The sequence below is a fragment of the Cricetulus griseus genome, chromosome 6, assembly GCF_003668045.3.
Source record: "Cricetulus griseus strain 17A/GY chromosome 6, alternate assembly CriGri-PICRH-1.0, whole genome shotgun sequence".
Classification (NCBI taxonomy): Eukaryota; Metazoa; Chordata; class Mammalia; order Rodentia; family Cricetidae; genus Cricetulus; species Cricetulus griseus.
Window position 1 is genome coordinate 140,275,414 of NC_048599.1, and position 231,778 is coordinate 140,507,191.

The window sequence follows — 231,778 nt, forward strand, 5'->3', positions numbered from 1 at the left end:
TGTGCTGGATCCAGCTCTTAGCTGTCCTGATGTCCAGCCAAATCTCAGGCCTTGTCCCTGATGTACAGACTTGGAGAAGGACAGTTGTTCTGTCCTCTGAGGTGACCCCAAGCAACAGAAAGGGGATACTGGCTGCTTAGCAGAGCCAAATTCCAAAGGACAGCACTGTCAGGGGAGCAGCCTAACACTCCTCCTATCGAGTGTTTTTGCTGAATACCGAATAGTGTCAGCAGCGTCCCTTTGGGGAAATCAGGAGGGGAGGGGGTATTGATCTTTTGTCAACTAGTGAAAGAAAGAATTTGGAAAATATTTCTTCTGAGTGTCACTAGGAATTGGGTGTAATTCAATGTATGCACAAGGTCAGTCTACAGCTCACAAGGTGGGTGCATTCTTGAATACTCCTTGCAGGGGCCTGAGTTTCCTTGGATTGGATAAGAAATGTAATGTTTACTTTCGGCCATTAGATGGCGACAGAGCACCCACATAGCCAACCCATCCACCTGCTGGAAGTAGGTGCTTATGACATCCTGGAAGATTGGGAAGTTGCTGCACTGGGAAACCTCTGCCTAAGCCCAGGATCTCCTGGGTTTGGCAGCCTCATGAAGTCTTAGGCTAGTCCCAGGGCCAGTAAACTGCTCCCTCTCAGATCCAGCTATGCACACTTATGCACATACTCAGGGTCTCATCATTGGATGACAAATGACTGACAGGACCTGAGCTTGGGGTCTGCACAGATGTTTCATAGTTTTCTTTTCCAAAAGAACCAAAACACCCCACTGGGCATTCTCCTTCCTGGTCAGCTTGTCATTCCAAAGCAAAATGAAACCAAATACAAGACTGTGTTTCAAAATTTGTTCATAGGTAGAGTTCATTTTGCCAAGTTTAATATTTTCAGCCAAGACATATTCAGGGTAAAGCAAATGAAATTTAAGCATTGCAGCCCCTCAATTGCATGTACACGTTATGAAGGCCTTGGGGGGTCCTCACATGGGAGCATGTTTTTATAAAAATGGGGGGAGAGACTTTTAACTACATTTGGTTAAGGCAGATGTCCCTTTCCAGCCACCCTGTTCTCTGTCACCCTTTGCTGGGAGCCATGGAGACAGTGTCAGGAGTATGGGGGGATTTGACTAAGGGGAAGTGAGGCTGGAATGCAGTCAGATTGAACAGAATTATGGGTGTGGCTTGCAGTCACTTCCCTGTGCAGTTCAATGATTGCCAGTCATTTTCTGTAGGAGTGGCTTCCATGAGTACACACCCCATGCAGCTCTGACAATTTACTGACATTGTGACATGAAAGTGAAGTACCAAAGGGGATGAAGTGCTCAGAGCCATAATCCATGATGAGGGAAATTCCACCAGGTAGCAGACGTGAGGAAATGGCTCAGTGGGCAAAGTGTGCAGGCTCTACAAACATGAGGACCTGAGTTTGGATCCCCAGCACCCATGTAAAAATTGGCCATGGTAAAGTTTGTCTGTTACTTTAGCACTGGGTGTGATCAGACAGGCAGATTCCAGGGTGTTGCTAGTGTACACTAAACACTGGACTCTAGCTTCAGTGAAAGATCCAGTCTCAGAAAATTAGGTAGGGAAGCTGAGATGGCTCAGTGGGTAAAGACACTTGATGCAGGCCTTGCCAACCTAAGTTCCATTCTGAGACCCACATGGTGGAAGGAGAGAACCAACTGTTACAGACTGTCTTCTGACCTCTACTCATACACCCCTTATTCACCAAATAAACTAATAAATAAAGGGGCTGGAGAGGAGGTTCAATAATTAAGAGTACTTGCTGCTCTAGAAGACCCAGGTTCAATTCCCCCATCATCCATCTGGTGGCTCACAATCATCTATAACCCCAGTTTTAGAGAATCCACTGTCTCACAAGGACAACAGGCACATATATGGGGACAGACTTACACACAGGCAAAACACTCATACCCATAAAACAATAAATCTAATAAATAAAATGTAATTTTAAAATAAACCAGGGGGTAGGTGGTGGTGGTGCACACCTTTAATCCCAGCACTGGGGAGGCAGAGGCAGGCAGATCTCTTGAGTTCCAGAACAGCCAGGCTTCGCAGGGAAACCTGCCTTGGAAAACAAAACAAAGCATAGCAAAAAGTCAAAACCAGAAAAAAAGCCAGTGTGGTGGTGCACATCTTTAATCCCAGTACTGGAAAGGTAGAGGCAAGAGGATCAGAAGATCAAGGTCATTTTTGGTTTTACAATTTGAGGCCAGCCTGGGATACTTCAGAGTCCATCTCCCACCTACCTCAGAGAAAGAGAGAGAGAGAGAGAGAGAGAGAGAGAGAGAGAATGAAAAAAGGGTTGAGATTTTCACAAACTAGCACCTATCAGTGTCTGTGTCAGTACCACCAGCAGCAGGGACAGCCAGGCACAGAACACATGTTCTCTGCTCCTCATTTGCTATGATCTGAAATCTGGGAAAAAACCCCAAGGCCATGTGTTTTTGTTTGTTTTGGTTTTGAGACAGGGTTTCTCTATGTAGCCCTGACTGTCCTAGAACACACTATAGATCTGGTCTCTGACTCACAGAGATCCACCTGCCTCTGCCTCTGCCTCCCGAGTGTTGGGATTAAAGGCATGCCCAGCTATATCTGTGTCCAACTCCAAGACCATGTGTTAAATGCTAATTTCCACTTGCTGCTACTGGGAAGTGGTGGAATCTATTGGGAGGTGTTCTGTTCATAGGAGATATGCTCTTGAAGGTGGTAGTGGGGTCCCAGCCCCTCCTCCTCCCCTTGTTGGCGTCCTTGCCATACAGGGACCAGATGTGCCCCACAGACACTTCCACCATAGTGCACTCCTCCACCACGTACACTCTCCCACCCCTAATACAACAACCCAGAGTTTTTCTCTCTCAACAGCAAGCCTGGCATGGGGGTGCTCAGGCTAGGCTAGCACTTTACCGGTTGAGCCACACCCCCAGCCTGCTTAACATTGTCTTTTGGCAAGTAGGTTTTAGCTTCTATATGGCTAAAATATGTAGCATTTAATAGTGTAGTGCTTGACTAAAATGCAACTTTTTTTTCCCTTTTGTGGATGTAGTTCATTTCACGGTGTTTTAAGAAATCTTTTATCTCTAAATTTATGAAGATCTTGTATAGATTCTTCTAGAGGCTTCGTTGTTTTAGTCCATCCCAAGTGTGATCAAAGGAACAGCGGCCTTTCAGTTCCACTTTCTCTTCCTCCCCCCTTTCTCTCTTCTTCTCTCTCTCCCCTCCCTCCTTCATCCCTCATTTGCAAATGTATTCTAACATCCTCTGTGATTTTTTTCTTTAATATATAAGTTCCTTTAGAAGACTCTCAATAGCCCAAAACTGGGTATTTTAAAACAATATTTATAAACTTTTAACCTAATTCCATTGAGTTCAGACAACTTACCCCTTCAACAGTGTTCTTTGGAGTTTGTCTGGACTTGTTTTGTGTCCAGCATAGGGTCTATCTGCAGAAGTGTTCTGGGAAGTGATGGAAAGGAATACATATTCTCAGACCAGGGAGACAGCTCACCAGTTTGAAGACCTGAGGTCAATCTCCAGGACCCACATGGTGGAAGGTGAGAAGCAACTCCTGAAAGTTGTCCTCTGACTTCCACATGTGTGCCACAGTACAAGTGTGTGAGTGCACACACACATACCAAGTAAATAAATTATGTAATGTATACATCTTCTTCGATCTTTCCATTTTCAATCTCTCTTTGTCCTTAAACTTGAAGTCTGTCTCTCTCTTTAAAAAAATGTAACATAGGCTGGCCTAAAACTCATGATCCTCCTGCCTCTGCCTCCATCAGCAAATCCTACTGGTGTGCGCCACCACAGCCGGCAAAGTCCGCTTCTTATAAGCAGGATGTAGTAGTGCTTTTCCCTCCTCTGATATCCTTTGTCTTTTAGCTGAAATATTTAATAGGTTTACATCTAATGTAATCTTGATACATTTAAGTTCAAGTCTTTCATATTATTTTTTTCCTATCTGTTCTGTCCTTTCCTCCCATCTTTATACTAATTATATATATATAAATTTATTTTTATAATTTTTAATTATATATGTGTGTGTTTGTGTGGGTATGTGTATGAATGTGAGTGAAGGTGCCCAGAAGGTCCAAGGTGTCTGATCACCCTGGAACAAGAGTTACAGGAGGTTATGAGCTGCCTGTGGCTTCTGGGAGTCACACCCAGGTCATCAAGTGTTCTTAACAGTGGAGGCATCTCTCCAGTGTAGCTGGATGTTTCTCTCCTGCCTGAGCCATCTCTCTAGCCCTGATATAGAGTATCTGAATCAGCTTAAAGAATTCCCCGATTTGTGTTGGGGAAATGGCTTAGTCTGTGAAGTGCTTGTCAGTGCAAACATAAGGACCTATGTTCAATCTCCAGAACCCATGTATACAAAAGCCAGGCATAGTAGTGGCACTTGTAATTTCAGAACTGGGGAGGTGGAGACAGGGAGATCCCTGAGTGTCAACAGGTCCATGGAGAGTTTCAAGTCAATGAGAGATAAATGATGTTCAAACTGATGACAGAAGTCAAGTGATCCTCAAGCTAAGGCCAATTCCTGTGTTCCCAGGCCTCTCCCAGCCTCCTCTTATAGGCTTCTCTCCCAGGAATGGCAGCCCCAGAGCACTGGTCATCATTGCAGGCTCCTCATTCCTCTCCCTACAACCTCTCCCACTGCCCCGTCAGCCCACTCCAGCTCCCAAATACCTCTGGGTCCTTCCTTTCCCATGTCTCCTCTTATCCTCTTGAGCTTCATATTGCTTCTCAGCACTGCTTAGTGCGGAGAGAGCCTCCTATCATGTTCCCCACGTCCATTCACACTAGGCATCTTCTTGCTCCCCATTCAAAACCCAACTGATGCAGGAAAGTGCTCAGGGCAAAGTCTTCCTGAAGACCCCTCCTCCAAACACTAAGGTGGTGTGTGTGTGTGTGTGTGTGTGTGTGTGTGTGTGTGTGTGTGTGTGTGTGTATCACATGTGGAGGTCAAAGGACAACTTGTGGGAGTTGGTTTTGTCCTTCTACGACATGGGTACTGAGGATCAAATTCAAGTCATCAATCTTAGTGTCAAGAGCATTTCCCCACTGACACATCTTGCCAACCCTCCACCTAATGTATTTATTTTCCTTTATTTTATGTGTATGGATGTTTTGCCTGCATAAATGGCTGTGCACCACGGAGGCCAGAAGAGGGTGTTGGATTCTCTGGGACTGGAGTTAGAGATGGTTGTGAGCTATGATTTGGATGCTAGAAATTCATCCTGGGTCCTTAGGAAGAGCACCCAGCACTTTGCAACCATCTCTCGAGGCCCTTACTTATTTTTGAGACAGGAGCCTTTCCCACTGGATCTGGAGCTCACGGATTAGGTGGCACTGTAGGCCAGCAAGCCCTAGGCTTCTTCCTGTCTCTGCCTCCCCAGTGCTAAGATTCAGGCATACATGTAGTGCTTGGTTTTTGCATGAGTGCTAAGATTTGAACTCAGGTCCTTGTGCTTGCACAATTTTCCTCTGTAGGTGACCAATGTGATCAGTTTCTTGTTCATATCTTTGGAGAAAACTTATACCCTTAAAATCAAAATAAGTATATGTATTCCATAGTCCACAAAAAGAGAACAGTTAACCCACAAGCTGACTTTATTACTCTATTCTTTCTGTAATGAATGGCTGCTTTGACTGACTTCCCTAGGGGTTCTAGTATGACTCCCTGGCCTATAAGTTCATCTATCCCCCAGTTGACCACAAATGGTCTCTTCCTGGACACTCCCTCTATCCCTTCCTTTTTTCACTTGGCAACGTATCATGGAATCAATCACTCCTGAATCAATTCACAGAATACTTCCTCATTTCTTAAAACAGACACACACTGTTTCCCATATTCTGGGCCATGATTTATTTAGCCAGCCCTCTAGGATGGACACTTAGGTTTTTTCCAGCCTTTCCCAACACAAACATTGCTGCAGTGAATCACTGTGGTGTGGTTTCACAGTTGGGCTAGGAATCTGGGAGACAATGGGTGGAAGGGTGTGTGCATCTGTGATTTGTCAATCTTCCTTAATTTCCTCATTGGGTACCTAGCAATCTGTGTCTCTCTGTTCCTGAGACCAGACCTGTGTGAGGACACAGGGGTCTCAGAGCTGGTTCACTTTGAGAAGTTTTGCAGGACTAACGGCAAACTCCACTCTCTTCAGATATATATATATATATATATATATATATATATATATATATATATATATATATATATTGTGTGTGTGTGTGTGTGTGTGTGTGTGTGTGTTTGCCTTTATGTATTTATGTTTACCACATGTGTACCTGGTGCCTTGCAGAGGGTGTCAGACACGATGGTTGTGAGCTGCCGTGTGGGTGCTGGGAACCCAACTCAGGTTCTCTTCAATAGCAGCCTTAAGCTCTAAACCCATCTGACAATCTCCACTCCCCTCAGTTTGGGAGCTCCATTCTCTTTCCCAGGGACTCATAATTACTACAGCCTCGCATTCCAAGCACCTGATCTTTCTCTCCCAAAAGTGTCTGATTCGTCTCTAACCTGCCTAAGACCTACTGTGGCTCCAGGTTAACAAACTCTGAGGATTCTAGCCCTCTTATCTCCTCCCCACCGCAACCATTTCGTCCCCTGCTGCAAAGTTCTTAACTGTGGCCCCAGGTCCTCCTTAGGACCCCCTTTTCTATCTAGCTCAGGGTAACCCTTGGGAAGGTTTGGCGCCCTTGCCTCTGAGGCCCCGCCTGTAGAGAGCTCATGGCATTCCACCAGGTCTCTCAGACTTTCATTTTCCTAGAACTTGGAGCAAACCAGACTTAGAATCCGTGTCCCTGGTGGAGTAGCTACCGCATCCATCTAAGAGACCAAGAGACCTATGGGCTGTCCACGCCCTGCAGCCTCCTCCGCAGTATGGCCACCAGGAGGCGCCAAGCTCCCTCCGTGGCAGTGGGCGGTACAGTGGGGGCCCAGTTCTCCTGCCACCGGCTGTCGTGAAAGCCCCGCAAAATCTATGGCATCAAACAACTGAAGTATTTCCCTAGGTCATTGGCCACCTGCTATCAGGAGGTAGAGAAAAGGAAAGAAGTGGGGAGATGGGATCTGCTGTCTTTCCCTAGGTCTGGGAGAATGGGCTACCCAGCCAACACCAACCTTAGGTTCCCTCGGGTCTTGGGTCTTCCTTTAAAAAGCCTTTGGCAGATGTCCTTTAAAGTCAGGGGATGCGCCTTCAGTCCAGCACTCTGAAGCCTAGGGAGGTAGATCACACAGGCACTCCTACCCAACCACCTGCCTCAAGTCTGCTTGGGGTAAGGAGACACATGGGGCAGCTTTGCATCCTCCATTGAAAATAATTTATTTCCTGGACACTGGGAAAGCAGGAGGGGCCGCCCAAGAACGTGTTTCCATGGCAGCACACATAGCTGTTTAATTTTTAAACTTTATTTTTAATTCTGTGTGTATATGGGTATGTGCACATGAGTGCATGTGCCCCAAAGAGGCCAACGGTATCAGATCCCCTGGAGCTGGAGCTGCACATAGAGGTGAGAGCCACTTACCCATGGTGCTGGGAATCGAACTCAGGTCCTCTGCAAAAGCAGTATGAACTCTTACCCATGAGCCATCTCTCCAGCTGCCCTCTACCACTCCTTTCTTGAGAAAGTATCTCATGTATCCTAGGCTGACTTCAAGCTTGCTACAAATCCAAGATGACTTTGAACTTCTGATTCTCTTTTATCGCCACTGTCATGCCTGTTTGTGTGATGCTAGGAGTGAATATAGGTCTTTGTACCTGCTGGACAAGCACTCTACCAACTGAGCTACATTCCAACCCCAACCCCCCTTCTTAAAAAACAAAAATCAATCAATCAAACAAAAATCCACTGGGTCTCACAGGACCAGGCTGGCCATGATCTCAGCCTCCCATGTGCTGAGATTACAATGACAGTTAGGACCAGTCTCAGAGGGACAGTATCTGTAGCCTGTCTACAACTGACAAGTTTCTCTTTGGGATGGGTCTGGAATGCAGAAGGTGCAGAACTGAGAAAACTGCTGCCAGGCACAGGGGCCATCATTTCCAGCTCAGGGGAAGCACAGGCAGTCTGAGAGAAAGACACTGGGGTGCTGGTGTTTAAAGTCACTCCTAGAACAGGAGCCTCTTCACCCACAGCCTGCAGGCGCCTTACAGCTTCCACACAGAACAGGTGTGGGCCCTCAATTCAGTCAGTAGGATCTGCCGTGTTTTCTACAGTTGTGAGTTACAGGGGCTGGGCTAGTTCCTAAGATCTTCCTTCCTTCCTTCCTTCCTTCCTTCCTTCCTTCCTTCCTTCCTTCCTTCTTCCTTCTTCCTTCTTCTTCTCCTTCTCCTTCTTCTTCTTCTTTTCTTCTTCTTCTTCTTCTTATTATTATTATTTATTATTTTGGTTTTTTGAGACAGGGTTTCTCTGTGTAACAGCCCTGGTTGTCCTGGAACTCACTCTATAGACTAGGCTGGCCTCAAACTCACAGAGATCCACCTGTGTCTGCCTCCCAAGTGTGCCACCACCACCAGACCCTTAAATTTTTTTTTTAAGCAAAGACCAAGGTCACACTTGTGCCCAGCAGCCAGGATGATGATTTGTTGGGGGGAGGTTGTTGCTACTACATACTTAAAGCTTCCATCTTCACCGTCTCTAACTGTGGTTCACACACAAAGCTCATTCACACTGCTGTGCAGCCAACCCCTCAGACCATCTCCAGAACTTTTATTTTGTAAAACTGGAACTCTGTTTCCATCAAACACTAAGTCCTCATACCCCATCTGAAATGTCTGGTGACGTCATCGGCATGGGTCAGAGCTCGGAGGGTACTCACAGACGTTTTCAGGTTCTCGTCTTTGTCTTAAAACAAAGAATTGTACCAGGAACAAGTGGTAACAGAAACAGAGACTGTTTGTTAAGGGAAAGAAAAGGATGGGCAGGCAACGTGGCTCAGCCACACCAAGCCTGATGCCCAAAACAAACCAAATCTCTATTAGCTTCCAGCGGTGGCATACACCTTTGATCTCAGTATTTTGAAGGTAGAAGTAGATAGATCTCTGTGCTTTCCTGCCCAGCCTGCTCTACATAGTGAGCTCCAGTCTAGCCGGGGCTGCATAGGAATACGCTTTCTCAAATAAATAATAAATAAATAAATAGTGCTTGCTTCAGCAGCACATACACTAAAATTGGAACAATACAGAGGTTGGCATGACCCCTGAGCAAGAATGCACACAAAGCCATGAAGCATTCCATATGAAGGTAAATAAAATTTCAAAAAATCAAAAACAAAAAAAAAAAAAAAGAAAAGCATTCCTGATAATGGTTATGAGTTACTGAGCTGGGCAAATGCTTGTGTTCATAAGGACTGGGCTACCAGGCTCACTACCTGCACAGTACCTTTTCTCTCATGTTTGTGCATGGCAGGCATTTTCTGAGCATGCTCTGTCTGTTTTCAGTAGCCCAGGTAGAGAAAGGTCTTCCAGTCCTGTTTTGTCAATTGACTTCTTGCACATGCTAATGCTACTGGCCCACCCAGTCCCTATTCTCCTGCTGCAGTGCCACCCATTCTACTGTTTCCAGAACCACCTGTGAGCACCCTTGGTGGCACCCGCTGCCTGAGCCTTTTGTGACTGGCTTCCTTCGTATCCTGTGGTTTCTATAAGGTTATCTCTGTTGTAACATGTGTCAGAAGATTCAGAATGGATAATATTCCATCATAATCCACATTTGTGTGTTTGTTGTCAGTGGACATGTGGGTTACTGCCACCCTCTGGATACTGTGTGTATGCCAGGGTTCTCTAGAGCAGTGGTTCTCAACCTTCCTAATGCCGTGACTCTTTAATACTGTTCCTCATGCTGTGGTGACCCCCAACCATCATTGCTACTTCATAACTGTAATTTTGCCACTGTTATGAATCATAATGTAAATATTTATGTTTTCCTATGGTCTTAGGCAACCCCTCTGAAAGGGTTGTTCTACCCCCAAAGGGGTCACAACTTGCAGGTTGAGAACCACTGCTCTAGAGGAACAGAACCAATAAATGAACATATATTGTTGCAGGGCTTGTTTGAACAATGGTGTGCATCACCCAACAGTGTCAGTGTTTACACTGGAGAAGCTGAGAATGAGTAGCTTCTCAGTTCTCCAGACTGGATGTTCAGCTGTTCCAGTCTAGCACTGAAGTCCTGGTGGACTCTTGCAGAGCCATTGGTTCAAGTCAACCTTAGGAGACCAAAAAAGCTGAGCTGAATGTCAGCGAAGGATGGTAGCAACAGTGTAGACGACCCTCCATGAGGGTAAATGACTTTCCATGAGGGTAGAGTCACTTGCTAGTATAAGACAGAAAAGCAAGCAGGCAAAACCAAAAAGCATTTCCTTCCAACCTCCTTATATATGGGCTCTCTGGCAGAAGGTGCCACCTATCTCTATTCAGGGTGGGTCTTCCAAATGCTTGGATTAAAGGCGTGTGGATTAAAGGCGTGTGCTACCACAGTCCGGTAAAATTTCACATGTATAGTTGTGTGACCTGTATGTCTGCACCACATTCATGCAGTGCTTGCAGAGGCCAGAGGAGGGTTTAAGATCTTCTGGGACGGGTGGTACAGACGGCTAAGAATTTCATAGGGGTGCTGGGAACCAGTCACTGGGTCCTTCGAAAGAGCCGGAAGCTCTTATCTCTTACCCATATCTCCAGCCCAGCATTCTGTGTTTTACAAAGTTACACACTGAAGATCTGGAGACCTTGTCTTGAGCATTTCTGTCTCTTCTGCAGCTCCAGAAAATGCAAACCCAGAAGAAACCATGGCAGAGATTTGGGGGAGCTCAAGTCTGCAGAGGGACTGACATATGCCTGGAAACTAAACCAAGCATGGTGGGTGCTCTGCCATCTTCTGTGTACTTGAATACAACCTGGGCAAGCTTCCCCAGATAGAGCAGGAGAGTCCTGAGGCTTAGGACACTGGACAAGTGGGTCTTGTGCCTTGTACACAAGCCTTGTGGTGGGCTTCATCCCCAAGCACCTTTCATTCCAGCAGTCACTGATCCCAAAAGCCTAGGAAACTTAGGCCAGAGCCTGGGGTCACAGCTTCTTGGTGTGGGCACCTTAGCTCTCAGGAGCTCTCATTTTGAAATGAGCATTAGGGTGACAGAAGCCAGTATCAAGTTCAACTTCCAGTCTATCATTTCCAGCTCTCCCACTGGTAGAGGAAGGCTGGAAGTCTGCCTTTGCCCAGCCTCCTGCTCATAATCAGTCTCCTGAGTTTTGCTGTCTCTAACTTGGAAATTCAACATTCACCAGAGGTCTCCAGGGCTTCCACAGCTGAACTTGGAGCCACCTTCAGCCTCACTCCATTCTCCAAAGACCCCCACAACATCTCCAGGCTGAGAATGGCTTTCCCAGCTTGCAGGCTACTAGCCTGGTCCCTGAGGCTAGGCCCTCACATTTTCAACACAGCACTTACTAAGCTGCCCAGGGAGGGTGCATTAATGTCCTGCAGAAAGCAGTTTTGCATGCTGAGCTGGTAGTGGACACCCACACCCTATCTGTGGAAGGCGTTTGTGGGGTACCCTCCCTTCGAACTTTCTAAAAAGGCCCCCGCCCTTCTCTTTCTTGCCCTGTGGACGGGGGTGGATGGCAACACCAGAGCTGGCTGCTGGGCTTCCTCTTTGGCCAGCTCACTGGGCAGTGACAGAGTCTTGGACTTTCAGCTGCTGGAAGGGTCACCAGGGGCCACCCAACTGCTCTGCCTCCACTCCCGGATGTCTCAGCCTATACCTGCAGCCACCCTGGGATGCTGGGAGAGGGCTATCTGCAGAGGGGTTCTGGGGGCTGGAGCAAACCCTTATCTCTCAGCCAGGGGCCTGCACTGCAGTTGGGGCTTTGTAATCTGACATTGTGATTTTTCATCCTTGTTTTCTCTCCATGGAGGGAAGATTTGCTGAGTCACGCTGGGGAGGTGGTTGCAGAGGGTTGGGGGGTCTAGGCAGCTGGAGGGCTCTGATAAGTCTGAGGCTGAGCTAAGGGGCACTGGGGAGCCAGCAGGAGGAAGCCCAGAGCTGACGGTTTCCAGCTAAGATTGACGTCTTCTGTAGAGCTACCCTGAGGAGGCTGAGCCTAGAATCCTAAACTTTTCCTTCTGAGGCATTTAGGGCAGGGCCCAGGCCTCAGGGGGCCACAGATGCCAGCTAAGCCTCTGTGAATTCTGTGATTGTGTGGACAGTGACAGTGGCCAAGGTGGGATACACTATGTCACTTTCGGTATTACACACTGACTTGCAGGAAGCCCTGGCAGGGTAGTGCTGGGCCAGGCCTCTCATCAGGTGGGAACAGCTGGGGCAGATGGAAGGAGTCTGATCTTTGCAGTCAGCCTCTGCACCTGTCTTCTCCAGTGAAGGCCATCCTCATTTTAACAGATCAAATTCCTTCCTGTTTCCTCCAGAAATACTTCCCTGACTCTTGGGGCTGGGCTTAGCAACTCCCTTGGTCTCTCAGAGCCCCCTGAATCTTCCACCCCCATATCTTGCCTCACAGAGAGCAATCCAGAGCAGAAACCGGGTCTTAGGGTTTGTCCTCCAACTCTTAGGGAAATTGTTCCCTAAAAGTCTGGGGCCTGCCTGATGCCAACAAATCCTCAAAGGTGACAGCAGGCTCCAGGCCCTCATGTCTGCAGGAGAGTAGAGCCGGTGGCTAAGAAAGGCTCACCTTGCCTGTCTTCCACCCACTTCTTTGCTTCCCTGTACACTTTCTGCAGAGTGCCTGATGCTCCAGCCTCTCCAGGAACTGGCAGTTGAGTGGGCCACACACAGATTTGGGGATTGTGTTGGGCCTAGGGAAAGGGCAGACAGAATGGTCCAGTGGGGTAGCACCGGGGGCTTCCCCAGGACACTCTCAACCTAGTTTATTTCTGATTCTGTGAAGGCCAGGGTGCAACCACTGCCCTGAGGAAGGGGGGCAACTGATGCCCCTGAGTCTGTGGCCACATCCCCTGCTGCTCCCAAAAGGGACTTTGGGGACAGGAAGAGCTGCCCACAGTGGTCGCTTTGGTCCCTTCCTGCTGCCCAACTGAGCTCAGAGATAAGTCCTTGTGTGGCCCAGAGAGGCTAGGGGCCCAGGCCTTCCCCAGAAATCATGTCAGAACCCCCCACGCAGAGGAAGGGGTCTGAGGACCATGATAACCCCTCTATTTTTAAGAGATCCGGGAGGAAGTTCTAAGTCACCCTTGGCAGAAATAGCTCCGAACTTCTGCCTGGCGTCTGTGGCTACAGCTGGTGGCAGAGTTGGGTGAAGAGTGTGTCACAGTTGGAATCAACGCACAATGGCAGAATGCCACCTATGCCCCAGCCTGGCCTGGAAGGCTGAGCCTGTGTCCCCAAACCAGAGTTGTTCCTAAGGATAATACTGACAGCCACATGTATTGTGTCCCACTGCCTCATGGGAGGTGCAGAAATCTTGACACAAATGGCAGAAGAGGGGGTGCTGCTGCAGAAGCATGGAGTCTGAGCTGTTGCAGGGTGGTTAGGAGAGAGCAAGATGATGGGGTAGAGGGAACAGGAAGAGCAGAGGACCAGCTTCAGGGGCACTGGCAAGAGCTGGCTATGGCATATTGTCTACGACCCCCCAAGTGGTTCAACCCCTCTGGTCCCAGTTTGGAAAATTAGAGTAATAGCAGCATCCTTCAAAACTATTAAATACATTTCTTGTTCCATTTATGGTGCTGTGTGTGTGTTCCCAGGAAATATTTGATATTAGTTTGTTATCAGTGATTCCAGGCAGGTATTGAGCTGCAGAAACATATCAAATGTCACTTTTCTATTGCCCCAATCTTTAAACTGTATCTCCATGGCATGGTTTCTTCCCCACAACTGCAACCTCCACCCTTCATTCTCTTGTTCAAGAAATGACAGAAGGGTTGGGGAACAGTGGTGCTCACCCACCATTTCAGCACTAGGCAGGCTGAAGCAGGAAAATCACAGGTTTGAAGCCAGCCTGGATGATATAGCAAGACCATGCTTAAAAAAAAGAAAGAAAGAAAGAAAGAAAGAAAGAAAGAAAGAAAGAAAGAAAAGAAGCCAGGCGTTGGTGGCGCACGCCTTTAATCCCAGCACTCGGGAGGCAGAGGCAGGCGGATCTATGTGAGTTCAAGACCAGCCTGGTCTACAAGAGCTAGTTCCAGGACAGCCTCCAAAGCCACAGAGAAACCCTGTCTCAAAAAAAAAAAAAAAAAAAGAAAGGAAGGAAGGAAGGAAGGAAGGAAGAAAGAAAGAAAGAAAGAAAGAAAGAAAGAAAGAAAGAAAGACAAAAGTCAATCTATGGGTTGTTGGGAAGGCAGGTGGAAGGTTCACAATTCTAGAGATGGCAAAGTGGTGAGGAAATTTCTGACCAAGTCCCTAACCATTCTAGCAGTCAGCAAGCCGTACATCCTACATCCATGCCCAGGGCTATCCTTCCAAACCCAGGGCTTTTGGTGAGGCCTCCTCAGACCACTCCTTAACTTCGTGATTCCCTGGCCATCACCACCCTCTCCTCACACTACACCTCTGTTTGTTCTGAGCCCACTGAGGAGAAGCTGAGCTTGTTGGCTGCCACCTTTCTTCCTAGAAGGCTGTCTGGTGGTTGTCAGATCTGTGGTGGATCTGAATGAATGGCATTCAACTCAGTAGGAGCATCATTATGCTTTTGCAAGGGTCCTGGATGCAGCTCTCATATGAGTCTACTGGACACATTGCCTGCTCTGCAGTTACCCTGGGCACCTGCTTGGGCCTCATTTAGGCAGAAAGGGGAACCTGCAGATACAGACTCGAAGGCCCAACTCACCACCCCTATTCCCAAAAGGCATGGACACAAAGTACGTGCCTTCTCTCCCTCCCCCCTTTTCTTTCCTTCCTTTCTTCCTTCCTTCCTTCCTTCCTTCCTTCCTTCCTTCCTTCCTTCCTTCCTTCTTTCCTTTCTTTCTTTCTCTCTCTCTTTCTTTCTTACTCTCTTCCTTTCTTTCTTTCTTTCTTTTATTGCCTTTCTTCCCTCCCTTCTTTCTTTACTGTTTATTATTTATTTAAGATAGGGTCTCATGCAGCCCAGTTGTTCACACTCAACTATGTAGTAAAGGATGACATGGAATTTCTGATTCTCCTGCCTTTACCTCCCAAGCACTGGGAGCACCTCCTTGCTGGAATCAACCTAGGGCTTTTTGCATGCTGAGCAAACACAGTACCAACTGAGCTATACCTCTCAGTCCCCCCTCTTTTTTGGGGGGTTCGAGACAGGGTTTCTCTGTGTAGCTTTGGAGCCTGTCCTGGAACTCACTCAGTAGACCAGGCTGGCCTTGAACTCACAGAGATCTACCTGCCTCTGTCTCCCCAGGGCTGGGATTAAAGGCATGCGCTACTACCGCCCAGGTCCCTTCTCTCTCTTTTAAAACAAAAGAACGCATTATCTCTCTTCCCTGGATACCTCTCAACACTTGTGGTTATAGAAACCATGGAAACCCCAGAAGAAAAGGATATAAAAAAATTCACACTCAAAGCGAACCCTGTGGCAATCGATATGTGTGGCTCCTTCTGTAGATGGCTCATATGGCAAGGAATTGGGCTGAGTGTGGTTGTGCTGAGCTCTAAGAGTGACATCACCCCCAAATGTCTTCTTCCTGTGGGTCCCAAAGCTCTAGAGACGCTGGGGTGGGGCATCTCCCAGGACCCTGCTCCCTCTTCCTCTGTCTCCTAATTTCCTGGGCCCTTGTCTTCCTTCTCCCTCATCTACTCTCACTCTGAAGCTCAGTCTTGATTCATGGGCAGGGATGAGCACATCAGCAAGGTTGTGCCTTCCTGGATAGTGACAAACACTGTACTGGACAGCCTAGTGGCCTTGCTAAGTGTAAAGTGAGTCTATCTGTTACCTCAGACCTTAGGGCAGAGAGAGAGGGTGGCTTGCAAAAGAATGGTGAAGTGGCCTCAGTGTTGTGTGCTTCCCAGGACTTTTTCTCATGTGTGCTGGGGCACTGGAACCTTCTAGAGAATAGGACTTTTGCTCTAGAACCTGCACAAGAACACAGCAGCCCTGTTCCCCTTCTGGATGCCTGAGACAGGGTCCTCAGCCTGTGTTTGCCTGGAACTGATTCTCAGCTGTGTCTGCTGGTGTTGCAGTAGTCAGGGCCCCAGGAACCTCAGAGGCCTCTTTTTCCCTCCCAGCTCTTGTCTTTGGGTAAAGTGGTTGGAAGTCTGTCTTTCTCTCTTGTTTCCCCCCTTTTCCCGCGCTCTGGGCCACCATGCCACTGATAACACTTGGAAGGCGCTATCGACCCAGGAGTGTCCTCCCACCCAGCCCACTGCCAGGCTCCATGCTGACAGTTGGCAGCCGGCACAAGCTGATAAACTTATCAGGCCAAACCTGAGCATGGCTGGGTCAGAACATGTCCTGCCTCAGATTTCCCTCCAGTTACCTTTCTGCAGTCACAGTCCCCAAGAACCCCAGGCCTTGCTTGGCTCCTGGCAGGGCCCAACCCCAGCTAGACCTAAGAAAACCGTTGGGGTGTTACCCTTCCAAGCTAGAACTAATGCTGTGTGTCCTGGGAAGAGCCAAGTGTCCACTGTCCAGCCCTCAGTTCCTAATCCAGGGCCCTACTTTACCTTTTAAGTCCCATCCCAATTGCCAAAGATCTAAAGGCTCCCATGGACGTAAATTTTCTAGGGACAACTAGCTGTTGGCACCAAATGATGGGGCCTCGCAGCTGCTATAATGTTGCTCCAGGGGCTGGGGCTGGGGCTGAAGCTGAGGCTCGGGCAAGCCAGTCAACATTGCTAAGGCAAAATGAAACCTGTCATCGAGGAGCTGTCTACCCATGTAATAGGAGCCCGGAGTAGCTGGCAGTTTGGAAATGAAGGAGCGGAAAGGCAAACCTCAAATTAATATAAACCTCAAATATAAAGCTCAAGTTATATTTGATCTGTGGGAGTCTTTTTTTAATGTTAACGATAATGTTATCATTCATGCCCTTTGCAGAAAAACAGTGTGCTTGGGCGCACACACACATCACACACACAGAAGAAAGACAAAAGCACGTACACCTTCTCCTCTTAGCAGTGGCCCCTCTGGACACCTCTGCATACTTCCTCCTTCTATGTGTGCATATAACGAACAGAATAGTATCATAAGGCATATGCTTATTTTTTCAAAAAATTCATTTATCTACTTTTATGGGTGTGGTTGCTTTGTCTATACGTTTGTCTGTGCACTATGTGTGTGCCTAATGCTCTCGGAGGCTCTGGAACTCAAGTTACAGATGGTTGTGAACCACCATGTAGGCACTGAGAATTGGACCTGGATCTTCTGGAATAGCAAACTGGCGGTGTTCTTTTTTCTTTTTCTTTTTCTTTTCTTTTCTTCCTTCCTTTCTTTTTTTTTTTTTTTTTTTTGAGACAGGGTTTCTCTGTGGCTTTGGAGGCTGTCCTGGAACTAGCTCTTGTAGACCAGGCTGGCCTCAGACTCACAGAGATCCACCTGCCTCTGCCTCTCGAGTGCTGGGACTAAAGGCGTGCGCCACCAACACCTGGCCCACAAACATGCAGTGTTCTTAACCATTGAACCATCTTCCCAGCCCTGAATATTGATTTTTTTTAAAAAAATTATGCATCTGTGTGTTTCGGTCAGTGTCAGAGAGTATGTGCAGGTGCCTTGCAGAGATCAGAGGCATCAGATTTCCTGGAGCTGCTTACCATGGGTTCTGGGAACCAAACCTAGGTCTGCTTCAAAAGCAGTACTTGCTTTTAACTGCTAGCCAACTTTCCAGTCCATGTGTACTGAGTTTTAAACTGCCTTTTCACTTGAAATAACTTCCTTTGTGAAGGTTTAATTCTGCAAATTTATTTTTCTCTTCCATTTTTCAGGCACACACATACCCTAAATCCAAGGTTTTCTAACAAACAGCAGAAGAATAGGTCACTCCTCTTTGCTAGCCCCCAGAATCTTAGATTAACAATTCCTTGGTGGATCCTCTTCAGGTTTGCCTTTGTAAAATATTCAGTGGGCCCTGGGTGTCAGTGAAGAATTGGTTTTAAAGTCCCCATGGATACTCACCTCATACAAAATGACCTGTTATTTATTTGTGACTTTATTTTGTTGTTTGTTTTTTGAGATTAAGATCTTTCATACTGGAGGCTGACTTTGAACCCTCTATGTAGTTTAAACTTCTGATCCTTTGACCTCTGTCTCATGAGAGCTAGGATTATAGGCAAGTGCTGGTATTTGTAAATAGCTCACACACATCCTCACATATACCCTAGGTTTTTTTTCTTCCAGTTTTTCTCTACTATTTTAAACCATTGCTTCATGACTTTATAACCCTTCACACAATGCAAGTGCTATGTAAGTAAGTGACTGTTACATTGTATGATTCAGGAGTAATGAAAAATAATGGGGAAAGGAGACTGGAGAGATGGACCAGCAGTTAAAAGCACTTGCTCTCCCTACAGAGGACCCAGGCTCAGCATCCACATGGTGGGCTCACAACCATCTGCAGTTCTAGTTCCATGGTATCAATGTTCTCTCTGGCCTCTGCAGGCACCTGCACACATGTGGTGCACATACAGCCCCGCAGGCACAGATACATAAAATAGCAGTAAACAAATCTCTTTTAAACAAATAATGAGAAAAGACTTGGGCATACTTAGTTCATGCTCTTTATCCAGCATAAATTTTCTAACCTTGGTCGACAGGCTCAGAGGCTGTGAGCATGGAGGACTGTCAGACAAACAGCTGTGCTGCTTTGACAGACTGGCACACCATTCTGGTCTAATGTTCTCTCTGTATCCGAACAGCCTTATGGATATCCCATCAGACCAACCATTACAAAGCATGCTCACCCTTTTCAGACCATGCACAGATGTGCCACCAGCCATGTGGCCAACTGGTTCTCATAGGCACTGGGGATGCTCCTTTTTTTCTTTCTTTCTGAGACAGGGTTTCTCTGTGTAGCCCTGGCTGTCCCGGAACTAGCTCTGTAGACCAGGCTGGCCTCAAACTCACAGAGATCCTCCTGCCTCTGCCTCCCAACTGCTGGGATTAAAGGCGTGCGCCACCACTGAGTGTTGCTCTTGCCATTTTTACAGATGTGATACATACATGCTCTGTGCCCACTCATCTCTTGATTGCCTCCCTAAGAGTGGAATAAAGGTCAACGGGTGATCAGAGTTTGAGAACTTTTTTTCTGGGGTCCCTGATCTTGGACATAAAACCGAGTGGACTTATGGGAGAGAAAGATGAGGGTTCCCATGGAGGGAGCACCATGGATGTGATGGAGAAGACCTGATGTTCTTCTGGGGTACTCAGGGATAGAAGTCCCAGCAGAGCCTGGTTCTCCCTCACCCTGTCGCTGCCCCTGGGACACCCTTCACTCCCCAATGGGCACAGTGGTACCTGCCCTTAGCCACCCTCCAAAGCTCAGATCTCTGTAGTGTTCATCTTTCCTATTTTCAGGCCCGCAGAGAATGGTCCTTTGTGTCTGAACCCAGAGGGCTAAGATTCTTCCTCATTCTCAGATTATCCCCTTTGGAATTCCACCCATTCACCTGAGAGGACATATAGAGTGGGTAGGTCACTGACAGAATGGAGTGAAGGCTCTAAATTTAAGGACTGGGGTCACCCATGAAAGCAGGGTCACCAAAAGCAGCAAGGTCTAGGTCCCAATTGGATGATGGGGTGGACCATACCTGGGCTTTAAGAACCCTTGGGGGCTGTTCCAATATTTTGTTTTGTTTTTTTTTTTCAAGACAGGGTTTCTCTGTGGCTTTGGAAGCTGTCCTGAAACTAGCTCTTGTAGACCAGGCTGGTCTTGAACTCACAGAGATCCGCCAGCCTCTGCCTCCCTAGTGCTGGGATTAAAGGCGTGCACCACCACTGCCCAGCTCGGCTGTTCCACTCTTAAAGGTAGCACAGACTCCTACTTTTCTCCACTCTCAAATGCTCAACACCCAGCCCTGGCCTCCTGGCCTCCATCTGTCCACTTTGCCTTCCCAACCAGCACATTCTACCAGGTGTTGAGAGGGGCAGTATGGGGACAACTCAGCCACTCACAGTCCTCAGCTGGCCTAAGGGAACATTTTCATCCTTATCAGTGATTTACATCGCAGCCATGGGCCAAGCTTCACCCACATTCGGCAGGGACACAGAACCCAGCACTGGGGATGCAACGCCAAGCAGCCACCACCTAGGAGACATTTTGTATGACACTCTACTTCTAACGTGGTCAATTTGTTTCAATATTAAAATATTGATTTTAAAAATATTTCTTTTATTTCTGATTGTATGTGTGTGCATATGTGTGTGTACACACGGCTGCTCGTACCTCTGGAGGCCACAGGCTGGATTGATTCCCCTGAAGATGGAATTATAGGCAGTTATGAACTACCTGATGTAGGTGCTGGGAGTCAAACTGGGGTCCTCTGTAAGAGGAGTAACAGCTCTTAACCACTGAGCCATCTCTATAGCCCCAAAGCATTTGTTTGGATATTTGCTACTGAGCAGCTGATTGATACTCTGTAAGGACTCACCAGCCACCCTGCTACAGTTTCCCCCTCCATACCTACCCTGCCCTCCATGGAGGAGTTAGGGCTGACAGTCCCACCCCAACCCCCATATTCTCCCACCACACTCTATAATCCCTGAGTCCACACACTATACCATGTTCTGTGTAAATAGGGCCCTCAAGGCTGGGAGGGCCAGCTGTAGGATTGAGGCTTGGAAAACTGGATTCTGATATGGCTGCTGTCTGTGTGACCTTGAGTGAAAGCCACCGTCTCTGGGTCTGTAACAAATGGAAGTGGCAGGTGATTTTTGCAGGGCTGGGTAGTGTCTCTCAGTTCATACAGTGACACAAGTGACGGGAATTTTTGGCCAGATAAGAAGCTAAGAGTCACCAACAGAAGTAGAAACAAGGGTCTTGAACTTCCCTCAAATTCCAGCAGATGGGCGGTGCCCGTGCCCCATCACACCCACTGAGCCAGCCTCCTCCAGCATGAGGTGTCATGATGGAGACAGAGACTCTGTAGCTAACTGTGCTCCCACAGGACAGAGCTATCGCATGCCAGTCTGTAAGGTATCTCCAGGCTTCCTCAGCTCCTGGGCTGCTGCCTATGTGAAACCTGTCCTGCATAGCCCCACTCATCTCTGGGCACAGAGCCATGCCAGCCCAGCCTGGGCCATAAAGCCTTCCAAGTCTGGGCCCTGGTACCTGCACCCACACCCACCTTGGCCTGGGATATGAAATGGAGCATCAGCCCACTCCCTACTCTGAGGCTGTTGTGGTCTCTTCCCCTTCTGCTATGGGGGCACTCAGTGGATGAACAATCTGATTGTCCCTGACCTCACCCACCCTCAACCTCAGCCAACCTGGAGGGGGTGTTTACCTGCTTTGCAGTCTCTGTTCTCCTCCCCACATCCACCCCCACCCCCACCCCCCAAAACACACACTGCAGAAGTGGCTGAAACCCTGGTATTGTCTTGGTTTTGTTTAGCAAACAAGACACATGCAAAGCAGGTCTGTGTGTGTTGGGGCGGGGGTGTATATACACAGAAGCAGGAGTACATGTAGGCACAGACTATACCCATTCCCTACCTTCATACTTTGTCTTCTTACCTGAGAGGTGCAGGATCCCTCCCACCTCCACCCCCGCGCCCCCCCCACACACACACACTAAGGGTGGCTTTGGGCCAGTTCCTTGCTTTATCTGGGCAGAAAGAGTCTCACATTTGTAGCAAGGGGGGCAAACACCCTAAACAAGTCAGCTTAAGAGAGCAAGGCTGGCCTGGGTTGAGAGCTTGCCTTACAAGCATGAGGACTTGAATTCTATTTTTGGTACTCACAAAAGGTGTAGATCTACACACTTGTAATCCTAGTGCTGGGGAGGCAGAGACAGGAGGATTGCTGCGCTGGCTTGGGCTCTCCCACCTAGCTGAATCAATGAGCCCTGGGTCCCTGTGAGAGGGACAGCCCTTGTGGTGGTTTGAATGAAATGTCTCCCACAGCCTCAGGCATTTGAACACTTGGTCCCCACTTGGTTAGTGGCACTCTTTGGGAGATTTAGAAGGTGTGGCCTTGTTGAAGGAAGTATGTCACTGAAGGCAGGATTTGAGTTTAAGGATTTGTGCCATTTTTAGTTCATTTTCTCTGCTTCATGCTTGCTGTTCAAGCTGTGAGCCCTCAGCTCCCTGCTCCAGCTGCCATTCTTCCCACTGTGATGGCTCTTAACCCTCTGGAACCATAAACTCCAGTAAACTTTGCCTTCCACAAGTAGCCTTGTCCATGCTGTGTGTGTAGCCATGGCTGTTTTGAAACTCACTCTGTTGACCAGGCTGGCCTCAAACTGACAGAGATCCAATTGTCTCTGCCTCCTGGGTGCTGGGATTAAAGGTGTGTGCCACTACCACAGAACCATAGGGTTTGATCATAGCAATAGAGTAACAAATACAGCCATCTAATACTTGAGACAGATCTGGCCTACACACACACACACACACACACACACACACACACACACAGAGTTAAACTGTGTCTTGCAGAGGAGCAATTTAAAGACAATGAAATTCCTTGAAGGCTTTTTGTTTTGTTTTTTGGTTGTGGGTTTGTTTTTTGTTTGTTTGTTTGTTTGTTTTTAAATCAAGAATTGGACCCAAATCTTCACACATTCTAGACAAGCACTGTGCCACCACTATTGCAAAGCCCCCATGGAATTTCTTTTCTGAACACCCTCTTATCTCCAATATGCTGTGCTCTCTGAGCCTCAGTTGTCTCATCTGTAAAGTGGGACAAATTCACATGCCTTGTAGAGGGTAGTGCTGAGTGGAGAAAATGTATGGAAACTCTTGTGTCTGTACCTTCTATCAAGGCCAAAACTGTCTACAGAAGACTGTGAGCAGCTCCTAGGCTATAGGCAAGAACTACAAGTAGTTTAGTGTCAGGGAGAGAGCCTCTGGGATGACCAAGGGAGGCTTCATGGAGAAGGTAGCATTGGTATTGCCTTATTACAGGGGCAGGTCTTTAGACAGGAATGCTGAGGACTTGGTAGTGCTTGCAAGAACTGGGTCCTGCACACTGTTTTCCATGGGTAGTCTCACGAATCCTGCTGATATTCCCAGAACTCTTGTGATTACAATGTAGCTCAATAAAGCTGAGCCCCAGAGAGGCTCAGGGCCACACCTGAAGTCACAGCTAGTCAGGCAGCAGCCCCAGGCTAAACTTAATCACTCCTGCCAAATTCCATTTGCCATACTCACAAGGCAACACTAAAGAGGTCTGTGGCTATTCCTTATAGCTGCTGCAGGAGAATGATACTGCCCTGCAGCAGCACAAGCCCTGCCTTTGGGGCACTGGTCATGATGCTTCTCAGTTGGTCTGTTAGCTCTTTGTCAAGGCTCTAAAATCATCAGACAGGCCAGGTACCTAGTAGGCATTTTACAAACGGTGGTCACATGTAAATGATTCCATGTTTATTTTTATTTACATCAGTCGAGAGGAACAGGCCTCTGACACACCAACTCCTCATTTCCCAGCCTTGAGGCTTGACTGGGGAACCTGACTCCCAGATGAATGTGACAGGGGCAGGGAGAGGGGGACAACAGCCAGCACATCTGGCTAAAGAAGAGGGGTGCCAGACCTCAAGCTGAGGCGGGTGGCAACTCTGACTGTGACAGTCAGAAAAAGAATCCGTAAAAATTTAAAGTCCCCAGGCTCAGAGAAGCAGGCAGGAGGGTTTCTCTGTGGATCCCTGATCTTGTTTGGCCTTGGCATCCTGGTTTTGTCCACTAGGGTCTTGTAGTTGTCTATACTCTGGCAGGTACAAGACATCTGTGACTACTCCAGTTCAGAAAGGCCCGAGCTGACTCCTACACCGTGTGGCAGTCCAAGAAGGAGTGTGGCTTGCTTGAGGCCACCTGGCAACTCCACGAGTCTCAAAAGAAGCCCGAAGTCTCTTGGCCAGTGCTGCTTCCAGGAGGATAAGGGTCAGAATGTGAGGATGAGACACTGGAGCAGGCTGGCAGCTAGTCTCACTTGAGGTTGTGTTGGCTCTCACGGTGGCGGCGAAGGTCCACCTTGCGCTGGAAGCCCTTGGTGCACAGCTCACAACTGAAGGGCTTGAAGCCTGTGTGCTTGCGACTATGTGTGATGAGGTTGGAGCTCTGGCTGAAGGCCTTTCCACACACCTGGCACTTGTGAGGCTTCTCACCTGCGGGAGGGAAAAACAGCAGGGTGGGGTTAGATGGCAGTGCCCGGCCTACAGCCTCCATCCTGCAGACATTCATTCTTTATTATGTCTCTTTTGTGGCCAACCTTAGAGAATGATGGAAAATAGCCAGGAAGTGGTGGCATACACCTTGATCCTAGCCCTTGTGAGGCAGTGGCAGGTGGATCTCTGAGTTTGAGGCCAGCCTGGTCTACAGAGTGAGTTTCAGGGCAACCAGGGTTACACAGTGAAACCCTATTTCCAAAAAGAAAAAGAAAAAGAAAAAGAAAAAGAAAGGAAGGAAGGAAGAAAGGAAGGAAGGAAGGAAGAAAGAAAGAGAGAAAGAAAGAAGGAAAGATTGATACACCCTTTACCAGGTATGGTGGTGCACAACTAACCCCAGCATCCTGGATGTAGAGGCAGGGGAATTTTGAGGTTGAGGGTGACATCAGCCTCAACTTCATATTAACTTCAAGGCTTGCCTGGGCTACATGAGAATTTGTCTCAATAAGCAAGCAAGCAAACAAACAAAAGTGTCTCTCTGGTGGTCAGAATTGTCAACTTGATGAGACTTAGGATCACCCAGGAGACACACTTCTGGGAATATCTGTGAGGAACTTTATGTGGTTGGCACTGTTCCATGGGCTGGGGTCCTGACCCACGGCATTAAAGGTAGAAAGCAAGCTAAGCCCCAGCCTTTCTCCCTCTCTTTCCTGATTGGGGAGGTAATGTGACCAGCTGCCTCATGCTCCTGCCACCATGCCTTCCTGCCATGATGGACTCTACCTTTCTCGTAAGTAGCTTCCAACAGGCATCCTTGTCATATAACATAAAGTAACTGATACTGCCTCTCTCTGGAGTCTAAGCTGGTCCAAGCTAGCACAGACTTTCCTTGTTTCTTAGTAGATCCCCATGGCTTGTGCAAGTGCTGGTGCAAACCAGCACTGAGTTACAGTGGGGAGAGTGTGACAGAGTGAACGGCTGTGTGAGAGGGTGGATGAATAATTCACACGCTGTCTGAATTTTGGCCGAAGGTCCATGCTGACTTGGCTATCTATCTTTCCATTGAATGACTGTCCAGCCCTCCACGCCAACCCCCTCAAGTGGGCTCTTGGCCAATAATAGGGTGCTCAGAGACCAGGCAAGGAGATGCTACAGCATGGGTGCACTCACCTGTGTGGATGTAGGTGTGTTTCTTCATGTCTGACTTCTGGTGGAAGCGCTTCCCACAGAACTGGCAGGGGTAGGGCCGAGTGTCGGAGTGGATGAGCAGGTGGGTAGACAGGGTGGATGAACGCTTGAAGGCTTTGCCACACATCCGGCACTCAAAGCTACGCTCCTGCCGGAGGAAACGAGGCCCTGGGGGGTCAGGTGCAGGTGGGGCTTCGAGGCCTGGGACAGCCAAGCTGGGCACAGGACTGGACCCGGTTGGGACACCCTGAGAAAGAGGACACTCCGTTGGGGTGGCCTCGAGGATACGGGTCTAGAGGATCAGGAAGAACTCCACTCCTATTCCTGCTTCCTCTGCTTAGACTGATGTTGGGGCCTGCCTGGCTTCCTATGAGGTAGTTTCTTGTGGCTTTCACAGTATCCTTCTCAAAATAAGCCTCAAGGTGTGTTTGCTGACTGACCAATGAAGCCACTAGTCTAAGCTTTTCAGGAATTCACCAGTAACCCAGAGTGAGTTCCTTGTGCCTGGGACAGTGACATGCTGAATCAGTTTAGTGAAGACAGGTCTCATGTAGCCCAGCTTGACCTTGAACTTCTGACCCTCCTGCCTCCACTTTCTGAGTGCTGTTATGTGCACAACCATTCCCAGTTCATTTGGTGTTGGGGCTCAAACCAAGGGCCTCAAGTATGCTTGCTAGGCAAGCACTCTACTAACTGAGCCACCTTCCCAACCCAGTAGTCATATGATTTGGAGCAAGCCATTTGGCCTGGTACTGGTAGGTTACTTCATTTCTCTGCATTGGGGCAGTTATAGCAGTGGCCTGGGTGGGCTGTGGGAGGCTGGGAAGTTGAAGACAGAGTAAGCTCCTAGTCTGTTGCTGAGGAATGGAAGCTCCTGGGGTCACACCCCAAATTTCTCATCTACGAGCTGTTAGTAATCCACTTCCATCTGCCCTATATGGCCTCTCTGGAATCAGGTAGAGTGCTGGATAGACACGTGTTCCGCTCTGGAAAGGAATGGGTCCCAAGTTTGGGTTCCATCTGACAGAGATAAGTGGGGTGAGCTGTGCATTTAACCTAACTCCAAGACTCTAAGACTCGAGGATGCCTGCAGGGCCACCCAGGATGGTTTCCAAGCCTCACAGTCATACTCCAGCCTCCCATCCCCAAATCCCCAGAGTTTCTTCCAACCAGATGTGAAGCCAGTTCAGCTAATCAGAGACCCAGTTAGGAGACTCAGACGGGGGAGGCAAGTAGCGAGTCCCCTCACACAGCAGTGTGTGTCACCTTCAGCCTTTTCCAGCTGCTCACCTGGGAATGGACATGTGTGTGCTGCTCTAAGCTCACAGCGTGGCCGAAGGTTTTGCCACAGACGTCACAGGCAAAGGGCCGGGTTCCACTGTGAGAGCGGCGGACGTGCACTTCTAGCCCATGAGGGGTGGAGAACACCTGGGACAGAGCAGAGCGTCAGGCCCCTAGAAGAAGGCAGGCCTGTGGTCATCCAGTCACAGGCCCAGTTCCAGAGCAGGATGGAGCAGGGACAGGAGCTGTGTCCTGTCCCTGAACCAGGTGGTAGTGGTGAATGCCTACAATCCCTATATGATTGGTGGTCCTGCTGTCCTTCTGTGTATCTCAGGGAGTCCCTTTACCTCTCTGTGGCAGTTTCCTGTCTATAAAATGGAGGCAGAGGAGGAACCCAGAAGGCCCCTCCACACCTGCATGCCATCCATGTCCATCACTCACCTTGTTGCACTTGACACAATGGTAAGTGTCCATGCCTGGAGAGTAGCGGAGGCTGAAGTCCAAGGGGGACTCAGTGCTGGGCACGAGGGGACTGCCGTACAGCCTGACGGAGCGCTCCAGAAAAGCCGACTGCATGGTGGAGGGGGTCTGTTGGTAGCTGTGGTTGTAGGAGGAGGCCAGGGTATCCCAAGAGAAGCTGGGCTTGTAGAAAGGGGGTGACTCGGAGACCGGTGACTCTCCATCCTGGGGTTGGGATGTCACAAGAGGCCCCTCTGTGTAAAGACATATGCAGGTGATTTATTTTAAGGATTTACTTTTAACTTTCTATTTCTGTAAGTGTGTACCTGTGTGTGTGCCCTTAGAGGCTACAAGAGTGCGCTGGATCCCATAGCTGAAGCTACAGGCAGCCATAAGCTACCTTGTGGTGCTCAGATCCTGGAAGAGCAGCGAGCATTCCTAACTCGCCATGCCATCTCTCTGGCCACCAGGTGATTAATTTTACTTGTTTGTTTATAGACAGAGGCTCTCTATGTAGCCTTAGCTGTCCTATGGCTAAGAACTCTCTATGTAGACCAGGCTGGCCTTCAACTCACAGAGATCCTCCTGTCTCTGCCTCCTGATTGCTGGGATTGTTGGCATTCACCACTACCACCTGGTTCAGGCAATTAATTTTGAAATAAGGAGGCCAGTGCTCCATCTCCCCTGGTAATTTCCTGTTGAGGGTTCCAGTGTGCAGCCCCAATATGTACTATTTCTGTAAAGTCTTCACTACAGTTTCAGCCCCCACACCCTGAGGCACCACCTGGCCACCACCCTATGGACCTCTTGGCTGCTTCACACCCACAACACAAACATCCTCATCTGGAGCAAGTGCCTGGCTAGAAATGTCTAGCAGAAGCAGAGAGTCCAGGAGGCATCCAGTGACTTCACTGGTCCTCCCCAACTTCATGACCCCAAGAAGTCCTACCACAGAGGCCAACCAGTTTCCTCTCTGGCACTTGCAGGGGACGGTGGGGACCCCAGCTGGGTACCTGGGGCTGAGGCCATCTTGGGCAGGTTCTGGTCCAGCAGCATCTCCTGCTCCTGTTTGACTATGTTCCAGTCCAGGGTCTGGCTTGGGAGTAGTGTGCCAAGGACAGGGCTGCTACTCAGGATATGTTCTTTCACCACTGTGGGGAAACAAGACCCAAGAGTCACCACCTACAGATCTTGATTGCCTGCAGGGAGCAAGAGGCAACGTGTTTCCAGGGAGAGGGAAACCAGAGACACCCACCTGCTGCTGCTCACACCAGATCCTCTGCCTGGGATGGATAGAGGTAAGGGAACCCGGAGCACCCTGACCTCAGATCTCAATTGGGCTCACATTTCCCTACCTGTCTCCAAGCCTGATGCTCCCAGAACCCCAAATGTTAGAGGAGATGAGTATTTCATTCATTCATTCATTCATTCATTCATTTATTCATTTACTCATTCACTTAATCAGTGACGGCTAGGCCACTCCTTCTAGCTGCAGAAGAGATGCCATAGCATCATGAGGACAGAGTGCCAAGTGGGCATGGAGTGGTGCCTAGCCTGAGCTCAGACTCACCAGGAATTACAGCAGGAGGCCAGACCAGGTCATCGTCCTGGGCACGGGGCTGGTGGTAGGTGTGTGCCTTCTTACTCTTCACTAGGAAGGATCGTGGCATTTTCCAGAGTATGTGCCACACCTGCAAGGGGGAAAAGGGTATGAGTGGCTTAGAGTGACAAGCATCATTCCTTTGGATTTTGGGAGCCTCCTCCAGAGATCAGAGACACCCAACCTTGTGCTGGGTTGTATGATGTTCCCCAAAAGTTCACATCCACCTGGCACCTGTGAATGCCACATCAAGTTAATGAAGATAGACCTTGCATCCAAACTGACCAGTATCACTACATGAAAAGGGCAAGCTAGGTGCAGGGAGAACTGCTTGTGTGTCAGAAGCAGGACTTAGAGTCATGCCTCTGTAAGATGAGGGATGCTAAGGACTGCTGGTTGTTACCAAGAGCTGGGAGAGACCCATGAAGTGGCTTTCTCGGAACTTAGAGAAGGAACCAGACTTACTGACACTTTGACTGTCTGGACCTCTGGAACTGCGAATTAGTCACAGGTAAAGTACACTCATGCTTAGAAACTGGAGTCAGCCTAAATTGTACCGGGAAAGGGAAGGGAGGACAGAGCTGGGGTCTCTGAATCAGACACACTGAACCCCGGTTCTAGGAAGTTATACTTGAAGGGCTGGGGATGCAGCTCAGCTGGTAGAATGCATGCATGATGGTTTCAGTCCCTGCATAAAACCAGCTATGATGGTGCATGCTCATAATCCCAGGTTTTAGAAGTGGAGGCAGGAGGGTCGGAGGTTCAAAGTCATCCTCAGCTATATAGTGAGTCCAGGGCCAGCCTAGGTTATAAGAAGCCTGTATAAAACAGTTAAGAAGAGATGTTCTTGAGTTCCACTTGGACACACTTTGAGAAACCACACAATCTGAGTTTAGATTTTTACATTAAAAAGCTCATGGTGAAGCCAGATGTGGTAGTGCAGGCCTTTAGTCTCAGCACTCGGGAGCGGAGGCAGGTGGATATCCCTAAGTACAAGGCCAGCCTGTTTTACAGAGTGAGACCGGGTCTTCAAAACAACAGCCCCACCCTCCCTTCCAAATAAGCTCATAGGGAAAGACCCTCAGTTTGCCTGTTGTTCAATGTGGGCAGACAATTGACTTCTCTAGGCTAACTTCCTTTACTTTAAGGTGTGCTGTCCATCCCAGAATGCTGGTGAGCACCCCAGTTATCACTGCCTACCTTTGGCAGGGGTTGAAGTGGGGGAAATTACAGAGGAACTTGGGGCAACTGAGATAGGAGAGCCTTAATTGTAAACCCGTTTTGCCCTGCAGGCTAGGAGCTGCTGCGGTCTGACCTTCAGCCTGCAGGCTGCTCTTCAGGAAGGGAGGGGATTTGTCTGTGAACCATGGAAAGAGGCCTGAGGAGACCCATCCACTACATCTGCAGCTCTGCTGTTTCCTTGTGGGTGGAGTTAAAGAGGTGAATGTCCATCAATTCCAGTAGTGGACATCATCACTTAACTTCCTAGAAGGGTTTAGGGCAGAATTTGAGGACCAAATGAGTCAAAGAACTTGCCCAAGTTTGAAGTTGGGAACCGTGCTGACCTCCTGAGATGTTTCCTGTTGAGTCCTCTAGGGCAGCATGTGATTGCCCTCCCACAAATGGCTTGTATCCCTGCCCTAGCCTGTGTGGTGCTACCACAGCCCAGGGAGACAGAGAGCCCCTTCAGAGTCCTCTATCTTCCCTGTACTCTAAACTGTTCAGGCCAAAGACCAAAAGCCTGGGAGGAGTCCCACCCCCACCCAGGACCAGCCACCCGCTGAAGGCTTCATCTGTGATATGCCCAGCAATGGCGGGAAAAGGATTTGGCTACGTCTAAACAACAGTGCAGACTAGGCGATAAGACCTTAGCTCAGACCGGGGTGGGAGGCAAGATTAGGAAAGACAGCTTGGAGCTTAGCTTTGGGGCAATGGCACTCAAGTCACTCCTGTCTCAGGGGGGTGAACCTCAAGTCTGCTTCTCCCTTAGCCCAGAGCCCTGCTGGGATGTATCAATGTTTGGAGCTGCTTTCAGGGTAGCCAGGTCCAGCCCTTCTTGCTGTAGAGCCTGTATTCAGATCAGTTAAGAGAGGGACCTGATTCAATGTCAGGCATTACTGGGAGCAAGAAAGGGCCTTGGGTATGCAAGGTGCATGGCAGGCACCTAGGCTGAGCCATCACAGGTCATCTCCACTCACTGAGGAGGAGCTGAAGGTGCCAGGAGGGGAGCTTGGCTTAGTCCAGCAGGTGCACTCTAAGGATGAACCAGAGAGCTGGCACAAGTTCAAGGCCCTCCATTCTCTGAACTCTAAAATGAAGGATGGGACTTAGTCTCTTGGGTCCATTCTACCAAGAGATTCTCAGTTCTCTAAACAAAGGATTTGGAGGGGCTGCTGCTCTTCCTGGTACACACAGCAGCCACGACCTTATCTTCCAAGGACAGCCTTCCTCCCCTGCCCCCCTCTCCTCCTGGGCTTCTCCTTTCCTTCCCTTCTCTGAATCTTCCCAACTCTTCACTTGAGGGACTCTAAACCCTGAGCAGGGTGCGGATGGGGGGGGTAGGGGGGAGGGGGCTGGTTTCCCTCCATCTTTGTTCTGGGAAGGCCTCGAGAGCCACAATCAGTCAAAAGCTGATTGATTTTCTTTTACACACATTATTTTCTCAGGAAACCAACTAAACCCAAGATACATTCTAAAGTAGTTAAGATAGGACAATGGGAAAAAGAGTTAATGGTACCCAGGGTCTGCCTTAGCCTGCCTAAGCACCTTCACTGAAGCCCTATTCCATCCATTGCTCACAGAAGAGAAGCCGGGCTTTGAGGCCACACAGGATGTGTCCATTTGGCTCCAGGCCCTCCATACTCTTAGCAAGGGGAGGGGGGCGGCAGTTATTTAGTGTGGTCTATTTGCCACAGGCTGCACCAGGCCTTTCATGGCAGGTCCTCACTGAGACATGGCTACTGCACCAAGGAAGAAAAGAAGCCATGGTCACAGCTCTGCTCTGTATGTTGTGTCACCAGGGACAGGGAAGTAGGAAGTGTCCTGAGGTGGCAGGTGGGGATCTTAAGGTTTAAAGAGGATGCTGACTCCTCCAAGGTTCGGGCAGAGCCAGGCCCAGGGCTACTGTCCTGTTTGGATTTGACTCCTGGCTGTTGTCCTCCTCTCCCCAATACCATCCATGCTCTTCACGGTGGCCATTGGTATAGACTATAGTACCAAAAGAAAGTGGGGGCTAGAACAAAAACTCATATTTTTCTGATTCCCCAAAGAGCCCACCCAGGGTCTTGGAGCAGCTAGCTTCAGGTAGAAGGCAGATAAGTACATATTTCTTAAAGGTAGTTTTGCCGGTGGCCCCAAGTTAAAGGTGATCCTAGGTAAACAACCAAAACCCAGGACAACACAGGATCACAACCTCCACCATCCATAAGCACTTACTGGGTGCTTTATGCTCACTTGGGAAGCAAGAGGTCTTAGTTTTTTTTTGTGTGTGTGTGTGGGGGAGTTTCTCCCATTGGATTGCCAAAGTCCTTATCCTTTCCCTTCCAGAGCATTCTCTTCCCCCAACCTGGCAGAAAGACAGCCGGCATTTGTTCAGACCCCCAAGCCTACAGTGGGAGCCAAGTGTACCCAGAAAATTTCCTTGTTAGCTGAGTTTAAAAAAAGAAAGATAGAAAGCAGGAACCAATTACCTGTAGTGTAGTTAATTAACAACCACTCAGTTTTGATTCACATGCAGCATCTGAGAAAGCTCAGGGCAGAGATTGTGAAAGACACTCGGATTTCTTCATAAAAAGAGGCAGTGATGGTATCTGGCCTCCGGAAAGAGGCCCCTGTCAGCATGCTTCATAAACCTTCTATTCCCACAGGCTCTATGGCATACAGGGTCCACCACCCTGAGTCAGAACCTCAGCTGGGATAGCCTCGAGGGACACAGCATCCTACAGTCCCAGGCTTTGAGTCTAATGGGCTCATCAGGATTTGTTGTCCTGGACTCGAGATACCTTGTACAGTCGGTGGAGACCAGTCAGATTCTGCGACCGCGGGAGCCGCTAACCTGGGTTTGGTTTTCCTATCTCTCAGAAGAGACGGTTGGGCTAAGAGATTTCTAAACTTCCCCTTTACTCTAAAATCCCATGTACAATCTGTTGACCTTCAGCTAGGGACTGACCCACCTTGCCCGAGACACTGGTCACTTGGGTTCCCTTTTCAGGAGGGTTGGGCAAGACAGTTTATTCTCGGGGTCAGCTACAGAGGACCCTTTGGACTTCCTTATGTATAAGGGCAGAAGAGAAGGAGGGAACTAACACACTGCAAAGCCATCTCACAGCGTCCTGGGCCAGGAGCCTGGATGACCTTAGGAAGCCTAAAGCCAGTGAACCGAATGTGTCATCCTCAGCATCACCAAAGAAATACATGAAGCCAGCAAGTGACTTTCAGGCATACACTGAAGCACAGAGTTCAGAGACATCCACAGCAATTCCACCTTCAAGAGCTGACAGGTACAGGTTCCAGCCAGGCAGGATGGATAAGCAAGGTACAGCCAGGCCAAAGCATGCACTGTGATGCAGTCTGCCAACCGAAGGAAACTTTAGCATGCATGGCATGATGAACCCTGGGAACAGGGGAGGCGAGACAAGTCAGCCACGGAAGGACAAGTGTTGTGTAGTTGCTCAGAATAGGCAAATTCACAGAGACTGGAGTAGATTTGAGGTTAGCAGGAGGGAATAGTTGTTGGTTAATAGGTGTGGAGTTTCAGTTTCACAAAAGGAAACAGTCCTGCGGTGGATGCTGGGGGTGGCTGTACAATGTGAATCCACTTGATAGCTAATGAAAAGTTCATCAGATGAGCTAGGCGCAGGGGCAAGGACCTTCATCCCTGGATACTTGGGAGGGAGTCAGGGGGATTGTGTGAGCTCAGGAGCTCCAGGCCAGCCTGTACAGACATGGGAGACACTGTCTCAAAAGTCTCGGTGGCTAAAGAATTTGCCATGGAAGCCTGATGATCTATATCCAATCCCTAGAACCCATGTGGTAGAAAGAGAGAATGGATTCCGTTAACTTGTCCTCTGACCTCCACACATGTACCATGGCATGTGTACCCCCTCATCTTTCACATGCAAAACAAACCCTAATAACAGAGGTAATACTTCTTTTGCTGTCCTTTTGAGATAGGGTCTCTCTATGTGGCCCTGACTGTCCTAGAACTCTCTTTGTAGACCAGGCTGACCTTAAACTCATAGAGATCCACCTCCCTATGCCTCCCAAGTGCTAGGATCAAAAGTGTGCACTGCCATGCCTAGATAATGATAATAATTTTAAAAAAGAAAGGAAAGATTAAAAAATAAAGGAAAAGGAGAAAGGGACTGGAGATATAGCTCAGAATAGAGTGCTCGGAGATGGAGGCAGGATCAGAAATTGATGGTCTTTTTAAATTACATAGCAAACAAAAAAGAAGAAGGGGGTCTGGGAGTGTACTTCTGTGGTAGCCCCTGAATTCCATGCACCATGCACAGGAGCACCACACAAATCAAAAACAAAAGATGGTCAACTTTATGTAGATATTTTACCACAATGGAAACAAAACTGAGCAAATGAAACCTTATCTGCGCATGTCCGCACTAAGAGCAGAGCAGTGTCTGTGACTGGGATTGCCACAAGAAAGGAGTAAAAACAAACACCTCCAGACTTAGGAGCCATCTGGTGTGTCCCAGCAAAGGGAGACCTAGAGCTATCTGGTCCCAGACCTCTAGTGGGACCCTCATCCCCCCACAACTTTCCTGAAGTTCAGGGAATGGTGAACACCACTGGAGTGACTCTTATCAGTCAAACCTAAATGATGCAGAACAGCCTGACTCCCCCAAAGAACTTTCTGTATGGTGACTCCTAAATTGAAATGTTACACTTCTCCTGATGGAGGACAGTCACCACTTTGCACGGCTTAGAAGAACACAGGTGGATGGATAGGCACTGTTCTGCAAGCACCCAGTGCTGCCATACGCATAGCCAGAGGTGGCTTCAATTTCCCCCTAGTGGTCTCATAAAGATGCTGGCTTTCTCAAGACCCAGCCACAGACCAATAGCATCTACAGGGCATCTCGGCAGTGAACCCTATTTCCCAAGAAACCCAAGAACACAAACTTGCCTTTTCCTCTAAAAGTAGATAGGAAGAGCTATGGATGCTCAAAGAGAGCCAAAAACCCCCGATAGTGCCTTCCACCCACAATCCTGCTGCTCCCAGAGCCTAAGGCAGGCTCAGCTTGTCACCTTCCAATGGGTTCCCAAGGAGAAGGTGTCTGACTCTTCAATGGGTCCTAGGAACTTTTGAGAAGGTCATCATGAGTTGTGGGAGGGTAGGCTACAAATTCCTTCTGAATCCCTGGCACAGGGCAGCTCTACCCATTGGGAGACACCAACTTGGGCACCTCCGTCTGTGTTGTATATTGCCCACAGCCCTAGAAGAGTGCTGTGCTGTGTGTGTGTGTGTGTGTGTGTGTGTGTGTGTGTGTGTGTGTGTGTGTTTAAGAGAGAGACAGAGAGAGGGAGAGAGAGACAGAGAGAGAGAAAGAGACAGAGAGACAGAGAGACAAAGAGACAGAGAGAGTGTGTGTGTCAGGGTGAAGCCCAGCAGCCTACAATGTAGTCTCTCAAAATTCCCAGAAGGAAGGCATGATTCCTCCACCAGCATAGGGCATCACAGACTGACCCATGCTCCTTCCTCCTTCTTTCCCCTGGTGATGAGCCATGCATCCAGAAGAGAGACTACCGCAATATTCGTCTAAATGGGAAGCAGCCATTCTGACTTGGGGTCTCAGGACAGGAACTTTTCAGAAGAGCCCAGCCACCACAGGTCTGGCAGCACTCACCTTCGAGGAGCTGTCCCTTTTCTGAGTTCTGCCTGAGGATCCTGAGAGCCCGGAACTCCACACAGTCCCTGGGGACTGCTCTCAGCTCCGTCAACTTTATGAGTCTCTGCACAAACAGATACTTCTCCTTTTTGTCTCTGTTTTTTTTTTCCTCTTCTGTTCCCCTCCCTGATTTTCAATCTGATTATTTGTGTCAGAATCTGGGGGCTGCAGCGTCAGCCAATGACTGGGGCTCGAGGGCAGCCACATTTGCTTATCAAAACTTCACAGGAGCTTCTGGCCCACTGGAAATTTCTCCAGAAACTTAGAGTAGCGTTTGGGTGAAAAAGAGTGGCTAACTTATTAAAATTTAAAACGTAAAGCATTCACTTACAGTCCCTAACTTTGGGGGAGATCACTTTCTTTAGGTTTTCTTTTCCTTTCTCCCTTCTCTTCCCCTTTTTTTCTTTGCATGTCCTTCCCCCTTTCTTTACCCCTTTTCTTCCTCTCCTAATTCCCTCTCTCATTTTTCTTCCTTCTCCCCCTCCATTTTCCCTCCTCCTTTCCTGTCTTCCTTAAGTTCAGCATTACACATTTGTGCTGGGACATCAGGGTGGCCCCCTTGCCTCAAAGCCATGGGATACTGCCAGGCCAGTACACCACACTTAACCAGCAAGGTCCCGTCTCCCACTAGGTTTATCTGGAAAAAAAATGGAGTTTCCCTAGACTCAACTACAGATATGCAGAGTGAAAGAACAGAAAAGGTATGGCCATGAGTTTGGGGGCCTTGGACCCTGTGCCTGGCCAAGTCCAAGAACAGATTGAATACCAAGTACCAGGGCCAGAGTGTGCTGCCATCTTGTGGCAGCAAAAGAGACATACAGGCCAACGGGGGCCTCTGGGTATCCAGGCCAGCCTGGGACCTTTCACCCCATTTGAGCATAGCTCCATTCCCTAGTCCCCACTTTCTCTTTCCTGCTCTGTCCCTTGGCCTCCTCCCATTTGGGGATGACTGATTTATTCCGGGAGGTTTTGCATATACAGAGAACTCCACAAAAACAGCACTGTTAGCTGATTTGCATGCTCTTGCAGTCTGGACTGGAGAGATTACATTTCCCTCATAAAGAAAACAAGTGTGGTGACAGGAAGCCCCGATTGAAACTGCAAGTCCAAGGTTCAAAGTGTAGAGAAAAGGGATGTTCCAGTTGAGGCCTTTCTACTGAGAGGCCCAACCATGCAGCCACACCAGAGGCCACCACAGACTCCCCAGGGAAGCACATGACACTGGGGCACAGGTCCCAGCTGCTGGCCACAGACAGGAGACAGCCACATCCAGCCCCTTGATCTCTCTTCATAAGAAGAGATTTAGGACAACATCTTGAATATTCTTTAGATAGTACATGGTGCCAGCCAGTCAATGAGTTTTCTGTCACTATGCAGAAAACTCAAAAGATGATAATTAGCTTCCCTGACATGGACCAGACACACACACACACACACACACACACACACACACACACACACACACACACACACTCACACACATACACCATACACACCATACACACACATATCACACACACACATACCACACACATACACACACACACACATGCCACACACACATACCCCATACACATGCACCACACACACACCACACACACCACACCACACACACCATGCATACACACACACACATACCCCATACACATGCACCACACACACCACACACACCATACCACACCACACACCATACACACCACACACACATACCCCATACACATGCACCACACACACACCACACACACCACACCACACACACCATGCATACACACACACACATACCCCATACACATGCACCACACACACCACACACACCACACCACACCACACACCATACACACCACACACACATACCATACACACACACACCTCATATACACACACACCACACACACCACACTCACACACATATACCATACACACCATACACACACATATCACACACACACATACCACACCACAGACACACCACACACACACCACACTCACACCATACACATACACCACACCATACACACAGACACAGACACAGACATAAACACAGACACACACACACACACACACACACACACACACACACACACACACACACACACACACCACACATCCTTTCTCCTGATAACCTAACCAGAGCTTTTTCTTTCTGGATACACTGTTGTTTGGCTGATCTCTAGCCTCAAGCTGCTGTGTGCCACAACCAGCTCTATGGTGGCTCTGAAGCCACACTCTAGGGAAGGTTCTTCCTGCTACCTAAGGACCCCAGATCCAGGTCTCTTTTAGCCTCCTCTAGAACCAAAACCCCCTCTCTCTGGGAGAGCAGTGGCCAGGCCACCAGCCCCTTGTATACCAGGCTTGTATACCCCACCTGGCATGATAGGCCCACAGAGGCACAAGCCACCCTGGATGGCCTCCGGAGCCAACACCACTTCTCTAAGTGCTCAGTCTTGGAGGCCACACCTTCCTTTTGTCCCTCATGAGCTGAAGGCCTCCAACATCCCTATGGTCATTCATTCATTCATTCATTCCACAGTTACTCCAGAAGTCCTTTCTTGAATGAAGTATTTCCCTACTTCCTCCTCCCTTCTCTATGTTTGGCCAAGGTCTGTTAGTCAGTGCCTCCCGTGTCCTCTCACATGGTGGCAGGGGTAAAAATGCCCTAAGACTGTGGGCATACAGGGCAGAATGTTTTTGCTCCAGAAGTTCCTTTTAAATATTTTATTTTTATTTATATATATGAATGTGGCTGTGTTTGAGTATCCACAGGTGAACACAGCACCCATGGAGGCCAGAAGAGGGCGTTGGAAGCCCAGAGCTGGAGTTATAGGCAGTGGTGAGCTGCCTGAAGTGGGTGCTGGGAACCAAACTCATGTCCTCTGTAAAAGCAGCAAGTGCTCTTACCCATCTCTCCAATCCCTCACAGTCCCATCCTATCACAAGGGCACTGATTCACTGATGAAGAAGGCCGAGCCCTCCTGGCCCAGTCACCTCCTAAAAGATCACCTCTCACTACCATCACAGTAGGTCTCATGTTCCAACATGAATCTTGGAAGGACATATTCAGACCACAGGAGGTGTTAGACAGGAGCCACACAAAGTCTTTCCTGGCCTACAAGGTGGGGCAGAGCAATCTGAAAGAAAGCTTGTCACCCCAAGTGACAAGCATTGTGGCGTGAAGGTGAGAAGAATAGAACGTGAGCATAGCTTTGGAATGTGTGCCCAGATTGGGGGGGGGGGGGTTCGTGAAGGAAGTGACCTCTATTACCTTCTGTGTGTGGGTTTTTGTCTACATGTACTGTTTTGTCTGTGCACTGTGTGAATGTAGTACAGGCAGGGGCCAGAAGAGGGCATCAGTTACAGACCGGGAGTTACGGAAAGTTGTGACCATCCATGTGGTTGCCATGAATCAAACCTGAGTCCACTGGAAGAGCAGTCAGTGCTCTTAACCCCTGAGTCATTTCTCTAGCCCCCATGAAGTGTCCTCTAAAGGGGTGCTGGGCTGAGAAGAGTGACTGAAATGAGGAACAGGCCAGACAAAGACCTCAGGGAACCTACCAGCAGCCAAGTTAAGGTAATAATGTGATAGACTGAAGAAAAGGGAGCCTGCAGAGGAGAGAGAAACACAGCCTGGGAGGGCATTCCTGTAGGTAATAGCCCCTTACCTACAGGCCCCAAACGTTTGCTCAGAACTTAGCAGTCAGTGTCTTCCACAATATCACAACTCTTTCAGATAACAATTCACTTTCAGGCAACAATTGCAGAAACTCAACACAAACTATTAATTTTCTTTATGTTTATTTAACGTGTGTATGTGTGTTTTACCTGCAGGTATGTATGCTCATCCTGTAGTGGGAATTCATTTCCGACAACAGTTTCAGAGTCTTAGGGTGTGGTTTCTGTATGCAGATGCAATCCCTTATAAGGATGAGGAGGGGTCATGTGTGTGCTTTTGGGGTGAGGGCTGAGACTTGACCTGAGGGTCATCCTGCATCACAGCATCCTGCCCCTGCTTTGCCTTTCAGTGTATGAGTGTTCCCTAAAAAAAAAAAAAAGAATATTTGCTATCTTTTACTCCGGCATTTGAGGACTTCCTTAATCCACCCTTCATCACTCTGTGTGAAAATCAGAAGAAAGCATTAGGTCCCTTAAAACTAGAATTATAAGTGGTTTTGAGTTACCACCTAGGTTCTGGGAATTGAACTTTGATCCTCTGCAAGAGCTACAAGTGTTCTCTTTTATGTTGTAAATATTTATTTATTTACTCGTTTGTTTTTCAAGATAGGGCTTCTCTGTGTAACTTTGGAGCCTATTCTGGCACTTGCTCTGTAGACCAAACTGGTCTGAAACTCACAGTAATCTGCCTGCCTCTACCTCCCAAGTGCTGGGATTAAAGGTGTGTGCCACCACCACCCATCTTAAATAAATATTTATATAACTATTTTATTGATTTTTGGCAATCATGCATCCAAATCCCAATCATTTCCCAGTCCCTCCATATCTGCTCTCACCTCCATAGTCCCCCCAAAAGAAAAATTTTAAAATAATTAGTTAAAAAACAAAACACACAAACAAAAAAACCCACTTTTTGCCTCCATCTTTCCCACCTCTCCAACACTTCTTCATTCATCTCAGTGGCATTGGGACCCTTTTGTCCACACCACTTTACTTGTAAATGTTCATTGCAATGAGTTGTTGGTCTGGTTCAAGGCCTCTGGCTTCTGGTGCTCCATCAACACTGGACCCTCATCAAAATTCCTCCTGGATATCCTGCCGTTGCCCAGAGTCTTGGAGATTCTTCTGCCTTGGTTCTGCAGGACCAGTCCCTTCATGTGCTCTGACGGGTCATGGAAGGGGTAGATGATGGAGTGGGCAAACTCAAAGCCCTGGATGTGAGTCTGGGTAGTAGCTGATTTGGTTAATCTGGGTTCTGGGATTGCTCTGCCTCAGGCAAGGGGTGGAGCCAGCTCTTCCGAGCCCATGCCATCAGGGCCGCCCTCCCACACCTGGCAGCAAGTCTTCTTAACTACTGGGCCACGTCTCCAGCCCTACATGTTGGCTAATTTGACAACAACAAACCAGCCGTTTCATGCCACTGTTCCGTTGCAGATCTGACTGGATGCAGGTGCTGAAGTGATATCTCCACGACCCCATTACTCTTGCATTTTACACATCTGCAAAATTAGAAGCATGTGAATGACTGCCACATCCTACTACCAGCTTGAGAGATGGTCTGCTCCCCTGCTACCAAAGCTATCTGGCCTTGGTGCACCTTGGTAAGTGAACCACAGAAAACACTTCCTTGGGTAGTTGTTTTTCAGCATGGAATCCTTTTGGTGACAGACTCTGTCTATGTGCTCCCCTTTCAAATGAGTTTGTATTTTCACAAGTTGGAGTTTTTGTTAGATGGGGATCTTATCTATTATCCCAGAGAAGAGACAAGGAAGACATCTCTTTTAAAAATTATTTTATCTATTACTTTATTTGTGATGGTGGTGGTGGTGGTGTGTGTGTGTGTGTGTGTGTGTGTGTGTGTGTGTGTGTGTGTGTGCAGACATACACATGTGGGGCTGGTGAAATGGCTCAGTGGAGAAAGGCACTTAGCACACAGTTCTAGTGACCTAAGTTCAATACCCAGAACCTACAAAAAGTTAGAGAAAAGGCTCTGTGTGTGTGTGTGTGTGTGTGTGTGTGTGTGTGTGTGTGTGTGTGTGTCTCAATTTGTTTGTTTGTTTGTTTATTGTGTGGGTATGCACCTTCCATGGCACATGTGTAGAGGTCAGAGGATGACTTGTGGGAGTTGGTTCTCTCCTTCCACCATGTAGCCCCTGGAGACTGAACTCAAGTTGCCAAGCTTGGTGACAGACACTTACACCACTGAGCTATCTCACTGGATCCAAGTCTTCTTTTTAGTGGTGTTAATCTCCTTAACAGCTGCTTTCTTTGTCTCTGTCTTGCGGGCATCTTTAAGCTCACTCACTCTCCTTTCCCAACAAAACTGGAAGGTTTTTTGTTCTCTTTCACTGTAGTGATGACTGACAGCCGTGAGTAGTCATGATGCCATACCCTGAACCCTGACCCTTTCACTGTAGTGATGACTGACAGCCGTGAGTAGTCATGATGCCATACCCTGAACCCTGACCCTTTCACTGTAGTGATGACTGACAGCCGGGAGTAGTCATGATGCCATACCCTGAACCCTGACCCTTTCACTGTAGTGATGACTGACAGCCGGGAGTAGTCATGATGCCATACCCTGAACCCTGACCCTTTCACTGTAGTGATGACTGACAGCCGTGAGTAGTCATGATGCCATACCCTGAACCCTGACCCTTTCACTGTAGTGATGACTGACAGCCGTGAGTAGTCATGATGCCATACCCTGAACCCTGACCCTTTCACTGTAGTGATGACTGACAGCCGGGAGTAGTCATGATGCCATACCCTGAACCCTGACCCTTTCACTGTAGTGATGACTGACAGCCGGGAGTAGTCATGATGCCATACCCTGAACCCTGACCCTTTCACTGTAGTGATGACTGACAGCCGTGAGTAGTCATGATGCCATACCCTGAACCCTGACCCTTTCACTGTAGTGATGACTGACAGCCGGGAGTAGTCATGATGCCATACCCTGAACCCTGACCCTTTCACTGTAGTGATGACTGACAGCCGGGAGTAGTCATGATGCCATACCCTGAACCCTGACCCTTTCACTGTAGTGATGACTGACAGCCGGGAGTAGTCATGATGCCATACCCTGAACCCTGACCCTTTCACTGTAGTGATGACTGACAGCCGTGAGTAGTCATGATGCCATACCCTGAACCCTGACCCTTTCACTGTAGTGATGACTGACAGCCGGGAGTAGTCATGATGCCATACCCTGAACCCTGACCCTTTCACTGTAGTGATGACTGACAGCCGGGAGTAGTCATGATGCCATACCCTGAACCCTGACCCTTTCACTGTAGTGATGACTGACAGCCGTGAGTAGTCATGATGCCATACCCTGAACCCTGACCCTTTCACTGTAGTGATGACTGACAGCCGGAGTAGTCATGATGCCATACCCTGAACCCTGACCCTTTCACTGTAGTGATGACTGACAGCCGGGAGTAGTCATGATGCCATACCCTGAACCCTGACCCTTTCACTGTAGTGATGACTGACAGCCGGGAGTAGTCATGATGCCATACCCTGAACCCTGACCCTTTCACTGTAGTGATGACTGACAGCCGGGAGTAGTCATGATGCCATACCCTGAACCCTGACCCTTTCACTGTAGTGATGACTGACAGCCGTGAGTAGTCATGATGCCATACCCTGAACCCTGACCCTTTCACTGTAGTGATGACTGACAGCCGGGAGTAGTCATGATGCCATACCCTGAACCCTGACCCTTTCACTGTAGTGATGACTGACAGCCGGGAGTAGTCATGATGCCATACCCTGAACCCTGACCCTTTCACTGTAGTGATGACTGACAGCCGGGAGTAGTCATGATGCCATACCCTGAACCCTGACCCTTTCACTGTAGTGATGACTGACAGCCGTGAGTAGTCATGATGCCATACCCTGAACCCTGACCCTTTCACTGTAGTGATGACTGACAGCCGTGAGTAGTCATGATGCCATACCCTGAACCCTGACCCTTTCACTGTAGTGATGACTGACAGCCGGGAGTAGTCATGATGCCATACCCTGAACCCTGACCCTTTCACTGTAGTGATGACTGACAGCCGTGAGTAGTCATGATGCCATACCCTGAACCCTGACCCTTTCACTGTAGTGATGACTGACAGCCGGGAGTAGTCATGATGCCATACCCTGAACCCTGACCCTTTCACTGTAGTGATGACTGACAGCCGTGAGTAGTCATGATGCCATACCCTGAACCCTGACCCTTTCACTGTAGTGATGACTGACAGCCGTGAGTAGTCATGATGCCATACCCTGAACCCTGACCCTTTCACTGTAGTGATGACTGACAGCCGGGAGTAGTCATGATGCCATACCCTGAACCCTGACCCTTTCACTGTAGTGATGACTGACAGCCGTGAGTAGTCATGATGCCATACCCTGAACCCTGACCCTTTCACTGTAGTGATGACTGACAGCCGTGAGTAGTCATGATGCCATACCCTGAACCCTGACCCTTTCACTGTAGTGATGACTGACAGCCGGGAGTAGTCATGATGCCATACCCTGAACCCTGACCCTTTCACTGTAGTGATGACTGACAGCCGTGAGTAGTAGTCATGATGCCATACCCTGAACCCTGACCCTTTCACTGTAGTGATGACTGACAGCCGGGAGTAGTCATGATGCCATACCCTGAACCCTGACCCTTTCACTGTAGTGATGACTGACAGCCGGGAGTAGTCATGATGCCATACCCTGAACCCTGACCCTTTCACTGTAGTGATGACTGACAGCCGTGAGTAGTCATGATGCCATACCCTGAACCCTGACCCTTTCACTGTAGTGATGACTGACAGCCGGGAGTAGTCATGATGCCATACCCTGAACCCTGACCCTTTCACTGTAGTGATGACTGACAGCCGTGAGTAGTCATGATGCCATACCCTGAACCCTGACCCTTTCACTGTAGTGATGACTGACAGCCGTGAGTAGTCATGATGCCATACCCTGAACCCTGACCCTTTCACTGTAGTGATGACTGACAGCCGGGAGTAGTCATGATGCCATACCCTGAACCCTGACCCTTTCACTGTAGTGATGACTGACAGCCGTGAGTAGTCATGATGCCATACCCTGAACCCTGACCCTTTCACTGTAGTGATGACTGACAGCCGTGAGTAGTCATGATGCCATACCCTGAACCCTGACCCTTTCACTGTAGTGATGACTGACAGCCGGGAGTAGTCATGATGCCATACCCTGAACCCTGACCCTTTCACTGTAGTGATGACTGACAGCCGTGAGTAGTCATGATGCCATACCCTGAACCCTGACCCTTTCACTGTAGTGATGACTGACAGCCGGGAGTAGTCATGATGCCATACCCTGAACCCTGACCCTTTCACTGTAGTGATGACTGACAGCCGGGAGTAGTCATGATGCCATACCCTGAACCCTGACCCTTTCACTGTAGTGATGACTGACAGCCGGGAGTAGTCATGATGCCATACCCTGAACCCTGACCCTTTCACTGTAGTGATGACTGACAGCCGGGAGTAGTCATGATGCCATACCCTGAACCCTGACCCTTTCACTGTAGTGATGACTGACAGCCGGGAGTAGTCATGATGCCATACCCTGAACCCTGACCCTTTCACTGTAGTGATGACTGACAGCCGGGAGTAGTCATGATGCCATACCCTGAACCCTGACCCTTTCACTGTAGTGATGACTGACAGCCGGGAGTAGTCATGATGCCATACCCTGAACCCTGACCTTTTCACTGTAGTGATGACTGACAGCCGTGAGTAGTCATGATGCCATACCCTGAACCCTGACCCTTTCACTGTAGTGATGACTGACAGCCGTGAGTAGTCATGATGCCATACCCTGAACCCTGACCCTTTCACTGTAGTGATGACTGACAGCCGTGAGTAGTCATGATGCCATACCCTGAACCCTGACCCTTTCACTGTAGTGATGACTGACAGCCGTGAGTAGTCATGATGCCATACCCTGAACCCTGACCCTTTCACTGTAGTGATGACTGACAGCCGGGAGTAGTCATGATGCCATACCCTGAACCCTGACCCTTTCACTGTAGTGATGACTGACAGCCGGGAGTAGTCATGATGCCATACCCTGAACCCTGACCTTTTCCTTTACCCAAACAATTTAGTCCATTGGTTTTGAATTCAACCTCAACCAAACTTTCAAGACACAAGCAGAATGTACCCAGGTTCTTTGCCAGAATGAAATGTAAATGGCTTCTAGTGCAGCTCCCAGCACAATCCTTGTTCACCTCTGAAACCTCATTGGCCAGGCCTCCGCTCTCTGCATTTCTCTCGGCATGCTGGTCTTCCAAACTCTCTCCAGTAAGCTCTGCTCAAGTGTTCCCAGAGGTCTGTCACTTAAAGCTCCAAATTATTCCATATCCTTCCACAGACCAGTTCAGAAGGCTTTAAAAAGGATCAGATAGTCACAGCAAAGGTCCCACTTCTGGTACCAATCACTTTGCTCACAGTTTAAGAAGGGGTACTATATGGAGAGATTGGGGAGATGGCTCATGGGTAAAATACTTGCTGCACAAGCAACCCCTGAGTTCAGATTCCCAGCACCCACATAAAAAGCCAAGCATGGTGGCATGCACTTGTGACCCCAGGATTAGACAAGCCGGGGCAATAAGATCCCAGGGCTGTGTTAGCCAGCCAGATTAGCCACTTGGTGGGCTCCAGGTCCAACAAGAGATCTTGTCTCAAACATAGAGAACCACAGAGGGAGACAGGCAACATGATCCCCTGACTTCCATACACACACACACACACACAGAAGAGGAGGAACCCAAGCATGAACCTGCTGGCCCTTGCCCTCTGTGAGGCTTCTGGAGAGCTGGCTGATCTGGGGCTCATCTTCTCTATGTATTTTGATGTCAGGAAAACACCCATTTACATGTGTGGCTTGAAGTGGCAGCAGGCAGAGAAGAAGAAGACTTGAACTCAGCCACGGGGCAGAGTGTGGCTTCCTTCAAGCCTAGGCTTCTTGCCAGGATTGGCAGACCCCAAGGTGCTGGAGCCTCTCGAACACTACAGGCACTCAAACTCCTAGAGAAGTAATTCACTATGTGGCCACACGGTGGCACTCTCTCCTCCTTTTCATCGAACAAAAATAGCCTTCAAACAAAAATAATTTTGAGGCTCTGCTGAATCACAAGCAGAATATACAATCAAACGGAAATACAGATTTAAAATTCGCCTCTTTACTAATATTTTCAATCTAATTTTCTGTCTTCTCCTTTTGTCTTACTCTGTCTCTATCTGCCTTGTCTCCTTGTTTGGCCTCTCTTCCCCCATCTGCCTCACGGCTCTGCCTCTCTCCAACTCTTTTACCCGCCACATGTGAGTGTAATGGTTTCAATTCAACCTCATCATTACTGACATTTGCTTGGGTAGCCATGTGGCTAGAAGAATCTTCCCAAGGTGGAGAAACAGCTTTTCAAAGTTCTCTCACAACCCCACAAGAGGCACCATTCTTCCAGAGGCCCTAAGATGAACTCCTAGTCTACTGTACATGGTGGGCAGGAAGAGCAGCTGAGCCTAGAGAAAGGCCTGCTGGATTTCCTCATATGAAGGTTAATTTTGTCAACACGACAGAACCTAGAATTAGCTAGGAGATAACCCCTGGACATATTTGTAAGGGGGTGTCTAGCCTGGTTAAGTGAGAGGGGAAGACCTACTCTGAATATGAGGGGGGTGTCATTCCACAGGCTGGGGGCCTGGACTGGATAAAAATGAGAAAATGAGCTGAGCACCAGTGTTCACTCTTCTTCCTGACTGCAGATACAATGTGACCAGCTGCCTCAAGCACCTGCCACCATGCCTTCCCTGCCACCATGAACTATATCCTCAGACGTGGAGCTGAAATCAACCCTTCACCCCTCAAATAGACTTTGTCGGGTGTTTTGTCACAGCACTGAGAAAAGCGGCTCGTAAGAAGCAGCCAGGACAGAGAGACACGCCCACGCCCACACCCCAACCTGCCTTCTCAAGTCCTTTCTGAAGGGCTTTGTTTTATTGCCTCCAATCTGTGTGTCTCAATTTACAAACCATAAATTCCCACTGGTAGCTGGCTGGGCTGGTAACCTCCAGTCAGGTGTGTGAGCTACACACCACAGCTGGAGTTGCCCCCACACCAGCAGCATGTGGTGGACAGGCCTCACACTTTACATCTGTAAAATGAGGCTGCTTGCATGGTGTCATCAGGAGAAGGTTAAACCGTAATCAGCTTTTAGACAATGTAACCTGCAGCTGACTACACACTGGCTCTGCTCTTCAATGAGCGCCCTTGGTAGCTGGGGGTGGAGAGGAGGACAGGGCAGGCAGTGTCAGCTTTGTCCCATCAGGCAGCCTGTGTGAATTTACTAGGCCAGTTGATCATTAATGAAACACCTGGCATTTGGTTACTGCTCTATAAACTTCCAGTGACTTCCTCCTTTGCATTGGCCTGAAAGACTCCTAGAAATTCCACCCTGAGGCTGTGGGAAGTAGAGGAGAAAGTGAATGTCCTAGACAGTGGCCGAGTAGTGTAGAGGGTTTGGTGGAACTCTTTTGTTTGGTCTTAACGGAGCATTTTGGGATTGCTGGGAATATGGCCAATAGAATTCTATAATGGGGATCCAAGTCCTGAGCATGCTGGCACCATGGCCAAGGCCACACTGGCCTAATAAGTAGTAGTCTGCCTCATTCACTAGTGCATAGACCCACTCACTGTTAAAATGTCATCACGACGGACAATAAGTGTTTAACACATGGATATCCGTGCTTTTCCCAGGAAGCCGTGTGTGTGTGTGTGTGTGTGTGTGTGTGTGTGTGTGTGTGTGTGTGTGTGTGTGTTATTTAGCCAGCCCTAAGAAGGTAAGTCTCCTAGTGCATCCATCAAGCCCTGTTAAATACCTGCAGGTGATGTTCTCAGTGCCTGGGTAGTTTAGGACAGGGATTTTCGGTGGCTGTGAGTGGGTTCCCCCACATCTAACTAGTTGGAAGATGGAGGGAACTTTCACTGCAGGTGGAGGAAGCGAAGTCTTAAAGAAGGGACCAAGATCTCAGAACAGTGAACACCCCTTTACAGGTTACTAGAAATACAAACTCATTTGAAAAGTCCTCTCTGTCCCCATCTGCCCCCTGGCTCCACTACCATGCAGATTAAAACTAGGAAAGGGCTGGAAGGCAGAGGCAGGGGTGGAGTCAACATGGAAGTCAGGATTTGCACCCAATTTGCATCTCTTTTTGTAAGGATCAAGCTTCCTCTCAAACTGAAGTTGGTCAGAGTTCCTCAGAAGTGTGTGTGGTTCTGACCAGGTTATATTTTGCTCTTTAAAAACCTTCTCAAGTTTTTATTATATAAAAAATTCAAACAGAAAAGCAAATAAGCCGTATCTCATGAACGCCCCATATCCACCATCTACATTAACGCTAGAGTATTTGCCAAATATGCCTTTTCTCTGAAGATGCACATAGAAGCTTATGTAACATGTTTAGTTCCGTTAGAATAGTTTGAAAATGCAAACACTATGACACTTCACCCACATTTGAGTATATTTGCCCTAAAAATAGGAATATTTCTTTATTACACAAGTACACAAAAGACAGACATTTCCTAAAGCTGTCCTAGCCAGTCTTCATGTTCACTGTCAAGGTTTGACAAAGGTTTTCTTTTCTTTCTTTTTTATTTTTTGAGACAGGGTTTCTCTGTGTAGCAGCCCTGGCTGTCCTGGAACTCACTTTGTAGACCAGACCAGGCTGGCCTTGAACTCACAGAAACCCACCTGCCTCTGCCTTCTGAGTGCTGAATTAAAGGCATGCACCCACCATTGCCTGGCTTGCTCTTTCTGTTTTTTTACCCCCAAAGGTTTTCTTCTACAGTGGCTCTGTTAGAATTCAGCACACACACGTTAATGGGGGGTGGGGTGCACTAGCCCCCCCATGCCCCTGTGCACACCAGAGGTTGACTTCAAATATCTTCCTCTATCAATCTCCACATTAGTTTCATTTGTTGTTTTCAGCAGGGTTTCTCACTGAACCCGTAGCTCACTCATCAGGTCTGAAATGGTCCTGACTCCTCCACCCACTCTCTACACCCCAGCAGACATCAAGGTCAAAGTCCTTCCCATGCTGGGCTCCTCAGGACCAGGCCTGCTCACATCTATACTGGTCCGACTGAGACAAGTCTCTGTGACTCAGTTTCTCATAAAGTTATACTTACTTGTTAGAGATCCTCTGTAGGCTACATGTACAGATAAAAAATCTCAGAACAGCATGGTCCTTGGTCCATTTCACCAGTGTCACCTCCTGTCCCAGCTAGGCCAGTAGTTTCCCAGCTGCTCTGACATCTTGTTCCTGTCTTTTCCCATACACGTTCTTCCTGGACTGTTCCTAACAGGTTTCTGTTTTCTTGGCTAACTGCTATTCTCTGTGTTTGAAGTGTTGTCATGAGCAAGAGAGGTGTTGGGTGTGTGTGCTATTACAGAGCCCTTTGGTTAAGTCTCCTGCAGCACCTGCTGGGTGGTATTATAATTGCTCTTGAACTTTCCTGTCTCTAACTCTGGTCTATAAGGTTCATGAGGCTCTTCTCTGTCTTATACTACTGAGAGATTAAGTGTGATCCAGCATTATTCTGGATGTTTCTGTGAGAGCACTTTGAATAATATTGGCATTTACAACAGCGGACTCTGAGCAAAGAATATTTCCCACCACCAAGTGGGTGGTCCATGGCAAACTGGGGCAAGGCTGAAAAGAACAGACACCTCCATCGAGGCGGGGTAATTTTTGCTATCATTGGCCTTTGGACTTGACCTGCAACATTTTTGTTTGTTTGTTTGTTTGTTTGCCAACCTGCAAACACACCCTGCAGAGTTTGGACTTGCCAGGCTCCATAATGGTGTGGACCAATGATCTCCCCACACCTAGGATGCTTTAGAATCAGTCAGTCAACAGACAATTATGTTAAGAATTCTAATCAGGGGTTGGGGATTCAGCTCCGTGGTGGAGAGAAGGGAAATGGTGCAGATGGAAATTTAGATCTTCACTAAATAATGAAGGATGCTAGGAATGAGGAATGAATATCTGAACAAGTATAAACCTTTCCTCAACATATTTCTTCCTTTAAAAAGTAGATTTGAGAAGCCACGCATGGTATCACACACCTTTAATCTTAGTATTATGAAGGCAGAGGCAGGTGGATCTCTGTGAATTTGAGGCCAGCCTGGTCTACAGAGTGAGTTCCAGGACAGCCAGGGTTATGGAGGAAGAATCTCTCTCTCTCTATCTCTCTCTCTCTCTCTCTCTCTCTCTCTCTCTCTCTCTCTCTCTGTGTGTGTGTGTGTGTGTGTGTGTGTCTTTCTCTCTCGCTCTCATACACACACACACACTGAAAAGAAAAGAAGAAGAAGAAAAAACAGATTTGAGGCTGGAGAGATGGCTCAGTGGTTAAGATCACTGGCTGCTCTTGCAGAGGATCTGAGTTCAATTTCCAGCACTTACATGGTAGCCCACAACTGTCTGTAACTCCAGTTCAAGGAGATCCTATACCCTCTTTTGGCCTCCATGGGCTCCAAGAATGTATATTGTGCACAGATATACATGCAGGCAAAGCATTTACCCACATTAAAAAAAAAAGTAATTGATTCTAAGTTGAATGTGGTGACACCCACCTTTCATCTCAGCTCTTGTGAGGAAGAAGCAGGCATAACTCTGTGCAGGCCAGTTTGGTCTACATATTGAGTCCCAGGTGTTCCAGGGATACATGGCAAGACGCTGCCTCAAAACAAAACAAAACAAAACAAAAACAAAATGTGGTTTATTCTTTAAAATAAATTATTTCATCAGGGCATGGTAGCGAATGCCTTTAGTCCCAGCCCTCTGGAGGCAGAGGTAGGAGAATAGCTGAGTTCAAGGACAGCCTGGTCTAGGTCTATAGAGAGAGTTCCAGAACAGTCAGAGCTACATAGAGAAACCCTGTCTCTAAGATAAAAAATAAATAAATGATAAAAATAAAGATTTATTTTATGTGTGTGTGTGTGTGTGTGTGTGTGTGTGTGTGTGTGTGTGTGTGTATCTGTGTTGGGGAATGTGCATGTGTGTTCAGATACCCTTGGTTCAAAAGAGAGTTTCAGATCCCCTGGAGCTGGAGTTACAGGTAGGTGTGAGCTGTCATGTGGTGCTGGGAACCAAACTTGGGTCCTCTGCAAGAAGAGCAAGTCCTCTTAACCATGGAGTCATCGCTCCAGCCCCCTAAGTAATTGTTTTATTTCTTGATTTATTTATTTAATCTTTTTTGGAGACAGGATTTCCTCTATGTAGTCCTGGATATACTGGGACTTTCTCTGTAGACCAGGCTGGTGTTGAACTTAGAGATCCACCTGTCTCTGTCTCCTGAGTCCTGGGATTAAGCATGTGCACCACTACATTCGGCAAGTAATTGATTTCCATAAGGTGAAAATAATAAGTGTGCTTATAATTGGATTTATAATCTATTTAGAAATAACATGTATGATGAAAGCATAAATTTCCTCTGGCAGAGTATATATTTTTAAAGATTTATTTCATTTATGTATGTGTGTGTGTGTGTGTGTGTGTGTGTGTGTGTGTGTATGAGTATATGTATCATGTAGATGCATGCCTGCTGAGGCCAGCAGAGGGTGACAGGTTCTCTGGTGCTGGAATAATAGGTTACTGTGAACTGCTTAGCATGGATGCCGAGTACCAAACTCAGATCCCCTGGAAGAGCTGCAAGCTTACCCATAATCTCATCAGAAAAGTTAAAAGAACCTCCAAGGTGCTTGGCTGAGGAATATAATCTCTCACCAAGGGATTTTCACTGCAGAGTCTTAACAGCAAAGAAAGGTGAGAGCCAGCTCTGGGCAGGGCCTTGGGACCGTATGATCACTATGACATGTGACAAAAGCAACTCCTGGCCCCATGACTTTCTCTGTATTTCTATCTTAGCCTTTGTCTGAAAGGATTCTTTTCATCACACAGTTGGTCCTTGGCTTTTAAATTTTATCTTCCCTTTTCTTTTAATTAGAAAGCAATAATTGTGTATAGTTATGGGGTTCTGTTGGTTAGTTTTAAAAACCACTTTGACACAAGCTAGAATCAGCAGAGAAAAGGGAACTTCGTGGGATAATGTCTCCATGAGATTGGGCTGTGGCCAAGCCTGTGTGGGTATTTTCTTGATTAATGATTGATGTGGGAGAGCCCAGCCCACTGTGAGTGGTGCCAATCCCTATGCAGGTGGCTCTGAGATATAGAAGAAAGAAGGATGAATTAGTCATGGACAGAAAGCCAGTAAGCAGTATTCCTCCATATTCCTGCCCAGAATTCCCTCATTCAGTGGCTTAGCTGGGGTTTCTATTGTTGTGAAGAGGCAACATGACCACAGTAAGTCTTTTTCATTGTTTTGAGACAGGGCTTCTCTGTGTAGCCCTGGCTGTCCTGGAACTTGCTCTGTAGACCAGGCTGGTCTCAAACTCACAGAGATCTGACTGCCTCTGCCTCCCTAGTGCTTGGATTAAAGGCATGTGCCACCACCACCTGGCTTGAGACCATGTCTAATCTTATAAAGGAAAACATTTAATTGGGGTGGCTTACAGTGCCAGAGCCTTAGTCCATTGTCATTATGGTGGGACCTGGTGGCAGACAAGGTGCTGGAGAGGGAGCTGAGAGTTCTGCATCTTGATCTGCAGGCAACAGGAAGTGAACTGTCACACTGGGTATAGCTTGGGCATAGGAGACTTCAAAGCTCACTCCCAAAGGGATGCACTTCCTCCAACAAGGCCATACCTCCTAATAGTGCTGTTTCCTTTGGGGGCCATTTTCTTTCAAGCCACCACAGATAAGAGTGTGACCTAAGAGATATAAGATAAAATAAACTCTCTCCTCCCCAAGTTGTTTTTTTGGCATGGTTTTCTCCCACAACAATAGAAAAGTAACTAAGAGGAAAAAAAATAATAAAAAAAGAAAAGTAAGAAAGGTGTAAAGTACACTATTTCAAAACAGGCTTCTCAAAAAAGATGGATTTTTATGTGTGTGTGTGCACATGCATATGTGAGTATAAGTACCCAAGAACGGCAGAAGAGAGTGTTGGATCCCCTGGAGTCACAAGGAATTGTGAGTTGCCCAACATAGGTGCTGGTAACCTGTTCTGTGCAGGGGAAGCCAACACTCTTAGCCAGCCCTGCCTCAGGTTTTTGACCTTGAACTGAGATGTTTAAAGGGGGTTGCCCCATTGACTTCAAACAATGGGACAGATACATTTGATGGGAGATGCACCCATGCCACATTCTCCATGGGTACAGAGCTGGACTGACGAACAGATTACAGTCCACGTTAAGGGATGCAAGGCAGGAACTGAAGCAGGGGTGATGGAGTTAATGCTTCCCTCTGGCTTGCTCTGCTGCCCTTCTTACACAGGCTGGGCCCTCCTACATCAGTCAGCAATCAAGAAAGTGCCACACAGACGTGTCCATAGGCTAGTCTGATGGAGGCAGTTCTTCAGTGGGGGATTTTCTCCTAGGTATTTCTAGGTTTGTGTTGGCAAAAATTGTGACAACCTATAGCACTGTGAAAGGTGTTCTCAGTATCTTTTGGTGCCACTGTGTGTCCCATTTGAAGGCCTGTGTTATGGGCATGGTTAGGAACTTCAGAGCTGTGACAAAAGCTTCCCTGACAAAAACCTTGGGTTCCCTAATGTAGCTTAGTGTGTGGATGATGGGTTCTTTCCCCAGTCCCTCATCCCTCATACTGTGGACATGGGCATAGGGGGCAAGTGCAGAGCAGCCCTTATTTTGTACTGTCGTGGAGGTCCAGAGAAGACCTCTTTCTACCCATCAATTTGGAGTCTGAGTCTCAGGTAAAGACAAGGTCCTTGGTCAGAGGAGGCCTGAGCTACTTGTCAGAAGCCAGTGTCAGTAAAAGTAACTGGTTGAAAAGCCACATCTGTATTCTCCACACTGAAGCAGGAGGCACAGTAAGGCCTCACAGGAATAGCCCATGTCTTAACAGCTGTCCTTCCTCTGTAGGGCTTCAGGTCTCTGGTCACTCACTAAATCTGTACTCTTCTGGTTCAGGGCTGCTGTCTTCTCCAGCAAGACTCTTGGTGGTTTCCTCTTCTGCTGTCTAGGATGCTGTGGAGCTGTGGCTGGCTCCAACCCTACAGGGACCAGTGCTGTGGGGGCTTTCTACCCAACCCTTTCCTGCCTCTCATAGGATGAGATCACAAGGGTGTGCCACCATACCTGGCTTTTTCATGTGGGTTCTTGGGGTTGCATGCAAAACCTCATGCTTACATGGCAAAAATGATCTCCTAGGCCCCTTGGTGATTCTTTTCTAGGCCAGAATTCTTGGATAGCTTGCTATATAGTACAGAGAAATCAAGAGGCCACAGCCTCCCCATCCTGGTTTACTCAACACAAAAGAAAGAGAAAAATATCCTTTAGCATTTCTGTATTTAAACACTCAGGCAAGCAGTTTTATTGGTTAGACTCCTTGATAAGAATTTTCTCCTTGGGGTGGGAGAGAGAGACTAAGAAATGCTTCCTAAACCCTCCTTTCAAAGACTCAACAACAAACCAAAGTTAGGCTCTAACAAAAGTTCACCATAGTAAACCAACGAGTTTACTAGTCCTACAAGAGCATAAGTGAGAGGTTACAAGCAGAAGCGTTGGTAACCCTAAATTAGCAGCGATGGAAGATGTGCACCTAGCATGGGAAATAGGCTCCTCCATGCCTGTGTAGATGGAGCCCTTTTCCCATTGTCTTCCCAGCTTATATTTTCTAACCCTTCTCTGAGATCCCAAGCCATGTGCAGTTAGAGTAAATAGCATACAAATGGCTGGAAGGAATAGCTAGATACTCAGGTAAGGCTCCAGTGGCCCTTTCTGCTCACTCCTTCCAAAGGAATTCCAAGTCTACAAGCCAATATGGGATCGTCTTTTACAAGCAGGCACAGCTGGTCATACGAAAAAAGCAATTGTTCTGGCAGGATAGTTCCATACAATATCTCCAGTCACATGTCACACGGGCCAATCAGTTTAGCTAGATGATAGGAATCTTTTATTGGTGAAGTCTGATCAGTGTTTGGTGGTCTGGAGCACTGTAATGGCCAGGGCCACTGGCACAAGAGTGGAGGAAGGGCAATTCACCTCCTCAGAAGAGAGGAGAGATGCTGCCTAGCCCAAAGTGACAGATACCTGCTGTAGGCAACAAATCAGCACCATCTGCCCACACAGGACACAGTTAGGAAGTCCCTGCCACAGGGAAGCTCTAGGGTGCTGTATAGAAAGAGATGGTTTGATCAATGGCTTTCCTTTTTCCTTTTTCTTTTTTTTCCCTTTGGTTTTCCAAGACAGGGTTTCTCTGTGGCTTTGGAGGCTGTCCTGGAACTAGCTCTTGTAGACCAGGCTGGTCTCGAACTCTCAGAGATCTGCCTGCCTCTGCCTCCAGAGTGCTGGGATTAAAGGTGTGCGCCACCATCGCCTGGCTGATGAATGGCTTTTCATTAATAAAAATCAATCTAGGAAAGCCTGGATTGGTAAAACAGCTCTTGGCCAGGTTGTCAATCTCTGCCTGTCTTCTTGGCCTCCACTCAGCAGTCCCTGTGGTCCACATTCTGGTAACAATTACCATTCTTCTTCCAGACACTGCATAAACAGTAACAATGTGGCTATGGCCTCTCTTGAGAGTCGGCATCCTTGAGTTCAGCGCCTCACTGCTCCCCTCTGCCTAGGAGAACATTCTAGTCCCATGAGGTCAGCAAGCAAGGCAGGGAGGGGGCCTTTTGGTTCCCCCACCCCATTCCATAGTCACTGTTAGTCTCCCAGCCACTGGTGGTCTCAGAAATCTCTGCGCATATTTGAGTCCTCACATTGGTGTGAGCCAAGAATCCACTCTTGTGAAATGGCTTATGGACCAGTGATACTGAGACAATTGCAACCCCCCCCCTTTCCCTGAACCTTCCCCAGGGACCTGTGCTTGGGCAGCTGAAGAATCTAGCATTTGGTGGACCACATCGGAGGACTAATGGATGCTCTGCCCACAGTGAGCACAGAATGAATAAGCTTGACAAAAATCGAATGAGGCACTGCATTTCTACATTTTAATGTCATACTGGATCTGTTCCCACTCCTTTAGGCATCACCCTTTTTTGTGTGCCTGAGGAGACTAAGGTTTTTCCAATTAGTATGACAGTGGAAACCTGAATCCAAACTCTGGCTGGAATCTAGAAATTCTTCCATCTGCCTCTATGACAATATCGGACTAGTGACATCCTCAGCATTATTCCTACCTTCCTAAGAAGCTCAATGACCCAAGACATCATGTTATAAAGGCTGTTTACTGCTCAAAGAACTCCAGGAGAGATGGCAGTTAAATGAGAAAGGCAAAATATAGGATGGACTCTGCTCATGCAGCCAGTGGGCCTAGAAAGAAAGCATTTTTCTAATCCTCATAGAGGACCCTTACCAGGCATCTAATATTAGCCCTAGCAAATCCCATTTAGGGCTTCAACATCCTGACAGTCCCCACTCACTGTGTGGCCATTCATACACCCATTCTCTTCTTCCAGGATGTTTTGTATTGGGACCCAATAAGTCCCCAAACTTAGTCCCACAACTCATCAAGCATTTTCTTGCTGCAAGGGTCATTCTGTGTCTGGAATGTTATTCTCTTTGCAGCCACCTCTTCTTCCTAGTTCACAAAAACAAAAACAAAAAACACCTTTTATGTAAAATCCAACATGAGAGCAAGCAGTTGTGCTGGCTAGTTTTTATGTAAACTTGACATAAGCTGGGGTCATCTGGGAAGAGGTAATCTCAACAGAGAAAATGTCTCCAGCAGATTGGCCTGTAATTGATATTGGAGGGCTCAGCTTACTGTGGGTGGTGTTTTGCCTGAGCAGGTGGTCCTGGAGTGTATAAAATACCAAGCTGAGGGAGCCATAAGAGCAAGCCAATAGGCATTGCTCCTCCAGGGTCCTGTCAGGAGTTCCTGACATGACTTTTCTTCATGACAGACTGTCAGCTGAAATATGAAACCAACCCTTTCCTCCCTAAGCTGCTTTTGGTCATGGTCTTCATCACAGCAAGAGAAAGCAAACTAGGATTGTGTACGTCTGTAGCTCAAACAGTTGGGAGGGCTGAATCAAGAGTATCTCTAGTTCAAAACTAGCCTGGGCTGCATAGCCTGACACCCTGTCTCAGAGTAAGGAAAACTTCCATAGGGCTACCGAGTCTTGTGGTACTTTTATTTTCTGTACATTCCTCATATTTAACTACTTTGAGTTTCACTTTTATTTTGATTTGGATGCCTTTCATCTCTCTTCCTTATCATCATCATCATCATCATCTTCATCACCATAGGTGTATGAATGAGAGCCTCCATGCATGTACGTTCAGGTGTGCATTCCTGGTTCCCAAAGAAGCCAGAGCAGGGCTTTAGACTTCTGGAACTGGAGTTACAGGAGGTTGTGACCTGTCATGTGTGTTTTGGGAGCCTAACCCTGGTCCTCTACAAGAGCAGCAAATGCTCTTAATCACAGAGTTGTCTCTCTAGCTCCTGCCATCATCTTTCACTAGTGCTCATTATGTAAGTTTAAATATAATAACCAAAACCAAAATAAAAGAACAAACAACACACACCCTTAATCCCAGCTCTGGGGAGGCAGATGCAGGTGGATCTCTGAGTTTGAGGTCAGCCTGGTTTACAGAGTGAGTTCCAGGACAGCCAGGGTTACACAGAGAAACCCTGTCTCAAAACAACCAATAAAGAAAAAAAATGATAAAAACAATGTAAACAAAAGCAAATAAGAATTTAAATACATTCTGATGTTTCTCTAGCTTTTCACTGCAGCTAGGCTTGCTCTCCCTCTCTTGTTTATCTTGGCCTGCCAGTGAGCACTCATTAGGTTCATGAGATCCAGTGTTAAGTACTTCACACGCTGTTGTAGCTCTTTGTTTCCTTAATTCGCCATTTCAGAGGAAGAAACTGAGGCTTGAAAAGACTTGACAACATGTCAAGGCATGCAAGTAAATCAAGGTATTCCGACTTTACAATTGCCTCCTCTGACTAGGGCTGGCCTCTACAAGTCACTAGATGTGAAGCCACTCCACAGATGCACTTTTGCAAAGGAAAAAGAAGGCTTGCCCGTCCTTTTAGCTGTGATTGACAGACCGTCCCTCGACGCCAACTCCAGCGGCTCCTTGGAAAATAGGAACACACACTGGGAGACCCCAAAGGTGGCAGGTGTGCCAAACGTAGAGGCACCTGTCTCAGATGGGTCAGCGCTCTGCTCTCTTGTCTCCGTGCCTAGCTAGACAAGCAGGCTTGTTTGTGCCTCTGCCTGCTCCCGAGCGCGAGCCGCCTGTCACCATCACGTGGACGCCCCTCCCCGCCCCACCCCTCGGTCGCTCGCGTGGCTCCGCCCTCCGCGCCGGCCCTTCTTTCGGCCTCCTTCAGAGTCACAAGATCTCTCAGTGGATCCTGACCTTCGCGATCCTTCCGCCGTCCCCGCCCCCACATTAAAAAAAATCTTCTTCGGTTTTATTTTTCTAAGTCAGTTTGTATCGTCGTAGGTGAGATAGCTCGTCCCATCTGGAGCGGCAGATGACTTTGGCCATCTGGCAATAAGCTCGGGGCGTAGGAGGGACCCGGATAGGAACTCTTTTTCATAGCGGAGGTCTCCGTCGTTTGGGGACGCTTCACGCCAGGGGGAGGTGCTGCGCGTCCAAGATGGCGGCGCCCTGTAGGCTGGAGGGACTGTGAGGTAAACAGCTGAGGGGGAGGAGACGGTGGGTGAGTACGGGGATGTTTCCCCCTCTTTTCCTTGTGGGCTTTTCGGGGGCAGCCCTGGCAGCGTGACCTCAGGCTGCGGGGCGCATTGGCTGAGTCGGAGGTCCGGGGAAGGGGGTTCAGGGAGCGTCTCCCTTGCCCTCATCGCGCGCTGGCTCCGGCGGGGCTCGGCTAGGGCTGGCGGGGGCCCCGGAAAGCTGAGGCCGGCCTGGGCCGTCCGAAGGGACGGATGGCTGCAGCTTAGGGCCTGTGGTGGACCCGCTAGCCCGCCCCCCTCGCTTGTTGCAGTGACAAGCTCCCGCGGGCGTGCGCGGCGCAGGTCAGAGACCCCGGGCCGAGCAGGGAGACCTGGGGGTGGGGCCGCGGCCCGAGACTCGACCGCAGCCGCTGGGGCAGGGGTGGAGAATGAATGAAGGCCGCCCGTGGGCACCCTAGGCCGCCCAGCGCCCGCGCGCGCTCTCTCTCTTTCTCGGTGAGAGTGTGCACGGCCGGAGAGCCTGGCTCCGGGTGTACTTGTGGGTGTTTAATTGATGCTGGGAGACAGTTACCTTCAAGTCGGCAGAGGTGCTCGTTAGAGACTTGCCCAGCCTCTACTGGACGCTCATTCATTCATTTGAGGAACTTGAGAGCCCGCAGCCTGCTGTCCCAGACACCTTTGTAGAATTCAAGCACTTTCTTTGTGTTGTGGGTTAAAAGAGTTTGGCTTCGTGCGTTTTGAATTTGGGATGGGGATGACGTGGGGGTTAAGGGGGGGCAGTCATCGGTAACTAGCTAACGTTTTAGGGGATAGGGGCTGCCTGTGTGCCTGGACACTATTGGAAGTGCTTCGCAGCCATCCTCTCTTTGCAGCTGGACAAAGGAGAAACAATCTGCAGTCTTCCTAGATGGAGAAACTGAGGTCTGGAAAGATTGGGGTAATTTGTCCAAGGTCACACCCCCCCCCCCAATCTGAGACAGCACTGGAACTGAGGTCCGACGGGTTCCATTTGCTTGTTATTTGATTAAAGCTGGCCTATTATTAAGTGATTTGGTTAATCATTTGGCCAAGGTGTGTGTATGTAATTTTAAACAAGGGTGCATTTTGGCTTGTATGCCTTATACTTTTGTTTCTCACAGCAGCTTGAATTTGTTAGTCCAAATTAGATTACACAGTATTTTCGTATTTTTTCTATAAACTGATGTCATTCACTGCAAAAAAAAATGCTGAAACCCTTGCTTTAAAAAAAAAAGTATAGAATTAACACTTCATTTTACATGAGTAAGCTGTGAAAGTACTAAACTAGACTAATGCTCTTCTGAGATACTTTGATTTATAACTTTATGATCAAGTTGGAGTCATCTGCATTCAAACAGGCTGGGAAAGTGCAGCGGTAAATTCCAGGAAGCATCACAGAGCCTAATCTTCTGGGAGCTTTTGATTTACTGAGCAATGCACCTGTGATTCTTAGGTTGAGCATCCCTGAATAAACCTGGGATATGCAAATAGGAAAACCGATTTAGGGTTTTGTAAGGAAATGTCCCTTTAACAGTCATACATCAGGCAAACGAGGCTCCTCAGGCTTCTCTTAACCACCTGGTGTAAATGTAAGGGATATTTATAAAGGATGTAAACAGAAAATACCTTCTTACTAAAGTTAATATCTTCTCTAAAAACACCCTTACATCATGGGTCTAGAAGGGCAGATGATGTAAGCTTTCTTTGCTTCATGCATTTCTTGGTGTCATGAACACTTGGTATGTCCCTAAATTCCTAGTTAGAAGGAAGCAGGCTGCCAGCTTTCTCACATGCTTTCGTTAAGCTGAAGTGTTTGCAGCCTCGTGCTTAGCTGGGGTAAGAGCAGAGTTGTCTGTTCTTCCTTCTGCTGTGGTGTGATGCTTTCTGTGCACACTTGGTTTCCTTGTGAGATAAAACTCAACAGTCTGATCAGGGCAGATCTAACACAAACCTGAATTTGTAATGTTTATGGGGAAACAGAATTGCAAGGGATCCTAAACTAGTTCTGAACCTCTGTGCACCCAAATGTCCATAGTAGGCATACCTATGTATTCTGTCCCCGAGGATAGATACCCTGTCCATGTTTGTTTATTTGTTTATTTGGAAAGAAATCTGCTTCTGTTCATGGGCTTAAAGTATCATTTTGGCTATGAATACAGTGTTCTCCTGCATGTTGCCTGCATGCTGGAAGAAGGCAACAGATCTCATTGTAGATGGTTGTGATCTACCATGGTTGCTGGGAATTGAACTCAGGACCTCTGGAAGAGCAGCCAAGTGTTCATGACACCAAGAAATGCATGAAGCAAAGAAAGCTTACATCATGCTTTTAACCTTAGCCATCTCTCCATCCCAGGCTATTTGCTTCTTTTAATTTATGATTTATTACAGAGGCCTTTTTATTTTCTTTCCTTTTTAAAACACATTTTATTTATTTATTATGTATACAGCCTTCTGCCTGTAGGCCAGCAGAGGGCACCAGATCTCATTCAAGGTGGTTGTGAGCCACTATGTGGTTGCTGGAAATTGAACTCAGGACCTCTGGAAGAATAGCTGGTGCTCTTAACCCCTGAGCCATCTCTTCAGCCTCCACAGAGGCCTTTCTTAAACCATCTTATAGCCTATTTGTGAAGTTGTGGGTGAATTTTGAGTTTTTGCACACAGGTAGCTTGACCTAGAAGTTCTGTCTTTTTTACAAAGTTTTCGAGGCTTCGGGTATGTTTGTTTTTGAATCCCAGTGCCATACTGAGCTAACATTAACTTCTTCCAGAACTGACTAGATATCCTTGAATGTCAGATTTCTGTGCCTGAAAGTCTTCCTGAGCTATAGTAAATATTCTGACCAATGTTAATTGGTCTAGACTCTATGTTCATAGTTGTGTAATGACAAAGAAAATGAGTAACTCTTGGGCCAGCTAGGAGGGTGAGCTTGTTTATCCTTTAAACAGTGATTCCCTGCATTTTCTTTTATAAATCTCCCTTTTACAGACAAGTCTTTTTTGGGTGTTTTGTTTTGTTTGAGACAGGGTTTCTTTGTATCTTTGGAACCTATCCTGGAACTCACTCTGTAGACCAGGCTGGCCTACAACTAACAGAGAACTACCTGTCTTTGCCTCCCGAGTGCTGGGACTAAAGGAGTGGGACCACTGCCCAGCCCTTAAAGACAAGTCTTAATGCTCAAATAAGTAACTACAGGCAAGAAAGAAAAGTGTATGAAGTCATTGAGGGTTTTTTGTTATTGTTGTTTTACTCATGTGTGTTTTAAAACCGCATCATCAATTGATAACTATATAATAGAGTTTTGTGTGCATGCTCTTTTTGTTTTTTTTGCCATGGGGGCGGGGGTGCATACTCATTTAAATTGCCCTGAGATTTCCTGTAAGGAAATTTGAGATTATTTTTTCTCTTAAGCCTGTAGTTGCTAAAAATTAGTAATTTAATGTCAATTTTAATGAAAAAGAATAAAAAGACACACACACAAATATATATATATATATATATATATATATATATATATATATAATATAAAGATGGGCCACCTTAGGACCTTGTCAGTTTCAGTTTCTTCTAGTTCCTCTTCTTTTTTGGGGGGTGTGTGTGTGTGTGGTATACAAGGAAATAGCAAAAGTAGCAGAATACATTTTATAGCTGAATGAGTTCAGATTGACATCTAATGAATAAAGTACCTTAAATGGACAGCATTATCCCCAAACAAGGCATGGTAGTTAGTGAGTTGCAACTCACAGGTCATGATGTAAGTAAATAGGGCCATAAGGTCATGATGCTTTTGAGTTTGTCTAATGCTGGTGATGAGACAGAGCAGGGCAGGGCAGGGCAGGGCAGGGTGATGTGCAGGTAAGAAAATTCTTGTGCCTGTGGTGGTTAAACTTGTGCTACATTGTGTCCCTCCAGAGAACAGTAGCAAATTTGAAGTGTATCAGTTTTAAGTTACAGAATGCTTTTATCAGTGTTTCAAATACCTGCTAGTAGGCTGGGCTTCTAAACACTCTGTATTATTTTGTTTAGTGGTAACATTGTTATAAAAGTATGTCATGTGCTAAGCACAGCTAAATGTTTTCATGTCTGATCCCTCTTTACTTTTCCTATACCCTTGAGGAGTACAGGAAAGAATTCTGAGACTTGCTGATTAGATGATGATGTGTTTGATTGGCTTCAGAACCCAAGTATTTAATGTTGTGTTGAGATAAACTGCCCAGTCTGCTAATCTAAACTAATCCAAGGGTCAGTGGGGTTTTTACTTTTTATTTTCATTTATTTATTTATTTTTGAGTCAGGGACTCATGAAATGTAGGCCAGTCTGGACCTACTGTGTAGGCAAGGCTTTCCTTGAGTTTCTAATCCCCTTCCCCTGCCTCTACCTCCTGATTTCTGGGATTACTGGTGTACACAGTTGTGTCTGGTTGGATAGTATTTGTTAAACTTTTTTGGGAGCCGGGAGGACTAGGGCAAAACTGTTCTTTTAAGGTCTGTAAAAATCTGTGGGCCAATGTTTCTTTTTCTATAGATGATACTCCATTACCCCCAAATGCATATAGATAATGAGATTTTGGAAACAATGTTAGAGATTTTGCTTAAAGCCCAACCAATCATTTTAGATAGCTTACTGCTCTTAAAAAGACATTTGGAGGCTACAGAGGACTTGGGTTAAATTTCTGGCACCAATATGAGGGTTCACAACCATCTGTAACTCCAGGGGGATTTGATACAGCCTTCTTTCCTCTGCCATGTGGTACACAGCCGTTTTTCAGGCAAAACACCTGTACATATTAAAAAAACAAAACAAACAATAAAATCCCAGCAAAATCTACACACTTGGGTTTTATTAAAAACATCCTTTTTTTTTTTTAAAATCTGGTAGGTAGGAAAGGCCCACTTTCCCCCCCTTATATATTTAGTTTATTGCATTACTGGGAGTTGAATGCAGGGACTTGGTACATGCTAGGAAAGCACTCTATCAACTGTGCCACATTAATAACCCCCGTCATTTATTTATTTATTTATTTAGTGTGTGTGTGTGTGTGTGTGTGTGTGTGTGTGTATGTACTTGCGGAGGTCAGTGGACAGATAGCCTCTGATGTCATCCTCAGGAACACCATCCTTTGAGACAGGATCTCTCACTGGTCTGGAACCTGCCAGTTAAGCTAGACTGGCTGGGCATTGAGCTCCAGTAACACACGAGAAAGCATTTAATTTGGTGCTTACAGTACCAGAGGGGTAGGATACTTGAATATCATGGGGACGAGCATGGCAGCAGGCAGGCAGGCAAGAATGGTGCTGGAGCAGTAGCTGAGCACTTACATCTGATCCATAAACATGAGGCAGGAGGTGTGGGGAGGAAGAAAAAGGAGAAAAGAGGGAGGGAGAGAGACTGAGAGAGGGAGAAAGAGAATATGAATAAGAGAGAATTCGAGAAAAGGAGCTACCTGGGAAAGGTATAGGCTTTTGAAATCTCAAAGCCCTTCACCTCAGTGACAGCTCTCCTCCAACAAGACCACACCTCTTACCTCTTAATCCTTCCCAAACAGTTCTACCAGCTGGGGACCAAGTATTCAAATTAATGAGCCTGTGGGGCCACTGTCATTCATACCACCACACTATGTAAGCTGTAGTAGTCTCAGCCCTGAGGACTACCTTTTGAATGTGGACATACATGCTGTTTTATGCTAGAAATCCCTTTCTTTTTTTCTTCTTAAACTTTTGTGTTGGAGGATTCTCTATGCTTCACTAGGAATTCAACCTTAGTTACCATACTTAAAAAATAATCTGGTCCTGGTGTTCATCTTTAATTTCAGCACTCAGGAGGCAGAGGCAGGAGTATCTCTATGAGCTCTGGGCCAGCCTGGCCTACATAGAAAGTTCCAGACCAGCCAGGGCTACACAGTGAGACCTTGTCTCAAAAACAAAAACAAACCAAAAAACCAAATAGCTGGGGGTGGCGGTGGTGGTGCACACCTTTAGTGTCAGCACTGGGGAGACAGAGGCTGGAGAATCTCTTGAGTTCAAGACCAGCCTGGTCTGTAGACAGCCAGGGCTACACGGAGAAACTCTGTCTCAAAACAAAACAAAGCAAAAAAGAAAGAAACCAACCAACCAAACAAAAATTTATGAAGAACTTAGGCATACTAATAATGCTTGTTGGACTTGGCATTCAGTCTGTGCCAGCACCGTAAGCACCTGGTGGAACCCCATTATATTTCAAGGTTTCTGTATACAGACTTTTTCCCTTACTGTCTGTCTTCACCTCTTTATTATCCCTGGGTCACCACCCCCTCCAAGATTTATTTTATAGCTATTATTTTAATTTTTTGTTTTGTTTTTGTTTTTTGAGACAGGGTTTCTCTGTGTAGCTTTGGAGCCTATCCTGGAACTCACTCTGTAGACCAGGCTGGCCTGGAACTCACAGAGATCCGCCTGCCTCTGCCTCCCGAGTGCTGGGATTAAAGGGGTGTGCCACCACTATCTGGCATCTCCCTCCATTTTTAGGAACATGCATTTCCAGTAAGTTCTGGGTATTATGGTGATGTGTGGACTATACTTGGAGAAGCACTATCCTGTGCTGTCAAGCGCTGTACCTTCTACCCTGGACTATTTCTTTCTTTTTGTTTTTGTTGTTGGAGACTGGTTCTTACTCTATTTCATTGTCTAACTTTCACTGATCTGGACTCACTTTGTATGTAATCCAGGCTGGCCTTAAAATTTTCGTAATCCTGCTTCAACTTCCCTAGTGGTGCACTTTCTTGGTACATAATTTTGTTCATGCTAATAGTCAAAATAGAACCATTATCTGAGGAAAAAATTGCCTTGTGGAACCTAGCTGTGGCCCTGTGACCCACAGGGCCTGTACCTAGAGGACTTGTTGCCTTCAGAGTTGAATGAGCTTAGTAACCTATGTATTGTCCATTCAAGACTCTTTAAGGACAGAAATTATAAGTGGACAGTTTGGCATGTTGGAGCTCTCTTGTCCTGGCTTCTGTGACCTTGAGAGATTCTACAGCTGATAAGACTAAATCACACCTATACCATGGGCTCTTTTACCCTTTCTTCCTTTTTGCCCAGATGAAGTTAAATCAAGTTTGTAATCTGTTTGGGTGCATTAGTGTTGAAAACATCTTGGTTCAGTTGATGGGACATTTCTCTTAAGTCACCTATGAGTTCTGAGCTAGGACCAAATACTTATAGCAGTGTAACTTTTCTGCTCTGTCTCAACTATAAGTGATGACATAGGAATCTGTTTGTGCATGAGTCTGTCTGAATTGCCTTTAGGTTTTTATAGATTATAAAAAGACAGATTATTGTTAAGACAACCCCCCTCACTAGTACTGGGCATTGCATTTGTGTATTATAGGCCAGTGTGTACAAAGCTCTCTGATGTGACTTGACATGCAGTTATCTATCTTATCTGTGTCCCTGTCCTGACAGAGGTAGTGAGAAGATGTATGCAGGTCCTACTAATGACAGCTGTTGCTCTGGAGTTCATGTGTAATCCCAGACACATAAACGATCTGACAATATCTAAAGACTGAAATTATTAAGATAAATTGTGAAAACCAACTGTTCTTTCTGTTTACACCATGGTGATACACAAAGCCCTTGTCTTCCTCAAGCTGCCTTTTGTTTTTACCGAGAAGACTACTTATAGAAATAAAGTTACAGAGGAGGGGGTGGGCTAAGGGGGAGTGGGAGGGGGTGGAAGGAGAGGAGGGAGGGGAGGCTGCAGTCGGAATGTAAAATTAATTAATAAAAAAAACACGGATAAAAAGAAATAAAGTTACAGTGAGAATGACTTTCGGATATCATGGAAGGAAAACTCTAGATCTGGGGGCATTTTTCTTTTTCCCTCATGTCTTTTGAAGAAGGGGAGCTGATGCTGCTTATACATTCTGATGAGTGTTTCCACCCGTACCCTCACTTCCATGAAGGCTGATGCTTCACCTCTCACTTTACTGACATGAGTATTATGCCCAGTAGATCCCCTCCGCTGGGCAAGATTTAAATGTAAATGAGTAAGTGAACACTTAAAAATAGAATACTGGTAGATAAGCTTTAGTGTACCACAGAAAACTGATGCCAGTCCATTTCTTTATTGTTAAGCCTAAGGATAAAGTAATGAAGTCTTAATGTTGAGACAAACCCAACTTGGATTCCTGTGGTGGTGTTCTGTCTAGAAAAGTGGCCTTAGCTGGGCAGGCCACAGGATTTCACCTTAGTGTATCCTAATTTTATCCTCACCTTAAGCACTCCTTTACAGGTACAAGTGGATTACTCTGTAAGAGGAAGTCAGTGTGACTCACGCACTGATTAACAGGTGGTTTTAGGATGCTGAATATGAGAGGCTCCTGCAGCAGTTCATCTCTGTAACTTAGTGGAGTGGAAGCCGCTAGATAGCATGTCTTGTTTGCAAGTTCTGGCCAGACCTTGTGGGGCCAGTGGCCAGCAGCACTGCCCACAGACTTGCAGTGGCTGCTGAGACAGTTGGCATGGCTCCCTGAGTGTATGCCACGTGGTGCTGTATCGCCCTGTCCTTAGGGCAGAGACTGTATCAGAGAAGTGTTCAGTCCTGTTGTTTGACTTTGACCCAGAGCTTGTCCTCTACCTCATGTAAGTAGATGTCTGTAGTGTGGAGCCAGGATTGGCAGTCAGAGACTTTAGTGGCATCCAAGGGAACAGACTGAATGTTTGGCTTTTGTGTACTAGGTGTCAAGATAGTCTACGGTATCTCAAACACATGGACCCTGTCATCATGGAGTTTACAATCTTCTAATCAGATAATCCCTAAACATGGGGTTAAGGACCCATACATTTTCAAAATGTATTTATTATATTTTTACTTGTTTTGTGTGTATGTATGTGGGCACACACAGCACTGTTCATGTGTGGAGGTCAAAGGACAATTGGAAGAAGTTGGCTTTCTTTTATATCAACCTGGGGATCAAACTCAGGTTGTCAGGCCTGGCAGCAAGTGCCTGTACCCTCTGAGCCTTCTCACTGTTTCTGAAGGGCCCATGTTTTAAAAGCAAAATGGAACATACATACATACATACATATATATATATTTGACATGGAAAATGAATAGTATGGACAGAAGTAGGGTAGAGGGGAAGGAGAGTAGAGAAGCTGCTGTTGAAATTTTATTCCTGTCATGTAGGATTAGACTTAGCTTGTGCTGCTTAAAGGCAAAATCAGACTTTGTTCATTTACCAGCCCCCATGGCAGCTGCTGGGGGCCAAGTACTGAGATGATTGCAGCTGCTTCCTAGTGTGCCCAACACTTCTCATACTTAATAGGTTTTTAGGAAGTGACCAGTGCAAGCTGCTGGTGGATCAGGAGCCTGGCCTGATGGGGCAAGGCAGCGGGAGGAAACAGTAGGCCTAGGAAGGATGAAGAACTAGCTGGGGAGAAGGCAGTGGTTTTTAGGTTATGTGACTGGATGTGCCTGATGCCTTCTTGACTGAGGAATTAAATTCTTTGAAGGCAACATAGCAGGGCTGGGAGTGTGACCTGTGAGAGGACAATGATGATGCGGGCCCACTGAGGTTTTTGTGCTCGTTGCTGACTTCACTACTCCAGCCACTCTTCTGAGGTCCTCATTGGAGCTCCATGTGAGTGTTGAGGTTGAGGACATTCTCACTTTCCCCAGAAGATAACTCAAGGCAAGACATTAGTGACTTAGTAATAACCCAGGGTTACAGAGCCAGTAAGTGGAGGAGCTAATTTTTCAATTGGGAGCCTATTCTAGAGCCACACTGCCCTCTTGCTGGTAGTGCAGAGGAGAAGAGGCTGTGCTTCTCGAGCTCACTTCAGTGGGAAGCAGGTGACCACCTGCCGAGGATGGTGGGGCAGAGTTGTACTAGACCAATTCCAACTCCCTTCTCATCAGGTCTCAGGGTTTTCTTCCTTGTAGGGTTATTATAAATACTTATTTATGTGTGCTTTTTCTCTAGTGACCATGAAAGACACCAGGCTGACAACACTGGAAACTGATGTACCAACTGTCCCCAGAACAGGTGAGGTGCACATTTAGTCTCGTGGCTGAGTGGATAGGAGGGAATGTCTCACTTTGCCCATGGGTGCCCCGCAAGCAGTTGCTTCTTTGTCTGTGGGTTTGAGTGTTAATATCTTAGTTCCCTGCCAAGCACTGGAGCATCTATGGCTTGAGGTAGTCAGCCACCTCACCAGTGACCTCTTGCTGTTTGATGCCAGGCACTGAGTGTATTACACACACTGCTAGTTTTCTTTTTCACAACAGCATCTGGTGTATTTCCATTCTACAGGAGAATTGGCCTCAAAGATGGGCTGTTCATGAAAATCAGTCCTGTGAGTAGCTAATTCTAGTTTTAGCCACTAATTAAATTGAAGCCTAAATAAAACAAGTCATTTAACCATTGAGATGTTTTTATCCCTGTCTGGGCCTCAGAAATCCACTTTGGATTCTGGAAACAAACTAGATGCCACAGCCTGTAACTTGTGCAGTAGGGCCTGGACTGTGGCATTTGTAGACTGCAGATGATTCTGACATGCATTGTGGACTGAGACCTCGTGAGGTAGCACTGTAGCTCTTGTATTTATGTCTGTTCATGGTCTTTTTTTTTTTTTTTTTTAGTTTTTCCGAGACAGGGTTTCTCTGTGTTGCTTTGTAGCCTGTCCTGGAACACGCTCTGTAGACCAGGATGGCTTCGAACTCACAGAGATCCATCTGCCTTTGCCTCCCTCCCAAGTGCTGGGATTAAAGGCGTGCACCACCAACGCCCAACCCTTTTCATGGTCTTAAGTCAGCTCTTTTTTGGATAAATTACTTCCTTTGGTGATTTTCAGGAATTGATGGAGTCTTGAAGTCCCCGAATATCCCCTTTATAGTTAGTGAGGCTCTGATACTTGTGCAAATCTGAGTTTAGTCCGAGTGACTTAACTGACTATTGGGCTGCAATCTTTATTAGCAAAAGTGATGTATTAGTTGCTGTCATAAATGTCTGACAAAAGCAACTGGAGGAAGGGGAATGGTTGATCACAGTTTGAGGCTGTCATCCTTCATGGCAGAGAAGTTATGGTGGTAGGAGCTTGCATCTGGTCACATTCTATCTACACTTAAGAAGCAGGGAGTGGTGAAGGCTGGTGTTCTGCTCATTTTCTCATTTTTATCTAGTATAGGGCCTCAACCCACAGAGTGGTGCCACCCACACTCAGGGTAGGTTTTCTTTGTTCTGTTAAACCTTTATAGCAGCACCCTCATAGGATGTGTTTCCATGGTGATTCTCAATCTCAAGTTGACAGTGAAGATTAGCCATTGCAGGTACTAGTAGTCATGATTGTGTTTTGTGCAGGAGTCAGGGAAGGTAGGAAGGCATTTGTTCTGCTGTCTTTATATTCAGCCACCAAGATAATACTAAACAGAAATGTTGCTTAGCCCTATGGGATGCAGAAATGGTTCCTTGGGTTCTGCTTTTTGAATTCTCCAGAATGTTCTTTCTTTTGTATGTTACTTCCATAGTTGCACCAGGATGAATTACTGTGTCTGGTGCTGGGTTTCCACAGGCTAAGGTGAGCCCTGTCTGTTTCTTGGATAGTACACACAGAAGTTTTCATCACACTAACCATGTCTATCTTAGCTCTTTATACTTGTGTTCTCTAAGCCTAAGTTAATGTTCCTTTCCAGTGCCTGATAAAGCTTGTGATTTAGCTCTCATGAGACTGTCAAAAGTGCTTGAACTGGGGTTACTGATGGTGGATCTTACACAGAACCCAAGATTTATATTTTTCCTAGGGACTAAAGGTTAGATATTTTAAAAAGTATATTTTAGAACCACAGAGAAGAAAAATGTTGCCCAAAATGTTCTGATGTGTTTTTAGAATAAAACTTCATCTTTGTTTTCTGTAAATCTTTTGGAAAGAGAAGGCTCCAGAAACCACTGTTCACCAAAATTTCATTTACAGTTTGAAAACAAGCTAAGTAACCTGAGCCTGTTGTTCTGACAGTGCCTGGGTGGTAGAGCAGACACCATCTTGGTTTGCCACTGCATTCTGTACTGCCTGCTTTTGCAGAGCTAGCCTGGCATTACTGTCTTCTGAGTACACAAAAGACAGAATCTTGATAATTGTACAGGAGATAGAATAAAACCAAACTTGGAACAGAATATTTGAAATTTTGTGAATTACGTGCTTCATCACTAGCTGGAAGAATCTTTTGTGACCTACTGGAAATAAGTGCAGGGATTAACCAGGTAAATGTACTCTTCTGAAATTGTCCTAAGGGTGTTGCTCCAAAGCTGTTTCTGACCTGTTGTGGTGGGATCCTTCTAGTCAGTGAGGAGTGTACAGACCTTAGTTAGCCAAGTGCTCGGCACCACACCTCATCCTGTCACTGAGCAAAAATGGCTGTGGTGGCATAACTTCATTGATGAGCTTAATTTAATGCAATTTTTAAGAAGATAAAGTTTATTTTTGTTTTTTAGTTTTAAGCTTTAAAAAAAGATTAACTTATTTTATGTGTATATGTGTGTGCCTGAGGGTATGTTTGTAGACCAGTTTCATGCAAGTGCATGCAGAGACTTGAAGAAGGCCTTGAATTTCTAGGAGCTGGATGCTAGGAACTGAACGTGGGTCCTCTGCAAGAGCAACAGTTCTTTAACCATTGACTCAAATCTCTAGTCCTCTTTTTTTCTTTTTCTTTTTCTTTTTTTTTTTTTTGATACAAGGTTTCACACCTTGTAAGTTAAGTTTATAGCCATCCTCTTTCTTGTCTTCATTCCTAGTTGCTTGTTACAGGCATGAGCCACCATGCTGGCTTCACTTGGATTTTCTTTCTTTCCTTCCTTCCTTCCTTCCTTCCTTCCTTCCTTCCTTCCTTCCTTCCTTCCTCCCTTCCTTCCAACTTTCTTAAGTATAATGTTTGTTTTGTTTTTTTTTAATTTTATTTGTTATGTATACAACATTCTGCTTTCATATATATCTGCACACCAGAAGAGGGCACCAGATCTCATAATGGATGGTTGTGAGCCACCATGTGGGTGCTGGGAATTGAACTCAGGACCTCTGGAAAAGCAGTCAGTGCTCTTAACCTCTGAGCCATTTCTCCAGCCCCAAGTATAATGGTTCTTAAATAGGCTTTTGTATCACCTATTTCAGAAAACTGGAAAGTGACTGGGCAGTAGTATTAAAGGGCGCACACCTTTAATCCCAGCACTTGGGAGGGAGGCAGAGGCAGGTAGATCTCTGTGAGGTCAAGGCCAGCCTGGTCTACTAAGCAAGTTCCAGGACAGCCAGAGCTGTTATGCAGAGAAACCCATAGCAAGTTTCAGGCTAGCCAGGGCTACACGGTGAGACTGTCTCTTAAAAACAGACCAAAAAACCACTTGGAACTGGATGAGGTGATGGGTTCCTATAATCCTAGCAATGTGGGGTCTGAGGTGGAGGTTTGCTTGAGCCTAGAGCTACCAGGACTAACTCAAGCAATAAAGCAAGTCCTCATCTCAAAAGGGGAGAAAAACCCCAGATGAATTGCCTGGGGCATTATTAGAATGTGGATGCCTGGGCCTAAGCATTCCATGTGGTTCCCAAATCGAGCCTAAGAACTGTTACTGTGGCTTCCTCAAGACAAAAAATAGGAATGTATTGGTTTATCTTTTGGGGGCATCCTTATTCTTATTTGTAAAATAAAGCTAAAATAGGTTTGCCTCACAGTTGCTATGGGGGTTAAAGTTATACATTTAGCCAATGTCACATTTATAGATTTGGGGCTCCAGAGTTGGGGAGATCTGGGTTCAGAATTGTTCTTCTCCCCTGGTTTTGCCCCTTGCCCTCTCTGTGACCAAGAGAAAAGTCTTATTCTGTTTCCCTGTCTTTATAGTGTAGATGCATATGCCCATCTTGGGGTAGTAGTATCAGGAGCATGAACAATGATGTTTGTTGAAAGTACACAGTGCTCCTTATAAGTAGGAGTGAGTCTGCCTTTTGAAAGTAAAGCTGTAAAGGTGGTCACACATGTATGTAGTGATGTAAATGTAAACATAAGGCAGTTGCTCCATTTCCATAGTTTGGCAGGTGTGTCCTAGTGGTCCCACTGTACAACCACTTGCCTGTCACCAGTAGCTTTTGGATATGCAATTGAAGTGTCAGATGGGTATATGCTAAAATCAAAACAATCCCTTGTTCACTCCAACTGTTGGACTGGCAGTTTAACCAGCCTTCTAACTTCAGCCATTGATAGTATCATGAAGAAAGTAGCATGTGCAGCTTAACTTATGGAAACAGCTCATCTACTTTTTGAAGCAGTGTTAACCAACACCCAGGTGGGCATAGAAGTAGGGAGAACTACTGAATTGCTGTAGTGACAATTCCACAAAGCTCCATTGGTTTTCTAAGTTTGTACATGAAAGAACTTACCTATTTTTCATCAGCACAGTTCTGCCCAGCATAGGTTCTCTGGCTTGTTTTCCTGCAGATTTTTGGTATATGTGGTATCAGGTAAGAGTCATTTGTCACACTGTCCTTATTTCCATTTTGCAGTCTGGTAGTGGCCCTAATGAAGAGCTGTCCAAACCTTTAACACACATCCTGGAGCCCGCACAGCATAGTTGAGTGAGAGAATGGCCCAGCTAGCCAACATTGGGGAGCTACTCTCCATGTTGGACTCTCCCACACTAGGTGTGCGGGATGACGTGACAACCATCTTCAAGGAGTCCCTCAATTCTGGTAAGTAGAGAATTGTCCTCACAAGAAGAGCTTGACCTGGAGCTGAGTGTGTTGGGCTTAGAGGCAAATGACTGTTTTCATCTTCAGAGGATGTCTTTAGAAAATTGAGTCTATGGTGTTTTCAGGTATACACATACTAACATGAAAACCATGCAAACAGGCTCATGAATTCATCTTCAGGTTCTGCCATTTTGTCTTAAAAAAAAAAAAAACTGTGTGTGTGTGTGATATGTGTTCATTATGTATGTGTCTGCATGTGTACATGAGTGTTTTTGTGTGAGTGTGTGCACTTGTGTGTGTGCATTCAAACATGCCTGTTTGAGTTTATGTGTACTGCATGTGTATAGGTACTCCTGAAGGTCAGAAGATGGTATAAAATTTCCTGGAACTAGAGCTATAGGTCGTTGTAAGCCACCATATATGGGTGCTGGGAACTGAATCTAGGGTTCTTTTAAGAGCAGAAAGCACTCTTAACTGCTGAGCCATTTCTCCAGTCATTTATTTATTTTACTGTGTGCGTGCGTGCGTGCGTGCGTGCGTGCTTGAGTGTGCACTTACACAAGCTTATTGCAGAGTGTCCCAGTCTCCTATCACTCTTTGACTTATTCCTTTGCAACAAAGATTCTCACTGAATCTGGAGCTAGGCTGGTGGCCAGCAAGCCTGTTACATATCTTCCTGTCTCTGCCTCCTGGGGCTACAGGTATTCATGACCATGCCCATCTTTTTACATACGTTCCGGGAATTTGAACTAAGATCCTCATGCTTGTACCATAAGCACTATACCCACTGAGCCACCTAGCTATGATAGCATTTCATATGCTTTTGTGACTGTTTAGGCCAATAAGCTTGGAATTAAAAAGGCTTAATGACTTTGGATAGAGTAAAAGGACATTTTCTGGCTTTTATGATAATTATTGAGGGAAAAGGAAGTCTGATGAATTGCCCTTTTTGTTTAGAACGTGGGCCTATGCTTGTAAACACATTGGTGGATTATTACCTGGAAACCAATTCTCAACCGGTATTGCACATCCTGACCACCTTGCAAGAGCCACATGATAAGGTAACTGCTGGGATGGAATCACAGGCCACTTTGTGAATTCTCAGTCGAGTGAGGGTCTCTGTGAAGGCCCATAGCAGTTTGTCCACAGCTTATCTCCAAAAACTGAATACTTATAAAATAATTTGTAGGTTCTGAAAAATTTACAAAGTAACTTCAATTTTAGAGGCTTTTTACAGATCTTGCTCTTTAAAGAAATCTTGTAGTTCCAGTACTGTAGTAGATTAATGGCAATTGAAATAAAGATTTTTTTTAAGATTTATTATTTATTATGTATACAGTGTTCTGCCTGCATGCATGCCTGCACACCAGAAGAGGGCACCAAATCTCATTACAGATGGTTGTGAGCCACCATGTGGTTGCTGGGAATTGAATTCAGGAACCTCTGGAAGATCAGCCTATACACTTAACCTCTGAGACATCTTTCCAGCCTCTGTAATAAAAAAAATATATATATATATCTTTAAACTTGTGCTTTGAGTAGGATTTTTGAACATACCAATAAGGGAAAATCCTTAAGTCCTGCATTCGTAGGTGAGGTTGCCTGCTTTTACAATGCCTATCTATTATGGCCTTCTTTACTCCAGACCAGACTGCAACACCACAGTGGCTTGATTGACATTTAAGGCTAGAGCATGGATGCTTGTCTGTCACAGTAGTAAGGGTCTTCCACAACCTGCTGTGGGTTTGCAACCTTGGATTGTGTGTAAGGGTGGAGAAAAGCTGTAATATTGTCTTGTCTCTCTTTCCAACTCTGTGTTAAGGGGTCCTTTCTTATAGATTGCAGCTGGCTGTTCTCTCGGGCCAAATGAAGAAAACTTGGTTCACTAATGTTTTGAAAATTTCAGATTTGGCTTACTAGTCTTTTGATTGTAGCCTTAGTCCTGATAGGCTAAACCATATCTTCATCCCATGGGCTTATTAAATCTTTTGGGGCCTGTATTAGAGGGAAGACTTTAAAGTTTAGAGTTTATCATTACTGTCTATAATTTTGTTAACTTCATATACTTACAAGAAAATTTCTCTTGCTCTTTTACATTTTCAGCACCTCTTGGACAAAATTAATGAGTATGTAGGCAAAGCTGCCACCCGCTTATCCATTCTCTCACTGTTGGGGCATGTTGTGAGACTACAGCCATCTTGGAAGCATAAGCTCTCTCAAGCACCTCTTCTGCCTTCTTTATTGAAATGTCTCAAGGTAGGATATTTTCAAGGTTTTGAAGGAAATGCTTCCATAAATATTGTTTCTGAAAAGTGCCATAACACAGCTTGTAGGAGTCAGTTCTTTGTTTCTATCATGTGGGTCTCAGGCATTGAACTCCGGTTGTCAGGCTTGGTGGTAGGTTCTTTCATCCACTGAGCCACTTCACCAGCCTTGGATCCATTTATTTATTTACTAACATTTTATGTGTATGTGTGAGTCCCTGCATGTGTATGTATGTACTAGATGCATGCCTGGTACCCTTGGAGGCCAGAAGAGGGAATGGGGTCCTCTAGATACAGAGTTACAGGCTTGTGAACCACCAAGCTGGTTCTGGGAATTGAACTGGGATCCTCTAGAAGAGCAACTTGTGCTCTTAACCACTGAGCCATTTCTCCAGCTCCTCTGGTTTGGTTTTTTGTTTTTTGTTTGTTTTTGTTTTTGTTTTTGTTTTGTTCTTTTGAGAAGGGTCTTGCCACGTAGTCCATCTAGATCTCACTATGGAATCAGGCTGGTTTTCAACATGACAGTCCTCCTGCCTTAGCCTCCCAATTGTTAGAATTACAGGTGTTAGCCACCATGTTTGGCTTGTAGTAGTCCTTTAAAAAAAATGGAGAATTGGGCTGGGGGTGTAGCTTAGTGGTAGAGCTCTTGCCTAGCATGCAGAAGGCCCTGGGTTTAGTTCCCAGTACTAGTGAGAAGATGAATTGTCATTTTAATCACTTGACAGAAAATTAATGCCTTAGAAGTTAGTTGGATGGGTGAGAATAGTGGTGTCCTGTGTTCTGTGTTGTCTCTTACACTTTCATCCAGGTGGTGGTATAGGGCATCTTGAGGCTTCAGGACTTGGGAGTTTCAAGCCAAGTTAACCCATCTCTCAGATGAGGTGGTGGAATGTGGGAAATGGTCCCCCAGTATCACCATAATGGTGACAGGGCTTAGTGCTTTTGCTAAGTCTATTTCAGTGCTGTCCCTCAAATTCTTAGGGGTCAGGAAATGAGTACAAGAGGGGCTTCAGATCTGTGACCTCAGGATTTGGACCCTCATCCCAGTGCTGAGCCTGATGACGCCCTTCCCTTCTGCAGATGGACACCGACGTTGTGGTCCTCACAACTGGTGTCTTGGTATTGATCACCATGTTACCGATGATCCCGCAGTCAGGGAAGCAGCATCTTCTTGATTTCTTTGACATCTTCGGCCGTCTCTCGTCATGGTGCCTGAAGAAACCAGGTACAGCTCCAGTGTCCTCATCAGGCTTAACAAGGGAATGCTACCCTTACTGTTAGCAACCAGGTGTTGCAGGGGAAGGAAGGATGTATGGTATTCACTACACAGATGAAAAAATGTTTGGGTGCATCCATTGCAGGACACATAGGACATATGGGGTTGCCAAGATGCTGTCCTTATTTCGTTGGTCAGGAAGGATTGTCAGAGAAACTGAGTAACAGGATGTACAACTTCCTGAATATCATTAGTAAAAATGGGTCACAGCTTCTACCTCTGGGTGCTGTATAACTGAGCTTAGAAAATGCTTATGTCCCTCTGTGCTGATTGTACAGCCACAGCTTCACAGCTTCAGTTGAGAGAACCTATTGGTTGTGAGTGGAGGAGGAGGACACAGACTCCAGTGTTCTCATTAGGGCATGACTGTCAAGCTTATGGGATTTTCCCATATCGTATCATATTGGCAGGCAGTATGGCTCCATCAGAGTGATTCAGAAGCTGTCAGTCTGTGCTGCAGAATCTTCTGGTAATCCTAGTATGAAATGTTCATATTAGAAGATGAAATATGTGTATGGTCTGTGGGAGAGACTGCTGCAGCTTGTGCCATTGAGCACAAGCCTGGTTTGCCAGCCTGGCCATATCTTCTTGGGAGTTACAGTTACTTCTAGAGAACTAGAGTTTCCATAGCGTCTTAGTAAAGCCAAATTAATAGAATTGTCCAAGCAATTTAAGCTAGTTTCTGCATCATATTGTTTCCTCTTTAGTTATAAATCTGCACAACTAAGATCATATCTTGGTTTTAAAATCTCTTACATGCTCATTGTACAAACCCTCACATGGTCATTATGCATCAGTTTCTATGTGTGATACTAGGGAAGAGGGAGAAGGATAGCCCCCTTTTCAAGACACACATACTTGAATCAGGCAAGAAATGTCACTACAGATTGAAGGGAGAGTGACACTCAGAGGAACCTCAGTGTTGGAAGAGTGTTTGGAGATGTTGTTGTGGGGGTGGCTGGAGAGGAGGAGGAAGGCAGAGATGAAAAAATACCCTTCTAGGCCACATGAAGCAGATTGGAGTTTACCCAGAGGATTCAATGGTGGGTTTTAAACAAGGCCATATGGCATATCCAGATTTGTGTGTCTTACCCTTTTTAAGCTCAGTTGGCAAGCTTCAGAGAGAAAGCCTGCTGGTATCCTCAAGTTCATGTCTGTACAACTGGTTTCTTTCCTTAGGCCATGTGACAGAAGTCTACCTTGTCCATCTCCATGCTAGTGTTTATGCCCTTTTTCATCGCCTTTATGGAATGTACCCTTGTAACTTTGTCTCCTTCCTGCGCTCGCACTACAGTATGAAGGAAAATGTGGAGACTTTTGAAGAAGTTGTCAAGGTGAGTTAAAAAACAACAGCTGCCCATCTATTCAATCCTTAGAGCTTCTTTTAGACAGGTACTTTTATAGCATTTGTATTATATGGCAAACAGGAAAATTTTGAGAAGAATCCTTGGCACTTCTACTTCAAACCAGGTAGCCACTATTTGTCTTTCTGATTCCCTAGTGAAGAGTTGCTATACTGTGCATTTCATATACATGGGAGCATGCAGTGTATGCTCTTTTGTGATTGGCTTCTCACTCTAATTTCAAGGTTCATCTGTGTTGTAACATGTATCAGTATTTCATCCCTTTTTGTTGTCAAATAATGTTCCATCATGTGGATTTGCCACACAACTTCACACCTATAATTTGTCAACCCAAACTCTTCTAGCCAATGATGGAGCATGTGCGAATTCATCCGGAATTAGTGACTGGATCCAAGGACCATGAACTGGACCCTCGAAGGTACAGAAACTAAAGTAGTGACAGAATTTTTGAGTCTCTTAAGAGATTGAAAGTGTGATCTACGGATACCTGTGGGAATACAGATGTTCCACTTGCAGAATGGGCTGGACATTTGCATCTAAAGCATAGTCCTCACAGAAAGATCCTGACTCTGTGAGTAGAGCAGAAGTGGTAGCAGCCAGTGCCTGTCCCTAGAAGCCCAGGAAGGCTTGCTTTTGGTAACTTGAGTGGTTTGGGAGGTTAATTGGGTAGCTGAAAACTAGGAGATTACAGAAAGGCCAGATTTGGAGTAATTAGCCACTTGGGTCCCTTTCTTCATGGACATTGCCAGGTGCCTGACACCCCCTACGGGCCCTGCAGGAATCCCTAGGTCTGTCCTGAGGAACTACTGAACCTGCTGAGTTGCATGAAGTACACTTCCTCCTGCCCATCAGGCAGATTTATGTTTCCCAGTGAGGGGATGGAAGCTTTTTTGGGGAAACTGAGCCACAGGTATTAATCTCTGGCATCTTAAAAAGACTAGCTTATGCCTGAAACCCTTACAAAGTCGTGCCTCTTCTGGTCTACTTCTGCCGTGCAGCCTCAGTCAGCTTAAAGCAATGTATAATAACACATAAACATGTAGCAGCCCCAGCCTGAGAAACAGAACATTCCAGTGTTCTGCCTGAGAAACTCTTCCTCCCTACTCCCTGTCTACCTCAGAGGCAGCTCTGCCTTGCCTTTATGTTCACTGTTTTCTCTGTAGTTTGCCATATATGTGGCTTGTTTGGAGTAGATTGATGTTAGATACAGGCTTGCAGAGGATGAGGGGAGGGGCATTGTCAACCTTGATGGTCCTGGCTTCACCTTCTTTAAGAGTGCTTTCCAGGCAGTCACTGCAGTGTCACAAGTGAAGCCTGGGAAGCATAGGCTTTCTCTGTCTGTGTCTGGCAAAGCTTCTCATGAGGGCTATTGTCAGATGTGCTGTCCTGGCTGCTCCAGCATTAGGGGTAGATCTCTGCAAAATCCTCCAAATGCTGATCTAGGGAGTGAGAGCTTCCTCAGTATGTAGTGAAGTCCAGTCCTTCCTACACTCCAGTGGGGGACATCAAAACCTGTTTTTCCTTTCTGTCCCTACTTCCTGCAGGCTTCCTTGTCATTGATGTTCAGCCTTGCCCCTTTAGTTATTCCCACTGTTACACGCTTTTTGCCTGGGTGTTCTCTTTAGTTTTCAGAGTGCTTTTCTTTAGTCACCTATCTTTGTCTCATAGATACAGTGTCTTTTTTATTTTCCCTGCACAGTCTGTTTCTTCTAAGCCCCCCTCCCCCGATTTCATTACTTGTTTTGATTTGTTCTTTTTAAGTCTTTGAGGCTTTTACAAAGCTTTAATGATTCTCCTGTGCTTGGGTGAGAAGACAAGAAAACTGGTTGTGAGCTTGGCTGTTTTATCTAGAACATTCTTGTGTGGATCTGAGCTTCGGAGGGAGATACCAACACTGGGATTATGCTCTTCTTTAGCTGGTCAGATTTTTAGAACATTCCTTATATCTCCAGGCTGGTGAGGATCTGGCTATTTCTGCAGAAGAGGTAGGTAAGGAGAGCTTGGTGGTTTGGACATTTAGATTGTGTAGTTTCTCATAACTTTCTAGCCTGGGATGCATTCATGTCCCCACCTCTTCTGCTGAAGCTTTGTTCTGGCCTGGCTTCACTTTCCTGGGGAGAATCCCCTTGCCAGGGAATAACCAGATTCCCAGTGAGGAACAGAGCTGCTTTCCAGGAACATAGAATTGGAAGGGATCTCAGGTGCTCCATGCTTCTCCAAAAGTTTCTGCCCCAGCTGCTTCAGGGTAGCTGTCTCTAGCTTCTTGCTTTTCACTTCCTCAGTTCCAGAAGATCTGGATGGACCCCTGAGAGTTGTGCAGTATAAACCAGCTGACTGGTGGCTTGAAGCTTTGGATTAGGGCTTTGTTTCTTGGGTTGGACAGGCCAGCTACTACCTGTCTACTGCTCTTCATATTTAGACACTTGTGCTTTCTATCTTCTTTCTTCCCTGTGCTTTGTATTTGAAAATAGGTCTTTATTGTAGATGGTGGAACTCCAGGAGATTGTACAGTTGGGTGAAATGTTCAGTCAGCCATATTAACTTGGGGGCCTTCCAGCAGCACATAGCACCTCAGGGCCCAGGGTTATGAACCATCTGGTTTTTAAGGAAGCTTTGTCTGCTGTGAGAGAGAAAGTGTGGTAAGGAAAGGGAGCCAGGAAAAACATTGAGAGAGAAGCCACAGAGCAGACAATTGTGTGTGGTTGTGTGGGGGCAGGTGACACAGTAAAGGGCTCTTGAAATTAAAACGAACTCCCAAATAAGCATGTCAGCAAAAGGAACTGGAGGTACAGCTGAGACGGGCTCATTTGAGCAGAGGACAAAAGCAGATGACTGAGAACAGCTTTAGAATGGTAGGCAGAGCCCAATAGCCAATAAAAAAAAATTGAAAGGAGAAGAGGACATTTTGATAGAAGAAGAACTTGTAAAAGAAATTTCCTGAAGTCAGAGCTTCTAGATTGAAGTTTATCTAATGCACAGATCAGTCAATTCGAAGGAATGCTGCCAAGCCTCAACTTTGTGAGATTTCAAAACACTAGAAGAATAAACCTCTCAGAAAGTGGAAAGATAAAAACAGCCAGACATTTAATAAGAACCAGAAGTCAGAATAGTATCAGCTTCTTTACTCCTTAAGAGGTTTTCAAGTTAGAGTTCTGTGGTGTGAGGCTCTTTTAGACAGGCCAGGACTCAGAGTTACCTCCCCACTTCCCCCACATCTCCAGCTGGCCAAGGGGGAATGTTCTACCAAAATGAGTCCAAGAATGTTGGGACTTGGTCAAAGAGGTATCAGAACAGTGGGCTGAGGAATGGCGCAGCTCCAGAAGGGAGCTGAGTGGGGTGAGGAGACTAAGTAACCCTTGTAGATTTTTCATTTCCTTATGTGAGAGAGACAGTGGACATCAATCCAGAGAGGTCAGGGTAGTTCAGTTAGTATTGGGCACTTCACGAACTGAGAAAAGGAAACAATGCCAGGCCATACCAAGTGAGAAATCATATCAGAGCCTCTCAGCTCTGCTGTGACTGATGGATGCTTACATAATCTTAATAATTTCTTAAGACAATTTTGGAAAAAAATGAAAATAGTTAACCCAAAGAGGAGGAGAAGGATGGATAGCAGTGATGCTGGTCCTTAGAGCAAGTTTATAAATGAGAAACATAGTACTTGTTAGTTCTTAGAGAGTTGGGGAAACAATTCAGCTGGCATAGCTGGAGGCAGCAGCCAGAGTAGTTGTCAAAGAGAACAGTGTGAGGCACCCTTAGCGTGGCACTGACTTGTTGATTCTCCCCATAGAGACCAGTTGGGCCTTGCCCTCTTAGTCTTCCTTTATCTTCTCTGACCTTGGGGTTGTAGGCTACGGGGACTGTAAGCTACCGTATTTCAGTGGCTCTTAGATGCCATCAAATGTACAACATACATACATTTTATGTAGGTCTGAGAAGAGAGATACCAAGTAAACAAGTGTACAGCTCTTAAGATTGTAGTTTGCACTTTCAGAGACATTAAAATACAAACAGTCTATTTAAGCCTGGTGTGTGGTGTATACCTTTACTTCCAGCACTGGGGAGGCAGAGGCAGGTGAATATCTGAGTTTGAGGCCAGTCTGGTCTACAGAGTGAGTTCCAGGACAGCCAGGGCTATTACGCAGAAAAATCCTGTCTCATAAAAACTAAAAGCAAGATTATTTTTAAAAAGGCTATTTAAGTGTCAAGAAAATACAATGCTGTTTTACTTGAACTAAAATAAAACATTTGGAGCCAGTGAAATGGCTCAGTGGCTAAAGGGACTTGAAGCTACATGGTGGAAGGAGAGAACTAACCCCCATAAGTTGTCCTCTGACCTCTTCAGGTACATGCTACTACACACAAAAGGATTGTAAAAATATTTAGCTGGATTCTTTCCCAGAATGTGCAGTACTCAGAGTTCAATCCCCAGCACCGCAAAAATAAACAAAACATCTAATGTAATATTTATTTACTTATTGTGTGTGTCTGTGTGTATATACATGCACATGTACATGCATGCGTGGACACGTGTGTGGCGGAGAGGACAGCTTATTGGAGTAATTTTCTCCTTCTACCTGTGTATAGATTCCAGGGTTTGAACATGAGCAGTCAGAATTGCCTCAGTTGTCTACCTGCTGAGTCATCTTGCCAGCTCATTCTTTCCCTCCCTTCTTTCCTTCCTTCCTTCTTTCCTTTAGGAATCTTATTTCCTTTACTAAAATTAATATTGTGCTTATGTATTTTTTTATAATTTATTTATTATGTATATAACATTCTGCTTCCATGTATATCTGCACACCAGAAGAGGGCACCAGATCTTATAATGGATGGTTGTGAGCCACCATGTGGTTGCTGGGAATTGAACTCAGGACCTCTGGAAGAGCAGTCAGCGCTTTTAACCTCTGAGCCATCTCTCCAACCCCCGTGCTTATATATCTTGACTCCTCAGTTAATCTCTTTCTAGTCATGTTGAGGGAAAGAGGACCCATATACATGTCTTTAGCAGTCATCACCTAAAGGACAATGCTTGAAATACTGGCCGCTCAGAGAAGCTGCTTTGTGCTCTGGCCATGTGCTACACACCTTCCTTTGTATTTAGTGCCACATTTTCAACACATGAGAATGAACAGGCATTCCATAAGTGTGTGCAGATCACATGTGTTGTTAGGGGAACCCACACAATGCTCTTAATGTTGTTGTCCTCCTCCCTGTAAATATGGACAGAGGACAGAGTCCTGTCAGGATGACCATGGACTTAAGAGCCACAGACGGTAAAGCTCTGTGTCTTAGAAGCAGGTTTATGCTTGGGCAGTGTGCACAGTCTAAGTGTTCTGCTGGTTTGGGGCCATTTGTAGAACATTTGGCAGATCCAAAAGAGAGAAAAGAAGAAACTAAGAGAGTGAATATTGCCTGTAAGTAACTCCAGGGTTTTGTGTTGCTGGAGATTAAGCACAGATCTTGTAGATGTTGGACTAGCATCTATGACAGAGCTACAATCCAACCTCTAGTTTGTATGTTTGTGGCGGGGGTGGGAGGCATGTGTATGTGGAGGTCAGAGGGCAACTTTTCAGGGGTCAGTTCTCTCTGTTTTGAGGCAGGGTCTCTGTTTCTGTCCCTGCAGTCCATTGGCATTGGAGCTTCTGGCTGATTCTTCTGTCTCTCTCTGCCATCTTGCTGTAGGACTGCTGGGATTACAGTTGAGTGCCACCACATCTGGCTTTTTATATGGGTACCAGGGACCAAATTCAGGTCTGTCAGGTTTACTTGAGGGGTAAATGCTTTTACCTGCTGAGTTATTTCCCAGCCCCTCTAGTTGTTTTAATTTCAGTACTTAATACTCTCAGTCTGTTTGTGGGCACTTATCAGAACAGCTTTATATTTTTCTCATTTAATATACTCTAAAGTGATGAGATGGCTCATTGGTTTTAAAGTGCCTGTTGCTAAGCCTGATGACCTGTTCACTCCGTAGGACTCACATGGTGGAAGGAAAGAACTGACTCCCACAAGCTGTCCTCCAATCTTCACATGTCTTGCTGTGGCATTCCTCTGCCCCCAAGTAAATAAATAAATGAAAAGGAAATCTTTTGAAAAGAAATTATATTCTAGTCGGGTGTATCCTAGCATTTGGGATTGCCACAAACTCAAGGACAGCCTGTGCTACAAAGTGAGTTTCAGGGGAGCTAGGATCACAGAATGAGACCCTGATTAAAAAAAAAAAAAAAAAAAACCCACGAAAGATAAAATTTAAAAAACCCAAGCAAAAAGATGGTGAGAGTCCTTCAGTATTTGAAAACATGATTTTTAAAATCAATGTTAGTAATGTGTATGGTTTACATACAATAAACAAAAGTTGTGTTAACTTTTGACATCAGTTGTGTCCACAGTAAAGGTTTCCATGGCCTGTGGCAGCCACTGATCTTTTGAAAGCCTGCTGCTCACAATGTTGTGCTGACCACTCTGCCTTATTCCTGTCAAAGCCATGTTGTGGCTCAGCATTGTGTCCTGTGTTTCTGTAGGATTAATTGGAGGTGTGTGGGCCTGAGCCTCACACTGCAGAAACTCTTTAACTTGGTTTACATGTCTTTCAGTCTTAATTGGTTGCATGGGGTCCAGGGATGTGTTAGAAGAACTTGTAGGCTTTGACTGGAGACCTCAGGTCAGCCCAGATGCTTAGTGCTTTCAGCTCCTCCCATTCCTTGATTGCCTTTGCTTCAAAGCAGACATTCCTGAGAGCTGTCTGTGTAGTATATGAGGCTATTCTTCATCTTTGTTGGTGACGTTTTTCTTTCAAACTAGTTACTATTAGTTTCATGAAGCCATTTTAACTAGGGGAGGTGGTTTGTTAGATGGATGGCTAGTTTTTATACTAGTACTATTCCTACTTGGATTGCCATGGTTGTGCATCATGTTTTGCTAATCACAGTCCAGTAGCTGGCACTGAGTCTGCCTCTTGAGGATTTAACTGATGTGGTTAGGTGGATTAGTGCATGCCTTTCTTGACTTGTGTTGCCTTTTCCAGGTGGAAGACATTAGAAACTCATGATGTTGTAATAGAGTGTGCCAAAATCTCTCTGGACCCTTCAGAAGCCTCGTATGAAGATGGCTATTCTGTGTCTCACCAGCTCTCTGCCTGCTTCCCTCACCGTTCAGCAGATGTCACCGCCAGCCCTTATGTGGACACACAGAATAGCTATGGTAAAAAGCAACTTTGATCCTCTCTTTTTGCACCTTCATCTCTGGAAAGCACTGTTTTTATTTTTGCTTTCAATCTCTTCCTAGAGTAAGACTTCTTTTACTGCCTATGGATTTCTCTCAGAATATTTTAAATTAGAGCTTACCTCTATTTTGTTTGAATTATTTTCTATCCTTTAAGTTTAACTGTTCTCAGTCCCTCATCTGATAATGTAGCATATCCCCAGACTAGTCCTCAGCACATAACACATTGAGGTCTTTGCTTACATCTGGTCTCTGTGTCATAAGAGACTCAGCTTATAATGGGGCCCCACAGACTGACATAGTCTGAGAGTCTGATCTTGGCTATAGCTGGAATGGAGGCTGCACATCAGGCTGTTAGGCATGGTGTACCTTTTAAATTATCCTAGAGTCAGACCTGCCTGAACTTTAACTTCCAAAGGGCATTTTCTAATGCATTTTTTGTTGGTTTGTTTTGTTTTTTTGTTTTTTGTTTTTTGAGACAGATTTTCTCTATAGCTTTGGAGACTGTCCTGTCCCTTTTTTTTTTTTTTTTTTTTTTGGTGTAGATTTTTAAAAATATATGCAGTGTTCTGCCTTGCATGTATGCCTACAGGCCAGAAGAGAGCACCAGATCTTATTACAGATGGTTGTGAGCCACCAAGTGGTTGCTGGAAATTGAACTTAGGACGTCTGGAAGAGCAGCCAGTGCTTTTAATCTCTGAGCATCTCTTCAACCCCTCCAAAGGGCATTTAAAGAATGCCCTTTAAAGGCCCTTTAAAATCTTTAAAGGCTGGATATGGTGGTACACACCTTTAATCTCAACACTCAGAAGGCAGAGGCAGTAGATCTCTTGAGTTCAAGGCCAGCCTGGTAACATAGCCAGTTCTAGAGCAGTCAGGGCTATACAGTGAAACCCTGTCTAAAAAAAAAAAAAAAAAAAAAAACCAACCCACAAGAATCTTTAAATGTTAGTTTATTTCCAGAGTTGTCCAAGCTTCTAGTGATTTTTTTGTTTGTTTATTTGTTAGTTTTTTGAGACAGGGTTTCTATGTGTATTCTTGGTTGTCCTGAAACTCGCTCTGTAGATCAGGCTGGCTTCAAACTTACAGAGATCCATCTGCCTCTGCCTCCTGAGTGCTGGGATTAAAAGCATGTGCCTCCAACTGCCTGGCTGCCCCTAGTGGTTTTAAATAGAGAATTGAGTATTTCAGATGGTCTAGAGGATTGTGGTTGTTTATCAGAATGACTCAGCACCCCATACTCACCCCTACCTCCTTCCCTTTCATTTCAGGGGGCACTACTTCCACCCCTTCCTCCACCTCTCGGCTGATGTTGTTCAGTCCAGCTGGGCAGCTACCTCAGAGTTTGAGTTCCCCATCAACACGGCTGTTACCTGAGCCGCTGCAAGTATGGTGCCACTCAGTGTGCCTTCCCCTCCTCTGCCTCCTGGTGAAATTGGGCCATTGGTCAGGATTTAGTATGTAGTGGGAAAATTGGGCACACTGAATTTCAGGAGGGTCCTTAAGGGCCCATGATAGGAGCAGAGAAAGCCATTGTTGCTATATGGGCAAATTGGAGTACAGACTCTTGAAATGTAATTTGTCTTGTAGTAAAGATTTTATAACATGCAGCTTGTAGCTAAAAAGGCCACATCTACACTGAACATTGCCTAGAAGTCTTGTGCAGGACACAGTGCTTACTTGCTGATTCTGATGTTGCTTATTGATTCTAGGCTACTCACTGGAGCCCATCTATGGTCTGTGGTATGACCACTCCGCCTACATCTCCTGGAAATGTCCCACCTGAGTTGTCACATCCCTACAGTAAAGCCTTTAGTACCACTGGTATGTAGGTCTTAGTTTGACTTGATTGGTTGGTTTGGGCCTGTGTTTTGTGACAGAGGAACTCATAGTGACTTTGGGAGCATTTGGCAGTAATAAATTTGTTTTTGAAGCTTAATGTAAGCTTCTGGGCTTCTTCAGATTAAATAAAGTAAAGAGATAGAAAGACAGATAGGTGCTGAGGCTGATCCGAATTCCAAAAAGTTAACTGGACAGCTGTATTTGTAGCCATAGCAGTGTTGAGGAAACAATGACCTTTCTGATATTTGGCTCAGCCTTTATATGTACTGTCCTTGTCTCTGAGCAGGTGGAAAAGGAACTCCTTTGGGAACCCCAGCAACCTCTCCTCCTCCAGCCCTGCCCTGTCCCCCAGATGACTGTGTGCATGGGCCATCCTCCCAGGCCACAGCCACACCCCCCAGGAAGGTGAGTGGCAGGCCAGATATACCAGTGCACATCCCACCTTGTAAAGCCTAATTATGCCAAGTACCATCCTGACCCCAAATGGGATGGAATTGAATCATAATAACTGAAAATAGGTGTCATCGGTTCTCAAGGCATGACCTGCCAACCCTAGGACCCTGAAGCCTTTCAGGCTCAATGGGTTAGGCCTGCTTTCAATTCAACATTGATGGCTGTGTGCTCTTCCTATGGCATTGATATAGTATAGACAGTAGTAAGATGCTGACACCTTGGGCTGGAGAGATGGCTCAGAGATTAAGAGCACTGACTGCTCTTCCAGAGGTCCTGAGTTCAATTCCCAGCAACCACGTGGTGGCTCTCAACCATCTGTTATGAGATCTGGTGCCCTCTTCTGGTGTGCAGATATACATGGAAGCAGAATGTTGTATACATAATAAATAAATAAAATCTTTAAAAAAAAAAAAAAAAGATGCTGACCCCTTAACACAGACCAAGTTAGAGACCAGACCTCAAGGTGCTCTTTCAGCTTAGAAATAGGAGGTGGGGAGGGGGATACTCCACTCTGAGAAGCAGAAATGATGAGTTTTCATTAAATCCGGGCCTTGAAATTATATACATACCCTTTGGGAATGTAGCTGGGTATTGTGGCACACATTTAATCCAGGCTCCAGGGACTGAGGCAGGAGGATTGTGAATTCAAGGCCAGTGTAGATGCAGTGAGTCTCTGTCTCAAAAGAGCCAGAAAATGAACAAAATAAGAAATATACTCAGAGCATGTTTTATTCCACACTGTAGCTGTTTGAGTTGGAACTGAACTAGCTGCTTTTTTTTCCTGTGGAATATGATTTGTCTGAAAGATAAGTGACTGGCAGATTGTTTATTCAGACCTGGACATTTAGCAGGAAATTTCTTTTTAGTTGACTTTTTTTTTTTTTTTTTTCAGATTCAGTACAGGCTAATGGATTTCATTATGACATTTTCATACTTATATGATTTTGCTCATATTTTCTTCTTTCCCTACCTGTGACAGTTTCTTAAATGATGAACCAAGTCTGTCACTTCAAGGTAAACAGCTGACAATGATTAATAGTTAATAATAAAATCCAACTTGCAAGTGAAAATAGGTCATTAAAAAATTTGTGCCTAGGGCTTGGCATGGTGACGCACACTTTTAGTCCCAGCAGTCTGGAGGCAGAGGCAGGTGGATCCCTGTGAGTTCAAGGCCAGCCTGGTCTACGTAGCAGGTTCTAGGTTATCCAATGCTACATAGATCCTGTCTCCAAAAAACAAACAACTTAGCCAGGCACGGTGGTACACACCTTTAATCCCAACAGAGGAAGGTCAATCTCTTGAGTTTGACATCAGCTCGGTTTACATAGTGAGTTCCAGGATAGCCAGGGCAACCCAGGAAAACACTTTCCAAAAACAAAAACTAAAATATTGTACTACCATCAATGCTATTTGTGCAAGCTCTGAAGATCTGAGCTCAGGTTCCAGTACCTATGTAAAAAAAAAAAAAAAAAAAAAAAAACACACACACTTAAAAAAAACAGGTGTTGCTGAGCAAGCCTGTGTCCCCAAGCCCTGCTGTTAGAGGCAGGAGGACCACTGGGGGTTGCTGACTACCATCCCAGCTCAGTGAGAGGCCCTGTCTCAAGGGAATATAGCAGAGAGTGATAATGCAGGCCTCTGGCTTCTGTGAGCATATGCACATGTACACACAAAGAATAAATATACAGTATGAAGCATTTGTGTGTTTTCAGATTCTACACTGTAACTATGTTTTGAAACCATAAGATGAAATATACATTTTACTTTTGCATATCTGTAAGGGCCCCCATTTTCTTCATATGTTTCAGACAAAGTAACACAGAGAAAAATTTCAAGAGTAGAATGTAGGCAAATTCAACTGGTTTTGTTCTATGTAGCTATTGTCTTAGAAAATGCATTTTGTAAGCTGGGCGGTGGTGATGGTGGTGGTGGCGGCGGCGGCGCACACCTTTAGTCCCAGCACTCAGGAGGCAGAGGCAGGTGGATCTCTGTGAGTTTGAGACCAGTCTGGTCTACAAGAGCTAGTTCTAGGACAGCCTCCAAAGCCACAGAGAAACCCTGTCTTAACCCCCCCCCCCAAAACAAAAACAAACAAAAAGAAAATGCATTTTGTTTCATAAAAGAATGCCATATGCATTAACATGACATTAGTGTATTATTTGAAATTAATAACTTCCCTTTAATTTCTGTCTTAATTTCAGATTAAATACTTTGGTAAATTTAACCATGCAGATAGAAACTCCTGAGACTGATACACTCTAGCAGGTGCACAAGCACACACATATAGATATGTAGGTAGGTAGGTAACTTATTTCATGTGTATGTGTGTTTGTGTGCCTGGTGTCCATAGAAGCCAGAAGCCAGAAAAAAAGCATTAGAGACTTACTTATAATTCAGGGAGTAGGGTTACAGATGGTTGTGAGCTGTCATGTGGGTTCTGGGAATTGAACCTGGGTCCTCTGAAAGAAGAGCCAGTGCTCTTAGCCACCAAGCCATCCTTCCATCTTTAATTCTTAACTTTCTTCATATTCTAAAGGGATTTTGAAGTCAAGTAGTTCACTGGACTAACCTTTAAACTCCATTTACTGTATGCCACAGAACATGCCCACCATTTTCACTGTGTGCTTCTATTTTCAGGAAGAAAGAGCAGATTCCTCGAGGCCTTACCTGCAGAGACAGCAGTATCTTCTAAATGACCGAGGACTAGGTAAACTCCCTGGGTAATGATGGATCTGGCTTATCTCTTTGCAGTGAGTTCTATAGTTTCAAAGCTAAGCTAGGTGGAGAGAGGGTGGTCTCGAGTAGCACTGACGCCGACTCTTAGAGACACACACAATACCAGTATTAGAAAGTTGTTAAGCTACTCCCTGAAGTGTGTCTGCTTTAATAAGCAAGTCAAACTAGGTGATTTTATCTATTATTAGAGACATTATTACCTGTCGGGTGCCATGTCAATGGCCTGAGAATTGTATTTTTTGTGGGGTTAGGTTTGGAACCTTTGTAAATGATGCATAAGTTCTCTGTCTTTTGTAGTGCTCCCAACTTTGCTCATCTGGAAGAACTGTTGTACATGTGTATGCAGTGTGGCAGCTTTGTGCTTGCAGGGGTTAGCCAGTTTGACCTGAGTTGTCTCTGTCTCTCTGCAGAGGATCCACCTGCAAGCAAAGGTTCTGTTACTCTGGGGAATCTGCCGGATTTCTTAGGTGACCTGGCTTCTGAGGAAGATAGCATTGAGAAAGATAAGGAAGAAGGTAAAGTGTGTGGGTTGCTACAAGATGATGAAAGTGTCCACTTCTGTCTCAGAACTGGGCTCTAGACTTAAAACTCATGAGCTTTCTTGGCTTTATGTGTTGGTTAGTGTTCTAGCGTATACAAGGAAAGGATTGCCTGCTTTAATTCCCCTGTAGTACACAAACCCAAGCCCATTTGCTTGGATGAGTGTTTACAGGGTTCCCTTGTTTCCCCACCCTCATTTCAGCTGCAATATCCAAAGAGCTTTCTGAGATCACCACTGCAGAGGCGGATCCTGTAGTTCCTCGAGGGGGCTTTGACTCTCCCTTCTACCGGGACAGTCTCTCTAGTTCTCAGCGGAAGACTCATTCAGCAGCCTCTGGGACTCAGGGCTCCAGCGTGAACCCTGAGCCTTTGCACTCCTCCCTGGACAAGCATGGGCCTGACACACCAAAGCAAGCCTTTACTCCTATAGACCCACCCTCTGGCAGTGCTGATGCCAGTCCCGCTGGGGACAGGGATCGCCAGACTTCTCTGGAAACCAGTATCCTCACTCCCAGCCCTTGCAAAATTCCACCTCAGAGGGGAGTGAGCTTTGGAAGTGGGCAGCCTCCCCCATATGATCATCTCTTTGAGGTGGCCTTGCCAAAGACTGCCTGTCACTTTGTCAGCAAGAAGACTGAGGAGCTGTTGAAGAAAGTGAAAGGAACCCCTGATGAAGACTGTGTGCCCTCTACCTCCCCAATGGAAGTACTGGACAGACTGATAGAACAGGGAGCAGACGCGCACAGCAAGGAGCTGAGCAAGTAAGCCTGGGCCCTGTTGTTGTTTCTAGACAGCACAGGACCACAAGGGCAGTGCAGGACTACCCCTTTCCACCTGTACCTGAGGCAACTGGTTCTCTTATGTTTTCTTAGATGTCCTTGTATTCGATTGCTTTTCCATGTCTAGAGCACCGGCACTTGTGTTTGGATGATCTGTGAGATAGATGGTGTCCACTTGTAAATAACTCTTCAGTACCATTTTGTGCCTCTTTTCTGTGTGGATGCTCCAGTGGGTATTTGCACATTTGTTCTCTAAAAAGAATTTGTTCTGAATGAGGCCATAATAGCTCAGAGTTAAGTAGCACTCATCTCAGTATGTCCTCCAGTTAGAGGTTTGTTTTCTCTTATGCTTTTGGTGAAAGCTGAGATTATAAGCATTCTGTACAGGTTCAGGTAGCTAGATGCTCCACAGAGCACATGGGCTGCTTAAGAGCTGAGGCAGCTTCCAGTCTTTTTTTTTTTTTTTTTTTTTTTAAACCCTGTTTGAGGATTCCAGGGAAAGCGCAAGAATTACCAGGCTAAGTTGGGTTTGACCCTTTTGCCCCTGGTTCCTGGGAAATGTTAGTTTATTCTTTTGTTTGTTTTGAGACATTGTCTCACTATGAAGTCCAGGCTAGTCTGGGATTCATGATATTCCTACCATGGTCTCCCAAAGCTGAGATTATAAGGTTGTACCACTACACCTGGCTAGTTTTTGCCTTTCTTCTATATAAAACCCTAAGGTGGAATTTGAAAAGAATATTTAAAGCTTCACATCTAAAATGAAATTTGGTGTTTTAGAGAGTCAGGTAAATATCATCTTAACAGGGTGACAGTAGCTTGTTCAAGGAGAGAGCAACTCTGTGTCTGCATGAAGAGAGGTGGGGGTAGAGCTCCATGTTTTCCCGCAAAGGGTGGTTGGACAGCAGATCTTATGACACAGCCACTAAGCCAAGGAGCTCAATGCTAGGGCTGAAATTTAGGTATACACAATGGACTACCTACCCCTTCCCAGACACCAAGACTCCCTTCTAGATCAGCTGAAGACTTGGAATATGAGAGTTCTCTTAAGTCACTGCATATTCTAACTACAAAGGTGTGAGCTAACCTTGCTACAGCACAAAGTCCATTTTGGGGTGGGGCTGAGGATGTAGCTCAGTTGGTAGAGTGCTTGCCTAGCATTCATAAAGCCCTTCATTTGATCACCAGCACCATATAAAATGGGGCATGGTGGCCCATGCCTACAGTCCTAGCACTTGGGAGATGAAGGCAAGAAGATCAGAAGTTCAGCATCATCCTTGGGTACATAGCAAGTTCAAAGCCAGCCTGGGATGCATGAGACTTTCTCAAAACACCATCGACAACAACAAAAAGTCCAGATTTCATGTTTTCTAGGTCAGATCAGTAACTTATTATAAAATCTTTTCCTAGGTTGTCCTTACCCAGCAAATCTGTTGACTGGACCCACTTTGGAGGTAAAGTTGTTGCTTCAGCACACATCCAGCCCCACTCATCCCCTTTCTGCCCTCAGGAAAGGGCTCCCTTTGGCTCCTGCTCCAGTTAGCTACCTGCTTGGCAAGAGGATCCCAAGTGTTGCTGAGTCAGTGTTTCATATTTTTAACGAGTGTCAAGTACTATGGACTTGGGAGTTCAGTGAAAAAGTGAGCACCAGGTTTCCCTAGAAAAAATCTACTTGGTGGGAATGTTCTGGGAAGTCTCCTGGGAAGCATAGCAGTGAGGGACCAATGGCAGAGGGAAAGGAGTCAGAAATACCTTCATGATCAGGTTTCCTGCCTCAGGGGGCCCTCCGCTGGTACCACCTTTGGATGCTTTAAAGGGAAGGCAAGTAGAAGATTCTTCCATCTCTTAAGAATGGTGGTGCTGGGAACTCACACACTTGACTGGGTGGTGTCAGAATTGTATGTACACATGTGTGGAGACAGGGTCTCTCACTGGCCTAGAGCTTGCTAATGTACCAAGATTTGCTGGCTAGTGAACTCCAAGGGTCTGCCTGTCTTTGCTTCCCCAGTGCTGGGATTACAGGCACAAACTCCCATGCCTAAGTCTTTTTTCATGGGTTTTGCATATCAAACAAGGCCCCCATGCTTGCACAGCAAGCACTTCATGGACTGAGCTGTCTTCCAAGACCCCAAGAATTACCTTTCTTAAGTAAGGCACATGGGAGGCCCTTGATGGAGCTGTGTGTAAAAGACCTTTCTGCCACGTTCCCTCTGCTTTAAAATCAGGCTCTCCTCCCTCAGATGAGATCCGAACCCTCCGAGACCAGTTGCTTTTACTGCACAACCAGCTGCTGTATGAGCGGTTCAAGCGGCAGCAGCACGCCCTCAGGAACAGAAGGCTGCTACGCAAGGTGATCAGAGCAGCGGCTCTGGAGGAGCACAATGCAGCAATGGTGAGCAGGCAGGGGGTATCTGTCCACATTAGGCCTTATAGAGAGCAGATGCCAAAGAAAAGGGCAGCCTTTGTTAGTCCCAGCTCTGCTCTAATGGCTGAGGGCAAGCTGCTTAGCCTGTGAGGTACAAGTGTGCTCAGCTGGATCTCAGAACTTTTCTCAAGCTCTCATGAGAACAAGTGATTTTTTTTTTTTTTTTTTTTTTTTTTTTGTGACTACTTGGCATTGGCCATGAATGTGAAGAGCCAACATTTTATTTTTCCTGCTGATAAGCTGTTTCATGCCACAGAACTGAAGGTATTTGATGTCATGGATATAAAGACCTGAGCTTTTTGGGGTTTTTGTTTGTTTTGGTTATCTTGGGAGGGTTGTTTGTTTGAGATAGGGTCTTCCATATAGCCCTGAAACTGGAACTCGCTCTGTAGACCAGGCTGGCCTTGAACTCATGAGATCGACCTGCTTCTGCCTCCTGAGTGCTGGGATTAAAGGTGTGTGCCACCACACCTGGCTTTCCTTAAGCCTTTTGATGCTTCTTTTCCCATTCTATAGACAACAAATGATAGTGACGGTCTGCGTTTTACCCTGTGGTGTTAAATCCTACCAGTGAACATTTGCCCTTTGCCTCGTCCTGTGATGGTCAGGACCCAGTATTTTGGAGTACTGTATATTCAGGGTCTTCCTCAGCTGGTGGCTAGGACTTCAGCAAGTATCAGAAGCATGGTGTTTAAGGAAAGGTCCGTGTGTTCATATGGAGTTTAGAAAACTTTGACAGTAGAGAAGCACCAGGCCCATAAATGTATGATTAAAATTCCAGGGAAGTGTGTGACTGTCCATGTTGGTGATGTGTGAAGCTTGAGTGTCAGTGCCTGTGTTGGGTAGCACCTAAAATGATGCTGTCTCTGCCTTTGCTAGAAAGATCAGTTGAAGTTACAGGAGAAAGACATCCAGATGTGGAAGTTGAGTCTGGAGAAAGAACAAGACCGGTACAGTCAGCTTCAGGACCAGCATGACACCATGGTGACCCAACTGCACAGCCAGATTCGACAGCTGCAGCATGACCGGGAAGAATTCTACAACCAGAGCCAGGAGTTACAGGTATCAGCTGTGTGCCAGGTGGGCGACAGGAGAAGGCATGGCATCTCTATGTCCTGTCACTTTACTCAGCTTACCTGAGATGAATACTTTGCTCTCCAAAATGACAACTGTATTTCATGTTGGATAGATCTTAACTGAGGACAGACGTTTCCCAGCTTTCGTGGTTCATTATTCCCTTAGTATCCCCACCACCCTGGAGCTAAAAGAAACTGGTAACTGTTCCTCTAAGCCAATGGTTCTCAACCTGTGGGTCATGACCATGGGAACATTCCTATTTCCAATGGCCTTAGGAACTGAGACACCACTCAGTAGCAAAATTACAGTTATGAAGTAACAATGAAAATAAATTTATGGCTGGTGATTCCTAAGACCATCAGAAATATGTGTTTTTGATGGTCATGACCCACAAGTTGAGAACTGCTGCTCTAAGCAGTTTTGAACACTCATTGAGATTGATTCCTTCTGATATAGTAGCTGTTTGGAAACAACACACCTACATTTAAAATATTTTAAACTTCATTTTTAAATAGGCATGATTGATAAGGTCATGTGACTGTGTTGACCCCTGCACAATGTTTCAGTCCTGGAATCAGTAGACAGTGACATCCTCATTTCCTTTCTGTATTATCATACTGCTTTTTTTTTTTTTTTCTTTTTTTAACATAAGCCACTAAAAGCCCAATTTTGCCAGGCAATATCCACAGGCATGTGGCATGTCTCTACCAATCAATTGGTAGTTCCCATGATGTCCCACAGATGTCACTATGGTCCCTTCAAAGAGTGTAAAGTCTGGGCCACATTTCTTTGTGGTGCCTGGCCTGGGACATGTAGTTTGGGAGCTGTAAGGATCGGTCTTTGTTTTTGTTTTTGTTTTTCCCTTTTCTTTTTTACCCTTATCTTAAGAAGTAAAAGACTTGGAATCTCTCCTTTAAAATTGAAAAGTCAAATACTGATGGACAAGAGAGCAGTTAAGGAACAGAGCACCCCCAGCTCTGTCTGTGGCTGTGCCCATAGGTGCTCTTATAACCTCACGGGCAACTCTCTTTGGTAGACAAAGCTGGAGGACTGCAGGAACATGATTGCGGAGCTACGGGTGGAGCTGAAGAAGGCCAACAACAAGGTGTGCCACACTGAGCTGCTGCTCAGCCAAGTTTCTCAGAAGGTAAGACAGGACCCCACCTGCTGACTCTTGCTTCAGGTCAGACAGATGTATTACTCGTATGTCTGTGTTGGTGCTCCAGCAGGGAACATTTCTACTCAGGAAACATTTGGCAACATCTGGAGACACTGGTGCTCCTGGCAGTGAGTTGGTAGGGTCATGGGAACTGCCAAATGCATGGACCCCCCCAGTGCAGATAGCCCTTACAACAAAAGTATCTACTGGGGCCAGGCACATCCCACAGAGCTCTGTAATACCTTATTTATGAAGTATAAACAGTTTGTTAAGGCTTTTGAGCTGTGACTCCCCATAGGGATTCAATGAAATCTATGTGTCATGTATCCAAAAATAGGTGAGTTCACTGGGGCTGTGTCCCGCGGCTGTGTCTGTAACAGTGTTCTTGGGCTAGCTGCAATGAGATATATCCATGTTGCTTCTGTGCAGAGCACAACCCAAGTGTGTTTTTGCTGCCCTTGGTGCTTTCTTCTCCACTAGCCCTAGACTCAGTGGGAATGGTTTATTCTACCCTGCATTGCACTGTGCTCCTCCATAGTCCCTGCCACTGTCTGCTGGCTAGTTTTGCCATGCTGAACTTACATTTTCTCACTTCCATCTGGACAGCTCTCCAATAGTGAGTCGGTGCAGCAGCAGATGGAGTTCTTGAATAGGCAGCTCCTGGTGCTTGGAGAGGTCAATGAGCTGTACTTGGAGCAGCTACAGAGCAAGCATCCTGACACCACCAAGGTATGTGGCCAGGGCACAGAGAGGCACAAAACTGTACTGTCTGGCTATTCTGAAGAGCAGCCAGGCCCAGGCACACAGCACAGTCTAGCCATTGGAGAGCATGAAGTGGGCATGTACTTTGCAGGGTTTCCAGGGTACATACTCAGGTACTACTCTCATCACTGTGACAAAAGTCCTGAAAAAGAAACTGAAGCAAGGAGGGATTTATTGTCTCACAGTTTGAGGGTCTAGTCCATCTTGGCAGGAAGGCTTGGTGGTAGCAGTGTGAGGCATCTGGTCATATTGTGTCCACAGTCAAGAAGCAGAGAGATTGGTGCTTATCTGACTTTCTCCTTTTTATTCATTCTGGGACCCAGCCTATGGGATGATACTGCTCATATTTAAACTTGGTCCTACCACTTAAGTTAACCTAGTCTAGATTAGTCTCTTCTAGATAGGCCTAGAGGTTTGTTTCCATGGTGATTCACATCCTATAAGTCACCAAGACTGGCCATCACACAGTGAAAGCATGAGATGTGACTGCTACAGAGCAGGAGGGAGGGGAAAGATGGGGGCAGCCAGCTCTGTCTAACACACCTTTCGGGGCCTAGGGTGTGTGAAGGGTGCTATGCCCCAGCACCCATGCTGTTTTGTTTCCTTTTCTTTGTGACTCTGGTCCTGCCATGTTCATTCAGTCCTGGTGTCAACATTAAGGCCAGTTAGTGTTTGCCAGTGTGCTGAGACAGATGTCCATGTCACACTGTACCGTCAGCCTTGGGTGGTGTTAGTAAAGGAGCTGAAGTGGAATTTCAAGAGTGTGCTCTGATGTTCTGACACTGCTCCTCCATAAGAGCCTCTAGCACCCTTGAGTCAAAGCTCTCTGAAATGTCATCTATGGTCTCCAAGTGTTGCCTCAGAACTGAGGAGAAAAATTCATGGTAGAGTTGCTTCTTTCTTCTTGGTTCTTCTCAGCCTCCAGTTCAAACTCTGGAGGATGTCAAAAGTGAAACTGTCTAGACTCCAACTCTGAATTACTCTGGAAGCAGAATAGTTTCAAGAGAATGTGGGGAACAGACCCAATGATCCACCCCTAAAGAGCTTGCTGAGGCATATTGGTTTTTTGAGATAGGGTCTGCCTATGTAGCTTTGACTGCCCTGAAACTCTCTACATAAACCAGCTTTGAACTCACAGAGACCCACTTATCTTAACCTCCCATGTGTGGTTGCTGCTAAAACAACTGTTTGATGCCTCCACAGAGGTGACGCAGAGCAGGACGGACTTCTCTTGTTTGGACTCTGAGACGGACAGCTGCCATGTTCCCTCTTGAGAGCTATTTCACAGTTATGAATTGGGAAGCTCACTTGTTAGGTGGGATGCCTTTTGTTGTACATCACAAAACAAAACTTAGCAATATAGAGTTTTATGGCCGGAACTGACAGAAATTCCTGACACGGGTGATTTCCAAGTTGGTCAGGGTGGCAGTTTGGGACCACAAAGAGGAAGCCAGGCTCTTTTCCCTCTTCCCTCTGTTATCTTAGCCTGTTAGCCTTGTCCTCCAGCTAGCTACACTGTTGTGCCAGTTGCCCCAAGTTCAGCCCTCATAGGCCAACCGCATGGTGTTCCCAGGAAGAGGCAAGTGTCCCTTCCTACAGGTGGGTGTCTCTCAGTGAGAACAACCTTTCTCACAAACTTCTGCACACTTCCTACCTTATTTCCTTTTCTGTTAGGTTTGAGTGGTGCTGTGAGGGCCTTGATCAGGCTATGATCTGCCTCTTGGTGGGGTTCTGTGTCACTGTTGTTCAGGCCCATGGAGGAGGTACAGGCATCTAGCAGTCTATGAGGGTTACTGAGATGCCCAGGGCTTGCTTTCTTAATTCCTTGTGTGAATGTCCATAAGTAAGCACAGGTGTCAGTATTGCTGGGCAGGGTTGGTTCTAGGGCCCTGCAAGTCTCCAGATGGTTAGTTCCTCATAAGAAGATGGTATGGTGTTGGCCAGAATCCTCTCATCCTGTAACCTAGGTCACATACATATGCCTATTGTAAGGTCAGCACTTTATAGGTAGCTGTTAAAATGGTATTATTCAAGAATAATGACAAGAACCCAGCATGGCATACTCAGTCCACACAGTGAACATGTTGAATTTTGGCTGGTGGGGTCTGTAGCTGCCTCTGTTACAGAAGTCAGCTGTGTTGTTACCTGGAGCTATTCAACGCAGCTGCAATGCCCACGTTTTCAGCCATTTCTGCCTTCTGCATTCTGGAAATGTCTGATTTACTAGTCAGCATTGAGGCTTGGTGCCTTACAGTGAGGTCACCTCCTTGTAACTTAACAGCTTAGGGTCTTTTTGGAAAAACTGTGTGTGTGTGTGTGTGTGTGAGTGTGTGTGTGTGTGAGTGTTTGTGTGTGTGTGTGTGTGTGTGTGTGTGTGTGTGTGTGTAATACATCTTTTGGGGCACATCAGTCTATACTTAGTATGGATTTGTCAATGCAGGCAGGCCATCTGGGTGACTTGGCTGATAAATTGGCAGGTACTCAGCCTGAAAATGCTGCTTCTTGTGAATATTCTCTTTATGTCACCATCTCAGCTGATAGTGGAAGAGGAAGGGTAAAAAGAAGGCAAATGGCTACTGCCATTCACCTGTGCAAAGAGGCTTATTGGATGCATTGTGACAAACATGATCCTGTGGGCAATGGTCCACTTTTGTGTGTTTTTACTGGTTCTGAATGTAGCCCACAGAGTAAATATATACTTTCTCTCACAGAGCCCTGACATTAGTTCTAAGGGTACTTATGGTTCTTGTCTTTTGTGAACATGCTGTGCAACATGACTTTCCGTGTTTCACATGGTTTCCTTAGGGATAGACATCAAAAATGCCCAGATGGCCTACTTGCCAGGAAGCAATCCTCACTCAGTTGGGTCAGGACACTAAGTGCCTCTCAGTGTTGAGGACACTTCTTGTGAGTTACATTGCACAGTTGTCTGTAAGTACTGACTCCAGACCTTTTTATAGGAAGTAGAAATGATGAAGACTGCCTATCGGAAAGAACTAGAAAAAAACAGAAGCCACCTTCTCCAGCAGAACCAGAGGCTGGATGCCTCACAGAGGCGAGTATTGGAACTGGAATCTCTTCTGGCTAAGAAAGACCACCTTCTCCTAGAACAGAAGAAGTACCTTGAGGATGTCAAGAGCCAGGCGAGGTGACTCACAGGAAGTGTGGGGGTGTGGGAGGGGTGAGGCCCCTCCCATGTTCTGAACCAAGCCCTGTCTTTTAGTGGACAGCTGCTGGCTGCAGAGAGCAGGTATGAGGCTCAGAGGAAGATAACCCGGGTGTTGGAACTGGAGATCCTAGACTTGTATGGCAGGTTGGAGAAAGATGGCCGCCTACGGAAACTAGAAGAGGACAAAGCAGAAACAGCAGAAGCAGCGGAAGAAAGGTAAGAGCGGCTACACCAGTTCTCTATGGAATGCTGTGCTCGAGGTGCCACAGCCAGCCAGGCAGTATGGTGGCCTGTGGAGAGGCAGTGGCAAGCAGCTGAGCTGCTCCCCTCTGCTCAGTCCTTTCCAGAGAGCCATCCTATTGTCTCTTGGCCACACTTGATTATCTGCCTTTACCATTGCAGTCTGTAGTCCAGCATAACCCCAGCTGTTACTCAGCCCTACGGGACACTCTTGTTTGTGTCTGCTGTTACAAACAGAGCCGGGGAGCTGCAAGGATGGCTCAGTGGTTAAAAGCACTGGCTGTTCTTGCAAGAGGACCTTGGTTTGGTTCCCAGCAACTAGGTGAGCCATCTGTAACTCCAGTTCTAGGGAGTCTGACCTTGTCTTCTGGCCTTCTCAGGTCTCAGGCACACACATGGCGCATATACACACATGCATACCCGTAAAAAATTTAAAGAATGGGCAAGCCAGATTCAGGGATCAAGTATAATTTCACACTTCCTCAGAAATGCTACGGTTATCAACTGCATTCTCTCTGGGTCTCTTTCAGGCTTGACTGTTGTAGTGATGGCTGCTCAGATTCCTTGGTAGGGCATAATGAAGAGGCTTCTGGCCACAACGGTGAGGCCAGGACCACCAGGCCTAGTGGCCCCCGGGCCAGCTGTGGAGGCAGAAGCACTGGAGGCAGCAGCAGCAGCAGCAGTGAGCTTTCCACTCCAGAGAAACCCCCAAGCCAGAGGTTCAACAGCCGGTGGGAAACCACTGTGGGTGAGCCCTCCGGCAGCATCCCCACGACTGTTGGCTCACTTCCTAGTTCCAAAAGCTTCTTGGGCATGAAGGCCAGGGAGCTGTTCCGTAATAAGAGTGAGAGCCAGTGTGATGAGGACTGTGTGACCGGCAGTAGCCTTTCTGAGACCCTAAAGACAGAGTTGGGCAGAGACTCAGGCATGGAAAACAAGACTCCCTTTAATCTAGATGCCTCACACCCATCTTCCCCAAACTCGGACAGTGTGGGGCAGCTCCACATCATGGACTACAATGAGACTCATCAAGAGCACAGCTGAAGGGTCTGTCAGTGTTAATTTGCGTCTTTGTCGGCACAGAACAGGAGGTGTGAATGCACGTTCTAGGCTTTTCTGTTTCCAGGGTCTGAGCGGCTGCTTGTGCAGTGGAAATGGGACAGAGGTCATTTTGACAGCTGGCAGAATGTGGGAAGATAGTTTTTGGGTCTGGCATTGAGATGCTTTCCTTCACCCCACCCCAGTCTCTTTCGTTTACCTAGCAGTATGTACTAATTGAGGGCCTGTGCGTGTCCCTTGTAGCTTTATTTTCTTCCTTCCTCCCACCAAATGGTTGTGTCCTTTGAACCTGTGCAATATGAGGCCAAATTTCATCTTTGGGTCCAACACACCACTCTGCTTTCCTGAGGTGCAGATAGATGGGTGGCTTTTGGGTAGACCAGGCAGTTAGTGGCACTGCAGGTAAGTCCAGTTTTGTCCCTTCCAGGAGGATGTAAATTGTCTTTACAGGAGCCTTTTCACTGCTTTTTGGTTCTGAAGTTCAGTATCTAAAGCCACAGATCTAGAGAAACTAGTTCATTCACCTCTGCCTTCTTTTGGCAGCTCTGAAACGCTTCCTAGAAGGTTCTGTGAGAATACCAGTTGTTTTGATAGTGTAGTTGGCGCTGTGGAGGCCATACTGCTTACTCTCTGGAAAGCTTGTATCCCTCTCCCCCACTACCTCTTATTTATTTGGTATTTGCTTGAATGCTGGCACCATGCTGCCTGTGGGTGGGTGTGTAGGTGGTTGTCCTGCAATCCGCAGACTGAGAAGAGTGGTCACTAGGAGGGGCACCCAGAATGCTTGTGCACATGTGGAAATGTGCTGTTGGCTGGCTCTGTCCCACTGAGCCACAGTTCCACCTTTCAGCCTGTTTGCCTGCCTCCCTTTGTCTACATGCCCGATTACCAGCTGCTTTGTGATTCTGCAGCAGACAAGGCTGGAAGGGTCAGAATTTCCATAGAGTTTATGTGACGTCATTCTCGGGCTCAGGGTGCCTCACCATAGTAGGTTCTAGCAGCTATTTTACATCAATTTTGACTTTGCAGGAGAGATTTCCCCCTGGGGCTTCATGTCAAACACTTCTGTTAGGAACAGCAGAGCGACTCAGAGTCTGGGAAGGTTGATGGAGGCTGCTGGCCTGTACCACTGTCACGAGAGGTGACCAGTCAGAACAAGGTGGTGGCAGAGAGCCCAAACTCAGTCAATGCTCCTGAAATAAATGCTGGAAGTGTAAGAGTTGTTGCCTGATATTCTGGACCAGGCAAGGAGAAACTTGGGAAGGAGCCACGAGCTTGATTTTCTTGTTTCTGTTCTAGCTGTTGTATAAAGGACAGAAGAGTTTAACTACAACAAAGATAAAAGAAACTAATGGTACGAAATCTTACTGCATATGGAAGTTTCCAGCCTGAGGGTGAAAGTCTTTTTTTTAAATGTGGCAGTAACTATCCTAGCATCCCTAAGTAAGGTGAGACTCCTTGTCACCATGGCAGTGCTGGCTGGAGACCTGTTAGGGCCATATCTCTGCTATAGCCAGCCCACAAGAAGACATGCCACTGACCACTGTCAGACCAGCAGAGGCAACCAGTGCCCCAGGACACTCAGTGATGCCATGCTTTTCATTTAGCTCTGCCCAAAGGAAAGTTGAAAACCCAGTGTTCTCCCACCTGATCCATGGTAGAAAAGGGCAGATGAACAGATGGGGAGAAAGATCTCAGAGTTAATGGTAGACACTGCTCCTAAGAGCTGCCCTCCACCCCGCACCCCAAGATGTGTGCTAGAGAAACAAGCCTTTTTCTCTGCATTAGAAAGAAAATTTATAGATTGCACAAGTGTTGAAGTTTAGGGAACAGAGGCAGTGGCTTGGTAAAGCAGACTGAGGTCTAGGCTAGCATGACAACTGATCAAGCTTGGGCCTGCAGCACTTTTCTCCAGTCTGGGTGTTCTGTACCCAGTGACAGAACCTGAGCATCCTGTGTGGTTTGAGTTCTAGAAGGCTGTTGAGGCTTTTTTTTTTTTTTTTTTTTTTTTCCTCCAGCTAAGGTTCCTGGGCGGGGGACTGTGACCTGAAGATTGCCCAGCCTAAACATTGGCTCTTTTCAAAGGACTCCAGACTCAGTGGGTGGAGGCTTCTGTTTAGAGAGCAGTGACAGAGCATCTGGGGATCAGTGGGTCACCTGCTGCTGCTGCTGCTGCTGCTGCTGCAGTCAGGAGGGGCACTTCTGAAAGGCAGCTGAGGCCTGGGCCAAGGCATTGGAGCGGTGGGTATCACGGGCGCCTGGTGTGTGTGAATGCTGGGGTTGAATGGCTCCATCCTTGAACCACTTGGAGTTGTGTTGTGGTTGCCCGTGTGACCCAAGGAGACTGGAGGCTGTGTCTCCTTCAGTCTAGAATCTGTCAGAAGCAGCACTACAGTGCCACTGGAGTGGAGGAGCAGGTCAGTGCCAGGAGAGGAACTAAGCACACATCTCTGTCTCATTCCTCCCTGAAGTCTTAAGAGTTTGCTTTGGGAGCAAAAGCAACATGACCATGGACATGAGGAGATAGGCTCTAAGGCATCCCTGGAGCAGGCAGCACAGCTGTCAGGGCGATTGCTGACCTTGATAGCTTTGTTGACCTTTTCAGGAGGGAAGTTTGTTCAATCTTCTGGACTAAGCTGCAGAAGGTTCCTACTGTGTGTGACATGGTTAGTCACTTCTTAGAAAGCAAACTCAAAACCCAAGAAAAGTCCTAGAAGCCACATGTGATTAAAAAAAAATTAACCTCCCCTCCCTAAGCTGCTGTGGCCAGTGGTCAGTGTTTCCTGGGTGGTAGTGGCACCACAAGCCACTGTGATAAGCCACAGACTCAGGGCCATTTGCAGCATATGTGGGCTCTAGTGTTCAGAGGAGAATGAGAAAATGTTAGCAGTTGAATGATCAAGGATGAAAAGACCTCAGAGCTCAGGCTGACAGTCAGGGTAGAAACCGAGGAGTATGTAACAGCAGTCTGGTGTGGTGAGACCAGCCAGCAGGAACCTACCTACCACCTGAAGCCAGAAAGAAGTAAAGAACAAACACAAGTACTGTAGGAAGGTGCTCATTTTCCTGAGCATTAAGGGTAGGAGACGCTGTGGACAAGCTGATGGAGGTGTGGGCATTACACCAGCTCAGCTTGCACTGCAGTACATGGGGTCTGTCTTGGCCAGAGGCCAGCAGTACTACACAGTGAGTCAGATGGCAGCCTGCATCTGCTGCACCTTCGCCCCAAGGTCCATGCTGTAAATCCACTGCTGTGGAAAATATATCCAATGTGAGGGTGTTTGTGTCCTTGTGTACATCCAGAAGTCTGTAGTATGTGTCTCCATCACCGCTCCCCTCTCCCCCCAGTTTGCTGCAGGGTCACTGATTGCCTTGGGTTTAGCCTGTCTGTGTAGGTAAAAATGGGAACTGGCCCCTGGGCTGCTGCTGTGACCTTTGTTCCCACTCAGCTTCCCAGTCTGAGTCCCTGGTGTGCCAAGGGGAGCAATGTTTCTGTTTCTGATGCCACCCCGAGTTTTAAATGAGGTATAGAGAAGCAGCAACGCAGCTACAATGGAAACTGCACCCTGAACACTCTCGGTCTCCGAATGAAATTTAATGGGGGCCAAGAAGTGCCCTGCCCTTCCCAGAACCCCAGTATTATCCATCTCTGGATAGGTAGGCTGACTGAGCCACTGCAGCTGGTCTTTCACTAGACCAGTCAGTCCCTCTCCCTGCCCCACCTCACAGGGTTGGATTGGAGGAGAGGTCATGATGGTGTTTTTTAGCTCTCTGTCGGATCAGAGGCAGACAGGCGTTTTTGCACTAGGAAGATTCAGTGGTCACCCTTCATGAGACTGGACCACAAAACACATTATGGAGGAGCAGGCTTTGCTAAGACATAATTTAGTTTTATAGTCAATCATGGATGAACTATATATGGATAACTTGGAGTTGGGGTGGGGGGGGTTCCCATCAGTGAAAACAAATCAGATTAAAAAAAAAAAAAAAAAACTTTTTAGTTCAGTGGAAGTCACCTCTTCTCAAAAGGTTTAAACTTTCCCACTACGACCTTAAAAGCATGTCAAACAATCTGCATCAGATGCCATAATACAAGCTACAGGAGAACATGGTACAGTCTCAGTGAATGGAATCAAAGGTTTGCTGTCCTTAGAATGTTCTGAAATGTCAAGGCAGTTGCTTGTGTTTAACTGTGAACAAATAAAGATTTATTGTTTTGCACTCCGCAGTGTTGAGATGGAGTGACTTTATGCTGGCCTTGGGGGCTTGTGGGTGAAATGAGATGGTCCAGAAACACTGCAGTCTGGAGTAGTTCCCTGGATGGTGGTACAGAACAGGGGTAAACTTGGGCTGGGGAACAGATAATTCAGCTGCCTTAAACTCATGCCTCTGTGTAAAGAGCAGTGTGTGGAAAAGGGCCACCTCTGAAAACTTGGCCACCCAAGTCTGCATCTCAAGTCCTCCTGATGGAACCCAGTAGAAGCTAGTCCTGGCCTGTGATATACCAAAGGACAGTATAGCTGTCATCATCACCTGTGCCGGTGCCCCCTCTGCCCTTCAGGTATTGCCCAGGAGTGGGAGATAACCTTTATATAATTTTGAGATTCTTCCCCCACCTAGTCCCTGCCACTCAGCCTAGGCCTTAGTGGGGCAAACAGGGTGTAAGCTGCCTGGCGGTGCCTCAACCAGGACAGGTATGGAATTACTGCACTGCCTGTCTTAACTGCAGGAGGCTGACTATCTGGAAGACTCAGGGGTTGTCTGAATAGGTCTCTTGCCAGACAACGAATTTACTCTTGGAGAAGCCTGCAGGCTGGCCCTCTGTGGCCTAAGCCTCCTAGAGGCAGCCCACTCTGAAGGGAAGCACTTGGCTGCAGAGGTCTCCGGCGCTGTCTGAGAAGGGCTTTGCCTATGTGGCCATCACCCAATGTCCTCCGATGTCTTACAAGTACAGAGGGGTTTTTGGTTTTTGGTTTTGTTTCTTGTCAGGTAAATCCCAGGAAACCAAGCCAGGCAGAGAAATGGTAGAACACTTTATTCTTGAATGTCTCCCCCTGAGGAAGCAACAATACAGAAGCTAAGTCGTCCCCTGTGAAGGGAAAAACCAAAAGTCAGAGCTCACTTCTGGCAGCCAAGAAGCCAGGAGTATACATCTACATTGTGGACAGACTAGACTGCTGCAGAGACTAGACCATTGTCCTGCTCAGGAGCCACTGAACAGTTCTGCGGTCTGCCATGCTCTTCCCTCTCCCAACTAAGAAGACCATCCATCCCTTGTTTTGGTCCAAGGAACTGAACACAGTTGAGTTCAGCCTCCTGGTCCCTTCCCCCTAACTTGTTCATGACAGACCCTGCAGCTCATTTCCATCTTGCCCCTGTCAAGACAAGGAGCTAAGTGGGCCCCCCTCCAGTTGGTCAATACAGAGCCAGAGGCCACAGCATGGGCAGGAGGCCTGGGCATCAGCATAGCACCCTTCCTCTGGGACATGCCCTACCCACACCATATTGTTTGGGCAGCTCCATGAGTAAGGATCCTTTTCATCAACACGGAGGTTAAGAGGCCGAAATGTTAGAAGTGAAAAGCAAGAGAGAGATTCTCAATTGTGTATTGGCCACCGAAGCCAAGTACGTTGACAGTGAGTTACAGTTTCCCACCAGGTGGTTTCCAGGGAGGCTTCCGGCCTTTGCCTTTCTCCCTAGAGTTGAAGCTCTCATTTTCAAGCTGCCTATACTTGTGTTTTCCTAACCAGTGCTGGGCAGGTCTGGTAGTGGCTGCTGCGGCGGCTCCCTGGCTACCCAGGACCTCACTCACATGCTGAAGCACTTTGCGAGGCAGCTTCTCGGAATGAGCAATCCACTCTTTCATTAAATCCAGGACTAAAGGGATGAGGCTGACCACGCCTCCATAGTGGTTCCTGGCTTCATCACAGCTGAGGTGGTTTACTACATCGTGTGGGTACCTACAGGATAGTGAGCAGATGGTGAGACTTACCTCATGGTCACCCACCCCAGGAGGTGTGAGAACTAAACTCATAGAACCTCAGGCTCCATCCCTATGTGTTCTGATTCAGAAAGTTCAAAGCCAAGAGCCCCAGGTGCTTGTGTAGGAAGCAGGAGCTCTTAACCTCCTATCACTTTTATAAAATACCGGCTACCTTCGACCCTTCTCACCTAACATCTGAAGAGCTCCCAAAAATGGATTCATGGAGCTTTGGATTCTTTGGGGTCACCATGGAACTCCAGGGGATGTAACTCTGATGTCCACTTCTGTAGCCACTTTCTCCCTAGTCTGCTTCTAAGTCCTAGGAGACATTTTTTTTTTTTTTTTTGTCCTGTCTGTGACCCAGTTTTAGATCCATTTGATTAGGTTAGTCATTGTAGGTAGTTGGTGGCTAGGACTTATATGGACTAGAGGCTGTAACCTGTTCCTTCAGGGGAGAGTCAGCTCAGAGGTTCCTGTCCTCTGATGAAGCACACTCTGCCCCGTGTACCCCCACGAGGGACTTACTTTGCTCTGAGGCTGCTCAGGTCATTGCTTTGGCTAACCAGGGTTTTGCATTTCTCCAGAAGGCTGTTGGTGACAGGAGTGCCCGAGTGCAGGGCCTCAAAGTACTGGCAGAGCTTGTTGAGTTCCGAGCAGATGTCCAGGAACATGACCAGGATTCTCCGGTCTGTAGAGTTGTTACAGTAGTGTTCCATGTAGCTCTGCACCTGCAGAGGCCAGTGTGTCAGGAGCGGGAGCTGGAGAGACAGGGCACTGCCCCAGGCCTCCCACAATCACAGACTGAGTGCCAGACATGGCAGCGTTTGAATATACAGCTCATGATATACAGCTAATGTCGTGTACCAAGCACCATTGCAAAAATGCTTCCCTAAGCCTCATCTCACTCCCTCATCACCTAAACCTTTTAGAGTCCTCCTTTTACATACTCCCTGAATGCTAGAGGTTCAGACATGAGAAATAACCTGATTGGGTGCCAACAGAAGTGGCTTGAATGATTTGCCTCCCCACACAGTGGCCTGGGCTTCACCACTCTGCTTATCCAAACCACAGACAAGTAAACAAGAATCCTTCAGGCTGGTTGTACTGCGTTTTAGAGTTAGAAAAAGTGAGCTACAGGCCTGACTGGAGAAATGACTGTCCATATGAAGACAATGCAGTGTGATACCCCAACCTGGATTCAGAGACCATCTCCAGTGTGGGGGTGTGGGTGTGGAGTGACAAGTCCACACCAGACTTCATATACCAAGTAAACATTACACCTCTATGACTGCGTAGGTAGCATGCTGAGAACACTACTTCTCTGTTCTTCCCAAGGCTTCCTTGGTTAGGGGTAGGAATCCCTCTATGGGTCTTTTGCCAGTTACTTGTGGCCACCCAGAGACTTTGCCTCTAAGCACAGGCAAGATGACATGGCTGTTCTTATGCTAGGGAAGAACTGCCTCAGCTACAGGACTGAGTAAAGGATTCAATCATTTCACAGCCAGCTGTTACTCTCCATGGAGTGATGAATGGGGCACCGCTGCTTCCTCTGATACTCCAAACTCTCTGTTTAGCGGGGCTACCCTGCTTCTCGGTGATCTGAAGGGATTCTTTCCAAGTCTGTTAGAGGTAGAGGCTTCCGACAACATACCTGTCCAGGTACCTGGGGTGTGACCACAGCAGAGGGGCTTCCTTGGGTGTGTAAGGGGGGCTTTTGGGGTAGACATCCCCTTCTGAACCTAAGGTGGGAAGCCCTATCAAGCAGGTGCTTAGAAGTGAGACATAGGCCACTATTAGAGACTGAAAACCTATCCCATGCCCTTGCAAGGTTGAGCTGCTGGGGGAGTGTAACCAACTGCTCTTTCAATAGTTTGGGCGCATGAGCATGGACCAGTGGACCACTGTGATAGACAAGTGGGTGTGGGGTGTGGATGCAGCAGCTTGCATGATGCATTTTTTCAAGTAAAAAAACAGGAGGTTTTTTTGTTTTGGTTTTTTTTTTTTTTTTTTTTTTTTTTTTACAAAATTTAGAAAAAGAATGTTAAAGGATGCCTCTGGCAAAGGTTGCTTGTTTTCCACAGTCTGCTTTCTCCTGGGTACTTCAAGCCTGTACCACATTGACCCCCAGCCCCCTTTAAACAGGTACCCTTCAGGGGAGCTTGACTTGTTTGTAGCATCCTGTTTTTCAGTTCTGGGATCCAGCTTGTGCCTATGTTCCTAGCTACCCAGTGGCGGGGGCCCTAACTCCCTGGAAGGCCTCCAGGAGTAAACTAGGACCTTTAAAGAAACAGGTGAAGTAAATGTATCTGCAAAGCCTCCATCAGTGAGCTGGGCCAGGTGCCACTTGGAGAATGACCATTATCTGCCTGCTTATCAACAAATGCCCCAGTGCTCAGCCTAGGGCTTGCAGGTGACACCAGACACTTGAGTACTTAGTATGGGATGTTATCATTAGATGTGCCTTCAGGTGGGGAAACTGAGGTTAGTGAGATATGATCACCCACCCAAGGTTACCCAGCTGGCTGAGTCTTGAGCCCATATTTTAGTCACTGTTACGTATCTGGTAGGTGGAAATAACTGAGGGACTGTTTCCATCAGTTAGAATCTGAGTTGGCATGGAAACTAACATGCAGTTCTCCTCTCTAGGGCTCCACTGATCTGTGTTTTGGGTGAGGGGACTAGGCTGGGAAGAACACCCTACCCAACCCTGCACCAGCCCCTGGCTCTCCAGGCATCACCTGTCCGATACTGGAGATAGGCCGGATTTTGTCGTGAGCATTCTCCCTGCAGTGCTCTAGAGCTGCAATGAAGGTGAACTGTTGTTGCTGGAAGAGCTTGTATTTCTGCTCGATGCTTCGGAGGGTCTCTTTCACCTCATTCATTGTCGTCCTTGGGTTTCACAGGACAGGAAGGGTCTATTGCAAGGAAGAAGAGAGCCTTGAAGTCCCGGGGGTCAGAATCTCCATTCAGTTTTGGAGGGAAGTGCCCTCCCAAAGGAATGTGTCCTGGAAGCCACATGCTTGTCCTAGGTCCTTCAAGTTGTCCACTACCGCGTCAAGTCTGACCTTGTCTGTTTACCCCCTCCAGAACACAGTCTGCAATGAGCTGTAGCTTCCTTCACCTAGGGACAGGTCCTCAGTGTCTGCAGATCATTGGGTCTACCCTCACACACATGCACACTGTCTCAAATGTATGTGCACACATAGCATCCAGGACCTCTTCCGTAGAAGAACCTGGGAGTCAGGGGCATGCCACAAGACCCCAAACCAACAACATGTAAGTTTAAAAAAATGTCTGCCATTGATATAGGATGTCCTTCTGTACACTGCAAACATGTGTTGCTTTTATTGGTTGATGAATAAAGCTGCTTTGGCCTATGGCAAGGCAGAATATAGCTAGGAGGGAAATGCAAGCTGAGATATAGGGAGAAAGAAGGCAGAGTCAGAAAGATGCCAGCAACTGCCAAGGAAGCAAGACATGTAGAAAATGAGGTAATGCCACAACCACTTGGTGATACAAAGATTAATAGAAATGGGTTAATTTAAATGTAAGAGCTAGCTAGTAATAAGCCTGAGCCACTGGCCAAACAATTATAATTAATATTAAGCCTCTGAGTGATTATTTTATAAGTGGCTGTGGAGCTGGGTGGGGCACATAAAAGCCTCTGGCTACACACCACTGTGAAGTTGTTGAGAGTCTGGAAATTCTTGTGAGCTAAGCAGGGGAGAGTCAGTGCTTGGTGGTTCTGTGTGACTATCTCTGTGGTCTTGGGGCAGGTTTCCAAGGCAGGTATTGGTGCAGACCCCCCCCCATCTTATGTTAATTAACTGCATTATCTAATCAGAAAAGGCATCTGCAGGGAGTGCAGCCCAGAGGCCATTATTGATGTGATACTGGCTGTCCTCAAACACTGAGAATCTCCCATGGGCAGAGAGGGTAGGGGTACCCTATCCACGCTGTCATAGTTTACTGACCTCTGGCAAAATGCTTATAGTCTTTAGGGAATGTCAGAACTGGAAGGGGCCTCAGTAACTTCCAGGGGAGACCTAGAGATAAGGGAGTCCCACTGATTTTGTGCCATAGACCCCTGGGTCCCAGGCTTCCTGATGACTAAACACCTCCTCTCTGCCCCTCCACCAGTGCCCAGATGCCACCCTGTGTCAAATGAGCCAAAGCCATTCCAAGATGCAAAAGTAGAGGGAGGAAGACGCACAAAATCAAGAGTAGGGAAGGTAGCTTCTTAGTGAGGACAGAGTAGAGCTGGGAAGACGGCTAGCTCTGTAGCAAAATAAATGGCAGCAGGGGAATGTTTTACAAAACAGACTAGACCAGAGTACAGCCTCTATGGATGCTGCCCTGCAAATCAGAGAGCTCAGAGATAGCTGGAGGGGAGGCCTTTTAGAGACCTAGGGTTGTCCCACATTAACCCAAGTGGGTGTCCCATGCAATTTAATAGAGCATGCACTGTGTCTGTCAATAGCTGGGAGTAGCTGTAGCCTTGGTTGGCCTGGTGCAAGTCAGTCCCCAGGAGACAGGGCAGCCCCTTCCTCTCTCCTCACCTTCCTACACTCGGCCTTCTGCCTGAGTGACAGGGTGAGTATGGAGTTGATATTCTTGTTTATTGGGCATCTGCCATGTTCCCGGCCTCTTCCCCACGGAGCAGAATTGCTCACTTGTGTATACTTGTTTTCTATTGTCCCTCCCCAGAATTCTGACTCACCAGGAAACCAGGAAAGGGTTGAGGGTGAAAGGAGAAAGACAGAAATTAAGGACTGGGTGCCAAAAAAAAAATCATCATCCATTCAAGAGAGAAAAGAAATACTTAAAAAAAAGTTCAAAGAATAAAATAACAGAATTTTAAAGAAATATTGTGCCTTCCCCTACCAGAGCCTGTGGCAAAAGAAAGATATATCGTAATAAGTTTGTCTTTATTAAGTGTTGATAGTTTATTCTAAATGGATTTTTTGCCATTTGTTTTGAATTTTTGAAGAACATTACATTGATATATCTATCTTGATTGTTGAGATTTAGGGCCCTTTGCATTCCATTCACAGATGAGTGTCCCCTCCTGCCCCAGCTCAGAGCTTACAAATGACTCAAGTTGTAACCTAGGAAAGTCAGAGAGGCCTGGAGGTGGGCACCCAGAGACACAGAAAGTGTGTCTTGTTAGCCTGCCCCCTGCCCATGCAGCTCAGTGCTGTGGTTGGCCATAGTCAAGACCGTTCTGCAACTACCTGTCCTGGGTTCAGGGCCTCTTCTACCCTGACTACTGACCTCGGGTGACTATCATCTCTGAGCTTGTGCCCTAACATATGGAAGGAGAGGGCAGCAGACACCAGGCTTGGGGTGAGCATGTCCTGAGATGACAGCTATAAGGCAAGTGGGGACCCCAGAGCACAACATACCTCAGAGCTCCTGTGATTATCCAGCATGTAGCTGACAGGTGACTGCTACAACAGTGTGGTGAGTACCTGAAGAGACATGAGGCCAGAAGTGGGAGCCTGTTTTCTTGGGGGAGGGGGTAAACTCTAAGCTTGAAAAGAATGGGTGCAGGTGGGCAGTGTACTAGGCCAAGTGGCAGGGATATAAAGACAGGGCGAAGCCAAGGGACCCCTAGGTCAAGCTGGATATTCAGAACTGCTGAAGGCATCTAAGCCAGAGAGTGGACATGAACACCACACACACGGTCCTTCCTTCCCTGTGACAGATGCAGTCTGGTGCTGGGCTCTGCAGCAATAGACAAGGTATATGAGGCCCTGCTCTGGATGAACTCTACTGGAGGTGGAAGAGGTCAGGGCAGAGCTCAGAGTGTGGCAGGGTGAACACATGAAAGGCAGGGCTATTCAGTCTGCCAGAGGGGCACCTGCAGGGTGGATGCCTACAGACATCAGCAAGACATTGGTCTGTCAATGGTATGAGAACAGCCTCTGACTCAATAGTGTTCTAGGAAGTCCCCGGCATGAGTCATCTCAACCCCTGGCCAGTTTAGGACAAGGGACCACAATGGCCACACAGGATGATCAGAGGATGAAATTGAAACCCCAGTTAGGAAGAGGGCAAGCCAGGGTCTGTCACATCTGGCTTGACTTCTCAATGTCAATTAGACCCACCCTCCTCGCCCTCTCTTAAGTTCCCTAGAGCAAGATGGCAGGTGTTGGGTTGGCTGTGGCCGCAGGGGAACCGGGGGAAGATGCTACTAAGGATCTGAAAAGTTACCCAACCACTTCTAGGGTCTGCTACTAGCTAGACGCTGGGCCTCACTTCCACTCCTATCCCAGAGCAATGAGGACTAGTACTCATGGAGCTGTCTCCTGTGTGTTCAGCTTCTGCCACCCTCTCTGGGCTTCTGGATTCTCCAAGGAGACGGAGCTAACTGGCTTGCTGTGGCCCATGAGCCCCCTAGAGAAAACCTGGCTCAGCTTTTGATCCTAGCAACTTGTGACATGCACACGTCAGGCATGTCACAAAAGGGGCTGTAACAAGCTATCCAAAGTGATTGTCCCTTGAACACAAGCCTCTGCAGCCAAATTAGAGTGGATGAAAGATCTGCATGCAGGTGCTTCTCTTTCTGGGGGGAGGAGGGAGGAGAAAGCGATTACCCCATAGGTTTTAGGCTTTAATTGATTTGTATTTTTCCAGTCTGCTAAAGAAGATTAGATCATGGTATGAAAAGTGCCTAGGGCTTAAAATAAACGAGGAGAAACGAAAGCCATTTCAGAAATGTCCAGGAAGCATACCGAACCTCCTCAGTGCAAGAAGCAGTTTGGCACTTGTATTCTTTGTTGAGGAGGTGGCTTCTTTGCTCCTTGGCTGACAAGTCTACCAAGGCCTGAGGCCTTTGAGGAAGCAGTTATAGGGACAGAGGGCAAGTGTCACAATCCCAGGCCAGGACGCCTGCTGCCAGCCTTGGGGCTGCCTCTGATTTCACTCCTGGCCCTCGGCAAGACTTCCCCCCTTTGCTGGGCCTCAGTCTGTTTCTGCCCAAGGAAAGAATCTGGATCAAAACTCTTCACGCTATTGGAATGTCCGCTCTCTGTCCAGCAGTCGGCCAGGAAAGAGATCTGGAAAGAGGAAATGACTTGCCCAAAGTCACCCAGCCAACTCCTCTGTCCTGTCCTGCATTCTGAGAAGAAAGGTTTTCATTTGACTATGCATGATGTTGTGGCCCCAGGAACCCTTGAACGCAAACAAGACTGGTTCTTGACCCATGTAAACAGATGAACTACAGGGGCCTCAATTGGTAAGAGCACTTGCTGCTCTTCCAGAGGATCTGACTTTAGTTCCCAGCACCAAGATCTGCCTGTAATTAAAGCTCCCTGGTTCGAACACCAGGGTTTTCCAGCCTCTGCTCTTCCTCTGCCCCACCCGTATACACATACGTAAAAATAAAAGTTGTAAGAGGGAGGCTACAGTTGTCCAAAGTGATTGAGGGGAGATTAAGATTAGTCTAAAGATTAAATGAGATACCACTATGGACAGTAGGTCCCACATTGCCCACTTCCCACTGGGCAGTCACTGTCGAATACTTCAGAGCAGTCGTTGGAGTAATACCTGAGCTGCACCCACTGCTCAGAGTGGAAACTGAGGACCAGGGCAAATTTGTCTAGTTCCCAGCGTACATCCGCACACACGCAGCACTTGCATTTTGGGCTGTCCCTCCCTCTTGGCTACACTTGCCCCTTCCACAGTATCAAGCTCTCCTCCTCTAGGCCAGGACACCTCCACCTCTTCCCCCACCACTCCCCGAGTGTTTTCGATTCCGCTCTTGGGCCGGCGCCCCAGCCCCCTTTACCCTGGTTTGACTCGGACTGGCCTTCGCCTCACAGAGTACCCAGAAGCTTGTAGTGCCTGCGTGGGTGTGTGGGCCCCGGAGGGCGGGAAGACCCTCATCAGTTCTCGGGAAGCAGGAGTGGGCGGGGTCGAGGCCACAGAGACAGGCGGCCCTGGCCGATTGTGACTACAGGTGCCATGGCAATCAGGTCACATGGCCCGCTGCCCAAACCAGGAGATCCCGCCCAGGTTCTGGCTGATCCCGGATGCACATGACTTTTGCGCCTGCAGACATCAGATCTACATCTGCTTAGCGTCTTTCGTTTAAAGATAGGGAAACTGGGGTGCCCGGAGCAGAGTCAGGGTTGAACCCTAAGCTCCCAGCATCCAGAAGCAAGTTTCTGGATCCGATCTCCCTCAGGAGGGCCTGGGGATCCAGAGCTGTGGACCCTAGGATGTCGTGGGATTCTTCACATGGTGGCCCTTCGGAGAATCCTGGGGTCCTTGCACTGTGACCACAACTGGAGTCCTGGAGTCATTGTGCTGTGGTCCCACTGGCATCCTGAGGTCCTTGCGCTGTGGCCCCTCAGGATGTTCTAGGGTTGTGCAGTGTGGCCCTGGGGAGGGAGAGCCTACTGCGGTGAGGGCCTTGATGGATGGAACGGGGACCAGGACTGGTCCCAGCGGAGGCGCGGAGGCGCGCACCGATGACGCACAACTTGGCGTCCTAGCAACGCGGTTACTAGAGGTGCGGCAAGCAGTCCGAGACATGGACGCGACAACTGCCCCGCACCTCATCCCCCCGGAAATGCCTCAGTATGGGGAGGACAACCACATCTTCGAGATGATGCAGGTGTGAACAGGCGCCCGAGGGTAGGGAGTGAGACCACAAGACCGCAGGGGCCAGGCTGGCAGCACGGTCGCAGGGGAGCAGGGGTAGTCCCTCTTCTCAGTTTCTCCACCTGTGAAATGCCGCTGTAGTTCCCAGGGCCTCATCTGAATTTGTGGTGACCGAGCCTTGGGTCTTACCTACCTAAGCTGGGTCCTGGCAGCACTAACAAGGTAGGATCAGCCACCTGACTTCAGTTGTCCCAGGAGACAAACAACAGTGGAAAACAGAAAGAGTTGTTCTGTGTGACCAATATTAGGAAGAGGAACACATAAAAATCTGGTGATCTTCTCCCCATAGATCCAGTTTTGGGGTCCTGACAGAGGTTTAGATTTAGAGGGCAAGGGGTGCGTCTAACTAAGCAGGCCTGGTCAAGTGTGGTCCCACCCATTGCTGACCCATCTTTGTCTCAGCTCCATTCTCTCGTGAAAGTTGGTCTGACAAGTTACAAGAACTCTGGAATCTCCTCTGGCCGACACCAAGCTTCCCTTCCCTTCTCCCATCATGAGAGTTCCAGGAAATTCCCATTTCTCCGTGACCATTCATTGTCTCATCTGTCAGTCAAAAGGAGGAGATGCATGTGCTTGTCTCACTGGAGTGTCTTCATTCCTGTTGGGGCAGGATCATGGGCTGTCCAAGTTCAAGATGACGTCTCTGTCTGGGTGGATTTTTCAGAACTTTACAAAGCCCTCAACCCTTATCCTGACTCCCAGCCTGTCCCAGTTCCCAACCCCCTGTGACCTTGGGCCAAACTGTGCTCCCACCTATATGTGGTCCTTTTCCACTCATGCTCCCCATGTGTGCAAAAGGCTTTTAGAAGCTGGACTGGTAAGTTCTTAGCCACTCAACGATTCTGGGAGCCAAGGGTAAACTAGAGCTCAGTTTCCAGTACCCTGTACTGCAATTTGAGGTATTCAAGCACCCCAGTCAGAACCATGGTGACACATGAGCCCAGACCAAGGGACCCGAGTCTCCAGCAAACATGCTTCCTTTGGAAAGAATTAGTGGGAGGGGGAGACAGAGTGCCCAGTCACAAATAAACAAGCTCCACTGGGGCAAGGAGAGGAGGATTGATGACCCTGGCCTGTTTTCTGATCACCAAGAAAGCTTTAAGCTCATTTGGGTTGTGTCTCCACTGTTTTGATCATTTCCTTAAAAAACAGAAAAAAACAAAATCGTTTTATTTTCAAATGGGAAGTTATAAAAATGGTATTTGTCTCTTGTCTACCCTTGAAGCCATCTAACACAGGTGTTGTCAAAGCCATGAAAGTGTGTCCTGGGTCGTGTGTCCTCTCCCTGCTCCTGGATTTCTGTAGTGGTGTGTACGGCTCTGTCAAATTTTATCAGATGTCTGGAATCTCACGGCCTTCACAGATCCATTGCTGTTCACCCACACTAAGACCATTCCCAGAATTCAGTTCACTGTCACAAGCTCAGCTTCTTTTTGTCTTGTCCTGAGAAATACTTTTGGCATTACCGCTCTGGAGCACTTATTTTTCAGATGCACCATCTATGCAGTGTCTTAGCCAAGATGCAAGCGGTAACGTACTCAAATCATAGAGTGAGCCCAGCTGTGCCACTGGACAAAGGGAGGGAGTTGGAGGGAGGAGAGCTGAGGCCCCAAGAAGGGAAGAAAGTTGCTGGTGAGGTCTAGAGCTGCACTGGAACGAGATTTCCCCTTGGTGCTTTTGACTGCCCTGCACACCTGCTGCCCCCATAGGTGGAAGCCCCTTCCCTTCCTGACCTGCAGTCTAGCTCCGGTCAGCTCTCCAGTTCCCTGGTGTGCCAGCTACCCTGATAATTGCTTCCTCTGATGTGTTTGCTCAGTTGGGCTAAGAGTAGTCAAGACTTTAGATATTTGGCTGGATAAGTATTCTGCCCCTCTGTGGAAAGACCCAGGCAGCAGGAATAGCTTTGTTCCCCAGATAACATGGGCACAGGACTGGGCACCTGCTGCAATTGTGCAGATGGGGAGGACCACAGAACCCATAGGGTGGTAGAGCAGAGATGAGGTGAGGCAGAGCACACAGGTCCATATGGCAGGCCTGTGCAGGAACATAGGGTGGCAGGGATTTACCTGGGTGCATGCACTGAGATCTGATGACCAAGTAGCCAGGTCAAGGAGCAGAAAGCATTATGTGTAGAAGGCCAGCATTCACTGAGGCCCTGCAACAGGGCAACAGTGCAGGACCAAGGGAAGGCTTGGGTGGGGAGCACAAAGGGAGAAGAGGTAGAGAGGGCAGGGGCACTGGCTGCTTGGACTTCCTTGGGCCTCTGCTGCCAGCGACCCCAACAGATGCCCCAGTAGGTGATCTCTACAGCAACTAGGGCCCCTGCAGGTGTTCATCTCCTGCTATCTGCTTGTGCCCACAGAATATGCTGGAGCAGCTCCTGATCCACCAGCCAGCGGACCCCATCCCCTTCATGATCAATCACCTGCGCCGGAACAATGACAATGGTGAGCACTCACTCCAATGTGTGGTAGCTGCCTCCACCATCTCCTCCAGGGACCCTACCCATCCTGACCACAGCCCAGCAGCTTGCTGTCCCTATCTGTGTCTGAAGGGAGATCAGAATAGGACAGAGAGGGGAGGTACTTGGACCAGCTGCAGTGGTTAATTGGAGAATGGCTTCTTTTTCTTTTTGAGACTAATAAAAATTCTCGTGCCAAGCTATTAAAATGCAAAGCCCAGAATGGCCCATGTAATCAATTATTAATGCTTCCGCCTGCCCTGGCTGATGTCGCCTGTTGGGTTTAAACACTCTGATCACTCCACTTGTCAGGTGAAGTTTGGTTTCTGCTCTACCTAGACAGGTGAATGCTTGTACTTTTCCAAGGGTCTCATTATCACTACTTGCTAATGAGTTGCTGAACTCCCCAGACCTCAGCCAAAGGTGGGTTGGTCAGACCCCAGGCTCAAGTGCAAATCTGGGAAGAGAAAGGCCCTCCAATAAGCAAGGCCCCTTCCTGAATCCCAGCATGGTAGGTTTGCCAAGCCAAGGGAGGATTCTTCTGCCCTGGGTGAGCCGCTTGGGGACCTGGTGTCTTGATTGGTTGGTTGATTTTCCCACAGTTCTAAGGAAGCTTTATCTTAACAGCAAATTTAGCATTCGGGGCTTGAGATGCCCCACGGTGGAACTGGGCTGCCTACAGTCTGAAATGATGCTAAATTATCTAATAAAAGTTAGGTTTAGGTTTGAGCTGGTTATGGTGGTACACATATTTAGTTCCAGCACTCAGGAGGCAGAAGCAGGCAGATTCCCGAGTTTGAAGCCACTCTGGTCTACATAGTGAGTTCCAGGACAGCCAGGGCTACACAGAGAAACTTGTCTTGAAAAAATAGGGTATCGGGGCTGGAGAGATGGTTCAGAGGTTAAGAGCACTGATTGCTCTTCCAGAGGTCCTGAGTTCAATTCCCAGCAACCACATGGTGGACTCAGAACCATGTGTAATGAGATCTAGTGCCCTCTTCTGGCGTGCAAGGATACATGCAGGCAAAACACTGTGTACATAATAAATAATTTTATTATCTCTTTTGTCATGGAATCTTAGTAGTTAGCAACAGAAATAAAACTAGAGCAATCTTTAAAAGAAACATTTAAAGGTATCCAGAGCAGGCTTCATGCTTGCAGGTGCACCCAGTTCACCAGCCAACCTCACATGTCTTGCAACCTGCACCTTGATGGACATGAGGGTCCATCTTTTAGCCCAAGTCTAGCATGTGGACCCTAGCAAGGAATTCAAACAGGAAAAGCTCTGAGGCTTTTCCAAGTCATGAATGGCCGAGTCTGGGTACCCCAGCACCCAGCCAAAGTTGAGACCATAGACAGGGTGGAAATTGAGCTGCGACAGGAGGGAGTCAGAGAACATTGTTCCCTAGAATTCCACCTGCTTCTTCCAGCCTTGCCTACCTTGCCCCAGGCAATTCTCTCTGCCCCTCCCTGGTTAGCTGGTCACTATGCTGTTCTGGGGGAGGCTCTGCTGTTGGTTCGAATGTCCTGTCTGGGTGGCTGTGCCTCTTGGAGAATTTTTTTTTTTGATGGAAACTGCACCGAGGCTTTATTGTAGTTGTTTAATGAGCTAATCCCATGTTAGCTCGGGTCTTTCATCCACCCGCCATGGCGGATGGCTAGGAAAGATGGCTCGAAGTGTCTGCATAGAGATCTTATAGGGCAGCATAAGGGGAGTGTCTAGGGGTACTCACAGGCTCAGGATTGGTGTGCCTCCAGGCTTGGAGGGCTTGCCCTGTGTTGATTGGTCAACTGATTGTTATGGCCCATAGGCCCTCCCAGGGTGGTTGCTATGCTCTGTGTGTCATTGTTGTGCACTTGTCTGTAAAGCACATCCAGAGCCGTAAAGCATAGCCCCACCAGCTAACTTCTGATTGGTTCCTTGCCATAAGGCAGGCATCTGACCTCCTAGTGACCAAGGCAAGGTCAGGCAAACACGTGTTCGGCTGTTATGGCTGCCAAAATGGGGAGCTGGTCCCTTCATTCCCCCATTTTTTTTTTTTTTTGGAGATTCCAATCATGGAATTGCTGTCTCTTCAGCATCCCCATCAGGGAGTGAGAGGTATTGGCATCCCCTATGTAAGGATGGGTGACATATTCTTTCCAATCTACTTCCTGCTGACTTTGGGACGAAGTTAGGGACCCAAGAAGGCTGAAATGCTACTCAAAAGCAAAAAAAAAAAAAAAAAAAAAAAAAAAAAAAAAAAAAAAAAAAAAAAAGGGAATTTAGGCAATGGGTATTCCATCAGGAGCTGTTGGAAGACTCTGTTGCAGAGACAGGGGGTGTCCACATCAGCTGGACTGGTTCACATCCACAGCAAGTTGGAGGATTTTTTTAAAGGTTTATTTTCATTTTTTGTGTATGTGTGTTTGTCTGCATGTGCACTATGTATATGCAGTTCCCGTGGAGGCCAGAAGAGGGCATTGGATTCCCTAGAACTGGGAATTCCAGATCGTTGTGAGCCACCTCATGGGTGCTGGTAACTGAAGCCAGGTTCTCTGCAAAAGCAGCCAGTGCTCTTAGTGACTGAGCTCTCTCCCTATGCCCCCACTGTGGGGAAATTTTTTTGAGCTAATAATCTTCAGGCTTCCATAAGCCTCAGACCTGGAGTGAGAGCCTAGAACATGAGGCTGCCTTTGCCTTCTCACCTGTCTCAGTACTGCTGTGTGGCTGCAGGGCAGTATTTCAGCATCACATGCCCTGCACTAGCCTTCTCAAGTCCCCATATCATCATCCTGGGCTGGCTGAGTGCAGCTGATATCTGCTGGACAGCTATCTCCTATCCGCAACAATTTGCTTGTGGCCACCTACCACACATTTCCAGGCCTGTGACTTTGCAAAGACAGCTCTTGGTGGCATTTTCCCTTTATTCCACACAGCACCCTCTGCTGCAGAGAGTGGAGTCCAGGCCTGTATTGCCACAGTCAGTCTCCCACCTGCCATTTGGATGGGTGTCACTTTCCAGCCTGGATGTTCTTCAAGCACACATGCCAAGTCCGATAACCGTGGCTTTATTACGACGCCCCCCCACCCCAGTTCTCCACCCTACTCTCAAGCCTTGGTGAGCATTTGTGGGACATCTGTGTCTTTGGATAGGGATGTTCATAGGCTTTCATTCCCAGAAAAGCAAGGCCAACAATGGGTAGAGGGAGGCCACCTTGCTGTTGTAATTTTTCTAGGATGTCAAAGGCAAGAGAGGTGGGATCAGCCTGAGCCACACCCCTCTGGAACTTAGTGGGGTCCCAAGACATCCAACCTGCATTTCCCTTGCTCCCCTGGGCAGTAGTGAGAGTTGCTTGCCTCCTAGTCACCAGAGCCAGGAACACAACCTTCCTGCTTACTGGCAGCAGGGCACATGTAACACTGGCCAGTGACTGACATGGGAGGAAGAACTCATCCCAGCCTGTGAGCATGCACAGGAAGGAGGGAAGGAGCCCCACACTTGGGCTCCTAGCCCCTTTGCCTCGAGAAAAGCATTCAGTACAAAGTGAACGTTTACGGTGGCCCTGGGCAATATTAGCACAGGCGGTGGTGGATATAATGGAGCATTTCGCTTCGTATCAAACGCTTGTCCAGGAAAGCCTTGTATTAGAGCTCTGATACCTGAGGGGCTCCTTGTGAATTTTAAATCATGTTCCTAGTTAAGCCTCAAAAGGCTCCACGGATGGAAAGGTTCTTTGATTTTCTTTGAAGTGGTTAGAGGAGTTTGATTACTCTTGGCAGTCAAGCAGCCTTTTATGACACTGTTTATAAATAATTACTCATGAGCTAGGCCGGAGTTTCAAGGTGTTAGATTTTAAGAAACCGAAATTAGTCAGCTAAGTGAGTATGAGAAATTGGGAGGGGAGAAGGCCACGATGTTCCTCTTTAAAGTATTTTCTTAGGCGTGTACAATTTGGGTGCCACTTACAGGAGCTGGGAATGGAACAGAGGGGAGTAACACTTCCCCTGTAGCCCCTGCCCAGGGCCTCTGCCAGGAGTTGGATTTAATCGCTGGATGCCCTGGTTACACACTCAATGCGAGATGTATCTACCATCTTCTCCAGCACTACACCCCTGAACTCTGATGAATCTGGTTGGTGACATTCCCAGGGATAGGCAAAGGCCTGTGCTTAGAGCAGTGGGCACTGGAGTAGGCTCGCATAGCAGCCCTCCAGCATCCTGGCTTTGGCTGAGCAGGCATTCTCTATAGTCATAGCAATTTCCCCAATTCCTGTGCCTCTCTGACTTTGAACACCCTCCCCGCTGCTCTCCAAACTCTAGATTGAACTCCGGCTCCAACCTCACCTTCCCCCTCCCTGGCCCAAATGTCCACACCTGGGCTGCAAATGCTACCTGCTGTGACATCTCTCACTCAGATGGAGGCCCTGAGAGCCTTGCCCTGGCCTGTGACTTGTAGTAGGAATGGATGAATTCCTTGATTTCTGCCTTGAGACGTGCACTGACATCTCAGATGCTGGACAATGCCCCCAGCATCTACAACAGCCTGTGCCATGGGCAGTACCCACCTCCACCCTTTGCCATCGGCTCTGCAAGGCATAGTCCCTGGATGGTGGTGGTTGGTGGCAGCCCCATGAACCACAGTGCATCAAGGACAAAGGCTGTGTCATCAGTGCATAGAATAGCAGTGTTCTTCCCCTAGACCATTTTGTGGCCTTGCTTGGGGTATCCTTCCTGGTGGGGTACCCCGGCATGGATCCCCAGCTGTGTTGGATTCTGTGATCCTCTATCCTTTTACTAGAGTCTGTCTCAACTTGGCCACCCCTGAGTCCTTAGCAGTTCCCTACAGTGTTGACTGGCAAAGAGAGCCTTCTGTAGATGGCAGCAATAGTAACTCTCAGTGGTCACATCAAGGGCTGGGGGATAACTGAGGTGGCCATTGCAGGTTCTGCTGTGTGGGTGACCCTGCAATATTGACTTCTGTGGAAAGGTTCATGTGGATAAGACTTTGTACCTGCTCTCAGAGAGCTGGCCATTTGCTGGGGACAGCAGTGCCACTTTTTTGAGGCCTGGTAATGAAGCCTTCTACAGTGGAAGGGAAATTGCTGCAAGTAGCTTGACCAGTTTCTCCACAGTGGAACCAGGGTATAGTCTCAAGCAGGAAGAAGCAGTAAGGCCCAGAGTGTCCCCTGGCTGCGTGGAGGCAAAGATATTCTTGACAGAGAATGACAAATGATAAGTAGACATATGTTAGCATTGTCTGGGAAGAAAAGGGCTGCCCCAGGTCTGTCAGCTCAAAGGAGGGCATCATTTGGGACCCCTGAGGGATTCTCTGAGCCCTAGGACTATTAGGAAATGCAGGGCATACCCCTCCAGGCCCAAGGGAACCTAAAGGATCCTGCGGTCAGGCCAGCAGAGCACTGTGGTACCCGAGTATACAGCTCACTTTGCTAGCCTGCCTGCCATGTGGAGCCACATGGAGCCCCTGTCATGTAGCCTATCCCTTCCTCTCTGTGATGGGTCCTGTGCTACTGTGAGACTTTCAGAATTGCAGTGGCCGGGGGAGGGGTGATCATCTCACACTCTTCTCCACCCTCACCTTGGAAGTGAGAAGTTACTGGGAATTTGGGCAGAGACCTATTTGAACCCAAGCAGCCTAGCAGAGTACCCTTGTGCTGGCCTCCAAACTACTGTCCTAAAGGCTACTCTCTAGTTCCATCTCCATGTCTGTCCCCAGAGTAGACAGCCATTCATGCCTTACCTCTTCTTGGAGTAGGGTCCTTCCAGCTCCACGTGGACAGTAGAGACTCAAGAGAGTTGGGTAGACATTTTTCCCGTGTGTCCTAAGGCTAAGAGGACTTACTCTGGACAAGTAAGATGGAGGTGACATCATCAAGAGACTTCATTGGCAGTCATCCCTGGACTTACGTGTCATCTGACCTTGTTTGTGCCCCTGTCCCACCCTTTCACTGTGATAGACTTCTCTCCTCCCAGTTGCCAGCAACTGCTCCATGGTACCCCAGACGACACTCCAGGGCTTCTGCAGAACCAAGACTATTCCAGAGCCAGGACTTACAGCCACAAATAAGCTGCCAGGGTTGTAAAAATTTGCATAGAAATGCCTGCATTCGAAAACAAAGACTCACCTACCTTGGGTTTTATAAATCTAGCCCATACACTGCAGGCTTCTTTCCATTATTTTCTTCTATAAAATGATGGTGGGGGGGATACAATTTGCTAAATAAGAAGGCATAAATATATATATATATATATAAAAGCATCAAAGGTCTATTTACATAAAATACAACTTTATTTGAAAGAGTGTTCCCAAGACAAAGTCCCTGTTTAAAATGCTTTATGGCATTTGAAAATCCCAATTGTTTTTGATATTCATTAGTTTGGCAAACAAGTTACTGTGTCCGTATCCCCGTGGAGATAGAAAAGTAAACCATCTCTGTGATCGCTTACCTCTCTAAACACAGAGAATGCGTTCTGGGGCAGGAGTGTCTCCCAGCCTCAGGGTTACGAATGGTCATGTCACTGGCAGAAATGAAATCTGGGGAAGAAAGAAATAGACCCAGTGCAGCACAGACATGGCAGGCCGCTTTGTCGTGCCCAGTGCTGACATCCAAATCTTTTTCTTCCACAGTGCCGAAGGTCGTGATACTAGGTCCGCCTGCCTCAGGGAAAACCACCATTGTAAGTGCATTATATTAAATGTCATTCTAGAATGTGTCGTTCATGCTCCGGTGGACAGGGGGCTATGCACTGGTGAATTGTCCACACACCTGCTCTTTTCTTCTCTTCCTACCCACTTTCTCATTACAAATGGCAGGGTGTGTTCATAGCCAGTGTCTTAGGTAGTAGGGTTTCTATTGCTGTGAAGAGACACCATGACTGCAGCAACTCTTATAAGGAAAACATTTCATTTCAGAGGTGAGTCCATTATCATCATGGCCGGAAGCTTGGCAGCACACAGGCAGACATTGTAGCTGAGAGTTCTATATCTGGATAGGCAGGAGACAGAAAAAGCAAGTGAGCCACAGCCTGGCTTGAGCTTCTGGAACCCCAAAGCCCACCCCAGTGACACACTTACTCCAACAAGGCCACACCTCCTAATAGTGCCATTTCCTAGGAGCCATTGGGCCCATTTTCATTCAAATCACCACAGATGGGAATTCAGAAAATACGAACCACAGTCACACAGCCCTTTAACCCTGGGGTGCCACCCCTTCCCTGGTCACACTTCAGCGGCATCCTGGGGACATCTCCTGGCTACCTCAGAAGCACCTGGGGCATTCCCTCAACTATAGCTGGAGAATGCATTTCTAGAAGCACTTTCAGGTCCAACAGCCTGCATACCTTAAAGGCTTTGATTATGGTGTCTTAGTGTGGACTGTGAAGCAGCTGAAGTGAAAGAGCAATGACACTGTGCCATAAATGCTCACTTGTCAGTTCTGAGACTTCCCACACACTTGCCATTTTTCTGCCTTTTATTCTTTGGTCTTTCCATGTTAAAAGAGAAGCAAGGCAAAGACCAGACCAGACCAGTAAACACTTCCTTCCCTCTTTTTCACACCACCTCCACATCTTCCTTGTGGTCCACAGAAAGATGGGGGGGGGGGGATGATGGCCACACAGAGCCATTGGTAGGTGAGACAGATGGTTCTGATAGGTGAGAAGTACCTTACTCCAGCCACCCACAAATGACTGTGTCCCATGGCTTGCCTTTTCTCCACTGCTGAGCTACAGTCTTGGCTCCCTAGCCAATTTTTTTTTCTAACAGAATATAGAAGGATTTGGCAGGCTTAATTTCATTGTTTTTGGTTTTGTTTTTTAGACAGGGTACCTCTATTTGTTCAAGTTGGCCTCAAACTTACAGCTATAATGCTGGCATTATAGCTATGTACTAACATACCCAGCCGTGTGTGTGTGTGTGTGTGTGTGTGTGTGTGTGTGTGTGTGTGTGTGTGTGTGTAGACTAGATGACATCTTTGAGTTGCACTCATTGACAGGGTCTCTCACTGGCCTGGAACTCAATAGTAGTCTAGGCTGCCTGGCCAGCAAGCCCCAGGGGTCCTTCTGTCTCCACCTTCACAGTGCTGGAGTTCCAAGTGTGCCATCATTCTGTTATGCCCAATTCTTGGGACCCCAAAAAGTCCACCACCAAGGAGACAACTCACCGAATGCAAGAACAAAGCTTTCTTTATTGGCAGGCTGCAGCGTGGATTCTGTCTGCTCGGGAGCAAAATACCGCTTACAGCTAAGAGGGGTTTTTAAAGGGAAAGTCCACAAGACTGAAAGTCTTGAGATTACAGGGCTTAGTGGTTACATAAGACAAAACAATAACTGTATGTTTGGGCAAGATACAATTAAGCAGGATATTGTAACAAACAAATAAGTTTGTTAATTATTTTCTGGGCCAGGGATTTTTACAACCACAAGTTGATGGCTATCTGGTCTTCTTTAGGGCAGAGAAATGTTGACACAGCTGGAGTATGTTATCTGGTCTCAGGCCTCTAGTCACATACCTAGTTCTTTGTCTAGCCTTATCTGTCTGGCTGCCTTTTGGGAGCTCAGAGGAGCTTGAAAGTTTTCTTTTTCCTATATGGGTTTTGGAGTCTTAAGTTTTTAGACTTTTATTATTTTTTCCCATTTCAATGCCAGGAATATGGGTTCCAGAGGTTGAATTCAGGTCTTTCTCCTTGCAGGAGAAACACTTTACTGAGCCATCTCCCCCACCGGGTGGAGTCATGCCTAAGGCGTGTGTTGCATTTACTTTCATTTCTATTTTCCTTTCTTTAGGCAATGTGGCTCTGCAAACATCTCAACAGCAATCTAATCACCAAGGATAACTTGTTAGGAAAAGAGTTTTCTTGTCTGGCTGAGGAAGCCAAGAGACACTACCAGATTTATAAGGTAAGGTTGGCCCCTGGGCCAGGGTTCAGGGACAGAGCAGCTATGGCTTCAGATCTCCACTTCCCCCTTGCTTGGCTAGTTTTCTTCTCCTCCTCCTCCTTTAAAACTATTTTAGATGATTTCTTATTTGTGTGTGTGTGTGTGTGTGTGTGTGTGTGTGTGTGCATGTACATGGTGGTGCACATGTGTGAGTGTTAAGACCAGAGGTTAATGATTAGTGTCTTCCTCGATCTCTCTCAGACATGTTCTTTTTTTAGTCAGGTCTCTCAGTCAACCTGGAACCAGCCTAGGCTGGCTGGTTGGCTGGCTATCGATCTCTGCCTGGTTTGCCTCCTCATCTTGTATTTTAGCACACTGTTTCTCTTTAATGAAACAGAAATGCAAAGAATTTTTTTTTCAAAATTCCCTTTGAGCCAAAGAGTGGGGATGTGTCTTTTGCCATTCTTCTCTGAGGTCCAGGCTCCCTCATTTTCCTGTGGGAACTTCACATCTGCTGATACTCAGTGTATGGGCCATTTCCTAAATCCCCTCAGCCCCACTATCTCAGAGCCTATAGACAGAGCCACAGCCATTCATTTGTCCAGTGCCCTGGCCACATTTCAAGGCCTCTTGGCCCTTCTAGTACTTAGACCTCAGAACATGGGATCCTTATGTAACAGCCAGCCCAGCCAGCCGGTGTGCTCATTCATGAAGCAGAAACACAAGCATGTCTGACCTTCAAGCTGATCTCATGAACTTTAGTCATCCACCATGCCAAAGGATAGCTTTTTGTCAAACCAAAGATTAGACTGCAGCAGATAAAGAGTGGTCAGACTTGATGGTCAGTGTGGTCATGTGACCCAGCCACCTGCTGAGTCTCAGGCACAGGCTGGGAGGTGTGCACAGACTACAGAGCTAAGGTTCATTCAAAGCTTTCCTAAGAGCTGGGCTGTGATGCTCCCAGGCATGGAAGATCCTGGAATCAAAGTGTCAGAACACCTCAAGGGGCAGGACTGTCCCTCAAGACACTGAAGGTCCACACTGCTTTTTGTTTATTCTGAACTGTATATTATGAAATAGGACAAAGATATGCAGAAGATTTGGGACCCTTCCAGGCCAGGCCCTGGCTTCAGCTGCTCCCATCAGGCCTCACAGCTTTAGGATTGTAGCTGTGTCCACTCCCATGCCAGGCACCTTAAAAACCACCTGCGGGCAGGGCGTTGGTGGCACATGCCTTTAATCCCAGCACTCGGGAGGCAGAGGCTAGGTGGATCTCTGTAAGTTCAAGACCAGCCTGGTCTACAAGAGCTAGCTCCAGGACAGCCTCCAAAACCACAGAGAAACCCTGTTTCAAAAAACCAAAAAAAAAAACCCCAAAAAACAAAACACCTTCGGACCAGGCATTGTTGGTGCACACCTTTAATCCCAGCACTTGGGAGGCAGAGGCAGGTGGATCTCTGTGAGTTCAAGGCCAGCCTGGTCTCCAGAGCGAGTGCCAGGATAGGCTCCAAAGCTACACAGAGAAACCCTGTCTCGAAAAACCAAAAACCAAAAACAAACAAAAAAACCCACCTGCGGCCTGGCCTTGCCTTGTGCATTTAGAGCCAGTCCTCAGGAGTAGGATCAAGCCACAGCATTTAAAGATAGCATCTTGGGACTTCTGAGATGACAGCCCAGCCCCACCCAATATGACTGCCCTCTGTCACCACAGTTAATAATGCCATAATTGCTATGTCTGGGTGTTCTCTAAAAGATTGCATTGGAGCAGAGCTGCCTGTGTTTGTGTAGTGAATCTTAAGTGGCCCAAGCTTGGAAAGCTGGGCTCATTGAGGCCTTCCTAAAGCCAGGCTATTCCTAATTCAGGTCTCCACAGTGTTTACAGTGTATCCTTCCCCTCCCCCAATCCCAGGCTGATGATGTGCTGCAACTTCTGATGCTCTGGCCTGCTCTTCCCGAATGCTAGACTACAGGCCACCGTGCCGTTTTGTGTCTACAAATGTAAAATCTGGTTGCTGGCTTCTGTGCTAGCCTGGTAGCCTTCCAAATCCCAGGGCCAACACTGCCTGTCCCTCCTTGGTTGTCACTCCTTGTGGTGGAGTCTGCCTCTCTCATGCCCTCCTCCCTCTTGTCTCCACGTCTCCAACCTCTGCCTCTTCCTCCAGAGTCTTGGGGGTGGTTCTTCTTGTCATCCCTTCATTTCCTGCCAACTTGGAGCAGCTTCCCTTTGCCTGGGAATCTGGAAAATGTTCTTTAAAAAAAAAAAACAACAAAAAAACCTTTTTACTTTAAATTATACTTTGTGTGTGTGGTATGTGGTGTGTGTGGTGTGTATGGGGTGTGTGTGGAATGGTGTGTGTGTGTGGAATGGTATGTATGGTTGTGTGTGTGTGTGTGTGTGTGTGTGTGTGTGTGTGTGTGTGTGTGTATACACTCATGCAGGCTCCAAGGCTCTTGCAGATGGCACAGAACAACTGGGAAGAGTAGATTCTCTTTCCACCAAATGAGTCCTAAGAATTAAACTCGGGTCATCAGGGTTGGTGGCCAATGCCTTTACCCACTCAGCTGCCTCTCTGGACCCCGAAAAGGTTCTTGACCACTCTGACAGAGCTGCTATCTATGTAGAGGGCAGACCAGGGGCTCTCAGCTTGTTCCTTCCTGCTGTACTGCTAGAGTCTGTTCTGTGCATTGAAGTGCCCACCTAGGTGACCCAGGGAAGAGAACAAAACCCAGACTGCCTGAAGTAGATGCAGCCAGTGCTGTCCCTAAGAACCAGGGAAGCAGACCGTCCCAAGGTGAGCCTGGGCACTCACCCCATGCTCAGGAAAAGCCACCTGAGCTCCATCTACTTGTCTCTGCCTCTCCCCCTAAAGCCAGGCCTGGGGGCTGGAGGGTGGGGATGCATTGCCAGGTTCTGGAAGGAGGCAGCCTGACTCCTGCAAAGAGTCTGGCAGGGCTTCCAGAAGCATCCCAGAAGCCCTTGTGCTGATGTGACACATCAAAGCTGCTATCCAGACAGCACAGTGGCAGGGAACGGCAGGGGGCACTTGGGATGGGCACTGCTCAAAGCTACCACCTAGCCCCTGCTGGGAAGGCTTCCAGAGGCTTGCACCCCACCTGGGCCTGCCACCTTTCAGCTATGTGCTTTGACTGCTTGGATTCCCTGCATCTGGGCAGGCGCTTCCTGTGTCCCTGTATTTATCTGAATGCTGTATGAGTACATGGCATGGGGAGGGGGGCGTGAGCCCTGGGAGCATGGCTCAGGAATGGAGACTGCTCTGGCTGGCAAGGACTGGAGGGAATAGGAAGAGAAGGTACTACTTGTCCACTCCCTTTATATTGCCAACCCTGGGGAGCCCCACTGGGCACCCAGGAGGATGTGGGCACCAGCAAAAAGGCAGCCTCGCTGGCCAGTGGCTCCCAGCCTAGTGGACCCTTTATTAGGTCACTTTAGGACAAAGGTTCTCTATGTGAAGTCCCCAGTCTAGAAGCAATGCCATCACTTGGGAACATGTTGGAAATGCATATTCTCAAAATTAACACTCCTGGGGCAGGTTCCAGGAAAACCGCTGTCTGCTCTGAAGATGTGGCACTGTTGGTAGAAGACTGGGGTTGGGGACCTAATGCCATGTGTCTTCCTTTCAGATGATTCCCAATTCAATACTTATCGGCCTGGTCCAGGAGCGCCTGAATGAGGATGACTGCCTCAGGAAGGTAAGACTGCGTGGCACTGTGTGGCTAGGGGTGGTTACCAGGATAAGGGGGAAGGGATGTGTCTATCTTTGAGGCTATGGAGAAGGTGAAGCTGAGCAAAGGTCAGTCTGTGGTCAGGGGCTTCAGAGTAGCTGTGGTAGTTGACTGCTCTGTTGGGGTGCCTAACAGCTAACCCACTCTAAGGGGTCCTTGGAGAGCAGCCAGAAAAGTGAAATTGCCAAAGTGTGTGTGGGAGGGACTAAGTGAACCAGCTAGTGACACTGAAGTGTCCAAGATCTTGGACTTTTAATCTTTTTAAAAATTTACTTTTATTTTATGTGTTTTGCCTTCATGTATGTATGTACACCCTATGTATGCAGTGCCCATGAAGCCAGAAGAGGGCATAATATCCCCTAGAAATGGAGTCATAGATAGTTGTGAGCTGTTTGATGGGGTGCTGGGAACTGGACCCTGGTCCTTTAGAAGAGCAGCCTGGGCTTTTAACCATAGAGCCAGCACTCCAGCCCTGGCTTTTATCATTTAAATTATTCCCTGCATAGTTTCAGAAAACCTGGCCCAGTGTTTGAGAGCCAGCCACAAGTGGGCAAACAGGCCCAGAGTCACACCAAGAGAGAAAGGAAATGTGGGTCAGAAGCGTGTGTTGGATAACAACAACACAGGCAGCTCCCCTTCCCCACAAGGCAGGGGAAAGGGTTTTATGGTAATCAAAGGTAGGTCACAGTGTGCCTGGCCTTGCCCCAAAACCTATTTGCATGTCCAATGAAAAGCAAGTCCACCTCCAGGGGCCATGTAGCACACTTGCTGTCTGTCTGAATGACCCTATTCTCCAGGGCTTGGGATGCATCAGGGTGACCTGATGGCAGGATGGCAGTTACAACCAAGATGGCCGCACTCACATCAAGTTGATTCTAGTCCCACCATTCTTTCTCTTCTCCTGCTGGTGCTCTGGTCCCTGGGTCCCGGGGCTCTGCTCTGTTTTTATTTGCTCTGCTTATCAGACGTGATTATTTATAATGAACTCTAGCAGGCCCCTTAATCCTTTCAGTCTCATCCTTCTGCCACCTCTGAGCCCACCCAGTGAGGTTTTTATTTGGGCTACTATTTTTCTCAAGTCCTAAAATTTCAGTTGGTTCTTCTTTCTGCTCTCTGCTTCTCTGCCAGGATATTGATCTTCCCATCATTTTCTAGATTGGCTTTAAAACAAAACAAAACACCCACAAACTATCAGCTTTAGAGTCTTTGTTTTGTGACTGATTCCAACACCAGAGTGGCACCACAGTGCCAGTGTTTTTCTTCCTCCACGAGCGTCACTATTGCCCTGGCTCTCCCTGGGTTGAGTGGGTTATATCCTGGATGCTTTTTATGTCATGAGACTCAGGGTCCTGTCCTTTGGTGGATGTTGACATCTTTGTCTCGGCAGCTGACTGATTCATTTGGGTTCTAGTATGTTCCAACCAGGTGGCTCTGGGTTTTGGTTTTGATATGGACCTTGTTTTCCGCTGTATGTGCAGACTGCAGGGCCATGTCATTCCCGGCTGCCTCTGAACCAGGAGGCTCTGGGTGAGATCAAAGCCTTCCAGCACATTCCTGGAATACTGTTGGGGAGGTCACAGTAGTAGGATTCGAGGCAACCAGTCACATTGCATCCACAGTCAGGAACAGAGAGCGGGATGCTGGTGCTCAGCCCACTTTCTCCTTTTTATTCAGTCTGAGTCTCCAGCCCGTGGTCAGGGTGGGTCTTCCCTGCTCAGTGAAACCTGTCTGTAAATGCCTGAATACCCAGAGATGTGATCCCATGGTGGTTCTAGTTCTAGTGAGACTGGCATTGCAGATTAAATCATTGTTTCTCTAAAACAAATAAACAAAAAAAAATGAGTGAAATAAACCTCATGCTTAAAAAAAAAAGTCTTAGAATTCCACTGTAGCAAAAACTAACTCTTCCAACCAAGCTGCCTCCGCAGCCCCAACAAAGTCTGATGTCCAGCAGCCCTTCTTGACCTTATTTACAAGTTTTATCCATGCAGCCTTTTTTCACCGTTTACCTGCAGTGTAGACCAAGTTCAAGGCTGGGCTTCCAGGGTCCTTGTCAAGAAATCCCACTTTCATCAGAATGACGGCACTTACTGAAACTGATATGTTGATTATATCTTATTCCACACAATTACACTGTGTTGTGATTGATACTGTTGACCATGTATTTATAATACTTATTGCCATGGTGACTGATGATGGGGACAGCTTTATCTGTTACATCTCACTGCAGGCACATCTCTACTGTTTGACAAGCCTGTGACTGCTAAACCGTTGGTGACCCCTCTGATCAGGTGTATGGCACATGCAGCTAGGCCCAGTGCACCATTCAGCACCCGCCCAGTTGTTTTTGTTTTGTTTTGTTTTTGTTTTCCGGAGACAGAGTTTCTATATGTAGTCCTGACTGGCCTGGAACTTTCTCTGTAGACCAGGCTGGCTTCAAACTCATGGACTTCTGACTGCTGGGATTAAAGGCATCCACCACCACTGCCCAGCTTGGCTTTTTTGTTTTTTGCTTGTTTGTGTGTGCTAGTGCATATGCATGCATGTGTGGAGGCCCGAGTTTGACATCAGTATCTTCCATGATTGTTCTCCACTCTCATTTACTGAAGAGGGGCCTCCTGCCATGGATGGGGGTGTCTCCTGGAGGTTTGGTCACTGTTCCCCTCTTCATGCCTCCATTTCCCCTCTCTGACCTACATGTCTGTGACTGTGATTGTGGCCCAGCCACTGTTACCTGCAGGGAAAAGAACCACCTCCTTCAATTTGTCTTAAGATTTCTTTTAACCTTCAAGGGGCATCTGGAGCTGTTTTCATCTCTTCCCAATGGAGACAGATTTCCAGGGCGAGGCGAGGCTTCTAATTATGAGCTTTGGTTGTTCAAAAGCAAAACAAACCCTCACCCAAAACAAGTGGGCTCTCTTGCTTTTTGGGAGAAAAATGACACATATGCATATTCATTTATATGGTAATTATTATTATTTAGCTACACAGGGACTAGAATCAGTAATTTAGAGCACACAAATATTGTAGGAAATAGCGTTCAGGGAAACATAACCCATCAGGAGTCTGTAGTTGATGCCCTGTTTCTTTTCTTTCTCCTGCTTTTTTCTTCTTTTGCAATCTCTTTGAAGAATTTTATTTGAAGTGACCATCAAATGCATTAGAGAAAGAGAAATTAGCAGTTGGTTTCACAACTATGAAGAGGTGGCAGCTCAACCTGCTAGAGACATGAGGTGCTCTTTAGAGACAATCATGTCCGGGAGGTCAGAGTGTGCCCACGCCACTTCTCTTGGACAAAGGAGAGCTAAGAAGGAAGGCGTGGGCACCAGGAATGTACATAAAAAGGGTCAGAACCAGAGGCTCCGTGGCACCCTGCCGGAATGCATGCACTCAGCTTGATGTGGACGGTTGGCGCTCCCTTTCCTGGGCTAGCTTTCTGAAGTGCCCAGGTTTCTTGCCATGGCTTCCTTCATGTTGTTTCCCACCTGCTAGCATGTGGGAGGCCCTAATTCAATTCCCAGCACTGCATCAAAAAAAAAAAACCTGGTGTGTCAGAAAGAAAAATAAGATGAATGCATTTTTGGCCACTGTCCATCCATTCAAATAGTTCAGAACTCAGAAACCACCAGAGGGCCTTCTTGCCAGTCCCAGCTACCTGGGGTGGCTCCTCCCCTCAAGACAGTTGTGGAGAAACTTGTCTGGGAAACTCACCCTTCAGAAGATGCTGTTCTACACAGAGGAAGCAGTTGTTTTTTGTTTGTTTGTTTGTTTTGTTTTAAACAAATATGAATCTGGGCATGGCACACATCTGTAAGCCCCGCACTGGTGGGTCAGAGTCAGGCAGATCCCTGGTGCTTACTGGCCAGTGAATATAGCTGAATCAGTGAGCCTTCAGATACACACACACACACACACACACACACACACACACACACACACTCGCACTTGCACATACACACACTCATTCATGCATGCACATGCACACACACAAGTGCACATACACACTGGCCAGCGAGTATAGCTAAATCATGAGCCTGCACACACACACACACACACACACACACTTAGAATCCCACAGCGCCCACCCCTCCCCCACCCCCCGGCTGCCTGCATTCAGCTCCATCCTTCCATCACCCACCCTTTCTGGATACCCAGACCTCTTAGTCCTCCTCTGGACTGATCCCACCCCACTCAGGACCATCCCACTCTGTGGCACATAGACCCCAAAGTATCTGTCCTTGGTTTTCTACTTCCTGGACTACATCTTGTGTAGTCCCCTCCTCTGGAGCAGGTGAGACCATGGTCTGGCACCACATCACACAGTAATGTGTCTCAGCAGACCGGAGAGGGAGGTTCTCCTTGCTGGCACCATACCAAGAGCAGCCAGGTTGGAGAAGCCCCAATGGTGGCTTCTGGGCACAGTAGGCCACAGCCAGCCTCCACCAGTAGGAACGGGAGACCTGAGCCACACAGCAGGAACAGATGGATGCTGTCCCAACCTGAATGAGCCAAGAAGAGAGCTCTTCCTCGCCTGAGCCTCCCGATGAGAACACACTTCATTGTGTGCAGGCCTCTGTTTTTGCATGAGTGACCCAATGGCTTCCTTGTGACATGCATTGTAAACTGGCACAAGTCTTTCTCATGCCCTAGCTGAGGGGAGATGGGGGTGCACCCTTGCATGAATCATCTCTCTTCCACGCATTTCCCAGCCTTTGATTGTCCACCAGGATCTGGTTTTGGTGACAGAACCGGGCCTGCACAAATGTGTGGTGCCACAGTCACAGCAGCTGACCTGGTGGCCTGGAAAACATTTCAGTTCTGGCCCACTGGCCCTCAGTCCACATCCAAGCCACCACTGAATAAGTCTAGTTGCCTTTCTCAATTATTTGTGTGTTTGAATGTGTATACATGCATGTTGTTGTCCCCTATTACTCCACAATAATAACAATAATAATAATAATAATAATAATAATAATAATAATAATAATAATAATAATTTAGGCGTGTATGTGGGTGCACAGATGCCAGTGGACTCCAGAAGACGACTGTCCATCCTCTGGAGCTGGAGTTGTAGGCAGTTGTGAGCCACCCGACGTGGGTGCTGGGAACCAAACTTGAGTCCCCTGGGAGAGCAGCAGGTACTCTTAGCCTCTGAGCCATCTCTCCAGCCCTCCCACCCCTGAGACAGGGTCTTCTGCTTTCACCCAGGGTTTTCCTGTCTCTGCCTTCCTGGCACTGGCATTACAACTGTGTGTCAACAGACATGACTTTTTTCTGTGGGTTCTGGGATCCACGTCCTCATGTTTGCACAGCGAGTGCTCCACTGACAGAGCCATTCACCAGCCCCAGTTACCCTTTTCTTGTAAAAAGGGAAACTTTTTTCTATTTTCTATTTTCTATTTTCTATCTATTTAGGTAGATAATGTCTGAAAATGTTCTATAAAAATACATATATTGAAAAGGGAAAGTCAGTGTGATGATACACCTATAGTCCCAGCATTTGAGAAGCTGAGGCAGGAGGATTGCTGAGAGTTAGAGGTCAGCCTGGGCTACAGTGTGAGATCCTTTCTCAAACAAAGAGGATACTAAGAAAATAAGTTGGAATTCATCCACGAGGCACGGTGATGGTCCTGCCTTGTGGTTTAACGTCAAACATCTTGAGGGCTGAATGTTATTTCTGCTTATTGAGGGAACACTGGAGAACTTCATAGCAAAGGGCAACCCATCAACATGAAAGATGGGCTCTGAAGAACCTGGACCCCAGGTCTCAAGGTGTGCTACCACTTGGGGGTGTAGCAGTTGAACTTGACCAGGGTGTGGGAGACCAAGGTCGAATGAGAGACTTGAAAATTTCAGAGACATGGGAGTCTTTGGATGGGAGTCACCAGATAGCCCTCCACAGTCCAGCTAAACCACCAGGACATCAGCTGCACCATCTCCCTGAATGAATCCGAAGACAAATGTGTCTGTAGTGTTTACACCTCCACTTAAACTTTCTACACTGACCACACCACTCTGTTGGATCTTAGCCGCCATCCCCCTTCTGTGGACCAGCAACAGCAACTTGGAGAGGGTTTTATTGCCATATGATGCAGAACCTGGGACAGATCCAAATGGTGGTCATTCCTTCCTTCCCTGAGGATCTATGGAGCACAGAGTCTCTGCCAGGTACCATGTGAGAGGCAAGGGGATTCTTTCACTGACCTCTCAGAGCACGGGGCACTCAGGTTTTCTCTCCTCAAATTATAAACTGAGGGGCTTAACAACCATTTATTGTGCCTGCATCTCAGCAAGCCTGGATCTGATCTCAGCCACCAGGATTCTTTTCTCCGAGTCTACAATCAAGAAGTTGGCTGGAAGCTCCTGGACACATGGCTTGTGCCCACCCCGCTGGTCTGAGCCACCTCTCAGGTAGCTAAGCTGGGGCATGCAGACAGGACATGGCTGGAGAGTCTCTCAGGCTTGGGAGCTGCAGTGCACGGCCCCAAACAATGACTGCCTCGTTCTCTGCTTGAGAAGATCCAGCCCAGAGCTCTGTGCCATGTGCTGCCCTAGAAGACCGATGCTTGTTCCTTCTGTGCTTTATGTTGGAGAACAGTGCCAGCTGAGCGAGCATGATGGCACACACCTGTAATCTCAGCTGGGAGAGCACGGTGGTGCACACCTGTAATCTCAGCTGGGAGAGCATGGTGGTGCACACCTGTAATCTCAACTGGGCCAGCATGATGGCTCACACCTGTAATCTCAGCTAGGAGAGCATGATGGCGCACACCTGCAATCTCAGTTCTTGGGGAGGAGGGTTAGAAGGGAAAGGGAACAGTGAGTAAGAGGGAGTAAGGAGGGAGTGGCAGAAAGAAGAAAGGAAGAAGCGTCTTGCATACTTTGTTGGCAGGGCTTGTGGTATCCAAGAGCCTTAAAGAACATTGTCAGGACCATGATTTAATGAGGTCGGAGGCACACCACACCCAAGGAGCAGGTAGGAGTGCACAGTGTTTTCCATAGGGGGGCGGGAAGGAAAACCAGCCATAGTTAGCTTCCTCCTGTCTACTTGCCTGTCCAGTTGCCCCTAGGCTGGAAGTTGGGATGAACTGAAAAACTACTAGGCAAAATTCAAGAATCCAGGCACCCGGTGTTCTGAACATTGCATTTCAGACTTTGGGGTGGGGGTTGTTGGCAGAAGAAGGCGAGAGAAGGCCACACACAGTGAAGAAGAATACAACTGCTCCATAGAGAAGAGAGTAGCCACATACATGGAGTTCCCTCAATTAACGCTGTCCCACCCCCACCCCTACCCCCAAGCAAAGCAACAGCCATCTCCATCACAGCCATTCCTGCCTGCAAGAGGCCATCACAATCTGCCTGTGGACTACTGACATTCCTTCATGGGAGGAAGTAGGAAGGGTCATTGGTCCCTCATCTGAGTGTCCAGCCTCTTCCTCCAGCCATTTGAATGCAATTCTGCTCTAATTCACAGAGTCTTGGATCTCATATATTTGGGGCTAGGGGGAAGGTTAATTGAGGGAACTCCATGTATGTGGCTAGGGGAAAACCACCCTCCCTTCCCAGCATGGCTGGCTGTCTGGGGTCACTGGCACTCCTGTCAGTAATTCCTCACCCATGTTCTGTAAATGAGCCCACTAAACTCCCCCGAGGGTGAACTTTGGTAGAATCAACTCTTGGTTTTGACATTGGAACCTATGCGACAGGATAGATGTCATTTATGTGTCCCCTTCCCCCTGCCAGGGAAGAAGTTCTCACAACGACAAATAGTGGTGAGCCAGCATTTGTCAGCACACACAGTAGCAGTGGCCCTCAACAACTGGCTCATAAGAGGCAAGGGAGGGCAGAGGGTCTACAGAGAGACGAGTGTGAGTGGCCCACCAGCTCACGCAAAGGAAGCACAGCACCCACCTCCCAGGGGCCAGCCAGGCAGTGAGTGCATGAGACTGGTCCTTGTGCACTCCTTCCTTGAACTAGGGAGACAGCAGGCATCAAGGTGGGGGTGCAGCCCAGCTGGCAGAATACCTGCTCAGCAAGCGGGAGGCCTGTGTTCCACCTCGAAGCACTGCATGAAACTAGGCCTGGTGGTATTCACCTGCGCTGTGGAGTATTAACTGAAGATGTGTAATACTTGTTTATGCTGTGCAACGTTTGTTTAATGATGCAAAGATGTGTTGCATTGTTTTATGTTGCATTTGTTTTGCATTTGTTTGACTCCATGAAGCTGTGTTTCTTTGCCTGTCTAAAACACCTGATGGGCCTAATAAAGAGCTGAATGGCCAGTAGCTAGGCAGTAGCAAGGATAGGCAGGAAGCTGGGTTGAGTCTCCCACCTTGAGAGCCACAGAAGTATCTTGGGTGTTGTCTTTACTCCACATACATAGAACCTGAAACGTCTCTTGTGTGCACAGGTAATTTAGACCTTGTGTGCAGTCATGATAATTCTGGTTTCACAGCAAGGGTGGGTGGGGGAGGAGCACTGGGCGCGTTTCTGATCCCTAGTTTTATGTTTACTTGGTGGGTTTCTAGAATCTTCAACCTCAATTTGGCCATAGGTTCTGTTCCCGATGGCCGAAGCACTTTACAGTGGAAGTGTTACCCAGTCAGAGGAGCCCAATCCATCTCCCAGAACCAGGGGCTGCTTGCTTTATTCTGCCTCTCAGTGTTAACTCGGTTGACACCAGTGGCTGTCACTCCATGGACATGGGCCACCAGGCCACGTGGAGGCTCAAGGATTGGCAGCTGTCAGTGGCGTCCCCACAGCTTTATGAGGCCTCTGTGCAGATGCAACAAGGACCAAAGAAACTGCAGGTGAAGTGAGGATTTGACTCCTGGCACACATTTGTGTGCCAGGCAGAGCACAGAGTTTTACCACACATTATCAACCCTCCTTTATGAGGCTCGTGGACCCTCATCTGAGGTCACGGTGAAGATGATCTAAGATGCAATGGGAGCGCATACAGGCTGATGTCTGCAGGCTGAGCAACAGGCAGTGTGGCTGAGAAGTGTGCCTCTGAAGACACAGGAGGCCTCAAATCCTCTCTCCGCCACTGGCTGGCTTGCAGTTTTTCCTGGGGCAGTGTCCAAGGTCCAATTAGTTTTCAGAAGACAAAGTCAAGAGAAGAGGTTTAGGTTGACAAGAAAAGTAGCTGTGGCCGGGAGTTTGGTGTGTGTGTGTGTGTGTGTGTAGACAGTGTCAGAATGAACACACATAGGATACTGAGGCCAAGAGAAGATTGTTGTCCGCTGAGGGAAAGACAGTTTGGTGGGGATTAGGGTGCGGTGTCAATAGAGGGGGGAGGTGACTGGTATGTGGCCAGTCAGTGCCAGCTGAGGGAGGAGCCACTTATTGTTGAATAAACCCATGTGGCTTTGTCACCACCACACTGCCATGCCCTCCCCAGTGCTTCATGGGAACTTTGCTTTCTTTGCACTATTTTAGGAACTAACAGGGTTCTAGCAGGAGAGTCATGCTGTGTGAACAAAAGCAAATTGGTATTTTTTTTGGGGGGGGATTGATTCGATTTTAGATCTCTCTATATTTAGCCCAGGCCTTGAACTCCTGGCAGTGCTGCCTCAGCCTCCCCAGTGTTGGGATTTTAGGTGTTCATTGTGCCACTGGGTCCCATAAGGAAATAACTATGTTTTGACATAGTCCAAAGGGTGCTTGGAGGCCCCAACTGATCATCCTGATTGGTTCCCGCTCTGTATAATGAGTGACAGCTAGCTGGGCAGAAGAACTAAGATGTCCTGGACACACCCCCAAGCCCAGGGGGCTCTGCTGGTCTTTCTGTATGGAAGCACAATGTGGTTTGTGTGCTGATGACTAAGCAGCCAGGCTGGGCTACAGGGGCTGGGGAGGGCATAGTTGGGCATGGACTCGCAGCAGTGAAAATCAACTCACCAGCGCCCTTGGCTGACTGAGGCATGTCTGTACCAGGTCCTGTTTGGGGAAAATCTTCCCTCACCCGGCGCCTTTGGAAGGCCAGCCTCTCCTCCCCACAAGCCATTTCTGTGTTGAGTTCTGCAGACCCAAGTAGATCCCTTCCTGCAGGCAGATGGTGATTAGTCTACCTAGTAGGGAGTGACAATGTGACCCTTAGCACTGAAACAAGAAGATCGGATATATTTGAAGTTCAGTCTCAAAATTATAAGGGCCATGGTAAAACTAGTAAACTCTGGCCCATCTCCCTGGCTGCCTGGCCTTGAAGTGGCATCTTATTGTTTTTTAATGATACATTTTATTTATTTAGTGTGTGTATGTACATCTATGTGCAGAAGTCAGAGGGCAACTTGTGGGCGTCTGTTTTCTCCTACTATATGGGTTCTGGGAATTGAACTCTGGTTGTCAGGCTCCATGGCAAGCGCCTTTAACCCCCGGGGCCATCTCACTGGTCCTTTTTTTCTTTTATGTGTTGAGGGACCACTGAGCATTTCATTAGAGAAAAAGGATGGCAGTGTGGGGTTTCTGATACCTCTAACTCTTGCCCTGGTAACTCAGACTTTTGGGCTAAGGGGGTGTGATTGGAATCCAAGCCTCCAGCCTCTGTTGGCTTCCTGCAGCCCCTAGATGAGCCAGTCAGCAGCTCCCAGATGCCTCCAATGGAGCCTTCTCTAGTGAACCTCAGTTGGAGCCGGGGGCTGGCATTTCTGGGGGGAACTCCCAGGGAGCACCCACACTCTGGCTTCCCTTTGAGGAACCAGGGAGGAAAAGAAGCTCATCACAGAGGCAGCACCCAGAGGGCAGCCAGGCTTCCCACAGGCCTTGCTAATTGTGCTTTGATAGTCAGGAGAGCAGACAGGGCCAGGGCTGTGCACAATGCAGGCCGTGTTCTGCTGCATCTCACCTACTTCCCTGGGCTGCCTGGCTGCTTTGCTTCCCTTTCTTGCAGCGGTGACATCTGCTCGGTGCCTGTCCCTCCTATGATACCATGCCCCTTGCAGCTGTGCAGACCCCCAGCTCTGTGCGGAGTGCCCTGAGCATACGGCCTTTTTGATGTGTGATAAAACAGAGCCGAGCCACGGGGGTACGGTGAGCTAAGGCATCGGAATATCAATTAACCTGCTCGGAACAAAGCTGGGGCTCCAGTGTGGAACAGACAACTCACTGAGGTGTCAGGAAGATGGATAATGTATTCTAATTAGGGGTTGCCTGATACTCTGCACCAGGCCACTCCTGGATACTGGACCCACAAACCTAGCAGGGTACAGTGGTGACGAATGTCTCAGTGTCCCTGGCATGGCTGTCATCAGTTGGTGTTTCCTGACTGATTACTTCCTGCTTTGTCAAAAGTATTCTCAGCTCTGAAGGCCGTTTCCCCTGGAAAGGGCATTCCATTTTACAACTGTGCCGGAGGCCTCTGTGAATGTGTGTGCTCTGGGGAAGAGGGCTTTCTGAGCACTGAGTCTGGGGATGCTCACACTGAAGCCTCTCTCCAGCCACTGTCCCTCCAAGGACAACTGATATGGACCCACATGGACAGCACAGGGATGGGGGTGTCCATGGCTGCCTGCCCTGTGGGACAAGGGAGTGCCTCCTTCCTCACTTTTAACTTCCAAGTCAGGGCAGACCTGAAGACCCCCTTCCACACAGGTCATCCTAAGCCCAGGAGTCAGGGAGGTGTCCCCTGTTTTCCTGGTCACTGGGAACCCGGCTTGCTGTGTATAGTGGGTAAGCGCTGTGGTGAGCACTGTTCCCATGAGCAGCTATAAAAACTTTAGACCAGGTGCTGAACTCTGCTGTGGACTCATGCTCAGGGATGCAATATTAAAATCAGGTCTTTCTGAGAAGGTCTGCCTCTTTCACCTACCAGAAGTGACTTATACCTGCAGTCCCAGAACTTGGAAGGCTGATGCAGGAGGATTGCTACCGCAGACGTAAGGCCAGCCTAGTCCACATACCAAGAACCTTTAAAACAAAGAAAGTAGGGGGTGGGGGTCAAAACTAAATGACCAGCTCTTGTCCTAGACAGGGATCATGATTTCCACTTGTGCACCCGAGAGAGAGAGAGAGAGAGAGAGAGAGAGAGAGAGAGAGAGAGAGAGAGAGAGAGAGAGAGTGTGTGTGTGTGTGTGTGTGTGTGTGTAAGAATTTAGCTGAATTTCCCAAGGACGCTGGTCCCTTTTCCAGATCTGAAAGGGAGGGATGGGGCTGCAGCCCCCCCCAACAGACACATCTACAGGGTTCCTCTTCCTCCTTGCCCAGCACTTTGTTGCCTATAACAAGGACTTGAGGGATCCAAAGCTGTTAATTTTTCCCTCTCTTTTGCTTCATTAGTTCTGAAACTAAGGCTCTGTGGCAGTTTTTCCCTGTATAAAGAATTAATGAAAGCCTGCCTGGGTCTTTTTCAACATGCTTTAGGATGTAAATTTGTTTAGCTTTTTATAAAACCATCAGCGGATGCTTTTGGCACCAAAATATTCCAATGGTGAAGAAATGTGGGCATGATAGTATGCATGTGCACATGCGTGCGTGCGTGCATGCGTGCGTGCATGTGTGTGTGTGTGTGTGTGTGTGTGTGTGTAGGCCAGAGGTCAATATCTGGTATCATCTTCTATGGCTCTCGACCTTGTTGATTTGTTTGTTTTTGAGACAGAGTTTCTCTGTGTAGTCCTGGCTGGCCTGGAACTCACTCTGTAGACCAGGCTGTCCTCGAACTCAGAGATCTGCCCGTCTCTGCCTCCAGAGTGCTGGGACTGAAGGTGTTTTTGCCACCTTACCCAGCTCCACCTTATTTTTTGACACAGTTTCTCACTAACCCTGGAGCTTGCTGTTTCAGTTAGACTGTCTGGCCAGCAAGCCCCTGAGATCCTTTAGTTCTCTAGAGCTGGGGTTTTAGGACACACCACCATGCCTGACTTTTAATGTGTATCTTGGGGAATACAAACATGGGCACCCATGTTTGTGCAGAAACAGTACCCACTGAGTTGTCTCCCCAGCCTCTGCATTTTTGATTCTAAGGAACAATGCCTTTTTCCAGGACCTGTTGTCCATCCTGTAATTCATGGTAGGGTGTGTGGGCTCACCCCATCAGTCCATCCTCTGACCACAGAGACACCAAATCCTCAGGATTACTGGAGAAGGGTCTCTGGCAAGAGGAGGACTTCTGTTGCCTCTCTCCACTCTGAAGTGGACTTGAAGCCATTTGCTTATTTGCTTTCACTCTTACAAAAGTTCACTTGATTGCTTCATCTGAGTTTCCAATCTAAAGGTGTAGGTAGTGTGTGTATGTGTGTCTGTGCATGTGCCTTTGTGTGTGTATGTGTGAATTTGCATGTGTGTGCGTATGTATGTGTGTATTATGTGTGTTTGTTTGTATGTGCATGTGTATATGTGTATGTATATGTGCACGTGTGTGTATGTGTATATGTGCATGTGTATATATGTGTGTGTATGTATGTATTTGTATAGGCATGTATATTTGTGTGTGTGTGTGCACGCATGCGCCAGCACGCACGTGTACTAACTCTAGACTCTCTGGACTTGAAAGATTCTAATGACTGTTAAACGCAAAGATTGTTGAGGGACATAAGAAAACAAATAGGAAGAGAAGTCATTGACTTTTGCCATAGAACATCAACTGCTCATGAATTAATCTACACATTGAGTGTTGTTCCAAAATATCCAGCGCTTCTATCTCAAAACAACAAAAAGGTTTTGATGCTTACCTGAAAGAATGCAGTTTTGAAAAAGAAGAGAAAATGTGTTCTGTGAAATATAAAGCAATAAATTATAAAACTGTGATAACTTCAAAGGTTAAAGAAAATATCTTAGTAATCTACAGGCAGGAAGAGGTGACGGGCAAGTTCATGCCAGCCATTACAGCTTGAGAAGAAATGTATCAGACAGGGAGGGGCTGTACCAAGGTTGGAACAGCTGGGAGCTCCAAGCGGCAAGTTAGATCTTAGCTTCACGTGTTCACAAAAGAAAACATGGTTCTATTAAATATTAAGTAAACACACAAGAGAACACAGTTTAAATACAAGTGAATATTTACCTCCTTTTGTGGTAGAAAAGGCCTTTGTATGCACCCACAAACACCAGAGTCCAAAGAAGGAGTGCAGGCACAGGCCTACCAAAAAAACATGTTAAAAATAACACTGCACACACTTGACAGCCACAGGCAAACCCTGGAAATTGTGGTGACAGTCTCTGCCTCAAGTAGCTGTGGCAGTGTTTACCAAAATGGGTTCACTTCTTAATATGCAAATTAAAGTAATCCAGGGGTGTATTATATTTTGCTGGACAGGTTTTCCCCAGGGTTGTGTCCAGCACTGGTAACCATGCAGGGAATGGAAGCAGGTGTTCTGCCATCAGACTTAACAGCTGTGGTGAGATGGGGCCGAGGAGGTGGCCCAGCAGTTAAGGGCGCTACAGCTCTTCTGAAGACCTGAGTGTGGTTCTCAGCACCCACATCAGATGGTTCACCATTGCCTGTAACTTCAGCCCCAGGGACTGACCCCTCTTTCTGGCATCCACACAGACACAGCACACACTTAAGACACTCAGACACATACACACAGTAATAGTCTTTAAAACAAAAATTTTAAAAGATAAATGTACAACATTCTAGGTTGCTTTTATTTTTTTTAAGAAAAATCTTTATTATGGTGTGTGTGCCATGGTGTGCACACAGAGGTTGGAGGAGAGCTTTGTGGCATCTTCACATGTGTTCCTGGGATCGAGCTCAGGTCACCAGGCTCAGTGGCAAGTGCCTTTCCTGCACTTCACCCTCTCACCGGCCCCAGCATTTCAAGGATAACTGTGAAGCCCTGGGATGGGCAGAGATACTGCACTTAATGCACTAGTGAATGTTGGCCAACTGGACTCAGGCAGCCATGGACATTTCCAGCAGAGGGTTCTAGAACACAGAGGATCTGCACAAAACGCTTGTGCATATGTTAAAGAACGAGTTAGCCTGGACTGTGTTCAGTGTGTGGTAAGAAAAGATTTGATCTGGGTGACATCTTTTGTCTCATGTGTGCATGATGGCTATTCTTGGTTGTCAACGTGACTACATCTGGAATTAACTAAAACCCAAGTGAATGGGTATACCTGTATACTATGTAGCCCTGGCTGGCTGGCCTCAAACTCACAGAGATACCTCTGGAGTGCTGGAATCAAAGGTGTGAGCCACCATGCCTGGCCTGGGAAAACCCACTTTTAATCCAGATCATTTGTGGTGGAAAAATTAATCTTCCATCTGGGTCACACCTTCTGCTGGCAGCCTGTGCAAAGGACATGGAAGAAGGAAGCTCGCTCTCTTTCCCTGCTTGCTTTTCCCGGTAAGTCCGTTCCTTCACTGGCATTAGAGCCTACTACTTTGGGATTCTGGTGTATACTGAAAGACCAGCTGAGACATCCAGCCTTGTGGACTGAGAAACTACTGGATTCTTGGACTTTTTATTCATAGCCATTGTTGGACTAGGTGGACCACATCTAAGCCACATAACAAATCCCATTACATATATAAATATGTGTGTGTGTGTGTGTGTGTGTGTGTGTGTGTGTGTGTGTGTGTGTGTGTTCATGTGTGCAGATGGACATGTATATGCACAAGTGTGCTTTCACATTTCCTGCAAAGGCAAGGAGGACTTTAGGTGCTCTTCCTCGGGAACAGCCGTCTACCTTGCTTTATGAGACAAGGTCTCTCACTGTCTAGGCTATTTGGCCAGCTGGTCCTAGGGATGTGCCTGCTTCCACCTCTCCAGGGCTAGGATCACAAGTGTGTGCTGCCATGCTTGGCTTTGATCCCGGGGACCTCTGGTCTTAGCAATCCTGTATCTCAGAAAGAATTCAACACCTGGAAGAGCTGTGCACCCAAAGATGTTCACCGTCGTGTTTATGATGATGTGTTAGTCAGGACCTACAGATTAAATTTCTCTCTCTATATATAAGGGAATTTAATAGAATGGCTTAGAAGCTGTGGTCCAGTTAATCCAACAAAGGCTGCCTATGAATTGAAGGTCCAAAAATCCAGTAGTTGTTCAGTTTATGAGGCTGGATGTCTCAGCTGGTCTTTAGCAGACACTGGAATCCTGAAGAAGGCAGCTCTGATGCCAGTGAAAGAATGGACTTGCTAACAAGGTCAAGGGCAAGCAGGCAGGGGGTGGGGGGCTTCCTTCTTCTGTCTTTATATAGGCTTCCAGCAGAAGGTGTGACCAGATTAAAGGTATATCAAGATTTGGATTAGAAGTGGATCTTCCTACTTCAATTTAAGCAAAAACCCCTCCCAGGTGTGCCCTCCATTTCTGGATTTTAGTTAATTCCAAATATAATCAGGTTGACAGTCCAGAACAGTCATCACAGATGGTGAAAACTGACCACAGACTCATGAAGCCATGGGTGGATCCGGCACCATGGCCCAATCACTTAGGGGATGCAGTATAAACCTTCAAAGTCAGAGGTGGTGAAGGATGCTGGTATGGAAGGATGCCGATGGGAACTGTGGTAGCTGTGGGAAACCGGAAGTAAGCTGCCTGCTACAGTCATGTTCATAAGCACTGGCTCCACGTGAGAAGCTGCAGTGAGCACTGCAGATGTCAGGCATGCTTCTTTTGTTTAAAAGATTCTGGCTCTCATAAAATATAATCATACCTCATAAAATATAATCTAAAGTAGGAAGGGGCTGCTTAGTGGGTAAAGGTGTGTATTGTAGTCAACACTAATGACCTGAGTTCAATCCCCAGGACCCACATGGTAAAAGGAGAAAACTAACTCTTGAAAATTGCCTTCTGACCTCCACATGTGTGCTATGGAAAGTACACACCTACCCACGCATATACACAACACCTACCCACCCACTCACACATGTATGCACGAAATAGATAAATACATGTAAAAAATGAGTAATGAACCCCATCCATACTCTGTATTTAGGGCTGGATCCTGGATGGCATCCCTGAGAGGCGGGAGCAGGCACTGATGATCCAGACTGTGGGGCTGGCGCCCAAGCATGTCAGTGAGTAGAGCCCTGGCCCCAGCTGCCCAGAGCATGCAATGTGAACCCCGCTCCTAACACTGGCTTCCCTCCCACCCTCTACCATGGGCCCAGTCACTGCCCACGGGAGGGTTTCACGGGCCTGGGATCCAGCAAGAAAAAGACACATTATGTGAAATCTAGCTCCAACCACAAAGCTAAATGTGTTGAGGACTTGTCACTTAGGAAAGCAGGGAATTCCATGCTGTAAACCTCTCTAGGAAACCAACAGAAGGGTGGCAGGGTCAAATCACAAAGATGTCTGCATGGTGATTTTCCACAGTGAAAATTGATGGCAAGGGACATGTTCCACCAGGACTGCCTTTGGAAGGGTTTAATGTCATCTAGGTGGTGGGTGACAGCAGAGGTCCCGAGGTTCAGATGTGTGGCACCAGAGCCCTGCACACCTGATTTGTTCCTTCTTCTCTGCCCAGTTGTGCTTAATGCTCCAGACACAGTCCTGATTGAGAGAAATGTGGGGAAGCGGATTGACCCTGTCACTGGAGGTATGATGCCCCCAAGCTCCACCCCAAGGGATTCAAGAACAGTGAGGGGATGCCCCATCCCCCTCTCTACTCTAGGCACCCCAGGGGGCCACACAGAAATCCCAGCAGGTGAGGGAAGAGGGGCATCCTGGGTGACAACAGTCAGAGTCTTGTTTTCCCGGGGAACCCAGCTCTCCCAGTTGACTGTGTTCAGGAATCAGAGTGCAGAAGAGCTCCCCTCAAGACGCAGGGCCATGTACCAGGGACATGGTGTCCGGAGCTGGTGTCCCATCTCCTGGGAAACTATGTACCCCATACTGCTTGCTCCAAGTGAGGAGGAGTAAGGCCCATGAGTTTCCTGAGAAAATTGGCCAGTGCCACAAACAGGATCTTAAGTTGCCACATTGTTGGGTCTGGGAACAAGGGGAAGGTACCTACCTACCTCTTTCAGGTTTGGTTTTCTCTGGATTTGGGGTAAAAGCTCAAATTGCCCTGAGGATGAATTGAGTCTTTATGCCCTTCTCAGGGTGTAGTGCAGAGTCAGTGCTCGGGGATCTGTGGCTGCCCTTAGTCCTGGGCTGTTTCCTTGAGATGAGCTGTCATATAGTCTAGGTCGGCCCTGTGCTTGCTATGTCTGATCTTCCTGGCCCCATTATACAAGGTCTAAGAATAGAGAGCCACTCGAGGATCCCCAGCTTTGGAATGTCCTGGAGGAAGGATGGCATACTTGTCATAGGTTTGAAAGAATGTCATGACACCACTAAGTGTGTAAATGTCAGAAACCACCACCCTTGGTTTATGAGGTGCTGGGAATTGAACCTAGAGCTTTGTGCATTTGAGGCAAGCACTCTACCCCCAAGTAAGCTACATCTATCCCCAACTCCATCATTGTCTTTTTGTTATTTGTGTATTGTTGTGGCATGTAAGAGTACTTGCTGCCTGGGAATGGTCAGCCACACCCCTGGGCAATGAGACAGCAGGGCCTGCAGCAGCCCTGGGTGGGGGCTCTGACAATGTGCCTCTCCCCGTGCAGAGATTTACCACACCACCTTTGACTGGCCCCCTGAGCCTGACATACAGAACCGGCTGGTAGAGCCAGAGGGCATCTCAGAGATAGAGACAGCGAAGAAGCTGCTAGAATACCACAGAAACATCATCAGAATTCTTCCTTCTTACCCGAACATCCTGAAAAACATCAGTGCAGACCAACCATGTGTGGACGTCTTCTACCAGGGTAAGTATGGCAGGCTGCCCCGCATCAAACCACACAAGGGCCCTGCTCATCCCACTATCCCTCAGACTGGACTGTGTGGGGACCCTGATGGGGCCATGCAGGGACCCCCCGGGTGTGACTATCCCCAGCCTCAGAGGGTTTGACAGTGTGTGGGGAAAAGAACCAGAGGCTCTATCAGCCGGTTCTGTATGTCAGGCAGGGAAAAGGCAGTATTTGTTCTGGGAGCATGAGGGTCTAGATTTCATCTCCACCCCCCCCCCCATGTAAAAGGCCAGGTGTGACAGTACATGCTTGTAATCCCAGCGCAGGGAGGTACGGACAACAGATCCCAGCTCACATACTTGGTGGGCTCCAGGCCAATGAGACTTCATCTGAAAAACAAGTCGGACGGCTCCTGAGATTGACCTCTAGCTTCTTCACACATGTGCACACATGTCCATTCGCACTGTGTGCAAGCAAACACACACGTGTACACACATGCACACATCAAAAGGAAAAGTGTCATTTTGATTGGGTGTGGGTTTCAGACACTTCTATGTCAACCTTCCGCAGCCTTCTCTAGCTGGGGCCTCTCTGCACACTCTGAGGAACACCAGGCCCTCTGCAGGCTACCATCACCCTCAGGCAGGCATCTGGAAGGTAGAGCTGCTTGCCATGTCAGGTTGAGACTGCCTTGAACTTTCCAGAGCTCTGCATCTTGAAAAGATCTTTAGCAGCAAACACATGTTCTTAAGACACACACAAATACCACATTTATCTTGTGCCACGGTTCCAAGTTTACACATTAATTACTTCTAAATTACTTAATTAAATTTAAAAGTTCATATGATCATTCATAAAGAATTCATGCCTGGAATTGTAAGTAAAAACGTGAGCATCTAAATATTAATTATTATTAATTAATAATGTGGAGCGATAAATTGAAAATTGGGCTGCAAGATTTCCCTCTGTGTTGTTTTTATTTTTAATCTCAGTGCATCCAGCAGCCGTCTATTTCCAAAAAGAATAACTGGATGTGGAGACTGTCTGGGGGATCGTTACTTCTAATTAACTTAGTTATTTACTATAAATTAAGCATCATTTGTAAGCAGGCTGCTTTGCTGCAGCGTCTGAGCTTTTCTGAGGTTCTGGGTTACAGAAGGCTTGAGAGTTGAGAGCCATGGGAGGGTCTCTTGTGTTGGGCTATTCTAGAGGAGGAATGGTATCCCAGCTGTAGCTTTGCCAGAGAGTTACCATGACTCTACCAAGACTCTGTATACGGCACTGGAAATCTGTAAAACAGGACAACAATGATGGCTCTCTCATGGAATGGCAGGCCAAACAAATGAATATTTATCTTAGCATTACACACATTTTGCCACGGTGTGATGTGTCCACAATGGTGGTGACCACAGCCTTGGCAGGGATCACCTCTGGCTTACTTGTGCTACTAGTTCTGAAAAGAGGGAACTGTAAACCCGAATGACCCAGCAACAAAATCCTGTGATGATGCCAGAGTTCAGGGCAGGGGAGACAGCTCAGCCAGTAGAGTGCTCATGCAGGCATGAGGACCCGAGTTTGGATTCCCAGCACCCATGTTTAAAAGATGGCCACTGAGATGATTCACTTATACCAAGGCTGACAATACAAGTTTGATCCCCAGGACTCACACGATGGAAGGAGAGAATTGGCTCCCTAACATTGTCCTTTGACCTCCTCACACGCCTCACTGTGGCATGTGCATGTATACAGACAAATAAATTCAATTTAAAAAGAAAACACTAAAGGCTAGCCTAATGGCACAGGCCTATAATCCTAGTTATGGGGTAAACTCCAGGTTCAGTGAGAGACCCTGCCTCAAATAATATAAGGTAGACAGTGACTAAGGGAGACAACCAACATTGACCTCAAGGCTGAATATACAAGAGCTTATATGTACACATGCAACCCCCACACACATAAACATACACATGCATACCCATAGATAGACCATACATTCAATACCCCCAAAAGATTTTAAAGTCTGTATACTGAACAAATAAATACTGCTGGTTCTCAGTTGGGCTACTTTTTGCTTCACCATACTATCCACCCTCCAGGGGGAGGTTTAGACTATGTCCAAACACATTGATTGGTTGTACTATTAGCACCTAGTGGGTAGAGGCCAGGATGACCTTCAAATGCTCCTCGAGCCAAGACTGGAAAATCCTATAATAGACACATCTACAAATCCCCCATAAGGTGTCTTCCTGAAAGAGCCATGTTGGCCCAGCTCTTCCTTAGGATGGGATCTGTTTGACAAAGGAAGATTGCCAGGTGCCACTCACAGCTGGCCTTGCACAGGATGGCCTGAGGGCCTTGGCAGGAGGTGAGACCTTGCAGAGAAGACGTTGTCTTGAAGGCATGAGGGAATGGCCCAAATCTGCAGCCTCTTTGGTGGCCAGCTGTCCTATGCAGGTCCCAGCAGGCAGCTCTCTGGCAGCAACCCCCTTCCCTGCTTGTTCTCACAGCTCCCCTCTTCTGGGTGGGCACAGGAAGGGACCTGCTTGATGTGAAGTACCTCCCCCCTGAACTTTCTGGTATCTTGTGCCTTCCCACGGTGAAGACTCTTCATTGTTCAAGATGTTCACCCCTATCTTCCCACCTCTCTCTCCATCAAATGCCAGAGGAGAAGCACGGGTCAGGAGACCATGGTGGAGTCAGCGCTCCTGTGACCTATTTCATTACTGCCTTTTTGTAGTCTTGCAACAAAGTTAGTGTCCCTGGAGTGAGGCTGTACAAATTATTCTCCACCGATTCCCGAGTCCTTTAGAAGTCCCTGCACACCAGGCCCCTTCTCAGCCCAACCTCTTATCAAAGCCTATGTGTGACACACGGCGCATACCTCCCCTAGGACACCAGCCTGGTCCTGGGGCTTCAGGTTAGAGGCTGGGACAGATGAAGACTGGAAACCACCTAACAGAACAGTCAATGAGAGATGCTTTCATGTCTCGGGCCAGCCTCCCATCCAACACACCCAGCCCCAGTTTGAATTGGAGGCAAACACAGCTGCCTGCAGCATGCTATGGAGCAATTCCAAGACAGTGCTTAGAAACAGCATCACTCCCTGTGCACCTCGGTGCCTGGGCCCAGCTGTACAGCTCCTCCTCTTGATGATTCCTTGATGGTCTGAATGTCGGGTTGTGGAAGGGTCCCACTGTGCTGCAAGCAGGCAGAGCCCATGCAGGGGTGTGAGCAGGCTCCTTTTCCCATAGGACCTAGGTTTGATATTCTCATATGTTCTTATTCCAGCTCTGACCTACGTCCAAACTGGACGCCGATGCAATGCCCCGTTCACCCCCAAGGTGCTGCTATGTGGGCCATTGGGCAGTGGGAAGAGCTTGCAGGCAGCCCTTCTGGCCCAGAGATACGGCCTTGTTGACAGTGAGTATCTCATCAGAAGTGTGGCTTCCCATTATCTCTTACCTGCCCAGGCTTTGTGTGTCACTGGCTGGTGGGGAAGAAACAGTAACCATTCTCTTTCCTGCTCCTGCTTCTTAACCCTTCCCACTTAGCTCACCCCTGTAGGGATAAAAAGTTTCCCTTTAAAGGGCATTGCCATAAAGACACTAACCAATGAAACATGTCCACAGCCCAAAGGGCTGGAACATTTTCTGGCCAGCCATCTTCACTTCCTATGGGGTACTCTCCCTGCTGTCCTCCTGGGTGCTTCCAAGCAGCCCCTCACTGGGCCCTGCTGTTTTCTTCATGGCTTGGCTCAACTCCCCCAACCCAGGTCAATGTGACCACAGTCAACACTTTCTGCACCAGAGCAAGATGCCTTTTTCTGCACAGCTTCAATAAATATTTTACCAGGCAGAGAGAAAAACATTGAAATCAGCTCTCCGGGTCTTTGCCGATGTGGTCCCAGGTGGCCTTGGTTGCTGGCCTGCGTTAGTGGGATCAAGGCTGGGGAAGGAGGGAGAAGCTGCTGCAGGCCCACAGTGTGATACTGGGGGCATTTAAAGGTGTTGCTCCCCACCCCCACACGCCACAGCCCGCCTAACCTCTCAGAAAATGACTTTCCCCAAATGCATAAATATGCACACACACTCCCTAAATAGTACACGTGCAAAAATATCTAGAGATAGAATACAACCAAGGCCACATTGTGAATAAATGTGCTCCTTTTAAGACTTGTTTTTTTAAAGCATGGGGGATGAGGTGGGGAGATAACTGTGCCATTACCCACACATCTCCAGGCTTCTGTTCTTGGGAAAATGCTGGCTTCCGCCTCCCCTTGTTTCCTCTCAGCCTGAAGAATTTCCTTTAACATTTCTTTCCCTTAACATCTGCCAGTGACAAATTCTCTCTCCTTTCATATGTCTGAAAATATAATTTTCTTGCCTTCATTTCTGAAGAACACTCGTTACATATAGAAATCTATGTCGACAGACCTGCTTGTGTTTCTTTCTCTCTCTCAGTACTTTGAAGGTGTCGTTCCACTGTCTTCTGGCCTTCGTGTTCTGAGGAGAACTCAGATTATTTTTGTGTCCTGTCACCTTGCCTATAGAAATGCTTCCTCTCCCCCTCTGGCTGCTTTTTAGTATTTTCTCTTTCTTGTTGGCTTTTAGCAATCTGAGTATAGTTACATAGAGGAATGGCTTGCTTTATGGGTTTGGGTAGGTATTTTTTTGTTTTTAGACAGGGTTTCTCTGTGTAGCCCTAGCTGTCCTGGATCTTGCTCTGTAGACCAGGCTGGTCTTGAACTCACAAAGATCTGCCTGCCTCTGCCTCCCAAGTGCTGGGATTAAAGGTGTGTGCCACCACTGCCAGGCTGGCTTGCTCTGTTTTTTCTTCCTGGACACACATGGATTCTTGGATGTTGTATCTGTCACCAAAATCTGAAATTCTGTCACCTCTGGTTGCTTTCTGGGTGTTCTTTGTCTCTCCACTCCTCTCCCTATTTGCTGAGACTCTGATGACATGTGTCAGCCTGCCCATCGAAGTCCTGTTCTGTCTGCTGCCCTGTTCTGTGCTGTTTTAGATTCTTCCATTCCTCTGTTCTTGCTTTTAGCTATGTTTCTCATCTACCGGATTGTATTGTCCAGTTTCAGGATTCTCATCTGGTCCTGTTTTCTAGTTTCCACTCCTCAGCTGGTCCCCATCTGTTTACTCATTTTAGCTATCTTTTCCTTTGAGGTTAAAAATGCTCTCTTCTGTGCCACTCCTCTGCAGCCTAGCCATGCTAATTCTGATGGTCTATTGTCTACTGATCTGATTCTATGGTCCATTTCTTTTCTTGCAAATGTTTGCATTTTTTTTCTAATTTTTCCAGTAATTTTCATTTTCATACTTGAACACTTTGGAGCTTGTGTCGAGAGTGGATTTTGTGCTTCTGCTTTTAGAATTTTAAGTTTAGCCGGGTGTTGGTGGTGCACACCTTTGTGTGCATGTACACACACACACACACACACACACACACACACACACACACACACCATAGAAATCCAGGTGAGAAGGATTGTAGCCCAGGGCTGCCTGTTATTGTAGCTGCCCGAGCATGGCTTCCCTCTTTCTCTGGTTCCCTGGCTTCCTATGATGAAACTCACATATGCTACCCACTGTCCCTCCCCAGCCAGCATTGGAGGCTGAGAACTGGGTTCAATTTTGTATAGACCTGCATTTGGGTCCCAGCCCTGTTGATTACCAGTTCTGGGTTTTTAGCCTTTGGGTCTCAGTTTCCTTATAAAAGGGCACCTGATGATTGTCAGGAATGAATAATCAAAGGAAACAGCACAGTGCTTCACACACAGGCTGTCTCACACCAGTCTGTGTCTTGGGTTTTCCTTAGCGGGGGAAACTGCCTGATACTCAGGCTGTAGTGCAGTGAGCATATTGTCCGGGACTAAGTCTGTGGTAGTTGGTCTTTGCTATACAGATCATTTCAGGTTTATTTTGGTTCTTTAGTATGGACAAGAAGATCCTTAACTGAAGGTTATAGAGCCAAGATTGCACAACTAACAACCCAATACAGCTTTTAAGCCTTCTGGCTGGGACTGGAAAGATGGCTCAGTGGTTAAGTGTTGTTTGTTTGTTTGTTTGTTTGTTTTTAAAGATTTTATTTATTTATTATGTATCAACATTCTGCTTCCATGTATATCTGCACACCCAGAAGAGGGCACCAGATCTCATAACAGATGGTTGTGAGCCACCATGTGGTTACTGGGAATTGAACTCAGGACCTCTGGAAGAGCAGTCAGTGTTCTTAACTTCTGAGCCATCTCTCCAGCCCCCCAGTGGTTAAGTGTTACATGACCACGAGAAGGGGAGTTTGGATCCCACCCAGCCACATAACAGGCCAGGTGTCCCATGCATGCAGGTAACCCCAGCTCCAAGAGGGGCAGAGACAGGAAGATCTCTGAGGCTTGTTGACTTCTAGCCTAGTCAAGATATGTAGACCCCCCCCCCAGGTTCAGAGAGAGAGAGAGAGAGACCCTGACTCAAAGGAAGGAATAGGCAGAGAGTGACAGAGGACACCTGATGCCATCTTCTGACTTTTGTACACATGTGTGCATACACACACACACACACACACACACACACACACACACACACACACACTGAGGCTGAGGAGAGCTCAGAGGCTAGGAGAATGTTCTAGTCTTCCAGAGGATCTGTGTTTGGTTTCCAGTACCCATGTCAGGTGGCTCACAACATTTCATGGCCTCTCCTGGCCTAAGCAGGCATCTGTACACATGTGCACAGACACACAGACATCCACATCATTAAAAAAACAACTCTGGCTTTGGAGAGAGATGAAAGCCTATAGGTGTTTTTGGTTTTGGCTTTGGTTTTTGTTCAATAGTCACTGACCAACCTCTCCCATGTGCTAGCCGTGGCTTGAGGCTGAAGACACAGTGGGGCAAGAGAGCAAAGGCTCTGCTGCAGTGGGCATGCAGCCAAGGGGAATGAAGAAAGTGGCAGCCATCGGGTGGCTCCAGCAGACTCTTCAGTTGTGACTTAATATCCTTTGGTCCTTTCATGAACCCACTGTCCCTCACGAGCACCTTGCCTAATGGAAGGGCTGTGGTACTACCATGCTCCCTGACCTCCTTGCATCAAACACTGTGAACAGGAACGCACCATGTCCCCAACTGCATGCTATTCCTCCACTGTAACCCAGAGAGTACCGAGTCTGCTTGGCAATTCTGGGTATAGCCGGGGCCCTGCAGGAGCCTCCCTGTCAGTGACAGCCTCGTTAGTGCCTTCCCGAGTGGTCCATTTTTAATGTTCTTTGGCAAATGCATTCCTTTTCATTCTCCCTCTCCCTCTCTCTTCATTTCCAGCTTCTTTTTTGATATTTACTTCCTCTTGGACCCCTCCACACCCTTTTATATTTTTTTCAGCGACCTTTCCCGCCCCAGCAGGCAGTGTGAGCCAGAGTGCCTTTTTTCCCCCATCCTTCCTTCTATTTAAAATTTAACAGTGTCTCCACTCCTCTCCCCCTCAGTCTGCTGCGGGCAGCTGCTGAAGGAAGCTGTGGCGGCCAAGACAAGCTTCGGGGAACTCATCCAGCCATTCTTTGAAAAGAGGATGACAGGTAGGCCACACTTTCCACTAACTGCCTCAGCCTAGTGGCTCCAGGGCAGGTGATCTGTCCACCTGTGGGCATAGGTAGGTGAAAGGGGGGACTAAGCATTTGGGGCTGCAAACGTGCTATAGTTGTGAGTAGCAGGCTTTCCTGGACCGCCAGCCCCCAAGTCATGACATGGAGATTTATTATTAATTATGAATGCCTTACGTTAGTTTAGGCTTGTTTCCAGCTAGCTATTTCCTCCTTCCTTCCTTCCTTCCTTCCTTCCTACCTTCCTTCCTTCCTTCCTTCCTACCTTCCTTCCTTCCTTCCTCTTCCTTCCTTCCTTCCTTTTTTTCTTTTTAACTTAAATCATCCCATTTCTGTTAATATATGCACTGCCCCAAAGCTCGTTCACCTCACCTATATACTGTCCATCCTGCTTTCCTGCTTCCTCCATGTCTGTCTGTCTGGCCCCCAAGGCTGGCTAGCCAGCTTCCCTTTTCTCTCTGCCCGCCAGCCCTGCCTATCCCTCCTAGCTATTGGCCATTCAGCTTTTTATTAGACCAATCAGGTATGTTTTACAGGCAAGGTAAAACAGCAACACATCTTTACAAAGTTAAACAAATGCAGCATAAACAAAACTAACACATCTTTACAGAGTTAAACAATTATTCTGCAACACAAACAAATGAAACACATCTTTACACAGTTAAACAAATATTCTATTCCACAACAATTGTGACTTGTTTGTTTAGGGAAGGCCAAATGGCATCCACACCTGGTCCCATGCCAGGTAAGTCACACATATGGTGGCTTGCCACTGGCAGTTTAGAACATTCCATTTCTTCCTGTTAAGAAGGTTCACTTTTCAGAGATGGACCAGAGGAAGACTTGCTAGGGAAGCAGTATCAGATAGCCTTTCCAGGTCCCCTGTGTCACCTACAGTCTGAAAGCATCCTTGGATCTGACTCTCCAGAAAGGGAATCCCTGGACTGCCTTTCCAGGCCAGCTACCTGAGGCAGGGCAGCTGGGCAGTGTGAGAGCCAGTGTGCACTGTGATGCTTTCTGATCTAGTTCAGACCCCAGTACTGCCCCAACCAGCTGGTCATGTGGCCCCAAGAAACCCCCACGCGCTTCTCAAAGGTCCAAGCATCTTGGCAGTAAGATGGAGAGAGGAATCTAGTCACGATCATTGCCTGGACCATCCATCCACAGGGCCCAGGAGGTGGAGAGCAAGGGCAACTGTACTGGGATGCAGCCCAAGTTGGTAGAGTGCCTGCCAGGCATGCGTGAAGCACCACGTAAACCGGGTATGGTGAGGCACACCCGAAATCCTAGCACTTGGGGGTTGACGATTACTCTCAGCTGCATAATGAGCTTAAGGTCAGCCTGGGCTGTGTGGGACCCTGTCCCAAAAAGATAATAATAGCAACAATAACAACAACAACAACAATAAACAGTAGCAGCAAGCACAGTGGCACCTGGTGTGTGCCCACGTCCCGCCCCTGCCCTACACAGTGCCAGGTTGCACACTGCAGATTAGTGCACTGAATGGATGAACAGGGTGCCAAAGCACGTAGCTGGGTGCCCTCGGCTTCTGCCCTGTGCCATGCTGTTTGCGACTATGTGAAGCACTAGTTCCCCACCAGCAAGCATGTAGGAATCACAGATAAAGACAGTGGCTAAGCCAAGGGGCAGAGCAAAACGTCATGGATTTCCCAAGGGATGCACAGGAACCCTGCATCCCTTCCTGTGATGTTCACATGTTACCCCCCCCCCATGAAATTACAAAAAAGTAAGCATTTGAGTAGTTTCCAAGTTTGTATCCCCTGGGCTATTTTATGAAGTGTGTTTTCTCCTGTATATAAGGATGACAGTATGCCCAATCATCTATTGAGGGATTGGATCAAGAGTCATGCCCATTAGGAATCGCGTATGGAATGCTGTCCCTGTGTGCACACCTATGTCACTGTGTGTGCCTGCTTCCTCCATCTCTTTGCCACCTCTGGTTGTCCCCGGCATGTTTGTCTGCTGTTGCTGATGGAACACACCTCGTGGTTAAGACAATACAAGTTTATTTTATTATGGAGGCTGGAAATCCCGAACCAAAGTGTTGTCCAGGCCCTGGGCACGACTTAACACCTTCCTTTTTCTCCCTGCTCCTAGAGGCTTCCTGTATCCCTTGCTGCTAGGCCCACCTCCCTTTTTGAAGTCAAGCAGTGTAGCATATCTGTGTCCCACTCTGTCACTCTATCTCTGTCTCTCTCTCTTGTGCTTCTCTATGTAGGCCTCGTCAATATGTAGACCAGGTTGGCTTGAACTCACACAGCTCTGCCTGCTTCTACCTACTGAATGCTGGTATGAAAGATGTGCACCATACCCGGCTGCTCTTGACTTCTCATTCCAAGGACTGAAATAATGACTCACAGGGATGTGCAAAAGTAGAAAGGAACCCTCACTGAGAAGCAAAGCAATAGTGTTGATCAGAAGCACCTGTCAACTGTCAGTGGCCCAGGCGTGGCTATCCTTGAGGGCTTTCTTTTTATAGAGTTTCAGAGAAGGAAAAGTTTGGCTGCAAGGAGCATAGTGAAGACTGGTCTCTGTTTTGGTGAATAGATCTAGATTGTGTAAACCTTCCTTCCCACAATGCATCTGGTTTTAACCACATTCACTTAGGAACAGGCATAGATGCTAGAGAACATGCCCTAAAAATGTCCTTCAAGGATACAGTTTTTATTACTGCACATACACCTAAAACCAATCTAATCTGTCCCAACCCACAGCCTGTGGTTGTTGGGTTGTGTCCAGGATTGAGTGGAAATGGGGTTTCATCCAGGGACCCACTGAGGGGCGTGTTCTGGTTAGTTTCTGTCAACCTAGCCCAAACCTAGACATACCTGGGAAGACAGAACCTTAATTGAGAAATCGCTTCCATCAGATTAGTCTGAGGCCATGTCTGTGGGCTCTTTCTTGATTGTTGATTGATGTGGGAGCCCACTGTGGGTGGTGCCATTCCCAGGAAGACAGGTCTGGTCTATAGAAGAAGGTAGTTGAGCAAGCCATGGAGAGCAAGCCAGTAAGCAGGATTTCTCAGTAACCTCTGCTTCAGTTTCTACCTCCATGGTTTCTCTCTGCCCTGGCTGCCCTCTATGTTGGGTCGTAACCTATATGTCAAATAAACCTTTCCTCCCCAAGCTTCTTTGGGTCATAGTGTTTATCAAAGCAATTGAAGCCAAACTAAGATGGGGTAGCAACTTGTTATCATCATCTAAAGCAGGCTTGGGTGCAGCTCGATGTGGGTGTGAGTTCTTAAGCCACTTCACAGGTTGCTGAATACATCGTTTGGGGAGGGGCAGGTGCATGGTCCAAGCCAAGCGGATGCCGAGGTTGCCAAACTGTTTCTTATGCTGGCTGCCTCAAGGATATAGATGTCCACTGGAGGAATGTTATTCTGCCTACCAGAAAAATAAGCTTTGCCCATATGTCTTTAATTGTGACCACCTTTTGATTACAAGTGAGGGTTGGTAAGGTTGACTATAATTTGATAAGATAATTTTATATGCTTTTCTCATTGGGTGTGGATGCCAGGTTTTTGTTTTTTGTTTTTTTTGTTTTTTTTTTTTGTTTTTTTTTGTTTTTTGTTTTTTTAACCTAAATCATAGCTAAGGTGTAAATGGGAGCAATGGGGAGCCTCTTCCTCTCAGGAGATCTGGCCCATTACTGTATACAGTGGCTCCTTCAGCCTCCACCCAGACAAACTGAGGAGGCCCTTCTGAGGCCCAGCTGACAGGCGTGGCTTTCATCATGGTCTGGGGTCTTGTGTATATGGAGACAGGTGTGTGTTTCTCTGGACGGCTCCCTCATTGGTGTTTTGTGATGTTTTATTCCTCCATAGCTTTGTTTGTTTAGGCAATATACCACTAGCTGTTCACGCTTCCTACAAATTAATGACACAACAACCACCACCATCAGACCTTCCCTACAGAAGCAATATGTTTTACTGTCTTGTCTCACAGCATAGCAAGAAGTGTATTTACATAACATCACCACTCAGGGCCTCATTAGTGGGCTTCGGAGAAGCTGCCAGGCCAGTCAGAGTGCTGGCCTTGAAGAGGGCACACGTGCACTGCTCAAGCTGGAGGGGCCACTTCCCAAAATCTGGGGCGGGAAGGGCTCTAGCAGTTCTCCACAGCTGAGTTTTGAGAGGAAGCTGGGATGGAACAGGGGACTGCCAGACCACCCAAGCCATGCCTACTTCTGGGAGGAGGCTGTCTGAGAGTCAGTGACATCGGTGATTCAAGGGTGCCCTAGCCCACAGGTATGTTAATGTTCAGGTTTGAGAAATGTTCCTGAATCTTGACCCTGTCATGGTTAGTGTTACCTGTCAACTTACATGATCTGGCATTACCTAGGAGACAAGCCTGGAGGCACACCTATGCAGGGTTGTCTTAATTATGGTAACTAATGCAGGAAAACCCATCTTACCTGTGAGCGGGAACATTCCCTGGCTGGAATCCTGGACTGTGTAAGTGGAGAAAGGGAGCTGCGTGGCAGCCTGCATCGCTCTCTGCTTCCTGACCATGCTGTGTCTTAAAATCAGGGTCACTATTGCTGTGATGAAACACCATGACCAAAGCAACTTGAAGAGGAAAGGGTTTATTTGGCTTATACTTCCACATCACTGTTCATCATCAAAGGAAGACAGGACAGGAACTCAAGCAGGGCAGAAACCCAGAGGCAGGAGCCAAGACAGAGGCCATGGAGGGGTGCTGCTTAGTGTCTTGCTCCTCATGGCTTATGAAGTCTGCTTTCTTATAGAACCCAGGACCACCAGCCCAGGAATGGCACCACCCACAAGGGCTGGGCCCTCCCCATCAATCACTAATTGAGAAAATGCTCTACAGGCAGATCTTACAGAGGCATTTTCTCAATTGAGATTCCCTCCTCTCAGATGACTCCAACTTGTGTCAAGTTGGCACAAAACTAGCCAAGACAAGCTACGTCAATCACCCACAGCCTAGACTTTCATCCCATGATAGGCTGTACCTTAACCTGTGAGTCAGAATAAAGCATTTCTTTTGTGAGATTTTTATCATAGCAACAGAAGAAGAAACTGAGGCAGATCCCATGAAAAGGCAGTCCCCAGAGCAGCAGGTAAACACCATCAACTGGGACTAGCAAGTAGAGATGCAGTTAGAATCCAAAGTCACAGCCCTTCAGGTCCAGGGAAAGACACCCAAAATGTCCACATCCTGATGGTGGGCCTGGAAGATGGACTCTCAGACCTGGCTGGGGAGGGAGGAGCCTTGGCTGGGCAGAGGCAGCAGCTCAGCAGGACCCTCTGGAAAGAGGCCCTGTCATATCTTTCTACACCCCGTGTCAGAAGGTCCCTCTTGAATGTTAAAGGACAAGTTGGTACACCCTGTCACACTTTGAGATTCAGAAGAGGGAGACCACAGCTGCTCCTCCATTGCTTACAGGGTGTGTGTATGTGTAAGTAAGTGTATGAATGTATGGATCTGTAGGTGTGTGCATGTGTGTGTATGTGTGTATGTATGTTTGTATGTTTGCTCATGTGAGTATGTGGGTGTGTCTCTCTTTGTGTGTATGCATATGTAAGTGTGCATGTGTGTATATGTGTGAATCTGTGTGTGTGTGTGTGTGTGTGTGTATATGTGTGAATCTGTGTGTGTGTGTGTGTGTGTGTGTGTGTGTGTGTGTGTGTGTGTGTGTGTATACACATGGGAGTCTATCCAGGCATCTCAGATGCTCCTCTTCAGATTCCCAGGCATATTCTATTACCTTTACCCTGAGTGCCAACATTGGTTTTAGGAATGTGGAAATAGCAAATTATGAATCTTTCCAAGGGTAATCAAGACCTACAAGGTAGAGAGTTTGGCTACCCAGGCAGAGAGGATTATAAAAACAAAGTCAAGGGAAAATGTCAAGGCATGTGTCACATGCCTATAATCACAGCACTTAGAAGGCAGAGAGAGAGATGAAGGGTTCAAGGTCATAGCTATAGTTTGGGGTTTTGGAGTTTGGAGGTTGTTTGCTTTTTGTTGTTGTTGTTGAGACGGGGTAGCCCTGTCTCTGTGTAGCCCTGGCTGCCCTGGAATTCACCATGTAAACCAGGCCGGCCTTGAACTCAGAGATCCACCTGGCTCTGCTAGGATTAAAGGTGGTGTGCCACTACCTTCTGGCTGATAGCTTAAGTCTGAAGCCAGCCTGAGCTACATGAGAACCTGTATCAAGTAAAAATAAATAAATAAATAAATAAATAAATAAATAAATGAAAAAAGACAAAGAAACACCTCTGTGGTCCATGAGCCCCTGGGACCTCTGAGCTGATTGGTGTCACTGTTATGTGGCCACCCAGCATAGAAATCTCATCGCAGGTCAGGCACCCCAGACTCATCTGGGAACCCATAAGCCGACTGACTGTAAGCCCTCTGCTCGCCCATGCTGCTGTTGCTGACCTCCTGGTCACCTTTCTCACAGACAGGCCCTCTCCTCTCTGCTCATCATGCATGCTGTAGATAGAGCCTCACATCTCAGCATGTCCCTGCCACCCTTGCAGTCACTGGCTCAGCAGGGTGGATCCAGATGTCATCTTTCCCCCATGGAACCACTTCCTCTTGAGTCCCCCCACTGGGCCCAGCTCTGACCTCTGTGGACTTGGTGATACTCTCTTTCTGTCCTCACAGATGCTGCCAACACCTCCTTCCTCTCAAATTGACAGCAAAATTAACAACTGTACTGTTCATTCTCCCATCTTTCTAAATTTTCTGGCCAAAGGACTCCAGGGCCCCATCATGGCTTATCATCAATCTCTTTATCCCAGCTCTAGGTGATAGTACCACAGACAGAGGGCCAGTGAGATCCTCATTCTGTGCCCCAGACTTTGAAATAGATAGGTCTGACCTCCCAAACTCATGCTGACTTGAGCTTCCGCTCACACAACAAATTTATTCCCTGGGGTTCCATGTGAGTCATTCTGTAGGCAGGCAGCGTCCCTCACAGCCCAAGGGGCTTGGTCTGCCAAACAGGCTCTAGCTTCAAGCGTGTCCCCTCTAAGAAGCCCAGAGTGCTTTCACATGGGTAAGAAATGAGCAAAAAGGATCCCAGACTCTCAGGAAGGTAAGTTTGCCAGCATTTCTTGTCAGCACCTCCTGCCTGCTTTGCCTTAGCTATGGAGCCCACTGTGCGTGGCACGGTGCTCTCCCAAATACCAAGAAACTGGCTTCTAGTGATCCTGTCTCCAGGTGGTGGTGTGTGCGGCTCCTTCCCTGGCTTCATTCCTCCTGAAAGGGTTCTGTGGACTTTGTGAATTTCAGAGACCCAGAACTTTCTCGGGAAAGTGTCCAGTATGGCTTTGCCACCCAATGCCTGGTTCTCTAAACGTAGGGCCTGCCCCCCACTGACCTCACCTGGCTGTGCTAACTCATCTATCTGGCTGGAACGTATACACTGCCTTTTTTGGGGAACAGAGCTCATGTCCAGATTGTGGGTCCCCTAGGTGACACACTACGACCCCACCTTGGTTCAGGAGGGTGGTGTCTTCCCCTAATCTGGTCATTGGTCTAATTCTTGGATATTGCTTGGGTTTTCAGTAGAGGAGATTAAAAACAGGCAAAGGGCAGGGTGTGGTGGTTCACACCTTTGATCCCAGCTAGGGCTGCACAGTGAGACTATCTCAGACAACAGTAAAACATCAGCAAAAGCCTAGGTTATCCTTGGATTAAGCCTTTGCTTTAATGTGTGATGAATTTATCTGGAGCATCCACAGCATGCTTGGTCCCATCAGGACCTTGCCAGCAAGGGCCTGTCTCTCCAGTGGGGCTTTCCCTTCTCCTGTCTCTCCAGGAATGGAGAGCCATCCACCATAGCTCTGCCTAGCTGGCTCTTGGCAGGCTTACAATGGGCTCCCAATTCAACTGTATGATAACCAGGAGTTAGAGCAGAAAGGCCCACATTCCTTGGGACATCCCAGGCTTGTGCCTATTTCCAGGGGAGACTCCAGCTATTTAATTGGCATAATAAAAACGACAGTCCTGGTGTGTTTTGGAAAAGACCATTGCCTGGAGTTAGCAGCATTTCCTCCCACACAGCCTCGATTTCCTAAACATGTCTGCCTAGTAAGGTCCCTCGAGGTCTCATCGAATCCAAACAGAGGTGGGAGGTCTGAGGGAGATTTGAGACCCTCACTTGAACAATCACCTACAAAACTAGCTAGCGGAACTCGAGCACGCCATGCAGCCCAAACTGGGACGATTACAGCAATTCTGAGAGCACTCTGCGAGTCCAGGTCCCAGGAGGCAGCCTACATCACAGCCTAGTTGCAATGCCTCATTTTGTTTAAAATGGGAAAATTAATATTCTCATCGCTAAATGCACACGAAAGAGTCGACAATAGGCTGCTCTCCCCTTTTGTTTAAAACTTGCAAAGAGCTTTGGAGTTGAAAGACCATGCAAAGCCCCCATCTGAGGAGGTAAGAGGATGCCTATCCTTGTTTGGAGCCTGCGCTAGCTGCAAGCTGCCTTCCCGCCGAGGGGAGACCCTAGGGGACCTCTGCCCGCTACCAGCAGCCTTCCAGTGTGGTGTGTTTGTACTCACTGAAGACAGCGCAGGCCTCTCTAAATAATTTACCAGTTGATTAATAGACTCACAGGGGTATAATTAGTGGAGGGAGAGACAGCGGGCACAGTAACCGGTACACGCTTGGGGGAACAGCCAGCCTTTATTTTTCTACAGAAATTTTCTAGGGTGCTGGGCGTTTGAAGCTAAGTTGGGAAGAGCTCAGCGCCTCTTCCCTTTTGAAGTGGAAATAGGACAGTTTGAATCCGTCGAGTTTAATTTTTCACAAGCTTTAGGGGCCCCGCAGAGTAACTTCCTTTTTATTATTGAAAAAAAAGCCCATATTTTTCTTTCATTTTTCTATGCGTACACACCCACCCACCCTTGTGCGCGCGTGCACACACACACACAGCCCAAGCAGTGAGTCCTAAACACACTAATTTACTTTTCTATCAACATGGGTTGTCCTCAAGCTGCCTCCCCCAGGTATGTCCCCCAGAGTCTCACCCCAGCCAGAGGCCCGCTGGAAGGTGGCCTGAAGGTGGATTAATGGATGCCCCCTGTAATGTATGCATTCTCCAGGATCCCTCACCTCTGCCTGACAATGCTTTTGAAGTAGCTCCCTTTTTCAAATCAAACTTTTGACTTTTCCGCTGGGACTGCTACAAAGACTTCCTTATGGAAACGAGGTAACAGTCTTCCTTTTGGCCCAGGAGAGAGCAGTGGCTGGCCTAGCCAAACAGGCCACTGGTATAAAAGTGCTGTTTGCATTTTGAGGGTCCAAGGGCCTGTTAATGAGAATGGATCTATAAAGGGGTCAGGACACACGTGTGTCCCCAGCCCCTGCCATCAACAGGTTCGTGCCTCTCAGAAGCATAGTTGCTCATTTGTCTTCACTAGGCTTTCATTGCAAACTGTACATTGTCTTTCTCCATGATCAAAATGACATCCAGAAAGGGGAATGGCTAGGCACCATGAGCCATGAAGCTTTCTGTTCAGTGACTAGTCCGGTGGGGGAAACTGAGGCAACTGGAGATTCTCCATTCATGGAGGAAGAAGCTAAGTGGCCCGCCCATCCCTGCTGCTTGGCACCCAACCCAGATCTCCTGCAGACTCCAAGGACTTGCTGTGTATCGGGTATCCAGTTGATAACAAAACAAACCCAGACATTTCTAGGCAGTCCAAGGAGATCCCAGAAGTACAAAGTGTCCTCCTACTTGGAGTTGCTTGGAGGCATCTTCCTCTCCGGGGGCAGCCAAAGAGGCCTCGGAGAAAAATGAAAACTGCAAGGCACTCAGCTGTGAAATTGTCCTCGACAGGTTGTCCCTGGAAGCCCAGCCTGCTTCTCCAGGCAGGAGGTCCCCAATGTGCCATCTGGGCAGCCCTTGGCATGCCTGGTGCTGCAATCAAGCCCCTCTCAGACCTTCCCAAAGGCAGCAACGCTTGGGAGTATCCTCAACTGACGGAAGCAACATTGCTTCTTTCTCAAGTGGGGCCTGCCGAAGCCTAAGGTGCGGTGAGGAGGCCACCTCCCCACCATGGCCTTTTGTGGCCTCTGTACCTACAAATCCAGCTCGGGGTGTAAGAGGACATCTGAGGAGCTCACTGCCCAGTCAGTCCTGGAGCCTCCCTGTGTGGAGGGACCTGGTGGAGTCCTGTTGGATTGCAGCCTGCAACATCACACCTGTCTACATCACTCCATGTGACGTTGTGGCAGCAAGGGGCAGTGGGTGACAGAACACACTGAGTACAGAGGGCCCTGGTCAGGTAGGGGCTGAGGAGCATGAGGCCTAAGAACAAAGAGGAGGAAGTTTCTTCCCTTGCCTGCAGTCAGCACAGGGCTGCAAGTGAGGAGAAAGGACTTCATCCTCCTTGCCCTTGCCCTGACTGACTCCTCCCTGCCAGTTGAGCATGACCGGCCCACACCTCAGCCTTTCCCTGTCTGCTTGTGTTCTGCTCTGCAGTGGGGCTGGTGGGCTATTCCTCAGTGCCCAACTCCAGCACTACACGCTCATGAGGACAGATCAGCGGGTATCTGTGAACAACAGAGTAGGCAGGTGACATAAACCCCTGTGCTGCCCTCTGCCCTCTGCCCTCTGCCCTCTGCTGCTTGTTTCTATGTAAATGGGAGAGAACAAAAAGCTGAGTACATACGGAAGGTTGCTAGAACGTCCACCTACCATCAGTCTGGACTCTTGGTTATTAGTTAGGGCTCCAGAATCATGCCAGCTGAGTTCCCACCCACCATGCACATTAAACTGTGGCCTTGGGCAAGCTCCTTAGCCTCTCAGGGCTGCAGTTTCCTTGGCTATAAGGTGATCTTTTTAGTTTCATCAGTTCGCTTTGTATGCACAGTGCATCAACAGAGTGCTAGGTACAAGGGTTGGTGAAATGGCCCAGTAGACAAAGGCACCTGAGTTTGACTTCTGGAGCCCACATGGTGAAAGCAGAGAATAGCAACTTGTTCCCTGCCCTCCCTCCACACACATGCTATGATAGTGCCACCCCCATAAATAAATGTAATTAAAACAATAGCAACAACAGCGTACGGGCACAGTGCATGTACAATGCTTACTCACTCCCTGCTTCATAGCGACAGGAGTCATTGCTTTTGTGCTGGTATGAATACCGATGTATACTAGCACACCCATGCATGTGTGTTTGTATATCTCTGCACCTCTGGAGGCCACAAGTCAATGCTGGGTGTCTTCCTCAATCACTCTCTGCCTTTTTTTTTTTTTTGAGGCAGGGTCTCTCACTGAACCTGAAACTTAACAGTCAGGCCAGCAAGCTCCAGGGATCCTCTGTCTACCCCTCCACAATGCTGGGCTTAACAGATGTGTGCCACCACTCACACTTTTATGTGGGTGCTGGGGATCTGAACTCAAGTCCTCATGTTTGCACAGCAAGCGCTTTACCTGCCAAGCCGGCTATCCAGCCCCAATGTTTAATTTTCGGATGTCTTGTTCTTTTCCTATGACAGCTACCTGTTTTGGGTGCCTGGTCTCTATAGTAACCAGGAGCAGCCGTAACCCTGGTACCCAGTGGTCTGTTACAGTGTGACGGGCTGGCCTACCATAGCATAAGATGGAGGCTAGTTGATCATGATCTCAACTTAGCACGAGGATTTGTAATAGGGCCCCAGGGAGGGCTTGCCTCCACTCTGCCCTGACACGGGGTTAGCTGACATGTAAATTCCTGAAGATTGCTGACGGGTCCTCAGAGCCTTGCATCTGCCTCTTCTCCCTTTGGGCCTCTTCCATATGCCTCTGCTAGGGCTAGCGTGGCCAACCCAGATTCCTATCCCTATGTTTTGTGCTTTGGATAAGCTTGGGACAGCGAGGGCTGGCCAGGCATCTCCCGCTGTAGTCCTCATATGACTGGCTTGGTTTCCTCACACATATAATAACTGCAGGTTCCCCCAGCCTTCCTATGCCATGGCTTCTGCCCCTAGCTCAGTGTGGCAATGGGCACAGTGCAGGCTTCCTGGTCTCAGCCATGTAGTAGTGTTCTCCTAAAGGCATTAGTAGAGCACAGAGCTTGACTGAGCCACCGAGTGCCTAGATTGGCTATATATCCATCCAAGCTCTGCTGCCTGTTATCTCTGCAGCTCCAGCCAAGTGGCTTTCTCTTGTTATGCTTCAGTTTGCAGTCTGGGGCACTGCTGTACCTGTGCTCATAGCATTGTTATCCCGATGGTGTGAATTAATACTTGAATTAAAATGAACACACATGCTCAGACAAAAGCCTGGCTCAGGGAAGGAACTAGAGCACACTTACGCACACTGTGGTCCCTTCTCTGTCCCGACCACAGGGCTCACCACCTGGGTTTCTGCTCCCACACCGTGACGGTCTCCCCACAGATCACCAGGGCAACAGCATCCAAGATGCCTGTGAAATAGAAGAGGAATAAGCTGCTTCCGAGCTGCATATTGGAAGCTGCAAGGTGGAAGGAATTGACTTCTCAGACTCTGATCTTCCCTTGGTAGGCACATCACACTTTCAGTCAGTTCACACACACACACACACACACACACACACACACACACACACACACACACAGGCCAGCCTGGTCTCACTTTCTCAGATCCTCTCAGGGCCCATTAAAAGATATGACGTGAGGTAAGAATAGTCACCAATTGTAGTGCACCACATAGCTAATTGAGCATGTTCAGAAGTCTTATACCACACTAGGTGAAGTTATTTACAGAAGACAGCCAATGTTTAAATATTTTTCCTCATGAATAATATTACCAGGGATAAACTGAGATGCCTGCCACCCAGCTATGGACATGTCAGCCCCAGTGCCATGTCATCTTGCCTGAGTAGGCATAGCAGAGGGGAGGGTGATGGAAGGTGAGTAGCCAATCTTTGATGGGGGAGGACCAAAGAAGACCCCAGGATTGCCTAGAGCTCGAGGATAACATGCTTTTCTGGATAGGAAAACACTGATGCTCCCTGGGGCCATTGTCTTCCAGGCACTTTGGTTCGTGTTAGGGAACACTAATGTAACAACAGAGACCTCTGCCAGATGGTGGTGGTGCATGCCTTTAATCCCAGCACTCGAGAAGCAGAGGCAGGTGGATCTCTGTGAGTTTCAAGACCAGCCTGGTCTACAAGAACTAGTTCCAGGACAGCCTCCAAAGCCACAGAGAAACCCTTTCTCGAAAACAACAACAACAACCAAAAAAAAAAAAAAAAAAAAAACAAACCCAGAGACCTCTGATAGAAGGAAATTGTGCTGTTTGCTGGAAAATGGAAAGCTGGAGATTTTCACAGTAAATAAGCCAGATTCGGGAAGATAAATATGGACTCCTCTCTCATATGTGGAATCTAGATTTTTTTGAAAAACATGAAAATAGAAGACGTGGATGGAGCCATCAGAAGGTAAACAGATGAATACAGTTGAAGCTCTCTGTGTGAGGGTGGAGATGACACAATGAAACCCATTTGTAAAATCGGGTTTTCTTTTTCAAAAAGAAAAAGGCTTTTTTTTTTTCCCTCTGAATGGATTTATTGACCACAACAAAGTTCTATATACAAAGTGACCTGGACCTTGATGACAAATTCCTATAATCCCAGGATGCAGGAGTTTGAAGCAGGAAGACCACAGGTTTGGGGTCAGCCTGGGCTACATACACAGTTCTAGGCAATGATAAGCTGCAATACTGGACTGCAGTGATGGTCTCCAAAGAGCAAAATGACCAAAGCCCAAACAAAACAACTACGATCCTTTTTAGCTAATATCTTGGTAACTGGTTGTCATATAAATAAAGAAGTCCACACTGGACACTAGGTGAATGGCCTAACCTCTGGAACTTTAATAGTTTTATAAGTTAACTGACACAGGTAGGACTGGATCCCTATGACAGGCTGCTGAAGAACAGACATGAGATGTCAAGAGGCCATTGTGTGCCCTGCCACTGTGATGCCATCGTGTTTGTGGATCATAGTGTTCCCACTATCTGATTCTAAACAGACCATAGGAAGACCAGTGGGGTCAGAGGTTAGCTTAGTGGCTTGCTGGGCTAGAACAGATATCACTCCAGCATGCACATCTGACAGGGTACCACGACAGCCCAGATTAAGTCCTTGTGAATCTGTGCACAGGACTCCAACAATGGATGGATTCTTCATTGTGTCCTCCAAATGCTGCTCCAAAGTTGCTTCCATCCGGCCCGATATCCGCCCCACTCCTGGATCCCCGAAAAAGGCTTTTAGGATCTTAAAAACCTTAGAAGACCTTGGTCTAATCTTGCACCTGGGATTCTAAGGCCTGGAAAGACAAGAGCTGTTCTGAGGTATGAGAGTTCAGTTTACCAAAGAGGCAGAGAGACCAAAAAGGTTTTGTCCATGTGCAACTGCAGGGTGCCTCGGGTGGAACAATCTAGGTCTCTTCTTACCCCCCTTGCAGTTTTTGGAAACCTGCACAGTTTTAGGAAGGCTCACTCGGGTGCAAGACCCACAATTGACCATTAGGTGGCAGTGTATAATAAACAAAAAGCACCTTTAACAGAAACAAGGGGCACTAGGTCCTGTTACTTCAGGTCCACTCACATGCCGGTTACTTCAGGTCCTCTCACATGCCGGTGATTCTAGGACAGCATGGGGAGGGCTTGCAGGTTACCAGTTCAGAGGCAGCACCAACAGGAAACTGGCTCCTGGAAATGGGTGGTTTTGCTATGGCTGACTTAAAGCAAGATTAAGTGGTTCCCCAAGACCCAGACTGAGTCAGGGAAGGCATATAGCACTTTCCCTCTCGAGAATTTGGGTATATGGAGTGGAATTCAAAGCAAAAAAGCCCCCTCCTCTCCATGGCCCTTTTTGTTGTTTTTTTTAGCTCTCCCTGCCTGACTAACTGGAGTCTCTTGGTGGCTCAGAAGGAGCAGAGCAGGTACCCAGGGACTATACTGGGAGTAGGGTACAGGAGGAAAGGTCCCTATTCTGGCCGGCTTCCTTGCATCTGGACACTGGCTCTACAGTGTTCCAAGGAGAGCTAGGGGAGAAAAGATGTAACAGGGGGAGCTTGAAGAAAACATGGCAAGTGTGCAGGTACAGGAGGACCTGGGGCATGTGAGGGGTGCGTGGGGGGGGGGACAGGAAGACCCGGGGCACATGAGGGGTGTGTGCAGATGGGAAGAGGGTTGTGAGGGAGTACGGAAGGAAAGTGTGGGTAGGAATTAGAAGGAAGTGTGCTTAAGTTACGTGCCTCTTTCTGATCCATCTCATGATGTCCCAGGAGGGTTCCAGACTCAGAACACTGTGTGTGAGACCACAGTATCTTCCTAGTATGGTGGACAGCAGGGGGCACTGTGGTCTGCTAACATCCTGGAGGTTGTTTGTGGCTGGCTCCCTTCTTGGATAGGCTGAAGATGACATGTCAGACCCGTAGTCAGAGAGGGACCAGTCCTGCCCAGCTCCATCCCACAAGTGGCTGCTTCAGGGTGATGTTGTCCTATCTGGAGCCTGAAATTGATGCTTGCAAGAAGCCCCATGTAGGGAGGGCCTAAGAGGGCCTCAAGCCCCTAACTCTAGACCAGAGGGTGGCCAGGCTCCTGGGTAGGGGGTCTTGGTAGGTGCCCTGTTGAACCCCCCTATTCACACCCCAGAATCAGTGAACTGAGATTTTAATAATCTTGAAGTCAACTCGAGGACCTTGAAAAGAAAAAGGAAGAGAAAAAAAAACATTCTAATATCACATTGTATGATCTGGTGGAATAATAGACATCTTGCACTCTGCTAAGCTCAGTCCACAGGACATTGTGGAGAAGCAGCCGTTGGCAGTGGCCAGAAGGGTGAGATATTAACTGTCAAGCCCTGAAATCAAGCCTGGGGCATCTAATTTAATGGTGAATGACTTTAGAGGATAAAGGATGAAGGATGAATGGACATGTTACTGAGGGAACTCTAAGCTTCCAGCAGAGCACCATCAGTGAGATCTGTGGCTGCTGAACTGACTGGGCCAACACGCAGGAGCCTGCGGGGAACAAGGCACTTGTGACACACAGGTGCCTGCAGCTCCTTATGCAGGTTCTTGGGCAACATTTGGGGTATTCAAGTTTCTCCACTCTACACCCAGACCCTACCCCTCTGCTGCCATTTGTCCTCTGCCAGCTGTCTTTCCAGCTCCCTTCACCTCTGCCCAGGTGGCACAGCCAGTGCCCCAGAGGAGACCCCTAGTGTGCTTCTGTGGCAAAGGACTGCCACACACCTCAGCTCTGTAGCCCCTTGGAGACTCTGTGGATTTATTGACGCTTCATATTGTACAAGGATGATAGACTATGCCAGGATAATCCAAGATGGGCAGTTCTGGGTAAACCCCCATGATGCCAGGCTTCTGGCAGAGGCTCCCAAGATGGTAAAACAAGAGGGTAGGAGTCACCCACCCATGGAGTTCCTCACATTGGAGCTACATAATGACAGCCTTCTGGGAGAGTCTATCCCATGGAACAAGCTCATGGTGACCAGTGCAAGCTCCTGCAGACAGAGGTTCCTGTTTTAAAGAAATAACACACAGGACTAGTGGCATGTCTCAGTGAATAGTGTTTGCCTAGCATACATGGAGAGTACATGAAGCCATGGTTCTGATCCTTGGCACCACATAAGCCAAGTATGAGGATCTACTCTGTTAATTCTGGCACTTAGGAGGTGGAGGCAGGAAGATGAGAAGTTCATGGAAGTTTCTTGGTTACTCAGGAAGTAATGGAGGGAGGGAAAGAGGGAGGGAGGGAGGGAGAAATGGGAGAGGAAGGAACTCCTTTTGTTTGTTTTTTAAAGACAGGGTTTTTCTGTGTAGCCCTGGCCGTCCTGGAGCTCACGCTGTAGACCAGGCTGGCCTCAAACTCAGAGATCCACCTGCCTCTGCCTCCCAAGTGCTGGGATTAAAGGTGTGAGCCACCACTGCCCAGCCTAGGAGCAAATTCTTTGGGGACTGTCTCTAGTATTCCATGCAAACTGTACACACAGTGACTATCAAATCCCACCTACAAAGTAGAAGGCCAGGAATAGCAGCCGAAGTTGTGACATGCATGCTTGCACGCACATGACTGTGCATGCATTGAGCCCTCTTGATTATGGACGTGATGTGAGCAGCTACTTCAAGTCCCCGCATTGACTCCCCTGTTATGATGGACTGTTACCTGGAATTGGAAACTAAAATCAACCCTTTATCTTTTAAGTCGATTCCTTTCAAGCCCTGAGAGAGGAGATCACTCACTACACGGCAAGAGGCCACTGCTTTGAGCGGGCAGCAAAAGGCTTTTGTTTGTTTGAGACAGGGTGTCCCTACACAGGCTGGCCTTGAACACACAGAGATCCACCTGCCTCTGCCTCCCAAGCTCAGGGATTAAAGGCGTGCGCCACTGTACTGGCTGGAAAGCCCCAAGTCTAAGGTGATGCTCATCTTTTGGAAAACAGCTGTGGATTTTTTGAGACAGGACAGCGCCCAGAAAATGGTCATGTGGAGGGCAGTGCCTCTCTCATTCACTGGCTCCCATGGCTGTCAGCCTGTGGGACCTTGTGAGGCTTCAGAATATGTTCTAGGCCACTTGCTACACCCACAGATGTTTGGTGAGAGGGGAACCTTGCAGAAGCTTCTAGAGAAACAGCCAAGCATCCCCGCTTGGGGCCCACATCCATGGCAAACAGTAGTAATATTTACTGAGTATTTCTGGGAAAATGAGTGCAAAGCGCAGGCGATGCCGTGCAAATTGCCAGGACGCAGAACATTAGCAACATGGAGCATTTAATGAGTCTAGGAAGAGAGGAATGAGTTTCAGGAAAATGTCACTTGCAGAAATGTAAACAGGCTTCTCATATCTCCCTGTGCTGGGGACTTGTTTCAGTCTCCAGGTATAAGCAGAGCTATGATTCTGGAGAGAGATCGGGTTCTCCAGACAGAGCGAGGAGACTGAGCAGGAGGCCAGAGGGGTTGCTGTGAATTTCAAATCCACTGAGTCCGACTGGATGGTATCTCAATGGTGTTGGGTGGAAATTAAAACTCTGTGCCTGGTGTGATTCCCTGACAAGCATTTGCTGTAATCCCAATGCTTGCGCCCCCACCTCCCAATTCAGACACTAAATGGTGGTAGATAAGATGGAACCTTAAGGCATGATGACATCATGAGGAGCAAGCCCTTCTGGATGGGATCAGTGGCTAAAAATACTTACCAAGGAGGCTTGACAACCCAAATTCAATCCCCAGGGCCCATACAATTTGTAAGGAGGTATGACTCCATAAAATTCAACTCTGACCACTACATGATTTTAAAAGATCCAGGACTGGAGAGATGTCAGCAGTTGAGAGCACTAGCTGCTCTTGTATGCAACACAGGTTTGATTCCTAGCACCCACAAGTTGGCTCATAACCATCTGTAACTCCAGTCCCAGAAGATTCGACACCCTTTTCTGTCCTCTGAGGGTACCAGGCATGCATGTGGTGTACAGACATGCAGGCAGACAAAACACCCACACACATAAAATGAATAAATTTTATAAATAAATAAATGAACAAATAAAGAGATCCCTGGTAACACTCCACTGAGGAGGCCATACCCGCCATATGGGCTTGTCTGTCTGCAGATTCTCTGAGAAGCCCACACCACACCCATGCACTCAGGTGTGCCTTGCTTGCTTCTGAACATCCCCCTTTCTCTTAATGCTCATGCTTAAGCCTAAACTAAAATACCTCTATCAACCCCCAACTTTGTTTCATTAAAAAAAAAAATGAGACCCAAGAGTCCACTATTTGAAAACCAGCAGGGAGCCTATAAACTAGAAAGCAGTTAGCCCTCCCCAGACAGCAGTCGTCCCTCCCCATTGGTAGGCCCTAACCTTTGCTTCCTAGCCTCCAGATCTAAGAGCCAAACACTGCTGTGCTTCTCAGTTGGTGGTACCTTGCTTTAGCTGCCATAACAGACCAAGAAGGAGGATGGTGTCTTGTTGAGGTGTGAAAGGCGAGGACCGAGATCGCCCAATGCACTGCCTATCTCAGTCAGCTTTGGGGCATCTGCCACTCGTGTTGCTGGGCCACAGAGGGGCCTTGTCCAGGTGGCTCCAATCGGCTCTGCCCAAAACTGCGTCTGCAGTAGCTCGGCGTGTGGCTCAGGAAAGGCCAGAAGGCTGTTGGCTACAGAATGCTTTCTTATCCTTCTTCCTCTGCAGTGCCAGACAGTATCATCACCAAGGCTCTGGCTGATCGTCTGGACCAACAAGACTGCATCCAGAAAGGATGGGTGCTGCACGGCTTCCCAAGAGACCTGGACCAGGCACAGATGCTGACCTCTATGGGCTACAGTCCTAACAGGTGAGCTGCTTCCCCAGAGCCCCAGGCCCTCCCAAGGCCCTGGCAATCTTCTCCCTACCAATAGTTTCTAGTGCATCAAATGGGATGAGTATGTCATCCCATTTCTCATGCATCCCACTGCATTTGCCCTGTGAGCTCAGAGTCCTGCTGCAGGCTATGGGTTTAAGTTCTAGTTAATGTTGCTCTGGCTCTGTCCATGTGCATAACCTGGCCTCTGACATTCTTAGGTCCACCTCTGAACTTCTGTTTCCCATGTCTATTTCTCCAAAACTACCGCACTAGTGAGCCACTTGAGGTTGTGTGTGTGTGTGTGTGTGTGTGTGTGTGTGTGTGTGTGTGTGTGTGTGTGTGTGTGAGACGCTGGTTCTCTTTCCACCTTGACGCGAGTTCTGGGGCGCAAACTCAGGCTGCCAGGCTTATGCCATGCCATCTTGCTGGTGTTAGCCACTTTAGTTTTCTGACGTATTTCAACACGCTATAGGGCATTGCCCTCTTACTGCACTTTACTGGATGTATTGTACCAGGTGGCATGTATTGTTTTACATTTGAAGAGGGAATGTTCCCATGGGAATTTCAGGGGGGATTGCCTTGACTTATCAACTGATCTTCTGTACCCAAGCATGACAGAAAAAGGTCCAGCACCCTCTTGGGGTGCATGCTCTGAATTCTAAGTGAATTCTAAGCCCATTTCTAGATGGGACATTGTCTGTTCTTGTTGCTGGAGATGTCAAGGTGAGTTGGTTGTGTCTGTTTTACTTTTCTCTGTGTGTGTGTGTGTTTTTTTTTAAAGAGAACAGGGAAGGCCTTGTTTCTTGCTTTTTAATTTTTCAAAAGATATATTTATTTATGTATATAGTATTCTGCCTGCACACCAGAAGAGGGCACCAGGACTCATTGTAGATGGTTGTGAGTCACCATGTAGTTGCTGGGAATTGAACTCAGGCCAGTGCTCTTAACCTCTGAGAATCTCTCCAGCCGTGTTCTTTCTTTTTTATTTGTTCTCTAGCTGGCTTGCAAAACTTTCTCTGAGTGTTTGCACTTGTGACGCTTGATTTTTCCAGGTGGAGGTAATGGTGCCCCATCTACAATTACTTATCTTTGCCTCTTTTCCATTGCAGTCTTAATGTTTCCCTCTTTACCATTTAATTAATTAGCATGAAGACTGTTACATTTTACTGTGCTGTTTTCAACAAAATTTTTATTGATTCCCCTTCTTGACTCTTCTCTATCCCCCACCTCGTTTGTCTTTGCTCCTATAGCCTCCTTTCCACTTCCAGGTCACTGTGTCCTAATGCCCTGCCCACCCTTCCTCAACACCCATTTTCCCCCATGTTCACTCACATACACACACACACACACATGTTCACTTACACACATGTTCACTCACACACATGTTCATTTACATATACACATTTGAGCATTAAAAGCTAGAATCTGAATGAGAACATGTGATTTTTATCTTTCTGAGTCTTTGTCACTCACTTTACCAATTCATCCATTTTTTAAAGACTTATTTATTTATTATGTGTACAGTGTTTGGCCTGCATGTATGCCTTCAGGCCAGAAGAGGACATCAGATCTCACTACAGATGGTCGTGAGCCACCATGAGGTTGCTGGGAATTGAACTCAGGACCTTTGTTAGAGCAGGCAGTGCTCTTAACCTCTGAGCCATCTCGCCAGCTCCCAATTCATCCATTTTCCTGAGAATTTCATAACTTCATTTCCCTTTTATTTGTTGTGTTTATGTACCACATTTCTATTACCTGCTCATCAGTTGATGACATCTAGACTGGTTTCTTTGCTATTGTGAAGAAACATGGGTGTGCACATACATATCTCTGTGGTGGATACAGAGTCCTTTGGGGCTATGTCTTGTGGGAGCTATATAACGAGACGACCCGTAGAGCATGAGACTCTTAATCTCAGGGTCGTGGGTTCATGCCCCACGTTGGGTGCCAGGTATAACGAGATGACCCCTAGTCTGTAAGGTTAAGATATCTTTATTCAGATAAACACCAGCCAAATGCAAGCCAGAGCGTGCCAGGGGCAGCAAGGCAGACAGGCCAGAGAGAAGGCTCCCATGTGCCTTGCAGCCCCTTAAATACCCATCACCAGTCATCCTGACTTCACCTTGACCACGCCCTGACAGGCATGGTCAGGCACACCTGTAGCCAGCTTCTAGTAGGCATGGCTTACTCTCCCCATGCAGTACAGAGCTATGCTTTTCATTTTCTGAGAAGCCTCTGTACTGATTTCCACAATGGTTACACTAGTTTATAGTCCCTCTAGAAGTGAGTAAGCATTCCTTTTTCCCCACATTGAATTGAAAGTTTCTACCCAGGCTGGGCATGGTGGTGTACACCTTTATTCCCTGCATTCAAGAGGCAGAAACAGTTGCATCTCTGTGAACTTGAGGCAAGCCTGGTCTACATAGCAAGTGAGACTGTGTCTCAAAGAAACAACAAAAAAGTTCTGCACAACAAAGCTGACAGACAACCTACAGAATAGACAAAAATTGCCAGTTTTTAGACAGGCATTTACATACACACACATACACACACACACACACACACACACACACACACACACACACACACACACACCACACCATTTAAAAATTAAATTTAAAAAGAGCAGGGTTATCCTGGACTACATGGGTGAGTCTAAAATAATCATATGATCCCTCAAAGCCTTGAGAACAGAAGAGGAAGTCAGAGAGAGGCAGGACAAAGGAAGAACCAAAATTGCCACTGCTGGCTTGAAGATTGGGGGTCTCCTGGAAATTCGAGGAGATTAATTCTACAGCGTCAGTGAGCTCCAGGGGAGACCCACCACCCCGACACCTGCAGATCCTGACCCACAGAGGTTATCTCAGAATTCCTGAGCAATTAAGGTTGTTAGGGTAGCAACAGGAAACTGACAAACCTCTGGGCACACATGGAGGTCAGAAGATGACTAGTGGGGGGCTGGAGAGGTGGCTCAGTGGTTAAGAACACTGCCTGCTCTTCCAAAGGTCCTGAGTTCAATTCCCAGCAACCACATGGTGACTCACAACCATCTATAATGAGATTTGGTGCCGAACATTGTACACATAATGAATAAATATTTTTTTTTTAAAAAAAGAAGAAGATGACTAGTGGGAAAGAGTTCTCTCCTTCAGCCATGTAGATCTCAGCAATGCTGCTCAGGTCATCAGGCGAGCGCCTTTATCCACTGAGCCATCTCACTAGCCCTTTAACATTTTTACTTCATTTGTTGGTTCGTTCGTTCATTCTTTCTTTTACTTATGGAGTGTGTGTGAGACCTCTAAGTTTTTAATTGCTTATTCTATGGCTAGTTGTTTAATAGTTACTTGAAACAGTGTATAATTAAGACTTAAAGTCATGTCACTAAACATATGGTCTAAGTAAATACGTTCATTTTATGTTCAGATCCGTACCCTGCCCTCTTGGTGTTTGTTGTTCACAGTTGTCTGCCAGCAGCCCCTTAAGAACCCAGAGATTTTTTTTAACTTCTCATTGATATGGCATTTCTTTCCCTGTTGGTTTGCTTTTAGGGTTGGGGTACCCCAGCTCCTCCACTCCCAAGCCACTCCCCAGCCCTGTTTCCCTGGTTGGCCTCAAACTCACTGTCTCCCTGGGCTGCAGGTAACACATGGCCAAACCTGGCAGAGCATGGCTTTTCGGTTGTTTTTTATCGTTTCATATGGCTTTTGCCTTACCTGTTTTGGTGGTGTGTTGTTGTGTCGGGTACTTATCTGGTCGTTAAGGGAGGAAGGATTTCTTTTTTCTCGATGCTTTGGAGGGCCACTAAATGGCTGCTAAGGACCTTGGGCTTGGGCAGGGCATGATACGGGTAGAACATGTGTTGGGAGCCATCTTTACTGCCTGCCACCTAGGCACCTGGTATAATCTTCAAAGGCACGCCCCCAGTGACCTTTTCCCGCCAACCAGGCCCCACCTCCTAAAGTTTTCAGAACCTCCCGAAACAGTGCCACCTGCTGGGGATCAAGTGAACAACATGGAGCCTGCAAAAGACATTTCCAATTCAAAGCCCAAAGAACACCCTGGTGTATGAAAACAAGGATTCCACTTCCAGGCTTTTGTTTATTTGATGTAGGGTCTCATGGATCTTGCAAGGGCTGCCCTTGAACTCACTGAGTAGCTGAAGATTACCTTGAATTCCTTATCCTCCTGTCTCTGCCTTCTGAAGTGCTGGGATATGCACCTCTATGTCCAGTTTATGTGGTGCTAGGGGTTGAACCTAGGGCTTTGTATATGCTAGACAAGCATGCTAGCAGCAAAGCCACATCCCCATCCTGCCAGTCTTAATAGCTGTGTGGAACCAGCATGCTCTGGCCAAAGAGCTGTAAGTACCCAGGCGTAGTTAGTTACCCCAGAAGGGAGCCGACTCAACTGCAGGACTTAACTCTCTGCTGTGCTTCCCTTCCTTTCTTTTCCTTTTCCCTCGAGTTAATTAATTAATTAGTTAATTAATTAATTAATCAATCGTACCCATAGCTTTAAGGCAGAGGCCCCAGCCAGTGAGGCTCGGCCACTGTCCTAGTGTGCTCTCTTTGCCGTGATAGGAACACATGACCAAACACAAATTTGGGAGGGAAGTATTTTGCTTACACGTCCTGATCATAGTTGATCATCCACCATTGAGGGAAGTCAGGGTAGGAACTCAACAGGAACATGGAGGAATGCAGCTTATTGGCTTACTCAGCCTGCTTTCTTATAGAACCCAGGACCACCCGCCCAGGGGTTGGTACCACTGTAGTGGGCTGGGCCTGCCCACATCAGTCAACAATCAAGAAAATGTCACACAGACATGGCCACAGACAAATCTGATGGAGGCATGAGGTTCCCTTCCCCCAAGGGACTGAAGCTTGTGTCACTGCTGACAACTGCCAGCATAGCCTCCGTCCCAGGTGTCCAGCAGGACACAGAAACAATGGTGGAAGACAGAGAAAGGATGAAATAGCAGCACACTCTGGAGGGCCAGCCACCTCACGGTCACCTCGGGGTGCTTGCATGAGCTTTTGGATTAAGTAGAGGGAGAATGGGAGCACACGAGGTTGCATAATTTGTCAGCCCTGGTGGAGGTGTGCTTCTGGCCATCATTATGTCACCGAGGGTCCTACAATATGGTCAGATAAGCTTAACCTGGTTCCTTAGGATGACCTGCCTTCCCCAACTCCATGCCACCACTTGGAAACAGCTGTTTTCTTGGGGCATGGTCAGCCCCATGAAGCTCTGCTGTTCTTGGAGTCCAAGGGTGACTGCAGCTTTAGGACAGTGACCAGAGACCTGCAGATGTCCATGGGATCTGGAATAGAATGTTGTAAAAGCTGACAGTAAATTGTCTTAGTTACTGGTGTCTTGTTATCTTCCACCTTGAAGGGGATGAGACAGGTGAGGTAGACCGACTATGAGCCAAGCAGCAGACTGGCCCAAAGTAAAGGAGACAGGCATAGAACAGTGACAGAGACCAGGTTCTCATGCTGGTCCTGGTCATTTGCCAGCAGTGTGACGTGCCTGCTGCATGATGGCCTCAATTTCTCACTGACCAGTTTTCTTTGCACCTGTTTGTTGTTTGATATGGGACAGCTCCTCAGGGAAGCTCACCGAGCCCAGAGCCCGGAATCTGTCCCTTCCTGCTTCCTCTGCATGACTTCCAATATGTTCCTTTGTGAACTGGCTTCTCTCTAGGTGACCTGGAGCCGCCCTTTGCTAGCACTAAGGGAAGTCTTCTTGCCTTTCTTCTGAATTGGAGTTACCTTCTGAATACACCTCTCCCCTTCCCTCCCTCCTTCCATCCCTCCCTCTTCCTCTTTCCTACTACCCCCCCTTCATAGACATCAGCTTTCTCCTCTCTCTCACTTTCAATTCACTGACACCTTCCCTCCACCCCTCTACTCCTGATACCAGCCCTCCTGCCTCCATTCATGGACACCAGCACACACACACACACACACACACACACACACACACACACACACGCACACGCACACCACACACACACACACACCACACACACACACACACACACACACACACACACACACACACACACACACACACACCACACACACACATACACACACACACACACACACACACACACACACACGGACACCAGCTCTCCCTCTCTCTTCCACCTCTTCATGGACACTGGCCCTTACCCTGTCTGGAATTTTTAGTGTAGGAAGACAGAGATAAATACATCCTGGGATATTTGTGTGCCACTCTGTTACATGGGCTGTTGTCTTGATCTTCTTTGGTTAAGATTTACTTTCTAGAACTATGACAATTTTGTGTTCCTCACAGAGTCCTCTGTGGAGCCAGATCGAGCCATGATCACCAGCTGTTTACACAGTTCAGCCTCCGTGTTTTATTAATTCTCACCCATCTTTCATCTGAATGGATTATATGGAGTCATTTTTGGCAGGGCGTGTAAACACTCAGCTTTACCTTCCTGTAAACAACATCTGGCTGAGTTCTTTGATCGAAGCCCGCACACACCCTACACACACACACCAGCATCCTAAACCATTCCTGCCTCTGGCATCTTGGGGGGCATTGGTCCTGAGGATGTAAGGATATCATTCCCTCCCTCCCCGAATCCCTTCTCTTCTCCCTCCCATCTTGCCTCTCCTCCTCTTCTCCCATCTCTGTCCCCACCTTCCCATCCTTCCTTCCCTCCCCCCTCCCTCCTTCTCTTCCATCTTCCTTCCTTCCCTCCCGCTCTTTCCTTCTTTTTTTATTAGAAAGAAAATTATTTACATGTCAATCCCAGGTCCCTCTCCCTCCCCTCCTCCCCTGCCCCCCCCAACTAACGCCCTACCCATCCCGTACCCTTTCTGCTCCCCAGGGAGGGCGAAGCCTTCCATGGGGGCGGGGTCTTCAAAGTCTGTCATATTCTTTCCTTCTTTCTTGCCCCTTCAGCAGCCTCCCCCTCAGACTGCTTCCCACGCATGATGCTTATGAACACTTCCCGGCCATTTGCTGGTTTCCTTCCTTCTGTCTAGGGATGATGAGCACACCTGGCGCTGGCGTCTCCTAGCCTGTCCTCTTCTTCTCTATCACTTTCTCTCCGCTGCCGGGTTGGCTCCTTCTCATCATCTTTGATTTCTTACTTCCACGGAGTCTGCCTCTCTAAATTACTCTGAGCATACTGATCAGGTTTTATCTAAAATGCCCTTGTGTTTTGAAGAGTGATTCTTCATCTAAAGAACATTCGTTGTCTTTTTATCACTTGCCTTCCCTTTCCTGTTTCAAAGATGATAATGTTTCTTTAAAGAATGAGAAGAAAGCTGACACAGTAAAGAGGAAATCCTGCAGGGGACACCAGAAGCTTCTAGAGAACTGAAGAAGTAGTCATGAGAAGGAGCCTCATATAGGCTTCCAGCAGAAGGTGTGGCCCAGATCAGAGGCCAGGCTTCCCAGCTCAAAGGATCTGGATTCAAGCTGAATCTTCCTACCACAAAGAGCCAGATTAGAAGTCGATTTTCCTACTTCAAATTAAGCAAAAGTCCCTCCCAGACATGCCCCTCCCAGACATGCCCCTCCCAGACATGCCCCTCCCAGACATGCCCCTCCATTTTTGGGTTTTAGTTAGATCCAGAAGTGTTCAAGTTGACAACTAAGAACAGCCATCACAAGTACTATACATAATGGAATTTTATGCAGCTCCAAAGAAAAATGAAATTATACAATTTATAGAAAAATGGCAGCACTTGGGAGGCAGAGGCCAGCCTGGTCTACAGAGCTAGTTCTAGGACTACACAGAGAAACTCTGTCTTGAAAAACTAAAAAAAAAGAAAGGAAAGGAAGAAAAATGGGTGGAACTGAAAAATAATATTTTTAAATTTTTGATTGTGTGTGTGTGTGTGTGTGTGTGTGCAGGTGCCCACGAGGACAGAGGAGTCAGACCCCCCAGGGGCTGCTGAGCTGCCAGATGTGGGTACCAGGAACTGAACTCAGGTTCACTATAAAATGATAACGCTGGGTCACCTCTTCAGCCCCAGAAAATATGTTATTAGGTGAAGTAACCCAGGCTCAGAAAGCAAAACGCACCATGTAATCACTCTCTTATGTGGATCTGAGGTGTGTGTGTGTGTGTGTGTGTGTGTGTGTGTGTGTGTGTGTGTGTGTTCATCTATATGGGAGCATGGGAGCAGCGGGTTTAGGTGGCAGGGAACTGGAAGGGGACCTGTGAGAGTATGAAAAGGAGGTGAAAAGGGAGTGTGGGGGCAACAGGATACCAATGTGTGGGCACAGAAGAGGGAATTTTACTCAGCTCTTCTGAGGGAAGGAGGGCGCACGTGAGGACTGGAGGTGAGGACTCAAGAGGTGTGGAGAAGGGTCAGCCAAAACCTAGTCGGTATTAAAATGCCACAAAGAAACCTGCTACTATGCATGCTGAGATTTAAAAAATTAGAAAATAAAAGAAAACAAAAGTGTCCCTTTCCTGGGGAGGAAAAAAGAATTTCTAGCAACCTCCAAAATGGACCTCAACACACGCCTGCCATTCTGTACCCCGTGCCGGTGTAAGGCGGTACTCTCAGAATTGACTATAAAATCAAAATCTCCATCAACTCTCTGTCCTGTAGTATAAAATATTCTGCCAAGACTGAATTCTCATTTGTATGCAAATTTGTTTTCCTCTTTAATTAAAGGTAAAAAATATGTTTTTACTAAAGAATTGTTTTAAGCTAAATTTCCTTATGGCTTGTTATCAATAAATGTTTAGTTTGCTCATCTACTCTATATGTGCAGGGTGGTGTGAGCACTTTTCAGTGTCAAAAAGCTTTAAAAGCCTTGGTGTGAGTCACCTGGGAGCCCAGGAGTCCTGTTCCAAGCAGCCCCTGGGACTACTTGGTCAAAAGCCCCAGAGACTAAGGTCAAAAGCTGCAGGGGCAGCCACAGAGTGTCCCCAGGAGGAGAGTCTGGGGGCAGGATATGTGAATATGCAATGTCCCTTTATGGGGGGGGTCCACAGGTGTCACCAACAGTCTGGAGAGAGAACCAAGTGCTGTTGAATAGAGCAAGTGACTTTTATGTCTGACTCAGGTGCCCAGGCCATACTGAAGGACTGACAAGGAGAGGGTGCCCTGGGCTCTGGAGCACACAGGAAGAATATTCAAGAAGCAATTTGATTTCAGGCAGGCTTGAAAGTGAATACATCTTCATTCCCCATGGAGTTTTGTTTTGTTTTGTTTTAATTGCTTTCTGAAGACTTTGTAAACAGTTCCAATCTAATTTATTTGATTCTAGGAGACAAGACAGGTAGAAAATGTACAAAGATGGCTGTTTATGGTGAGGTCTGCCCCTGTGCCCTGGAGCAGCTTTCCATGTGTTTCCCCAGCACTGCTCTATCCCTCCTCCCTCCTCCCTTGGCATCCTCTCAGCTTTGGACTGAACATTCTGGTGATTAACTCAGAAAAGGATTTCAACCATTCACTCCCACATCCAGGTTCAGCCGGGGAAAGAGAGAAATGCCCTAAAATGAGTCGGCCCGCCTGGTGTGAGGACAAACACCAGAATTGTAACTCTGGTCTGGGTGTGATGCTGGTCATAAAACACCCCAGCCCAGTGTTGCCAGCTTGACACTAGGAGAAAATCCTGGCAGAATTATAGCCATGAAGCCAGTCTAGGGATACAAAACAGAAACCTATAACTCAGATACAAAAACAATCTCCGAAGGCCCCACAGCCACCCACCCTCCTCTTTTTTTCCAGGAGGATTCAATGAAATTAGAATAAAATAAATTTACATATATATCAATTTTATTATTAAAATATATTCACACTAGTAAATAGAGTTATTGGAGAAGGGCAAGCTTCTCTGTGTGCCAGACTCAAAAATAGACCTCTTTGGCTTATCAGAAAACAAAGTTATTGTCTCCTCACCAAAAATAAATCTCTTCTTCCAGCCAATAAGTACAGTGTGTTCAAATGCAATGCTTTGTCAGGCTCCTACCTCATAAACCCACAGCCCATAATAGTAAATTACATTCCGCCGAGCAGTATCAATCTCTGTGTTCTAGCATCGCACGGCGAGGGAAGCCCGGCAATTGATGTGTCGAAAGGAAGGAGAAAAAGTTATTTGAGAACAAATAAAATGGGCTATAAAGTTTGTTAAAACGTAATAATAATAGGGGGTGAAACAAAGACAGGCTTCAGAGGCTGCGCACAGAAGCCTGCCCTCAGCTTACTGTGAAATAATTCACTTCATGTTGCAAGTCCACTATGGAGAGGGGGCATATAGGTTCTGAAGGATGCCTGGAAGTTTGTGGTATCTCAGACAGCTGGGTATCTGAACCCCTGCTTTTCCCCCGGGGACCTTAAACCACCCCCCATGGCCTCAGTCATAACTGTGGATCCTGGACATGGGGGCAAAAGAAAGGGCCATGATGGATCTCAAGTGCCATTTAGCAGAGTGCTAGCTTTTACGACAGCCATCTTCTCCAGTGTCCCTCTCTCTATCCCATTGGACTAATTTAGGACCACCAAGAACACTCCAGAACGCTGCCCATCTGTGACTTGGACTGTGGTTCCTTGGAGGGAGTGGTGGGATCCAAATTCACTGTTTTGATGTTTTCTAAGTAAGTCGTGTGTGTCTTGCCTCCAGAGGTTGGCTTGTCTCTAGCAAGACCAAGGGCTCTCTCCTCACAGCTGTCAGCATCCTGTTGGTTCTGGGTATCTTCTGGGTATCTTGTTTCTGATATATTCTGTTAGACAGACACTTCACATAGCTGTTGCCTCCAAGCAGCTAGAGACCAGCTGCTACAGAAAGAGGCCCGCAAACCAACCCTGTGTGCACAGGGCTGAGGCTACACCAAAGGCAACCTGTCTGAGAGACCTAACCCTTTTATGCATCCGAGCTTTCTTTCCCGTTTCTCTGGGGTCAGGCCATCCTTGGGTCCCAGACTGATAAGCATCCCTTTCTCATCTTCCTGCCCATCCCCTCCCAATTTCCCATCTATTTTTTACTCTCTAATTGCTCTTGAGGCTCATTTCGCCACTTAGGTTAGGGCTCTCTTCCTGGTCCCCTCCTCCCCGCTCCCTCTTCTCCTCCTTTCCTCCTTCCCGTTTCTTCTTTCCCTTTTCTCCCTCCCCCTCTTCTCCTCCTTTAAAAATAAATTCTTTAAAAATTTCTTTATTTTATAGTGGCACATACCTTAATTCCAGCACTGGGAGGCAGAGGCAGGTGATCACTATGAGTTCAAGGTTTTGGTTTTTCAAGACAGGTCTCTTTGTAGCTCTGTCTGTCCTGGAACTCACTCTGTAGACCAGGCTGGTTTCAAACTCAGAGAGATCCACCTGCCTCTGCCTCCAAGGGCTGGGATAAAAGGTGTGTGTCACGATTCCCCAGCTCGTGACTTTTAATCATATTGTATTGGACTAAATAAGGCTATATCATTAAGTATACAGTATGCACTGGCCTACCCCTCACTTTGCTACTCTCTCCTTTCTTACCTGCCCCAACTGCTGTCAGTCCCCTTCACTCTCCTGACAGGCCCCTTCTTCTTAAATATCATTCGTGCAGAAATGATTCTGTGTATATTTATAGAGTTTAGAACCCAAGCCGGGGGTTGGTGGCACATGCCTTTAATCCCAGCACTCAGGAGGATTTCTGTGAGTTAGAGGCCAGCCTGGTCTACTGAGCGAGTTCCCGGACAGGCTCCAAAACAATACAGAGAAACCCTGTCTTGAAAAACCAAGAAAAAAAAAAAAAAAAAAAAGAACCCACAGAGTGGGCGACATTCATCTTTCTTTCTTTCCTTTTGTTTTTCTTTTGGTTTTTGTTGTTTTGACTTTTAGCCCTTTATTCTTTGGGGGACCCGCCACCCAGCTCCTAAATACATGGAGTCTTATTCCCACTTATAAATGCCCAGCATTAGCTTGGCTTACTTCTAGCCAGCTTTTCTTTCTTCCTTTTTTTTTTTTATTTATGTTTTACATTCCAATCCCAGTTCCCCCTCCCTCCTCTCCTCCTGCTCCTCCCAATCCTCCCCTCAGAGAGGGAATGCCTCCCCTAGGAGGCCTTCTTATTCTGTGGCTTGTTGTGTAGCTGGGTGGCTGTGTAGCTGGGTGGTTGGCCCCTGACATCCTCCTCTCCTCCCTTTGCTCCTCAATCTTTTCTTCCCAGATTCCTCCTCCTATTTATTCTCTCTGCCTGCCAGCCCCACCTATTCGTTCTCTTGCCCAGCTATTGGCTGTTCCTCTCTTTATTAGGCCCATCAGGTGTTTTAGACAGGCAAAGTAACACAGCTTCACAGGATTAAACAAATGCAGCATAAAACAATACAACACATATTTGCATCATTAAACAAATATTCCACAGCATAAACAAATTTAACACATCTTAAAATGATATTCCACAACACTGGAGTCCTCCACACAAATCCCCAGGAGTGGTGAAGCTGGCTGGGTCCTGGGGAAGATCTACTTTTAGGGCTCCCAAACTGGCTTTGATGAACTGGGTGAGTTTTGCACGCATCCTTACCAGCATGCTCTTGTTAGTGACTGCCACTCTGACTGCGGTGAGATAGTCTCAATGTAGTAATGGGTTTTTTTGTTTTTGCTTGTTTTTACAAGATTTACTTTTATTTTAAAGTATCTGCATGTGAGTGATGAGCCCATGGAGGCCAGAAGAGGGTGTTAGACCCCCCCCCAGTTGGAGTTTACAGGTGGGGAACTGAACTTGGGTCCTCTGCAAGAGCAGCACTTACTCTTAATTCCCGAGCCCTCTTTCCAGCCCCTTGGTGTATTTTTATTTGCATTTCTCTGGCGACAGGTGAAGGTGAACATTTTTTCCTGTGTTTATTGCTTATTTGTACTCCCATCTCTTGAGAGCTATCTGCTCACTTCACTGGCCCACTGGTTCACTGGTCCATTCGATTGCTTGTTACTATCTCTGAGTTTGAAGAAGCTGATTTTCCATCCCCTCCATCTCTCCTCTTCCTTGCTGAGGATGCTCCCCCCCCATCACTCTTATTCCATGCTGAGGGTGCCTTCCTTTCACCTCCATCTCTCCCCTTCCGTGATGGACAGGAATAAGGACCATAGAGACTGGATCTTCGTGGAGTGACAGCTATGTGCTCTCCTCCCATCTCACCAAATCCATTCCACAGCCACAAAGAAGACTTACTCAGTGAAGACACCTGCATTAGAGAAGCTGGAACCTAGCAGAGACCAGCCCCAAACCCAGCTCTTAAACTGTCACTAATCCCAGCAGCAGGATTAGTGTTCATCCCTGTGACCACGTTTTAACCTCAGCTTTCTTGTCTATCAAATGAGGCAGTAATCACTACTGTCTCAACTTCACAGCACCCCTGCTCTAGAGGGTGGAAGGAGGGTGTGTGTGTGTATGTGTGTGTGTGTGTGTGTGTGTGTAACTGATATAAATTCTGTTGCTGCAATACACTAAAGATGAGCTGGCTCCTCCTGGACTCCCCACTGGGAAGACTCACTCAAACATGGAGGATGCAGCTCGAGTTCTCTCATGGAGCAGGTTGCATACACCCTCCCAACACCAGTGGGGAGATTTATCTATATATGGAGTGTAAACACATTGCACTGTTTAGTCCCAGCTCAGTAGAAGTGGAAATGGCTGGATTGTTTCATGCAAAACGACTGCCTATGATTCAACCCTAGTACAAATAGCTCATTGTCTTTGTTATTATTGTTAATTAGTATTTGAGACAGGGTCTCCTGTAGTCTAGGTTAGTCTTAAACTACCTATGTAAGCAAGGATGGCCTTCAATTCGTGATCCTCCTGCCTTTGTCTTCCAAGTGCTGGTGTGACCGGTATGAATTCTGCACACAGATAATTCTGTTAATATTTAAATCATGGAATATTCTGCTACACTGTGAAGTCCAGAACTGAACTGGCATGTATAGTTCATATGCCCAAGCTCTCTTGGCTTTATTTCAAAAGTTGCTACTTTTTAATCACCTGTAACAAGTTCTTTTAGAGAACAACATAGTGAAACCTTTGGGTAAGGCCTAGGTCTCTTCTAATCCCTTCAAAGTAAGGATGTTATCACTCTTTAGAGGGCAGCAATAAGAGCAAAGAAAAATTAAAATGCAAAGGAAGACTGCTTGTGCGAAGCACATGCGCTCTCTCTCTCTCTCTCTCTCTCTCTCTCTCTCTCTCTCTCTCTCTCTCTCTCATTATCAGTTGGTCCTTCCAGGAAGCTTTCACATCTCTGCAGCTGATCCTTATGTGGATTAGGGATAATAAACAGCCCATTAATGAAGGCCTGAATGAAGAAATGGAGTTGGGCTTCGCAGCAGAACTCGGCGGCTGGCAGAGGTTAATAACTCCATTACCGCAGCTCTACGCCTGAGCTGCCCGACCAGCAGGGTGTTAGCCTTATCTTACTCCTCATTAATTGAGCTAATAGAACCCGGGTGACCCTGGCTTGTTGCTGTCGTCACAGAGTCTGCCAGACATGGGCTGGAATACTTATCACTTCTGGGCTGGGATGCCTCTGGCTTGGGGTAGATTTTCTTTCTTGAGAACGTGTGAGCCGTAAACCTGACCATCTAAGCAGATCTGTCTGCCATGAAGGTCCATGCATTGCCTGATTGTTTCCCACAAGCAGAAGCATAGCCAGGGCCAGCTGCTTCTGTTGGCCCCACTAGACAGGTGTCACTCTGGGTTGCAGGCCTTAGCTTTCCAATGGATGGCTTTGAACTGGGTGTAGCACCACACACCTGTAATTCTAGCACTTGGGAAGCTGAGGCAGGAGGGTTGCCATGAATTAAAGGCAAGCCTAGACTGCAGAGTGAGACCCTTTCTCAAGACACACACACTGGCTTTGGAGGGAGTGACCATTGTTTCAGCTCATCCTCTGGAGTCAAGGATGGAAAGAGTCAAGGAGTCAGGAGCACCCATAGCACAGGAGCCTCTGAGATTATACTGACACTGGTGTCCATCTGTAAAAAAGTTGTACTCCCTCTCCCACTCCTGTAATCACATAAGAGTAAAAATCCTTTAGGGCCGGGTGTGTCCAACCTGTGGCCCATGAGACACACGAGGCCAAGTCAGCTATGCATTCAGCCCAACACATCACAGACCTCCCTTGTGTGTGTGAATATCTGTGCATGTGCATTCGTGGGTGACTTTGATTGCACAGTTTTTTTTTTAAAGATTTATTTATTATGTACACACTGTTCTGCCTGCAGGTCAGAAGAGGGCACCAGGTCTCATTATAGATGGTTGTGAGCCATCATGTGGTTGCTGAGAATTGAACTCAGGACCTCTGGAAGAGCAGTAGTCAATGCTCTTAATTTCTGAGCCATTACACAGTTCTTAAGTGTGATCTTTGTAGATGAATTTGTTGCAATGTTAAAAGGGAGACGTGCCTGAGTGGTAGACATGACACAGTGACATGCAAGCCCAGGTTCTATCACTTACAATGAGTGAGAGGGAGCTGCCAGGTAGGCCAGGTAGGGGTCATGCCCAGCCACAGCCTCTAGAGTTCATGAGTGTAGACAGGTGTGCTAGCTAGAGTTCAAGAGCTTCCTGTACACTGGCTAATTTAACTAATTTTCCAACTCTAGGCTTCTGATGGAATATAGGGCTTTGGTAAGGGCAGTGGTTGGGGTGGGAGTTAGTATAATCATTCCTGGGCCTTTCTTCAAGCACTGTCCTCAGCACACACCATCTTCTCTGGCTACTGGTCCAGCTACAAAGCTGCTTAGAATGGTGTCAGTATAATCTCAGAGGCTCCTTTAACAAACCACCTGTGGTGGGAGACCAGAAATTTTTAAAATCTGTTTATTTTTAATCATGTGTATGTGTGTTTGTGTATGAATGTGTGCCACGTTTGAGTGTCTGTGGGGGAGCTAAAGGTGTTGGATCCCCTGGAGCTGTAGTTATCGGTAGTTCAACTACCTGACTTGGGCATTGGAAATTGAACTCAGGTCCTCTGGAAGAGCAATGCATTCTCTTAACCACTGAGCTCTCTCTTTAGCTCCAGGAACCAAAACAGCCCCAGCTTCAAGCTGGGACTAAGACAGCCCTTTGAGAGCCCGTTGTGATAGCACACACTTTTAGTCCTAGCACTCAGGAGGTAGAGGCAGGCAGATCTTTGAATTCGAGTCCAGCGTGGTCTACAGAGTGAGTTCCAGGACATCCAGGACTACACAAGAAACCTTGTCTTGACAAACCAAAAAACCAAAGTTGGGGGGCGGGGCTTTTGTAGTGTGGTATATTGCCCTGCTTAGAATGGCCTATTCTGGCATTGGATCCTCGACCTTGTGAAATTAAAGGTCCCTCGGGAACCCCACCCCTCTCATCTCTGCATCCTGTAGCATAGTGACCCCTCTGTATCTCTCTGCCATGCCATGTGGGTCCTGGGCCTTTCTTCAAGCACTGTCCTCAGCACACACCATCTTCTCTGGCTACTGGTCCAGCTACAAAGCTGCTTCTCATGCCTACTGTACTTAGAGATAGCCCTGTGGCTGACCTGACAGTATCTCTCAGAAGGTGGCAGGCTTCACTGTAGCAAAGCTAAGTGCCCCACTTGTAAAACCACATCCAGGGGATGGGGGAGTGGAGAGTTGGAACAAGATGCCTGAGTGCCTGAGGTCTGAGGTCAGAGGTCAGAGGGTAGGCTGCCCAGGGAGATGAGTCTGGGTCTGAGGACAGAGGTACACCCACCCTGAGCCTCAAGCCCAAGGTAGTAACCAGTTATGGCAGTGAGGGGCCATCAGCCCACAGCCCCTGGAGTTGTAGCATTTTAATCTTTCAGTAAATAAGAAATAGAGTGGACAATGGGAATGTTCTCATTATTTCCCTGCCAAGATACTGTTGACATTTTACCACTTATTTCCAATGTTTGTGCAAGAAGCAGTCTGGGGACAAGAACTCTGAGCAAATGGAGGAGGTTGCACCATTTTTTTCCTGGGTTAAAACTTACATGATGACAAGTCTGTTACTGGGTTTGTTGTCTGTCTCTGAGAGCACAAGAGCAATTACTTTGGAAGCAATGACATCAGAAATGTCAGCTACCTTTGGCCTCTGCCTGCAGTCATGAGGATTTCACAGAGTGTGTGTCTCAGAGTCAGAGAGACCAAGGTGGCCATAGCCATAGTTCTGTGGGCCCCATGGGGAGTCTGGGACTTGGGATGGGTGCCGAATGGTGCCCCATGGTGGTAAACAGCAGGTGAGCCAAGCAGAGATGGCTGGTACTCTGGGGAATCAGGGGGTCTCAAGGAAGAGTCCCTGCAGACTCAGACTGGCTTAAGAGATACTTAAACGATGTTTTCTTAAACATGATTTTGTGAGCCAGTGAGATGGCTCAGTGTGGAAAAGCGCTGCTGCCAAACCTGATGACCTGAGTTTGATTCCTAGAACCCAAAAAACAACAGGTGCAAATCCCAGAGGTGTGTACTGAAACTCAGTGTTCTTATTTATTGTTGGCCTGCTTTCCCTAAGTGTTGTCCAGAGGTGTCCAGACCGGCCTGTAGCAACGGCCCCATTTTTCCTGTGCTCCTAGGTCCCAAGGGACCTAGGGATAGTTCTTTTTTTGTCCCCTACTCTTAGCATGCTTCTCCTGAAAGGTTTTACTGAGTTGGGAGGAGTCATCTAAAAGCCAATAGCCCATCCCACAGATGAGCAACCCAGACTGAATACAAATACGGAAGCAAGCTAACACCAGTGTTCATCGCTCTCTGCTTCCTGCTGTCAGTGGATGCAATGTGACCGGTTGCGTCACGGCTCTGCCTCCATGGCTTCCCCACCAGGATGGACTATATCCTCAGACTATGAGCCAAATAAACACTTCCTCCCTTACGTTGCTTCCTGACAGGTGTTTGGTCATAGCAAGAATAGTTGGTCCACTATTCCAAGTGCATGTGCCATTTGGAGAGAAAGAACTGACCTTCTGGACTTCCTGTGTCAGCACCTGTTGAGTTCCATGACCAGGAACTGCCCCTCTGTCCATCTTCACCCTCTCTGGGCCCTTCAAGACCCACTACCTTCTCTGGCCATTTCAATTCCTTCCCCAGGTGGATTCCAGACTCTCATTAGAGGCCCAGTGCATTGCATCCAACCAGAACCAGGTTAGCCCAAGCTAGCAGTGAGTAAGACATCTAAGAAGATAAACATGCCTTCTGCAAGGCAGAAATCAGATCAAAGCAATCTCCTGCCTCGGGTGGAGAGTGACAGGTGACCTTTAACAGAATGGAGCCCAGGGTAGTTGGCATTTGAGTGGCGCCATGATGGAGATGCCCCCATTTGAGACAGACATGACGCTCAACCGTTAGCTTAAATTCATTTCCTGGAGACGGGCAAGCACCTGGCAATATCAGCCGACTTGGGGAAATGGTGTTTGTTTTTCTTCACTCAGAGGAGACTCGGGAGACGTCAGTGTGGGCTTCAATTTCCAGCTCCCTCAGAGGTATTAAATAAAGTGCTGAACTGCTGAACCCAGCCTCCGGCGGGAAAGCCAAGACCCCTGCCAGATGAGGCAGCACGTGGTAGGCTGCGTGAGGCCGTCCTTCTTAAATATCAGCTAAACCATTTAATATCAAAAACTTTTAAGGGAAGTCTTCCACAAATAGAAGTGCAGCTTTACTTTTTATGAGACTGTGAAACTCCAGGCACTGCTGTCCCTGTTGAGATTCCAGATGCCCCTGTGTGGACAGGTGGGTCAGAACCACCCACCCCAGGGTGCAGTGTGGCTTCTCTGCTTGCCTCCTAGCCTCTGCCTGTGGTGGGGGGGAGGACGGGGTATGTTCTAGAAACAGAGACAGGGCCACATGCCAAAGATGTGCCAGGCAAGAGAGCTCAAGCCTACTCCTTCCCAGCCTCCTTTCTGTCCTGTCCTCAGGCATCCACTCACCCCCCCCCCACTTCCTGTTTCTTAAACCTCAGAGCCCTGTAAGTTTTCACAGATCCTGTCTTTTCTAAAGGCCTAGCTCTAACAGTGCCTTCTACAGGAAGCCTGTCCTGATGTCTGTCCCCGTTCCACGCAGGCCCAGAACTACACAGATTGTTGTTGGTGTGACAGGTCAGTGGTCACGTTTATGGAATGTTTGCTAGGCAAGCCCACTTGAGCTCTCAGGACACCAAAGAAAACAAAACCTAGTATGCTTTGCCATCATGTGCCTTAAATTTTGGCTAGCGTGAGCATACACATGACATGCCAGGTTCCATGGAGAACAAGGGCGATGGGAAGGCTGCTGATTAGGAGGGGGAGGAAGGGAATGTGTTGGATTGAAGGTGGCCAGGGAAGGCCTTTGTGACATTGAACAGAGACTTTCAGGGGTGACACAGGGGAGTGGCAAGACCCGTGTCCTTTATGTTTTATTGTATTTGTGAGTACTGGGGCTTGAACCTGGGGTCTTATGCATGCTAGGCAAGTCTCTACCACTGAGCTACATTCCAAGCCCTTGTATTTTAACAGGATAGCTCAAGCTGGGTTGTGATATCTCATACCTGCAACCTCAACACTAAGGGCTCAGAGGCTACAGGGTTGCTTCAAGATCCCCGGCCAGCTTGGCTGACATAGGAGACGGTGGCTCCTCCCAAGGCCACTCTCCTCGGCTTTAGACTCAGCCTTCTACTCATGTCCTCATGTGGTCATCCACCTGTGTATGTAAGGCCCAGGTATCTCTGCATGTCTGGGTTCCCTCTTACAGCAACACTCAGAGCATGTGGTACCCAGCCACTGGGTTTCCTTGTGTATCTTTTTTGTTTTTGTTTTTGTTTTTGTTTTTTGTTTTTTGTTTTTTGTTTTTCGAGACAGGGTTTCTCTGTGTAGCTTTGGAGCCTATCCTGGCACTCGCTCTGGAGACCAGGCTGGCCTCGAACTCACAGAGATCTGCCTGCCTCTGCCTCCTGAGTGCTGGGATTAAAGGCGTGTGCCACCAACGCCCAGCAAAATCACCACCTCAAAGCCCTGTCTCTAAATACAGTTGCCCACTGAGGTTCTGGTGGCTAGAGCTTGATCATACCAATCTCAGGGGGCACAGTTGAGCACACAGGAGGGATCTGTGTAAGTCTGGAGCTGGGGGGTGGGGTGGAACAGTTGAGTATCCTGGCTCACTCATGCTCAGTGCAGTCATCCCTGGGTTCTAGAAGTGAGCTCCAGCCATGTTCATTTCTTTGGTGGTTCCAAACATGGACATGGCTGGACAGTGGCCCTGGCTATTCATATGGAGCAGTAGAAGGCTGAGAACCTTGAGGGAATTTTGGTCAGATCTAGAATCTTACAGCTAGATGGAGACTCCACCCCACCACCATACCCCCACCATCCAACTATCCTCAGAGCGTTTCCAAGCATAGTTCTTTCCTTTTGGGGAGGCCCTTAGTATACCCATTAGGGTTGCTTTGGAGTTTTTACTGAGAGTTTCCTGCAAGGCTTTTGCTCTGAGTCCTCAGCTATTTCCACCCTGTCCAGACTCATCTGGATGTAGGGAGTTTAGCCTTGCTGGCCTCAAAGAGGAGTCCCTAATGTGTCTCACACCATTGGCTCATCTAGTGACTGTTTCTAGAGCTACCATGTTCTAGAAACTAAGCGCTGGCTTTAGTGCCTTGGTCCTTCAGTATTTGTGAAGTGACTGGTAATCTTGGACCCCGTTATTGTTCCTGACCCAAACCCACGCCAGTATAGATGGAGAGACCCTGTACATCCCCTGCTATGTTAGCCAACCCCCCCGCCACACTGGGTCAGAGCTTAGGGTGGGCAGTAATCTGATGATAACCTGATTCAGTCCAGGAAACTGTCCCTTCTGCCTGTCCCTAGGTTACAAACAGGGCCTAGGCCACCTTCCAACCTCCCTGCTCATCTCCGCTACTTTGTCATTGCAAGCCTAGGACACTGGGCTGTCTTTTCTCATTCCATGACTCAAATCAGAAAAGCCACACCCAGAAGTTCCCCGGGAAACAGCTGATTCACCCTCCTCATGGCACTGAAGAAGAGATGGAGGCTCAGAGGGACTAAGCCAGTTCCCTGGTTACTACTACTGTTGCTGGGGGCAAGGCCTGCTGCCCCAGCTGGAGGCTTGGCTGTGGTCAGAGTTGTTTTTGCCTTTGCTGTTAAATACCATATTCCGCAGGTGAGGGGCAGAGCTACCCACCAGGCCTTCCCAAGCCCTGGTTTGCTTCCCTGACCTGGCTGTGGTTCTTGGGTAGACTGGATTGCATTTTACCTGGTGGATTCTCCCTTGGCTGTTTTAGCTTTATGCCAGATGTGGCACTGGGCAAGAAGCTCTGGGAGGGCCGCCCTCCCTCCCTCAACAATAATTAGCCTTGTAAGACTAATGGAGGAGATCGTGTCTAATTACTCCATTGAAGGCCCAATTATGCGATTAGCTATAAGCTAATGATGAGAAGAGCCTCTCATTTGCATAGCATTAAGTTAATTGCACCATAATCGGAGGGTCGGGCGGGTGATGATGGCAGGATTGTGTTTCTAAAAGGCTCCTAATGACCAGAGAGGACTGTCCGCTGACAGCTTTATTAATTAACAGCGATCTGGTTACAGGCTGGAATGGCATGCCGCAGTCAATGCAAAGGCTGGGCTTCTTCAAAAACAAGGGATGGGGGGGTGTGGGGGCTTGTTGCTGGTTCTCAGGCACCACCCCTGCCAGGCTAGAGACCAGCTCATGGGTACCTGCAGGAACTATTCTGGAAAAGTGTCCCCACACTTGCTGGGCTCTTCTGGCTGTGCTTCTTGTTTCCTGACCTTCATTTACTGTGCTTCCGTATGAGCCAGGCTGGGGATCCAGTGCCACCTGTGGTCCTTGTCCAGGGAGCTTCCACAGAGGGTCTCTCTGCTGCTTAGCCCCCCTCCCCCCTTCCCAAAGTCTGTGGAGTCAGCACCAAGTCAGCCTGTCCACTCAAGATTTTCAGTGTGAATAATCTTGAGAGATCCTAAAATAAATAAATACCGAGATTCCTAAAGACTTGGTGGGCCTGGAGCTCAGAAGCATGGGGCAGGGAACAGCAAGCAGGGCCCTGCTGTATTGTGATTCTGACGCCTCCTCCCAGGAGACTGGCCACCATGGGTTTTCATCTTCCACTGTCCTTCTTCTCTCGTCTCACCTGCCTCCTGGCCCCTGGCCTTATCCCTGGCCTCAGGATCTCTGTTCTGGTCACTGTTTGGTGGATGCATAATGAAAACCCATCAAAGGAGATGGCTGGGCAAAGACCCAGTGGTTTCCGGATGAGCTGTAAGACAGTAGCTTTTAACAAATAGAGTCACTAGTACCTGTGGTCCAGTTTGCTTCTTCATCTACAAACGATTGTAACATGATCTGTATCTGGAACCATAACTCCATAGGCACCAGGAAGTCTTTCACTGTCCACACATGTTTACAGGACAACCGAATGTCCTCTGTTGGCAGATGGCTCAGTTGCTTTCAGTTGGTTTTTTGTTTGTTTGTTGTTGTTGTTCCATAGATGCTGATGCTGCATTTGATTTTGGCTTCTTAGGAAGAATTCACAGAAATGGGATTGCTGTGCCAACTCAAAAGCTAATCACTCTTTTAATTGAAAGGGTCAGGGCTGGAGAGCTGGCTCAGTGGTTATGAGCACTTGCTGTTCGTGCAGAGGATTTAGGCTCAATTCCCAGCACCCACATGGTGCCTTTCAACCATTTATAGCTCTAATTCCAAGGGATCTGATGCCCTCTTCTAGCCTCCTCAGTTACCTGCAATGCATGTAGTACATACAAACCCATACAGGTACATACAGAGACATATAATTTAAAATAATATAAATAAATAAATGTTTACTTGAAAGGCTGGGTATTCATTGAAAAAGAAGCCTTAAAGGAACAATTGAGAATTAATGATTTTAAATTTCTAAGTTAGAATAGGAAAGCAGTAAATCCAAAGAGCATCAAGAAATCACTCTAAACCAAGGTGGTGGTGGCCCACACCTTTAATCCCAGCACTCTGGAGGCAGAGGCAGGGGGATCTCTGTGAATTTGAGGTCAGGATGGTCTACATAGTGAGCTCCAGGATAGCCAGAACTGTTACACAGAGAAACCCTGTCTTGAAAAACAAGCAAACAAACAAAAAGAAAGCACAGGAATGAGCAGAGAAAAGTCCTGAGGCCAGCGGTTGGCTCTTTGACAGAATTAATAAGGTTGGTAAATGTCTAGCCAGATTGGTCAGTAGGAAAATAGAAGGATAAACAAGTTTGTAATAGACTAGAAATAATTATATGATCCTTATAGAATAGATTAAAATAAGAAAAATGTTATTGATCACTTAGCACTGTAAATTGTAAACATTAGCAAAAAAGACATATTTTTAGGAAAAAAATGTCTTGCCAATATTGACATGAGAAGAAACAGAAAATCAAAACTAGGGTTGAATCTAGACTCGTTTGTTTGTTTGTTTTTGTTTTTTTTTTTCCGAGACAGGGTTTCTCTGTGTAGCTTTGGAGCCTATCCTGGCACTCGCTCTGGAGACCAGGCTGGCCTCAAACTCACAGAGATCTGCCTGCCTCTGCCTCCCGAGTGCTGGGATTAAAGGCGGGCACCACCAACACCCGGCAAATCTAGACTCTTATGGTGCTCTTGTACCAAGAGCAACCTACCCAGCCCCTCCAATTACAACTACAGAATAAATTAAATCAAACACAAATTTCCTCTCCCCCAAACACCAGGCCTATATGAGTTTTGTAAGGGAAATATACCAAGACATTTACAGTATCAGTCATCATACCACAAATAAACTCTTTCTAGAAGATGGAGACTAAAGAAACATACCACAATACATTTAGCAAGATTAATAGAAACTTACTGTAAAACCCAAGGGTAAAATAAGGTAGAAAAGACACAAGACGCTGAACATCAATGTGATTCATAAGTAGACTCAACAGCTCCTGAACAAAATATTAGCCAATTCAATCCAATTGAATATAAAGACATTCAAGGTCAGTTTAAGCATCAGAAAAGTTAAACTTGAACTCACCATAGTGAGCCTGTTGGGGCAGTAAATCCCTATATTCCCTTCTCGGGCGGCTGAGGCAAGAGGATCATGGGTTCAAGGCCAGGCAGGGCTATAGGAGAGGGCAGGCAGGCAGATGGATGGATGGACAAACAGACAGATTTACCAGAATAATAAAGAAAAAAACAGATGGCTATTTAAAAGATGGAAATAAAGCATTATTAAATCTAAAACATCACTAGCTATAAATGGAAAAGAATTCTTAACCTGACATAGAATATTTCCCCAAACTATTCTGTTAGAGACACCATGACCACTGCAACTCTTATAAAGGAAAACTTTTAATTGGGGCTAGCTTACAGTTCAGAGGTTTAGTCCATTGTCGTCATGGCCGGAAGCATGGTGGCATGCAGGCAGACATGCTACTGGAGAGGTAGCTGAAAGTCCTACATCCAGATTGGTAGGCAGCAGGAAGAGAGAGGGACACTGGTCCTGGCTTGAGCATCTGAAACCTCAGAGCCTGCCCCTCATGACACACCTCTTCCAACAAGGCCACACTTCCAATAGTGGCACTCCCTATGAGCCTTTGGGGGCCATTTTCATCCAAACCACCACACACAACAAGCCTTCCCATCGGGACATGTTCAAAGCTTGTGCTCTAGAAGCAGGCTTGAGATGATTTCCGTTACGGCCAGCTCTATGATACATATCCAAATAGTGAAGAGCAAATAACATGGGAAACAAGAACCAGAAGCCCCTGTCTGTAGATTTATGTTTGTTTACCCTAAGAAAACCCCAAAGAGTCGATGGCAGGGCTGAGGATATGGCACAGTTGATAGAGAGCTTGACTAGCATGCGTGAAGCCACGTCCAATCCCCAGTGTTGCGTAAAATTGAGAGTGGTGCTGCATGCCTATCATCCTAATCACTTGGAAGTGGGGGCAGGAGGATGGGGAGTTCAAGGTCACACTAAGCTATACACAGAGCTGGAGCACAGCCTTTGATACACGAGACCCAAGGTATCTTATGGACGTCTCCACTTACTATAAAGATACTATTTAAATGGGGAGGCTAGTGAGATGGCTCAGTGAGAATGCACCTTGCAACTTGATGATCTGATTTCAGTCCCCAGAACTTTATAGAGGTGGAAGGGGAGAACTAACTCTGTGAAGTTGTACCCTGACCTCCACACATATGCACCTCCATACCATATGCACACAACAAGTACTCTAAAAGATTCTGGATATGATGGTGCACACCTTTAATTCCTGCATTTGGGAGGAAGAAGCCGGTGAATTTCTGAGTTCCAAACCAGCCAGGACTGCAGAGTGAAACCTGGTGATGGTAGTAGAAGTTTTTGAGCTCATTCTGTGGTTTATTTAGAAAAGCAAAGAGTTAAGAACATTCCAGAAGAAAGGCAAGGTGGGAGGGCTTGCCCTGCAAACACCAAGGCTGATTTGAGACAGTAGGTGTCAGCACTAAAACAAACCCTCTAGTCAATGGGATGGAGTACGGAAGCAGCTCACACCCATGAGTACTCCTTGATGTGGTCAGAGTGAGAAGCACAGACTAGTGTGAAATGATGAATTTCCCAATAAATGAGGTCAGACAGTTGTTTATCCACAGGGGGACAAGCTAAATTAGACAAGAATTTGTACAGAGTGGATGTCTTCCCAAGTCATTCATAAACCTAAATTGGAAAGAAAAGGAGAATAGTGCTCTTAGAACACAAAGGGAATGGCTTGTGATCTTGGAATAGAGAGGGCATCCTAAAACAGGCTTCAGAGAAGCCAGTCAGTCCCACTATCTGAGAACTCCTATCTGGCCAAAAGCAGGGGTATTCATTATTTTTCTTGCTGTTGTGGCAAAATATCAAAAAAAAAAAAAAAAGCAGCTTCAGGTAGCAAAGGTTATCTTGACTCATGTAGTTTGAAGAGATGGGCATCAGGAGTCTGAGGCATCTGGATACATTGTACCCACATTCAGGAAGCAGAGGAAGATGAATGCTGGCACTAGGCTCACTTTCTTGTTTCTGTTCACTAAAGGACTCCATGGAACGGTACCACCACACTAAGGAAAGGGCTTTCTATTCAATTAAACCTCTCTGCACAGGAACAGATGCATCCTGAGGTTCGTTTCCATGGTGATCCTAAACCCTATTAAGTTGACAATCACAGTTAACCATCCCAGGACCAGCAAGATGACTCTACGGGTAAAGCTACTTGTCACCAAGCTTGATGACCTGTGTTCAATCTCTGGGACTTCAATGGTAGAAGAAGAGAACTGATTTTTCACAGCTTACCCACTGATTGACTTCTATACATGTACCATGGCATCCTCATATATGATCTCCATCACACACACACACATGTAAATTTTTAAAAATCATAAACAAGTAACAGTTCTTATTTTTGTTTTTTTTGGTTCAGGGCCTTCACTTAGCTCAGGCTGGCCTTGAACTTACAGCATAGATGTAGATGACCTTGTACCCCTGATCCTCTAGCCTCTACTTCCCAAGTGCTAGGATTATATGCTTCTGCCACCACATCAAGCTTGTGCAAATTTACAAGTGGAGAAATACTGTTTTTCTTTTTTCCCAAAGGCTGCTCTTCCCCAGAAGCAGCCTCTATTAATGGTTTCTAGGGTGTTCTAGAAAACTCTTCTGCATAAATACAAATATATATGTTTGTCTTTATGTTGATGAATACATAAGCATACATAGCTCAGTCTCCTCATTCTTTTCAGTAACCATGGTGTTCTACCTTGTGAATACATTTGGCCAGGTCCCTGTTGGACAGTATTTGTACTGCTTCCTTTTACTTCATAAGCAACGCTATAGTCAGTGTCCTGTACGTGTGCCTGTGTGTTTAGAAACTATCTCTGAATACCAAAACTCTGGAAATGGAATTGCCAAATTGTGTTGTTCATGGGTACCACCCACATGCAGAGTTCCTGATGTTCTGTGGAGACCAAGACTCATACAACCGAAGGTGGTATATGGCTGGAAATGGCTGTGTCCAAGAGCCAAAGGCTGGCTATATGTTTAGGGACACCAGGCTGCAAAACTCAGGAACATTTAGATAGCAATGTGAGCGATGGCCTGGGGCTGGCAAGTCTTCAGCCCTCCCCAGGTTTGTGGTTCAGCTCAGTTGAATTCCCACCCGCAGGCTCAGGCTATAGAAATGTCTGACAGCATAAAACTGAAACTCTGGGAATCTTAATTGTTCCCTAGGAGCAATGATGCAGTGATGGGTCTTAAATGTGCCTGTGTGTGTGTGTTTTCTTTAAGAATGGTTGTACACCCATAGCAGTTTCTCTCTCTCTCTCTCTCTCTCTCTCTCTCTCTCTCTCTCTCTCTCTCTCTCTGTGTGTGTGTGTGTGTGTGTGTGTGTGTGTGTGTGTGTATACTCACCCTTCCCTGTGGTTCATACACAGAGGCCAGAGGTCAAGATTGGAGGTCTCTATTGCTTTCCATGTTTAAATTCTTAAAAATTATTTTAATGGGTGTTTTGTCTGCATGTGTGTCTGTGCCCCATGTGTGTGCACTGCCTGTGGAGGCCAGAAAAAGGTGTTGTATCCCCTAGAACTGGAGTTATAGATGGTTGTGAGCCATATGTGGGTGCTAGGAACTGAACCTGGGTCTTCTGCCCAAGCAGCAAGTGATCCTAACCACTGAGCCATCTCTGTAATCTACCTAATTTTAGAAACAAGATCTCACGGAGCCTGGAGCTGGCCATTTCAGCCAGACTAGCTGGCCAGCAGGCTCCAGAGATGTGCCTGTCTCTGCCTCCCAAGCACTGGAGTCATTACATAAGTCACTTTTACGTGGGTGCTGGGGTCCTCCTGCTTGTGCAGCAGGCACTTCACCCACTGAGCCAGCTCTCCAGCCCCCGTAGTTACTTTTTAATGTATATGTAGAATATTTGACTAGTAACAATCACATCCATTTCTAGCCGTTTGAGTGGCCAGCCCCAAGCAACACAAGACAGGCTGGGAACTACTAGGACCAGTCATTAAAAAAAGTCCCTTTTGGGGGGAGATGTGCATTGCCACCTTGAGAAGGTAGGAGCTGATCAGTCACTGTGGGGGATGGGCAAAAGGCAGCGCTAACTCATAGTGGGCATAGGTCCCTTGAACCAGTCAGCTCTGCTCTTTACTCCAGTTTCTATTGCTCTCCTGTGAGGTGGGGGCGAGTGGGGAGCAGGAGGGGGCTTGAACATGCCAGGACTATGAATCCTTTTGAAGTACAGTCCTGGAGTCAGACAGCTGAGTCTGAATTCGTGTCAGTAAACAGATGCTTAGCGACCACATGCTGTATTCTAGAGCAGCCCTAAGCAGAGTTGTTCTGAGTGACCAGAACACATAGACCAGCTTGCACTCTAGACCAGTGCATGTGAGCTGATGGCAGGGCAGACTTCTGGAGCTGGTGGGCCCCAAGGATGAGCAAGAAGCTCATGGGGAAGAGAGATTATAGCCTGACAGAGAAAGGGCCAGGAAGGACCAAGGTCAAGGGCAGAGCCAGCCTCCATCTACCTGGCTTACTTCATGGAGTCCCAGTTTCTTCATCTCCAGTGTGGGATCAATAGTGCATGCCTGTGTGAAGTACGGACGGTGCAAGTCGGTGCAAATGAAACAGTGTACACAGACAGCAATGAGTTGTAGCAATTGTGGTGCAAATGAAACAGTGTACACAGACAGCAATGAGTTGTAGCAATTGTCCATGGAGAACAGGATTAACCAGTAGAGCCCAGGAGTAGCCCAAATGACTCCATCAGAAAGCTGGTACTGCTGTCAAAAGAATGGGAAATCTTTTTACCTCACCATCCCACTCCCTCGGCTGTAAGAGGGCAGCAATCTTCCCTAAATCATGCTAGGTGGGTGAATAGTCTCATGTTGGAGGAGACAGAGCCAGAGGAAGCCATTCCTCAGCTCCCAGCCCCGCCACCATCATCCTAACCCCTGTGGCTGCCCTGGATTGAAATGTCAGTCACTTTAGCTGCCCCTGGTCAAACATGTTCAGTTGTCATCTGCTGGGTGCCCAGGGCAACCACTGTGGCATAATAGAGACTGAACTGGAACATGATGGGTCCGGAATTCTGTATTTAATTCACAGTTTGAATAGAGTGCTCATAAAATCTTGATCATGATAGAGAGGCTAATAAACACTTCAGACCATAATGGTCTGGGGGTTGTGGTGGGGGGGTGGCTTGGGGAAGCAGTTAGTTTTAAAGTGGTTAGAGACAGAGAAAATCAGCCAGGCAGAACTCTCCAGACACCAATCCAAGGAGTTGTCTGTGTGGGGTTGGTAATGATCTTGAGTGAGCCATATTATGGGTATGTGGATGTTAATTTGAAAGGCACACACGTGGAGGGTTGCGCTGCTACATGTGGGCATTGCCCCGCGCCTTGTGTTACATAACGGCAGGTGCAGCTTGCCAGAAGGCATCAACATTCAACGGCATCGATGAGGAATTGCAAAGCCCCAGCCCAGAGGGCAGCCAGGGGCGGCTTCAGCTCAGCAGGCCACATGTGCACCATGATGTGGGGGTTGGGGACACTGTCCAGGGTAGAGAATGTGCCCCCAGGTTGGGTGGAGTTGCTGTGTAGGTGGGGAAAAGCTACTGCCCTGCAGAACAGGTGTAGCACAGGTTCAGATCCTGTTCTGCATATACTGGTCACATGACTTTGGGCAGCTCATTCTTCTTTTCTGCAAAGTGGGCTTGGTAATGTGCATATTCTGTGGTAGGAGGTAAATTAGCAAAACCCGTTCTGAGCTCTGAAGAAGGGGACCACCCGCCACCTGGTGTGGTCAGAAAGATGTCATTGGGAAAGGTGTCAAGAACAGGATCTTGCTGTGTAGTCCATCGGGGCTGGCCTGGACTTCCTGGGTTCTAGGATCACGGCTGTGAACCACCACAGCCAGCTGAGAAAGAACCTGGAATCGTGTCGGCAGGGTTGTTGGCATCTGGGGGGAGAGGGCAGTTCAGGTTTGACTTATGCTTTGGAGACCCTGGTTTGTGAGTCGAAGACAGGAAGGTTTCAGGGTTTGGTTACCATGAACAGTGAGGTGTTTGTTTGTTTTGAACAGTAAGTTTTAAAGTGAGCAACATGATTGTTTAATGAGTGGGTTAGCTGCAGACACCCCCACCCCCCCAACCACCACTGGCTCTGCACTCAAAGCCTAGTAGAGCAATTCTCAACCTGTGGGCCAAGAGCCCTTTGAGGAGGTTGAATATCAGACATCCTGAATATCAGATATTTAAATTATGATTAGTAACGGTAGCAAAAGTATAGTTATAAAGTAGCAACAAAATAATTTTATGGTTAGGAAGTCCCCACAACATGAGGACCTGTATTAAAGGGTCACAGCATTAGGAAGGTTGAGAACCACTGGCCTAGTCAAGTCTGAGTACTTCCCTCCTGGGGACAATCCTGTGTATGAGACTGAGCCTTTGTTTCTCTGTCTCCTCAGAAAGGGACGAAAACAAAATGAATCAGAACCCAAAGGGACTGTTGGGAATGTGGACAGAGGTTACACTTTCAGTCTCTGTAAAGGTGTCCATATGAGAAAAAACAAAACAACAACCCCCCCCCAAAAAAAACCAACAAATAAAACAAAACAAAAAACCCTACCAGCAATGGGTCCACAAAAACAAACCTCTCCACTTGGAAATCTTTGAGGATAGGAGGCACTCGCTGACCAAATGACTGTGGAGTTCAAGGTTCCTGGGGTTCTCCGACCCTGGGAAGTCATAATGCAACTGCTACGGATGCCACTACCTTAATAACTGGTGATTTCCAAAAGGACAAGCATCTTACTAAGATCTCTCCCCAGCTCAGGGTTAGTTCTGGGAGAGCTCAGACTGTGTCTTCTGCAGATCTCTGCCCCTTTCATGCTGAATAGCATTCATGGAGGAAAATAAGAGAGAGCAGCCTGTCCAGGCTATGGCAGAGCCTGAGGAGGAGAGGCTCAGGTGACACAGGGAGGGGATACAAGGCCTAGCCCACAAGGGACTCTCATGCAGGCCTGATTGTCTCTTGACACTGTGGAAACTCTTGATAAATACATGTCAATACTTCAGAGACAGTAAGGCAGAGGGAGTATGTTTTGGAGGAAATGAAAAGACGGCAGACGCAGATGCCATGCCAAGCCCCCATGAGCGCTGTCCTGAGATCCTTCTGCAATGACACTGGCTTTCTGTGTCAGTTCTCTGTGGCTGAAGTCCATCTACCGCCTTCACTAATGCACCCTCCAGAGACCTTTGATTCTGTGGATGAGATTCTTGAGCTGGCACACTTCAGTTGGTGAACATTTACAAAGTAGCTACTGTATGTCAGGCCTTGTCCCAGGAACTAACAACAAAGCAGAGGACAATGAGGGTGCATTCTGCCCCTGCAGGGTAGGTGGTAAACATGTCCCATCTCCTAAGAGGAGACTGCAAAGACACAAAGTGAGAAGTATGAACTCAGGGACAGAGTGTCATTTTAATCCTCCCTTTTCTCAATTCTAGTGAAAACACATTGCATTTTATTTTACGTTTTTACTTGGAGGATGAAAATGTTTATTTGGCTCACAGTTCTAGTCCATTACCAAGGAATGCCAAAGCAGGAACTCAGGGCAGGGACTGAGAGGCAGGAACTTAAATCGGTGCCATGGAGGAACACTGCTTACTGGATTATTCTCTGTGGCTTGCTCATCTTGCTTGCTTTTTTTTTTTTTTTTTTTTTTTTTGGTTTTTCGAGACAGGGTTTCTCTGTGTAGCTTTGGAACCTATCCTGGAGACCAGGCTGGCTTCGAACTCACAGAGATCCGCCTGCCTCTGCCTCCTGAGTGCTGGGATTAAAGGCGTGCGCCACCAACGCCCGGCTCATCTTGCTTTCTTACACAACCCAGGACCACCTGTCCCAGGATGGCATCTTCCCCAAATTGTGGGATCCACCCCAGGTTCCAAGATGGTGTGCCCGATGTCTGTATGGAAGCAGCCGTGGTGAGCAACTTGTTCGCCATGCTAGTGTTGCTTGCCTATGGAACATCGTGGGGAGGCACTGGAGAGGTGTTTGTTGAATGAATAATAGTAATTGATTTTCCCATCCTTGAGGCATTGGTCTGTACTGAGGTGTTCTCACTTTTTCACCAGCCCCTCTTACAACTGGCACTCGGGTCAGACTCATCCCGCCTCTGTCCATCCTCAGAATCTAGTAGCCATGTGTTCTTGTCCTCTGTCTACTTTTGTGGCAGGACACTGACGTCATATCAGGGGATTTTTCTAGGAAACATGAGGTGTCACTCGGACCCTGTACAACTTAGTTCTGTCTCTGAGGGTAAAGCCCAGCATAGCATGCTTGAGGTATTAAGTTCAGTCCTTAGTAAAAGCAAAACCAGAGCATTTAAATTCTGCCACAAGGACAGATTCTGGCCCAGTCACACATGCCACCCCCACTCTGCTGTTCCTTTCATTTAAAATGGATGCTTTTCCTTTTTAGAAGATTACCTTTGGGGACTGGAGAGATGGCTCAGCAGTTTAGAACACTGGCTGCTCTTGTAGAAGACCTGAGTTTAGTTCCCAGCACCTCCATGGTGGCTCACAACCATCTGTAACTCCAGTTCCAGGGGATCTGTCCTCTTCTGGCCTCCACGGGCACAGTACTCACATGATACACATACACTCATGCAGGCAAAATACTCACACACATAAACTGAAGATAAACATTTAAGAGAAATAAACACAAGGTCATCTCTTGAGTGTCAGGGTGTAGGTTGGCGTGGCAGAGCATTCGTCCAGCAGGTAGCGTCCACTCCCCACATCCTCATAACAACAATAAACAGACATCTTTCTCTGAGGATTTTCTGGCTAATGTTTTTCCCTAATTGTAGAAACAGCACAGTCGCGATACAAATATAGCAAATGGATCTGTATAAAGTAGGTGGCGCACGCCTTTAATCCCAGCACTCGGGAGGCAGAGGCAGGCAGGTCTCTCTGAGTTCGAGGCCAACCTGGTCTACAGAGCGAGTTCCAGGACAGCCTCCAAAGCAATACAGAGAAATCCTGTCTGGAAAAAACAAAAACCAAACAAACAAAAACAGTAGGTGGCCCTTTTGGTTGTCCTCTTGCCTATCCGGCCCCCACCCCAGTTGTTCTGATCCTCGTCGAGCAAAATTGGACTATTGTAGTCTATGCCATCAGGTTTTGTTTTTATTTTTTGAGTCTCACACTGTAGCCTGGGCTTGCCTCAAACTCAGGATTCTACCCAAACTGACAAGTGTATTGGGTTTGCTTACAGAGTACAAGTGAGGGGCTACTTACAGGGTTATGGGTGACCCCATCAGTCCACCCCAGCATGGGTGCCGATGTCTCTATTGCCCCTTAGGTAGAGTTCCCCCTGCTCCAGAATCCAACTGTGGTCTCTGGGCTTCCAAGGCAATTCTGACTTTCACATGAATTGCAAATGAATGTGTGCACCAGTCAGTCTGTATGGAAGTTCTGGCCATCTGAGGAGAGCTAGGAAACTAACTTCTCAGTGGGTGGAGTCTGAAGGCAGCCTCTCCCTCCCCCTCCAGCAGCCCTTGGATCTGACTTGGAAGTAGGACCCTTTCTCACCTCCTCTCATCCCTCCCTCTTCCTAGCATGACAGGGTCTTTTCATGCCTGGGATGGGTACAGTTTTGGTTTTTTTTGTTGTTGTTGTTGTTTTGTTTTTTTCCTATTTCCTTTCTTGAGGCTTCCGGGCGTCCAGTAGCAGACATTTAAGTTTGAGTCCAAATTTGCCATGATCTGCATTAATGAAGCCCTCGAGAGGCTGCCCTGTACCAAAGGACAAAGTCAGGCCTGGAGGAGACACTTAGTGGCAAGTGGGCTGCCCTGAGGAAAACTGAACTCTGGATGTGGACGGGGCTGGGGAGGGCTCACAGGGTAGAAACAATACAGGGGGTTGCAGAATTCAAGTCCTACCTCCCCTGGAAAAAAAGGGGGTCAAGTCCCAAGGGTCCCCAAGGTCATGAAGTTAGCTTCTGGAATAAGTGTTCCTAGGAAAACAAAAGGTGATTGATCACACACTGAGCCCTTTTAATCACCTAATGGCTGGGGACCTTTGGGTTCCTAGGTTTCTGGTGAGGCCAGGCCAGACACTGTAAGGACACCCAAGTTTGGCCTGGCTTCTCCACATTACAGCCACAACACTGACGCAGACAATTGAAGTATTTGAGAACAATGAAATATGCATGGCTATCTGTGACAGCCCCGCAAAGTCGGGCAATTAGCTTCGTAATCTGAGAGGGGAGCCGGCCCTCAGCAGCCCGAGGCTCCCCATTAGTTAAATGCATTTTGTACGTCCTCATCCCATCAAATCAACTAACACTTCCTTTAATTGGTTCATGAATTATACAGCCGCCCCCTGCATTATAATTTAATCGCCTGTAAACATTCATAGGGCCCCACCAGTAAAGTGTATCGGCGCTCATTAATTCGTTAATTCCAGCAGATGGAAGGGGAGATGGGACGAATGGTTTCGGAACAGAGCGCCTTGGGCAATGGAAGAAGGGAAAAAAGGTGGGGGGCCACTTAGGGTTTTTTTTCAGGCCTGTCAGAAACTCAATCTGTGAGCTGTCAGCAGCCCGGACCAGTCCCCTACCCCCTCCAAGTCCTAGACTGCAGGGAAGTGACTGGTGGATTCATAGGGAGGCTTGTCAACTGGCTTTAAACATCAAGCCAGCGGGTAAACCGGGCCCAATGTAAATTAATTCTTGTCTTACAGCCCCCCTCTCTCTGTCCCCATGAATATTTCATGGCAGGCGGCATAAATATTAATTCTAATAGCTCTGCACAGTGGTTATTATTTCTGTTTTATGACAAATATTCATAAAATATTCAAGACCCTTTTTTAGAACATTTACACACTTGATTGTGAATTTTCCCAGTTTCCTGGGGACACTGTAAACATATTGGGGTTCTCTTGATGGACTCTTCCCCCTTAATTAATACCACTAGCTATTAATATTTAATCAGGCTTGTTTTTTTTTTTTTCCAGAAGTAAAGCCTATTATGTTGCCAAGCTAATGGGTATTATCTTCCCTTTCTGTCTGTAAAATGGGAAGTTTCTGCCCCCCCACTCTGACCCCTGGGTAGAATGCCCTCCTTGCCTTTATTTTGAAGACCTTATCTATTCTCTTTTAACTGAGTGTCTGTCTAGACATAGCCCAACTAACTGTAGTGAAAATTTTCACAAGAGGGCTGTTGCTGTTCTTATGCAAGGATTTAGGATAATTTTGGAGTAATTAAAGTGTAGATTTAAGAAACACAGTGACGGATTCCTTAGGCAAGGCAGTTGGGGGTGAGCAGTCTTTTACAGTCTGCATTGTTTGTCTTTGCCCCAAGAGGCAGCTAGCTAGCTGTGTACCATCCTCCATGAGGGGGGTGAGGAGTAAGTCATCCTTGGGCAGCCACAGAGAAACCTGAGCAGTTAAATCCAGCTACATCCTGTGAGTTAAGTGGCTTCAGTGTTCACTCTGTGGTTCCTAAGTCTCACCAGAGACTTGTGGAATGTTTTAACAATTTGGGGGAATAAATAGTGGTTATTTGACATATAGGAACACAGCAGGGCAGCAATAGAGCATCCTGGAGTCTGATGGACCTGGAGTCCAACTTGGAGACAACACTTGAAATGGTCAGGATCGGAGCTCCTATGTAGGTGTTTCTTGTGGTGGAGGGTGGTGCAGCAATGCGTGGCGCACTTAGTACAAAGCTCCGGCACATAGTGTTGGCAGAAGTTTTTGATGGGGATGATGATGGTGGTGATGAAGGTAGTGAGCTGCTGCTGCCAATGATGATGATGACAGCAATGGGGATGACAGTGTTGAGGGACTGATGGTGATGATGGTGATGGGGAGAGTGGTGGGGTGATGACAATGGTATTGGTGGTGGTGATAATGGTGATGGCAATGGCAATGGTGGTGATGAACAAAAGGCCAAAGATTCAAACTGAAGCCAAGAAGCAAAACACTTCTGAAATCTTCAAGGAGATGGTGCAGGTAGGCCAGTGGGACAAAAAAAAAGTAAGACTCCCTCAGAATATAATGGCTTTAGTAGGCCCAAAAGAAGTGGACCTGGGAGGGTAGGAATCAGCCCCTGTAAGTCTCAGGTCCCTCCCTTGTATTTGTGACAAGGGATGGAAACCATCATGCTCATGCCTCTGGCCTCCTGAAGGCACACAGCAGGGGTCATCAGCATGGAGGGAAATAAGTGAAGTACAGAGGTTTTAAGGGCACACACCTGGCAGCAGTCCTAAAGCCAAGTCTTGGCCACTTTTCAGCTGAATTTAACTACCCAGAGCCTTGCCCTTCATGGCCTGTGATTGTCAATGTGTGATGTGTCCTAGTACCACAGCTTCACAGGATGATGTGAGGATTAGGTAAGGCAGTGTATCCACAGGGGCCAGCTCAAGGCTTAAGAACCCCATAGCCATGTGGCCAAATTCTTGGCCCACACCAGAAGGGCCATAGTCCTGGCTGGTCCTCAGAGGCTGCAGCATGTGACAGGCAGTGTGCTCCAGCTCCTTAGCCTCTACTCTGTGCGCCATTTCCCAGTTCCACACTCAGCGATGTCAGGTAGGCAGCTTGCAACTATGTTGGGAGAACTTACACCAGAGAAATTTTCAAGGCTCCCGATGACATGCATAAACTGAATTACGAGCAAACCATGAAGCAAGGATGAGGACAAGGATTGTGTAAGCTTTGCACTCCCACCAATATCAAGGTATGGCTACCTTTATTATTCTAGCCATTGGTTTCTGTTTTGTTTTTGGAAACAGCGTTTCACTATGTTGTCCCAGCTGACCTCCAACCCTTAAACTCAAGGGCATCCTCCTGTGTGAGTCTCCTGAGTGATCTGGGAATAACACACCACCATGTCAAACTTTTCCTGTCTATTTTAAGTGGCATCAGACAATTTCACCTATTTGTTTACTTTTGAGACAGAGTGTCATGTAGCCAAGCTACCCTTCAACCTATTAGTGAAGCTGAGGATGGCCTTGCACTTCTGATCCTCCTGCTTCTACTTTCTAAATGCTGGGATTATAGGCATGGATCAGCATGCCAATTTCTGCAGTTCTGGGGACAGAACCCAGGGCCTCATGCATACTAGCAAAGCATACTACCAATGTAGCTATATTCCCCTGTCCCAATATACTTTTTTTTCAATTAATATATCATGAGCACATTTCTACGCCGTGGAATTTCTGTTGTACTAGTGCTCACAAGTCAATGTCTCTGTGTTTCCTCATTTGGAAATTATGGTCATCTCAAACAAGAGGGTCCCACAAGGAAGATGCTTTCAAACCTTTCTGGGTAGTTTTAACTATCAACTTGATACAACCTATAATGATCTGGGAAGAGAGTCTTAATAAGGATTTTTCTAGATCACTTTGCCTTGTAGGCATGTCTGGAGTGGGGGTGGTTGTCTTGATTGTTAATTGATCTAGGAAGACCCTTTAGGCAGAGATTCCTGAATAGTTAAGAGGAGAAATCTAGCTGAAAGCAAGCAAGCAGGCAGGCAAGGTGTCTTTATTCTCTCTCTGCTCTTGACTGTAGAGATGATGTGACCTTGAAATGTGAACTATTTCAAGTTCCTACCACTGTGACAACCAAGCTGTGATGGACTGTAGCCCGGAACTGCAGGCCAGAGTAAACCCTTCTCTTCCCTAAGTCATTTTTGTCAGGGCATTTTATCACAGTAATCGAACCGAAACTAGAACATCTTCCCACAGCACTTGGGCTGTTTGGTTGGGTTAATAAGATAGTGGTCAGAACAAAAGAATTTGCATTCTCTGATGGCTCAGTGGCTAAGAGCACTTGCTGCTCTTGCAGAGGATATGGATTTGGTTCCCAGCAACAACATAGGAGCTCACAATTGCATGTAACTCTAGTTTAGGGCATCCAACACCCTCTTCCAGCCTCTGTGGGCATCAGGCACACACATGCATACATGGCAGGCACTCACACACACACACACACACACACACACATATATACACCTTTTTTTCTTAAAAAAAAAAGTATTTGCACTCTGTTGTCAGTATTTATGTTGGTCTAGCTGTAAAGGACAGATGGATCTGTGACTTAATTGTGTACGTCAAAAGCACCAAAAAGCCAGGCAGTGGTGGTGCATCCTTTAACCCCAGCACTCAGGAGGCAGAGAATCTCTGTGAGTTTGAGGCCATCCTGGTCTACAGAGCAAGTTCCAGGACAGGTTCCAAAGCTACAGAGAAAACCTGTCTTGAAAAACAAAACAACAAAAAACCAAAAACCACACACACACACACACACACACACACACACACACACACACGAAAACCCAAAACTGGAATTGTGTGTGTGCATGCATGTGTGTGTGTGAGGGGGGGGGAGGGAGAGGGAGAGAGGGAGAAGGGAGAAGAAGAAGGGAGAAGGAGAAGAAGGGAGAAGGAGAAACAGACAGGCAGACAGATGAGGCCAGAAGTCAACAGTGACTGCCATTCTTTCAGCTGCCCACCTTCTTTTGAGAAAGAGTCTTTTAGTGTACTAGAACTTGCCAAGCAAGCTAGATGGCTAATCACAAACTCTAAGGACTCCACCTGTCTCTGCCTTCCCCAGCATTGGGATTGTCAGTGCATACTCTCAGGCCCTGTTTATTTTTCTCTTTCGATGGGTTCTGCAGACTGAGCAGGGCCTTCTGGCATTCTTGCAAGGCAAGCACTTCACCTCTTGAGCCATCTCCTGAGCCCTAGAATTTAGTTTTTAGGACATCAGAATGATGGGGGAGTCTGAACACAGATTTGAGGGGGAAAAAAACTGTTCCTGTTAAGATGTTTCAAGCTCACAAGTGCCCTTGAGGGCTTAGGTAAGGTCTAGTGCCCTGTTGGCCTGGCCTTCTTGTCTCAGGGATGTGGATCTCAGACCTTTGCTACTCATCTGATCCAAAGCCAGGATGAGGGTGCACATGGCAGCCAGAGACCTCACTGGATGAAGCCTTACCTGGACAATTCCAACAGTTGCACACTTCTCCTTCCTCGTGTCTGTCCCTACAAAGCCCCAAGAAGGGCCTGAGATGTCTCGGATTCCCTGGGAACCCTGCTGAAGGGTTTGCTTCACAGGTGGTGGCCAGCTTTGTCCCCTGTTATTTTTGCCTTAAACTCATTTGCTTTTCTCTGTGGGAAAAGCTTGCAGAATTGCCTGGCTCCAACAATTGGCTTTCCCTTATTGTCTGGGGAGCTCCTGGGTGGCAGTGTGCAGAGGAAAAGATTTTTTTTTCTTTTCTTCTCAGTGGTGAAGGAGGTAGACATTTTAAGAGGGCTTTTAAAAGGAGCTGGATTATGCAGGAGTATTCTGGGTCATTCTCCTTCAACTGGGCTGCTGTGTTTGGAAATGCACTTCGTAAACTGCCAGGAGCGCTCGCTAATTTACTAGTTAACAGCAGGGAGAGTAAGTTTGTTGCTTGCCCCTGGAGAGACTGCAGGTACTGCCAGGGTGGGTTTGCACTGTCAATTATGCACCGTTTTTTCAACAAGAACTGGCCGGTGGGAGCCCTTGTTTTGAAGGAATGGGAGCTGGAAGTGAGAGGGACTGTCACTGCTGCCCCAAGGCCAGACACAAGATGCCCAAGGTGGTAGGATCAGGTGGAGGCGTTTGCCCTTTGGTATTTCATATATGCTTATCAGAGTGAAACAGCCACATGGCAAGCACTTTAAAACCCTGGCCAGAGAAGCCATGTGTCCAGACTCTCCTCTGCACGGCTCTTCCTGGGCACAGCCTCTCTCCACAGTGAATTCCAGGAATCTGCAGGCTTGGCCTGTGACCCAGGCATCTGTCTGGAAGACCAGGAAGCCAACTACATGGAATTGAAGCTGAGCTTTGCTATGATGGCATCAGGCCGGTTTGTGTGTCCACACCTACCTGTCCACTTTCAGCATGTGTGTCCTCTCAGCATTTGTCAGGCAGGAAGGACACAGTACCAACAAGGTAGCCACAGCCCACGTCCAGAAACTTGGTGTGCTTAAGGGATGAACCTGCTATAGTTTTAATCTGGACTGAGCGTCCTCTGGTGGAGAGGTGAGAATGTGTGGTAGAAACTGAGGCTGGGCAGGCAGCTCAGCTGGTGAAGTGCTTTCTGGGTCCATCCGCTAAACTCATGGGAAAATGCCTGGCATCCTGGTTCATGTCTGTAATCCTAGCCCAGGGAAGGCAGGGACAGGAAGAGACCCAGCTAGCCTGCACCACTGAGTCAGTGAGCTCTAGGAAAATGAGAGACCCTGTCTCAAAATGAGGTGGGCAGGGTTCCTTAAGATGACCCTTGAGGACTGGGCGGTGGTAATGAATGTCTTTAATCCCAGCACTTGGGAGGCAGAGGCAGGCAGATCTCTGTGAGTTCAAGACCAGCCTGGTCTACAAGAGCTAGTTCCAGGACAGCTTCCAAAGCCTGTCTCACACTCTCCCCCCCCCTCCCCTTTCCCCCTCCCCCCAAAGATGACCCTTAAGGATGTTTTATGGCTTCCATATGCTCAGCAGCTAAAAGTACTTGTTACTTTTGCAAAGGACCTGAGTTTTATTCCCAGAACCCACATGTCGGCTCACAACCATCCATAATTCAGTTCCCAGGGATCTAATGCCCTCTTATGACCTCTGTGGGCACCAGGTACATATGTGGTACATAGTTATACATGTAGGCAAATCACTCATACACATAAAATAAAATTAATTAAATCTAAAAGAAGAAATCGAAGAACTGGCTACTTCTGCTTTGTGCTCTTGGAACATTGTAAAATTTGCCATTGAAGGAGGACTACCTTGGTGTTTTCTCCTTCCATGTCCTGGATGATGCTTCCAATCAGGCAATGTGCTTTGTCCATCACTCAGCCTCCATCACTCCATCACACTCGTCTGTGGTACTGTTTGTGTTTTCACTGGCAGTTCTCCTCTTTCCTGGTCCTCCTCAATGGTGGTCACTGTGTAATTCTTCCTGAGAGGAAACACCTTGAGTTATACCACAGCCAGAGACAGCCACAGATGGTCTGAACAGAAAGAGCCCTGGTGCCTTCCAACCTGAAAGGAGGTCTTCCCATGGCAGAGAATGGGTTTTTGATATACTGGAACCCTTTTCAAGAAACTATCTTCAGAGGACACACTTTCCCCTTTGGATGTCAGTTCCGGAGATACCAGAGCAGTTAGGGCACCTGCACACAGGTGTTACCAACTGAGCATGTAGTTCATACTTCCTGAATTTTGGATACAAATGCTTGATCAGATATGTGTTTTGCAAATAATTTTCCCATTATGGATTTTTTAAATGTATTTTGATGCACAGAGGGTTTTTTTTAAATTACATTTAGTGTGTGTATATGTGTATGTGTGTGTGTGTTTGTGTGCGTGCGTGTACATGTGGTGGTCAGAGGACCAATTACAAGAATCAGTTGAAGAGGGACAGTGAGATCAGACATCCTTGCCCTGTTACCAGTGTCAGGGAAAAATATTCAGTCTTCCACGTTTTACATAGTGTTGGTTGTTTTGTTGTGGCATGCACCTGTAATTGTAACCCTCAGAACCCTGAGGCAGGAGGATTGAGAATCCTGGGCTGTATAGCAGTTGACAGCCACCTAGGCTACATAGTGAGATCCTGTCTACTTAGTCTAAAAATATATTGAATTTCACTTTAAATTTAAAATTGATTTAAAAAAACTAGGCTTCCATTCCCCAATTAAAGCTCACTTAGTTGTAATAATGAATTACTCTTTTAATGTATTAATGTATTAATTTAAGCAGTGCTATGCACACTGTATGTTATGTAAGTTACTTTAACTAAGTAAAGATGTGTTACATTTGTTTATGCTGCATTTGTTTAACAATGTAAGGATGTATATTATGTAAAGATGCGTTGCTGTTTCACCTTGCCTGCCTAAGGCACCTGATTAGTCTAATAAAAAGCTGAACATCCAATAGCTAGGCAGAAGAGGGATAGGAGGGGCTGGTGGGCAGAGAGAATAAGTGAGGGAGGGGGAAATCTAAGCTAGAGAGAAGGAGAGAACAAGGGAGAAAGAGAGGGGCACACCCAGGCCAGAAGCCAGGCAGCCCCCAGCCAGACCTGGAGACAGCAGGAAAGTAAGATATACAGAAAGAAAGAAAGGTAAAAGGCTCTGAAGCAAAACATAGATGAAACCATGTTAAGTTTCTCATCATCTAACAAGAAAGAAGCATAAGATAAGGCCCAGTATTCATAACTAATAAGTCTCCATGGGAGTGGCTGGCCTGAGAAAGAACATCTCTCTCTGCTTTCCCATTAGCTGTTTTTTTTTTTTTCTTGAGTTCATACATGTTCTAGTATGATACCAAGTGTGCCAGGTGCCATGTGTTTTGAATGTGAAGAGTTCCATAATTGGCTCATGTGTGTAAACATCTGGTGCTTTTTGGGAAGGTTCTGGAACCTTTAGGAGGTGGAGCCTATCTGGTAGAAGCCCATCACTGTGGGTTGGGAGCAGGCCTTCACTTTTAATGACCTGTCCCAGCTTCCCATTTGCTCTCCACATCCTGATGGCAGACACAACGTTGAGTGAGCAGCTGCTTCATTCTCCTGCCACCATGCCTTCTCCACTATGAGGCCTGTATCCTTGAAATGTGAGCCAGAATAAATGCTTCCTCTCCCAGATTGCTTCTTATCATGTATTACATCAGAGCAATAAAGGTAACTAAGGCTGGTGAGATACCTCAGTGGGTGAAAGCACTTGCCAAACTTGATGACCTGAGTTCAATCCCTGGGACCCACAGGTGGAAGGAGAAAACCGACTCCTGCAAGTTGTCTGTAGAGGGTATGAGGTCCTTGTGCGCACATAAGCAATAAGGAAACCAGGAAAGTTAAACACACAGGCTTGTCTCTTCAGAGGAAGGAGATGTTTACCTGTTTTCCACCTGGAATGCTGGGAAAGGCCATAGTTCACAACCTGGTGGTCTTTGTTATCTGTAGGGCCAGACTTCACCTGAATTCCCCAGACTACTATGTTTGTTTATTCCCAACTTTCCTCCCTCTAAATCTGGAGCATTGCTTCTCAGTCCACAAAACCATCCTTATGAGAGATGTCAGGTGTACTTTACAACAGCCTCAGAGACTTCTATGTTATCTTAGGGCCAGGCCAATCCTGACTCCTACAGGCATTGTGTTTACCTCAGTCATTCTCCTAGACCCTTATCTTGAGCACTGTTTCTGAGTCAACAGAACCCATCTTTATTGAAGAAACCATAGGTACTTTGTAAAGAGTTCCAATGTAGCTATGCAGTGGTGACATTTAATCCCAGCACTTGGGAGGCAGAGGCAGGTGGATCTCTGTGAGTTCAGGGCCAGCCTGGTCTACAAAGAGAGTTCCAGGACAGCCAGGGCTACACACAAAAAACAAAACAACCCTCCACCCCCAAAGTGTTTCAATGTAGACATGTCTTAAGCTTTGGGAATGAGTTAACTGTCATCAGGAAACTTTCCCCCAAAATTGTACTATGCTTAAATATGGCTAAAATAAACCATCTGGAGTCAGACTCCAGAACTTTGAACCAGTGGAGGCTAACTAAGTCAAGCTGAACCGAGTTTCATTTCTTGCCTCTCCCACAGAGTGTGCAGGGAACCCCACAGTTGTTCTTTGACCTCTACATACACATTGTAGTACATGCCCTCCACTACCTCCTAAAAAATGAATAAATAAAAGGTTTGTTTTGTTTTGTTTTTTAAAAAGAGTAACTATGAGAAGGAACCCAGAGGAAGCCAACCTAAACAAAAGAAGAGATTTACTTATTTGTGTCAGTCAAACAATGAGGTATCAGCCTCAGACAATGCCTAGTCCTACCATCTCTGCCCACCTCCCTGAAGGCTCTGGGCAAGCTGCCTTCTTCGGGAGGCCCTCTCTGTAAGTCAGGGCTTCCATTTCTCCTACTGTGAAGTCATATATGAAGCTCCCATAGAAAGGGCTGGAGTTGCCTTGCACATGCCTGGCTTGGCTTGGGTCTGCATCCTGCCAGAGCCTCTGTAGCCAGGGGGAGCCCTGAGCTCAGTCTAGGCTCTTTACAAGCCAGGTCACAGCCAAGCCACAGGCATGAGAGAGTTAGAGGGAAAAGGGATCTTCCAGCCAAGAGGAAGGGAGCAAGGACAGCCCAGGCAGGGTCTAAATAGCTGTACTTGGCTGCCTCAGGGAGCTGGGGCAGACCTTCTGATCCCTGAAACACATACATGCACACTTGGAAGAGAATAATGCCAACCTTGGCCCTAGGGTGACAAAAGTCTGGCCTGGGGTTCCCTCTGGTGACCAGGGTGACTGTTCTTGTCTTAACTGTAGCAAGATTTAGTTTATAGAGGTAAATGAGTGACAACAGAGAGGCCAATGCCCCACAAGACCACACAGGGAGACACCAAGGGGAGGACACAGCAGGGGGAAGGGGAGGAATATACAAGGCAGTGTAGACTCCATAGTGGCCAATGGATGATTCTTGAGGGTTCTGGGCTACTAGGCAGGGTTTAGTCACCCTAGTATCTGTCATTGGAGTGTTATTGGCCTGGAGAAGGAGGGTGAGGCTCTGGGCTCTGGGTGGGTTTGCTATGTACCCAAAAGTCATGCTGCCAGGTCAGCTTTTGATATCTCTAGTGTCAGCCAGGGAGAGGGAGTAGTCTCCCCAGGATTAGCAGGCGCAGGCCATCAAATCTTTGCCAGGTCCAGACAGTTAACAAACATGGCTATCGTGGTCTCTCTCTGCAGGGTGTTCTTCCTTAATGTGCCATTGGATTCCATCCTAGAGCGACTGACACTGAGAAGGACTGACCCTGTCACAGGAGAAAGGTTGGTCAGGGTTACTGGTGGCTGGTTATGGAGGGCTGTTGGTGGCTAGGCCCCCTGCAAAGCCACTTCTCTACTAAGGTACTCAGTGCTATTGTGGACCTGCTTCGGGATAGCACTGGCCACTCCGGACAGAGGCTAGAAACAGGCTTGTGTAGTGCATTCTGGGTGTGTCTTTTGGCTCCCTGTCTGCAAGAGCGAGGGAAGGAATGTGCCAGGCCCAGCAGCAACATCCTGGTTAAGTATCTGGCCACTGTATTCCTAGTCCCCAGCCGACTCCGGCTTCAAAAATGGCTGCTCCAGACAGGCAGGCTGTTAGTACTTAATAAACAGTGTTTAGAAGGATGAAAAAAGACCAGATGAAGCTGGGGAATTCTCGGATGGTAAAGTACTTGCATTGCAAGCAGGAGGACCTGGGTTTAATCCCCAAAACACACGTAGACACACACACAAAGACACACACACACACACACACACACACACACACAAAAATAAAAATAAATAAACCCTTTGTGGTGGTATGTGCCTTTAATCTCAGCACTTGGGATGTAGAGGCAGGTGAATCTCTGACTTTGAGGCTAACCTGGTCTACTAAGGAGTTTCAGGACATCCAGTGCTACATAGAGGAAATCCTGTGTGATGCCATCTTTGGTTGTCAACTTGACTACATCTGGAATTAACCAAGAGTCTGGGTATGCCTATGATGGATTTTGTTTTCTTTCTCTCTTGCTTTTTAGTTTTTGGGTTTTTTGTTTTTCTTTTTGTTTTTCTTTTTTTTGTTGTTTTTTTCGAGACAGGGTTTCTCTGTGGCTTTGGAGGCTGTCCTGGAACTAGCTCTTGTAGACCAGACTGGTCTCGAACTCACAGAGATCTGCCTGCCTCTGCCTCCCAAGTGCTGGGAATAAAGGCGTGCGCCACCAACACCCGGCTGGTTTTTTGTTTTTCAAGACAGCATTTTTCTGTGTAACAGCCCAGGCTGTCCTGAAAATCTCTTTGTAGACCAGGCTCGCCTCAAACTCACAGAGATCCACCTGTCTCTGCCTCCCCAGTGCTGGGAATAAAGGCGTGCGCCACCACTGCCCAGCAGAAGACTCACTTCTAATCCAGCTCTTTAGAGATGACAAGATCCACCTTTCATCTGGGCCATGTCTTCTTCTGGCAGCCTAAATAAAGACATGGAAGAAGGAAGCTCTCTCTCTCACTCTCTCTCTGCCTGCTTGCTATTGCTCTCTCTGGCAAGTCCATTTCTTCACTGGCATGAGAGTCTACTTCTTCTGGATTCTGATATATACTGAACACCAGCTGAGACAGTCATTCTTGGGGACTGAACAACTACTGGATTCTTGGATCTTCTGTTGGTAGACAGCCATTGTTGAACTAGCTGGACCACGGCCTGTAAGCCATTCTAATAAATTTCACATATATATTCATTCTATCAGTTCTGTTCCTCTAGCGAATCCTGATGAATAAACTCTGTCTCAACAAACAAACAAACAAACAAACAAAAACAAAAAGACACCAAAAAATAACAACAAAAACACAACAACAAAAAACAACCAAAAGCCAGGGGCTGCAAAGATGAGCACTTGCTGCTCATCTTTCAGAGGACTTCAGCTTGGGTCCCAGCACCCACAAAAGGTAGCTGACAACCACCCGGAGTTCTAGTTCCAGGGAGTCTTCTGACCTCCAGCACCTGCACACTTGTGGGGGAGGGGAGAACCTGGGCTTTGTTGTTTGTTTTGTTTTCAGGTGGGGTCTTACTACAGAGCTCTGGCTGGCCTGGAACTTGCAGAAATCTGCCTGCCTGGGCCTCCTGAGTTCTGAGATCAAAGGGAAAACTGGCTCTTACTTTACATTCTAAACCCTGGCTGACCTTTACTCTGGGACCACAACTTCATATCCCAGAAGTCCAGGGTGTACCCAGCTAGTGCATGGCTGGCATTTGTGGCTGGTGGTAACGGTTACAGGGCAAGGGCACTCTAGAATGGTCAACAAGAGGACTGAGGACTCCCTTGTCATCTGCCTCCTTCATAGGTTCCATCTTATGTACAAGCCTCCTCCCACTATTGAGGTCCAGGCCCGTCTCCTGCAGAACCCCAAGGACTCAGAGGAGTATATCAGGCTTCGAACGGACCTGTTCTACAGGAACTCTGGGGATCTGGAGCAGTACTACCAGCGGGCTATCACTGTCAACGCAGACCAGGACCCATACACAGTCTTCGAGTACATAGAGAGCGGGATCATTAATCCTCTGCCCAGGAAAGTGACCTGATACGTGCAAAGCCAGGAGCAAGCCCTGGAGACACTAGAATCCTCTGCCCATGACCTTCAGCAGACATCCACCCTACCCTCCACCCCCCAACCCCGCCAATAAAGATGCTAGACACAACCTCAGGTAGCCTCCTTAGGGAGTCTGAGAACACAGGGCAGAGGCCCATGGGGGGTGCGGTGGAATGCTAGATGCTAGGCCTTCCTCTAAAGTCAGATGTAGATAAAGCCCACCTAAAGCAGCAGCAGCATCCTGTTAGGAATAAAGCTCGTGGCGGATTCCATGGCAGGCGAGGATGACCGATGCCAGGCAGACAGAGCTTAGTGAAACGTTTTATTCGAAAGGGAAAGGGGGGAGGGAGGAAAGAAAAACGAGGTAAAGAGACACACGGAGAGAGGGCAGAAGAGAAGAGGGAGGCTGAAGAGGAAAAGTCCTGTCTGTCCCAGGGGGAGAACGGGAGAGTGGAAAGAGAAGAACGGAAAGAGACCATAAATGGGCGGAGGTCTTTCTTTTAAAGGGGTCCTTTGTGCCTGGGCTGACCAGGGTACTGCCTGAGCGCATTCTGCCTGGTGACAGGGGCAGGCCAGCATAGCGCCTGAATCCTTACACCTCCCACTGTGGGTTAAGTGGGTGGGTGCACTGCTCATGAGGAATGGAACAAATAGCATGGATATATATTATAAAAGGCACTTAATGATTGGCTTACACGACACCGACTAGGCCAACAATGGCTGTCTGTCTGCATGCTGGAGACTTTGAGAACCTCATATCTGCTTATTTAGACCACAGAGCTAGATAATCCAGATGTATCATCTAGTGCCGGGGCAGGGAGGGTTCCTAGAGAGCCACTGGTCTTCGGGCCACACCGAAAGGTTGAAAAAACTAGGTTCTGATACAATAGAGCATGGTAGGAGTGGCAGCCACAGAGCAGATGCATGTATAAGCAAGAAATGAAGGCAGGCAGGCAAAGAAGGCGCTTCCCACTCTGGGGAGGGCCTTCCCTCCTTAGCTCGTCCTCCCAGAGAGACACGCCTCCTCATTGATCTCAGGTTAGGTCAAGTTGACAGCCAAGTTTAGCCACCACAGAGTTAAACTCACTCTTCACAGCCTATCTGTCCCTTACTAGCTGGAGGAGTGATAACCACAGCTGTCTCTCAGTAACCCAAAGGATTCAGAGGGGTGATAGGCAGAACCCTCAGCCCAGTGAGGGCAAATGCAAATTCTGCTTTAGAACTTCAGCACCAAGCTAGATGCAATGGCATCCACCTGCGGAGACCAGAGGATCAGGAGTTCAAGGGCAGCCTCCAGGTACATGGTTCAAGGTCATTCTGTACTGTAGGAAACTCTGTCTCAAAAAGAAAAGAAAACCATGGCACCCAGTAGAACTCTCTGGAATGTGGGACATTGCTTCTATCTGCACTGTCCATATTGGCAGCCTCTGACCACAGGAGGCTCCTGAGGCACCGGCAGTATGGTTGTGCCACAGAAGAGGTGTTTTCAGTTTTATTTGACTTTTACACACCCGAATTTAAACAGCCTCTCAGGACTGGCAGCTGCTCTATGAGCAGTGGTGGGGGAGGGCAGGGTGTGATGGGAGGGCTGAGGAGGGGTTGTGTGGCTTCGAGTCTCCAGTCATCCTCTGCCCTCTGTACAGTCTGCAGGCCCCATAGGGGGAGGTGGGACAGGGAGACCTGGGTTTGATGGTGTCCCTGGAGCTCCTCGCACACCTCCTTCCATCATCTCGTCCTTCAGGATGGTCCCAGTCAGACAGGTCCTTAGGTGTCCCACATGCTTATGCAAGATGACCCTTGCCTAAGGTCACCTGTCTCCAAATCCAGGATTCCTGGGACCAGGATGACCTCAGATTCTAGCACTTAGGGCTCTGGGAAACTCAGAGACTCTGGCCCAATGCCCAAAGGCCCTTCTAGCTGAGGATAGCTCAGAGTCCATGTAGCAGAACTCGCCCCTAGGCCTGCTCCAGCTAGGTGCAGGTCTGGGAGGAGCTTCTTGCATGCCCTGCCTTCTGTGCCTCCCCTCTCTGCTGAGTGCCTCAGCTTCCATTTCCCTAGGCTGTCAGACCCTGAGCACCACCTCCTGAATCTCCACCAGGGTCTTCCCACCAAGGTACCCTGCAGTACCCACCTTGAAACTTATTTGACAATACACACCCATTTCAGCACACGCCCAGCTTGCCAGGGCTCCCTGTAGGGTGTTAGAAAAAAATATTCTCAGTGTCACAAAAAAAAAAAACATATTAATAAAGCGGAAATGACCTAGTAGGGCACTTCCTTTCCACAAAAAGTGTGTGCCACAACCTAAACCAACACACTGGCCAAGATGGCCTCTCTCTTTTTTGCATGGGTATTTTGTCTGAGCACCAGACCAGCCAGGCTTCATAAGACTGTCTAGTTAGGGTTACTATTGCTGTAATGCTGGAGAAGGAGCTGAGAGCGCTGCATCTGGATCTGAAGGCAGCAGAAGGGACCTGTGTCCCACATTGGGCATGTCTTGAGCACATGAGACCTCAAAGTCTGCCCCCATAGTGACACGTCCTCCAACAAGGCCTCACCTACTCCAACAAGACCGCGTCTATAGTGCACTCCCTATAGGCTAAGCATTCAAACACACGAGTCTCTGCACGCTGCCGGCTGAGACTCATCTCCTGTCCGCATCCCTGGCACTAGGTAGATAGTAGAGGAAAAATGACACAAAGTTTCTGTGCTCATGTGACTGGCATTTTTTTTTTTTATAAAGAGAATGCAAAAGCGAGAGGAAGTCTGATTTCTGATGGCCCTGAGAACCATCTCACCCATAGGTCCCATTAAATACTTGAATCCTCTCATCAGGATTACTTCTTTTTACTTAGGACTGTCAGTCAAAGTTCCCGAGGACTTTGGGAGGATTATGGCTAGTCTAGTGGTGTTCCCAGGGGATGAGGAAAGAGGCAATTTAAATGCAGCCACACTCCTATGAGACCCCATGGAAACTAAAGGTGGCTTAGATGTTGAGTTTTAAGGCACATAAAGAAGTTCGGGGGCATAAAAAAAAAGCCATATAGTTGACCACAGAATAAGCTTCCATTTTTTTTTTTAAAAAAAAACATAATTATAGATATCTTTCATTACTGAAATACGTTCTTTGCTTAAAAAAAGAAAATAAAAATATGATGACAGAACACACAGGAAGAAAAATGCCCATCCTCCCAGTGGCCCGTGGTGGGTGGGTAGGTAAATGATGGAAGGATGGATGAGCACAATGCTATGATTGCATTGCATACACTTGTTTTTATTTTTTTTGTGTGTAGGTGCATGTACATGTTTATGCTCTTGCATGTAGACCAGGGGTGGGTATCTTCTTCCGTCACTCTCCATCTTCTATATCAAGGCAGGGTCTCCTGCTGAACCTAGGGCTCACTGACTTTTACAAATCTAGCATGCCAGTTTGCACCCCTGTGTTGAGATTACAGACAGGGTATTCTGGCATTTACAGGTGATAGGGATCTTGACACTTGGGGGACAAGCACTCTGTGCTAAGCCATTTCCCCATCACTGGGCCATCTATCTTTCCCTCCATGATATGAGAATTTTCAGTTTGCTTGAGTGGCTAAGTTAACAGTCACACATCCTGATTTTCCTCACAGCTAAAGAACATGGGCCTAGCCGGTAAGACATTTCAGGAAAGCCACATTTACCTCTTTACAATGACACAGCACTGGGTGTGGTAACACACGCCTGTAGTTCCAGCCTTGGGGAGGCTGATGCTGGAGGATTATACATTCAAGGCCTATGTGCTACACAGTGAGACTCCATCTCAAAAATAAACAGTTGAGTGGTGGCTGCGCACACCTTTAATCCCAGCACTCCCGAGGTAGAGGCAGGTGGATCTCTGTGAGTTCAAGGCCAGCCCAGTCTACAGAGTGAGTTCCAAGATAGCCAGGGTTACACTGAGAAATCTTGTCTTGAAAAACAAAACCAGAACCGATGGTTGGTGGGAATCACTGTCTACTCCTGGGAAGTGTGGTCATCAGTTCCCTGAAGCACCTAAATCCTGTGCCCAGGCCTGGGTCTGAACCTTTCTAGGGTTTCTGTGCTGACCATCCAAGGCAGGAGGAGAACTCAGCCTACCTGGAGTCCTAGGCTATGTGGAGGAGTGGTTAGCGTCTGACTGAGCAGCAGCTTTGGGTGGGAAAAGAAGCACAGGCTGTGGGAAGGTGACTGCTAAATTGCTTCCTTCCTCCCATTGAGGGTGAGGGTCAGACAGGGAAGGACCTGAGGCCTCCTGCCTCCAGCCAGGGCTGGCACCCGTAGACATGTGCCTACCATGAAACCCATTCTATGGATGGGGAGACTGACAATGTCATAACCAGAGTCCTGAATCTGCAGCTGCAGCTGCTGCACGTCCTTCACTGTGTCAGAACCAGACTCCTCAGGCTTCTTATGCAGACTGAAGATCATCAGTCAGGGGAACCTCCAGGCCTTCAGTGTCAGATTAGGACCGCTGGGGCAGTCAGCCTTGTGCAGAAAGCTTAACTACTGCCTCCTTGACCTTTCCAGTGAGAGTCAGCCACTGTGGGACTACTCTGGCCATTTCATGTAAGTCAATCTAGCAAATCCTCTTGCAATATTGTATATAATATATATTAATATATAATTACATAAATATACGTAATATAAAACATATTTCATGATATATAATATACAATACATATATTATGTATATATTATATATTGTATGTATATATGTATGCATTATATATTATTATATATAATGTATATTACACATTATATTACATCTTTGTATAAGATATAAATATACTATGAAGTATATATCAATATATAATATATATTAAATAGTATACATATAATTTAGTATTAATTAAAAGGATGAATTATAGATTTACTATTATATTTATACATATATTTATTATATATACATTATTTCTACTGGTTGTCTTGAAAATCCTAATAGTTGTGGTGAGATAGCTCATTTGGTAAAGTGCTTTCTTTGCAAATCCAAGGGCCTGAGTTTATTCCCCAGAACCCGTTTTAGAAAAAGTCAGGTGCAGTGGCCTGTGCCTGTAATCCCGGCACTGGGGCGGATCCCTGGGGCTCAGTAGCTTGGACCTGCTTGGCCAGCTCCAGACTGGGAAATGAGCATAATGTGTTTTTAAGCCCTTGGTCTCCCCATTATGTTTAAAATCAAGTAATACCTATATATTTGGTCCACCTATGTACCTCACCGCTAAGGGCACCAGGGTCTGTCTGGGCCAGACGCTGCAGCACTTAAAGTCGTGGGAACCATTGGTCATTTTCTCATTTGAGGGCTCTACTATTCCAGAATCACGTCATGAGGGACACAAGGGAGTCTCATCCTTGTCTCATCATTACTGACCTCGTACTGTCAGTCCTGGGCTGGAGCACAGCCACCACTCTGGCTTTTCCCCCATGCTGGCCCTGGCTTTTGCTGAGGTTCTCTGTTCTCTCTGGAGGAGACAGCTGCTGGTGACCTGCCTCTCTCTGGCAAAGGTACATTTGGGCCCCTCCCTCAGCATTGCAGGTGTGTCTGTGTCACTGTGGCTGCCTTGGGATCTGAGCCTCAGACTAGCCACATCCTGTGCTCTCCTCCTCCCTCCACTTTCAGGACTTGTCGCTCTTTAGTGACTATCCAGCCTGTCCCCCCACCCCTGCCCTGGAGCTGGGACTGAAAACACATTTTGTTGTTCTTATTGACAGTGCTTGGGATTGAAGCCAAGGCCTTGTGCTTGCTGAGCATGCATCAGTCCCTGAGACTAAAAAGGAACTGAGTTTCTGACCTAGGGGAGGGAGAAGGGAGGGGAGCCCCTGAAGAGATGACTGATGATGGCAGGCATTCTCCATCCTTAAAGGGGAGCCATGTCTGCTGACATGGGATTGGGTGTTTCCAACAGCACCCAGATGGAGCTCAGCACCCTCTCTCATCAGGTCTGATGGGTCTGCAAAGCCTTGGCTGTGATTGCAGCTCCCAGGGCACACATGGGTTTTTTGGGGGGACCTGCCTGGTAAGGAAATCCCAGTCCTTTTCTGAGGTTACTGATGGTGTCAGTGGCTTTTGATTAAGCCTTCACTCCCCCTTGGCATGCACTTGGGTGAAGGTGGTTAGGATGTGTACAGTTAATTTGGAATTTGGAAGGGAATCCAAGTGAGAAAGCCAGACGGGGAAGGAGACCACGGTCCACCCATGGAAAGACTCACTTCCTCCTTTTGAAGGTTAAATGAATTCTGCTGAGAAGACTCCAGTGCAGTGGCTGCCCTGCTGTATCCTTGAGAAATCAGCCAAAATGCCTCTCCTGAGAGGGTGGGTGAGCCAAATGTGCTGAACTCCCAGCAGAACAATGGACATTCCAAACAGCTGCACAGACCAGCAGGCCAGGCACACAGGAGAGGCTCCTCATGACAGGGGGGTCTCAGCTTCTCAGTGGACAGTTTTTTTTTAAAAAGGAGGCTAGATAAGCAGAGGGATGACTATCAAGGAATGCATACAGGCTGTCAGGCTCCCCTTCCACCTGGAGGAATCCTCCAGGTGAGTCTTCGGCTAATGATAGATGGAGCCACAGCCCAGCAGGGGACCAGCTGGCAGGTCCACTACTTGGTGTTTCACCAAGATCATGTCCCAGTGTCACTTTCCTGGACAAGTACTATTTAACTGGCATTGTTAACAGTCAGGGGGTTAGGCTAACAAGACGGATCAGTGGATAAAAGCCTTTGCCACATATACAAGCCTGACAACCTGAGGTTTAACCCCTAAGACAAGAAGGTGGGAGAGAACCAACTTCACAAAGTTGTCCTTTGGCCTCTACACTTGTGATACGTCACCCTCCCCCAACCATATGCACACAGTAAATTTATTAAAAAAACAAAACAACAACCTGGATCTGAAGCATGAGATGTAGCTCAGTGGTTGCTGGTCGGGCATGTGTGAGGCTCTGAGTGGCTCAATCCTCAGCGCCATATCTTTTAAAAAAGCACCGATGCTTTAACCTATTGGTAAATGGATTAATTTCCCTTACATTACATGGCTAATCATGGTTGTCCACTTGACACATCTGGGAAAGAAATCTCAATTGAAAAGTTGTGTGGTGGTGCACACCTTTAATCCTAGCACTTAGGAGACAGAGGCAGGGGGATCTCTGAGATAGAGGCCAACATGGTCTAGAGAGAAACC

General features: G+C 47.3%; 5 protein-coding genes and 1 non-coding gene across 12 annotated transcripts; 3 read left to right on the plus strand and 3 right to left on the minus strand.

The window, feature by feature from the left end:
• Positions 1-9,176: 9,176 nt before the first annotated feature.
• LOC113831545 lies at positions 9,177-9,279 on the plus strand. The gene has a single exon (XR_003486729.1). It is a non-coding gene; the product is annotated as a U6 spliceosomal RNA (small nuclear RNA).
• Positions 9,280-23,500: 14,221 nt separating this feature from the next.
• On the minus strand, positions 23,501-36,449 carry Gfi1b (growth factor independent 1B transcriptional repressor). The gene is made up of 7 exons (XM_027423067.2): positions 35,621-36,449; positions 28,728-28,848; positions 28,171-28,308; positions 27,140-27,411; positions 26,708-26,845; positions 25,400-25,664; positions 23,501-24,229 (listed from the first exon to the last, which is right to left on the minus strand). Exons 2-7 carry the CDS (start codon positions 28,825-28,827, stop codon positions 24,051-24,053), a joined length of 1,092 nt encoding a protein of 363 aa, XP_027278868.1. The 5' UTR covers positions 28,828-28,848; positions 35,621-36,449; the 3' UTR covers positions 23,501-24,050.
• A 22,543-nt stretch (positions 36,450-58,992) lies between these two features.
• On the plus strand, positions 58,993-106,424 carry Tsc1 (TSC complex subunit 1). 6 transcript variants are annotated; one of them, XM_027423071.2, is made up of 23 exons: positions 58,993-59,113; positions 69,094-69,156; positions 73,652-73,837; positions 74,795-74,898; positions 75,941-76,093; positions 77,182-77,326; positions 78,557-78,711; positions 79,086-79,159; positions 85,763-85,938; positions 87,231-87,346; positions 87,672-87,783; positions 88,088-88,206; positions 90,892-90,961; positions 91,401-91,505; positions 91,733-92,291; positions 93,720-93,763; positions 94,535-94,701; positions 95,614-95,796; positions 96,848-96,958; positions 97,577-97,699; positions 100,693-100,880; positions 100,956-101,117; positions 101,672-106,424. In XM_027423071.2, exons 3-23 carry the CDS (start codon positions 73,732-73,734, stop codon positions 102,183-102,185), a joined length of 3,486 nt encoding a protein of 1,161 aa, XP_027278872.1. In that variant the 5' UTR covers positions 58,993-59,113; positions 69,094-69,156; positions 73,652-73,731; the 3' UTR covers positions 102,186-106,424. The 6 variants fall into 6 exon arrangements, with proteins under 6 accessions (XP_027278872.1, XP_027278871.1, XP_027278874.1 ...); XM_027423070.2 differs by having other exon boundaries at positions 59,044-59,142; XM_027423073.2 differs by having other exon boundaries at positions 59,044-59,142; positions 94,550-94,701.
• A 796-nt stretch (positions 106,425-107,220) lies between these two features.
• Positions 107,221-112,863, minus strand: Spaca9 (sperm acrosome associated 9). 2 transcript variants are annotated; one of them, XM_035446183.1, is made up of 4 exons: positions 112,743-112,863; positions 110,922-111,098; positions 108,709-108,911; positions 107,221-108,160 (listed from the first exon to the last, which is right to left on the minus strand). In XM_035446183.1, exons 2-4 carry the CDS (start codon positions 111,063-111,065, stop codon positions 107,842-107,844), a joined length of 666 nt encoding a protein of 221 aa, XP_035302074.1. In that variant the 5' UTR covers positions 111,066-111,098; positions 112,743-112,863; the 3' UTR covers positions 107,221-107,841. The 2 variants fall into 2 exon arrangements, with proteins under 2 accessions (XP_035302074.1, XP_027278876.1); XM_027423075.2 differs by lacking the exon at positions 112,743-112,863 and having other exon boundaries at positions 110,922-111,181.
• Positions 112,864-119,218: 6,355 nt separating this feature from the next.
• Positions 119,219-224,703, plus strand: Ak8 (adenylate kinase 8). The gene is made up of 12 exons (XM_035446942.1): positions 119,219-119,300; positions 125,944-125,993; positions 128,100-128,213; positions 131,835-131,903; positions 148,815-148,896; positions 149,349-149,420; positions 150,433-150,633; positions 153,904-154,035; positions 158,105-158,194; positions 177,411-177,552; positions 222,232-222,312; positions 224,344-224,703. Exons 1-12 carry the CDS (start codon positions 119,219-119,221, stop codon positions 224,579-224,581), a joined length of 1,353 nt encoding a protein of 450 aa, XP_035302833.1. The 3' UTR covers positions 224,582-224,703.
• Positions 172,146-172,446, minus strand: LOC118237866 (ragulator complex protein LAMTOR5-like). The gene has a single exon (XM_035446943.1). The coding sequence runs from the start codon at positions 172,419-172,421 to the stop codon at positions 172,146-172,148; it is 276 nt and encodes a 91-aa protein (XP_035302834.1). The 5' UTR covers positions 172,422-172,446.
• Positions 224,704-231,778: the final 7,075 nt, after the last annotated feature.

Excerpts from the sequence above, each read along its gene's own strand:
- Gfi1b (XM_027423067.2), bottom strand. The coding sequence starts at position 28,827 with ATGCCACGATCCTTCCTAGTGAAGAGTAAGAAGGCACACACCTACCAC. Across the intron at positions 25,665-26,707 it reads ACACACATGTCCATTCCCAG|GGTGTCCCAACCGGGTCCAG; the intron begins GTGAGCAGCTGG and ends CCTCTTTCTCAG. Across the intron at positions 24,230-25,399 it reads ACACACCTACATCCACACAG|GTGAGAAGCCTCACAAGTGC; the intron begins GTGAGTGCACCC and ends TCCCTCCCGCAG.
- Tsc1 (XM_027423071.2), top strand. The coding sequence starts at position 73,732 with ATGGCCCAGCTAGCCAACATTGGGGAGCTACTCTCCATGTTGGACTCT. Across the intron at positions 87,784-88,087 it reads TAAAGCCTTTAGTACCACTG|GTGGAAAAGGAACTCCTTTG; the intron begins GTATGTAGGTCT and ends GTCTCTGAGCAG. Across the intron at positions 95,797-96,847 it reads ACCAGAGCCAGGAGTTACAG|ACAAAGCTGGAGGACTGCAG; the intron begins GTATCAGCTGTG and ends TCTCTTTGGTAG.
- Spaca9 (XM_035446183.1), bottom strand. The coding sequence starts at position 111,065 with ATGAATGAGGTGAAAGAGACCCTCCGAAGCATCGAGCAGAAATACAAG. Across the intron at positions 108,912-110,921 it reads CTATCTCCAGTATCGGACAG|GTGCAGAGCTACATGGAACA; the intron begins GTGATGCCTGGA and ends TGGCCTCTGCAG. Across the intron at positions 108,161-108,708 it reads CTGAGCAGCCTCAGAGCAAA|GTACCCACACGATGTAGTAA; the intron begins GTAAGTCCCTCG and ends ACTATCCTGTAG.
- Ak8 (XM_035446942.1), top strand. The coding sequence starts at position 119,219 with ATGCTGGAGCAGCTCCTGATCCACCAGCCAGCGGACCCCATCCCCTTC. Across the intron at positions 148,897-149,348 it reads GCTGGCGCCCAAGCATGTCA|TTGTGCTTAATGCTCCAGAC; the intron begins GTGAGTAGAGCC and ends TTCTCTGCCCAG. Across the intron at positions 222,313-224,343 it reads GACCCTGTCACAGGAGAAAG|GTTCCATCTTATGTACAAGC; the intron begins GTTGGTCAGGGT and ends CCTCCTTCATAG.
- LOC118237866 (XM_035446943.1), bottom strand. The coding sequence starts at position 172,421 with ATGGAAGCAACTTTGGAGCAGCATTTGGAGGACACAATGAAGAATCCA.